This window comes from Pipistrellus hanaki (genome assembly GCF_964339955.1).
Source record: "Pipistrellus hanaki genome assembly, chromosome: 3".
Lineage (NCBI taxonomy): Eukaryota > Metazoa > Chordata > Mammalia > Chiroptera > Vespertilionidae > Pipistrellus > Pipistrellus hanaki.
Window position 1 is genome coordinate 133,006,958 of NC_140505.1, and position 288,358 is coordinate 133,295,315.

At 42.4% G+C, this 288,358-nt stretch overlaps 1 protein-coding gene and 1 long non-coding RNA gene across 4 annotated transcripts; one reads left to right on the top strand and one right to left on the bottom strand.

The window, feature by feature from the left end:
- Positions 1 to 7,732: 7,732 nt before the first annotated feature.
- Positions 7,733 to 147,885, bottom strand: HMGA2 (high mobility group AT-hook 2). 3 transcript variants are annotated; one of them, XM_084877618.1, is made up of 6 exons: positions 146,939 to 147,885; positions 144,150 to 144,236; positions 133,611 to 133,661; positions 22,600 to 22,632; positions 10,796 to 10,858; positions 7,733 to 8,078 (listed from the first exon to the last, which is right to left on the bottom strand). In XM_084877618.1, the coding sequence occupies exons 1-6, from the start codon at positions 147,047 to 147,049 to the stop codon at positions 8,031 to 8,033; spliced, it is 393 nt and encodes a 130-aa protein (XP_084733744.1). In that variant the 5' UTR covers positions 147,050 to 147,885; the 3' UTR covers positions 7,733 to 8,030. The 3 variants fall into 3 exon arrangements, with proteins under 3 accessions (XP_084733744.1, XP_084733743.1, XP_084733745.1); XM_084877617.1 differs by having other exon boundaries at positions 10,781 to 10,858; XM_084877619.1 differs by lacking the exon at positions 10,796 to 10,858 and having other exon boundaries at positions 146,939 to 147,875.
- On the top strand, positions 145,208 to 154,140 carry LOC311619362. The gene is made up of 3 exons (XR_014794486.1): positions 145,208 to 145,454; positions 152,101 to 152,155; positions 153,954 to 154,140. It is a non-coding gene; the product is annotated as an uncharacterized lncRNA (long non-coding RNA).
- The last annotated feature ends 134,218 nt before the right edge of the window (positions 154,141 to 288,358 follow it).

The following is a 288,358-nucleotide window of genomic DNA, read 5'->3' on the forward strand; positions in this document are numbered from 1 at the left end:
GGAGGAAAGGAGAGAGAGAAACATCGATTTGTTACTCCACTTATTTATGCATTCATTGATTGCTTTTTGTGTGTGCCTCAATCTGAAACTGAACCCACCACGCCAGTGCATGGGGACGATGCTCTATCCCAGCCAGGGTCCCTTTATTCCTCCTTTAATTGATGGTATAGCCAGGATTCTTCTGGGAGGCAGTGAGAAAAGCCCAACTTTTCACACCTGAAGAGAAACAACTTCACTAGCCTCTGGGCACAATAGAGTCCAGTGGCTCAGACAATGTCTTTAGCACCTGCTCTGTCTACAGGTCTTATCTGTGCTTCCCTAGGTTCTGGCTTCATTGTCAGGCCTGATTGCCCTGGGCTTTTGCAGGACTTATAGGCATGCACCCTACCAGAGTGAGAAAGGCTCATTTTCCTGGTATCTCATGGAGTGGCCCTTGGTTGTGCCTCTGCTTGAACCAATCAGAGGATGGAGAGAAATCAACTGCCCTGGCTTCAATCTCATACCTTCTCTGCCATCAAGGAGTGGATGTCAGAGCCAGCTAAATCTCATGGGCTGAGAGTGAAGGAGAGGAATTTCCTCATAAACAAACAAACAAACCAACAAACAAATAAATAAAATGGAGCACTCTACCAGAGGAAGATTAAAAAAAAAGGGGGGGGGGGCTGAGTAGTTTAAAGCCACCAGTGTACACACCCAGGGCAGGCTATGTCTGAGGCGCTGAGCTGGGTGTCTGTCTCTGGTGTAGCATCAGTTGTTCATTCATTTGTTTATCAGATGATTTTTCAAAATGAACATGCGGGCAGAAAGTTGAACCTACAGAGATGGGGTACAGAAGAGCTTCTGTGGGATGTGTAGAGGGGGTGTAGCAGGTGGTTTGGAGTCCAGGGCCCTGAGTAGCAGAGGGGAAGCAAAGCCTCAATGAAGGCTAGATCTGGAGCTATGTCATGTGAGAGACTGCCAGAAAGAGCCTATCTGCTTACCCCAGGGAGACTGGTCACAATTATTCATTCACGCACTTCTGGAGGGGCAACTGTGGCCAGCGACTGTGACGGCAGCTAAGGATACAAACATGGCAAGACAGATCTACCTTCATGATCAGCAGGGGTCCACCTTACCCAAAGGATAATGGCAGTTGTGGTCATTGGTATCAGGGAGAAGCCCAGAGTGTAGCAGAAGAACATACACTAGAGCCGTGGTCAGCAAACTGTAGCTCTTTGGCCCCTTGAGTGTGGTTCTTCCACAAAATACCACGGCCTGGGCAAGTCTATTTTGAAAAAGTGGCGTTAGAAGAAGTTTAAGTTGAAAAAATTTGGCTCTCAAAAAAAATTTCAATCGTTGTACTGTTGATATTTGGCTCTGTTGACTAATGAGTTTTCTGACCACTGCCCTAGAGGACCTGACCATGTGGAGGTAAGGATGAGGCAGGGAGAACAAGGTAGAGAAGGTGCCCTAGAAAGCAGAACATTGAAGAATGAGGGTTGCTAGGGTGCAAAAGGGTCCTAAAGAAGAAAAAGAATTCTAGGCAGAGAGTACTAGAGCCTGGGGAACGTGTTTGAGATGACAGAGAATGGTGCATCCTCAGCTCCCCTGGGAGGCAAGCCAGGGCCGTGGGTGGGCAGAGAAAAAGGCTGGGCAAAAGTCAAGAGGGAGAAGGAAGCAAGAGCCAGGCCTTACCACATTATTTGAGCCTTAGGAGAGATTTTGATTTTGATCTGAGAGCATGAGGTTTGTCATCAGGTTTTTTTGTTTTTTGGTATGATCACTCTTGCTGCAAATAGAGGAACAATTGAAATGGCCGAGGATGGTGGGGGTGGGGGTGGGTGGGGGGGAATACACAGACAGAACATTCAAGGTGATAGTGGCTTGGATTGTAAGTAGTGACAGCAGAGATGAAGAGAAAGCAGCTGTGTCCAGGGGTTCTTGAATTTCCGAGTTTTGTAAAGATGTCTTCTGCAAAAGTTGGACAGGCAGTACAATTGACTTATAGATTTGTGGACGTTTCACATTTTCATTAGCTGGTTGAATTGTAGGTTTTATTTTCCATGACAGTATTAAATCGGTTGGGGATTAGGCTGAACATAATTGCTTTATGGCCGAGGGTATCCCATTGTAATAAATAAAAGCCATATATCAGCCTGCCAAGTGCTTGATTTAAGAGTGCAAGGCCACTGGGAACTTTACTGAGCCCACAGATTTGGTGACTAAAGTAAAGAAATGGGGCTTTAAACTCTGGTGACCCCGTAGAATGTTCTGGGTCCTATAACCAGCTTGTTTGCTGCACTTTTGATAATCCCTTAAATCGGTTAGAGCTCATATTCTCCTGAAATATATTGTTGGATTGATAAATGGGACGAACAGCCAGGTTCAGATGCTCTACAATGCGATGGAAGTGTTCCAGCTGATGGGGGCCGAGACCCAGGCTGAGTGCACTGTTATTAGTGTGGTCCCTGAAAAACGGCTTTAGAAAACCAAAGCCTTCCTTAGTGGAAGCTAGGATTAAATGTGCTAGGGGTGTGCACCCAAGAGAAGGGTGATACTGAGCGGCGATTGCATAGATAGTCTATGGATGTTCATTAGTCTAAAGGTGAGAGTGTGGGAATAAAGTCAGGGGGGACCTGAGATTACATTATGGCTCTAGCTCTGTCTTTTATACTCTCTGAGCCTCAGTTGACCCACCAGTAAAGTAAATATGTAATAATAATAATAATCCTATATAATAAAAGAATAATACGTAAATTAGCCATCACTCTGTGACAAAAAATGGTGGCGCTCATAGCAGACACTGGAGGCATCGCCCAGGCAATGGGAGCCCAGTATCTGCTCCTTGGCTGCAGAGGGAGGGGAAGGGTCTCTGGCCAGAGGACTGGGAGCAGGACAAGCATCTTCCCAGAGGCTGTGAGTAAGGAGGGGAGGAACCACACTACGTATTTAATCCTCCTCACAATACTTAGGTGGTTGTTGTTATTTGAAAATGAAAAAAATTGATCTTAGAACTATTATGTGACTTGCCCAAGGGCCCCCCCAGCCAGTTAGTGACTAAGCCAGGATTCAATCCTAGGTAGTCTAGTTTTGGAGTCCACACCTTTTACATCAGATGGTGTCTTTCCCAGTGTCCCTGGGCTTTGAACAGTAATTGCTCAAGGATGACATTATCTAACTTTAAGAACTACACTTGTTCAGTAAAAAGTAATCATGTATAGCCCTAGCCAGTTTGGCTCAGTGGATAGAGCATCAGCCCAAGGACTGAAGGGTCCTGGGTTTGATTCTGGTCAAGGACACATACCTCAGTTGCAGGCTCAATCCCCGACCCTGGTCAGGGTACGTGCAGGAGGCAACCAATTGATGTGTCTCTCATATCAATGTTTCTCTCTGTGTCTCTCCCCCTTTTTTGCATTCTCCCTAAAAATCAATAGAAAAATATTGGATTAACAAGTCATCATATGTAAAACAATACACTTGATATAAAGTACATTCCTTCTGCCCTCTTGTCTAGTCTTCTTCTTTCTTTCACTTTCCTGAAGTTTCATTCCCTAATCTACAGTCTGAGTTTGCATCATGTCTCACTGACTGGAATGTTATTCTTTAGTTGTGGTTTTATTACTGCCCGTGCTTCTAGACCACTTAGCATTCTTGAATTCACAAGAGTCAAGTGCCCCTAGCCCTACTGAAAAGCAACCGCTCATATGAAATGCTATGTAGGCTGAGACTCACTGCCCATGCAGCCTCAGGGTCCCCTGTGATGGGGCGCTAAAGCCCTTTTGTGGGAGGGCCTGCAATTCCTCCCCGGTACTCACAGAGTTGGGGGTGCCTCCAACCACTTGCAGTAAGGTTCTATTTACACAGCTCTCCCTGGGGTCCACCTCCCTCCTGAGAAGTTTGGCTTTGTGGGTGGGGATGAAGTCTCATTGACTTTTATTGTCCCAAACAATATCCTGTACAAACTAGAGGCCCCACTGCTATTTCAACTTAGGTTTAAACTTAAAAGGTTTCTTCTCACAGTAATTTTTGTTGAGTGTACTGCTTATTGTGTGAAAGCACTAGTTTAATTTTTCTAGAAAACCTAATTCAGATATTGCTTAGTGAGTAACTGACTCCAAAATGTGCTAAAACTTTTATCCTATTCACCGACACATCCTATTCTGGACATATCCTTTTTCATTCTTTCTTTTTCAATCCAAAGATTCCCTCTGGGTTTATTTTCATTTTCAGGAAGTAATTTCTCCTTATGTGCTTTTCTATATTAATAAAAATAAAAAGACTAAATGCGGGTTCTATTAAATGCATTTGGCCTGTCTCCCTCACAGCAGGAAATGGCTTTCCCTCCTCTGAATTCTTGAAACTTGTTGCATAAGCAATATAGTTGGTTCTTTTCAACTGCTGCCTGTATTTCTACACTTGCATAATTTTCTCCAAGGAGACAATCTTTTGAAGGGCCTCTTGGTCTAGAGCTCAGCACAAAGTAGGCACTCACAAAATATTTGCTGTGAAAATAAATGAAGGAAGGAGTGGAGTAAAACCTGACAATAGATTTCCTGACAGGAGATGTTTATGGGCAAGTCCTTCTAAGAAAGCTAAATGCAGAAGTTTTCATGACAATGGTAGTAGCACTAACCATGGGATTTTAGTCTCTTGAGAATCCTGGATTTTCTCATCCATCATCAGTGATTGAGATGTCAAAGTGATTTGGAACGTGGTGGACTAATCCCGCCCCTGCTTATGGTATTTGTGAAATGAAAGACTTCTATGTAGTAGTGCCTTTCATTCCTTATTCTTTTCTCCAAATGGTTGGATATCTCTGCAAATGTTACTTGAAAGATAATTGGTATGTCAGTTACTTCACTGTCAATGCCAGCCTTCATTAGAAATTCTCTAGTTTTAAACTATTATTTCTTTACATTTTCTTTGAAGGTCATCTTTGTAGAATGAAATGTTAGGCCACAAAAGATGAATTCAGGGCAGCCGATTGAAGAAGTGTGATACTTGAAGGCTTTGTGTCAGTGTGTGTAGAAGTCTGGACGCATAATAGGCAGAAGGGTGACATGATGACTTCCAAAGGGACTGCCTCTCTCCTTGACCTGCTTTGACTAAAATTTACTTAATGGAGCTGTGACAAAGAGTAGGAACCAAAACACATGGGGATCACAGAGGCTGTTATGTTTATTGTGCAGAACAGACAGTGATAATCCACTAGAGAAATATTTCCAACAAGCAAGCGATTCAAAGTACAATCAAAAACAGCAACTCTACATGAAGAACAAAGAATAAAGTTAGAAGACACTCAAAGGAACAGGGAGAAAGTCAACTGCAGTTCAACGTCTTGATACTTTTCTCCTGCAAACATGCAGAAATGGCAGAAAAGTTAAATGTCCAGTCTTACTTAGCTGAGACCAACAACAGCAAAGAACAGTCCTATAAAATTTATCTCCCACAAAAATAAACTATATATATAAAAATTTTATGATGTTCTTACTGTTCCATTGGCCACAAGCTTTTTTCTTTTCAGTATGAAAAATGAGGTATACTGGGGCTTAAGAGGTAGCAGTGTGTTTTGATTGTACAACATAGAGGAAATAAAAGAGTAACTTCACCAGAGATGGAAATTGCTCGGTTTCCGAGTTTGGCCAACATGAGCAACTGTGTCAGTTTTATGAGCTGGCCAATGAGGTTTCAGAAAGGCCCAGCCAAAGACACGGGACTGTTACTTTTATGAGCCACTGTTTATTTGCTTATTTAATGCACAGTTAACAGTGATGTTGAGTTTTCATTCTCTCCATAGCTCCTCTGGTGATTCACCGCAGTGAGCCATCTGCCTGTCCAAGAGAGGTATGCGGTCTTTGAAGCTACCTCCCTGAAGTGGCTGGAAGAGAGATGGTTTTGGGTTTCATCTGGCTTCAGAACTGAAAGCCACACTGACACATGCCCTCGTGAGAAACTACCTCCTGGCCCAGTTGATAATACCATGTTAAAAGAGTCAGCACACGCATTAGGAGAGAAAAGAATAAAACTCTACATAAGAAGCGCTTCAAATAAATCTGGTTGAGACATATTACAAAAATCACATTTGTGTAAAGTACATGAAAATCTTTGTCAAGCATTTCCTCATATTCCACTAATCTTAAAAACACATTATTTTTGATTGCATCGCAAAAGCCCAAGCTTTTTGCCTCTCACCTACAAAGCTTCAAGTTTCTTTGAAGGTTGGCTTCCTTTTATTTATTTATTTGCAAAAGTATGTAAAAATGTGTTCCTCTCTAGCAAACATTTTTTTTTTTTTTTTTTTACAAAAATAGCTTTGACTAGGGATAGCTGCAGTTATCAAACGTTGACAAAAATGAAGGCTGCAAGTAACAAGTTCATTCCTTTTGAAGTCTGGAGGTAGGTCTTTGCAAGTCAATGAGTCCATTTCCTTAAACAATTCATCGGAGGTACAAACTTGGAGGGTGATATTTAAACATTACAGTCAAATTCTGTGTGCTGTGTAGTGCGCGATTGAGGAGAATGATCCTTAAGAACCTAGGAGCGACTTGGTTAAAAACAACAACAAAACTATTCAAGTTAATGTAGAAATCTAGCAGAGAAGCTGAAACAAGTATTTGCAAAATTTTAATTAAAAAAAACCCATAGAAAAATACATAGCCATGCTGAAACACAGGAAGGAGACTGCTTTGTTAACTGTGGTTTAAGTGTACACAAAGAACCGCGGTCAGCATCACCTGCCCATGAAGTTTGTCTTTCTTGCATTGTTTGTGTATAGCAGCATGTAAAAAGTACTAGACTGTAAATTAAGTGTAACTTTCAGAGGTAGTATTGAGTAGTGGGGATATATTGCATCTCTGGCTAAAAGTGCAGTTTGAATGAAGAGACGGTGAGCTGAAGCCAAAGAGAAACACCTCAGTCAACCATCCTATGTCAAAACGTGTTACCTGAAGTAACACACATAAACTTAGTTTGAGGTAAGTGATATACAGGTCTTTCACGGAAAGTGATACACAATGAAAAGAGGCAGAGAGAGAGAGAGGTTGCTTTTTTTTGTTTGCTTTTTTAAAGTTGTAGCGTAACTATAGCAAAGGAAATTTAGATTTCGCTCCTACCTCATCATTCAGGTGAGTTCATCATGCATTATTGTTGTACCTTTTCATTAAATTACAGAGAAGACGGTTTCACTTGTCTAGGTTCCTTCAGCGCTTGGAGGCTGACAAGTGTGATGGATTGCCGAATGGCTTTTGGCTCTGTGGGAAGCAGATCCTGCCCGGATGAGTGTTTCTCCTGAAAGAGCCTGACAGGGGCAATGGGCTCCCCTACTGATATGTGATAGCCATACATATGGGAGCTGGCGACACTCGTGTGCTTACTTCCCTTTTTGAAAAAAATGAGCATAACCTTTTCTGGTCTGTTAGCTGAATGAAAGGACACATCAGCATTTCGTCTGGTTTAGAAATAAAAGTAAAAAAAAAAAATCATCAAGTGTCTACAAGATTATACGAAAGGGAGAGAGAAGTCGTTATCTATTCCTATCTTTGGTTCTAAACAGAAGCCTCACTACGTGAGTGGGGTGGGTGGCGTTGGGGGCCGCAGCGTCACACACGGCGCCTTTCCTACGTGAATGAATGCCCGGCGTCACGGGGGTGACAGGATTCTGGTCTGTGTGCAGTGCAGTGATCGATTAAACCTGATTCGGAGTTTGCCTCACCCACCCACTCCTGCTTATCAGATCAAGGAACTATTAGTAGGCTAAGAGAAAAGAAAACAGTAATTAAAAGTTGCATTGTTAAATGGTGTCCCCTGTGTTTACAGCAGTTTTTTCACTAAAACCTGGGACTGTGAAGGGATTACAAAGAAGGTGATTAATATAGTCCTTTTTAAGGTTATGTGATTTCTCCTCCCCCAGCCCCGCCCCTCCCCCACCCCCCTGCCCCGCCCCAGATGGAAGTGGAAAGACCATGGCAACAGAAAGTAAGTGGTCACTGCAGTGTCTTCTCCCTTCAAAAGATCCAACTGCTGCTGAGGTAGAAATCAAACGTGGGCACCCCCTAGTCCTCTTCTGCAGACTCTTGTGAGGATGTCTCTTCAGTCTCCTCCTGGAACACACAAAGGCCACAAGCATGAGACCGCGGGGGCTGCTCTGACACGGGTCAGAGGGTACCCGTGCCCACAGCACCCTGTGCCCCCTTCACTGGAGGATGCGGCGGGTGGGCAGGCTCCGCATTCCCAGGGCTTCTAAATCGGTCATTAAGGAACCGAGGTGTTGTTTTTCCCCAGAGCAGTCATGAGCCCCTGTTGACTTAAGGCTTGACATCAAGGTGGCTGGTCAGCAAATTCAATTGTTTGCCGCCCACAGAATGTCAGGCCAGTGTAAGCTTCCTCACCAATGAGGGTAAAAAAGAAGTGGGTGAAATTTTTTCCCCACAGCATGCCACTCATCAGTTTTCAAGCAAGAAAAAGAGAGTCCTGGAGATCCTTACTTAGGCATAAATAAAGGTGTCCTTCAGATATTGGTCATAATAGCTGATGCTTTTATGGTGACTCCTAGATGCTTTTAGGGACCCTTTGCTATTATCCCCATTGCACAGGTGAGAAAACCAAGGCAATGTACCCAAAGTTACATGGTGAGTAGGGCCATGATGAGAGCTGTCGGATGGGCGTCGGAACCTGTGTGTGACCACGAAGCCCCCGCGACCATGCAGTGTTAGCATGAGTGAAGGCGGGAGCCTGAGCTCAGGCTGCGGGCGCCGCCTCCTCACGTCCTCTCTAAACGGGGTTCCTCGGTGCACGAAACTCCATTTTAAGGCAATGACCGAAATTTGGCATCACTGCTCACTCTCAGTGCTAGATCCACACCAACCAAACATTTAACGCTGGGCTGGCCAAGCAGAGAAAATTTAATATGTATGTTTTTGCAGGGCCTCGTATTCCTATAAATCTAATTGCTCCTTCTCTTTCCTTTTTTTCTCTCTCTCCTGATTCCTCGTGGTTATGGAATTTGTTGGCATTTCAGCAAGTCAGCTTGGGCCGCACAGCTCCCTTCCCTTTGCTTATTTTACAAATGTGCAGTGCCTCTCAGGACATGGGTGGTAAAGCGGAGACAATAAACATTGCTGATAAAAGCGTCGTTAGCGAGAGGATGATTTTTATCAAACGCTGCACACTGTCTCCTGCGACAGCATGTGAAAAAGATCTGGGAGAAGAGGTAAACATTTACCCCGGCCGCAAGCTGAGCCCCTTTATGAACGGCCAGCTTAAAACAGCTTAGAACAGTCTTCATACTTTAATAGATTTGATTTTCCACATGGCTTCATTTTGTCTGGGTGGCTAACTGACACAATTTATACCTCTCTTCCTTCCCCAGGTCACCACAGTACACCATTCAGTAACGCATGCCTTAGAGCTTGTCTGCATTATATGACCAAACTTCCATTCATTAGTGTTTGAAACACTTCAGCTGTGAAGGGCTCCTAACTGCTACCATGTGTGACGCTTTTGCGTAAAAGCAGCAAACGGGAGGAAGAAAGCCCACGTGAGCGGGTACTCACTTCACATGAATGCACACACACACACACACACACACACACACACACTCACAGGAACTCCATCCTGGGCTTTAATCACAAAGCTCTCTGCTTACTGCAAACCGTTTGCAAAAGGTTTCAAACTTTCTTCCCCCGCAAGATGGAGAGAGAGCTGTAAATCCTGGGACGAAACCTACCCATGGATGGGTTACGGCTTAGAAAATATAACTGCGGCAGTATCCAGCCACGAGATTTCACACCCGTTTTGTTTAGTCTGCTCTGGGTTATGTGGGAAATGTGGAACGTGTGAAGCTACCTCCCCTCGACTCCCAACCCCCTGAACTTCGGGCGTCACCATTTCGGCAGCACGTTCCCACCTCTTGATAGGCAGCGGGCCATGACCCCAGGACTCTCTGTGGAGTCCCGGCCACAAAGGAGGATGTATCCTGATCAAAGCCACGGACAGACCAAAGAAAGACAGGCCCGAGGTCAGCTGCCCTGTGACCTTCTCTTCTCACGTAGTATTTTAAACTCCAGAAAGCCACTAAGCTGTTTGGCAGATATTCCCTTCACCCGTCCCCAAATGACTCACTTCTCATTACGACCCGAAGTGTGGAGTGAGGCTATGACTCTAAACAGGCCGACAGGTATTCCTTTATTCCTTCTTCTCCTGGTTAATCAATTAATAGGACTCAGGAAGGCTGGAAATCTGCCTCCTGGATCTAACCGTAATGACTCCATTTCTCAGCGTTTCTATTCTATCTGGAAACCTCTTCTAAATCCAGAAGGAAACAGAATTTTCCAGGCCATGAACTCACAGAGACCTCGTGGCAGATGGAATGTGATCAGCTGTTCAGAACATTCCCAGAAACTTTGTTTAGTTTGAGCTCTTGAAGCTCCTGATATGCAAGCGGCTTATTCAAACCCCTTAGACACAACTCAGCCTAAAAAGGATGGTCCCTCTCACTGTTTCCCTAACAGCTCTTAACACAACACAAATGGTTGTTTTACGAAGGTCTCTTTCCGCTGACCTTGAAATTCTTCTGCTTGGGAGTTGTTAGTTACAGCACTGGGTCCGTAACTAGATCTCAGAGGGTGGAGGTAGTGTGGACTTTTGGAGGTAGTGTGGCTCTCACACGCTCAAATGGATAGTGTTCTCAATAGGCTACTTAGCGGAGAGCTCTCTCTCTTCTTCCCATAGCTCTGACTGGCCATTCTCCACAGGACAGCCTGGCTGCCAAGCAGATGGTGTGGGCAGGGCGTATGGCACTCACCTCTATAAACCTCACCTTTCCAGGGACTTGGTTGCTGTGACAAAAGTGTGCATATGGTTGAGAGAAGAAAAGTCCTCCCTGTTAGAAAGAAAGTTGGAAACCCACTCTCAGCTGCCCTGTGTCCTGGCTGGGCAGACTTCCCAGAAGGCTTCTGTCCCCAAAGAATCTTATTTCCATAGCAGAGTGGCTACTAGGCACCCCTCAGATGCAGCCCTCTTCATTCATGTAGAAGACACTGAAGCTTCTTATAGACACAGCTTGCACCTTGAGGTATATATTGACATTGTTTCATGTTTGCCACATAAGCCAAAGGACTTTTGAGCTTGTGTGGACCCACAAGAGCAGCCAGGCATCATATACATTTCATTAGGGGCTTGTCGACAAGGTGGGAAGGCCAAATAGCAGCAGTTTGGACAAGAAGGCCCAGTTCACCCTAGCTGGTTTGACTCAGTGGATAGAGAGCATTGAACTGCGCACTGGAAGGTCCTAAGTTCGATTCCAGTCAAGGGCACATGCTTGAGTTGCGGGCTTGATCCCCAGTATGGGTAGTGCAGAAAGCAGCCGAGCAATGATTCTCTCTCATCATTGATGTTTTAGCTCTCTCTCCCACTCCCTTCCTCTCTAAAATCAATAAAAATATATTTTAAAAAAAGAAAGAAAGAAGGCTCAGTCCTGGAATGGCGCTTCTGGAATGGAGGATAAAAGAAATTTTCAAAATGGAAGTGCACTGTGACATTTTTATGAGCACCAGCCAACTAAGGGCTCTACATACTGAACAGCTGCTCGCCATTCACACACTTGTTTCACAAAGACAACTGAGGCTGCACCATACCGGGGCGAAACATGGGAATTTTTTTGGCACAAAACTGGTGAGTGGGAAAGGAAAGTGGACAGAGTTCGAGAACTGTATTTTTATTATGACTATTGAAAAATTGCACTCATTTTGCTTTAGTTTTCTATTGCAAATGGGGGAGGGAGGAAAGGAATTTAATAAATGTAACTTTTATTGCTTTGGTTAAATTTAGAAAAGAGCACACTACATCCTAGAAATATGGCTTGCACCTATCTTCATTCTTTTTAATATGGTTTGCACCTATCTTCATTAATTTTAATTAATTTATGGCATTAATTCTTTTTAACGCCAAAGAACGCACGTGGCATATACCTTTGGGTATGCTTCCATGGATTGCTCCAAAGGAGGAAGACAGCCCAGTATCCAATTCCATCTCCTAATGCTTGATGGAATTTTAAGATGTCTTAAGAGTTGAATCCTAGATCTCACCACAGAGCCAGCCAAGGGAGGGGTGGAGCTGGAGGAAAGCTCAGTATCTGGGTTTAATGTTCACGTGCAGACTACATAGCAGGTCTGCAGTGGGAGGGAGGCCACTGAATCCTAAAGAGAACCACGAAATGGAAATAGCCTCCCTGCAAACTTGAAGAGTTTTGTCACCAGGATGTTCCTCTTTGTGTGTAGTGAGGAGTCTATGTTGGCTTTAATCAATTTTTTTTCTATTTACCCCCCTGATTGCAAAGAATTTCTGCAACTCTTACTATAGGATAAAAACACAAGTAAAATTTGTAATTTAAGCTACCTTGCAAAACAAACAAACAAAAAAACCCCCACAAACAAACAAACAAACAAAAAAACCCTACAAATATCTGATAATCTAGAAATGGCTTCATGACAGACTCCTTTTGTCATCTTCATATGTTTAAAAAAATTTTTTTTTAAGGACTTGGAATGACACCTTTAAGATATTTTCATGTCCATGGCTATCTTGAGCCAGACCAGTCAGAGCAGAAATCATGGGCTCTCCTTGTCAGCAACAATGATCAGAAATCAACCAACATTCTGTCTCCACCCAGAAGACCACAAAGCCAACTGTTTCTATTTTTCTGTCAGATATTTTAACTTCCAGTGGATCAGGACTGTTTAACTTAATGGAAAGTGATTACTTCCTCCAACTAGGAAAACTTTATATCAGGTTTATAGAAAATACATTAAATGGATCATATATAAACCATAGAATCTGGCAAGGGATTCTGGTGGAAATGCTAGGAGGCAAATCGAAGTTGAGATGTTTATGGCAGCTGTTCCCCATCTTTTGTCTATGGTAGCTTTATGTATATAAAAATATAAAAGTATAAGGACTACATTGCATGTGTTAGCATCAGCTTACTGTAGTCTGCTCAAAGGTCTTATTAGGGGGTGGTGACAAAAGAAGGTTGACCCTAGATGTCACTGACCACAGCACCAACCCTGGAATGAATGGGTTGTCTAACCTGTCTAAGTCCCACTGTGTCAGACTGGTAGGGATAAAACCCATCTACTTGCCACTCAGGGTGGGAGGAGCAATGTGACAATCAAAGGGAAAAAAAAAGTAAAAATCTTATAAGACTACTAGGGGCCCAGAGCATGAAATTCATGCACTGTTGGGGGGGGGGGTGTCCCTCAGGCCAGCCTGCCTCCTTTCATGGACTGGGTACCCTCAGGAGATGTCCATGGGGAGCAGGCCTAAGCCACAGTCTGGCCTCCTTCTGTGGGAGGCAACCGGGCTGATCAGGGGAAGGTGCCAGCCCATCACCCGGCTGCTGCAGCCACTGCCAGTCACCACAGGTGTTTTCATCAACATGGACTCTAGTCCCTTCACCATGAAAACATGACAACTTTCTGTAGGCATTTTCAAGATGTATCTTTCATAAGATGTGACATTTCTTTTTTTCTTTTTCTTTTCTTTTTTTTTTTTTAAATATATATTTTATTGATTTTTAACAGAGAGAAAGGGAGAGGGATAGAGAGCTAGAAACATCGCCCAGCTGCCTCTTGCACACCCCCTATTGGGGATGTGCCCGCAGCCAAGGTATATGCCCTTGACCGGAATCGAACCTGGGACCTTTCAGTCCGCAGACCGACGCTCTACCACTGAGCCAAACCGGCTTTGGCATTTTTTCTTTTTCTTTTATCCTCACCTGAACATATGTTTCCATTGATTTTTAGAGAGTGTGGAAGAGAGACAGAGAGAAACATCAGTGTGACAGGGACACTTTGATTGGTTGCCTCCTGCATGAGCCCTGACCTGTGCCCCAGCCAGGGAGGAGCCTGTGACCTAGGTAAATGGGCTACAGAGGAATCAAACCCAGACCCTGTGGTCAGCAGGCCAAGGCTCTATCCACTAAGCTAAATCCGCTAGGGCGGAGTATGACATTTCTTAATCCCTCCAGTAGCAGACTTTCATTTTTTCCTCCAGGAGTGAGGTGGAAAAACCCTAGATCAACTTCTTGGATTCTTATTACCCAAGTTACCAAGAACACTGCAAGTGGTGGTGTACAGGGAGCTTAGCCAATGAGCGGTCAGAAAAGGTGTTTACACTCAAATTGGTTTGGCTCAGTGGATAGACCTTGGGCCTGCAGACTGAAGGGTCCCAGGTTTGATTCCTGTTAAGGGCATGTACCTTGGTTGGGGGCACATCCTCAGTGGGGAGTATGCAGGAGGCAGCTGATCAATGTTTCTCTCTCATCAATATTTCTGACAGTCTATGCCTCTTCCCTCTTCTGTGTAAAAAAAAAAAAAAAATCAATAATACATATTCTTTTTTAAAAGAAGAAGGTGTTTCCTCTGTAGCCAATATGCAGAGGATCCCCTGCGTTGTGTCCACTGGGCTAGGGGCATGTCCCTAGTTTGCATTTGCTGTGTTTGCTGGGCTGGGGGCGTGCTGCTCGTCCCAGGACCCAGGCTGTTTGGCACTGGTGTCTGTAGGCCACTCCTGGCTGGGGGTGTTCTGGGACCCTGGTCACTCAGGGCATATTAGCGGGCCTACAGGCTCAGAGCGGTCTGGGTCCTGAGGATGTTCCTGGGACCCAGGCCACTTGGAGCCCATGTATGCAAATGAACCCACCAGCTTTGTCACGTTAATTTGCATACTCACTTCTGATGGCTGGTGGGTGTCACAGAGGTATGGTCAATTTGCATCTCTCTCTCTTTTTTTTATTAGTGTACTAATTAACTGTGATTATTAATTACAGTTATTCATCCTGTGTTTATTTCTTTACCTGTGATCCAATAATAGAAACAAATAAAACAACAACAAAAAACAAGACATCTTAAGTTTCTAAAATGTACTTCTGTTTGCCTTCTTTGTGCCCTCGACTAGAGTTTCATCACTGAAAATATGGCAAACACAGGTCACAGATCCTTAGAATACTACAAAGTCCTTTACTGGGATGAACGGATATATAAAAATACCTCCAGAGTCACATCTTTTTCAGATAGGGAAGTAATTTTATGTTTAAACTAATTGAAAGTTTCAGGACATTATAAGCCATGATTTCTGAGGATCATGATCTTGATCAACTTCCTATTTTTAAATTACTTTTATATATTTTTATTGATTTAAGAGAGGAAGAGAGAGCTAAAAATATCAATGATGAGAGGGAATCATTGATCGGCTGCCTCTTGCCTGCCCCCTACTGGGGATTGAGCATGCAACCTGAGCATGTGCCCTTGACTGGAATCGAACCTGGGACCCATCAAGTCTGCAAGCCAATGCTCTATCCATTGAGCCAAACCAGCTAGGACAGCATAATCAACTTTCTAAGCCATTTCTAATTCTCACTGAAGGAGCCCTCACATATAAAAAAAAAAAATAACTAAAGGTATAGCAAAAGGATTTTTGCATGAAGGAAGCACTCAGAAGGAGGAAATTTATTTCAACAGTTCCAAAACTATTGAGGAATATTCTTGTTTTTGTGCAAAGTACTTTTAAAAAATGGTTGTGGTGAAGGTTGCTTAATGGTTATATTCCAGATGTGTTTACTGATTAATAGACTAGGAGAAACCTTTTTGTTTTCTATGTGTATAAAACTTTGCATAACTTGTATTTGTTGCCAGGGAACAGAACATTTCTGGATTTTAACCATGACTGCACCAACCGTTTGTCATTATCCTAGGACTTTTGAGTAAGATTATGAAAATATCAATAACAATAGTAAGTCAACAAGTAATTATTTCATGAACATCAGAGTGTCCAGCAAACATTTCCTGAATGTAAAGGAAGTACCTTGGATAAAGCAAAGCATTTGTATTCAAAGATTAAGGATTACAATTATTTACATTAATTTGGGCCAGCAAGTTTGGCTAATAATAAGGAAGCTTACATATTTAATAAATATGTTGCTTTATATCCAACTCACATCAGAGTGTAGAGAAAAAGAGGCAGTCATTGCCATTTTATTTCTAGTCTAACACACAGACTTCACCACACCGTTGAAAACTATTACACTTTTAAAAACTATAGGAAATCTGTCAAGCCCAGAAACACTAAATTTTTCCTTTTGGAGCTTGTATATTTCCCCAAATCGAGTGGTATTCTCTCAATTCTGTTAGAAGTTTATGTCATCTCTACAAGACATTTGCCACCCACACAGCTAGATTCATCTCTGCCAATATTCCTCTATTACCACTGTGAGCTAATTATTCCACATGTTTACAGTTAATGATCATGTTGACATGTTTCCTCTGCCCTACCCCTGTGTTATTATATCCTGGAGCTATTTTATTGCAGGGTTAAACGTTGGTTTCTACTTTGCTCTCTCCCTCTCCCTTGACCTTTGCAGTGTCAGAGGTCAGGGGTGAAATAAAAAAAGTATTTCCTATGCAGCAAAACAGTGCCACGCAGGGCGGACTTTGATATAATTCTTCATGTTTTACCAGTTGGTACCAAACATTGGCTGACCCACAAAATGTTTTACCAGCTTGAAAGAGCATAAGTAGGAAAATAAATCAGTGTTTTTTTATGACTTGGGCAATGTAAATCACTAGGCTTCCCGAGTGAGCCGAAGACGGACTATTTGCAAGTCTGATTTATTATGAACTATTAACTGCATTGGCCAGGGTGCCATGTAAAAGATGAGTGTTACAGTGAGAATGCCCTCCCCTCTTTCTCCTTCCTCCTTCTCCCTCAGCATGTCTAGACTAAAAGCCCCAAGTAAAAATGCCTTCTTTGAGAACACGATGCTGACTGCAATTCATCAACTTGCTTGTCCCAAAATGAAATCTCTCATTTTGCTCCAAACAATGTTTAGGTTGTCTGAAATATAAACATCCTTAAAACTGCCCTTGAAGTCTCTGTAAAAACATTCAACTTTTTTTTTTTTTTTTTAAAGGGGAGAAAAAAAAACCCTTTCTGATAACCAAGGCTTAGAGAGATTTCTCCTCCCTGATACACACCACCCGCAAGAGATGCTATTTGCAGGTAAAAACTCTTATTTCAAAACAGATAGCTTTGTTTCCAATCTTTCAGAAACAGAAAGCTTGCCAATTCCCTCAATGGGAAGTGGAAAAGGAGTGGGGTTAGACCTGTCTTCATTGCTAAAGGTGTAGCTTGCCAGGGCTGTACAACAATGAGGAAACTGGGTAGAAAGGAAGGATAACTGTGGGGATTTTAAAAACCTGTTTTTATCCTGTGGGTAGGGCTCTGGTGAGGAAAAAAAAAAGTCTGAATTACATATAAGGATTCACTTCTAATCTCTGTTTAAAGCCTTAAAAGGGGGAAATTGAGAAACATTAATATCTGATAAACCAGCAAAATCTTGTGAGAAGTCCTAGAGAGAGACGTACTCTTTATTTTTTTTAAATCCTCACCTGAGGATACATTTTTCATTGATTACAGAAGAGAGAAGAAGGGAGAGGGAGAAAGAGAGAGAGAAAAACATCAATCCATTGCCTTCCATACAAACCCTAACAGGGGATCAAATCCACAACCTGGATATATGCCCTGACTGGGAATCGAACCCAAGACTGTTCAGTGCAGGAGGCAACACTCTAATTAATTTAAGCCACCCAGCCAGGGCGAAATGTATTTTTATCAAAATAAAAACTAGAACCCTAACTGGTTTGACTCAGTGGATAGAGTGTAGACCTGTGGACAGACAGTTCCCAAGTTTGATTCCACTCAAGAGCACGTACCTTGGTTGCGGGCACATCCCCAATAGGTGGTGAGCAGGAGGCAGCTGATTGATGTTTCTCTCATCAAGTTTCTAACTCTCTAGCCATTTCCCTTCCTCTTTGTAAAAAATAAATTAAAAATATTAAAAAAAATAGAGAAACAAAGCTCCCTCAATCAAGGGCAATAACCTGATACACTTATAGTGTTTTTTTAAAATTAAAACAATGATGACAGCAACATAATCTACCACTATTTCCTACTAAAGTTAAGAATGTGACCCATGGGGCTGAAGATTCAACCACTTCAAATTGTTAAAACCTAGAAAATTAATTAATTTTTATTTATTGCTTATTTCGTCGCTTTAAGAATGAAAATATATAGTAGAGTTCACTAGTAAGCTTTTGCTTTTACTGGATTTGAAATTTTAAAAAAAGTTAATACGAATATTGTAGATTTTCCCCTTTAGATTTATAAGGGACTCTAACTTTCCCATCGGGGATTATGTGACACACTTGAGGTGTGTGGCTGATGAATTGTCCAGTCACACCCCGCCTCCCCCAGTAGAATTCCCCTTAAACTTTTATTTCTCGCTAGGCACATGTATTTATATACAGGAACACATTTCCCCTGAGTTTAAAAACATTCTTGTTTTAAAACAAGCAACAAAAACCCTTGCAGTAAAAAGGGTAGTTTAAACGAATTAGAATTCCAGAATTTCCAAGAATATCCACCTCTGGAAATAAAAATGACACCTAGCACCCCAAAATAAGTTACAACATAACAACGCTCTCTTCCAAAATGTTCTTGAGAGTAAGGGAAGAAGTGTAGTTGTTATCCCTTTCCAAAGGTGGATAAACAGGGTGCAGAGAGATTAGTGTGCCCAGTGAAGGGCTAGAAAGCAAAACCTAGGACTCCTTACACACTTCTGAGCCCTTTTCTTGATATGTAAAATATTTACTTGTGCTAAAATCTTCACCACCTCACATCAGGATCTAAACGTAACCCCTCAAACACTGCTGATGAAGAAAGGATGTGAGCCTAGACTGCCACCTGGGAAACCATGTGGGAGGGTCTTTTGAAAGAGATGAAAAAGGAAGAAATTCTTTTAAATGTAGTGTAAAATTTACATTATCCTCCATGAGCTTCCACGCAGTCCCTGGGTTGATGCAATTCATCACTGTCCTCAGGCAATGGAGATTAAGAAGTCCACTGAGCTCCTGCTCCCTTTCCCTCCCTATTTCTGAGTCTGAACTCTCCTCTCAAGGGCAAATCTGGAGCGGGGTCTGTGAGACAGTGAAGATCAGTGAAGACCAACCCGATGCATCCGTGGCTTCTTGGATATCCCGGATTGCCTTGGGAAGACATTTTGTTATTTCACTTCTATCATTTCTCAGTGTGTTGCTGCCCAACTTGCAATCAGTCTCTGCCTGTGGCCTCTCTACTTTTGACTATGTCACTCATTTCTCCCATAAGATCTTTCCCCTAATTAGTCTCCATGTTCCCCTTTCAACTAAACAACATCAAGATCAAAACTCTTCCGGGAATCATCCCCATGTGGCATTTTGTATCCCTCATGTACCTCATCAATATTCTGTGTTTCAAATGTTCAAACCTCGTGTCGTGTGTGTTCGCTGAGCACTCTCCTCCCTGCTGCACATGAGAATCGCTGGGGGAGTCAGACCAAACAGTCAGAACCACGGCAGGACGGGGCCAGTGGTGTGTTTAACAACTTGCTCTCCAGGGGAAGAAAAAAAAGGCCTGATTTGTAGCGTTTATCAATTTCCATGGCACAAATATTGCCAGTGCAGTGGATTTTAAGCTACCAACATGTTGCAGAATGCAGACCATGGAAGACAGGCTCACAATTGGTTCCAGCACACACTGCACACCACGCGAGGTGTATGATACACACACACACCCATAGTCCCTCTTACTGTGGTTTTGCTTTCTGTGGGTTCAGTTACCTGCAGTAAAACTTGGCCTAATATAGCATATGGAAAATTTCAGAAATAAACTAAGTTTTAAATTGCACGCTGCTCTGAGTAGTGTGATGAAATCTCGTGCTATCCCACTCCATACTGCTTGGGACGTGAATCATCCTTTTGTCCAAAATATCCTCTTTCTTCCCCCACTTAGTTACTTAGTAGCCATCCAGATGATCACAATGGTTATTTTATTATAATATATTGTTATAATTGTGTATTTATAATTCATCATGAATCTCTTACTGTGCCTAATATATACTATAAACTTTATCATGGGTATGTATATGCAAGAGGAAACATAGTGCAAGTATATAATACGGTTCAATACCACCCCCAGTTTCAGGTGCCCACTGGTGGTCTTTTAAAATTTAATACTAAAGGCCCAGTGCACAAAATCCATGCACAAAATTCATGCATAGGTAGGGTGTGTATCTTCCACCCCCACCCCCCGGCTGGCACCTGCCTTGGTCAACCTGGCACTGCCTGTTCACTGGTTCTGCCTGCCTCCTGCTGCTGCTACCAGTCGCCTCTCTCTGCAGGGTGGCTGGCAGGACAATCAGGGCCCCCCCCCCGCTCGGACCCACCTTGGCTGGCCAGGGGCCTATAGGCTGGGGGCAGCTCCTGCATTGAGTGTCTGCCCCCTGGTGGTCAGTGTACATCATAGCGACCAGTCATTCTGCCGTTTGGTCGATTTGAATATTAGGCTTTTATTATATAGGATATTTTTATTGATTTCAGAGAGTAAGAGGGAGGGAGAGAGAGAGAGATAGAAACATCAGTGATAAGAGAGAATCATTGATCAGTTGCTTTCTGCACACCCCACACTAGAGATCAAGCCCACAACCTGGGCATGTGCCCTGACTGGGAATCAAACCCTTGACCTCCTGGTTCATAGGTCAATGCTTAACCACTGAGCCATGCTGGCCAGGACACTGATGGTCTTGGTACGTATCCACTGCAGATAAGGGGGATCTACTGTGTCTATGTATAATCACTAGGTTATTCTACTCTGCAGATGAGGTTAAGGACCTCTGAACTAGATTACACATTTCTTAGATACAGTGACTGTTTTTGTTTGTTACATCTTCCTTATAACACCAAGAATAGCAACTAAATAGATGTTGCCAAGGAACCACATAGGGGTATTAAGCTATGGTTCACAGCCTATGATGCGACAGTGAACACTGCAGTATTCCTTGATTCAAATGCACAGAATTATAAATTCACTTTCTCTTGATTTTCTTACTGATAAAGGGTGAGAGGCTCAATATATTTGGTACATACTACTTAACATGCCAAGTTTTATGTTATTATTTCGTTTTGTTAAATATTGTGTACAAATACTCAAACACTGGGTATTTTTTTAGTGCCTCCTACTACTTTCAGTTTTTAGGTATGGGAGTCGCCATGAGCAGGTGTGTAATTTTTTTTATATATATTTCCTACATGCTAATACATATTTAGAAGCTTCAATTCTCTTCCAAGCAGCATTCTTAAAAAACAGTAGACAGCCAGGCCAGTGTTGCTCAGTGGTTGAGCATCGACCTATGAGTAAGGAGCTCACTGTTTGATTCCCTGACAGGGCAAGTGCCCAGGTTGTGGGTTAGATCCCCAGTGCAGGGTGCGCAGGAGACAGCTGATCAATGATTCTCTCTCATCATTGATATTTCTTTCTCTTTCCCCCTCTCCTTTCTTCTCTGACATCAATAAAAATATTAACAAAGTAAAATATAAACAGTGAACCCATAATATTATATGGGTGATCTTTCCCAGACAAGGTGACATTGTCCCAAAAGAACAGGATGCCAAGATACATTTTTTGGGTTTCTAGGAAAGAGTCCATAGATTTTGTTTTTATAATCACCTGAGGATATATTTATTGATTTTAGAGAGAGGGGAAGGGATATAGAGAGAAACATCCATCAGTTGCCTCCCGTGCTGGCTCTGAGTGGGGATCGAACCAATAGGATGACGCTGCAACCAACTAAGCCACCTGGCCAAGGCCCATATATATTTTAAATCATATGACAGAGATCTACAAAGAACTTGGTAACCCATGATGCTGCTTAATAACTTACTTCAGCTAGTTCTGCATGTTACAGAACTGGATCTCTTGACTTTCTCCTTAAACCCAGAAGGGGAGAGCAGTAGGACAGCCTTATACATTAATAACAGCTCACATACTTGGCAATATATTAATCTATTCTTCAGTTTTGCTTTCTTCAAGATATACTTCCTCAATAAGTATGATTCTCATGTTTCCATGTATGGATTACAGTCAGGACAAGGAATTCCAGTCATATGGGACAAGAGAAGGAAAGCTGGTTCTTCATATTGATGTATCCCAAGACTTCAGAGACTATGATTCAGTCATCGAAGCAAGACCTGAGAATCATCAATCTGCAAAACCAGTGTAACTTAATTTTCCAGTTTCCCAGCCTTCCCTGGGGGGCATTTGGGGATCATTTAATGTTATGGAATAGTTCAACAAACAGATATGTTTCCAGGCATGAATCATGAAATACTTTGCAGCTAGTAAGTCCCATATCAAGTCAATGAAACATGGATAGTTTGGTGGAAGAACACAATTAGATGCTTAAGGATGGGTAAACACATAACAATTTGATGTTTTAGACACGAGGCACTGAAATAAACACTTTCTTTTTAAACCTTTGCCTGGAGCACTTAAGCAAAGGTCTTGATCTTGTAGTGTTTTTAATGACAATCTCCTACTGTGCATTTCTGATGGACACAACAAATTGTCAGGAATACTGCAATGCTGATGTAATCCAAATAGAAAACTGTGAATTAAAGGTTTAATTTGGGGACTTGTTTTTCATTTCACTTTTTATATTAATTGGTAGGAAAACTCACAATGACCATCTCTTACCTGAGCAGGCTTCTTCTGAACAACTTGTTGTGGCTAAAAAAGAACAACAATAAAAGAACTGTTATAGTTTAAGAGAAAACATATGCAATAAAAAAAATTAAGTATGCATATTTTAAATATGGACATGCATCTGCAAATAATGATGAAAATGTTAAGGTTTGAAATGTTTCTTTATTCATGGTTAAGGAAAAAAAAATGCAGATTATCTCTGTTAAAACAATTCTCCATTAAAGTCTGGCATGCATACCAGCTACATCGAAATTAACTTATTTCATTTTCTTTTTTTTCTTTTTTTTTTTTTGTCAGAATACCAAAAACACTTGAGGAGGGAACGGGCCTAATTTGTTAATATTTTGTGTTTTGTAGAAAAAGATTTATTGAGATTTAATTCACACACCATAAACTTCACCCATAGGCAGTGTATAATGAAAAGCATTTAGTATATTCACAGGACTGCGCAATCATCATCAAACTCTAATCTTAGAATATTTTCATTTCATCTAAAAGAAACCTCATACACTTTATCGGCCACTCCCCATTTCTCCTTGCCTCCCTAGCTGCCCTTCCATCCCTAACTCACCACTAACCTACTTTCTGTCTCTATAAATTTGCATTTGTGTAAATGGATGCATGCAATAAATGGTATTTTGTGGTCTGGCATCTTTCACTTACTCAGCACAACGCTTTCTAGGATGGTCCATGTCACAGCACGTATTAGTAGTTCTTTCTTTTCATTGCCAAATAACATGTCATTTCTGGACACACTACATTTTGTTTACCCATCTACGAGTTCATGGACATTTGGGTTGTTTCCACCTTTTGGCTACCATAAATAATGCTGCTATGGACATACGTATACGTAAGTGATCTTGTGGATACACGTTCATTTCTCTTAAAAATGAACATATATATTTAGGAACGGAATTTCTGGGTCACACAGGTAACTACACGGGACTTTTGGAAGAGCTGTCAGGTAGCTTTCCAAAGCAGCTGCACTATTTCACATTCCTACCAGCAATACATGAGGGTTCCAACTTCTCTAGACATTGTCACTGTCCGCCTTTTAAACATCCTATTGGGTGTAAAAGGCGAAAGATCTATGCGGTCTGAAGAGAAACCAGAGCATTAAACATCCTATTGGGTGTAAAGTGGAATATCATTGTTGTTCTGATATGAATTTTTCTAAAGACTAATGATGTCAAGCATCTCTTCTTCATGTGCTTGTTGGCTATTTGTATATCTTCTTTAAAGAAGTAGATGATATTCAAATCTTTTGCTCTTTTTAAAATTTACTTGTCTTTTCATACTGAATTGTAAGAGTTCCTTATATGTTCTGGGTACAAGTCTCATCAGAATATGACTGGCAGCTATTTTCTTCCATTCTGCGGGTGGGTTTGTTCACTTTTTTGATGGTGTCACTTGCAAATACAACCTATGCCAATGTCTTATTTCTGTATATCCATTTAATTCCTATGTCTTTATCTTATCTATACCTATTTAATTCTGTTTGCAGAGCAAAACTCTCCACTTTTAAGTCAAACACCTGAGGGAAATTTTCTACCCAGCCTAAATAAATTTCCAGAGAATTAGAGTACTAGAAAAATATTTAAGCTATGCTTTGCATTGTAAAAGGCAGACCGAAGCCCCCACTTTCCGATGGATTCCTTCCAGTACTCACCCTCCTGTCTGAATCCCATTAAGTCCCCCTTATTCTGTCTATACATCGCTGAGGTTTGAGAACACCCCTGAGCCACTCTGATGTGGAGAGTGACATGCTGTCACGGTTCCAATGGGGGGGAAAATTGCTACAGTTCTCCCAAATAACAGAAGTTAGAATACATTCACTATATTATGGAAGGGCTAAGAGTGCCTATTCATTTTTTTCCCCTCTCAGAATTCCTGTGACGGTGTATGTCTTACTGCTGCTGTAGTACAGGTAAACAAAAACCACCGGGATGCTATTTATTTTTTATTTTTTTAAAGATGAACAAACTAAACAGAAAAGACACGGCAAAATGCTTTTGTGCCCTGAAAAAAGAAGAAGAAGAAAAAAAAAGCTCTCCCCTTTGACGTTAAATCACAGGAGAGCTGACAGGATAAAAGCCCAGGCTTTGCGATGATGTTTTCTCCAGGTGGAATGAATGAACTACGGAGGTGGAGGACTCCTTTGCCTTTGGGGATTCACAAGTGTGCGCCGAGAGAGAAGTGTTTATTTCAAAAGACTCCTGTGTCAGAACAGGCCGCTCTTCTTCCTTCTCTTTCTTCCCACCTGCACGCACTTACTCCCAAACTGCTTCAAACCCGCACGCATTCCTGCAGGCTGACGGCTTCCTACTGCTCAGCCCCAAACCCCCCTCCCCTCTTCTTGGCTGGATCCTGCACTCACGTGACGCCTGCACTCTGCGGGCTCAATGAAATCCTCTGCAAGGGCTGCCAGCTCCCCCAATTTTCCATGAATTAGGTCCTGACACTTCAATGAGGGGAAAGACAATGTCTGAAACGCTCCCAGCCCTGGCGCCCGGCCTAGTCCGTGTCACACAGCTTCCACCAGCTGCCCGCCCTTCCACACAGCACTTCACCAAACAAACAGACCCTTGAAGGCTCTCAATGCTGCGCGGGGTGACGGCTGCCAGGATGTTTTCCCAGCCTCTGGCACCCACTGGCTCCAGACTGCGCCGGGAAAGCTTTCTGTTGTTGTTATTTTGTTTTTATTTTTTTATGAATGGCTCTGGGAGAAAAAAAATGCAGACGGAAGCACAATACTACTGCCATTCATAAAAAAGGGAAAGGAAGCAAGCCGCTGGCTGGAAATCTTCTGGGAGGAGAGCAAGCTTGCAAGACTCCCGTCTCCCGTCTCCCTTGAGGCATCTCCTGGCCCAGAGCTGAACGCTGCTACCTAGAGACCAGTTGCCCCTCAGGGTCCCTATCATTACAATCATGGTTGATCACTATATATTTTAGATGAAGAACCAAATAATATCAATCATGCATGTTAATCTTTAGTGTGGTTAGCAGTGTATTATCCAGCACTTTAAAAAACGAGTAATACTTTGCACATGCATTTCCCACATAAAAACTTAAAATCCTTTCCATTTTTTAACATCGGATCCTTTGTGACTGGAAGAACCCAGGCCTGAATATGCCCATTGGCTCATAGGGAAATTAAGGCACAGGGAACTTAAATAATGTCCCCAAGACCATTTTCTAAACTCAAGTCTTCTAATTCTCCTCATCCGCTGAATAATGAGGAAACTCATTCACATCCTTTAAAAACAAACAAACAAAAAAAGTCGAATCTGACCCTCATGGCCTTGCTTTCCACCTCTAGATTCTCCTCCTCCACTGGGTCTCGGGGAGCCTGCTGCCATTGCAGCCCGGGGAGCCCGCTTCCTCAGCAAAGCTCTGCTTCTCCTGTGGGGGCTGCAGACAAAAAGTGAACCCCCGAGGACGAGAGGCAGGCCCACAGACCGCCTGTCCCCTTGGAGACTCTTCCTCAGTTCTGATTGTGGAGAGTCTGAGGACATCCATCCCTTTTAAAGGCGTGGATTTCATAGCAACCGTTCTATTGCATGGAGAGCAAAGCCCTCCACGTTGCTTATTTAGACAATTCTGAAGATCCTGTTTCTAATAAGTGGGTGCACATGGTAAGTTTGGAGAGTTTGAGCACCTGTCGACTTGGCTCCCAAAACTCACCGAGCACTAAGATGTTGAATTCTATATATTAAGAGATGGTTATACTTTTCAGAAACCTGTAATGAAAACCTCTCGTTCTAGGAGTGGCGTTTACCACTAGTAAACTTCTAAAATACAGTGGGCGAAAGAGAGCCTCCTCCCAGGACATAACATCAACAACAACAAAAGACTTTGAAGAAATGCTTTGGATTAATATGATGTTAAACTAAAACTCTGAGAACTAATGTACCCTGTCAATCAAAAGTAGATTAAGAAGGGCCTTCTCAAACCACAGGGACATGTAGTTCTCTGCAGGTTAATCCTTAGCCAAATTCAAAGTATAATCTTTAAGCAAATAAATATTATTGCCTGCAAATAGCTTAGGGATATGGCAGGCCAAGGAAGTGCAAAAGGATTCAGAGTTACTTCTGAAATCATAGAGCAAACCAGATTTCTCTAAATGAAAGGGGAAATGTTATTGCGTTTTTAAGGTCCACACACTATTTTGGTTTTTCAGATTTTGTAGAAAGACACTTTTGCAGGAAGTGGCCTGCCACCCCAGCTGTTTCAGAATAATTAAGGGGCTCCCTTCGCCTCCTGAGAGTCCAACCTATGGTTCCTGGGAGTCTAGGTATTTCAAAGCTGTTGCTTAGACAGCTAAGCCATCCCTTCTAGTAGGAATTTAAAGAAAATCCTTCCTAACAAAGGGTCTAGACATTATTAGTTCATTTGACTACTAATCTCAACATTAAATGAAAAGAGGCTTGAACTGGGCTTACCAACTTATTTTTTTTTTTAAATGAGGTACAATGTGTAGTAAAGTGAGGATGATCACGATGCAAAGGGACTTAAGTTGACTTGTGAAAGAAAATAGCTCTTCATTTGGATCTCTGTTCTCAGCAGAAGTTTAACCTAATTATATCCGGTGTTTGGCAGCCAGTAGTAGGCAGTTGTGCTCACTTTGTTTTAAAATCATAAGACCTTCACTGAATCAAGAAGTACTTCCGTGCCTTTGTCCGTGTGATTGCTTTTCATTCTCATGGCAGCATAGGGTAAGACAGGTCCCCTAGCTATTTACTAAAGAAGAATATAAAAACCCTCATTTCTTCCAGGGGACATGAAAGGCCCCTAAAATATAACTCTCATTTCTTATTTCTAAATTTGCTCGCCAACTAAGTAACATCTCACAAGATAGGCTCAGTTATTTTTAAAATTAAACATGGTAGCCAACTAAAAATTTTGCTGAAATGATACTTGTTTTTAAACTCCCAAAGGTGTTCTTTATGCTGAAGCCAAAGCACTGAATTAGTGGGGCTTATAATTATGTTTGTATCCACACAAGTGCTCACAGTTTCACCTTCTGCCGGAACTCACTGGTGAGTGTATCTCCACCACTTGATGAAAATTTCAGTGAATACATCGATCTATTATTGCTCAATTACTTCAACTGCACTCTGGGCCAGATTGATTAATTATTTATAGCAAAAAAAAAAAGTATCGAACAAACTGAATAAGTAGACGCAGCTCAGACTCAAGACAAGTAATTTTCCATCTCTATGGTAAATTCTCCATACATGGCTAGGCACCACGAAGGCCAGCAGTGTGCACACTGGCAGGAGTGCTTTTCAACTTGTGGTTTGAACAACATCCTTTGGACCCTTTGTCTCAAGGAGTTTAAAGGCTCAAAAGGTTCTCTCTCTCTCTCTCTCTCTCTCTCTCTCTCTCTCTCTCTCTCTCTCTCTATATATATATATATATATATATATATAGAGAGAGAGAGAGAGAGAGAGAGAGAGAGAGAGAGAGAGAATATTAAAATATTCTCTTTCATCATTGATAAAAAATCTTGGCAAATGGTTATATATATATATATATATATATATATATATATATATAACCATTTGCCAAGATTGACTTTCATTTATGTGCGGAGAAATATGCTTTTCCCCTCTCTGAAGTTTCTCAGTGCTGTTCCGAACGTATTTTCTTCATGACATTAACCCAACTGAAGGGAGGCTACCCTCATCAAGAATGGAAATTCTTCCCTGCTTTTTGTGAAATGATGTGTTCAACACACTTATCATGGCATTCTGGACTTACAATTTTAAAGCTTCAATATTCTAGAATATCAAGAATTATACTTGGGTCCCTTTAACAAATGAATTTTATGCTCTATAGGCTTTGAACCACTTTAAAAAATATGTTTTTATTGATTTCAGAAAGGAAGGGAGAGAGAAACAGAAATATCAATGATGAAAGAGAACCACTGATTGGCTGCCTCCTATAGGCCCCCTACTGGGGATGGAGACTGCAACGTGCCCTGACCAGGAATCGAACCATGACCTCCTGGTTCCTAGGTTGATGCTCAATCACTGATCCACACTGGCCAGGCTGAGCCACTTTTTAAAAGGCGTAAGAACCTCTTCATTTTCTTTTCCAAATCAGATCTTACGTGGAATCCTACAATAAAAAGCAGACAAAATGGCACTTCTGTCTGGAACACTGATGCTCCAACACATTCCTTGCCCTTCAGTGGAACACCAAGAGGTCCAGGGAAGGTCACATAGAAGTTTCTGATCTCTAGATGCAAATCCTCCATCAGACTTGTATCTCACCAGGGTTGGTGGAGGCAGAGCCTCTTCACAGCACTAATTCAGTGTGACTTACACTGTTAGATTGAACCTCCATATGAACTGGAATTTTTGTCAGTCAAAATCAGTCAAATAGCGATAACATCATATGGCCCTACTCTGAATTCCACCTAGGTCCTGCTCTCAATTTCACCTTTCCTTTACACCTATTTCGCCAAAGGAAGCCAGACTCTGTGGTGAAAGGAGGGATTTGCTCATACCATAGATAAGGTTCATTTTTTCATTCCTCCTGCAGCCTTTCTTCAAGAACATCATGGCTATCCTTTTGACCAGCCAGGTAACTTCTCATACCCACTTCAAGTCCTACTGAACTCTAACTCTTCACTGAAATTGGATGGCTCCAATAATCTGCATATAACAATTATCGATGCTATTCAAAAAAGTTTTGGAATGAAAACTGATTTCTAACTCAATCTATAATAACAAAAGCATAATATGCTAATTAGACTGGACAGCCCAACAACCTTCTGACAAAGCTGTGGTGGCAGGGGCCGAGTTAGAGGTGGTTAGGGGTGATCAGGCAGGCAGGTGAGCAGTTAGGAGTGATCAGGCAGACAGGCAGAGGGGTTTGGGGTGATCAGGCAGGCAAGAGGGTGGTTAGGGAGGATCAGGAAGGCAGGCAAGCTAGTGGTTAGGAGCCAGTAGTCCCAGATTGTGAGAGGGATATCCGAGGGGTTCAGGATTTCAAAAGGATGCAGGCTAGGCTGAGTGACGCCCCCCCCCCCGCCCCCATGCATGAATTTTGTGCACTGGGCCTCTAGTCTAAAATAAAGTCAGCTCTCAGTTATTGACACCAATACAAGGGAGTTGAGTTCAGGATATTCTCTAACACCAAGTGGTCCAAAAATTATTTCACTTACCTAAGAAATATTTTGGGTAATTAAAGAGGAAGGTGTACCTGAAGTCTGAAGCATTTATTTCGGATCAAGTGTTGGTCAACAAGGTGAGTATGAGACTCAGTCGTCACTAATACAAATCTCATCCCTTTTGCATTTACCCCTCTCACTGGGCTGGAAGTCTTCCTGTTTAATAGCTTCCTCAATTGAGAACAACCCTGCCCCCTGGTGGTGGGAGGCCTTGGAAAAGAGAAGAAACCATCCACCGTGAGTAACTAGTGGCAATTTTCCTCCAGCTTAGAAAAAGCCTGGGTTGGATCATAATTTCTATTTCTTGTGCCTTCTGTGTGCACTTAAGAGACGACTGTGTTATATGTGTATACATATAGCCCTGTATGGTTATAATTTAACCGTAACATCTGGCCCTTATAGTGCAAAAGAGATTTTGTAGTGCCATGTACAAAGTCTCCTAAGAAGTGATAAATCTATGGGGAGTTTTGGCAAAATCCCTGGAACTTCTGCTTGGTATTGGGAGGGAGGTGAGATGTTCTTTATTTCCTACCCTACTTGGCTTTAATCTTAGACTTTAGTGCAAAAGACAAAAATAAGCTTCATTTCAAAAGCATTTATTGGATTATTAGAACAAATGCCCTCACTGTGGCTGGCCTCATTTCATCAGTTCAAGGATGGGAATAGTTACATTCCCATCTAGTAGTTAGTGCTGGTTAACATCAGGCCGTGTGTGCATGGCAACAAGCCATCTGAAAGCAGTTCTCATGCAAACAGATTTGGGGTAATACTTTGGAGCCCTTGCCTGCCAGACACCTTTAGAATGGAGGGGAAAGATCAATGAGAAATCCAAAGATTTCAATGTCCTAATGAGTGTCAAAAGCCAACCTTCTATACTCTGACCTGGTGGCTCGTCTAATTGCAACTGGTCTTTGATAAACTGTGGATCAGATAGGTCCTGGATATAAAATGAATAAGAAATGTTTCCTGGTATCAAAGAGCCTATAGTTTAACGTGGGCGACAAATGAGAAAAGAAACTTTAGAATACAATTTTAGACCAATTTTCGCATGTTCAGTGTAATCTTTCATGTCCAAGGTAATCTTAAGAGTCGAGAGGCATGATCATGAAGTACAGAGAATAATCACAGAAAAGAAGAGATGATTCCTTTTCCTTCTTATAGGGAAGATGAGTTCATGGAAGGGAAAAAAATACAAGAAATTTGCAGACTTTGATCTAGAAAAAAGTATCCCTTCTTCCTTATCACACACAAAAAATACAGGTAGAAAGTAAATTTCTTTATTTTAACTTTAGAAAGTTAAAGATTATGATTAAGCTTTTTAAAAAATCATAAAATAGAGCAAAAAAAGATGCAGTTCTGAAGGAAATGTTGTCAAAACCATGGGTAGTTTTAAGATGATACTTTGGTGTACTATGGAGTTACTGTATTTAATAGGCATTTTTATTTTATAAAAGATGGCTGTACTTTGGGGATAGAAAGCATTCTGAATTGAGCAGTCACACATTGGCGGCGGTAAAGAAATACATAGTCTCTTGAGTTGGTGTTTCATCTCAATTTTTATGATTTCCTAAGATTTGGGAAAAATTTCACCCTTAGGCAAAAAAGCTGAATAAAAATTGTAAGATTAATGTCACTTAAAAAAAATCAATCTGTTTCAGTCCTGTTTCCTTATCCTACAAGTTTTTAAACAAAAACACTATGTATTTTTCAAATGCTCAAATTATTTATTTTTCTCTACAAATATTTCTTTTTCTCTGTATGTAGCCATTCACAAAGCTAGTTCACTTTGCATATGCACACAGGGTTAATAGCATCAAAGTAAAATGAATAAATATTTGGAACACCATGTTTCAACAAATCAAACACATGTGCATAGATGCTGTGGACTAAGTCCAAACTTTAAGGTCAACTTTAGTCAGATAGAGAGAGTAATGTTTATTAATAGGTGAAAGTAGACATCTATGAGATAATGAAAATGAAATTATATCCTAATTGGAGATGAGCAATAATTAATACTCTACATTTGTTGAAAGTCCTTTTAAGATAGGCATCTTCTTAACATTAGAGCTATTATTTAGGTAGTGGTTATATGAAATTGGATTTGAACTTTATACACACAATTTTTCACATAATATGTATATGTTTTCTTGTGTGCTTGCCCTTATGTTTATGACAGAAATAATGTGATTTTAAAAGTAGTTCTAGTTACTTTTATTTCGACGAAAGAGGTTTAGTACCAATACTTAGAAAATTTCTTCAGTTCTAGGAATATTTGTTTGGATCTAAGACTAAAACATTTAAAAATGGCTTTACAAAAATGATTAAGGATCCAGTATTTGCCAGCAACTATAATAGTTGCACATGGGAATTTAAAAAGTTGAATCACGATTTTAAGTATTTCCTTTCTTTAAGGAAAGAATCAGTAAATTTATTTGTAATCTCTTATGTTCTTAACTACAAAGGGATAGTTTATGGGTTGAGAACTGTATGATACTTAACTGAGTCATATCTCTCTTAGAACCTTAATTTAGCATTATTTTCTTGGCACCAAGTTAGGGCTAACTTTAGCTATTGAGTTGTTTTCCTTGGAGGAAGTTTAATATTCACTCTGAGAAATGTTAACTATTCTTGAATATTTGCTGATTTCCTTTAACTTTTTAAGTAGTTGTAGAAGTGAGTTCTCTTTCCCCCATGTTCTTGCACTTCACAGTACACCCAGCACCCTGGTCTTTCCAGAGAATGTCTTCTTCCTGCATCTTCCTTCAAGTTTTCTTGGGATTAAGGTCCCTCTCTGCAGAATCAATAAATTAAAGTGTCTCCATTCCTTCTTCAGAAAACTAAGCATTTCATTCAGCTTGTCTCCAAAATCTCTCTCTCAAATGGTGCCTCAAGGCAACCCCCTGAGCTACCTAACTTACCCAACTGCTCTAAAAATGGATGTTTCACTATCGGTACAATGCCATCTTAAACCCTATCTTTGCTTAGACTATTCCAGAAATGTCTCTCTGAACTCTGCTTTATTACCACATCCACTGAATCAAATATTCCTTAATTATCATTCAGGATAAGATGATAATTACAATTCAGGATAAGATGATATAGACAACTTTAAAGTTGTTCTCAAGGATCCAGGACGGGAGGGATAGTTCCAAGACTTCCGGAGGATGCCTGAAACCGCAGGTAGTACTGAATCCTAGATAGACTCTGCTTATTCTGCACGTACAAACCTATGATAAAGTGTAGTTTATAGACATAGTAAAAGATTAACAGCAATAACTAATAAAAAAATAGAACAATTTTAACAATGTAGTATAATAAAAATTATGTAAACATGGTCTCTCTCTCTCTCTCTCAGAACTGATCTGGTCATCGAAACGGCTATTAGATGACTAATGGGCTGGGAGTGTACACCGCGTGGATGTACAGGACAAAGGGATGATTCATGTCCGAGGCAGGATGGAGGGGGACAGAGCGAGATTTCATCACGCTACTCAGAGCAGTGTGCAATTTAAAACTTGTGACTTGTTTATTTCAGAAAATTTCCATTCAGTAGTTTTGAACTGTGGCTGAGTCTGGGTAACTCAAACTGAGAAAAATAGGGGACTACTGTATATTGATTCTATGATAATAATACAGCAATAAACAGTTTACAAACTGATTTAATGTGTACTGTCTGACTTACCTCACTACAGCCATCTGAAGGAAGCACTGCCATTCAGATTTACACACGAAAAAGCAAAATGCTAAAGATAGTCAATGACATGCGAAGGATGACAACAGTAGGTACCGAAGCTACAACTTCAACCCAGGCTGTCCGGCTCTCCAGCTTTTGCCCTTCCCACCAGGCAACACTGCTCCAACAGATGCTTATTCTGTGCTTATCTGCTTATGAAATATCAGTGCTTTGTGCATCCATAAAAGAGCACCTGGGAAAAATAATAAAAATCTATCTTTCTAGGATTATGATTTCACCAAGAAGAAAAACCACCAGTAAGAAAAGATCTTAACTCTAAGGAATGTTTCTAATGCCTTTACAGGACAAATCGGTATTAGAAAACTCTTCTCACAGGTAACAGCTTCGCTCTGAAAAAAAGTTTTTTTGTCAAAAAGCTCAAGGTGTCTAGGAATATAAATAGCATCATTTCTCACTAAATTTCTATCAAAGTAGAAATCCCATCCTGCCATTCATCTTTATATTATATATTTTCCTTCATCCTTTTATTTCTTTTATTCTCTTCAAAAGTCTCTGAAGCCCAGCTGGTGTGGCTCAGTGGCTGAGCATTGACCTATGAACCGGGAGGTCATGGTTTGATTCCCAGTTGGGGCACATACCCGGGTTGTAGACTAGATTCCCAGGATGGGACATGCAGGAAGCAGCCGATGAACAATTTTCTCTCATCATTGGTGTTTCTACCTCTCTTTCCATCTCCGTTCCTTGATGAAGTCAATAAAAATATATTTGGGGGGAAAAAAGTCTATGGCAAAAAAATTCAGGCAAGACTGTGAATGCTGATGAATCTAAAGTATTCCACCAAAGAAAATTTCCAAGATAAATGCTAACAGATTCCTTTTGTTCCCCTCTTCCCCCCCAATCTTATCACTTACTCTAATATGTGATTGTGTTAAAAACATTAGCTATAAATTCTGTGGGGTCTACAACATAGGAAATACATGGACACAGTATCTGTATCTATGTTGTTTACAATCTCAAGTGTTACATATTGTTGTCTGTGAGCAATATGTGAGGAAGAGAAGAGATGTCTGCTTCCCATACAGGCTCCTCTTCTGCATCTTCAGACACCTCCCCTTCTCATTCCCAGTGGCTTTCTGCCCAGGAAATCTGTAGGTCTCCTACTTTTAATCCTTTGTTCTGTGTGGTGGCCGCATTCACTGGGGGGCGCTTTGGTGATGTGTTCATTTCTTTGGAATGTGACCACCCGTTACCCTTATTTTTTTTTTTTATGCAGGATACATATAAATACACAGCACCATGCAGACAGAGTCATTTAAAGCCTGCACCTATAGGTATAATATTTACATTAAGGCACAATTACTAGTCAAAGTTATCAACGCCGACCACTCCTGCTCCCACCTCACAGAAGCTGTGTGCGCCGGCACTGAGCACAGTACACCACCCCTGGAAAACTCCCAGGAGCCTCTTCAAAAACAGGGAAGCTAAACTGCCACCCACCTGACTCAGCCGATAACGCCTGGCCTGTCTTTTGCATGGAGCACATTTTCAAAAAAGGTTTTTGACTGCTTTCTAAGCCTCTCATTGCCTGGAAGAAGTCCCTTTCCTCCCCTAGTCCCTCTTCCTCGGGGGGCAGCGACACCCTTTCCATAGAGCTCATCAAAGGGTGCTAATTGAAAATGCAGGTACCTGACTCCACACCTGGATTCAGGAGGGACCCAGTAACTGCTTTTATTTTATTTTTTAAAAAAATATATTTTATTGTCTTCAACAGAAAAGAAGGGAGAGGGACAGAGAGCTAGAAACATCAATGAGAGAAACATCAATCAGCTGGGGATGTGCTCGCAACCGAGGTACATGTCCTTGACTGGAATCGAACCTGGGACCCTTCAGTCTGCAGGACAATGCTCTATCCACTGAGCCCAACTGGTTAGGGCCAGTTACTACTTTTAAAATGGGCAACTGATCCTATGGTTGGTGCTCTGAGGAGCTACTTTTTCAGAGATCCAAAAGAGGGAGACGGAAATGGGTGAGGAGACATATTAAATGTGACTTTATTCCCCCATATTACCTGTAGATCAGTGTATAGGGAGATGGGTATGGAAATTCAACAGATTTATAAAAATGTTGGTAATGAATTCTGATGAATCTCAAGAAAATGCCTCTTGTGTGCTTTTGGGTACAATAGGGAAGTCCAACTCAAACTGACATAATAAGGATATAATTTACTCAATGCAACGAAGAGCCTGGTGATAATATACCTCCCAGACTGGTGAGCTCAGCAGGCTAAATGCAGTAGGTGAAATCCTTAGGGCTTCAGATTGTGTCTGTTTTTCTGCTCTGCCATTTAGATTTCTTCTCAGTCTACCTCCTTTCGAATCACAGAATGGTTACAGCCATTCCTGGTGGCACTTCCAGGAATATCAATGTCCTGCAGGAGGGGTGGCCTCTTGGCCTCTTCCTATGGTACTAAGCAGATTGTTTGGTCTCCTGCACAGGCCAGACCTGCCCTGTGAGGGCAAAAGGACTACCTCTGAGAGGTCAGATCTGACCCTGGCAGGGGACAGGCCACTTTCTGTGAATAAAGGAAGGTGGGGAATGAATGGAGAACCACTTTGGCTTTGAGCATTTTATGGTTCACTGTGCTGCTCTGCCTTTTGAGAGCTGGCAAGAAGTGCCCTCCTGACCCTGAAATCGGCTGCACAAGACTTTTCTTTGCATCATCTGTCCCATGCTAGTACATAAAGCTCTTATTTTTGTCAAGATGTTTCAGAGGAGGTAGAAGAACAGCCTCTTTGTAGACAGAACCCATTTCCGTTTTATAGTTATTATGGAGATGATGTTGGTGGTTTTTGCTTTCCTGGTCTGTTTGGAATTTTCTTCTGATAAATCTAGATTGAGTTAATTTTGTTGTGGACAGGAGGGTTTAGTTGTTCCCCCACTGCTAGAGAATGAGCGTGCCATGCTGCCTGGAAACCAGCTCTAGCTCATTGGTCAGGTCCAAAAGGAATGCCAGGGATAGGCAGTAAATAATTTGCATGAGCTTCTGCCCGTATTTTAGAAGTCAGCTAAATATCTACTGACTTTTAATGCGAGTCCATCAGAGTTCTGCTTGACTAAACTGAAGGCCAGCAGAACCACGGGGTGTGTTTGGGGCCTTTGCGGCCAGGTAATAGCTGCTCTCTGTTTTATGCTGCTCTCCGGACTCCTTGACACTTGAACAGGGGAGTGTCCCTGCTCTGTGAATGGGTTGTCTATTAAGATGAGGTGCTTGTCTGCAGATGCAGTGAGACTCAAGTCTTGGCTCTAGATAATACATGTTTTGGTATGTCTGGGCTTATTGCCAGATACATGTAGGTATCTGATCTTAGGAGGGCCTGTTGATGGAAGTAGTTATTTTACTTTATTATTTTTTTAAATAAAGGAAGGATGTTTGTAAGGTGCTATCTTTGATTGTAGTTGCTGTTTCCAGGATATGGAAGCTGCTTTGGAGTACTCCAGAGGCAGCTTTTGGCCTTGAGGCAATTCTCCCCCGAGGAGCTCAATGTACTTCGTAAGGGTTTGCAGGCGGCATCTCGATACCTGCAGAGTTCCATGTCCTTGGCCGGCAAGCACAGGAAGCCTGAGGTAATGGGGAAGAACAGGGATTTGGAGCCAGAAGGGCCTCTGAAATCAGGTCTCAACTAAATATACGCACCCTGTGTGACTTGGTAGCAATTTGTAAAAAGCTCAATTTCTTAATTTGGATAATGTGGGTACCTCGTGAGGTTGTTGAGGTGATTAAAATAATGAATGCCTCTAAAATACATGGAACAATTGATGGCTATAAGAACTTAAACATTATTTAATAGCACTAAGGAGGATGGGGTGGTGGGGTGGTAATAATAGTAGGGATAGTAACAGAAGTAGTGGTAAGAGTCACAATAGCAGCAGCAGTAATGGTAGTAGTAGTAACGCAGCAGCAGTCAGGGTAGTCATAATAGCTGTAAGAATAGAGATAGTAGTAGTAGTAGCAGTAGCAGCAGTAGCAGCAAGAACAGCAGTAGTGGTAACAATAGGAGCAGCAATACAGTGGCAGCATTCCTCATTGCTTATGATTTGCATTGTTCATTATAAAACAATCGGGCATCACTCTGGTGAACTTTACCAGACTGCATTATAAAATCAACATCCACTCTCTCAGATTGGCCTATGTGTCACTTTGACCGTTTCTTCAGCCTTCAAGATTCCAGCTTCAGTAGCACAGGAATATGCCTGGCAACGAGGACAGGGTGTTTTATGTGCTTTGTTCACCTAATTTGCACAGGACAATGGCAATTTCCTTTGCATTGTGTGATGGTGTGATGTAGAGTTCATAGGCATATGCTTTTACAAAGATCTTATCTAGCCTGATTTCCTTCATTCAGCGCCAGCGTGGCTATTTGAAGCACTTAATTTGTGGAGAGGTATGTCCTCCCCGCACATTCTTTTAGAGCCAAAACAAACAAGCAAAAAGATTTACAGAGAGCAAAAAAGACACCCGTCCACCGTATTAACAAGGCACCATTACTTAACGGCAAAACAGCTTAATAACAGTGGCTCCCAAGCTGCACATGACCCAATCTGTTGAATGGATCCAGCCATATGAACATTAGAGCTACATGTGTTAGGCATTATGAGGAGTTCTTGTAGCTTCCTCTCATAATACTCTGGTAATAAATGCTGCATCGAGCATATAGAACCCAAAGCACTTAACTGCAATCCCGCTAGACTTCACAGCTTAAAGTACTTCCCTCGTCCTCCTGGGCTGCTGGGGAAGGGAAACAGGCGTTCAATGTACCATTGTCAGGGATTTCTTTGGAAAGGAACCTATATTTTATTAAACTGAATTAAGGACTACCAATTAGATTGTAGGATTAAAAATATCCAACACTTGGGAGACAAAATGGCAGAAGAATAGATGGGCGGATTCTGAGCTCTGTCCCAAAGAAGAAAGAGAGAGCAGCTGATGGTCTTGTGCTGTGAGTGTTTATCAGCAAGCTGGGAAACAGCGAACACCAGAAGAAACTGCTGGGGGGCCGCTGACAGGGGTGCCCCTCACAGGGAAGCACCCACTCGGGGCTATGTCCCTTCCCAGAGCTACCTACCGGCTTGGATGGGGAAATCTCGCCATCTTGAGAGGAAGATTGGATCGTGTCAGAGGCCTGAATATCCACAGCCGCAGCGACCACCAAGCAGCTGTGACCCCCATAACGCGGATCCCAGGCGGCGCGAACACTTGGCCTCACAGGAGTGCCCCACCGCACGGCGAAAAGGTCAGATTTTGCGGGGAGAGGGTGGTGAGTGCTTGTAGCGAAGACAAAGCCTGCGTGCACAGAGCGCACGGAAACTGGAGGACAGGGGTGGTGATTACAAGTAGAAGCCCCGGCTGTTGGGGGGTGTCACCCATGAAAGTGGACGGGGCTTCTAACAGGGGAGATATCTAAAGAGCAACACATTTGGATCTGGCTCGGAGGGATATCAGAGAGTTGCAGGAGATTGCAGTTGCTCGGACTTGCCCCCTCCTCCCCTCCATAGTTCTTGCTGCAGAGAGGGTGGGGGTTGGGGGGGGAAGCTGGAGAGGCTTTAGAGTCTGGGAAGTCAACTTAGAAACACTGCCACCCAGAGGCTAATTCACAAATTGACTCTAGTGTAATAAAAACAAAGCAAAACCTGCTTAAAAATCAGGACTGGATCATAACAATAGAGTAGGGGTGTCGAACTCAATCAGAGAAGGGGCCAAAATCTAAAATCCAGCCTAAATCGCGGGCCGAATGGTGTACTGAACAGTCATAAACTGACAATGTCATAAACTGATAGCGGAGTGCAGTGATGACAGCGCGGTGCGGGCCACATTGCAAGGCCTGGCGGGCTGGATTTGGCCCGTGGGCCGTGTGTTTGACACATGTGCAATAGAGGAAGGGAATGACCTTCATTACTGCAAATTTTATTTAAAATTTTAAAATTTTATTATTTTTTTAATTTTTAAATTTTTGTTATTTTTGTTTTCATTATTTGCAATGTTTACTCAAGAAACTATTTTTTTCTTTTTCTTCACTTGATTTTATCTTTCAAATTACTACATTGTATACGTAATCAACATTATTACTACTACTATTTTACCTTTTTTATCTTTTCTTTTGTTTATTTTTATTATTTTTATTTTATTTTATTATATATTTTTTTATTTCAGGATTACAGTTCTACATTCTTTATCTATCTTTCCATCTCCAACGCTTTATTCTATCTCAACCCTACCTTTATGCCTTCACTCTCTTTCCAACCTTTACCTTTGGTACCCTGTTTATCTTAACCCTTTCCTGCTCTAGATTTTCCCCATTCTTTCTGTCTACCCCCTCCTAAAATTTCACCCTACTTGTATATATCTAATTTCCAACCCCCTGCTCCAAGCCCATTCACACCTCCTCGCCGCTGTCCTAAAAACAAAACAAAACAAAAAGTCTTTCTCTCTAACTCTTTGAAGTTGTATGTTGAATGTTAACTATACTGAAGTTGTATGCTTTTTTTTATAAGATTGATTTGCCTATTCTTTTTGTTTGATTGTATGTTTTTGTTAGCTGGGTTCTAGTCACCTTTATTGGTGGTTATTAATATTGCAAACACATTTCTATTCAGTGCCTTGTGTGTTGTACCTAGTTGTGTTGTATTTTGTGCCTTTAAATCAAAGCAGGAGAGAGAGAACTACATAACCAGATATCCTAACAAGAGAGATCATGGGGAGACAAAGAAACAGCCCGCATATGAAAGAAAAGCAGGCTTCACCAGAAAAGGAAGTAAACGAGATAGAGGCAAGCAACCTACCAGAGCAAGAATTCAGACTAATGATCATAAGATGGCTAAAAAGAATGGAAGACAATTTTGACAGTATGAGTAAGAATCAAGAGGAAATGAAGAAGAACCAAGAAGAAATGAAAAATGACATCGCTACTGTAAAGAACTCAATAGAAAGCATCAAGAGTAGACTAGAAGAAGCAGAGGACCGCATCAACGAGCTAGAAGACAAGATGGAAAAAAAATACCCAATTAGAACATCTTCTGGAAAAAAAAAAATTAAAAAGCAGGAGGAAAGTCTAAGGGAAATTTGGGACAATACAAAACAAAACAATATTAGAATAATAGGGGTTTCAGAAGGAAAGGGAACTGAGGAAGGTATGGAAAACGTATTTCAAGAAATAATGACAGAAAACTTTCCTGAGATAGAGAAGAAAAACCCCACACAAATCCAAGATGCTCGCAGAGTCCCAAGCAAAATGAACCCCAGAAAACCGACCCCAAGGCACATTATAATTAAACTGGCAAACACCAACGACAAAAAAAGAATTTTAAAAGCAGCCAGAGAGAGACAGAAAGTTACATATAAAGGAACCCCCATCAGACTAGCAACTGATTTCTCCACAGAAACTTATCAGGCCAGAAGGGAATGGGATGAAATATACAAAGTCATGCAAAGGAAGGGTCTGAATCCAAGAATACTGTACCCAGCAAGGCTATCAATCAAAATTGAAAGTGAAATCAGGAGCTTCACAGACAAAAACAGACTAAGGGAATTTATCTCCACCAAACCAGCAATGTAAGAAATGCTAAAGGGTCTACTGTAAAATTAAATAAATAGAAAGCAAAGAAGGAACACAGGGGTATAGAATAAAAATGGCGTCAAATAAGTACCTATCAATAATAACTTTAAATGTAAATGGACTAAATGCTCCAATCAAAAGACATAGGGTAACAGATTGGATAAGAAAACAAGACCCATATATCTGTTGTCTACAAGAAACCCACTTCAGAAAAAAAGATGCACACAGACTGAGGGTGAAGGGATGAAAACAGGTTTTTCAGGCAAATGGAAATGAAAAAAAAGCTGGGGTAGCAATACTTATATCTGACAAATTAGATCCCAGAGTGAAGGGCATAACAAGAGATAATGAAGGTCACTTCATTATACTAAAGGGAGCAATCCAACAAGAAGAAATAACCCTGGTAAATATATATGCACCCAATATGGGAGCACCCAAATACATAAAAAAAAAAAAAAACCTGCTGGAGGACATTAAGGGAGAGATTAATAGCAATATAATCATAGTAGGAGATTTTAATACCCCACTGCCATCCTTGGACAAATCATCTAAACAAAAAATCAGCAAAGAAATATAAATCCTAAATGACTCACTAGACCAGATGGAATTAATCGACATCTTCAGAACATTCCACCCGAAAGCCACAGAATATACATTCTTCTCAAGCGCACATGGGACATTCTCAAAGATAGACCACATTTTGGGACATAGGCAAAGTCTCTTCAAATTCAAGAAGATAGAAATCATATCAAGCATCTTCTCAGATCATAGTGGCATAAAACTGGAAATTAACTACAATAAAAATAATCCAAAGAAATCAAACACATGGAGACTAAACAGCATGCTATTAAACAAGGACTGGGTTACCAGAGAAATCAAGGAAGAAATTAAAAACATCCTGGAAACAAATGACAAAGAAAACACAACTACTCAAAATCTACGGGACACAGCAAAAGCAGTTTTGAGAGGGAAGTTCATATCCCTACAAGCATATTGCAAAAAAACAAGAAAAAATGGTAACAAATTATCTAACTCTACAACTCAGAGAATTAGAAAAACAGCAACAAGAAAAGCCCAGTGTAAGCAGAAAGAAGGAAATAACAAAAATCAGAGCGGAGAAAAATGACATAGAGACCAAAGAAATAATACATAAGATCAACAAAACCAAGAGCTGGTTCTTTGAAAGGATAAACAAGATAGATGAACCTCTAGCCAGGCTAACCAAGAAACAAAGAGAGAGGACTCAAATAAACAAAATCAGAAACGAAAGAGGTGAAATAACAACAGACCCCGCCGAAATACAAAGGATTGTTACAAAATACTACGAACAACTCTATTCCAACAAACTGAACAACCTGGAGGAAATAAACATATTCCTAGAAAAATACAACCTTCCAAAACTCAATCAGGAAGAATCTAAAAATCTCAATAGAGCAGTGACTTGGGAAGAAATTGAAACAGTCATCAAAAAGCTTCCAGCAAACAAAGCCCAGGGCCAGATGGCTTCACAGGAGAGTTTTACCAAACATTCAAGGAAGAACTAAAACCTACCCTCCTCAGATTATTCCAAAAAATTCAAGAGGAAGGAACACTTCCAAACTCCTTCTATGAAGCCAGCATCACCCTAATACCAAAACCAGATAAAGACAACTCAATGAAAGAGAATTACAGGCCAATATTCCTCATGAACATAGATGCCAAAATCCTCAACAAAATTCTAGCAAATCGGCTCCAGCAGAGCATCACAAAAATCATACACCATGACCAAGTAGGATTAACAATATCTGCAAATCAATAAACGTGATACATCACATAAACAAATTGAAAGATAAAAATCATATAGTTATATCAATTGATGCAGAAAAAGCATTTGATAAAATCCAACACCCTTTCCTGATAAAAACTCTCAACAAGGCGGGAGTACAAGGATCATACCTCAACATAATAAAAGCTATATATGATAAACCCAGAGCCAACATCATACTCAATGGGCAAAAACTAAAACCATTCCCTCTAAGAACAGGAACAAGACAGGGATGCCCACTATTGCCACTCCTCTTTGACATAGTACTGGAAGTACTAGCCATCGCAATTAGACAAGAAGAGGATATAAAAGGCATCCAAATTGGAAAAGAAGAAGTAAAGTTATCCTTATTTGCAGATGACATGATATTGTACATAAAAAACCCAAAGACTCCATTAAAAAACTAATTGACTTAATAAATGAATTTGACAATGTAGCAGGATACAAAATTAACGCCAACAAATCTATGGCATTTCTATAGACCAACAGCGAACTTATAGAAACAGAGACTAAAAAAGCAATTCCATTTACCATCGCACCAAAAAAATTAAGATACCTAGGAATAAACTTAACTAAGGAAGTAAAGGACCTATACACGGAAAACTACACGACACTGAAAAAAGAGATAGAGGAAGATGTAAACAGATAGAAGAACATACCATGTTCATGGATTGGTAGAATCAACATCATCAAAATGTCCATACTTCCTAAAGCAATCTATAGGTTCAATGCATTCCCCATTAAAATACCAACGGCATATTTCACTGACCTAGAAAGAACTCTCCAAAAGTTCATTTGGAACAATAAAAGACCCCGAATACCCACAGCAATCCTGAGAAAGAAGAGTAAAGTAGGAGGGATCTCAATACCAGACTTCAAGCTGTATTACAAAGCCACTGTTCTCAAAACAGCCTGGTACTGGCACAAGAACAGACATATAGATCAATGGAATTGAATCGAGAACCCAGATATCAACCCAAATCACTATGCTCAATTAATATTTGACAAAGGAGGCACGAATATACAATGGAATCAAGACAGTCTCTTCAATAAATGGTGTTGGGAACATTGGACAGATACATACAAAAGAATGAAACTAGATCACCATCAACAAGAATAAACTCAAAATGGATACAGGACTTAAACATAAGACGGGAAACCATAAAAATACTAGAAGCATCCATAGGCAGCAGAATCTCAGATATATGCCAAAAGAACTTCTTCACTGATACTGCCCCTAGAGCAATGGAAGCTAAAGAGAAAATAAACAAATGGGACTACATCAAAATAAAAAGCTTTTTTACAGCAAAAGAAACCATCAACAAAACAACAAACAAGCCCACTGTGTGGGAGAACATATTTGCAAATGTTACCACTGATAAAGGTTTAATCTCCAACATCTACAAACAGCTTATACAACTAAATAAAAGGAAGATGAATGATCCAATTAAAAAATGGGCAATTGACCTAAATAGAATATTTTCAAAAGAAGACAGAAGGAAGGCCAAAAGGCACATGAAAACATGCTCAAAGTCACTAATTATCCAAGAGATGCAAATCAAAACAACAATGCGGTACCATCTCACACCTGTCAGAATGGCCAATATCAACAAATCAACAAACGACAAGTGTTGGCGAGGTTGTGGAGAAAAAGGAACCCTCGTGCACTGCTGGTGGGAATGCAGACTGGTGCAACCACTGTGGAGAACAGTGTGGCGTTTCCTTAAAAAACTGAAAATGGAACTCCCATTTGACCCAGTAATCCTACTCCTAGAAATATATCCCAAGAAACTAGAAACACCAATCAGAAAGGATATATGCACCCCTATGTTCATAGCAGCACAATCTACAATAGCTAGAATTTGGAGACAGCCTAGGTGCCCGTCAGCAGAAGATTGGATCAAAAAGCGATGGTACATCTACACAATGGAATACTATGCTGCCATAAAAAAGAAGGAATTCTCATCATTTGCAGCAACCTGGATAGAACTAGAGAACATCATGCTGAGTGAAATAAGCCAGTCAATGAAAGAAATACCCCATGACCTCACTCATTTATGGATATTAAAGAACATTATAAACAGATGAACCAAAAGTCAGATATAAAGACAGTAAAGCAACAAGCAGACTGTCAAATTACAGCGGGGAGGGTAGGGAGATCTGGGGAAGATAAGAGATCGACCGAAGGACTTGTATACATGCATATAAATACAACCAATGGACACAAAACTCTGGGGAGGGAGGGCATGTATGGGAGGGGGGGAGGGGGCAATGTTAAAATATGTACACAGATAATAATTTAATAAAAAAATAATAAAAAAATAAAAATATCCAACACTTCATTTTCTTTGACAATGACTTCTCTCTCCAAACATAACTTTCACAAAGTTATGAAATTCTAACTTCAGTAAAAGCAATTTTAAATCTTCTTCTAAGTTATTTGTTGCTTGCAAACTACCTCTAGGATGCTCAGGCTGTGAAGAGTGAAGGGACACACTTTTCCTTAAAGATAACAGCAGTTAAGTGTTCGCGGTATGATGTTCTTACACGATGACGAGCATGCATGACACCCTGCAATTAAGCAAATATTTCTGTCAGAAAGACTTCATTGAGTCAACACATTTCTGAGTCGCTTCTTTGTGCCTGAGGTGATGTACTACTCTGCAACAGCTATTAAGCAGCCATCTAGTAACAGATGACGTCTGACTGTATGTTTATTGTTCAGCAACACTTCTAATGGTTCTAATAATTGATAACACTCCCTGTAGAAACATTAATTTTAAAGCTAAGTCAAATTTCCAGCCTATAGTTTGCCATCAATAGATGGAAATCAAATGTGAGCCCTGCTGGTGTGGCTCAGTATTGGAGCATTGATCTATGAACCAGGAGGTCACGGTTTGATTTCCAGTCAATGCACATGCCTGGGTTGCAGGCTCGATCCCCAGTAGGAGGCATGCAGGAGGCAGTCAATCAATGATTCTCTCTCATCATTGTTTCTGTCTCTCCCTCTCCTTTCCTCTCTGAAATCAATAAAACGTGTCTTTAAAAAAATACAACTAATGTGAAAGCTTGGATGTTTGAACACTGAAAATGTTCAGGGTTCCCCCCCAAAAGATACAACAACTACAATATATGCTAAGCCACACACACTATAAGTTCCCTTCTCCTTGGGGGCAGTAAAGCTCTTGATTCTAATTGTGGTGCTGAGGGTAGAAGAACGGAGGAGAGAAGACAGCTTGGTTGCTACTCAGTTCAGAAGCCACCTGTAACTCGCTCTTTTGATTTCTCTGCTCTGACCATTGGTGAGAGAAGCCACTCCCTTTTCTTGCTCTCACATCCCTCCAAGTCCTGCAGGATCATGCCTGCTTGGCTGCCCAAAGTGCCCAAGACAGAGTCTCCTAACGCTTTGATGGATGCTCACCATTCATTTAAAGTCTTCAGGGAAAAGATGAAGAAAACAAGAGACAACAGCATGAATAAAGAATGCAGAGCTCTAAATTGAGTGTTTATAATACCAGTGCCTCAGCCTCTTTGCAGATCACTTTTAACGTGGAAAATTTCATTCATGCACAAAGGTAAGCTCCCAAACAAAAGTGCCTCGGTTCTGCTCATCACTAAGGGATGTGGCACTTCAGGGATTTCTATGGAGAAAATGGAGGCACGGCGAACCCTGATCTGGCAGAACACATAGAGGATGAGTCTCTCATGAAGGCCAATTTTCATCCTCCAGTTACAGCCACAACACATTAGGTAGCAAGATAATGGGTGTGTAAGTGCCCAGGTGGGCTAGGACTTACAAGGGACCACACCACATCATGCATGTCAGTTCACTTCCAACGAAAAGCAAAAGATCAAAGCATAAAAAGATGTTATTGTTATTTAAAAAAAAATATGGTCACTGTTATCTAAGTCAGCGTTTTTCAACCGCTGTTCCGCGGCACACTAGTGTGCCGTGAGATGTTGCCTGGTGTGCCGTAGGTGCAGACAAGACAAGAATTTTATAATTTTTCACTATTTTGTTTACTTAATATTTCATAATAAAGTAATTATAAAATACTTTCTTTGTGTTTATTTGATTCCTATTCAAGAGAATTACTTTATATATAGTCAATATAGGCACAGAGTTAAATTTTTTAAAATTTTCTAATGGTGGTGTGCCTCGTGATTTTTTTCATGAAACAAGTGTGCCTTTGCCCAAAAAAGGTTGAAAAACACTGATCTAAGTGAAAAGAGTGAGCATAGGAAATGCTACTGGATTGATGCAACACTGATTTATCTACCTTGTATTTAAAGTTCCACTGCTGCAAATCTGTATAAATTCCCAATTACTCAAACTGTGTGGAATAATATCTCACAGTGCTACCGTTTGAATGTGAACTAGAGCAATTACACCATAGTCTATTTGTGTCTCTTCTTATAAAGAAGTGAAGAATTCCCTTATTTTTGAGGGTTACCTGTCCAGACAACACACAAACAAATGTAAATATTTTCTGAGGAATTCAAATGGTTGACAGAGATTTGCATACCTTATGAAAGAGAGACAATGCCTTTGCAAACTGAGGCAGAAAGGAGGTAAGATAGGGTTGATCTGGGAGTTAACAAAAGATTTCCGTGGCTGCTTCTGAGAACTCAGCTTCTGAGAACTCATTTCTGTGCTTATGCTATGCCCAGGGCAGTTTTACAAAGTTAGCAAACCATGTTCCCATGTGTACAAGCAGATTACCTCTGCTTAGAGATGGCAAATAAAAATTTGCTGATTAGAAAATATCCTATTTTTAATAAAAATAAAAAATTTTCTATTGCTTACATAATATAACCTAATATTACTAGTAAAAAGAATAAAGACATGTTGGATGGATAGTATCCACCATCTTCTATATTCATTCTTTCAGTAAACAATATTTCAGAGCAGCAGACTTACCTATGAATGGCTACATGAGAAAGCAGAGTATAGGGATCCATTTATCTCAGCATGAATTACCTCTGATTCACTCAATGGACCGTTCACTACATAAAATGCTATTAAAATTGGATTTAATGAGAAATCAAATCTATTTGCATACTTTATAGAGATTGTTTTAGGTGGGATAAGTGAAGGGGAACTCTGCTGTATTGCTTATACTTACTTACAAGACAAATATTCAGGAAAGTTTAAAAAAAACACACATTCTAGCCTGGTGTGTCTTGTCAGTTGTATGTCATCTTCTGATAAAGGTGACAATAATAAAAAGAACAAGCTCTCCTGGAGCTCTTCAAACGCCTTTTCTATATATCACCACGTTTATAAGGACAGACAGGGCTCCCCAAGGTTACCCAAGCAGCTGGTAATGGATGAAGCAGACATTCAAACCTATGCTTGTCTATTCCCAAAGCCACACTTTCCCTCCACGGTACATTGGATGGGAATGTAATGATGATAAAGTATTTGTATGAATGCACTTAATTCATCCTCCCCAATATCCTAGCCCAAATTCTCAAAGTGGTGAGGAATGTTAATCTGTCACAGCCCCCAGACAAGCCTAGTCTACATGGGTCAGAGGCATGGCAAGTAGACCAGCAAGTTGGTATCTGTGGTGTATGCTCAGGATGCCAAAATCATGGGTGTTTTGAATCATTGCCTGGAGTTGTTACAACTATAGTTTTTTTTTTATTTAGAAAGGAGGGAAACCCTTTGGGTGGGGCTTTGCTTGCTTTGCTTTAGGTTTTGACTTGAGCATGCATTTTGCAGACAGTAAGTAGCCTTGTCACAGGCCCAGAGAGTCCTGCAGCTGCACAGGTTTCTTTCAATTTCATGAGAAAGTGGCCATTGATTTAAAAAAAAAAAAAAATAAGGCACACTCATGTTTGGAGTACTCTTCAAGGAGGTGACAGGAATCCACTGGTCTGCTAATGAACACATGCACATCTATATTCCATCCTATTTACTACCATATAGCTCTACCTATAATTTCAGCTAGGTCTATGCTTGGTCTTACATCCCAAACAAGGTCTACTGAATTGAATCTACTCTGATTACTCATTGAACTTGTTTATTCATTCATTCATTCATTCATTTTTTCTGCCTACATTCACTGAGTGCATCCTCTCATAAAGTAAACACCCAAGAAATGAGAAAAGAAAGATGAAACAATATGATCTTTGCCACTTGACAGTCTAGTGGCACTTATGCCAAGGTCTCAACATAAGAAACACATAAAATGACATTCAGTACATTTATAAATTTAGCCAGAGACACATGCACCATACACATGAGCAAGATTTTCATACATATTATCAAAATGTAATGGTAAAATTTAAATATGCTTATATTAAACTATTTGGAAAATGAATATTTTCTGAGAGCCCAACAGTAGCTGAACTTTCACTGTTATCTGGTTTGGACCCCAGCTCTCACTTCCCCTTTCTTCTGGGAAGAGGTGCAGTGATTATAAATATGAACCTTAAGTGATATAAGTATCTTGCTTTATACATCTTAGAATAAAAATGTAGGTTTCTTACACTTAGAAAACTGGACTTAAAGCCAAATTTGGACTAGAAAACAATTAAAAAATGAAGATGATTACTTAAAGTAATCTGCTTTAAATAGTTTAAACTACTCAAGTTTGAATTACTCAATCTCATTTTTTTTTGGATTTGGTCAATATTTTAGTCTTCTATTGATTGTGACCATCTGATTCCAGACAACTCATAGGTCTGCACACTCAGAATTTTTAGAGAAGAATATAGATGCCTAGTCAGCAACTAGTATGTGAAAAATACTGTGTATACAGAGCTGTGGATGTATATAACACACACTTATACTATATACATGTGTGCATACACACACACATACCTATATCTACACTTAGTTAGCTCCTAAGCTCCATTCTTGTTGCTCTTAATAAACACAGGAGTCATAATCACATAAAGGATATTTATAGGATTAAGAATCTCTTAAGTTTTTCAACATTGGATCGCTTTATGGGGTTGTGAGATGATGGTTTTGAGAGGAAGCAAAAAAGGAAATTCCAAAATGTGTATGGTATTTAAAGCTCCTAAATTTTTTCTTCAAAGGCAGAGAAAGAAAATAAAATTATGTTTTCCTTATTCAACAAGATGGCACACAGAAGGGCTGTTGGGCAGAAAAGTAATACAAAGGCCCAGTGACTTGAGTCCCTTTCATGAAATATGTGAGTTTTAAAAAAAAATCCAATAACCATAAAACAAGTTTTCCTTTGATGCCGAACAAAAAACAAGCTTCAAATTTAGTGCTGCTGAGCAAATGAATAAAAAATACAGATGTCTTTACCTTCAGCTCAACCCAGATTTGCCATCTGAGCAGTTCCATGCTTCTCTTTGTGCAACTCACTAAATATATCAAAGCATCAGTAACAGCAAAGGTTTAAAGGAAAACTTAAAAATACACATTTTCCCTTTCTCTCTCTCTCTCTCTCTCTCTCTCTCTCTCTCTCTCTCTCTCTCTCTCTCTCTCTCTTTCTCTCTCTCTTTCTCTTAATGAATAAGGAAATCTGGCTGTGGCATATTCCATTTTCTTGTCCTTCGTGAATTACAAACCTTTGAAAAACACATCAAAGTAAAATATGTTATGTCTTTTCCTGGTGTAGTACCCCATTCTAATTTTTCTCAAATTAACTAGGATATTGACTGTTTTATTTACAATGTAGGACCTTGATGCTATTTTAATTTTCCAAAGTCAGCTCATAATACCAATTTCCCCAAAGGTCAAAAACAATATATTAAGGAAATACCACCTGCTACTTAGAGCTTCCACAGGAAATTTGCATTTCCAACTTTGTAATGCATTATTTGGGGGAGGAAATGACAACCTACTTCATTACACTGAAGCACAGCATCCCAATAGCGCCAAAGCAGCAGAGAGAAAGAAAGAAGGCCAGTGTCCATTGTCCCACTGACATTTTATGGAAATAAAAAATGTAGTAGAAGGCAAAAAGCATGCATTGAAAGATGCCAAGCTCACCCAAACTCTCTCTGGCTTTCATTAAAGACAGGCTTGCTCACCAGCTCACTTGAGTGGGGCTAGATCTACTGAGGGGCCTGGGCACATTTTTCAATCTTTTGTAAACAATCCCTGTAGGATTAAGGTGCCGGCCGTGGCCATGCCCTTTAACTGACCTCCAAGAGTGAGAGCGAGCCCGTGGAGACAGCCCCTGCAAAGTTCAACAGACCTTTCCTCCAGTGTTATTTACAAACTAAACAAGGCTGAAGATAGATTACTTCCCACTGTCCAGCTCACAGGAAAGAAGCATTATGCTCAGGTACAGTACGGACATGAGGGAACAAAGGAGCTGCCGAAAGCCTCTCCTCGAAAAGCACTGGACTATGTTGGATTTGTTTTTTACACGATACACTTTTACTCTGAAGCTCGCCCCCTGCGCCCCCTTCCCATTGATTTAACTTTTTTTAGTTCATCATCGCTCCTTTCCCCTCATTTTTTTCTATCTTTCATGGATTTTCTTTCTCCACAGCGATTATAAGAACAACCCTCTATTCCCTGCCTTGTATCCCATACTTACTGTGCATGGCAGTTAAAGCAACCTTTAAATTCATCCAGTCAATCAGTGATGTTATTTGGCGAAGGGCAAGCAACTAACCTAATTCAGTGGTCAGCAAACTCATTAGTCAGCAGAGCCAAATATCAACAGCACGATTGAAATTTCTTTTGAGAGTCAAAATTTTTTAACTTAAACTTCTTCTAACGCCACTTCTTCAAAATAGACTCACCCAGGCCGTGGTATTTTGTGGAAGAGCCACACTCAAGGGGCCAAAGAGCCGCATGGGCTCTTGAGCCGCAGCTTGCCGACCATAGGCCTAATCCATTGGTTTTTCTCCCTGAGTTGATCGACTATTCACTTTAAAGTATAGAGATATTTTCCACAGAATTTCATTGACAATTGAATAGAAATGGGTATTTGCTGAAGTGCTTGATGAACGGAGGATGTTAGGTTTATTCTGTTAACCTACTGTGTCAATTAGTTGCATAAATATGCATCTCTTCGGGAAAGATCAGGTAATAAGCCTTTTCAAAACTTTCAAATAAGGGGGAATTGATCTAGGCCTTTAAAATTAGCAATAGCTTCCTTTTTCCTCTTCAGAGATGGGAATTACTTAAATTTTGTGGTCATGATATACTATGGCTAACAAAACAAAGCACGGCTTACAACAATCAAATGTGTTCCAATGCATCACTGAAAGGCGAGAATGAAAAACATGGGGCCGTGTTGCTACTGAGAGACTTGGTCCAAGGACACCTGGCATGCATCTGGGAAGCAGCTCTGAGAGCAGAAAGATGTAAAACTTGTCTACACAACATCCAAATAGCTCTGTAAAAACTTGGCCCATACCCTGAATGCTTTGGTTCAAATTCCAAAAGTTTGTTGTGCATTGACCGAGTTAAGAATGGTGAAAGATTGGAAAATATAAATCTCAAAGTAAATGAAAAAGAACTAAATAGTTTAGTTTGAAAAAAGTAAGAATGCTGGTGAGTGCAGAGCTATCTTGGGGATGGAGAGATTATATATATATATGACAGAGACCAAGGGCAAGCCTTTATCTTCCATTACGGCAAATCAGCAACCATTTGAATGAATCAGGAAAGGCATCTGGATGGCTGAAAGCATAATGAACTGCATGTCAAGATTCTGGCTACACACCCATTTTCTGCTCTAACTAGCTCTAAGATCTTGGGCAAGTCTTTTTGAACTCTCTAGGTTTCCATTACTCCATCTCAGATGGAGCTCACTATCAAATTTCACTGTCCTATAAAACATCAAGAACTGCTGGTCCTCGCCGTCTTCAAAACGAAAACAATGACCAATATTTTTCTATAAACCTGGCCACGTAAAAGTGCAGGATTGTCTTTTTCCGAGCGGTTTATATTTGGCAGTAAAAAAGGAACACCCAACAGAAGTAGAATGAGAAATCAAAAGGCAAAGCAGCCTGAGGTAAAGTAACAATTTATCTTTTTAGAAGTTTGTGATCTCTTCCAAGAGCCTGATGTGACCGCGGATTATAGCTCATTAAATTAAATTTCAGGAAACACTTTTGTTTTTTATTCCTACCACGAAGAGACTACTTCAATCCCTAACAAGTCTAGCAAATAACGGGTTGTTGCTGTGTCAACCTAGAACCAACCCAGGGCTGGGACTCAGGCTGGTTGGAAAACGGTGTTGTTTTATTTTTAAAATGAGTGATAAAACCTCCCATCTGTTGGAGGACGGCAATAAAATACAGAAACTTCTTCCTTTACAGACGAAGTGCACCCAGGCCCTCCGCCTCGCAGCCCGCAATGACACTCTCTCTCCAGTTACACTCCAGCGAGAAGACCCTACTTAGTTCACAGGCAACATGATCAGCCTGGCCCTGCAGAAGATTAAGTGCAAGAACACCATTTTTTTTTTTTTTCTTTTTCTTTCCTTGAATGAACACAGGGCTGCTCCTGGAATTAAGAGTTTGCATTTTTCTCACCACATCCCTCCCCGCGAGCAGAGTGTGAGTTGGGAGACAGCTGAAGGAGCCTCTAGCTGAATGTTTCCTGAGACAATGCTGGTGTTTCAGAGCCTCCCGCTGCTGGTGGTAATCTGCAATCCTTTCCTTTGCCATCTGTGCAGTTTAAAGAGACTGTAAACCAGCACTCAAGCGGATTGAATGCAGGTTTAAAGGGCAAAAGAAAATGATGGCTGTTTAATGATTAAACACCTTTTTTAAAACTGGTATACTGAAGTTTTTTTGTTTTTTTTTTGTTTTTTTATGTTTAAGCCAATGTACATGCAGGATGCAAACTGCATTTGGGTTGAAACAGGACCTTATCACACTGCTGTGCTTTGTTGGAGGGGAGAGGGAGATTGCTACTCTTTACTTTCAAAACTCAAATGTGTAAACTAGCCTTGCAACTCTCCCCTCCACCACTCCTACTGGCCTCCCAGGAATTAGTTCTACAGAGACAAAGCTAAACACGTAATTTGTAAAACTACTGAGATGTAAACTTCTTGTTCCACAGCAATGAAAGCAGTTGCCAAATGCAGATAAATCTTCACCCCAAGGAGGAAGCCCCACGCTGTTTCGCAAACAATTCCTAGACGTGGCCACTGTTGAAAATGACTGAATGCTCCAACCACAGGCACCACTCGCTGTTCCCACTCTCACTTTACTGCTTTTGCGGTGGAGTTGACACTTCTCAAAAAAAAACAAACCTAGCAGCTTTGCTAATAAGTAGCATGATTTAGAGGAAATTTTGATTGTCTTGAGTCGGTATCCCGGAGAACAGAAGGTTTAATTTACTTTGCTCTAAGCAGGTGTGTAATGAGACTAGAGGCTGTGTGGATATGAGATTCCCTAGGAGTGGGTAATATATTATCCTCGTAATTTCTTCCCAAAATAGACTTAATGGAAAGAGGATGCATAATATAGCCCTTCTCAAAGGAAGCATTCCCCAATACAACAGAAGCAGTCATTCTAAAAACAGCCGTGCGAATCTTCAGTCAATAGCTCTATTTTCTCCCCTTTCACAACTTCCTTCCTTCTCCCGTGTAAGAACGTGTGTAAGGACACCCACACATTCACATCGCAGCTCTCCGCCCGCACAACAGAAAATGCTGAGGTCGGATTCTCCCGGTCCTTGAAAACTCAGTTGTTATTGGATGTAGTTGAAAAACCTGAGTACTATACAATGCTTTTCACTTAACTTCATTGCTCCTCCAAATCTGATGGTGAGGAACCACTAATGAGCCTTGGGTTACATTCAGTTCAGGAAGCAATTACGAAGTGCCCTGCTATGAAGCTGTGTCAGACAGACACAAAGACAAATAGAGTGTTCACCAATAGTGGTAAAGGATGGTGTGCTGCAAGCCAAGCCCGACCCTAACAATAAAGATGGCCTCAGGCGCAACATAGACCTCTGGCCTCAAGGTCAATCCTAGTCACGCACCTAAACTGCAAGGCAGGTTACTTCCCAAGGTCTCAGAAATGCCAGTCCCTTACTACCTCTACACTGTCTTCCTTAGCTGTGTTTCTCAAGTTAGAAGAAATCTGCTCTTGCTCAGAGCCAAGCAAGTCCTTATTGGAATAGAAGCAGTCCCACAGCTGGGTTGGGAGTCAGTTTTTTCAAATTTGGAAGACGTTTTCTTTTGAGTGATAAAAGGCATAAAATGGTGGTAGATTCTCAGACTGGATGACAAACACCTATACACTAAAAGGTAGCGCATTTACAACCGAAATTACAGAAAAGAATACTTTGGAACTATTCACAGTTAATTAAAAGAGTTAAAAGTTTGCAAGAAATATTTTTAAAAAATTCCTCTTAAAATTTGACATTTGAAAAATACCAGGGTTTTAATAGAAGACAGTGGATGGAAACTTTTAAGGAGGATCTGAATGGGAGCTTCTGGGCATTTTCAAGGACTGGAGATTAATGGCATTCTTACTTTATTCTATTAAATTTTACCTCAAAACATATGGTTTCTCTCCTCTCTGATATGTGTATTCCCAGGGCCACGGTAGCAGTATGACAAAATGGTAGATAAAAGTGGTGGAGCAGGAAGTCGGAAGACATGCCCTGAAAGAACTGGAAAGCGCTGGGAGGGAGAAGGAAAAGGGAAGCAAATTGGCATTTGTGCATATGAACATGTATGTGAGGCTATTCTTTTGAGGGGATGTAAAGGCAGGAAAAATCTCTGAGCCACACGACACTGTTCTAGTCCACAGCAAAGTGCCCCCTGCCAAAGACTTCATAGTAGCTACTCTCCAGCGTGACTTCCAAGGTAGGGGTGTGTGTGTGTGTGTGTGTGTGGTGTGTGTGTGTGTGTGTGTGTGTGTGTGGTGTGTGTGTGTGTGTGTGTGTGTGTGTGTGTGTGTTATGGAAGGCTGAGCCAAGACTGAGGGCAACTGTGATTTGCAACCCCAGAGTATTTACAAAAACTCAGTACCTGTTCTATATCCAATCTACAACCAGAAATTAACATACTGGAGAAGTTGGCACGGCAAAAAGAGCAATGGATTAGAAGCAGATCAAATGAAGGTAAACTAATTTTTTTTTTTTTTACTTGAATAGGTTCAATTAAAGACTATCTTCAATAACATGAAGGACAGAGTATAGAACATGGTTCAGGCTCCCACTGCCCCCAAATAAACCAAAACAAAATAGACCTTAATTACAGCAAAACTCTTGAGCTCCCATTTGAAGCCATAAAATGGCAGCTATACCAGCATCCTAACCTACTGTTCCGGACTTCCACTGTGTATAGGAACCTACAGGAACTTGAAGAACTCAGTGAGGGAGCTTCTTCATCTTCAGCATCATCATCATGTATTTTGTTTCTTCAAGTACTTGAGCTGGCAAGGGGAGCCCACAGCGATTCCAGCTTATTGCCTGGAAGCCTGGGCACCTATAGTGACCTGTATGGAGCACAGGGAAGCCCACAGTGGATGACAAGCGTTCCCTCTCCTCACCCCCAGCCCTCAGTACACGGACTTACATGAATGGTAAAAAACAGAGCTTCCCTGGCCTGAGAGAGGGAAAGGACCCAGAATCTTGCTATCTTATTCCCTGAGGAGTTTTCTCATAAGAATGGCCACAGGGATTTTTCACTGCTTTTACTTGCGTGGGCCCACATTTACCTTGTAAATGAGCCAGAGGAGGAAACTATCTTTCTTTGGGGCCATAAATTGGTGCGAAGTTTCACCTCAACCTCTTTCCCACTAAAGAAATGGTCACACAGGTCATTCCCAAGGCCATGTGGTTTGCAGTAGGAGAACTGGATCTAAAACACACATTTTAAATAAATCTTTTACATTTTCCTTGTCTTCTTTTTCTTTTCTCTATAATTTCCTATTATATTTTAGCAGTCCCCTGATGATTCTGGGGATCTGGCAAACCCCCAAATTCACAGTCTCTAAATTTGGGAATCTAGAAAACGTTTTGCTCAGGTTTGGAGATTTCTCCTGAAATGATTACCATCTAGAGTCAAATGTTTCCTGTGCATATCCTCCAACCAAGGCTCACTCCATCTCCGACCTTCACCAAGGATCCATCTCTCATGCAATGGCTATTTTCACAAAGAAACTAAAACAACTGTTTTAGTCTCTTAAAGAGAGTTACTATGCAAACAAGGTCACATCGGGATGTGGCTACTGGCTAAGTGTTGGCTTACTTCATTCACAAAATAATGATTTCCTCCCAAACATCAGCTTCCAGGAGCCAGAATTCAATTCTTTGTCTGGGAAAATTGACAGACTACCAAATGTTATGGACCTCAGAGCTCATCTTTGGTCACTGAAAACTCCAGGTTGCCCGAGGTCCACTGTGTTCTTCACATGCAGCTTTGATTCCCCTAGGGAATGAGGTAAAATAGGACAATACTAAGCCACAAAGAAACAGGTAGCAGATCTGAACACCACCTGGTGAATTTTTTTTGTTACAGTTCATCATCTATATACATAGTAGAGGCCCGATGCATGAAATTCGTGCAAGAGTAGGCCTCGCTTCCTCCGGCTACCAGCTCCAGCTTCCCTCTGGCACCCGGGACCCAGGCTTCCCTCGCAGCCCCGGAAGGTTGTCCGGAAGGATGTCCAGAAGGATGTCTGGTCTAATTAGCATATAACACTTTTATTATTATAGAGTCGACCACCTATTGATGCTATGGCACGTCTTTCAGTGGTGTTGATGGCTTCACAGACATTTTAATTCTCATCAATTTAATGGAAAGTAGAACATGTCACAACTTTCCACAATGCTCTCATCTTTCCAGAGTTGTGAAAATGGCAGATTTACCTAGGAATGGTTGCATTTGCCTTTGAAATCATGTTCAATTTCTGTTACCTAAATTCTATTTGATGGTTTTTCCATCAGGAACCCTGCCCTCTGTTTATCAGATATCTTGCCTAATTCACTTTAGCTTTCTTTTGGGCCAGGAGCACATGGCCTACTGCTGTATTTTCTTTAGTGGTACTGTCCTTTCCTGCATTTTGCTAAGTTTAGGAAGGATGTCTGTAGAAATGGTCCTGAGGGAAACTTCACAAGTAATGTATCGAGACTCCCTTCCCAAGGGAGGGCTTTGAGTAAATTATTTAGAAAATCCAAGTTTAAAAGCCTCCTCTGAGTGGAGAGGGATGTTATGGTTTGATCTATCAAAACTGAACATTTTCCCTGAGTAAATTTCTGGGTAAGTATACACTTTTAGAAATCACTGAAAACGTGCTTCTTTTTCCTTCAAGCTGTCACTAAGTATAGAGTAAATGCGTGTAGCACTGCATGAGGCACTACAGAGACACACGGAAGGAGCTCCTGTCTTTGCCAAGAAGTGTGCCGGTCCATCAGAGAGGCAAGATGAACGTTGGAGAAATGGCCAGAGATATAAGCAAATTAAAGGCCAAGCTCATAAGCCGAGGTTGTTTGCCTCTCTGACTTCACACTCCAGGAAACCTTGGCCTTCTTCGCTCACTATTCCTGCCTCCTCTTCCCAAGGTCTGCCTTCTCCTTTTTCTTCTCAACTCCTTTTCTCCTTTCGGCCTGTTTTAACTCTTAGGCCCATCGGCAATATTTATAGGCACTGTTCAGTTCTATGCTATTTTATGGGGGGAAAAGTCATGATTACCTATATCTGCTTATGTGACTGATTCATTTACTCATTCATTAAAACAAAGGCTATCTTACAAAGATGGTGCTGGACAACATGGAGGACGGAGGTGGCCAGACCCAGATTCTGCTCGTTTTGCCTCTTTTTCTGCAATCCTTGCTGTTGTTTCTGAGAGCCATCAAACACTGCAGCTCATTACTGAACCTAGTGGCTTCTCAGTTCTAGAAATCTGGGCTGCCTTGCAATGTGCTTCCCAGCATCCTCAAGGCCTCAGTGGCATGGGACATAGGCCACGGGAATTCTCACACATCTCCACCTGCTTTCCTTTCTTCTTCGACACCCCTCCCCTCCAGGCAGTACCAGTGCCCTGGGCTCAGCCTACTCCTCTCTTCCCTGTCTACACACTTCCTTAGTGCACCCACATGAATTCAATTAGCACCTATGCCCAGATGAGCCCCAGATCCCTATCTCCAAGCCTGACCTTTCACCTCTCTCCAGTCACATATATCTCAATGTCCACAAAATATACAGACTCGACATTTTATTGCCATCTAAAGCAAACAGGTCAAAACCAGATTTTATTCTCTCTCCTCCAAAGCCACCTCTGCTGCAGAAGTGCTAGTGCCCAGATCCCAGGTCTGTCTTCCACCCGTCTCTTCTTCCCATTCACTGCGCCTTTTGCCTGCATCCTTCCTTCAGTTAAGCCCTTTTTACCCTTGTTCTGCATTACTTCCTCAGTCCCACATTCTTCCCCAGCCAAAGGACTATCCCAAATATTAAATATCTCAAAGTGACATGTATACATGCAGTCAAAAAAGTAATAAACAGGAAAGCTTTCTTGGGGTACCCTGCACGTCTTAACAGATTAGGAAAGTTCCTGTCACATGTTTGTTAATGATTTATAGAGCACAGAAGAAATGATTCACGCTGGAATTATAGGAATAACTTCAGTTTTTTATGTACTTAACTCCATAGTTGTTTTATTGTTATGTTCCCAGGGAGGCTCTGGCCTAGGAGGCACATTAGAAATAGATGAAGAAAAATGGAGACAAGGCAAATTTAATAATGGCATTCCAACCATATCCATTATCAAGACTTATTTGCTGTCCAGTACATCATGATGTCAGTAAATTTTGCATCTGGTTGATCTTCAAGTTACTCTCTTTCTCTCTCTCTTTTTTTAAATCCTCACTTGAGGATATGTTCATTGATTTAAGAGAGAAGAAGTAGAGGCAGGGGGAGAGAGGAAGGGGAAAGAGAGAGAGAGAGACCGATTGGTTACCTCCTGACCAGGTATAAAATCAGAGCCTAATTATGTACCCTAACTAGGAATCAGTCCTGCAACCTTTTTGGTGTAGGGACAACACTCCAACCAAATGAGCCACCCAGCTGGGGCAAGTTTCTCCTTTCTTAATTTTATGCCTTTTTACACAGCTTTTTTGTATTACAGTATTCTTCCACCTACTTGAGATCAATTTAAGCATAAGTATCAGTTACTGGACATGAAAACAAGCTCGCTGAGACTTGTAATTTCATTGGATCACCAGAACCAACCTGGCTGAGCTTTGGAAAATCTAATTGTTTGCTGCACCTCCCTTATTGTTCTGTGGGATTTGTCCAAAGTGTGAGCTTCGTATGAAAGGATCTTTTTGCCGGTAAAGGACAAGAACCTCTGAACTCTCACTGCCTGTGAAAGTTAGTGTATGGATTATCTAATCTCTTGGCAATCCCTCTCCCCTTCTCTCCGGTTACCTCGGTTCAGGCAATTTAAATGTTATCAAAATCATCTCCAGAGGGAAAGTGGAGAAGAAGGGAAGCAAACTGGACAGAATCAATTATATAGATTTTGCCAATTGGCTTTTAATAAGAATCTGTTAGATAATGTTTAAATTTTTAGGAATATGTATTTGGCTTATCCCAAATTGCCCAAAGTTAAAACGCAAAAAGTAATCCACAAAAAATATAAGTCAAGGCAGGTATTCAAAGGTGCATGTAAAGCAACAACTACAATAGATCCAATAGCAGTAATCAGAGCAAGTGTGAAGCAGAGAATTACATGTTATTTATAAATTGCATAGGGAATAACAGATATAAGACAAGAAGGAGGTCAATGGAATGAGTAAGGAGGGTTGGTATTAGATGACACCAAAGAGACAAAGACAATGAGTACTTTTTGAGCATCTATTTTATGAAATTAAATCACACCAGTGCCAACACTGTGGCTTCTACAGAAAGGTTATATTATTCAAGGGTGTCCGAAGTTCAGTCCATCCTCCACTCCCTATACCAGTAATCGGCAAACTCATTAGTCAACAGAGCCAAATTTCTTTTGAAAGTCAAATTTTTTAAACTTAAACTTCTTCTAATGCCACTTATTCAAAATAGACTTGCTCAGGCCGTGGTATTTTGTGGAAGAGCCACACTCAAGGGGCCAACGAGCTGCATGTGGCTCACGAGCCGCTGTTTGCCGACCACTGCCCTATACCATCCTCCCAATCTTGGCATGGCCCCTGCTGAGAGCAGTGCCTGTCTCTAATTTGCACAAGGGTGCCACTGAGGCAGCAATGAAACACAGGAATGAGTAACTCAGGTGTGTGTGTGTGTGTGCTTCAGAGAGGAAGGGAGAAAGAGAGAGAAACATCAATGATGAGAGAGAATCATTGATCAGCTGCCTCTTGCACACCTCACACTGGGGGTTGAGCCCACAACCTGGGCATCAAACTGTGACCTCCTGGTTCATAGGTCGATCACTGAGCCATGCCAGCCAGGCTAATCAGTGTTTGAAATAATATGAAGAACACATGATGAGTCCTACATTGGAGAGAGTCACAGATAAAGCCACAGAGAAAATTCTTCAAGGTGAAATAAGGTTAAGAGCTATCCTGGACTCCTCCTATGCCAACTAAGTGAGTTCTTTTGACATGATTTCCTCTGAATGTTCCCTTCTCAGAGCTGGTTCTTAGAAGTAGCTTATCCCTGTGGTCACAACATCAGAAGGCATATGGAAATGGCATGAATACCTCAGAAGCTCTAGTGATAGAAGAGCATAATAGAAGGGGGTGGGGGGGAAAGCATGCTTGGGAGGTGGGTAAGCAGACTTACTTAAAATTCCTAACACTGCTCAATTCTAGCCTCTGCAACTAGTAGGAAATAGCGGGCAGATGTGAGGAGTCACAAAGACAGGGAGCGGGAAAGCGAGCTCACATTTATCAGAGCATTGCTTATATGCCCAGGAACGTTAGACACCTCGCCAAGCCCAACAAGGACCCTGTGAGACAGGACCCATTAACCCCACCTGACAGATGAGGAAACTGCCGGTCAGAGAAGTTAGGTGCTCGGACTGGAGTCAAAGAGCTAGTGAGCTGCCTGGCTCAGATTCAAACCCAGGTCTAACTACAAAGCCCATATTCTTTCAATTACACAGGGCCGCTTATTAAAGGGCTGAACAATGTGCCTGACGAGAAAAAGCTAAAGGAAGTTCTATAACTCACACTCGACAAAAAAGACTGAAAAGTGATATAATGTTTTTGAAGTACTGTTGAGGAAGGACGAAACTAAAGGATGGTGACCAGCTGTTCCTGAAACATGTTCTGAAGAAATAGAAATAGGAAATGGGCTTCAACTGCGACTTGAGGGAAAGCTTCCTTACAGGAAGGGCTGCGTGTATCAGGGCGAGGGGCCGAGGAGCACTGAGGGGTCTTCTTCCTGTGCAGGAGGTAAGACAAATGACCCCCACAAGAGGATGAAAGCGGAGTTTGTTTAGAGTGGAGGAAGCCACGGAAGGAGTTGCCTGGAATGAAGGAAAAGAAGGAATCCTACCACGGGATGGCATGCTGCACCATCGCACAAGGTGGCAGGAGGAATGTCAGAGGGGAGGTGAAGAGGAAACAAGAGAATTGTGATTATAAATAATTAATGAAAAAAATCTTTCCTTTTCATGTCTCCTCTTTGCAGCTATCTTTGTGGAGCAAATTCCTACAGCATCTCCTTCTCTGAAAGTATTTACAAGCAATAAAGATTTTTATCGAATGGAAGAATTTAAGGGTGGCGCTGCCTCACATCAGGAGTACACCAAGGCTACATGACCATCAGGGGCTTCACAAACCCCAAAGCAACTTATTTATTATTTGTTTTCTAAACTCTCATCTGTGGTTATGTTTTTCATTGACTCTAGAGAGAGAGGAAGAGAGAGGGAGAGAGAGAGAGGAAGGGAGAGAAGGGGTGGAGAGGGAGAGAGGAAAAGAGGGAGAGAGAGAGAGAGAGAGAGAGAGAGAGAGAGAGAGAGAGAGAGAGAGAGAGAGAAAGAGAGTTTGATGTGAGAGAGCTACAATGATCGGTTGCCTCTTGGATGCACCCCAACGGGGAACCAAACCTGCAACTTGGGCATGTGCCCTGACGGGGAATCGAACCTGCAGTCCTTTGGTTCATGGGCCGACACTTTAACTGAGCCACACCAGCCAGGGCAAAGCAGCTTATTTTTTAACTTTATATAGATTTAATAATGATCTCAATTAAAAAATATAGTGCCCCACTTAATTCTCATATTGCCCCATGTATTGGGTATTATCTTCCAATGACAATTTACATTTTAGAGTTATGAAAACTGAGGCTCAAAGAGACTAAAGGACTTATCAGTTAGTAACTGACAGAGCTAAGACTTGACATTAAGTCCTTGAACAAGTTCCAAATCTAGGAGTCTTTCCAGAATCATCACCTGCATTTCAAACACATTCTGAGAGTTGGCTATCTGTCAGCCTTAGATTATTCCCTTAACTTCGATGTGAATCACTTGTAACTTCTAGAGACTGCTTGCAAAGGTCAAGAATTGCTAAATAAAACTAACAATTCAGAGTAAGAGAACAATTTTTTAAAAAGTGCCCAAGTATCTACAAACACCCATGCCCCTCTATAGACACACCGATGAAACTAGTTTTATATTGGTTGCAGTCAAAAGGAAGCAATGTCTAAAAGCTTTTGTTCTTTATGTTGGAGCTTACAGTGAAGACTGCATTCAAAGCATTCATTCCTTCATTTGTTCATTCCTTTATTCAAATTTTAAGAAGATGAGGTCATGACTTTTGGTCTACTTTTGCAGCACTGATAAAATTTTAAAAGTTTTGTAACCTATAGAGAAATAAATGCCAAAATATTTTTAAAAACTTATCAAGTTCACTTTAACATTTAAAAAATTTTAATCATTCAACTTTCCAAAATAATAAGCAACCATTTAAAGAAAAATTTTAAACATTTATAATTTACTTTAAGACACACCCTGGAAAATGGGGGCGGGATTGCTACAATTGGGTGTTTTGCAATTGTAAAGAGATCATAAACAGAAAAACTAATGGGAAGAAAATATAACTATAGGCAATAAACTATAAAGCTAAAGTGTGTCTACATCAGGGATCACCCATCAAAAAGCCATGATTTAGATACTAGAGACTCCATATGATGTATTATCTGTGCGTGTAGATATTCCCAGATCCACTGAGAGCAGAACTGAGTATAGAGGTGGCACCACAATGGCTGCATTCCTATTTAGACATGCTTGTAAAATAATTTCAAGCACAAAATTGTTGAAAAACATACAGCTTAATGTGGTGAATCCAAATGTTGGAGATTCAATAATCCTGAACCTTCATCATGGTACGGTATTATTTCTGCACAGGTACGCTGATATTTGAAAGGATTGGGGAAGGCTAGAGTATAAGGGATTACATCAGCACAAGTATGACAAAGAAGATGAGTCTCAAATGAAATGGTTTGATATCGTGGGAATTCTAATGGCCAAGTGTTTAATCTGGAGACTTGGCTCTAGGGATAATTCGTGACAGTAGAATCAACACTGCTAAGGGAATAGGACAAATTGACAACTGAGAGCATGTGACCTAGCCCTGCTTCCTGCATCCTAATCTTGCTGTCATCACACAGCTTTCCTTGGAGACCCGCCAAGCAATGTGCCAGTAGAGGCGTGGAGCAGAGGATGTGGATGCTAACTGCCCTGTCACCTGCTTCCGGGGGAGGCTGAAAGCATATTAAGGCTTTTAGAAGCCTGATCCTCCCAACAACCAGCTCTATTATTAAGCTCCCCTTTTATCTGAAACTAACTTTAAAGTCAAGTGATAGAGATAGAGTGCCTGCTATCCCAACCTTTGAAAATCTGTTTTCCTAACAACAAAACCAGCTCTTTCCCAGACCGAACCCTTGAGCACAGTGGCATCTTCTAAACTTGCTTGTACCTTCAGCTTGTTAATATAAGTTATTGAAGTAGTCAGATACTGGATATACAGAGTCTTGTTTGGAAATACATACAAAGTTGTGATTCTATATATCAGTTTTTAGGATTAAAAAAAATATCCCTTGTACTTCTAAACCTTTATTGTGATTGCATGGGAGCTCCAATGCTAAAGGGAATAAACTTAAGTGGGGGATAAGGACAAGGGAAGGCTAAAATTCAGGTCTCACTACTATCATTTAGTGACTACCAATTGCTACTTCTTAGTCTCTACAGTTCAAAAATTTAAGAGTTGAATTTGGGCCTTTGAATTCAGTCAGCCTTTTACTTATTTATTTTTTTAAGAAACAGGAAGCATGTAATAAAGCAAAAAGTACAACACAAAACAAACAATAACAACAACAAAAAACTAATAACCACCTAGGAGGATTGTGCGTTTCCATTTAATTTGGATGGCACCCTAAGGTATAAAAAGTGGCCCAGGATCCAGTACCCAAAGTTTCTACCTGAAGATATCCATGGAAATCAGGGACCACAGAAAAGAGACAACAAAAATGCATGCAGGAGCAAAGGGAAAACAGTAAGGTCTTGTGTAGAATGGTCACTATATGTGCTTATAATCATGGCTGAAGCCATATAACATCTTGCTCAATAATCTGTAAAACTGGAACAAATTAACAGGAGTGAGCCCAGAGTAAACTGTAAAATCTTTTTTTGAAAGAGATAACACAGAGCTCCAGGAAGTGGTAACTACTGCTCATGATTGTAGTATTTGTCTTTTAGGGAATATCTGGATTATTGGGTTGGGGGGGGGGAGAAGGAGGAGGATCCCAAGAAAGTATCTGTTTCTTGTGATGGGGATCTATCTCATGAGAATGGTGAAACTGAATTAAAAGATGGAGCAGAAGTCCTTTCTTCCCTCTGGGAACAGGGAGGGAGCATTTGCTTAGCTGTGGTGTCCCATGGACAAGTGCATAAGGCCAGGCTATGGCCCGGGCATAACTGAACGTAAGAATCCTCAGGAGCACAAAGAGGGGAGATGGACCAGAGCTGACTTTTATTGTTTTGGTCTTAACTTCCCTAGTCTGCTTCCTTCTCTCCCTCTCTATCTCTGTTTCTCTTGCCCCTTCTTTCCTCTTTACCTTTTCTCAGTATATTTTATTTTGCACTATTAACTATCTCCTATATGTCTTTTGGTCCTAGTGAAAGTGTTTCTTCTACACATTCAAAACCCAAGATGACATGTATGTAGAAATCTTATATCCGAGGGCCACAGGTGCTGACCACAGGGCATCAGGGATGTCAGCTGGGAGAATGGGGTCCCCAAGGGTGTGAATGCATATGAAAGGAGGGAGCTCTCCATCTGAACACGTGAGCTGGCTTGTGTATCTGCCACATGTTGAAAGTCTTACATCTTGGTCCTATTAGCAGGGTATAAAATTGTGTTCAATGGATTTAAACACATGAGCTTTATATCTCCATATTCCTTCCCCTGGATATTCTATTCCTATATTAATGTTGATATAGACAAAACAGAGACATGACATCAGGCTTAAAGCACGATGATTTGGTTAAATTAGGTCAATTATTTTTCTCATTATTCTTTTTTTGTGGGGGTTGGAACAGTTCTGTTTCTAAATAGTTATTCAGATAATGGCATCTCTTTCTCATCTCACCTATCAAGTAAAGCCTTCATACCACTAGCATTAGATAGTTTTCATTCTCAAGCTAACTTGTGGGAATAACTGGATTTTTGGACTTGCCTTCCATATGAATGCAAAATTCAAATTATGCTTGTAAAAAGATTAAACAAAAATTAGGCATGCTTAATATCCCATTTACAGGAACAAATGAGAGTGTTTGTGTGTGTGTGTGTGTGTGTGTGTGTGTGTGTGTTTAAAGCAATCCATAGTTTAAATTTCCTGCCTGCAGGGCATGCTACACCTTACATCCTCTTAAATTCCACAGGTAATATAATTTATATTAAATGGGACAGGTCCCAGCAGAAGTTTGTACTGGTGCCAGGCAAAACAATGACTTTGATGTGCCCTTTTGAAAGTATTGCAGGTCTCAGGTACAAGGTTTCCATGCAGATAAACAGTAGACGATTTAGATGCATAGTCAGCTATTAAAATTATTAAATTGCTAGCATATAATTATTGAGTATAATATACAAACTAGTCTATTTCATCTTTCTTTAAATTAATCAAGTTAAAAGGTAAGAAAAATTAAAGTCAGACAGTCTAAGAGTTTGCTAAGCTCCAGCTTCCTAGAAAAGAAAGCAAAACAAATTCCCTGCCAGCGGCTGCGTTGAGAGCTACAGTGTTTGAAGATGATGGCAGGATATATGTTGTAAAGGCAATTACAGTGGAATTCAGGTGGGGTCAAAGAACATCAAGATTACAGTCCATAGCAAAAAGCCTTTTGCTATTATGTGACCGTGTTGTAGGAAGTCCTCAGCCTACACAGGAGTTGAGTTCCAAAAGTCTGTTTGTAAACTGACTATTGAGAAAGCAGAATAAATGTTCTTACTGAAATTACAATGGTTAAAAACAGGAGCTTTTATTAGGTCCCCATTAGATGCCAGGAAAGTCCCGTCAAGGCAGAGACATCTGCGTAATCAAACAAGGACAGCGCGGCAACCCTGCACCTTAAGAAAGTTGCTGTGGATGAATGAAGAGAGTGTCGAACTCTGCCTCTCAGTAAAGTTGTGGCCAGATTTACCTCAGATGGAGAATGCAAAGAGGGAAAGAATAAAGAGAGATGAAGGAAGGAAAAGGAGAAGGGATGTGGCGCAGGGAAATATTAGAAGACAGTAAACAAGACTTTAATGAGATGAAGAAAGATCTAGAGAAACACGTTGGAATGTTTAAGAAACTGCACAAAATAGAGGACAGACAGACTGAAGAACAGAACTACAATGTGTGTGTGGGATTTTTCCAAGTTGGGGCTAATGGCTCATGTCTCATGCCAACAGTTCCCTGTGCCTGTTCCTGAGGCAGAAGAGGAAACCTGGCCATTGATGGGCTGTCCTTTGTAATGTGTAATGTCTGTTACGAAGTCCAGCACAGGTAATCCAGAGTGCCTTTTATTGCATACGTACCGCACCATGAAAACAAGGGAAGCTCCTGCAAATTTATACCAAATCGTAGGCAAATTCCTTGTCCATTGGATTGTCTACATTGGCCTTTTCCATCACAAGTATTTTGTTTCCTCTAAATGCTTAATTGGCAGGCTCTATAGGTATTGCTATGGTATGAATATGTATGCCTCCCCCCTCTCCTGCTAATTCATATGTTGAAATCCTAACCCCCACAGTGATGGTATTAGGTGGTGGGGCCTTTGGAAGTGATTAGGTCATGAGGCAGAGCCCTCGTAAATGGTAAATGGGATTAGTGCCTTATAAAAGAGACCCCAGAGAGCTTGCTTCCCCCTCCACCATGTTAAGATACAACAAGAAGTCTGCAACCTGGAAGAGGGCCCTCACCCATCCAAGCGGGTGCCCTGAGCTTGGACTTCCAGTCTCTAGAATTGTGAGAAGGAAATCTGTTGACGATAAGTTCCCCAGTCTGTACTGCGTTACAGCAGCCCAAACAAAGACTGGTATAGTGTCCATTATTTAAAGGAATATACGTCGAGCAACTTAGTGTAAAGAGACAGACAGCCAAGCTACCTTTGTAACGACTGGAAAGCAGGGGGAGAAACTGAAATGGATTGCACAGGGGAATCTGGGTCACAGCAGTTGTCGATACCACCCAGAAGCAGGAGGACTGGAAACTATACGGGAAACACAATGACATCATTATTGTCTAGCGCAGCTGCTTAATCCCACATCTACCACATCCCAGAACCACTCGGCCACAAAAGGATTGTTACCTAGAAACATCCTTACTGGAAAAATTAAACACTTGTCCATTAATTTCCCGTTAATGTCCAATTCCCCTAAATGTTGGCGCGTGCACCTCCTGAGTGGCCACTCCATCTTTCCGCTCCCCACTCCCTGATTGCTGTCATTAATGAAGAACTCCCCAAAGAAGAGACCTTCCAGGTGCTTCCAAAGAGGGACATAGATGCCTTTAAAATTTTATCCATCATTTTAGGTGATCTCCTAACTTGGGACAAAATGCTGTGAGGTCCAAAACAGCACAGGATCCACCCGAGCACTTACCCCTTTTATGAAGTTAACCGCTAACATATTAGGTTGTCACTTGTCCTGAGCTCCAGGGGCTGCCCATTCATCTTTGGCACCAGGTGCTGACCTGGCACAGGGCTGACACATTTGCGACGATCGGTAATTACAAATGACACCCAATGTAACGAGGCCTTGATCTTTCATGTTGGAAGCAATGACGTTGTATTTGATATTGAGCCACTGGAACAAGTATTAAGACCTAATAGCTCCCGAAGCTTGTAATCATGGTTTTTCTGTCTTCAAAAGACTTCCAATCCAATCAAAAGATAACAGAAAGGAAATTCAAAATCCTTATTCCGTGGGACTTAAAACAGTCTGCATAATTTGTAACCTCCTGCATTTTAATCTTCCTCTTTAATGCTTTTGCTCTTTCCTTCCCCACCCCTCTCACCAGTACCACCAACTCTAATCGGAGTCAAACAAAAATATTCCCCAAACACATTCTGTGAACAGAATCCACTTACATCCACATTCTAAGCATTGATGGCGGGCAACACTCGGGAGTCACCTTCCTGCTCGAGTACGGGAAGCAAAACCACACACCACTGAGACTTCTGCTCAGTTTTTCCCATCTACCACCACAGAGCCCACTAACGCACGCAAAGATGTGTATGAACACTTACTAGTGAATGCTGCTGGGCTACTGCACACCCACTTCTGTAGGAATCAACCTTCAAAGGCTCACATAAAATGGCAACCAATCTGTATGCCTGTAAGACACTGTCACCAGAGGCACCGACACCCCCATCCCCTCCCGCCACTCCCCGCCGGCCGTGACCCCTCTCAGTCCTTCTCACCTCTCTCACAAGGCTTCCAAAGGAACTCCCCTTCTGGCAATTGTTACATGTGACCTCATGGCAACTTCCCGACATGAGTTTCGCCGCAGGCTGATGTCTAAAGGTTCAGGCGCTATAAAAACTGGTTTATTGGATGCAAAAGGAATCAGGATTTCAAAGACTCTTACTCTGTCAAATTAAATTAACATATGGAACAGCAGCTAAACTATGGTTGGTATTCATAGCGTCAGCTCTTTGGGAAGGCTCTGGCTGATGTTTAATGCAGCTCGTTCACTGTTTTAAGTTAACTACTGCCAATCCACTCGGTTACTTAGAAGAATATCTAAAGACATAGGCAATGCTCACAATATACCGTAAAGGGTAAAAAGCTGCATATAAATTATATGTAAAGTGTAATCCACATGTTCTAAGATGGGCTGTACATAGTATTTAGCTTTAAAAAGAATTTTACTTCATATATTAAAGAATGAAACCAAAATATCAACACTGACTTCCTCTGGATGGTAGAATGAAGGGAACAATTTTATCTTATTGCACTTTTACAAATTTTCCAAAATTAGTGTAGTGAATGCATTACTTTAATAATCAACATAAGAATATAAGTGTTTTTTAAGGAAAATACACTTAATAAATATATTCCTTATGTAAGTAGAAACTTGTAAAGAACATTGTGCATAAACAGAGGCAAGCATTTCTGTGCATGTTACTGGCGATGTGTGGCTTGTTCTCAGAGTAAGTGTGGCCCAGGGTTCACCTGCTGTGTCATATAGGCAGTGTCCACATACAGGTCAGGTGTCAATATGAAGTATTTTATGAAGCTTTTAGTTTATTTTTCTTTCTATTTCCCAACCTGGGAAACCATAATTGAACAACTAAAGTTTGAATATATATATATATATATATATATATATATATATATATATATTTTTTTTTTTTTTTCCTGGAAGAGAAATCTGTTTCAAAATCTAATGCTATTGAAGAAGCTTGGTGAAGAGTTAAACAAAATCAGGCAAGCTTACATATACAAAATAGACAATATACAATAGCAATTTCATTTGGTTTAACTGAATACTGTATGTCAATATCACAAATTATGTCAATATCTGCATGCCAATATGCCCTGTCATAGGTATCTATTTAGGTGATAAAGTCTATTTGTTGTAACCTACTCCCAAAATAATCAGAAAGTCAAACTTCTGAAGAGAAAAATTAGGATATACATTTCAAAGCCTGACATAAAAGACTTTTTGTTTATCTGCAAGTTTTTGAACTTTTAAAATATGTATTTTTATTGATTTCAGAGAAGAAGGGAGAGTGAGAAGTATAAATATCAATGATGAGAGAGAATCATTGATCAGCTAACTCCTGCATGCCCCCTATTGGGGATTGAGTCAACAATTTGGGCAAGTGCCCTGACCAAGAATCTAACCATTACTTTCTGAGGTATAGATTGATGCTCAACCAACTGAACCACATCAACCAAGTTAAATTTTGGACTTTTAAAATGCTGTTTCCCTCCACAATTCACCTATTCCAAAGCTGACTTGAATATAGAATAATACATATACAAGATGCTTTAAAATAATTAGTCAAACTGGCAGGCAGTTTAATACGCAATATATCAAAATAATTATTTGAATTAATTAATAAATAACATCCTTCAGAATCATCAGAACAACCAATTGGAGATATCAGAAGCATTCTGTATGCACTTTACCTGTAAAATTGTAACAAACAAAATTTATTAAAGAACTATTATTGCTAAAGAATTGGGGGTGGGAGTGGCTTGCATTGTTATCTTGATTCCAGATGCTTTCTATTATGGGAAGAAAAGGATATTCCACAATTACATCTTGAAAGATATTACCTGACATATGTACAGTACTTGATGTTAGAAGTAATTTTAAGCCCAGCTGCGTGGCTCAGTGGTGAGCGTCAATCTATGAACCAAGAGGTCATCTCTGGTCAGGGCACATGGGTTGTGTGCAGGAGGCAGCCAATCAATTATTCTCTCTCATCATTAATGTTTCTATTTCTTTCTCCCCCTCCCTACCTCTCTGAAACCAATGCAAAATATTTTAAAAATAAATAATTTAAGAATGAATTGCCTTGCAACTTGAAGTTATTAGAAAAATGTATAGTCTAGAATAGGGGTGTCGAACTCAATCAGAGAAGGGGCCAAAATCTAAAATCCAGCCTAAATCGCGGGCCGAATGGTTTACTGAACAGTCATAAACTGACAATGTCATAAACTGACAGCGGAGTGCAGTGATGACAGCGCGGTGCGGGCCACATTGCAAGGCCTGGCGGGCTGGATTTGGCCCGCGGGCCTTGTGTTTGACACATATGGTCTAGAAGCAGTGACTTCAATGCTTTGATTACTCAGCAGACGGCTTGAACTAGAGGACAATCTTGGGTGGAAGCAGCAAACCCAAATTCTAATCCTAACCTCTCAAGTTCTATGACCCTGGACACATTTCCCAGCCCTCCCTGACCCGTGATCCTGGGAGAACAAAGCAAATGACTTATGTATTGAATGAGCGGCGCTTTTAAAATTACTCTACAAATTCAAGATATTATCATTGCTACTTACTTGTGGTGATCACTGTGGGATGTGTTTGGTTTTTTTATTCACTATTACTGGCACATATAACTCCTTCCACCCCGTCCTCAATAAAACACTGCCTCTTTATTTCCACCAGGAAATCAAGCAGCTCCAGGCATTTACCATGATTGTGAACTTATCAGTTTGGAGGCCTGTTTCATTCCAGCAATAAAAATGAACGTTAGCCATTATCTGCTAATTGTCCACACACGCCTGTATCTCACCAATCAAGTAGCCAAAAGACAGGACATAACTATGGGATAATAGTCTGTGAGTTAATCCGTGTTCATTTGCAAGATGAAGGAGCACCGCCCTTGGGATGCAGCCCCTCTCAGCCCGCCGAGGCAGTGTGTGACAGGGTTGTCAGGAAACACTGGGCTAACATTTGACCTAAACAAATACTCACTGTGACACTCTTTACTCTTCTATCCTTTTTACAGTGGCTCGGGCTGACCAGGGACCTTGCTCAGCCCCGACTACCCCATGATGTCTCAGTCTGCTTGGTCTGCTCTTGTGACTATAGTATTTGCCGTTTCCCCCAAAGGTATTTGCACCCTCAGATCATTTTACTGTGTGTTTTGGCATTTCTCGGATGTTTCCTAATACACTGCAATTTATATTGCCTCAAACAGATGACTTAAACCAATTAATTTTTAACGTCCTATATTTCCATTCATTTTCTCATGTACATTGGTCATTTGTATATGTAATGCTGCAGTCTGATTTTTCAGCCACTACATCAGTCAAGTGTCTCATGTCTCTGTCTTTTTTTTTTTTTTTTTTTTTTTAACAGCAAAGCCACAAGTTCCTAATTATGTGTTTTGTGGAAAACATATATTTGAGTAAGTTTTCTAGGTCAATCTACCTCACGTCCTAGTGCTTTAAAAATAACAAAACACCAAGAACCCACACATATATAACCTATTTTTTGTACTATTGGACCATTATTTGTAAGTAATGCATTCTTCATTCTTTTATATCTCACTTCAGCTTGTTTTATTTTCTTTCTAATCACAGTCTCTGTGTTGTATGACCATCTTCCTCTACACAGTTGAGATATGAATTTTTGAATTACTATCAGTAAGTAGCACATTACCATTTCACCTGGGCCAAGAGGAGCGTGAGGAAGTTGGAATTCCATCAGGCCGAATTGTGAGTTTAATAATTTAACCCTATGGCATGAGCGAGTTAAACACTTGGTTGTATCAGAGATGGCCAGCAAGATCAGAATATGATTCTCCACTTTCCTCGTAATGTAAAAGACACCAAATCCCCCGTCACCGGTTCCACTTGCTCAGCTCCAGCCAGCTGTTGCTCACCCCACATGGGAAGGTCAGGGCAGCCAGTAGTCACTTGGTTTTGTTCTCATACTTGTTGGAAAAGCATTTCTGCAGGCTTGGTGTGTGTTCAGTAACGATGTAGAAAAGAACATCATTTTTATTTATTTGTTAGTTTGACTTCACTGCTTAGGGGTTCTTGGTCTAAACATTCTCTTCAGGAAAGAGAATTTTTTAATCAGAAAGACCTGAACTCAAATCCCACCTCCACCATTTATTGCCAGAATGACCCTTAAGTTCAGATTATCATTAACTTTCACAGATGTATACCAATTCTCTTTAAGCAATGGAGATTGGCTCCTTAACTTCACTGCTTGTTTGAAATGGAAAAATAACATATTTAAAGTGGGATGACCCATATTGTGAACAAATGTTTGAACTTGACTTGGAAAACAGGTATTAAGACTCATATCTCTGTGTGGAACCATGGACAAAGTTTGGCACAGAGCTGGATATATATATATATATATATATATATATATATATATATATAGTCAGCCCTGGTTGGTGTTGCTCAGTGGTTGGAGCCTCAGCCTGTGCACCAAAGGGTTGTGTGGGTTCAATTCCTGGTCAAAGGCATGTATCTGGGTTACAGGTTTGATTCCCACCCCAGTCAGAGCATACTCAGGAGGCAACCAATCGCTGTGTCTCTCTCACACCAATGTTTCTCTTTCTCTCTCCTTCCCTTCCCCTCTTCCACTTTCTCTCTGGAAAAAATATCATCGAATGAGGATTAATAGCAACAACAACAAAAATTAAGTTAATTAATACCATAATTTTTTAATATACTTGAAGAAGTTCTATGGGTCTAACAAAAAATACTCCATTTTTCTGATATATTCAGTATATGTCAGATATAAGTATTTCAATTAGATTTTCAAAGACAAGGTTGGTTAGTAGTGATGGCTTTTCTTTCTTAGGCATTTGTGTGTGTGCATGTGTGTGTGACTTTTCATGCTGTTTGAAAAGTTCTGTTGGTGTTCTTAAATAAGGTCTTAAAAAAAATAGGACTCAACAGAAGTCTGTAGAAATTTTCTGGATTTATGTTATATGGTTTCCATTGTCTTCTATTATCTAGTTAATGATTTATACCAGGCTCTCTGGGAGAAAGTAAATGTGTATTCATATATATACTTTCATGAGTTATTATAAATTTTGTGATATCAAGACCTATAGCAAACAATGTCAAATAATAATAAATATACAATACTCTGTAAACGAAAAACATCTGTAACTTCTGTTTGACTTTCTCTTCTTTGCAAAATTCATTATCAATTATTTATAATTCTACCACCAAATATAGTGTGTCACAAAATCAGACTATAAATCAATGCTAGGTTATTATTCAATTCAGCAACGAAATAGCTAGGTCGTTAAGAAATGATTGCAGTGCCAACATGAACATGGATTGATATTTCCCTTTATATTATTAAGACCAAAGTGAAACAATGAAGTCAGACCTTCACTCATTCATCAGTAACCTGAAGCACTTCTTTGCTGAACTGGATAATGGTTTTTGAATACTCAAGTAATATTTCCTCAATTATCTATGGGCTATTCACAATGTGAAGGCTACAGACACAACATTCCTAAGTTGAAACAGACTTTTTAAAATGTCCTAGTAACTTTCTTAAGTCTGGACAGTCATCAGAACAAGATGTCACATCTTATTTGTAGCCTTTGCCAATTTCTATGGCATCTATGCTCTTCTCACCATAGTCGATTTCAAGCCACCATGTGTCATCATTGAACAAAGAGCTGGCGAGAGAGGCACAGAGGCACAGATTATATTCCACTTTCCCCAGACAGATAAAATACACACAAGCTTCAAGAGCATGAGTAATAGTAAAATCTAGTAAAATAATTTGGAAATGATTAAGTTTCTTTGTAATACTTTATCAATTTATATACTTTAATTTTCACTGTGCTCACAAGATTCTGAAAATGTAATAATCTGCTATAAATTGGCTCCTGCACACCACACAATCTCCTTTAATAATGCTAGTTTGAGACGACCTAGCTTTAACTGTAAACAGGTGAATTACTAGTGAGTCTTCACAAGTGACTAGAGCTGCTACCATAAAAATTGGACTACTTTTGTTCGTAGTTGTTGCCATTTCCAGAACTGGAAACCATGCATTTGTGACTGTGTTCTCCGCACCCTGCTCCGTGCATTTCTTACCATTCTCTTAGGTGGACAAGGTGGGCAGCCTCCTTTCACAGAGTGGTCCCTGACTAGTGGCTCTGTGCTCACTGTGGAAAAAGGTAATCCCACTTGTCTGGTCCTACTTGGACTGTGCACCAGGTCCCAGGCTGGGAAGCTCTGCTCCCTGGCACTCAGCTATGTTCTGAACCGGGAACCTATTCCACTTAGCTTGAGAACACTCTGGAAAGGAATCTTGGGAAGAGAGCCCAACTATATCCTGGGGTTGAGAACAAAAATGAGTCCTCGGGATAATTGTGTGAAAAACGCTCAGCCATTGAGTAACTTGGGACATAGTGCTTTCATAACAAGCCTCATCATATAGAGTTTAGAGCAGTAGTAACCTTTTTTGGCCATTAACCACCTAAGCATCTCTAAAATCCTGATGCTCTCCCTCTACCATGACATATAATTCATATTCAAAAAGGGAGCTTCTATTCACATAGAGGAAGCCTAAAAGGCCATTAACTTGGTCTGAACAAGCTTCCAAAGAACATGGCATCCATGAAAGAGAAAAATAAAAGAACAAAAGACATTTGAAGTACCGAGCAAGAAATCACTAAGAAGTTGTTAAAAATTAATATATATGTCCGTCCATCTGACTGGTAGCTATTGCATGCATTGACCACCAGGAGCAGATATTTAAACAGGAGCTGCCATGACGCACACTGGCCATTTAAAAATAAAAAGCACCATGGGCCTGGCGCTAACAGACCAACATTTGGCTTCCCCCAAGTGGGACACAGGCTGGCAGGCAGGTGAGTGGTTAGGATCCAGCAGTTCCGGATTGTGAGAGGGATGTCCGACTGAAGTACTGGCAGTCAGACATCCCCTGCGGTGTCCCAGATTAGAGAGGGTGCAGGCTGGGCTGAGGGATACCCCCTCTCCTGTGCACGAATTTCATGCACTGGGCCTCTAGTTGTATATATAAATGAAATTTAGTCCTGAAAGGATATCCAATATATTCAATAAGAAACACAAGAATGGCGTATAACATAGATATTTTAAAACTTCCTTAATGAAGCTTTCTTAATAAAAATAAAATTAACGATGCCCAGCCAGCACCTTTTCAGTGTAATGGGCCTTTGCAGGAAACACCACCACTGCAGGCTTCCTTTGAGACTGGGGAGCACCTCCTTCAAGAGCTTCAGAAGTCACTGAGAAGATCTGAACACTGGTTCATGACTTATAATAGATTGTACTGAACTGATCATAACAAATAGCATTACTCAACAAACAAAACCTGAAAGGAAATGAATAACACAGGTCTGTAAAACATAATGATTTTCTACCCTGTTGTGCTAGCTGTCAAACTCTTACCCCACCGGAACTATAGTACTTATATAGTTACAAGCGGACTGAGGTGGGCATCTTTGAAGCTGTTAAACAGTTGCACCACACCTTAGCTAGAAAGAAGCCTGGTGTCATGTTTGTTACCTTCTAGGGACTGAAGCACATGCTGAAACCCATGCTAAACCAGGTCCCATCAAAATTAAAATAGGTCCTGGCACTCCGGCCAGTGGCTCAGCTGGTTGTCCTATACACCAAAAGGCTGTGGGTTCGATTCCCGGTCAGGGCATATCCTTAGGTTGTGAGTTCAAGTCCTGTTCAGGAAGCATACAAGAAACCAATGAATGCATAAGTGGAACGTCAACTCAATCTTTCTCTCTCTCTCTCTTCTCTCTCTCTCTCTCCCTCAAATAAAAAAATAAAATAAAATAAAGAATTAACATCAATAGCTTCTGGGCATCATGAAACCAATGTGCTATCCTTTCCCATGGATGAATCATTTAACTTTATTTCTCCAGGAGCAGTCTTTAATTTTCCTTGAAACTTATAAAATGATATAGATAACACAACTAATGGTCTATTATGTATGACAGTTTATTTTCAGCAAAAACTAAGGTAATTCTGAACCATACTTCTCACTTCTTTGCTACTGCAGCGATCAGATTCCAACTAACCAATTCTACAACTAGCCCATTCTACATTCTTCTCAAAGGCAAACAGTAAGCACCAGTGGCTGGAGCTGCTCTAGAATCTGACCCTGGCGACACGATGCACCAGGCAGACAGCCACGTGAAGGGTAGTGGTGTCTGCTCCCAGACTCATTCTTCACAACTACCAGATATCTGGGGTAATGAAATGCCAGCATATAAGATAGATTCTTCATGCAGTGCTCCTCCAGTGTTGCATCCACTAGGAAAACACAGACCTCCCCACAGGCTGCGAAACTACTGGAGATCAATTGATGGAACTACCTTAGTGCCGACAAAGGCCTGCAACTGGCCACTGGCTTTCAAACAGCAGCCACGCTCAGGAGATCTGCTTCTAGAAATGGCCATGCTGCACACACAGAAACACATATGTACACTCATAAAAAGAAAGAAGAGGACGAGACTCAGAGGAAGAAGGCAAAGACAGAGGGAGAAAGAGAGAGAGAGGCGGCACTACACCTCCCACAGCAGCAGCTCTGTGACCCCGCTGGTAATGTTACCCCGTGTTGTTTATCTTGAAAAGATCCCATTAATGTCTCAGCCCCATCACCCAGCAGACCCAGTCCATGAATGGCACCTATCAGAGCCCAGGGTAAGTCCAATGATTAGAGGGAATTCGCCAAAGGGCCTTTGTAGCTGAGAAAAATGCCTACTCCAGAGAGGAATGCAGAACATTCCTGGGAGCACAGGCCCTCCTTTGTTGGCAGGCTGGCGGAATTCTGGAGCAAATAAAGGGACAAAAATGGGATCTTAGATGCAATTTACATTTGAAGAAAATGTTTTTCAAAGACCTCCTTGAAACATTTCTTAAAAAAAAAAAAAAAAAAATCCAAAAGCTATTACTCGGATAAAGAGGAACTACAGAACTTCTACTCAAACTACCATTTCCTAAGATTGCATAACCTTGGAGATTCTCACTAGGAATAGAGTTGCGGTAGACCTCCTTTGTCCTGTCGGGTTTCCGGGTTAAACATTAAGCTAAAGTTAAAACTTTACAGGTAAGAAAACACGCACCTATTCACTCACTCACCTCACTATAACTGAGAGAATCAACCGAGATTGACTGTAACATAAAAAGCATCAGCCAAGGAAACAGGACAGCGTAAAATACTGAATTGAGTATATTAACCAAACTCCAACCAGAACAGAGCATAAAGGACATGCTGAGCCCTCATCCTTGTGAAAACATATATAGAACCAGCAGGAAAGCAAATATGCCCGACAGACTAAATAGGATGCAGAGGGAAGTTAAGGTGTGAGGACCCTAGACATCAGTAAGCGCTGTTCTCGCTTCTCTGCGCACAAGAGAAATGTTTGTTTACTGAGACCCCCTCTAACTACAGAATGGCAGAAAGAACATGCCTTATATTGTTTTAACGTTCAATAACCTGGGTCTCCCAGTGCATGCAAAAAGAACGCTAGGCCAATACACTACTTCTATGTTTTCTTGGAGAAAACAGAATCATTCAGATTTGTTTGGTTAGGAGAAGCGACATAATGGAGGATGAATCAGAGCTGTAAGCCTTAAGCCTTAGGTCAGGCATTGGGTGCATCTGAATTTCTCATTTTTCTAAAAAAGTGTCCCCCCCCCTTCCCAAGGCCCAAACAGTTTTAATGACTTTACTGCCCAATGTGCCCCTAAGTATAATACCTTTCCTCATAAATCTTGGTTACAGACTTAGTTTATGTTCCATTTTAATGTCCGCTCGGTCGAGGGAGGAGCAAAGTAGCAATCATGTAATTCTAGTTGAAGGTTTTTCCTCCCTTTTCTCCTGGGCTGAAATCTAATAAAGTATTATTTATTTGCATCATTGGAGAGCTATCCACTAACATTTTTCAAAACTGCAGCAAAGTGGTTGCAGGGGTGATATCTTTATTGCTTTGCAAATGCTGTTCACTTTATTATTTGTTTTAAATGCCATTTTACGGATACCAGCGGATTTACGTTATAAAGCTGCATGAGGATATTATTTGAGGGATACTCAAAAAAATGTAAGCCTTTGGATTGTGCTTCTCCATACTCACTTCTGTTTGTCCCTGAACCATATAAAACACTTCTCCCAGATGTCCCTCCAAATAATTGAGCATACATAATTGTGGGGTTATGGCATCACTGTTTATGACCAACCTTGCTCTTTCTAAGAGTTATTCCAATAAGTCTCTAGCTTGGGGTGTACTCTCATAAAATTTATACATCTGTGCACCAAAAGGGAGAGGTCCATTTTACTCTGCATCATTAAATATATAGTTTTGCAAACACTAATAAATACAATACTTTTCCAACATACATGATGGCTTGAAAAACAATTGGCATACTTTCCTGATGCATTTTGCAAATTTCCTCCTGTGTCTGGACTGAAAAGGTTTATTACTAGGGTTCTTAGGAATAAAATGCTTAGTTCTGCCAGTGTAAAAAAGGAATAAAAAGTTCCATTTGAAAGAAATGTCCAGAGCAGAAGTAACTGTAAGCACAGAGCAAAATAAATGCTCATTGACCCTGACTCAGGATCCCCTATAAATGGAGTATACCTCTCCTCTCCACCACTGTCGAGTTCTCTGAAATCTTGCCAAATGCATAAATCCTGAAAACATCTTCTAAGAGATAAGGATGGGCTTGGAAAATAGATCATCAAAGAAATATGCAGTGCCTATAAAATAAACCACACACACACACACACACACACACACACAATTTTCATTTAGCAGACCCTCTTTCAAAAATCTAGCAGATGGTAGAGTTTTAAAACTACATTTTTCAAACTGCAATTTTATTTTCAATTTAAACCAGAATCCTTAGCATGTTAAAAGGAAGAATGTGCGATGGATATAATACCAACACCAGGGGCACACAGCATGCTCGTGTGAAGGTAGCCCATGGAAGAGAAGAAAACTTAAGAATTGAGAATTCAAAACCAGGGCACTAATTTTTAGCTGTGTAATCTGAATTCCCTGATATCACTTCTTTGTAGGACTGCGATCTAAAAAATAGCAAATTAAGAAATGGCATCACAAACATTCTACCTCGGCCAGTGACGTGTTTGGGTACGCTGAGCAAAAACACACACAATAAGGAGCAGATACGCTGTGCAGGCTCGACTGTGTGAGCCAGAAGTCAGACATCAGAATGGCTGTTACTCTTCGTGGAAGACTCAAAACCATTCCGGCATCTTTGCTTTTTGATCCCCGTTCCCCACCTCCCCCCAAATTAGATGAATTAAGCAGTTTGTCGCTTGGTGGCTCATAACAGTTCTGGTTGATGAGAGCTCTGACTTAGCTTTGCGTCAGTAGGCACTGTCAGGCCAGCCATGAACCAGAAGGTGGAGGCCACACGAGGGTTCCCGCCAGCCATGTCTCTATAACACGGTCATTTTCACTAAGGACACACATCTCCAACCAGCAGGCCGTTGTAAAAACAAGTTCTGCTCTGCGTCCGTTGACAAATACCAATGCACAAAACCTAAGTGGACAGAAGGCTACCTTTTGCTTTGTCACATCTTAAACGTGTGCTCTCTGGAAGAGAAAAATCACGTTGACGACATAAAACCTATGCCCAGATCGGTCCTTTGTTCTTTTGGAAGGTATGCGCTGGGCCTGGACTCCCACCATGCTCACGTCTGGAGCACGGCCCCGGCAGATCCTATCCTGAGACTCGGGGCCTTGGACCTCGGCTGTAACTGCACCCGTGAGAGGAGGCGGTGGACGCTGCTGTGAACAAACGGGTCTTTGCTGTGGCCCTTGGAGGTCCCCCTGTCCTCCTAGCAATTAGGGAGCGGGGCTGCTTCGCCCCTCCTCATGCAGGACCCAGCCCCCCTCTTCCACAGGAAACGAGGCTGAGGCAGTGGGGCATGACTAGAGGAGGGAATCCGCGACTGCGGGGCGGTGGGGCCACCGGTGTAAATCTGTCACAGACACTTGCAGAGGAAGAGGGACTTCCACACACTGCAGCCTGCACACTTTCTGATACAGACACAGATTTATGGCCCACGGGAAACGGAGCGCCTTTGAGCCCAGGGGGCCCTGTGAACCAAGGCCATTTTGTAGGTTTCTGCTGCTCCCAAGAGCTACACGTTTATAATTGGGCTTGCAGTCAGCCCTCTTCCAGCCCCAGGAGGCAGCACCGTTTGGTTAAAATAAAACCAAGGACTTTTCCCAACAGCTGGTCAGCTCTGGTTTTAAGTTTTCACAATGGGATGAATGGACGGAGAACTGCTGTTGGGATGAGAAAGCATCCTGCCCGACTCGGAGGGACCCTGCCCCGGCCGGCCCAACTGTTCCCAAGGATCCGATTCACTCAGAGATGATGGAGCCCACTTTGAAGAGGTCCCTTGCACTATTCACCCCACACAGATGACTCTTTCACCAAGATCCTTAAAAATGACCCAACTGAAACTGTGAGGAAATGTCTCCAACAATTTCAGACAAGGGGAAAAAAAAAAAAAAAGAGTCAGCTTAGACGTCAATGAAACACTGGCCCAGAGTTGGTGTTAATGAATGAAAAACAATCTCAAAGCATCCCTAATAGAAGACTTCCTCCGTGCAGCCAGTATCTGATTCAGCGAGTGACTCAGGCAATAAAATCACAGTTGGGATGACTCTCTGGTGCTGGCAGGCCAAGTTCAATATTTTCCCTCTGAGGCATGCCCGTACTATAAAAAGAATGTGATGTTTGAAAATGCGTGTCTGCTCTCTATGTGCTGGCATGAAAAGCCTCTCCTAGCCCTCCTGCCACATTTCGAGAGTACAGTATGAATCACAGTCATGTGGCCAACACCTCCTTGCCAAATTCTTTCAAGCTGCTACCACAGTGCTTTCCCTCTCGGCTTCTGCCAGCAGCCTCTGTCCCCTCGCCAAGACCATCAGTGCGAGCGAGTGAGCGAGCTGGTGGGCAGGCGGAACGCTCGGCTCCCCATTCACCAACTTGGAAACAAGGAGGCACATTATCGTAAAACTGTAATCGCTGGAGTGACTGAGCGGGCAGGAGAGGGTGAAAGTCCGCGGGGAGATGAAGCAGAGAGGCTGGAGGGAAAGGATGGGACACAGGAAAAGGGGTGGTCCCTTTTCCTGTGTGGGTGGCCCCAATGCCAGGCATGGGACTGGGCCTTTTACATGCATACTCTTGTGAAATAATCACTGATATCACGGGCGAGGAAATGAAGACCCGTATCACATAGCAAAAGGCGGCTACGCTGAGGAAACCCAACCTGGTGTCCCTGCCACTTTTTCCTCTTTACCCTGCCACCTCTGATCAGCAGCTCAGACTTGGAGAAGAGAGAAACTGCTCTTCTGCTATTGGGGGCTTTTTAATGTTTAGGTCCTTCTTTTAACTACCACTGTCTCTTAAAGGCACACAGGGCCACTTTCAACAAGACATGTTTATGAAATTATCTGGCCCGTTGGTCAGCCAGATAAACATCCATAGGACCCATCTTCCATAGTCACAGAAGCCTACCCGCCCCAAGCCTACCCACCCTCCCCAGCTGCTGCCTGGGTCAGACAGGAAATTGGGAGGGTGCGTGGAGGGAAATATGATTGTAGCTCAACATCATGAATCACTGCTGATGGAACGTTTATCCCCAACTTACATCTGCATTTCCTTTGTGTTCATTTACTGCTGTGGTTAACTGCCGATTAATCCACCTGCCAGTTTTCTGGCTGAGCTTCCCATAAGCCTAGCATTGTCTGGCCCTACGAGGCAGAAATGGATCAGGAAATCAGGAAACTCCCTGGAGTTACAATGCTTGTTTATCCTAGTCTTGTAAATGGCCTGCTAGGTATAAGGGTTTGGAATCAGAAACAGTGTGGGAGGGGCTCAGTTTCTATGCCTCACAAGGAAAGGACAACTTATTCTGATGGCTGGGAAGAGAAAAACATGAAAGAGGCGGTGAAGAAAGGAGTGCTGGTCTACCTGATAGCCGGGTGGGGGTGGGGTGGGGATGGAGAATGTGGACTTCCATGGCCTAGGTAGCTGGGTTGAGTCAATAGAGTAGGATGGCTGCCATAAAAGGAAAGGATTTACATCTTAAGCAGCATTATAGGACTATCATATTTTGAATAATGCTAGATGATTGTCTTGCATTGATCAAATCATAAGAATCTATGAATGAAAGATTAAGTAGGATTCTCAAAAGACTCAGAACCAAGGCCTATTACTTTATTCACTCCATCATTCACAAGCATGAATTATGCAGCTATTATGTCTCATACATATGCTGAGGGTTCGATATATAACGATAGATAAAATAAAATCTCTGACCTACTGGAGTGGAGTACAACCGGATAAAACAATGTTTTAAGTGCTACACTTAAATAGTGACCTGTACTTGGTAACAACTAACCTTTGTGCTATCACACTTCTCTGGACTTGAGTAACTCTAACCTTAAAAGTTTTTGCTGATAAAATAGGCCAGATAAAGTTTTAAGATTCTTTGCTATTTAACTACTCTGTGAGTTGGTGATGCTGTTGCTGTAGGGATCCATATCTATAATAATTATGGAAGAAATGAAAGTGGGTAAGAATTAGGGGGAAGACAGCTTGAACCTTCCTTAGCGAAGAAGGCAGAAGAAATTTTCACGGTGGTCTGCCATTAAGTGGGTCTATAGTTTAGAAAGAAATGGGTAGTTAAGTAACAACATTTCTGGAGCCAACCTGTCCTGCCTGGCTTTGGGTAGTAGCTGTTGAATTCTCTAGATACCTTTTCAATCTGTACCTTGGTTTCTTCATCAGAAAGCCAGCATGATAATAGTACTATCTCATTAAGTTACTATGAGAAAGAAATGAGACAACAATCCTCATAACAACCCGCTATGTACTTTCCCACAACCTAAACCACATTCAAACAAAGATTTGTCAGTAGCTTCCCACCTTTCTCTTTAAAGTCATATAGTCTGATTCATTCACCGTGCGGCACAGCTAGACTATTCTGTCCCACACATTGTTGGCCTTGGGTACTGGGTTTTCAGTTAGCATTCTTGTAATGGAAACTCTCTGGAGTACTCATCTGTACTGTCTATGTGTTTAGAATATGTCTTCTGTAACAGGTTGTCTGCAGACCTGCAGTGTATCTGCACACCATCAACTCAGTGCTCAGGTCATCTTATTGGGAAAGAGAAGGAATAAATGCCAGATAAAAGGCAGCTTGTGATGAGCTGAGATTGTTGATTAAAAAAAAAAAAAGTTTTTTTTAATTGATTTTTTTACAGAGATTAAGGGAGAATGATAAAGAGTTAGAAATATCAATGAGAGAGAAACATCAATCAGCTACCTCCTGCACACCCCCACTGGGGATGTGCCCACAACCAAAGTACATGCCCTCAACTGGAATAGAACCGGGGACCCTTCTGCAGGTTGACACTCTATCCACTGAGCCAAACCGGTCAGGGTCTGAGATTGTTTGATTTTTATTTTAAAAAATCCCATTTCTTTCTTGAAACTTGAGAAAAAACAAACAAACAAATAATGGTAATACCATATTAATTCTAATAATAATTCTTATAAAATCCAAGTAAAAGTCTTAAATATCTAGCTGGATACTGGAGTTTATGTGACAAGAGTAATAAACAAGTTTAGGAGATTAAAATGAGCACAGTGAATATTTCTTTTAAGAAATGTGTAATACTTTGGAAATTTTGGTGTTGGTTGGCGTAGGGTGACAGTAAAATTCAAAAGTATAATAAAACAAGATTTTAAGCGTGAGGACCTTCTTGGTAGTACCTGGAAGGCAGCTCACCACTGGAAGAAAGAACACAGACTCTGAAGTCAGACAAGCATCTCTAGAAGGGGGTGATGGTCCCCCTGGGTCCCTGAGCCATCTTTGTTGTGTGCTGAGTGATATAATCTAACCAAAATGCCTGGCATGCTGTAGGCACTCTATACATATTGGTAAGTGAATCAACGAGTCAATAGTGCACATTAAGTTTTATACAAAGGTTTATTTTTAAGAAGATATCTGTGCTGTCCTAATTCACAAACACATCCTATGCCCCTAATCCCTTAAGGAAAAGGGCACTGATAACCTGAGGAAGTCCACTTTGTGAAGGCGTGAGCAGGTGTGTATCTGTGTGCTTGTGTAAGTGAGGGAGACCCAAAGACACAATGTCTTGGAGCAAAAGGCAAGGAAGCACAATTAGAATCATAAACGCAGAAGCAGCTGATTGATAGTAGACTACATTGCCTATAATTATCTTCCTACAGAGGTCCTAGTGATCAAAGAATGTTTACTGCTTAATTTTTTTAATTATAAAAGTTAAGATTTATACCTCTCTAAAACTTATAGAACTTCACAGATTCAAATATTAAATATTTTCTAAATATTCTTCCATATGGTGATTCACTGGAATGCCCATTAAAAAGAAGAGTGAAGATAAGATTTTTATAGCCTTCATCAAATTGGCCTTAGAGCGAGTCACTAAACTTGCGTCTTTGAAATTCCCACTAAAACAACCCTGATTGCACAGGGGGCCATTTGCGTAATGAGCCCTTTATAGAAAAGGCAATAATTTAAATTGCCAAATAAATAGAGTGAGGTAATTGGCCTTCTACAGTTCTGGGCCACAAGGAACGTGCATTACTTTCTGGAAGAGCTCAAAGTCATTTAAAAAGCCCAAGAATTTCATAATCAAACCCATAGTTGAAGAGAGTCTTGCTTAATTATTATTTCTTATGAGGGGTTGGGGAAGGAAGGCAATGAATAAAACGGGAAATGAAGAATTCAATGGACTGTGCCTTCATACAGCAAAAGTGTGTTGCAGATAAGGCAGAGAGTGAACGTGGCCATTGCCAGTTGGCTCTTGGCTGGCAGACTGAAGTGCATTGTCTGGAAATTTCCCTTGAACTCAATGGTTTTCCCTGGTTGGATGTATGCCCTTTTCCCAGAACACCTGTGTTGTCTTTGGATCAATGTCCTTCTCAGGAATTCCTGGCAAGAACGATAGATCAGAAGATGCTCCTCACTAGAGGAGACAGAAGAACTCAGAGTGCTCGACAATCTTTAACCTTTAGTGCACTGTAGACTTGAAAGCGTTTTGAGGACAATCCACTTTAAATTCTGTTCAGCAATCTGATCTCTTAACACTCACACTCTTTTTCAGTCAATAAACATTTGTAAAGAATGGTGACAATAGAGCAAAAATATAAATGTGAGCCAAGTTTAAGAAGTCTGATCTTTTAACCTAGTAACCTGCCTTTAAAAAAAAAAAAAAGTCATTTTCATGGCATAAATATTTGCTATCATCAAATCAGATTTCAAAATAACTTTGAAAATGTGACTCTCCTAGTCATTAGTTATAAAAATCTTTTCCTATCATTGTTGTGACTATTATCATTTGAATCAAGAACTGTGGGAGAGGTCACCTACCTTGGCATTATTTTCTGGAAAAGAAAATCGGTTTGAGATATTAGGAGTGTGCTGTCAGGTGCACAAATGATCTTGTTGCCTCAAAACAAACTATTTTTCAGCCTGTTATGTATTCCCAGGGATTGCACACATTCCAGATGACATCACCAGGGCTGCTGGTGCACACAAAAAATAAGCAAATGAAACACACATTGGCTCATGTGGCCAATCACCGGATTTACCAAGTGGAAAAGAACAAAAACAGGGAGGGAAAACATTTTGTTTTCAATCTGCAAGGATATTAATAAAACTCCAACGCGGCATTCTGTGGCTACATTTCCCAGGAAGAAGAGTCTCTCTTGGCCAAAAGAACAGAACAACAAACTTTTGTATCTGAGATATGTGTCTCGTGATGTCATTTACCATGACTCGGTCTGGAAACATGTTTCTCTGAAACTCAAGACGCTCAGAAAGAACTTGAGGACAAATTCTACCTAAAATGACCTGCAGTTCCAAGTAAATCAGTTTGATGAGGAGAATGTGACCCACTTTATGTCACAGCTTAAAAATAAGAAACTTCTCTAGATAAAGTTCTAAAGAAAAAACAAACAGTAAGTCACCACTTATTGTTGTAAAAAGAGAGGATAGAAGATGAACATTTCTTTAAAAAGACTTCCTGTGCAAGTATAATACAGAGATACCAGAGAGAAATGAAAATAAATTTTATAATGCTGAATATTTACTCAAAATAGAATCATCAGTTGGAAGGCTTATTATGATTTAAAAATTTTTTGGAACAACTTAAGGAAAATTCCAGTTTGGAAATCATCAGTGATTAACAATATTAGTTAACAGATAGCACTTATGTACCAGGCACAATTTGCAGCATTTTACATAATTAAATCATTTAATGTTCATAACAACTCCTTGTAATAATATGATGATTCCACGCCCATTCCTATTCTATAGCTGAGGCAACCAAATCTAGAAGTGTGTCCAAGGTTACACAGGCAGTGATTATTAGCGCATATTAATCTAGTTGAGGCTAACAAAATTTCAAAGATATTAATAAAAATTGGTAATTTAGAAGCATCATTCTAGTAGAACATGAATCCTATATAATAAAGAGGTGATATGCAAATTGACCATCACTCCAACACACAAGATGGCTGCTCCCATGTGGTCAAAGATAGCCATGCCCATGTGGACACAAGATGACTACCACAAGATGGCAAGCGGGGAAGGGCAGTTAGGCTGGCAGGGGAGGACTGTTAGGGGTGACTGAGCCAGCAGGGGAGGGCAATTGGGGGGCGGGGGACAAGGCCTGCAGGGGAGGACAATTGGGGGGGCCACCAAACCTGCAGGGGAGAGCAGTTGGGAGAGACAAGGCCTGCAGGGGAGGGTGGGAATGAAGCCTACAGGGGAGGGTAGTTGGAAGGTACCAGGCTGCAAGGGAGGGCAGTTAGGGGTAACTGGGCCAGCAGGGGAGGGCAGTTAAGGGAGGGCAGTTAGGAGCAACTAGGCCAGCAGGGGAGTGGTTAGGGGTGATCAGGCTGGCAGGCAGAAGCAGTTAGGGGCAGTCAGGAAGACAGGCAGGCAAGTGGTTGGGAGCCAGCAGTCCTGGATTGTGAGAGGGATGTCCGACTTCCCGTTTAGGCCTGATTCCACCAGGATCGGGCCTAAACGGGCAGTCAGATATCCCTCGAGGGGTCCCAGATTGGAGAGGGTGCAGGCTGGGCTGAGGAACACACACACCCTCCCCACACGCATGAATTTCATGCACTGGGCCTCTAGTATTTTTACAAAGAAATTTTGCTTAGTAAAGTAATAATGCTGAACTATTTGGACTGCTTTCTTTGAGGGATACAAATTATACAGGGTGGGACTAAAGCAGGTTTACAGTAGTTTGTCTGGAAAATAATACAAAAATTAATAAAGAATAGCACAAGAATAAACTGTATCTAGTACTCACAATGGAAACCTACTTTTGCCCCACCCTATATACATAGATTCATAACCTTCCTTAGAAATGGAGGAGAAGCCAGCACAAATAAAGTTTAAAATTTGCCCTTGACAACAAAAGAAAATACACTTTACCAGTGATTATCGACTGAGCAGCTACAATTTGATAAAAATGTTAAATTTTACCATTGGCTACTGGGCATACATAGATATCAAAACATCAACTATTTTTCCCAGTTTTTAATCCCTTGCTAACTTCTGTAACTTAAATAATACATTCATAGGAGAAGACAATTGGCTCTTTGATTAAAATAAGAGTAGAATTTAGTTGGAAAGCAGGATTGCTTATTCGAAACTGCCTCCTTCTGGAAATATTTAGAATTTTGGAAGAAGTAGCAATAATATCTTCAGCCTTTGCTTACATGGGAGAAGACAGTGACCCACAGAGATTAGTTCAGGTTAGGCTTAGCATTAAAGAGGTTAGGATTCACATTAAGCGGGGAGAAGGCCATAGCCCAATTGCTCAGAGAATAGGAGCATCTAGCTGAATGGCCACGGGCAAGCTACCTAACTTCTCTCAGTCTCAGGTTCCTCACTGCTAAGCAGGAAGCAGTTCATGGGAAGGGCTCAATAAATGGTCGTCATTGCTGTATCAGTATTGAGAATGTTTTTATTGGTTTTAGAGGGAGAGGGAAACATTGATCACTTGCCTCCCATACACTCCCCAGCCAGGAATGGAAATCTGCAACCTGGGTATGTGCCCTGACCTGAAATTGAACCTGGGACCCTTCAGGTGTATGGGAGGATGCTCAACCAACTGAGCCATACCAGCCGGCCTGTATCATTATCTTTATATTAAAATATAATATATAATATATATTAAAATATGATATATATATATCACTTTAAAAAATCAATTATATATATATATATATAAAATTGATTTTTTACAGAGAGGAAGGGAGAGGGAAATGGATAGAGAATTAGAAACATTGATGAGAGAGAAACATCAGCTGCCTCCTGCACACCTCCTACTGGGGACGTGCCCGCAACCAAGGTACATGCCCTTGACCGGAATGGAACCTGGGACCTTTCAGTCCGCAGGCCGACGCTCTGTCCACTGAGCCAAAACCGGTTAGGGCTGTATCATTATCTTTATTAGGTGATTCATGACCAGTTAGTATCCTACCTGGATGTAAGCACTTTTGGGATAAGTGGTATTGTAAGCTGGTTCCTTATCTCTCCCATATGCCTGGGCCTAAGGAAGAAAAATCATATATCACTGGTGCTTTCTCAAACGTGGCATGATGTGCCTCGTCCTCCCTTCTTTTGCCCCCAGCACAACCTTTCATCCTCTGGGGAGGTGCTTTCCCACAGAATACAACGTGGAAGCTGAACATGGCAAACCCTGGGGCAGGCAGGTTCAGAAAGCGCTCTCACAAAGGGGATAAACATAGATTCAGGAAGTCTGAACGGCAACAATTCCACGGCTCACGTTACCCACTTCCTCCTTATTCAAGTCCGGCTCTTCCTGAAAGGGGGAGGCGTGCCCGCTATTTGATTAGTAAACATTCCAGTAACTTCGGCCACTAAACCCAAGTCATGCAATTAACCTGATCTCAATTCAGAGGTGCTTACCTCTCCTGGTGAAAAGCTGCCCTGGTTTGGGAAAATCATTCTGCTAACCAACCAGGTGTGCGTGAACAGCTCCCTCCCTTTCCTGCGTCACTTGCACCCGAGACAAGCCGACACTTACTGAGGGCTTCCTAGGAGCCAGGCCTTCATTTACCGGTACTCTTTCTCCTTTAGTTCCCACAACAGCCCTTAGAGGTAAGGAAGGCAATATTCTCACCCCCGTTTTACAGATGAGATAACTGAGGCCTGGCAGAGTGCGTTGCCCAGGGTCATCCCATCATGAACAGCAGAGCTCCTAAAATCAAACGGCCTTCAGGAGATCTTTGTTGGGCCACTGCTCAGACATGGCATGTCCTCTGCGGGCCTCAGTTTCCCACCTTGGAGAGGGCGCAGCCCCTCTGGAAGTCCCCTGCCATTCCCGCGCGGGCTGCTGCTGCTGCTGCTGCTGCTGCAGGCCCCTCTGTCTCCACGCTCAGCTGCTCTGGCTGGCCTCGCCGGGCTCTGCCCTGTTTTGTTTTTGCTGCTGGACCTACTACAGACGCACTCCTGGCAGCGCTGCTGAGCACAGCCGAGGCTTCCTCTTTCGCTCAGTGCCTGGCCGCGTTCCTAAGAACAGAAAAGGTGGGCAGGGGCCAGCTGGCAGGAGCCACAGAAATAGCGCATGATTCTCCCAGGAGCGGCAGAAAGGTCTGCAGGCGGGACCGCTGTCTGCCGAGAGCTCTTTCATTGACGGAGGTTGCTTTTGGCACGCACAGGCACCGGGGGTTTCCACGCTCATTTCCCTCCGGCCCGAGCAGACAGCGCTGGTGATAGACAACTCCAAGGCAGACCTGCAACGGGCTGCCCGGGGACAGGAGATGGAGACATTCAAAAGACTGCAAAAGCCTTATGAGAACCCCACCATCTTTTGATCTCTCAAGGCACCCTGCTGCCCGGAACCTCCTCGGGGACCTACCCAGGACCAGGGCCACCTCTGAGCTCAGGGGGAAAGGTGTGAGGTCCAAGGAGGCACAAGCAGCAGTGACCCAGGCATCGCAGCACACGTGTGAGAGGCGGTTCCCGGGTGGCAGGCTCGCTGCACCGCAGGCTGCTCTCATTAGCGCCGGTGTGTGCGGCGGGTCCGTCCTTCAGCAGTTCCTCCTCTCCCTGCCACTCTCCCCAGCGCTCCCCCGATCTAGGACAACACTCAGGCCCGGGACAATTCCACCAGTCCTGGCTGGATCTTTTCCACCTCTTAGGAGCACACAGGAGGATTTGTTGGAGTGGTGTTTTGTTTTTTTTGTTTTGCTACTATTAAGCAAGATGGCTTCATAATCCTTTAAATGTTTTCTAGCCAAGTTCTATTTACATATCCTGGCCAGCAAGCACATGACTGGCCCAGGGATGTCACGGAGGGAAGAAGGCAGATGTTACATCTGAAAACACACACACACACACACAGCGGATGCTGTTTCGTTTAGAAGACACCAGCAGCTGAGCTGTCGCAAGGACAACTGTCTCTTGGGCCAACACCTCACAAAACTCTCAGACTCTGGAGACCCTCAGAGACGAGGAGGAGGAGGAGGAGGAGGAGGAGGAGCTGCTGAGGTAGGGCACAGAGGCAGACAGTCCTGCTTCCATCTCTTCCCTTTCTTTCCCTCTCTCCACTCTGGGGGCAAAGCTTTAGGCCAGCGGCTGCCCAGAGCATCTATCTCATCCGGGTGAAGGGTGGTAAACTGTCAGTTCACGTGGAGACACTTAAAACGTGCGGCCTTCCTCCCATTTACACACCACCCAGAGGACAAGGAAAGGAAACCGGAAGCATTTCCCTGGAGGCAGTCTTCCCACTGGTATCTACTAAGTGGTGTTGTGTGTTAGAATCCTGCTCCGAAGCTCTAGGAACTTTTTATCCCCACGGTGATAAGGATAAAAACACCCATCTAATGATCTACCAGAGAGTTCAATAGATCCCGACTTATCAGTGAATGTTTTTAAAAAGAGAAGAAACCTAAAACTCAAGACCTAGACTCTCGGAAAAAAGGATCTCTTCACCAAGGAGAGATCCTTCAATATTAAAATAAGCATTTACCAGGAGACAGCAGTGAGGTCCTGACTATATATAGTCCGATTCTCAGGCGAAACACACTACCACGCAAACAGTAACCTTCTATTTCTAACTCTTCTCCCTCCTCGCGGCCTCACTAGGCAGCTTTAAGCGAGTCATTTATCTTCTCTGAGTGCACATTTTATCATCTTTACTATGAAAGGACTATGTTAGGGATTTCTAATTCCTCATCTGGCTCTAAAGTGAGGTATTTGTTTAGCGAAAAAAAAAAAAAATCTATTAATGTTGTCCATGGCAGTTTTATTTTAATCTTGACACACACAAAGGCAAGACGTGCTGGGCAGCTCACAAATATCTCCCTGCCATAACCTCTGAGAGAAATAGTTTTGCAAAATGTCCCTTGCTCTTCTTGGGGGGAAAAAAGTAAAAAATAAAAATCGTGCCACCAGGCTCTGGGAGTGAGGCAATGCCAGGGAGACAGAGGCGGGTGGAGGCTTGGAAGTGCCGGGAAGGTCCCCATGGAAAATGCTGTCGCCTCCGACGTGAGCCGCAGCGATGGAGAGCGAGTGCCGAAGGTTTGTGAATGGACTTCAGAATGTGCCAGTGGCACCTCCCCTCGTTAGCTGTCTACATTTTTTTTATAACCACTCGCATACTTTTGGTCAACCACTGTAAAATAAACAGTCTTTCCCAAATGTTTTTGTTTTCTTTGACAGCACAGCCATAATTCACTTGGAATGCTGTAGAATAGAATAGCGCCTTAATGCTGCTGGAAGGCTCGATTTTTATGATTTCTATTCATCAAGCGGTTTTTTTGTTGTTGTTGTTGGTTTTTTTGTTTTGTTTTTTTTTTTTTTCCAGTTAAAAGATGCCAGACTGAAAAGCACATAAAACGCTTTGGAGATGTGTTATGCTTATATCTGCTCACCCGGGCCCTGCAAAATATATACGTGTCACATATGTATAACCACACATGCACATGTGCATGCATATGCGGACTCTGTACATACATCTATTAAAACAATATCCGCCTAAAGTGTCTGCTGGGTTGTTTTTTGTACTTGTACTTTTGTTTCCTATTTGAGAAGTAGGTAAAGCTTTGTGTTCATGAAAATGGAGATGTAAATTATTCCTGCCTAGAAATTTTTTTTTTTTTAATATCCTAATACATTCACAACTTACTTGGTAAATACCCTTGATTTTTTTTTTTCTCCAGTCATGCACATATTCAAGAGTAAGTTTAGAAAAAAAAATATAAAATTGAGATCAAAAGAGATTTGCTCCCTCTCTTTTTTGGGGGGGTGGGTGGGGATTACCATCTCAGGTGTATGTAACAGAATAAAATCTCTCTCTAGTGTCAGAAACAGAACGAAGACAGTTGGCCGGGGAAAGCTCCCGGTCTGTACATCATTACACAGGATAACTTTATGTAGTAAGAGGCTGGAGACGGGGCAGTGCTTCATTTCATCTTAACCACCCTCCTCTCTAAGACACCTGCCTCCCACCTGCCCAACATGGCTCTTCAACTGTGACCTGAGGCCGGATGAGTCAGCCTCCGGTTGAGTTGGATTGCAGAGTTTATCAGCTGAGCCGTCTCACCTGCATTCCTAGCAAGTGACTGACTGGGGCTTGGGAGCCTGGCCTGGCTTTGGGCTCCTCCAGCAGAGAGCAGTGAAACACTGTGAGTAAATGTAATTCTGGAGACCAACATCGCCTCAAGCTGAGAAAAAGGCAAAGACAGAACTGGTAGGCTCATCAGAATTGAAAAAAAAAGAAAAAAAAAAGAAAAAAAAAGTGGGGAGTGGGGGCGGTAAGGACTGGGCTTGGAGATTTTAAAAACTGGAGATGTGTTAAGTTTGATGCCGATGTTGACAACATTGCATGATTTGGGGCATTGAAATGTCAAAACAGCACCTTGTCGCAAAGCGAATGTCAGAAAGGAAGAAGCACATACTTTCCATAATGAGTGTCTTATTTAATCATGAAACTACTGTGTTATTATATATTTACTAGGTCACTGTCACTTATATTCAGCATTATCACTGTCAGCTCTTCCATCCCAGTCTCAGGCCACCCACCTTGGCAGCTCAAGCGTCCCTTGTCCGCGGCATGGTAACTGCTTGGCCAATCCGGTGGGACAGCTCATTCACAGGCACTCCACAGGAATGGGGCTGCACAGAGCCATGTAAGAAGCTTGAAAATGGCTCCTTATGGCTCCCGTTCAAAATGAGGCTCACAGCGGGGGGGGGGGGGTGTGAATGTCACCTCCAGGTAAAGTGATTTATGTCCTTACACAGGAACCTGTTAACAGTGCTACACAAAAATGCAAACGCTCCCTGGACACCCATCCCTTGGTGGGGGTGTGAATGGGTTTCTCCTCCCAGTGAACAAAACTGAGGACAGAGAAGACCAATGAATATTGGAATGTGTGGGTGCTAAACTGTTCTCAAAGAAAACAAACATTTCCACAAAGAAAGTATGAACATGAGCAGATTGTGGTACCTACGATCTGACTTGCTACTTTTCTTAGATGAAAAGTTTAACAAAAATGCAGACAGACAGACACAGACAACAGTAGGGTGGTTACTGAAGGGGAGGGTGGGCGTGAGGAGGTTGAAGAGGGTAGAGGGGGGTCAAATACATAGCAACTGAAACAGACTAGACCTTGGGTGGTGGTGGGCACACAACACAATATGTGAATTGTACTCTCAAAGCCTACACACTATTACTAACCATTTTATTTTATTTTATTTTTTTAATTGATTTTTTACAGAGAGGAAGGGAGGGAGATAGAGAGCTAGAAACGTTGATGAGAGAGAAACATCAACCAGTTGCCTCTTGCACACCCCCTACCGGGGATGTGCCCACAACCAAGGTACATGCCCTTGACCGGAATCGAACCCAGGACCTTTCAGTCCACAGACCGACGCTCTACCACTGAGCCAAACTGGTTTCGGCAATTACTAACCATTTCAATACATTTCATTGGAAAAGGAGTTTAATCCGTTATTTTTTGAAGCAAAAATAGCAAAAATATGATTCTAAATATATCTAAGAAAAACAGGCAGATGATTCATTTGCTCCACTGAAGTGCAAGATAACACCCTCCATACACATCACACACCCTTCACCTAGTGGCCCGAAGAGCTCTCCTTCTGAAACTGCGCTGCCTTCCAGGGCTGGGCTCAGATGCCAGGCCCTGCCGCCGCTGCCAAAAGGCAAAGTGAGGCATGGGGCACTACACATCGGAGGGGAGAGGTCAGCATGGCGCCATGCCCGAGGAGCGTGCTGTACAAAGGATGAACTTCGAGGAGACAGGCTCACATCAAAAGTCACCGCATGTTTTACATTCCCCCAGCGGCCAGGGTCATTTTACCTTCCCCTGCAGTCTCCTCCCGGCCATTCTATCTCCCACCTCTCGTCTCAGAGAAAACTCCTTCCTCCTCTCCTCCTCCCAAAGCCCCTCTCCACAGTGCCAACCCCTCGCAACCAGAAACCTCCTCTCAGAGGGCACACACACTGCAGCCGGCACGCCTCGCCTCGTGGCAGGGCGTCCCTGGTCAGAAGAATGGGGCCGACACAAGGGCTGCATCGCTTGGGAAAGTGCAGCCCTGTGGCTCCAGCTCCATGTCAACATTCCACCCCTCCGCCTTTCCCAAGGTCTCAGTGAGAAAACCTTTCTTTTCTTCTTCTTCTCCTTTTTTTTTTTTCTTATCAGTTCAAATAAGAACAATGAATTCCTCAAGCCCTGCAAGAATGTGACAAGGTGTCAACAAAGCCAACCAGGAAGGTGATGTATGGCCTATGGGCTGAAATGCCCATAAATCACTTCACAAACCCGACCTGCAAAGAATGAGCCCTGCCGCCCAGAGCCCCCCCCCGAATGCCAGCTCCCTGCACCCTCAGACTTGCACACCCCACACCCGCCCTCCTCCGGCACCCTCTGGATTGCACCTGTCACCCTTCCACCGCCAAACTGGCCTGCTCAAGGGTTAAGTTCTTTTCCTTCTGCGTCTCACACGCAGAGGAGCTCTGCATAACTCAATGTGCTTCAGAGATGTGTGTTGACATGGCTTTGTGGAAGGCTGTCTGGAAAGTTCTAACTCGAAACCCTAATTTCAAAGGTTTTATAAATGGCAAAAGTATTTGTGCTTAAGTCAAAATTTGATTTAGAAAGTTTGGGCTTAAGTGGTGAAATGATTTTATGGTTTTCAAAGACTGGATGCCAGAAATTGTTTTGTCTGCTTTTTGAATGATACTGAGAGAAACTGAGAATTACCGATCTGGAATGCTTCTCTGGGTTCCAAGGATGCGGCTTTCTTGAAGGAAAAGCGGGATATATAGTTGCATATACTAAAATTAGGAGGGGAATGGAGTATTTAACATTGTCTTAGGCAAAGTAACTTACTGGAAAATACAGAAATACAAAATAAGACGTTTTCCTTCACTGTTTTAATATGTCTGACTTATACTTCACACCATGATTTATTTGGGCATCAGTACACAGTGTAAACTCCTGATGCAAAAACTCCTGAAAATATTTCATTGCAAATGAGTGACTAGATTTGCAGCAATTTTGAATCCATTCTGTGAAAAACATGATACAGAACTTCGTTTGTAAAGAAAAAAAAAAAGTATCTTAGATACGTATTTAACTAAGACTAGGACAGCCACGTAAATAATTTATAAACATGTATTCATATGATAGGCTGACCTGTAACCGCTTTATTCTTACAGAACAAGTTCAGAATGAAAAGAAGGAACTTCCAAAGAAACAGTGTAATTGGAAACGAGAGACAAAAACAAACGAGAATAAGCTCACCAATGCTGTGCTAATGGAAACCAGGGTCAGCCTGGTTGAATGCAGGTCCATTTCTTCCCTCCAGCCACTTTTTCAAAATCAAAGATTCTAAAAATAGCTGGAGCAGCAGAAAAGAGCCCATTATCTGCTAACCAACCTTGTTCATTCTCTCAGGATAGTAAAAATAATTCAAAGAAAAGGCAAATTTTAAAAAATAGTCACATCCACTTAGTTGGTAGTTCAAATTCATAGAAAGCTAGTTGACTTTTGACGTAAGCCATGGTATTAAAAAGAAACCTAAATAATATGAAAATCAGAATAAAGAATAATTTGCAGTATGATCTTTGAAATAATCATCTAAGGTTGTTATAAATGGCAAGTTCTTCTAACGAATGAAAAAAGACACTGTGAATATCATCTACTCATTCAAGACACTGCTGTTATCCAGTTAAGTGAAGTATATCTGGTATTTACTGTCAATAAGACAACTGAAGAAAGTATGTACTAAGCCACTGCCAGGGTATCTTCTAAGATGAAAGTGAAGGAGTGAACATTCAATTTGTGATTACGTTGCAAGAATCACTTGTTGCATGAATTTTTCTTAAATGGAAACACTTCTTTTATTTTTACACATGTGTGATTTTGGAAAACACAAAACTTACTATAGCCACAGTGTCAAGGTACATGGTAATTCTACAAGAAAGTAACTAGGGGGATAAAACATTTCTGGTTGAATAAAGGGAGAAGAGAAGACAGAATAAGTACATACAGATTTGTGAGACTCTAATTTTCTTGCCCTGGAAAGACTTGTAGAAAGATCTACGTCTGCTTAAAAATGTGACTATTCTCCCGAGATGGAGCTCTAAACTATTAATAGATAAGGCAAAGATGAGGGCGAAGGATGACCATTTAAAATCTTCTGATATTTTTTTTAGCAAACTTGTGAAAATATTAATCTCCACATATAGATGCAGAAAAAAAGATGAGTTAGAATCATGATCACCCATTCTTCATGTTTTGTTTTTGTTGTTGTTTGGTTTTTGTTTTTAAAGAGGTATCTTGCGAAGCTTTACATAGGTTCTGTGGGTAAATCTGGGCAGCTTGTTGCATGTACTAAACCAGCCCAAAGAAAAATGATACACAGGGCACCTGTGCTCCACTACAACAAAGTTGCACCGGCATCTGAAATCACCTCCACCTCCTTCTGATAAAGACTGACACAACTTCTAGAAGAAACCACATCTTCAGATGGTTTCCTTCCTACTGGAAAGGTAGGCTTTGTTGTATGAAAACAATTTGTTCCCACCAAAAATAGATGGTTAAAATTTCATGAGTATTTGACTAATATCTTTAAAGAGTTTTACCTATATTTTTACCCAATGGGTTTCAACAACACTGACAAATCCTTCATCTACGTAGCAGATTTTACATAGCTTTAAATTATACACATTTTATATATTTATTACTTATGCATGTTTTATTATTTATAAAAATAATTTTGACTTTAAATTTGAAAAATAAAAATAAACTTTATCCTCATAGGTAATAAAGGAGATATATGAAAGTGTTAAAAATAAATTCTTAATCTTATTCACCGCTTGTTGGTGTCAATAAATATAGACTGAGACCCAACTCCATGTTAATGCACACAGGGAAGAAAGAACAATTGAAAAATTACTGCAATGTGGCCTCCATTTCATTTCACTTCATTCATTCAGCAAATACTTATTCAACACCCAGTATATGTAAATCTGTATAGTAGGGTAAAGAGATACAAAATGGAATCTCACTTATTATTTGCTATTAATTGGCATACCTCAAACTGCCTTACATTATTACTTATCTTTTTTATGTTTGAGATTTCTGAATTCCATTAAGGCAGGGAACATATGTCAAACCCCAGGGGTGTCCTGCCCAGTCCTTATCTTTATTGTTGAACTTAAAATGAGAATTTTCTTAGAATTAATTGGGGGGGGGAAAAATAGAGTGATGTGGCAATGGTCATATTAAAATACATATACTTTATATTGCACATATATAAATTCTTTTTAAAAAAATACATTTTTTTTGCCAGATGTCCCCCATTTTATAAATTCTTTATATGACTTATAAGACACTGACTTCATACCAGCTTTCTTAGTATTACTATGTGAAATTAAACTTTATCTCTAATATATGCAACTCGTTAATAGTGATATTTGGAAGTTTCTCTTCTCCTTTACCGTTTTATTAAAATAAATACTATTCCTCCCACATCTAACTTCATAAATGACTATGTAAGGGAGGGATGATAAGGAGCTGGAAAGAGGAGTAGCAGTGGGAACTGAGGATAAGAAAGCTGCAACATATGGAGCAATAAATGACAATTGAAACAACAGTGAGTGTTGAAAATGGAGAAAGAAAGGAGTGAAGAATGACCGGATGCATTGTGGCACTCCAGGTAAGCTAAGAACACAGTCACTGAAGTGTAGGCAGAGTGTCCCTGGGCTTACTCAGAATGGGCACCAGGAATGAAATACAGAGGCCCTCCGTTGTGACCTTGGAGATGCACAATGTGGAAAGGGCAGGTATACAGAGAAGAGCCTACCAGATACAAGGAGCTTTCAGGAAGAGGAGAAAGAATAGGATTGGTTTTTGTTCTGGGGTCCAAGGAAGGAGAGTTTGGAATAGGGAAGAGCGGTCAATGTGTCGGATATTTCAGAATCAGCATGATACCTGAGACGTGTCCCTTCGATGTGAAAGTTAAGAAGCTACCGGAGACCTTATTTTAAGGACTTGAGGAATGAGGGTTTGGTGGCCAAATCACATTGGGCTCACGAGGGAATAGAGGACATGGAGAGGGGAGACTATTTTTCACTTTGCATCCAGTTGCTCCCTGCCACTTCATAATGGCTTCAGTCTACTACGGACAGGCTGTCCCACCTCCTCTGGCTGTACCCACGGAGCCCCAAACCAGGGGGCCATGATGTTGCTGAGCACAGAAGACAGCTGGTAGGTTACTGTGACATTAACACACCTCATAGAGAAGTTCAATACATTGTTCATAACCAAAGGTCATTCCACTCTTCCTGAGCTGTCTGAGGAAAACTACCTGAATGAGATATGGACAGAAACCAAACCGGAAGAGATTTTTAAGAGATCCTAAGAAGCTCATTTGGCATTGTTCTGCGGAGCTGACAGCCCGAGTGTGAACTAAAAATGGAGTGTGACCAGGAAAAGAATGTAGCTCTCTAACCCTACAGGGAAAACCACACTTTCAGGATCCCCATAGTAAAGCAATAGGGTAATGGATAAAACATATTCTACCTCATTATTCTTTAGCTTTGAGAATCTAGATACAGAACATTCAAGATTCTCAAGAGAAGGGAAAGAATAACATCTGGAGGCAAAGCAAAAGGTGTCTTGCTTCTGTTAATGAACGTAAATTCATTTTCCATTTGCACACTAAAGGAAGAACTGCATAGAAATGGATTCAAAGGGCCAGGAAGACACACTTGAGCAGGGGTCAGCAAACATTTTAGGCTTTGCAGGCCAGGTGGCCCCTGAGGCAACTAGGATCTTTAACTCTGCCGCTCAATGTAAAAGCAGCCACGGACAACCCGTGAATAAATAAGCATGGCTGTGTCCCAGGAAAACTTTATTTACAGATGCTGAAGTTTGTATCTCGTATCATTTTTATATGTCACCGATTTCACTATTCTTTTGATTTTTTCAACCACTAAAAAATTGTATAAATTGTTTTTAGATTGCTGAGCATACAAAAACAGGTAATGGGCTAGATTTGGCCTGTGGGCCACAGTTTGCTGACTCCTATGGTAGAAGAGACTCATTTATTTCAACCTTTTCCATCAGCCCAGATTTCCTAGTTTAGAATTTCTGGCTGGGGGACCCACTGACCCATAGATACCATGAAATGCATATATGTGACAATTTATAGAAATACAATTCTTTAGAAGTCTCAAAGTTGTTTTCACTGTGATCCTGGGTGAATCACTCACCCTGATAATAAGAGTGAAAGTTATACTTAAGCTAGGGGGCTACCCATTCAATTCTCCATTCATTTAACAAGTATTCACTGAGTAATAATTCTCCAGCGCTGTGAGAGACAGTAAATAAATAAAAAATGAGGCCCATGTCCTCTAGAAGTCAACATCTATTTGAGACAATGGACTCCTTGCATTGAACTAGTGCTGCAATTTCAATACAAGTTCATGTAATTAAAGGAGATCACCACAGCAATGTGGTTTTGGCTCTTACACGTTGGAGCAGTGGTCAGATTAAGGAACTTTGTTGTATCCGTTTCACATGGAAAGGGTATAGAACTGAGGGTTGAATATTTTGACTTTGGAAATGTGTTTTTAGTCCATTGACTCTATCTGGCCAAAGAGCTTTCTCTGGCATCGAATGGGGAAAAAAAAAATTAAAACTTATCTGTGCTTTACACCATTGCAACCTGAAAATATTCACAAAGCCCAGGGTCAGGTTGGCTGCATACACAGCAGAGAGCTTTTACCAAAGTGGCAGTGGCATTTTATTCTTGTTAAGCAGAGGATCTTCAGTCCTTGACAGGGAATTTATAACAGTGTACTCTGAAGCCCATCAAGCTACATCTGGGAGGCTGTACACCCTCTCACTATGTAGCATCCTCTCACTATACGCAGCACTGGGGGTATAGGCCCCTCTGTGATGAAATAGGTTGGGTGCTGACTGATTGGGATGTAATCTGCACACTCAGAATTAAGGTATTATGAGTGAGAGCAGATCGATTGCCCCACAGACACTGCTCCCATCAGAGAAAAATAAATTCCTCCTGAACTATATATCTTCTCATTTCTTATAGGATATTAAGCTCCATTATACTTTTTTGGGACCACTGTCATATATGCGGTTTGTCATTGATCAAAATGTCCTTACGCATTGCAAGACTATAACCCAATAGCATCTGTCATGGGAATGTCTATGCCTGGTGATGCGGACTTCTGAGTGAGCCTATGTTTTTTTATAAATAAAACCAGATCTGACCAATCGTTCTTTTTCTCAGAAATCTTCCCATTTTCTATGGTGCCCAGTCTCCTTAGGCATGCTATGTGTGGCTCTGATAATCTGGTATCACTACAGTTCAGGCTCATTGCTCACGTCTGCCTAGTCTCTATGCGACGGCCTTAATATAACTATGCAACCCAAACTAGCTGTGTGACATGAGCATGCCCAACACTTGCCTGCCTCATAGATTTGTTCATACTTTCACACAACAGGGCAGGCTCTCTCCTCTCCCGCCTCCCCACTCCCCTATCCTCCTCCAGCTATCCTATTAAAACCCTATTCGTCCTGTAAGGCTCAGGTGAAGTGCCATTCATCTTCTTCATAAAGCTTTCTTTATTTCACCTAGTTGGAATAAAGGCCTCATGATTTATGGTTTACACTTTGGCAAAATATTTATAAAATACCTACTGTATAAAGCTCTTACAAAGATTAAATATTAAGCAGGACTGCGTTTAGCTGCCCCATTCATTAACTACAGTGAGAATTGATGCTCAAAATAGTATGTACCAGAATAAAATGATAACTGTATTTCTTGGCCATTTGTTCTTAAATACATAAGTAGAACAGTGATCTGCAGTCCATTAGTGGGGAAGAGCCAGCACAATGAGGGTAGTGTACTGTGATCTCTGAGGAGTTACCTATTGACAGCGCCCTCTTTGACTTCTTCCTGCTGACCTCAGCAGGTAGCCACAGGGGAATGCAGACCATGGTGTCAGATCAGACTTGAGGATCCATCAACCTATAAGGTGGAACTTAAAGATCCATAGTAACTATCTGCTGGGTAGGACCCCTGGAATACAACCTCTGTGTTTCACTTCCTAGTCATCACTGTCACCTTCTTGAGTTGCTCTGTGATCTATCATATTCCTTCTCCTGTTTTGCTTTAAGTTAGGTATATATACATGATGATGGTGGTTATTGTACCTGATTCTAAATGATGTATATCTAAACTAAGTTGGCCCAGTGAGCCTCACACAAAAATGAATCAAAGTCTATTTGGTATGAGTTAAGTAAGTAGGATCCTTAGGAAATAGTGCCCAGACTCATTCTAGCTAACCATTCTATCAACAGAATGTGTTGCAAAGGTTTCTGCCTTTTTGCTCAAAGAAGTATAACAGCTTACTAATACCTTGTCTCTTAAAATATGTTACAAGAAATCAGCGGTAATCTATTAGACTCACTAGATCATGATATGCTGGTGGTTTGGGAAGCACTTTTATTTTTAATATGATTGTGTCTATAATTTGGTTTGAACCCAAATTCTTTTTTTTAAAAATATATTTTATTGATTTTTTACAGAGAGGAAGGGAGAGAGATAGAGAGCTAGAAACATCGATGAGAGAGAAACATCGACCAGCTGCCTCTTGCATATCCCCTACTGGGGATGTGCCCACAACCAAGGTACATGCCCTTGACCGGAGTCGAACCTGGGACCTTTCCGTACGCAGACCGATGCTCTACCACTGAGCCAAACCAGCTTCGGCCCAAATTCTTTTTGAAAAAAATGTTTTTATTGCTTTCAGAGAGGAAGGAAGATGAGAGAGAGAGAGAGAGAGAGAGAGAGAGAGAGAGAGAGAGAGAGAGAGAGAGAGAGAGAGAAACATCAGTGAGAAATAATCATTGATTGGCTGCCTCTGCACATCCCTCCCCCTCAGCCCCAAATGGGGATCAAGCCAGCAACCTAAGCATTTGCCCTGAAGGGGAACGGTGATCTCCTGGTTCAAAGGTCAACAGTCAGCCACCGAGCCTCGCTGCTCAGGCTGGACCCAAATTCTTAAATTTCAAAATACCACAATCCCATTATTGTATCAAGAACAACCAAGAAAAACCATTATTCACCTATTGATAATTTACTAAAATTGATGCTGGCATTCCCATAGATACTGATGAGGATGTAGGTAAAAGATTTAGGTGAGAACAAGCAAGACTGACTGACACTACCTGGGTTTTTCTGCCCTGTCACCATTCCCTGAAGCATTATTTATGATATATTGAATTGGAAAAGAATCATGGAGGAAATAGCAGAGAAACTCTTGCTTCAATTTATCTCCATCAAGGTAAATGGCGCTTTGGGCCCAAATGAGGGGACTCCTGGCCTCGGCTCTCCTTTTCCTGTTTCAAGTTCAGACACAGCCAAGACTGGAAAGTAACCCGACTCCTCCCTGATGGTAGCCGACAGCCTCCAGGATGATATTGAGTTTTCCTTCTCCGTGTGCTCTGTAATACCACCTACCGCTCCGAGAAGCTCTTCGACATGTTCTCAACTCTTAACAACAAATGAAAATGGCATTTTGGAGAGAGAAAAAAAGAACAAAGTCGGAAACCTGAGATTGCAAGATCAGGCACTTATCTGCACTTCAAGTGAAAAAAAGCTTCGGACTCAAAGAACTTAGCAATTTAACCACCCGTTTCCTCCAGAGACTTCACTGTCACAAGAGAGCCTGCATTTCCAGTGGCATTCAGCAGGTCTCCCCTTTCAGGGAGGCGGCCCACGAGGTTACTGGATATGCGTTCCATCTCAGATGGAGGGACTCTTTTGTGAGCAATGTTGGAGGGAGAAAGAGCTCAAAAGGGAGAGGACATTGGAAGACAAAAGAGACAGGTCTACAGGTGCCTGTGACATCTGTTTCTGTTCTGCGTGGTGGCCTCTCCGTGGCAGAGTGGATGGTCAACCTTTCATCCATTTAGTGACATGAAGTCCAGTCATTCAAGCTCTGGGGAAATGCTGCAATGGAGTAGCAAGGGTTTTTGGGAAATGTTTAAGGAAGAGAAGCCACATCCTTGCCCTCCAGGTGCCTCCAGTCTTGTCCAAGTGACAAGCTTTGTGTGTAGGAACTCCAGTCTTGTCCTGACTTCCTTCAAAACATCACCCAAAATCTGTCTCCCGCAGGCAGCCTTGCAATCCCACTAATCATTCTTTCCCGCCTCACTCTGTTCCCCACAAGGCCCAGAGCTTCCCCTTTCACACAACCAAAGGCAGAAGTGCTCATCAGTGGATTCCAGTGTGCTCAGTCCAACCAATTTGTCAGCGTCATGAGGCTAGGGTTTGGGTTTTCTTTCCTTTCTGTCCTTCCACAGGAATGAGTTCCGTAGCTTAAACAAAATAAACACTCAGGGAGGGAGGGCCAGCCCATTCCGAGGCCTCCTGCTCAGACACCAATCCGAGGGTGCCAGTTCCTCCCCGTGACTGCTTACGTTCCAAGAGGTTTCCCTTCCTGAGAAGGTCTCCAAGTTCTCATGCCGCCTTTGTATCCAAAACAAAAGAGGTTCTCAGCAGAGTAAACAGTTAGAAACAGGGCCTCTGTGGGCTGGACCTCCGTTCCTCAAAACAACAGGCTCAGTGGCTGCTGCCACCAAGTCTGTGCCATTAACTACATTCAGGAGAACCAGTTAACACGGGCACGTCCTCAATTCACCAAGTCAACCTTTCTTTGTTATGTGAACTAGTAATTGAACATACAATGAAGGAAGCACACGCATCTCTTCCCACCTTTCTTCTGTTTTCTATTTTACTATATTTTTTTCAGTGTTTAGAAACCAGAAAAGCAGAACTGATTTCTCTCCCTCTAGGCCTACACACACACTCTCTCTCTCTGTCTCTTTCATTTCTACAGGGAAAGCAGCAGCAGAAACAACAATATGACTCAGACAGGTCAAGAGGGCACCAGGCCAAGAAGTGCTGATACAAGTTGGCTACCTCTCGGCTAAGCGCACTTATTTTTTTTTTTTCTAATCAGAACTGTTAAAAATAATGATTATTTTCATTAATGACCACATTGACGGCTTAAAAAAAAAATCTGTGCTGAAGAATTAAAAGTGGCCCAAAATGGCAGAGGCGATATTTACTTCACTTTGAAGCTGACAGTCACAAGAATAGATGTAATGAATTCTCTTGCTTTTTACAATACTTATAACATATCCTTGGGTGTTCTACCCAGTCACATTTTTCCTAACCCAGGAGAGAAGAAAAATAAAGTTGAATGCTCAGTTAGCCTCTCCCAATTACTTTCCTCCATCTGCTGTTAATGTCAGCCAACGGATAAATCTATCTTCTTGTCATTGGGGCTCTAAATTCACACAGCACCTCCGCCATAATGCCCACCCAGACTGTCCGGTGTAAAGCACCTCTCCCACTCCAATAATCTATCTCACGTTACCTTGATTCACTTTCATTCATAACTCTTATCACTGTTGGAAATGATCACCTTTATTTTTCAACAACTAGACCATAGCTCATAATTCCTCTCTAGAATGTAAGATCGATGAGAACAGGGGCCTTGAACTGCTCACCCGTGTATTTCCAATATCTAGCACAGGGCCTAGCATTAGCCTGGACACGATAAACGTTAGCTGAGCAAACAAACAGATGTCTCCTTAGGGGCAGTTCTCAGATTCCATTCTTTCTCCCATGTTAGTGAACTGCTTTTCTCTCCTAACTAGAGGCCCACCCACCTTGGGCACATAGAAATTATATATTTGGTGTGATCCTTAGAGTTTGAAAATTTGATTCTCTATCATGTTAGCTAGGAACGACAGCTTGAACATTAGTGAAAAATAGATGGAGACAGAGATGCTCGGAACAAGTGCCTTCCCATCTTGACAGTGGAGAAATGGAAAAAAATGTCACTCTGGTGTACTCCATTCAAATATGAAAACTTTAGAAAGACTGAGGACTAACAGGTTTAAATATAATATAACAATTATTTAAAACTACAGCTATAATATTTTCAGTGTATATTCATTTAATTAGTAGAAAGTGTTTTAATTTCTACCTGTTAAACATATAGTACAAAAAGTTCACCCTCATGCAATTAAATAAAAATACACTAATGAACAAAAGAGCTGAAGTGAATAAAATGGATCACAATATTTCTAATCGTTTGGTAAGTAAGCTAACAAATTCAGACAACTTTATGCTGGTGTTCAAATGGCCATTGCCCATACAAATTAAGGAAAATCTACCATGTATGTTAAACACTATGGAATCATTAGTCGTGTGCCCTAGGGAAAAAAAGAGGACATAATAACATTACCATGTTAATGCCATTAATTTAAACGATTTTTCTAGTACGTTGAATATTTCTCTATTTAAGAAATCATGAACATAGGAAATCAGGTGAGCTCTGACAAATGCAAGCTGAATGTGTACTATCTACAAAACAGCCAGCAATGGAGTCTGTAACATAATAGAAGTTTTTAAAGAAGTGCAAGAAAATACTGATCTTTTCTTAATACTCATCATTCTAGTTTTGGCTTTAAACATTGTTCAGTTTAATTAACATGTGAGTCCTAGATGACCACCTTGGCTACTTTGTGGCATTGTTCAAATCTCTTAAAATCCCTTGCTTGAGTTTGCTTTTCGGACAAGCACTCACCCACGACTCTGCGCTGTCTTAAGCATTAAGAATGCACCGAAACTGGTTTGGCTCAGCGGTAGAGCATCAGTCTGCGGACTAAAGGTCCCAGGTTCGATTCCGGTCAAGGGCATGTACATTGGTTGCGGGCACATCCCCGGTAGGGGGTGTGCAAGAGGCAGCTGGTCGATGTTTTTCTCTCTCATCGACGTTTCTAGCTCTCTAGCTCTCTCCCTTCCTCTCTGTAAAAAATCAATAAAATATATTAAAAAAAAAGAAAAAAAGAATGCTGGAGCTCACAGTGCCTAAGCGTGGCTGGCAAATTGGAAGCTAGTAAGCAAGATGTAAATGGGCCTCGTTAGGCACTATGGATGTGTAGATATAAAGGGTTCCTATTTCTTGTACTCATCAGCAAAACCCCAAATGCTGCTTGGACCCGTATATAGTCATACAGGTTTACTGAGCAAACATAATATTCATGGGACTATTCTAAGATGGCAGAGGCACAGCTCATGAAATAATCTGTTTCTTTCCTTCGTGGATTTGACTAATCCCAGTTTCCATCTGGAGACCTTAAAGCCTTGTTCTGCAATTAGCTTTACAGAATGGAGCATTTTTGGTGGATTACTAAAACTGCTCAGCTAAAATTGGGTGTAACCACAAATCCTGTGCCCAGCCAGCTTACCTGGAGGCTCCACACCCTTCAAAAGCTTTGAACACTTCATCTTGCCCACTCGGTGTGGGTTGACAACCAGAGTGGCCTGAAGGCCATGTCCTCTCGAGTGTCAGAGAGCATGAGCTGGGCACTGAGCTTGGAGTTCATGACTCTTACGGTCCTATTCATGTGAAAACCTTTCAGACACTTTCTTGTGAATGAATCCCAAATTACAACTCGGTTTCTCATCACCTGATCCATGCAATGAATATCACCTTGATTTTTTTTTTTCTTTCTGTCTTTGAAATCTAATGATCCTTGAAGTCAAGGTTGTCGGTTTAAACACACCGGGAACAATTCACTCTTCATTACAGATGTTCGCTTTGTTCCTCAGAAAGGAAGGTGCTGTCAGTTGCTGGGAACAGGCCTTGCACTTGTGCCCTATCTTGCTAAACAGTTTCAGCAAACCACCAGACATGCTCCATTCTGCGTAGCAATTGCACAACAGAATTTTAACTTTTTCAGATGGGAAACAGGATGTCACTCGATATGAGTTAAAGATCTGGCCCAAAACGGACTCTCCTTGGTTTCATTTCCTGTTCTCCTTGAGTACTGATAGCATGGCCAGGATTTAGGGTTCACTGCTGTCCATGGCATGCCTCAGTGGTGAGCTTAGTCTAGTGAGCTAATGGAGAAGTAACAACCATGTAATTATCAGGAGTGGGGCAGGAGTGGGCAGAGGAGCCACTGTAGGTTCTTTGTATGGTGGGACAACTGGGGGAGGATGAAGTGGTGACTACTGGTTCATGTATCATTCCTGGCAGCTGACCACCTATGTTATCCTTTGTGCACAATGATCCCCATATTCCCTTCCTTCTCTACTTTCTGCATCACTTTTCTTTTTCCACATTTTCTTGAGATCTTCAATTCATAGCCATGGCTGCAACCACTACCATCAGTGGCTCCCACATCTTTATCTGAAGCTCAGCTCCTTCTCCTAAACTTCATGCATCCATAACTAAGAACATGAGTGTTTCGTGTCCACCTGGAACTCAAAACCCATTCTTCTCTTTCCTGGCTTTTTCTCTTAGTTGAGGATGGGGCCATCCTCCAAGTGACCCATGCTTCTAGTCCTTGACACCACTTTTCAAATGTTTGGAGTACAAGATATTTCTAACAACTGGCTTCCAACTTCTTCATACAACCACACAGCTTGTTCTAAAAAGGTATTTTAAATATGCTTTTCAGACATATTTATTTTTTTCTTTTTAACTTATATAGTTTTTAAAATTGATTTTAGAGAGAGAGGAAGGAAGAGGGAGAGAAACATTGATGTGAGAGAGAAACTTCGATCAGTTGCCTCCCACATGCACACCGACCAAAGATTGAACCTGCAACCTGGGTATGTGCCCTGACCGGGAATCGAGCCAGGAACCTTTCAGTGCACAGGACAATGCTCAACCAACTAAGCCATGCTGATCAGGGCCATATTTAGCCTTCCCTTAATTCTTATCATATCTAATAAAAGGATAATATGCAAATTAACTGTCACTCTATCACAAAGATGGTGGTGCCCATAGCCACAGGATGGCAATGCCTAATCCTCTCAGCCCTGCTTCTGAGAAAAAATAAAGAAATTTAATACTTATTCTTTTGTTATCACCCTTTAAAATCTAAAGTCACAGCGTGGAATTAGGAACAAGCCCATGCATAAATTAATTTTTGTTTTCAAAAATTATATTGGTATATTAAAATAAAAGTATAGTTTATTTGAAAATAGTTGCAATATTTCTTTTCTGAATTTACTCTAAGATTATATCATTTTGTTACCACAGACATACAAGGTGCTTAAATTAAATACATAGAGTATCTAGGTTTTTACCCACTTGAGAAAAGTTGACATAATCCACAAAGAGATAAACTACTGATGTGAGGTTTAGAAAAAGAAAACTAATTTATTTTCTGAACTCAGTGTTCATACTCTTCCACATATTGAAAGATAATTTAAAAAATAAGAAATACATTCACATACAAGCTTTGCCTTGTATGCGAACGATTTTTTTCCATCCCAATCAGCAAGTGTTATTCCTCTAAATGATCTTCTAAAAAAATCAATCATAGACACATTGCTGCTGTTGTTGTATTTGGAGGAAATCTCCCCAAATAGACACACCTTTTTCCAATTGTGCAGAAGAACATGCCAGCATATTGTCAATACCACACCAAAGCTTCACCTGAGACGGTGCCCCTGAACTAACCCTAGCAACACACTCTCCATTTTGTTATCTTTGAAGGTACTTTTCAACATCTGCTCCTAAGCCAACTTTCTTTCATGTGATCTCATTGAATGCAGTAGCAGAGCTGATGTCACTTACATTTATGTCCCTGAGTACTGGATCCAAGAGATTAGCAGCAGCAGTAATTCCTTAGGGTATAGTAATTAATGACATAATACTGTAGAAATACTTCTTTTAAAAAAACAACAAAAAACTTCTAATTATAGTTTTAAGAAATTATCTTGCAGGAGTGATGTAAAGTAGCCTAGCCATATACATTTTGTCTTCATTCAACAAATACGTGTGTTAAGCAACTACTGTATACCACTGTCATAGATTTTGAAGAAAATTCAAAGCATGTGGTAACTTTTCTCAAAGTTAATTTAATTGGTAAACAAAGATAAGAGAGTTCAAACATTATCAGTGCAAGGAAAATGGATAGCATGTTATAAACAAGGCACTAATGTGTGTTCTCCTTCCAGGGACAGCCCTATCACTTTCACATGGAATTTCTTTGACCAAACTGGACATGGAAGATGAAAGAAGATTTTAAGAGGTTGAAGGTGGACAAAGAAATCCCATGTGAAAGTGATGGTGAGAAATTGTTCTGTTTATGGAATAGAACGTTTACTCACTCTGCTACCTAGGCGTCCGTTTTACATGTACACATTTGAAAATGGTAAACAGAGTGCTAAATAATTCTATATAGGAACTGAACAATTAGTAATTTACTCAGTCACTGAGGAGGAGCAGTTTCTGGACAGAGAAATGACCTGGTAGGAAAAGGCCCTGGAAGAACACCCTGGAAGAAAACAAGAGTAAATGAAGGGAGGGGCAAGGTGTGTGAGAAGAATTTAGAGAGACAGTAGGCTGGGTGATCATAGACTTTCTCTTCCCCAAAGAGGGCACTTTGGGGAGTGAAAGGGGTGCTACTGGCAGGCACACTGCAACAATGGATATAAACTGAGACTGTCCTGATCAATCCATAGCATGTGTTCATCTCAATTATGGGGCACTAGTGTGGCACTGTAAGAAAGAGTTTTATCATCTCGGTATAAAGTACCTTATTTTAAAATCGTTTGCAAGTTAACCTCTTCAGAAAAGTCACTTTTTTTTTTTGCAAGACGTCCCAGCTGCAAGCCCTAACAGTGCACACTTGGCTTCCCCCGGACTATTACTGAATCACAGCCTGGCTCCTCGCTGCCACCAAGAAAACCTTGGTTCTTCCTATTCTGTAAGCTCTTTGAGGACATCTCTGTCCTTCCTCCAGGACCATGCACGGTGGGGCTTGCATATTTAGATTTTGTCATATTGAATTAGGCAAAAGACCAAAGGCAGCATATAGCAAGATGTGAGTTAAGCAACAGGAGGGAGTCCATATAAAGTCCTATGAAGGTAAAAAGGATGGCTGTGTGGGAAATGGATCCAGAGGTGACTGCACCAGCCAATACAATCGTCACTAGTCACGTGGCACTATTTAAATTCAAACAAATTAAAAAAAAATAAAACCAAATATTCAGTTCTCCAGTCTCACTCATCTCATTTTAAGTGTTCGAGTAGCTACCCATGGCTGGTGGCTACCGTACTGGATGGCGTAACTATAGAACATTCCCGCTACTGCAGAAAGTTCTCCGGGCCGGGTCGCTCCGGAAGAACTGAGGAGAACCCTAGCACCCATTCAACAAAAAGGAAGGAGGTGGAGGGGTAGGTCTGAGAGGCAGAGCAGCATCGAAGCATCTCATGGACATCGAATGCCAGGAGAAAGGAAGGAGAAGCAGGTTGGGGACACTTGGATAAAGTGGGCTCAAGGAAGTCTGACTGCAAATGAATTTACCAGTGTGAACAGCTGCTTGGGAGTGAGTGGTGAAAAGGGAAGAAGTGGGACCAGAACTTGAGGGCCCAGCAGAATGAGATTTCTGAGCTTGACTCCTCTATTTCTTTTGGTGCAGATCTGTGTCCTATAATTGTTTACCTTTTCTACCGAGCCAAGCCTCCATAGCAGAAGCCTGATACATGTGGAGTTATTAACTGGTGAAAGAGATAAAAATGGTCATAAGATCATGCCTGGGTGATGCTCTCTACATCCACAAGGTCAAGGATGGCAATTTTCAGGATTCTCACAATTTCCCCCTATTATGACGTTTAAGAATATTTCTAGATTAGCTTTGTTAGTAATGTAGACTAAAAAGAATTCAATAGGTCAGTTGATGAAGAACATAATTAGAAATACAAAAGGGCTAGCTTTGCCCTGACCGGTTTGGCTCAGTGGATAGAGTGTCAGCCTGCGGGGTGATGTTTCTCTCTCATCGATGTTTCTATCTCTCTATCACTCTTTCTTCCTCTCTGTAAAAATCAATAAAATATAGTTTTTTAAAAAACAAAAGGGCTAGCTTTTTAAAAAGAATCAGAAAGGAGCATGATGGCAAGAGAGAGAGAGAGAGAGAGAGAGAGAGAGAGAGAGAGAGAGAGAGAGAGAGAGAGAGAGAAGAGAGAATAATTGATAATATATTTTTATTTATTTCAGAGAGGAAGAGAGGTAGAGAAAAATAGAAATATCAATGGTGAGAGAGGATCATTGATCAGCTGCCTCCTGCATACCCCACATGGGGGATCGAGCCTGCAACCCAGGCATATGCTCTGATTGGGAGTCAAACTGTGACCTCCTGGTTCATAGACTGACATTCAACCACTAAGCCACGATGGCCGGGTGGGTTCCCCATTTTTGTAGTGCTTAATGTACAATTAAAAAACACCCTGGAATGTTGTGCATTGCTTTCTCTTGGATTCAAATGTAAAAGCATAAATCTAAGGCTGCCTGTTATACAAATAAGTGAGAAAAATCAAAGAAGCACAACAAAAAATTATAGAATTTTATAAAATTCTTGCAACATTTTATTTTAACAGAAAAAGAATTTTTATAAAAATATAAAATAGACATTTTTTCTATTCAGACCATACATGAAGCCTGAATATTACTTGAAGTTGATAACAGAAACTGGTGTTTCCAAATATGTCACTGAATTCAACACTTTTAAGCCTTGAGCCAATGCAGAACTTACTGAATCGAATTTTCTTCTTCTTCTTCTTCTTCTTCTTCTTCTTCTTTTTTTTTTTAAAGTGGAAAAGGTAGAGAACTGTAAAGTCAGTCATAAAACATGGAATACTGAGGGATGATTCAAACAATCTGACTTACTACTGTATGTATACACATTCATTTTCTCAAATTAGTCTATACCATTGGAAACTGCATCAACCCATAAAAATAACTCATACGCCTATTATGTTTTTCCATTTTAAGCTTGTAATAGCAATAACGACCTCAGCAAAAGACATTTCCTTCAAATTAATGGCTGGCTGGGAGGCAGAGCCAAGGGCCACTGATTCCTCCCAGCTGGTCATTAATCCTCAGGAAATGCCTGTACCTCCATCATTATTGCTAAAGCACCATTACAGAAAATTCTCACAGTTCCAATATATGGAAATTTGAGGCTATTATGCAAGCCCATGGTATTCATGTTAGTTAACAGGCCACCACTGAGCACAGAGGACGTAATTATCAAAACGACAGAAGGGAAAATATTGTTCTCCTAGGTATGTAAGGTTATAGGAAATGGGGACTAGCCTTATGGAAAGAGGTGTATTTGAAGCTAAAAGACATTAATTTAAAGGGAGATTTGCAATCACCTATATAAAAGTTAATAAAAGATATGGCACCCATTCCCATTACTTTGTTTTAAAATGTTTTTTTAAAGATGCAAATTGAAGTTGTATGAACATGGCCTCCCAAATTGATTAGATAATATTTAAAAGAATGAGGACAGAAAGATTGTTTATGAGTACAAATTATTACACTCCACCAAAGGAAAGCAAACAGTTGAGAGTGCTGAGTACAAGTAGGTTGTTTTTCTTGTTGTTTTTGAAATCCTCACCTGAGGATATTTTCTCCATTGATTTCCAGAGACAGTGGAAGGGAGGGAGAGAAACGCAGAGAGAGAAGTGTCTATTTGAGAGAGACACATAGGTTGGTTACCTCCCATACATGTTCCAACCATGGTGGGATTTGAGCCTGCAACCAAGGTATGTGCCCTTGACTGGAATCGGACCTGTGACCCCTCAGTCCAAGAGCTGATATTCTAATCAGTGAGCAAAACTAGCCAGGGCTTTTTAAAAAATTATATATAAAAGAGCTTCACGGACAAGAAACAGCTAAGGGAGTTCATCACCACCAAACCAGTATTATATGAAATGCTGAAGGGTATTCTTTAAGAAGAGGAAGAATAAGAAAAAGGTAAAGATAAAAAAAAAATATGAACAATAAAGTGACAACAAATACATACCTATCAACAATTGAATCTAAAAATCAAATGAATCTGATGAACAGAATAAACTGGTGAATGGAACGAATCAGGGGCATGGAAATGGAACAGACTGACGATTCTCAGAGGGGAGGAGATGAGGGGGGCTGCAGGAAGAGATCAGACAAAGATCTTATTGCATGTACACGTTACATATAGACATAGACAATAGGTGGCAAGGGCCTGGGGCAGGGTGGGAACCGGGTAGAGGGGAGCAGGAGGAAAAAAGAGGGGCATCTGTAATAATTTCAACAATAAAGATAAAAAAGAAGAGATCCCAAAAAATATATATAGATACACCATTAAATATTAAATAGCAAATATTTTGTTCTAGACTTTAGGACTATAAAAAATGTTTAAGTTCAGTAGTTTTTAAAAAAATCTTAGCTAAAGGATTAGCACATGCAAACTAGTATCTAATAACTGAAGACCAAGATGATTAAAAAAAAAAAGAAAGAAAGAAAGAAAGAAAAACCTGCTGGTATTCTGCAACAGTTTTCAATTCTCCATTTTTTTTTTAATTTTTTTTTTTAACTGGATTCCAGGCTGAAGCTGAAATGAAAATGAAAATGAGGTGTTTTCAGGTCTATTCATTCCCTCCTTTAAATAAACGGGGGTCCAACAAACGGTTTCAAAGCAGGGAATTAATCCAAAAATCACACCCAAAACAGTCCATAAATCTTTTCAATGTGTTATTGTAACAAACTACAAATGTTGGGTAAGATGCTCTACATTTAATGAAATTCATTGCAGGTTCTCATTGTGTGTTACAAATAACCTGACTGGTTCTAAAAATGGTTTTGAAGCTAACGAGACCTGTTATGGGTTGAACCATGTTCCAGAAAAAGATGTCGAAGTCCTAAGCCCCTGTGTATTTATGAATGTGACCTTATTTGGAAATAGATTCTTTGAAGATGTAATCAAGTTAAGTCGAGGTCCTCAGGGTAGGCTCTAACCAAATATGACTGGTGTCCTCTTAAGAGAAGAAGCGACACACAGACACACAGGAAGACCGTCGGAGGAGGACACGGGGAGAACGTGGCGGGATGCCCCCAAAAGCCAAGAAACGTCAAGGATCATCACCTATATCTGGGGCCAAAGTCAAGGCATAGGACAGCCTCTCCTCCCGGCATGTAGAGGCGGCACAGCTGCCGACACCTTGACTAGAACTTCTGGCTGCGGGAATTAGGGAACACATTTTCCTCATGTTAAGGCACCCAGGTTTGCATTCCTCTGTTACAGCTGCCTCAGGAAAACAATACAGGACCTGGCGGAAGAGGTTTGTCACAACTGTTAGTGCTACAAATGGAAAACCCAGGGAAGACGGGTGGGGTGACAGGAAGTTGTTCCCTATAGCAGAAAAGCAATGGACTGGGAGCCAGGAAACCTGGGGCTTGTCCTAGCTAATGGGGCTGGGTAACCTGGAGCTGGACACATTTAATTGCGCACCCCCTCCCCCATTTTTCATTTTGTCACCTGCAGAATATGAGAGAATTCAACTACAAAATCTCTAAAACTAACTCTAGGGTTATTGTTAGGCAGATCAAACACCAAACAGATGAACATTTTCATAGTTAGAAATCACTGTTGTGCCCAGCTGGCTTGGCTCAGTGGTTGAGCGTTGACCTATAAACCAGGAGGTCACAGTTCAATTCCGAGTCAGGGCACATGCTCGGGTTGTGGGCTCGATTCCAGGGTGGGGCGTGCAGGAGGCAGCCTATTGATGATTTTCTCTTATCGCTGATGTTTCTGTCTCTCTCTCCCTCTCCTTCCTCCCTGAAATCAATAAAAAATATATATATTTTTTAAAAATTTCTGCTGGGACATTGCTTAGACAAGGCCTCAGTGACCGAAACTGACACAGGAAACAGAACTTCATGTTCCCATGGCCACTCCCATGACCACACCAGCAGTTCGACCACATTTATTTGGACCAAGTAAAGCCCAAAGAAGTATGCTATGGAGGTAATAGCAGGCTACCCAGATAATCCTTTATAATTTTTCCTTTAATACAACTGTGGTTTTTTCCTGTACTTCTAAGATTTGCAAAATGTCTCCAGCTGACTACAAAGTAAGCTTTTGATTAAGTAAGATCATCTCCCCCAAAAATAAACTTGTCACCTGTAAATCATGAAATCTGAAAGTGCTAACAGGAAAAGTACTAATCCAAAGAGGAAAAGAAATGCTTATATAAATGTTTATATACCAAGGCGTAGTTGAGATTTAGAATCCAATAGGACATTGACAAAAAATTTATAAAATGTATTCTCTGAAAGGATCCCATAGTGATCAAGTATAGGTATTTGCTCATCATTTGGTTTACTATGCATCATCATAACTTTTGCTCAACTAAACAGATTGCAGGAGCTCAATCTCAAATGTTGATAACCATAGGTTGACCTATTTGCAAATTCAGTTTTTCTCAGACAGGATTGAGATACCTAGCTGGTGAGGCAGCTTGGCCATCTGCCAAGTGTTTGCACCTCAGCACAGCTTGGGGTGGGGGGGTGTGGGGGTGGTGGTGAGAGACTGATAACTGCAAATTTTTAAAAACTGGGGAACCTAATGTTATCATGGCATTGTCGAATGGGGATCGTCCCTAAAGGTGTTAGCATAGCAGAATTCCACTGAAGTCCATTCTAGAGACTGGGCCAGAGTGCAAAGTACAATTCACAGGACATTCCCCCCAATAAATATCAGTCTTCGTGGACATTTAAAATCTGTGTGAAACAAATTTCTGGGGGTTTGAGACGGGGGCCATTTTCCACATCTTCAGGCCTCTGGAGACACATATCCCAGAAGGGCAAACAGGCATTCAAATCAGCCTGCGGTACGTGGCCTCAGGAAAAGCAGGTGTGTTACACGCCTAGGCCAACTCTCTGCTTCCTGGCCTCTGAAATTGGCAGAACTCTTAACACAGTACAAAAGCCTAAGTTACTCCAGGCGAGTAGTTAGCCGTGTGCCAAGCCCACCTATGATTTTTGCCTGGGCCAGCCAGCCCTTTCTAATGAGGGGCTGTGAAAGAGTTACCACCCAGCCACAGACAGGAACCGCGGGCCAGATTTCCACTCCCCACCTTTCTCCAGCCATGCAAAGCTCTTGTGTATTTAGAGGAGAAGACACATCTCTATGTCTGTCTGCCCAGGATGTGCCCAAACTCTCAAGCAGCTGCAGTCTTCAAAGAGAATACCTCTTGTGGTGGATACGTGAATCAGCACGGGTAGTGAACTGCACAGAACTTAGGTACACACAAAACTGGGAAAACCTGGACATGATGGGTGGATTGTGTTCACTCCGTATTCTATTTGAGAAACAGAACTATATAGTTTTATAAAATGCCACCAGTGAGGGGAAATTGGGCAAAGTGTACAGGAGATTTTTTCAGTATAATTTTTTACAACTGCATGTGAATCTGTAATTATCTGAATTAAAAAGAGAGAGGAGGATATATTTGCTGGAATATGAGGTAAAGGAGAAAGAAAGACTACCAGAGAAAAAGCAAGATAGTTTTTAAAAATATATATATTTTACTGATTTTTAACAGAGAGGAAGGGAGAGGGTTAGAGAGTTAGAAACATGGATCAGCTGCCTCCTGCACACCTCCCAATGGGGATGTGCCTGCAACCAAGGTACATGCCCTTAACCAGAATCGAACCTGGGACCTTTCAGTCCGCAGGCCAACGCTCTATCCACTGAGCCAAACCGGTTAAAAAATATAAATGTGCAAGACTTTCAATAGTTTGATATTTTTCCTATCTAGGAATTTGGAGATAATATGGAGAACCTTCCTTCTGACCTTTTTTTGTGGGGTGGGGGTGGAGGATTGGGGCAGAGGTCAATAAAACCCAAGCAACCTTGGTAGAACACAGTGTATATATATATACACTCCCAGCAGCTACATTTTATACTGAATACTTCCAAATGTCACAATATTACACACAGTTGGTCAGCGTTACATTAAGTTAAACTCATTAATCCCCGAAGAGATATTATGATTCATGAGCACGGAAGCCTAGCTGTAAACCCAGGGCAATCATCTCTCCTACACTAACGAGAGCCTGGAAATGCTTCCCCACACATCTGCCTCGGCTTTCACTGCGGACTTTAATTGGGGAACCTAATCCTAGGGTGGTGCTCTCAGATTTGGATATTCCTATTTGAAATCCAGAGAGCGCGACAGGAAAAACAACTAAATTTATTAAGCACCCTCAAAGGGCCAAGCACTGTGTATTGAGCTGCCTAGACCAGGAAGGGAGGGACCCATGTGCGGGGAGGGTACAGGCTCATGCCCCAGACATGACATCACACTACCCACCACTCTGCCCACTCAGAGCCAGTGACTCAGGAGGCCAACACCAATGACATGGCCAAGGTCACAGGAGGAAAGGGCCGCAGGGAAGCAACATCATCTACAAATCCCAAGTGGACAGTTGAATAACTGTGGCTAGCTTTTTTTTTTTTTTTTTTAGAATATAGAAGCATAGAAAGTGAACAACAGGGATATTTCATCAAATTCCACTCTCCTCTACTCAAACTTAAGTACTTTCAGCCCCACCATTAAACAGGAAACCAAACTGAATGGAGGCAACAAAATAACAACAAATATACAGTACAAATATGGGGAGAAGCTTCTTGCTTCTACAAACTGTCACTATTTTCCACAGATTTAAAACGAAACCAAACAGCACATGTAAAGATTCTTTTAAGCATGACTATATAAATGTACTTTCTTCCTCCTCCCCCCAGTTTCAGCATTTGTGAACAGTCCGCACGGTTCAGCTCACAAGGCCAGGACACTCAACTTTCCCACTGGAACTGGTTTCTCCAACACTGCGTTCTCACTTCCCCACCCATCAGTTGGCTGCCTGACCTCCCGCCTCAGAGTGCAGACACGGCCACTGCCCTCTCCTGCCTGGGATCACGGCAACCTCCAAGGTCACAGCCACTCGAAGTAATCCCCCATGACCCAGAGTTCCCTTCTCATCCCAATGTTCTGACCGTGCCATGCTTCTGTTTGGAACTTGGCAGTGACTATATTGGGAAACACAGGCCTACACTCCTCTCTGCGAATGTCCATCACTGGAGAGATCTCTTTGCTCACCTACCTCTCCCGGGTCTCTTTTCGCCTCTTGGTTCCCACTCAGACCACAAGGCCCTCTCTTAGCCTCACTCAATTCTGTTTTTGACTTGCTCTCCACACACAAACTCGATGCCTTTAATGTTGGAACTATTTAAATATGTGTCAGTCATACATCTGAAAGTCAGTTTAGCCTTCCAACCATAAAAGCAGGTGAAAAGGGGTGTGGGTGGGGGGTGAGAGAAATTAACCAAAGTACTGATATGCATGGACACAGATAATAGTGTGGTGAAGCCCTGAGGTGCGGGAGGAGGGTGGGGAGGGAAATGAGGGGGAAAAAAGGGCGGGGAGGGAATTTATAATACTTTCAACAATAAAGATAAATTAAAAATAAATAAATAAAATGAAATTACTAATGCATATTTAAAAAGAGAGTAAATGCCTCATAACTGCCATGTTGGACAAGGGTGAGGCTGAAGATGGTGACCGATGTTTTTGAAAAGTCATATAAATAGCAAGACTGATTCCATCAACCCTACTGTGAAGGATTACATTTTAATTGCTGATTATATTTACTGCTATCACCTTATGATTGTATGGCGCTTCGTGACTTACAAATTACTTTCTTATGGCATCCTCACTGCAACCCAGAGAGAAAGGCACAGAAGGGATGCTAATTATTACCCGCATCTCACACACGTGCAAACAGGCTCAGGGATGTTAAAAGACTGGTCCAGGGTCACACAGAAGAAACTCATTAAATCAGACAGCAAGTCAAACCCAGTGTTCCATCTACCAGACCATCTGAAATCTCATTCAGAACCATTTATAGTGGATTCGAAAAACAGGACGTAGCCAGAAAGGTCTGGAAATGTTATTATGGAAAACCCGACTTAATAAATTCTCACAGATCTCAACAATAGTGATACAAGGTGGCATATTTTGAGTAGTTACTAGGAACTGAACACTGCAGCTAAAACTGTAAGGGAGAAATTACCCGTCTCCTTTTACAAAAGAAGAAACTTTGGCTCAGAGAGGTAACAGTGGCCTAAGGCTGGTAAGTGACAAGGCCCAGACTCAAACCCAGGTCTGTTAGGACCTAAAGAGTGTATACTTTGCCCCAAGGAGGGAGATTTATTTCGAAGAGGGACATACCAGATGTTCTCTGTCACCACTAAGACTGAGACAAGAGGAAATGGCCCGAGAGCCATATAAGGAGAAATTCAGTGTGAGTGTGTTGAGACCCTCCTGCCACACCATTACCTAGGCTACTCATGAAATCTCCTTTCTACATGTACAGGAGACTTCTCTATGATATTGAATGATATTTTTATATAAGCAGCTTTTCCTACCAAAGATAACTGCAGAACTGTAAGTAAATAAATCTAAGTATTTTCTCAGACTCGAAAAATAATAAAACCATAAAATAGGACACCTATATTTTCACACAAATTTTGAAAGTTTTCCTATGAATATGAAATGGGGGTGGGAGCATCTACATTTCTTAAAATAATCACAAATAGCAATGCTGAGTGCATACCACATTATAAGGATCCTGGGCAGAAAACTTTTTTTAACAACAACAACCAAAAAAATTTTCAGTCACAAGGGAATTCTTTAAACTGTGACCATGTATGGCCAAGCCCTGTCACAGTATACGATCCCTGCACATTGAGCATCCGATTAATCCCATCATGTGCGTAAGTCCACTTGCTTTATCACAGCAGGACACTATGGGGTACAAGGCAGTAAGGCATGAATCAGACTCTGTGAACACGAAGGAACCCCTAAGGGTTTGAAAGATTTTGTTTGGTTCCTGTAAGTGCTAACTATGATATCCAACTGATAACCACTGAGCTTAGTGATTTCACAGCAAAAGATTAAGACTATGTATTGGAAAATGCCACCATTTTAATGTTTATAAGATTATGGATTTTAAATGATTTCATGTAGCTCATCAATGGTTTCAGCAGGAGGCAAAGCAAGGCACAGCATCACAAGCCTGGCTGGTTCACCGGTCAGTGTCAACGTCCACCAAAGAAGCAGGCTGTCCCTGGGAGAACATGACTAAATAAAAACACACAACCCACCGCTGCTTTGGTTTGATGGCCTGGAAACGAGCACTCTAAATGGCCACCCCAACCACAACGTCATTAAGCCCTACACCGTTGCTCTGACAGGAGTTATGAGGAGGAGGATTGGGGATAGAAATGAGGTCATTTGCATCCTATACATTGAGGAAATACAGTGTCCAAAGATAAGAAAGAGGGATGCAGACTGTACAAAACCAAACTTTATTTGCTCCTAAGACAAATTAAAAATAGAGGAAAGTTGAAACGTTGTACATAATATTGTACAGGACAGACAGCATGATCACACACTGCCTCTCTGTTCCTTCCGTTAAACTCAGAAGGGGTATGCCCAGGGTCACAACCAGCCCTGCCTCCTGCATGCCGATCTCTCAAGAGAACAGGGAGCTGCAGAGATGGCCATGCTCAGACAGTCCAACGGCACCGCACACCTACCCACGGAGAGTGGGCCCAGGCCTGCAGATGCTACATCAGTGCCAACAGGGAATCTAGAGAACCCGACCGCTGGACCACCGGAGAGAGGAAGAGCGGGAAAGGGAACGGAAGGCCAGAGACTCTGTAACAGGGAAATTCCACTCCAGGATCAGCTTCTGAACTATGTCCTTTCTGACATCAGAATCATTTGGAACAGGAAATGATGAAGAGCAGCCAAACTTCATAGAACATCATCAGCTATCACCTAAGGAGCCCCTGGTCTTCCAGACCGTAATTCTCTTTCCTCCCTGGGCTTTGGTGCTTCCTAGAACAGGGTGCTCCCTCAAGACTGAAAATATTTGGACTGTCTGGAAACTTGGCAGGTCTGCACTTCCTTTATTGGTAATGTTAATGTTTTAACTTCGGAGTTATGCGATATTGCTACCTATGTTATTCTGACTGTGAGGTCCTTATTCCTGCAGTGACGTCAGCCTCGGATATTGGATTTTCCCCTCAATGAAGCCTTACTTGTGAACCCCGCCGCTCTCTGTGTCACTCGGAGGGTTTCAGAATGCCCTTGAAAGAAGTCAAAGAGGTAACCATTATGAGCTGGTTTTCCTCCTTTCTTTATTTCCATGTTAGGACTGAAATTAGGAGTAAAGGAAATGGAAGACAGGTAATTAAAATGTGTTCTTGTAGGGGGAAAAAAAATAGGAACTACCTTAGAAAATGATTCTATGCCTACAAGGCTCTCTTCTGTTTCTCCGATGATCCAACGCGGCGACAAAAATCCCTTTAAGGTGCAGCACCGCAGTCTATTTTGGAAAGCAGAATGCTATTTCCAGGAGTGAGGGAATGGAAACACGGATATAGGGCAAGGCATTCAGCGTCTGTATTGGGCCTGGGTGATAGTGGCTCACAGCTTTACCTCTGAAGTGGAAAGTCATAAGCTGGGATTCAAAATTATTACAAACAAGGCTTTGATGCCCACAGGTTGTGCTTTCAACCCTGGTGCGGAGTCTTTAAAAATACAAATCATCCCGTTAAAAATAAAAGCCAAAGGAGGCCATTCAAACCCACGTTCACTACCAGAAAACAAAAATGCAAAGACCTCGCTTTATGCACACTGTTGCAGTGCTCTTCCACCCGCCAAACGTTTATTAAATCCTGCTACGAGCCTGGAACTGTACTAACATCAACAACTGTGATCTATGGAGTGCTTGCTACATGTTGAATGAGGCTTTTTGATGGCTTGTCATTTAGTTCTTACAACATAATCCTATGAAATGAAAACTATTATTACCCTTTGTTTTACACACGGGGAGACCGGAGCTGGTGACAATAAGCAAGTTGCCTTGATAAGCTGATAACTAAACCCAGGCAGCCTGAGCTCTTTATCGCTCTGCTGAATTCCCTCCTATGTCTTACAGGTGCCAAGGGAAAACAGAAATGATATGCTTTCCACTTTCCAAGAGCTCATTTTCAATACCAAGGACATGCTTCAGAAATATTAAAGTATATAATTAGTTGCTTTAACACCTAGTGATGTTAAAAGTGATTTGACACACATGAATTGTATGCAGTATGAACAAAGAGAACTGACACTTTAATTATCTGACATTTACCCCCTATATGCCCGCTGCCACCTCCACCCCCACCATCACCACAGTTGAATATGTCCATGAGATCTGGCTCTCTTTCTCTCTTTTTTTTCTTTTTTGTGCAATCCTTTCCCCCACTTCCCCAACACCCCCATTTTCTTCCTCCCACCCCCCACCACCAGAGCTGTCTGCCTGGTCTCTATCTATGAGTCTGTCTTCTGCTTGAAATACCTTATCTTTTACAGCTTTTCTTAATCAGATAAAATTTGGCCACAATTTCGATAAATCAAATCTGTACAGTGATAATGAGAGAATGTAACCTCAGGCTCACTAGCACAACACATTCATGGATTATATATAGCTAAATTCAAATAATGATAGCGTTGCTAACATTTGGAAAGCAACATCATCACTTCTGTCAAAGGAACTGTTAAATTCTAAAGCGTTCAAAAATACTTGAAAAATGGGATTTAATTTAGCTTCCCAACTTCAAAACACAGTTCTCATGCAGTAATCTCGTGGGCTGGTATCGGATTTTCCTTGTCAGATCCCAAGACTGTAAGCGCCCCCAAGGCAGCCAGTTGGCCTCTGCACCCCCAGGGCTTGACCCATGATACTGTCAGAGTCTTGAGCAACCCCTTCAGACAAATGGACAATCACAGAAACGAAGGGCCTCACAACTAGAGCCCTAGTGTTTCTGTGGTGAGCCAAGCGAGAGAGAAGCAAACAAATGAGCAACACAAAGGGGTTCAAGCAGTTTCTTCTCCATCTGCCGCGCCCAGGTGTCCGTCTTACATGCTGAGCCTTCTTGCACAATACTGAGCTCAAGGAGACACTCAGCATGCATTTTCTGGGTTAATGCAATGAAGCCACAGCACAAAGGGGTAACCTGTGCTCTCCTGGGTCACACAGCTAGCGTTAGTTATATGATCTTTTTAACACTCAAACAGGACTGTTCCAGCATCATACGGCAGCCTTCCTCGGCCTGCATTGAAAGAACTATCCTTCCACCACCTGGCTCTAATGTAAGAGTAAACTTGGTGTGATCTTTCTGGGTTGGAACTGGGGGTGAGGACTTGCTAAACCACACCAATCCTGCAGCCACTCATCAACACCGAGATGGTCCTGAAAAAGATGTCTTATCTTTCAAAATCATGCTTATTATAAGAATGAATAAATAATGAATGAAAGTCACATTTCGGTGTCGTAGCTGCACTGAATTCCTCCAGAGGATAGGGTTTGGGGGGAGCCTGGATGCATCAAATTGACAGGTAATCTGAAAACCTTATGTTCGCCATGACTCCCAGCTTCTTTCCCCCCCGAACCCCTTTTACCAGAGTTGACACCCTGCTCCTGGCCCACCCCCAGCTGGTGGAAGCACTAATGAGCAGTGAATCGGCCAAAGGGCAGGCATCAGGTGGGAGCAGGGAAAACAACGCAAAGAAGGGGACAGGAGGCTGGATCATCTATGGATACAAACCCAATCATCAGTCCCTGGATAATAGAGCTGGCTGTAGTAAGAAAGGTGTCTGTGGTTTACACCCCTAAATGCTTGGAAGCCATCAGTTACAGATAGAACATTCCTGACAGACACCTAAACAGGAGAAAAAGCATGGGTACATTAAGCAAGCTGCCCAGAGGCGCTCAGCTCATTCATTCATTCATTCATTCATTCGCAGAGGTCCTTATTTCAGTCCAGAATACAGACCAGCTAGATGAAATTCCATGGGATTGAAATTTTGCCCCCCAAAAATGGTTGTGTCAAATACTGATGAGTTTAGAAAAATTCTTTGATTTTTAAAAAAATCTTAAAGGCAGACTCCACTCTTAAAAAAAGAACAAGTGTTCTCTTAAATACGGAGTAACAGTTTTACCTATCTTGCCTAGTTAAATATATGACATACCGTATGTTAATTTTATTTATATAGAACATGAGGGTATACAATCTTTTAGAAACATTTACCATGAATACTTGGATTTGGATAAGCATACGTAAATATGTGTACGTACGGTAGCATAAAATCTTAAACACATTTATTGTCATATAAAATGGTCATTGAATTCCATAATACTTGTCACGTGGTTAGAATGAAATTGAGATAACTTTCATGGCCCAGATTCTATCGATCTGATTACATTTTTGTGGAGAAACAGGACATTTATCGGAACCACCTCCTGTCTAATTTGCCATTCAACCACTGTGGGGAGGAAAATAGGTTCTTCCTTTGTCATAGTTTAGTAACACATGGCTATTGTGGTCCTGTGGTGGGGTCACTTAAGCAGCCAACCCCAAGGCCAATGCTTTTATAATTTAAAGGATCTGGTAGGAGTTGGCCATGCCAAACAGCACTGGATGACCAAGTAGGATAGGTTATCCATCTCTTTGTTTAAGACTTCTTTTAACAGGATAATTAAGAACAGCACTTTAATATTTAAACAAACAAAAAAGAGAGTAATCTCGAGACAAAATGTTAAGAATCAAACCCAATTCTTGCCTTCTGAGTATGATTTATTAGTGTCTTCACATTTAATCCTGCAATTTTAAATAATCATTTTAGTGACTTTTACAGTATGCTATTAAAAAGCAAAATAAACAGGTCACTTTTCTCCCACAGGGTTCTGTTCTGCAAAGTATTCCACTTTATCACACCATATTGCAAAGGAGGAGATAATTTCAAAAAATACCACTCACTAACTTTGAGCACGTTATATATGTATATTTTATTTGCTGAGCATATACCAAAATGTGCTTCAGAGGGACCATCTCCCTCTTTTAAAGCACGTTATTATTACACATTTCTAAGGGGAAATGACTTCGCCTTCAAAAACCCCATTAGCAGACAGTTTTTGAAGCTAGGAGAGTCCTTTCTTTCCTCACTGACTCCAGTGAGAAGTTATAATTATTTGCAGTATGCATTACTGGATATTCCTTTCTAAACATCGAAGTTATATTTCAGTGTTGAATTACAAATGGATAAAAGGTTTTTTGTTTGTTTGTTTGTTTTAAGTAGCAAACATCTAGAGGGGAAAAGTAATAGGAAGGAAGACCTAAGGTTTTAACTTCAACATTAAATTTTCAAAACATTAATGGTTGGGATATTTAGAAGAAATCCAGAGTTTCAATCAGGCTAGTTAAATAGGTGTGAATTCTTATTCAGTCCCCTTAGTTGATTTTCAAATCATCACTTACATTTCTAGATTTCCATAAACTTGGAAGAACAAAAAGCCCTTATTGTGCTATCTGGAATCCTCATATGTTTGACTGACAAATGAAATTACATCACTTTCCTGTATATCGCAAGCTCTTTAATAAAGAAAGACAACTGTCCCCAGAAACAGATGAACTAGGATGCATATTTTTAAATCGACATACTAGCACACACACCCCATTAGCAAATAAAGAGAAATACTAGTGCACACACCCCATTAGCAAAATCAGCAGCCCCAGGAAACAGCTGGGGTCTGTTAGTCAGTTCCTAGTGACCAAAGTTAAACTTCAGCATCTGGTCCTTAGGTCAATGTCTAAGTCAATCTCAGTATCCCTAGAATGATTTTTTTTTTTCTCTTTAAAAACCATTCACTCATATTGGAGAATATTTCCCTTTGGTTATTAGTTTCCTTTCTAAAAAAGATATTCTGAAAACAAAACACCCAAACACATCTTTTTCTCATTGGTTTATTCTTTATTATTTTGTCCTTGCTTCTTTCCCCCCAGAAGTAACAGTTGCTTCACTAAGCAACATCTGGATGGAGCATTTCATATATGAGGGTAACATCTTTATTATTTATTCCATTGTATCCTTGAGCCTTAGTTTCACTGTCTAAAAACATTCTCCAAATATTTCCATCACTAACTGTTAGAAGCTGCCCATTGCCTCCACTAGCAGAAAGGTGTGGACAAGGAGTCCGGAAGGCTGGTCAACCTTGAGGCTCTGGCAAGGGTCAGAGGCATACACCACTGTCTAGTGAGACAAAGGGAGCTGAAGCAACTTCCACCTTTTAGTCTCATGTGAATCCTTACTGATAAGATAGTTGCCTGTTCCTGGAAAGTGCCTGCCTAAGGGCTATAGGAATATCCGAAACCTGAAGGGATCAGGGGGCCTGAGCCAAGTGGAGTCCTCTCTTGGGCTTCCACCTGGCCCCCAATTCCCAAATTAGTGTTTTCTTGTCTTGTCTCTTTCATTTGTTTGTGGCCTCCTCCAGGACCTGAACCCTGAACCTGAACCCTGGACCACGTGGGACGTGGGGGACACACTCTCAACTAACTCAGACAGGTGAGGAGATCCCTTTTCTAGGCAAATAATGAGAAATGCAAATATTAAATGCATCAATTCAATTGGCAGAAGAGACTAGCGGAACCCAATACAGGTTGTGAGAAACCAGAATATCTCCCGTAGTGAGGCAAACAGCAGAACTACTTCTTTTCAAATTGACAAACAACACAGGACACCAAAGCTCTATAATTAGAAGGCTTATAAACTGTAATTTAAAATGTTTCCCTTAACTGTAAATAGACTTACAATGTACTTAAGTATTATTAGCAATTCTTAAACTTGATGATGCTCAGCATATATTGAAGACATATGATACCACCAAGGCACTTGGTTAATTTGAAGCACAGCTATTATTACTTTACCCATGTGTAACTACCAGTAGCTACAAGTAATTAAAACATAAAAGTGTATGGTGGAAGTAAGCATAATTTCTTTTTTTTTTAAATATATTTTATTGATTTTTCACAGAGAGGAAGAGAGAGGGATAGAGAGTTAGAAACGTCGATGAGAGAGAATCATTGACCAGCTGCCTCTTGCACATCCCCTACTGGGGATGTGCCCGCAACCAAGGTACATGCCCTTGACCGGAATCGAACCTGGGACCTTTCAGTTCACAGGCTGACGCTCTATCCACTGAGCCAAACTGGTGCCGGCAGTAAGCATAATTTCTAACATTTATTGAGCACTTGGCATGTGCCTTGCCTTTTATTAAGACTTTTTGTTTTTTGGAAGCATTATCTTATTTAGTCCTCTAAACAATGCTGAGAAATGTACTGCTCTTACCAAATGTTTAAGGATGAGGAAACTGGACCTTTAAAAGGGCATGTAATTTGCACAAAATTATAACTAGTTACATGAAGGTCTAGAATTTGAACCCAAATCTAGACCCTGAGTTCCCAACTGTTAGTTGCAGGAGAAAAGTTAGGTCCTACTTCTCTCTCCTTCCTTCACACAACTTTCTCTCCTACATGGACTAGGACACACTTTTGGTTAATCAACCTTTGAATAACCTACCAAATACAGATCCCAATCTCATCAGATGGGAGGGTTACACTGTAGGCATGTTTTTCCAGGCCCGTTACACCACACTGTAAAATTTACAAGACATCTTTTTTAAAGCAAAGAACTTGAAAACAAAACAAACCATCCAAAAGAATAACAGGGGAGCAGTTTGGCTTTTAGACCATGTACTTAGTAAATCCAGTCAATTGAAAAATATACCTCTTAACACAAGGAAATCAGTGAATGACACTGTTGGAAAGCATTGAACTTACTATAAAGTACAAACCCATTTCCTAGGGAAAATGCAGTAATTTATTTCCTTGGTACAAGCTTTCCAGTGAAGAATGCCATTAAACTGGATGTATTGCTCTGACTGGCTGCATACTCTACCCAACAGAATATATACAAGCAAAGAGAAAACATGCTGTCTAGAAAAAATATACAATTTCCTTTTATTTCCCCTTCTGAGTAGAACACCTCTTCTTTGGGGAACAAGTCAGGGGCATATAACAATTCACTACATAACATTTTCCATTCTGACAGCCAGAAACAATGAGAAACCAGGAGAATCCATGAGGATGACCCAATGATTCTCAGAAAGGCAAGAGTTTCTGTGGTGGATGCCTCACATCAGCTTCTTATCCAGCAGAAGATGAGCTGCCTGCAATCCAGATCTCCCCCATATGAGCAAGAATTCATTGAAGAAAAGACACACAGATCCTTTAATAAGCCCATGTTTTATTCCAGCTTGGCTGAAACATCAGTTGTGTGGAGATCAGTAGTAGAAAATAAAGCTGTAAAGATAGGAGGAATAAACTGTAGAGATCTCAAAATGCTAAGGCAGGCTGTCATTAACTCAGTGGGCAGCTGTGGAACCACAGAAAGATTCTGAGAAGAGCAGTGACATGACTGTTGCCAATGGAGATCAATGGGAAAACAGTATAGGATAGCCCAAAGGTAGGGGAGATGAAAGGTAGAAAGAACAGTTAAGAGGCAAGATTTGGAAACAGCCTAAGTGTCTGTCTATGGATGAATGCATAAAGGAGCTGTAGTGTGTTTGGGTGTGTAGATATGTATATACCTATGTCTGTCTGTCTATCTATCTATCTATCTATCTATCTATCTATCTATCTTTGCCAAAAGAAAGAAGGAAACCCTGCCATTTTGGTGCGTAGAACTGGAGGGCATTGTGCTAAGTGAAATGAGTCAAACAGAAAACAACAAATATTGTATGATATCATTTATATGTGGAATCTAGAAAAGCTAAACTAGAAACAGAGAGTAGCATGGTGGTTGCCAAGGGCTGGTAGGTGGGGGGCAAATGAGAAGATTTGGTCAAAAGGCATAAATTCCAATTACAGGATAAGTTCTGGGGATCTAGCATGGTGATTATAGTCAACAGCACTGTATTATGCACTTAAATGTTCTCACCACAAAAAGAGAAATGGTAATTATGTGAGGTGATGGAGGTATTAACCAATGTTACAGTGCTAATCATTTGGCAATAGGTATAAAATGTATCAGGTCAGTATGTTGTATTCCTTAAACTTACACAATGTTATATGTCAATTACATCTCAATAAAGCTGGAGGAGCTTGACAGCTGTTGTGCTGGTTAAATTCCACTGTATTTGCTTATAATTTATTTCACTGCATTTTAGCAAAATTAATCTCATGACTTCAAAGAGTTTATTTTCTATTTTCTTTCTGCCTACTAGAAAGTTGATACAGGTCTTTCTTATTGATCAGTTCAATGGGATAAGATATCCTTTCAAAGTTCTGATACTTGAAAATGGCAGATCTATATTCAATATGCATGCCAATACCACCTTAGTTAACAGAGAACTCATGAGAGTAGAATGCCAGGTGCGCTTTTTGAAGTCTGAGTCAGTCAAAAAAGACCTTGCAGCTTCCTTCTCACTAGTCAGAACACTCCCTCCAGCAGGCCTGGGTGCATGTCAGAAGGCTGGAAGGGCACATGGGTGGGTGCTCCAGTGATTCCCAAGTGCACCCAGACTTGCAGCAAATCCCACGAAAGCACCAGACTGTGAGGGAGGAAGCCTCCAGATGCCAGGCTCTACGCACTGACATTACCCCTGCTGCTGGAGCCCTCCCAGCTGAGGCCTGAGACATCATGCAGCAGAGACAAGCCTCTCTGCTGTGCCCAGCCCATACTCCTGACCCAGAGAACCCCCAGGCATAATAAAAGGGTTTTGTTTTGTTTTTTTACATTATTAAGTTTGGGGGTGGTTGATTAAGTTATAATAGATAGCTAGAATCCAATGTACAAGAGAGGTGATAAACCAATGGTTGTAGAGCCCAGACTCTTAATTCTGGGTGGTGTATTTCAAAAGATTAAAAATCAAACATACTCAGAAGAGAGTTACAAGAATGTTCATTTATGGAGGGAAGAGAGTATAAATGAAAGGACTGGAGATATTCAAACCAGAAAAGAGAAAAAGGGTGTACGTCCATTGTCTTCAAATATTGGAAGGGCTATCATGAGTGAAAATCAAAACAATTACTCTGTGTATTCAAGGAAGAGAGGCCTGGGGACAATGAGCAGAAGCTAGAGGGAGTCAGATGGAAGAATTCTCTAATGTTCTGAGCTTCTCCTGAAAGAAAAGGCAGCCTTACGAGGTGGTGAGTTCCCTAACATTCAAGGTAATCAAACATAGATGATCACCGCCCGGTGGGTGGGTTTGGAGAGAATTCACTTATTGACCAGAAATTTGAATGAAATGCTCTTACTTTAAGGTTATGCTGTAACACTGAGATGTGTTTAATCTAAAGATCAACCCCATTTCCTTGTTCTAAGAAATCTAATCCCAACACATGTTGAGCAGAGGGGGAAAAAAATACAAGATGAATAAGATAAATGAAAAGCAATACCCAGGTATAAATAGAACGTGATGCAGAACTTCAGAGGTAGAAATGGCAAACTAACAGGAAAACAGAATCCAGCACAGCAGCAAAGGAATGTTTTGAAGCACAAACCAAGGGAGAGAAAAAAGGAAAGACAAATATTCCCATCAGTGGCAATACCATGTATAGAGGATGTCTCTTTCTTTCTTGGCAAATGGTTTGATTCATTTCTAAGACTTTTCTCTTCTGTCTGTGGGAAAGACAGACCAGAAGAACATGGTAGTGTAGCAGCAAAGGGGAGGAGGTTCAAGTGGCAAAATGAGCGAAGCTCTTTAGTGATCACTGAGTGTCTAGCCTCAAATAGACGTGTGTGCCTATAGGGTCAAGTGATAGGCATGGAAGCCACTGTGGATAATAAACGTCGGGACTTAAGAAAGACCAAGGTAAGCAAGAAACACTGGAAATTAAAACTTGGTTTTCTAAAACAATGGCCAATATGGAAAAAAAAAACAGCACTCACAAACCACCTAGAAAATGAGATGTGTCTAGAGCAAAGCCACAAAGGAAACAAAAAAGAAAGAAAACGTTAAAAAGTTATCTCAGGCACATTTCATCTCAACTTTATCACCGTTTGTAATCAACTTCTGAGGTTTCATAATACCCTTTAACCTTAGTTACGCAACCCACTGAACAAGTCATCTCATTGTTACCGGGCTTGAAGGAAGAGGGGAGACTCTTTTTGTGTTGATAAGAGATAGGAAAAGGAGTCACTCCCAGGGGGGGGAAAGTGTTCTGAATCAGCTCCTGGAGCCTACTGGTAAGGAGTGGTGATAATCTTTCGCTCGCCTTAACCCTTTCAAGACTCATGGCACCTGGAGTTAGACATGCATGACACTGAAAAAGTAAAAGTAACTTTCATTTGAATAAGCAGAAACTTTTCATTAGAAGACAAAAGTAGAAATTGTTTCTTATTACTCACCCATTTCCTAGGTCGGCCTCGTGGCCGTTTTTCTCCAGTGGCTTCTGCTTTCTGCAAAATGAAAAAGGAAGTCAAATGGTTGCCTACCTGACACCATGCACCAGGACTCACAAGGCACACGTTTGAGGTGTGCTTGCCCTGACTTGCAGAGGCGATATTAAGAACTGTTTCAACCATCTCTTTCTTTTTTTAGGTTCATCTTCTCCCTTCTTGATTCTTCTTCTTCTTTTTTTTTTTCATTGTATGATGTCAACAGATACAACCCTCACCACAAAAAACTAACCTAAAGTGATTTTCTTTTGTTTCCATCCATAATAAAGAATGATTCCCATATATCCACAATTACGTCAAGTATTTTAGAAAGTTAATGTTTCTTAAGCGATGATTTCCTTTCCATGTCACTAAAGTCACAAAAGTTAATATTAGTGTATTGCTTTATAATTTACAAGGCACTTCTACATTGCTAGTCAAAAACAAGTCTAAACATATATAAGACGTAGGATTCTGATTTTTTTAAAAACATTTGCTTATTTCTACAGTTAATTTCCTATTCCTTACCAAAAAACAATCACCTGTCAATAAGTTCACTTACAGCAGAGGGAAAAATAGCTGGGAGAAAGCATCTGTATTTGTCCTTGAATTGGAAGCTATGGATATTAAAATAATAATAAATGTGTACATTAACTCTTCACTCAACACAAAGATGGCATGAATATATTTTCTATTTTGAGTTTGTTTTATTGCTTTACTTCATATATTTTTTTCTGGTATCATGGTTATTTTTTCCCTTTGACTCAAAATTTAAAATTTTCTATCAAGTATTTTCCCCTGCATTAATCACCCTGTTCCAATCCCCAAATACACCAACACACACACATCACACATTACATACACCTTCTATAAAAACAGGATAAAGAACAGTTAGTTCATACTCTTTTGTGTATGAGAATCATCCCAAGGCTATCTGAACACAAAAATGTAGGTAAGCTGAGCCAGAATAACTTGTTTTGCATTTTACTTTTGTTACCTGGGGTAGCAGCCAGTAGGCACTTAATACAATGATACTAAAATTACCTGATATAACTGTCTACACTGCCAAATGAGAATCTCCTCTTTCTCGCTTCAATCTGCCTGGTAAAAATAGGTTGAGTCAGATGATAGATAGATAGATAGATAGATAGATAGATAGATACAGAATAAGTCACAGGATTTCTCACTAAATAACTCCCTGACCTGGCATTAGTATCCAACAGGTCCCATGCATTTAACTCAAACTCTGTATAATTATAATGTTAGTTCACACTGACTTGGCATTTAAAATACCCCAGGCAAAGGGCTAAATCACTCACTTATTATTTTAATCCTTACAAGAGCCTTGCAAGGTAAGTATTACTTTTTTCTCTTATTTTGCAGATGAGCAACTAAATTTTAGATAGGGGTGGTAAACAACTCAAGGACACACACAAAGCTGGTAATTGGCAGATCTGGGGTTTGAACCCAGTTCCGTTGGGCTCTAAGGACTTGGCTCCTACCTCCCAACAGGGCTGCAACCTTCCCACAGGCATTTGCTACCACGAGGAGATATTTTAATTAACTAAAGTCCTCACAGATTCAGCTAATTTCCCAGAACAGAAGGAAACCAGGTGGAGCCTTTTTCTATACCCCTGGGACTGAGTGCTCTGAATCGCCGTCTCCTACTTTCTAATCGCTTCACAGAGGCATCGCTTATTGTCAGGGGTTAGTGGTGGTGTCTTAACTTCAATCATAAGGGCATGAACTGGATAAGTGAGAGCCTGGAGTGCCCAGTGAGCCACACCCTCTTTCTGGGAGTTCTCTCAGAGAGAGAGAGCAGTATCTTAACAGAAACACAGACACCTCTTTGGAAAGGTTAGACCCAAGCCCCTGCTCTGACATTTAGCGTTAGGGCTTTGGGCAGGTCCCTGAAAAACCCCCATGTGGTTTCCTATGTGAACTGGAGATAATGCCTCCTGTGAGGAGTGCCGCGCCGCCCTAAATGCCCGCCCTAAATGAGGTGCTCGAGAAATGTTCCTTCCCTCCTAAGGAGATGGAACTCTTGAAGGGAAAGTTTTCCTTCAGGTTGGTCCAATCTCACAGGAGGTTCGGTCAATGCAAATATTCCATTACACCCACCTGCCACCTTTAGAATGAAGCTTTTAAGAAACCCTTTGGCTAGGACATAGTGAGTTACACAAGCACAAAAATTGCCTAATACAGAAGCAGTGTCTGATTTGGTATTTGGGAGCAGAACTTACCCGGTGGTAAAGTACACCAACATGGAAGATAGAAACCCTTCCTAATGGGCTTGGTGATGAGAGGTGGAGTTGAGGGGAGGGGGCTTTTGACCTTCAAGGCTAGCTGCACCCCAGGCTTTCCCAGCTCAGCTGTGACGTGTCAGGGGCCATGGTGGGGTCCGGATGCATCTAACTAAACTCTGTGGAAGAGAGGGCTGTTTCCTAAAAGGGTTTCACTGCACTTCAAAAGCCAGAGGAAGCCAATCTCTCAGAAAGAAAGCCCTGCAAACCAGAGGACTTTAAAAGGAGCATCTCACAAAAGGCCTATTCAAGAAAAAAATTCTGCACCATTTTCCAAAGGGCCAAAATATCACACTGTCACCTGGACTTGTAAAAAAGCAGACTGGCTGCGTGTCTTCAGGCCAGTGTTACATGTAAACCGAAACCCTCTTCTGAGACTCCATCTAGAAGAAACACATTAGCTGTGCTGTGCGGCCTCGATCTGGGAGGTTTTCATTGTTCCTTACAACCCACATTATTTAATCATTCCGATCAAACCTCACAGACGCTGCAAAACAGGTTAGGGTTTTCTTTTATAAACCAGCATCGATCCGGGGCTTTTACATAGTGCAAAGCACAGGCTTTAGCTTCCCCTGTCCCCCTTCCCGCCCTGTGTTTAATGCTCTCCGGGATATTATTTTTCCATAGAAGACAAACAAAACATTCTGGGATCTTGTTTTGTTTTTAATATGTCAATATGTGTATATCGTGGAGGGGTCTATTTGGTTTTCCTCTGCCAGAGTGGAATTGGGTTCTATGCTGCAAACACATATAATTTGACACACAAAAACTCATGCTAAATGTTTCCTGCTTATCTGGGAGAGAAAGCAGAAATTCTACATTTGTGAGAACTGAAATTTCAGACCATGACTGGCATTGTTATACTATTTGCAACTATCATATCCTATCTTGTTAAAAGTGTTACTGCTTGTCCTCATTCATACTGATTTGTTCAAAAAGTTTAGCTTCAGACTTGAATCTTTAATTTTATAATATACTCAGAAGCAAGTTCATAAGAGCTGGGAGAAATGCTAAATTGGAAATGTAATTCCTTCTTTCCCTAAGGAGTTCTGATACTCCAAGCTTCTAAGTGCACTCTGTACTTAAAAAATAATGAAGGAAATTCATCTAGCAAGTATAACTCTTGAATTTGAATGAGTGCTTTGCCTGGTGCACAAGACGTGCTTACTATGTATTTACTGAAGAAGGAAGGAATGAAAGAAACACTGCTGTTTATGCCACGTGTGCATCTTGTTTCCCTCTTGCTGTCAGAATTCTACAGCTTGGTAGGACTTGTGGGTAAGACTTTAAAAAAGCATTTCATCTTTAACAAGTTAAGAAAATTTCTGGGTGTCTAATGACCTCCAAAAGCATAGCCCTTGGGTTTATCTGGGGGACAGAGTTCTGTGGCACACATCTGCAACCCCTTTATAAGTTTGTAAAGAGCTGCCATCCAAAGGTTTCTCAAAACCTAACTTTCAACGTGCATTTCCGGTTACTGAAGATAACAGTCTCCTAGCAAATATCTTATAAAATATTTGACAAGTTGCATGTAATACAGGAAGGATCACAAGCTTTAGGAGGAGATTTGGATTCAAATCCAGGCACTGCCATTTGCTCGAGTTGAACATTAGATGTGTCAGTTTCTCATTTGTGAAATAAAGACCAAATGCCTACATCAGAGGATGAAAGGAGCTAACATAGCATATTGTAAAATGAGTGACAACGTTTAGAAGGTATGCAAATGTAATCTATTCTGCCCTCCACATTTTAAACTGTTACCTTAAGAAAGTACCTCGCAGTTTTGTATGTTCCCATAGTGGTTTCCTGAGCATCATCTTCCCCTGGCTTCACAAATGGGAGGTGAAGCCACCTGCCTACATGTGTAAGTATGACTGAGACCCAATCTGATTTCAAGGCAATCGGGGGTCTGTTACTTTGGGAGATGTTCCCATATGAAGTAAAACAGCCATGGGTGAATTAAAAAAAATAAAGACCTTCTAGGGTGAGAAACAAGTGAGTAGTTAAAAGTACAACATTTCCAAGTTTCCTATAAAGACATGGACAGGAGCTGGAATTGGGAACTTCTGGATCAAATTTAGATAGCTATTAATTTTTTGCTAATCTAAATGCTCTCATCATAGTTTATATGTATTGTGATAATGCATGAAAGCCATAACTCTCCCTTCCTTAATCAATAAGTGCATCTGAACAACAACAAAAAAGAGCTTGAAAAATATTTAGGCATAGTAGCACCTTGTTTGGTTTTAATGTATTTGTATGCATGTATATAGGTATAGCTAGATGATTGAAAGATCAATGATAGATAGATGATAGACAATAGATAGATGATAGATAGATAGATAGATAGATAGAAGATATATAGAAAAGTTTAGACTAAGACCTGCAGACTGAAGAGCATATGGAACCAACTATATGAAGTTTAGAAAGACACATTTGTTTTTTTTCAGTGGTTCCTTTACAAATATAAACAGTGTAAATCAACATGCAGTGGCATTAAAATCACCTGGACTGATTGGTCAGACTAAGCACTGAGTAACTTTTATTTTACATTTTTTATAACCCAGTCCTATGGGTTTCCAAAATTTAACTGCCAACCATTTTTTGTCTTAAAAAGATATTGCAAGTTTGCAATCACTCCATGTTTTCCAATAGACATTGTCAGTACATTCTATCCTCCACTGGAGTTTGTGCTCATTTTAACCAAGGAAGCCCCAATAGTCAACTCTCATATCATTATTTACACACCCCTATCTTCACCTATGCAAACCCAAAATTAAACCAAGGCCAAAATGACCAGAAAAAATATCTTCGAAGTTTAAGATTCTCTTCTTTATACTGTCCCTCCACCTCCTTTGTAATCAGAAAAATCAGCATCAATGATGCAAGAGTTTATAGGGGTTACCTTCTGAGCAAACTGCCCCTTGCTTTATCCTGGAAAAAAAGAAAATGACTGCACTACTCCTCGATAAATGAATTAGAAGGTGTCATTCAAAACTGTGCAGTATACTCAAGCAATATCAAATACAACAACAGCCTAAAATATAAGTTCTCATTCACCTTCTCCTGTTGGCAGAACAAGAATTCATAACTAAAAAATTCAGAGTCTAAAATAGTGAAATTCATTTGTTCCACTATTGTGCCAAGCTATGTGGTCCCAAGGTGACTTTCTGGAAACTGCAGAAAGTCAACTAACAAGACAAGATAGGTTTGAATGACTTAACTGACATACTACTAAAATGCTCTCTAGCATCCATCTATTTTCAAAGAAGAACTGAAATGCAACCGAATACCAATCTGGTATGTTGTACCTCCTTAGCAAAATGATCTACTGAGACTTGGGAGGTAAACACAAGCCACGGTTGTCTGTAGGTCAGTCAAAGTAATGAGGAGCTATTGATGAAAAAAAAAAAAAAAAGTTGAGAAGAGCGATAGCTTGCAGAGAATGGGAATTATGACTCCCCTGAAATAACACTACTTCATGAAATAATTCAGATGTACTTGACTCTCCATATTTGGATCATACTCTATGATGACTCAAAGGCATTGCCAGACAAAATTTACTGATGCAGTAAGGCTTGGTCCTCCCTGGAAAAGTGAAATGAAAAACATGAGTCAATTGTTTAGGCAGGTCAGCCTAAAGTATCATCACAATGGAGACAATAACTGGGCTTTTCATAATTCTACCTGCCTGGGTTCATTTGCATATCAGGGTCAGTGGGAATTACCTCCCCACTAAAACACAAAGGAATCAAACAAAATCATACTAGTAACATAGAAGCCATCGGCTGGAATTCTATGATAAGTTCCCAAAACATCTTTTCTCCAACTTACTTCTAATGACGCCTTTGGTTACTCTCTCTAATTGAGCCTACTGTATTGGGGGGAGGGGGGGCATCTTGTCCTCACTTAGCATTATGTTCTGATATTTATCTAAAATGACAAGTAAAACTCACAATCTCTCATCCTCGTGTAAATATCTATGATGAGCATTAGTAAGCATTTATCAAAACTAAAGCACACTTCTGGGAATGTGATTAGAAGGAGCACAAATCTGCTTTTATAGTACCCAATTAATATCAGGTAAATAGAAGATATATTAAATCTTAATCTGAACATTTTATTTGAATCATACATACATCCTTTACCCATATATTTTCATTCCTCGCTTTGCTCTCTAGGTCTGGTCAAAATGCAACTCAAGAAAATCTATGACATTATGAAGGGGGCTACCTCACACATGAGATCTTTTTTGTATGCAATTTCCTTCTATTAAAATTTAATTCAATCTGGATGCAGAGAAAAAAGAACTCTCGTGCACTGCTGGTGGGAATGCAGACTAGTACAGCCACTGTGGAGAACAGTATGGAGTTTCCTCAAAAAACTAAAAATGGAACTCCCATTTGGCCCAGTGATCCCTCTTCTAGGAATAAATCCCAAGAAATCAGAAACACCAATCAGAAAGGATCTATGCACCCCCATGTTCATAGCACAATTCACCATAGCTAAGATTTGGAAACAGCCTAAGTGGCCATCAGCAGATGAGGGGATTAAAAAACTGTGGTACATCTACACAATGGAATACTATGCTGCTATAAAAAGGAATTCCTACCATTTGCAACAGCATTGATGGACCTGGAGAGCATTATGCTAAGCAAAATAAGTCAATCAAAGAAAGATAAATACCACATGATCTCACTTATTTGTGGAATAATGAACAACATAAACTGATGAACAAAAAACAAATCCAGAGACAGAGAAGCATCAATCAGACCGTCAAACCTTAGAGGGAAGGTAGGGGAGGGTGGGAGTAAGTGGGAGAGATCAACCAAAGGGTTTGTATGCATGCATATAAGCCTAACCGATGGACAAAGATACCAGGGGGGTGAGGTCATGAGTGTGACGGGGGGAGTTGGAGGAGGAAGTGGTGGTAAGGACACATATGTAATACCTTAATCAATAAAGAAAAAAATGTAATTCAATCTAAAAATTTCCCCCCTACAAATACATAAATGAGAATTGGCTTGAGACTTGATGAATTTGATCTATAATCTTAAACACTAGAGAATTAATGACAACCCCTCTAGTATTCTCTCATGATTAAAGAGCCACAACAAAAACCCTAAACCAAACATTAGGAGAGGATATCTTTCTTTTCCCCAAACGTGGGTAATGTGAAAATAGAAAATATTTCCGTCCAGCACAAATGAGAGGAAAATAAAACAAAACAAAAAGAAATTCAGAGGCAACTGGTTACAGGTATATCTCAAACTAAAACATAAATAAAGGGTAAAACACACACACACACACACACACACACACACACACACGAATCAAGTATTCAGGAAAACATTAGCTCCCAGTTTCTTTTAAGATAACAATACGAAACTGGTTCAGGGACAAATTTTGAGAACTCAGATTGGAATTCTAAGGACTAGAATTGCTTCATAATGGTCATCTATGGGAATTTGTCATAATGGAATAGAAGCAAATGTAAGAATTATCTTACAAAAATTCCAAGCATAACACATAGTATTTTTAGAAATGTTTGTTTTATATTAACCAGATCAACTTTATATTGACTATGGCCTGCAATTAAAGTGATAGCTAATTTAGTAGTCAAGCACTTGGTCTTGCCAGGCTCTGCATGCATTGTCAAGTTTCACACTGCTAATTTTCCCAGGAGCAGTTTTGTTTTCAAATGCCCCAAGGCCAATTACTGAGCCCAAACATAAACTTTGTAAGTAAAGGAACTCCAAGCAGCAAGAAAGTTTAAGCACACATCATGGGATTCTAATGCTCACTCTAGCTTCTCTAGTTTTAGAATCTATTCTCCTATATACTTACCAGTTTTTGTTACACTGTTTTCATTTTGATGAGTCACAGTGTTCAGGAGAATAACCAATTTATTAATCATAGAAGATTGCTCATATCTACTCTGGTCAGTCTAGCAGGATATGTTTATCTTACACGTTATGAACAATATAACTATTTCTTAAAAAAAGAGTCCCTTTCAAAATACTTACAAACTTGTGTTTTGTGAGAATACAATATGTTTGATAATTATGTTTATATAGGGTAGCAGCAAACTTGATAAATACTGACTTCAAAGTGAAAATACCTTAAGTTTACACATGCCATGAACAATTCATCAATGTCATTCACTGTTTTGCAAAGTATTATCTTCTCCAAATGAAGCATAATTAATAAAACTGAAGAAATATAACAGTCGTGTTATTGGCAAATATATTTATTCACTTTTATTAGAAGGGGGACTTTAACCATTGTGTGAAATAATTTTGTCTGGAAGAATAAGAGATTTCAAGGAAGCATTTCTTTGGGGAAAAAGAAAGTCCACTTTTGTTTTGGCAGTTGTAATATGTATGCATACAGAACTAACAGAGAGATGAGTGGTCTAATTAGTGTCATTGTAAATGCCCATCATAAAAGTAATTTTAAAAAAAACCTTCCTTACTTTGGAAGAGATCAACTTTTTTGTTATTTGGTTTTAGGTGGTAAATTAGGCATAAGTCTCAGCTCTCCTTGTCAATGAAGATTTTGTTAGTCAATGTTAAACTGTTAAAAATGAATGGTGATAGAAGCATCTCTTTACATTGGAAAACATGTAACACAATGAAATCCGAAAGGTAATTCCTTTTCCTTCTTTTGTATTATATTTTAAATAATTTAAGATGAGATTAACAGGCTTCTTTCTGGGAGATGTTATAACGATGCATCTTTTAGAGCAAGTACATCATAGTCTAAATGTACATTAGCTATCTACCACGCTATCCCTTTGCCATCTCATTTAAGTGAAATCAAGTTAGGTAAATCCCACACTATGCTACATAAAAAAAACCAAAAAACCCCCCCAAAAAAACCACCTGTTAAATGAGCCTTATTTTAGTTAACTTAATAAATCAATAAAATTGTGACTGAAGGTATTTAGGTCAGGAATATAAGATTATGTATTGTCACTTTTAAATGAGTAGGTAGTTTAGAGCTACTTGAAAGTTTATTATTTAAATGTGAGTCACCCATCTTCATTCTGAGGTGTTAGATTTAAATATATTAGAAACCTGCTTCTTCAACTCTGTTTAAGACTATTAAAATAAAACAGACAAAAACATCATAGCTATACCCTAAATAACTTTATATGTATCACTGGTTGCTATGACAGTTTACAACATGAAAACCATCACATATATTATGATAAGTGCCCATAATCAGAGAAAAACCACATAAAACATTAATCCCCAAAAGATGACCTTTCTAACAAATACTGTTCATGGTGTACTCAAATGTACTCCTGAATTTTGAATCTTTGTTTTTAACTAGTATACAAACCTACAGATAAAATACAGAAATTTTTTTTTCAGATTTATTTATAAGGCTAAAACATGTAAATTGTATAGTCACCCTCTATATATTAATTGATACTGAGATTCTTTCTCTTTTCTAGCTCAAATAAAAGCAACATAAGTTATTTTACACTACAATTCAATGTTTATAAAGGATAACACTGGAAATTATACTTGACTGGATTCTATCCTGCCCCAAAAAAATACAGTGAGTCAAAGATTTGTTTAAAAAATTTGTCATTGTTCCATTGCGTGCATTTCTATATCACCTGATGGAAAGGCTTTTTGAGAGATTATAATATATTGCAAGCTTATTGTAAGCAAGCAATATACTTTATCATCAAATTTAAAGCTGTAAAAATCCTATTTTTTCCAGTATTTGATAATTGGATTTACTTCTAATTACCATCTATTTGATAAAATGCTTAATTTTAATAGTGGAATTTGGTTTTACAGTAGTCTTTTAAATAAGCACCAAGTAAATTAATCTTTATTACTTTTCAAGAAAATTACAAAATCTATCGTGTTGAGTTGTATTTAACTATCTCATAAATGGCCCAAACCTTAAATGTGTCATTCGCCACTCCCTCCACCTCCCCACCCTCCCAACCCCATTTTAAGTTTCATCTTATTTGGTGGTTGTTTAAACACAACACGGAAGCCTCTTCATGAAGTTTTTATGCTAAGCACTCGCTTGGAAATCTTATTCCTTTCCAGGGTTGGAAATGCGTCTTGGGCTGACCAGTGAAGACCAATCCTTGAGTGTGGATGTAGGATGGGAAAATTGCAGGGAGGTTCCTGTGGGAGTTGGGAAAGCTGGGAGGACCTGACTTGAGAAATCTCACCTTTTGAGCGGCTTTGGAGGGACTCTTGTTTTTGCTGCCTTTGGGTCTTCCCCTGGGTCTCTTAGGAGAGGGCTCGCCAGTTGGCTCCTAATTGTGGAGAAAAAAAAAATAAAATAAAATAAAAATAAAAATGTTGTTGTGGCAAGGAGGTCTGCAAGAAATTGACCCTGACTTCATAGTTACATTTTCTGCATGTGCTGCTCCACTGAACTATTGGAACACATTCAGTTCAAGCTTAAATAGTAGTGATGACTCAGAGTTCTCAGAGAGGGGCAATGAGGACCCTTTTACATCCAAAGGTTCAAAGAGGAAACGTATTTTACATATGAAAACTAGATTCCATTTCAAGCCTACCAAGGTAACAAAGGATGACAAGTTTGCATGTTCTAGAAGGAAAGGCATACATTAAGGTGAAAAGGTTGCATGGTTATGCATCTGGCAGTTCATCCATAAGCATTTTACACAAATACTACTGGCCATAAGCATTTTACACAGATACTATGATGTTAGCTTCCTTTTTCTGTTAGAATTTTTAGCATTGTACTAAAATTTCTAACAGAAAAAGGAAGCTAACATCATAAATATTTCAACAATCTTCCATACTGAAAGATGGTTTTTAATCATCTCTACATATCTGCATTGTAGTCAACACATTGAGTGAAATATTGGAGCAATTATCCAAGTTCTTCAACTCAAAACAACTCCATTCCCCTTAAAATTTCCAAATAATTATGTTAAATCTGTTGTGGGAGGTTTTGCTTGAATTATCTAGATAATTGCTTCAATTCTCCACTTCCTTTTAGAGATTCAGGCATGGTCTCTAGTCAAAAATTAAATATCTTTTGATAAAAATGAAGAAACTCCCCAAAACTTTCTTTTGAGAAAACCGCTATGGGGGTGAACTGGAGAAAAATAAGGGAGTGGGGAGTAGTAAGGAGGAATGGAAGTGTCTGGGAAGGAGAAATTGAAACTATCAATAGGTTTTAGCAAAAACTTTAAATGGCTTCTATGCCAAGTTAGTAAATACTCAAGTGGTTAAGAGAATGTGATGATTAATATTCCAGTTCCTAAATATTTACCCAGTGAATCATCAAATTACACTTCATTCAGATTCGATGATTAAACGAGACTAATTAACTTAAAACTCCTCGTGAAAGTCTTCAATGAAAATTCGCGTCCTACTGAGAGAATCTGGGGAAGGTTACTGAAAGCTTCCGTGGGACCACTAGCGCCAGTGGGCACATCCGGAGCACACACATCGGAGGCACATTTCCCTTTCTTTGTGAACTCTGCCTTAACTCAAAGGTAAAAACCTCCCATCACCTCCAGACCACACAGCAATTTCTTTTCCATTATTTTTTTGGAGGCGGGAGGCAAGGAGAAGAGCTCGAGAGAGCTGGGTGGCGGGTGGGAAACCAGGGTGGGGGGGACCGGCAGGGACTAGCTGGGAGGTGGAAAACGGGGTCCGAGAGCCTTACGAGGTGTCGCCTGGGGCAGAGCGGGAAAACCCGGGGGCCTCTAGATGGGCTTGTTTCCTTTGATGATTTAAAAAAGGTACAGCCTTCTCCATTTTCCTCAAAAAAACGCGCCGGCCAGCCAACATTGTTCGCTCTCCCCACCGCGCTCTCTCGGGCGGCTTTGGGACTCCGGGATAATTTTCTATAACCAGCCTCTGTGCCATGAAGGAAGCTCTTTGAGTCTAAGGGATGAAGAAGTTTTAAAAGCCCGCGGAAGCGAAGTTTAAATGTTCTCCATGGGCATGTCCCGCTCCGGAGCCCTGCCCGCCAAGGCTTGGAAATTGCAGCATACAAAACCCCCCGCCCTGGGCGCTGCTGCGCGCAAGCCTTGCAAGCGCCGGCTGCACGCTTAATTGGTTGCATCCGCAGACAAAACCCTCCACTCCGCGGGGTCCCGGGCGCCCCTCGATCTTCCCCTCCCAACCCCCCAGCCAATGGCCCTGGAGTCACTAACACATTGAATGTCTGAAACGCTGAGGAGGCGAGGGATCCAGAGGCAAAAAAGGGAGCCTGGGCGCTTGGCGAGGAAGTGACCCTAGAGCTGCAGGGCACTCTCCCTCGGACATTCACTTTCCTTCGCGCCCCGGGCAAAACGGGCGCATCCCGTCCCCGGCGGACCCAGCCCCTCCGGGTGCCCCTTCCCCGGGACCCCTCGGCGGCGCCGCCGCGTTCAAAGAGCGCAGAGGGGACCGGGCTGCCGGCGAGTTCTTTGTCGGGAGCGCGCGGGTCTCCGGCCACCAGGCACTCGGGGAAGGCGCCAAGGGGGCGGCTGCGGAGTCCCAGCCCCGGGCCCGCTAGCCGCCCGGGATGGCGGGAGACAGAGCCCTGAACGGCCACCCAGGACTTGAGCCCCATCCAGAGCATCCTAGCCCCTCGCCCTTCCTTCCCCCGGGGCCATTGCAACGCGGTTAAGGAAAGCGCCCGCGAGCCCCGGAGGGTCGGACCCCGGCCGGCCGCTTCCAGGGACCTGGAACCACCTCGACCCTCCGGACCGTGCACAATAGCGAAAGTCCGAGGACCCGCTCCCCCCTTCCCCCCCACCGCACCTCCCGCCTGCATCCCGCCGCCCGGCCCGGCTCCCCACCTCCCCGCCCGGAGGTGCTCAGCCGCGCACGGGACTCTGCAGCCCTCCCCCGGCCGGCTGGCGGGCAGCGCGTGGCACAGCGGGGCGACCGGAGCGACCGGGACGCCCGGGACTCCCGCATTGGAGCGGCTGCACATCGCTGGGGCCCCCGCGGAGGGCGCGGGGCTCCCACCCCCCGGGGTACTGACTTGCTGCTGCTTCCTGGGTCGGCCGCGTCCTCGCTTCTGGGGCGCGGGGGCGGCAGGTTGTCCCTGGGCTGAAGTGGACGGCTGCCCGGCGCCTTCCCCGCGTGCGCTCATCCTGCCTCCGCCGCCGCCGCCGCTGCTGCCGCCGCTGCCCCCGGCCGGCCCGGCACCTTCGGGGAGAGGAGCCGCTGGGGCTGGAGAAGGAGGCGGAGGGAGCGAGAGCCGGCGCGCTGCGAGGGCTGCTGCTTAAGCGGCCGCCGCTGCCACCATCCACACCGGACGTCCAGCGGCTGCCAAGAGAGAGGAGAGGGAGGAGGAGGAGAGAAGGAGGCGCTGCCGGCGGCGGCGGCGGTTGGGTGCCGGAGGTGGAGGTGGATGGAGGTGGAGGTGGAGGTGGTGTTGGTGGAGGTGTTGGTGGCGGTGGTGGTGGAGGTGGCGGTGGAGGTGGCGAGAGGAGGAGGAGGAGGAAAGCGAGGGAGAAGAAAAAGAGGGTTTGGAGTTGGGAAGGCACCCCTTTCGGTTTGGGGATCAGGAGTTGCGATCCCCGGGAGCGCTTCGCCAGCAGCTCGGAGAGGGAAGAGACTTGTAGTGAATGGGGGTGTCCCTTGAAATGTTAGGAGGGGGGAAAAATTCCTCCTCCTCCTCTTCTCCCCCCTACTCCGCGGAGTTCGCAGAGCAAGAAAGAGAGAGAGAGAGAGAGAGAGAGAGAGAGAATACAAGTAGCGCCCCAGGCAGTCGGGAAGCCGAGGAGGACGGGGAGCGTCTGCCGGGACGGGAGCGGGTCGGGCGCGGAGCGCGGAGGAGGGTGGGGAGCGGGGGCACCGCGCCTCCTCGGGGGCCTGAGCGGCGGCGGCACCGGGAGCTGGAGGGGGACGGCTGCTCGCTCCTGCGTCCTGCACCGAGTGCGCTCTGCCCGGGCTGGGAGTTTTCTGAGTTCCTGCCCCGGGATTCGAGCGGGATGTGTGTGTGTGTGTGTGTGTGTGTGTGTGTGTGTGTGTGTGTACGCGTGCGCGCGCGCCTGGGGAGGGGGCGGCGGGCCGGGGTGGGGGCAGTGCCCACCTCTAATCGTGGGCGGATGGGGAGGAGGGGGCTGCGCGGGAGGAGCGGTGCGGGGAGGAGGGGGGCCGGGCGGACCGCCGAGCCGAGGCGCCTGGCCGCGGGCCAGAGGCAGCGTTCTCCATACAATTGCCTCGGCGGCGGCGGCGGCGCCCGGGTGCCACCCGGAGCCCCGCTCACGTGCTCCCGCCCGGCGGCGAGGTGAAAGGGACAGGCCGGCGGTCCCGAGCTGGATCGCCGCGGGCCGCGCCCCTCCCGCCGCCCGGAGTCGCCCCTGGGCGGCTGTCCTAGGAAAGGCGCGGGAATGGGACTGCCCGGGAGCCTTTCAGGGGCTTGGCCTTTACCTGCGCCTCCACCATGCGGAGCCAGCACTCTGCGGGAAGAGTTTAGCTGCGCGCGCCGCGGAGCTCTGGGTCCCCGTGAGTGAGAAGGACTGAAGGGGAGTAGGAGCTGGCCCCTGGCAGCCCGGCTCTGCTTGGGAATGCCCTCGTCACAGATCACAGGACCGTACACACACAGATATGCACGCGGATACCTGCGTGCACGGAGATACATGTGGGCACATGCGTGCAATAAGCACACACGTAAACATGTACGAACTTGCATGCCCACGTGCACGCGGATGTATATCCGCGCATTAGCGGATACATGCACATATGCAAACAATGTGCACACACACGCGCGCCGAGCGCGCCAGTCTCTTCATTGAAAATTTTTTCTCCCGGAAAGAAGAGAGGCAACAGGAAGTCTCCCCCCCACCCCAGCTGGCGCTAAACCCAACGCTAGCAGGGTGGAGGGGTTACCCCGAGAGAGGACCTCCTACGCTGCCTAACATCACAGTTGTGCCAACTGCCCAACCCTCTCTTCATTTTACCTCGATTTAACCTTCTCTTTAGGAACTCCCTTTCTGCTAAGTCCTCATTTTATAGCTTAGGATGTTTCAGAGTTACGTGAACACCATAATGACCACAGTCCAGCTTACAAAGGTGGAGTACATCTTAAAATGTGCCTCTTTTCATCCTTGAATAACAAAACACACACAAAAAAATAGGTTTAGATTTTCACACATCAAACCTAAAATTATTTTGGACTAATTCCAAAATAAAAAAAACTTGCACCCCCTCCCCCAATTTTTTTTTTTTTTTTTTTTTTTTTTTTTTTAGTACAGGCCACCTTGAAATAAAAACGCCTACTTTATAGCCCTAGCAGGGAGTTAGGCACCGCCAGGTTCCGCCAGCCGGCGGAGGAGGTGCGTGTACACGTCTGCTTCGGTGAGGCAGCGCTGATTGGTCCGCGTTGCCATTTTAAATTCATTTCCAGCTGCCCTCTGCAGAGCTGGGACACTTCGCTGCACGTGGAGTGCCCTGCAGAAACCCAGGGTTTCTCCTGGGTCTGGGAACGCTTAGCCGTGATAGGGAGGGAGAGCCCCCATCCCTCCTGATGGAGCCCAGCAGCTGACTGGGGAGGGAGGGTCTTCACAGGAATCAAAGGTTTTCTTTCTGCCAGGGCTTGGCTGAAAGATGGTATCTTCATCAAAGGGTTTGAAATTTTGAGTTCTAACCATTGCAGTGACATTGCCTAACTGCCAAGTTTGCACGCGCTTTTTTTTTTTTTTTTTTTTTTTTTTTTTTTTTTTTCCATTGGATCGCGTTCGCATTGGGGGGTGCACGTTTTACATACACAGGGTAATTGGGCTTCTGGTATGTTTTTGTTTGCTTCCTTTTTTGCTGGGACTGTAGACACCATTCCGAGAGCACTGTAAGAGTGATCATTGAAGATTTCAGCCAGCAACTTTTATACTGGGTACATTATAGCCTTAGTTTGTTTTTTTCTTTGTTTGTTTGTTTGTTTTTAAAAAAAAATATTCACAAGGCCTGCAAGGAGGGGATTCCAAGATGCTTGTGTTTATTTATTTACTGTTTTTTTTTTTTTTTTAATCCTTGACTAAGAAAAGCACAGAAGAATTGGAGTTGGGAGACTGTCTAGCCACTTGTTTTCAGGCCCCTGTCACTTAGCTATCAGACTGTTTGACCCCTTTTGAATTTGTCACAAGTATTGGGGGGAAACCCCTGGTCAGTTTGGCTCAGTGAATAGAGCATTGGCCTGGGGACTGAAGGGTCCCAGGTTCGATTCCAGTCAAGGGCATGTTCCTTGGTTGCAAGCATGTCCCCAGTAGGGGGTGTGAAAGAGGCAGCTGGTCAATGTTTCTCTCTATCCCTCTCCCTTCCTCACTGTAAAAAAAAAAAAAAATCAATAAAAAATATATTTTTAAAAAGAAAAGAGGGAGAAATATTGTATCCAGTTTTGTCTAAATAGTTTTCTATTTAACTTTTTCAGGTTTCTGTGTATTTTCTCTAAGGAAGATTTTTGAAACTTTAAAAATGCTTTTATATATCTTAAGTTAAATGGTTATATTTTCATTTAAAGAATAGATTTTTTTTTTACATTTGAGTTTTTGTTTTGCTTTTCCAGTTTAAGTTGCTCAGTTGTTCACTTCCACTTCTTTATCTCAACATATTTCAGGCTAAAGTCTTATTTCTAATTTGAAAAATTTCCAGGTGGTTTTAGTCCACATAAAACTATATTTTTTCTTCTTCTGCACTTACTATCAAACTGAACAGTTCGCACCTTGGTTGAGTATGTTAAAGATTTCTTATTATCTGCAATACATGATTTAGTGTTTAGATCGGCTCTCCTCATTAGTGGGTGGTAAAATGAGCTCAGTAGACTCATAACATCATTTAGAAAAAATAAATTGAATGCAATAGGTAATGTCATATGTAAAAGTTCTGTTTTACATATGTGTGTAAAAGTTGTATTCAGATGCTAGTTTTTATCTTTTTACAGTTTGGAAAGTGGGATGAATCTTAGAGTACAGTGTATCTTAGCACTGTGTTATCACTAACTAGACAGTCTCTTTTCCATTTTAGTGGTATATGTAATACTGATGTATTTTATAACCAACAGCACCATAGATCCGAGAATATGTGTACTGTATGTCAAGTCTATTTCTTAGTGTGAGTTGTAGTGTGACATGAGTCAAGGACGCTGAATTAGACAGCTGCCAGACCTGGGTTCCTCATGACTTCACTAAACCAGCTCTGCAGCCTTTGGTCAATCATCTATCCTCTCTGTATTTCCAGGCCCCCATCTCTAAAATGCGAGATCAGTATAATCCGAAGGTTCTTCAGTTCTAATAGCCTTTAAGACATGTCTATACTACCTTGTTCTCTATTCTCTATATATATTGTCTATATACAAATTGCACGGAAGTTCCATGGAACTGGGTAGTATTTCTAATACCTCTTCTTTGTACTAGTTATGTGTTGGTAGTGTTCCATTCATAATAGACTTTTCGTCCTTACTATTGTAATTGATTGCTATGACAAAGTTACTCTTACTAAGATACCATTTTACAAATGTTCCACAGGGTGAGAAAAGCATTATATATGTTAAAATATCCTCAAAATTATTTGGACTAAGGAAGATGTATCTGTGATGAAGTGGTTGAAGTTCTCAAACTACACTTTATTACATTATATTTATACATAAATTAAAGAATAATTTGAGAATTCCCTCCGATTAAAATTGATTGAATTAATTTTGGATCAATGTGTTTTTTATGTAATTAAACAGATTTATTATAACCAGAGTTTTGAAAGTGAATTTATAGAGGCCATAGAAAAACTATAATTAACATTTATGGAACAATGCATAGCACATATAAAAATACACGTGTGAATGTATAATATATAAAAACTCAGTATAGTATAAGGTAAATGCATATTTCTGAAAAATATTTCCAGTGTTTTAACAGGAACTCACTTGTACTGCTCAAGCTTACAGTTTTAAAGATTGTGTCTTTTAAATGTGATTAGTATTTAATGAGCTGTATGAAAGATCATCTGTAAGAGTTTTCCTACAGTATCACTAAGAAAGAATATATGCTGTCAAGTTAACATTTTGGTGGTTGGTAATGAGAGAGTGTTGTGAACAGGCTTTCTTGTCCCACAGACAGAAGATCACCAAACAAAAAGAATTTGTCCACTCACTTATTCAACAGAGATATTGAGTTGGTTTTGCAGTAATCTCACCTATTTTTCTCTCAGGACTCAGGAATGTAATTCATTCAGAACTGGAAAGAATCTCTTCTGAAACAGTGAGGTAATCATTTAAAATCTATTTACCTTTTATGTTAAACCTTTAATCTACTCTTACAAATATTTATTCTCCTCTATCCAATCCATACTTCATTCAGCAAATATTTATTGAGTACCCACAATGTGCTAGAATTCACAGAACATTCTTCTGGATGAAAGTCATGGAAGCAGAACCGAAGTGGAATGATTTCATTTCTGTCTTCATCTGTGGACATTATACTGTCAGCCTTAAACAACCTTAGTCTAGATATACTATTAAGCAGCTTTGAAGAGCTGGATGAACATGGGCTTTTAAATCAGATTTGGGGATAGGAGGGGGGGTAGGAAGAATGATAAAATGGCCCCTAAGATTTCCTGCCCTGCTGGTGTACCAAATGTGCATAATTCCTGGAACTATATCATATAATTAGGGGGAGGGGGGGGGGCATGTCCCTCAGCCCAGCCTGCACCCTCTTCAATCTGGGACCCCTTGAGGGATGTCTGACTGCCCATTTAGGCCAGATCCCAGTAGGATTGGGCCTCAACGGGCAGTCGGACATCCCTCTCACAATCCAGGACTGCTGGCTCCCAACTGCTTGCCTGCCTGCCTGCCAGCCTGATCACCCCCTAACCACTCCCCTGTCAGCCTTGATTGGTACCTAATTGCTCCCCTGCTAGACTGTTTGCCCCTAACTGCTCTCCCCTGCAGACCTGGTCACCCTTAACTGCCCTCCCCTACAGGCTTGATCGCCCACAACTTCCCTCCCTTGCAGGTCTGATCCCTCCCAACTGCCCTCCCCTGCTGGCCTGATCCCTCCCAACTGCCCTCCCTTGCAGACCTGGTCCCTCCCAACTGCCTTCCCCTGCTAGCCATCTTGTGGTGGCCATCCTGTGTGTAGGACAAAAGCCTGGTGCATGGATGGGGGCTGGCTGGTTAGCCCTGAAGAGCATCCCGGATCAGGGTGGGGGGTTCCCTTAGGGTGTGGGGCAGCCTGGGCTAGGGGCCTGTGGTGGTTTGCAGGCCGGCCACACCCCCTGTCAACCCAAGTGGAGGCCCTGGTATATGGGATTTATTTATCTTCTATAATTGAAACTTTGTAGCCTTCAGCAGAGCCAAACCTCCTTTTCGCTCTGTGGCTGCAGCTATTTTTGTTGGGATTTATTTATCTTTTATAATTGAAATTTTGTAGCCTTAAGCGGAGGCCAAGGCAGGCCAGGGCTGTGGAAACTTGGCTTCCTCCATCACCGGGGCAACTCAAGCCTTTCCAGCTCCATGGCTGCTGCCATTTTTGTGGGGATTTATTTATCTTCTATAATTGAAACTTTGTAGCCTTAAGTGGAGGCCAAGGCAGGCCAGGGCAGGCAGAAAGCTTGGCTTCCTCCATTGCCGGGGAAACATAAGCATCCTGCTCTCTCTGTGGCTGTAGCCATCTTGGTTAGGTTAATTTACATACTCACTCCTGATTGGTTGATGGGCGTAGCTTGTGGGTTTAGCAGAGGTACAGTAAATTTGCATATTGCTCTTTTATTAGATAGGATTGATTTTACTCCTGTTGTTAGACTATGTTTCAGTTGACCTTAAGATAAGAAAACTACACAGGTGAGCTTGACCTAATCATAGGTGTACTTTTAAAGCAAAGAGTTTTCTGTAGCTGGTTTTAGGGAAAAGTTAAAGATTTGGAGCTCAAGAGAATTTGATTCATTATTATTGGTGTGAAGATAAAAAGGAGTCATGGCAAAAGATGTGGGCCGGCTATAGGAGCTGAGGGAAGCCCCAGGCAACAGCCATCAAGGAAACAGAGACCTCCTTTTTGGAACCACAGGAACTGAATTCTACTGACAAAAATAAGCTTGAAAGTGGAATTTTCCCCAGAGCCTCTAGAAGTACACTCAGCTGGGGCAACACCTTGATTTTGGCCTCATGATACCCCCAGCTGAGGACCCAGCCAAACCTATGAGCTAATAAATGAATATTTTAATCACAAACCTATGAGCTAATAAATGAATATTTTAATCGTATTTCAGTCATTAAGTTTGTGGTAATTTTGTTATACACTAATAGAAAGCTGATATAAGAGGGATCTGGTCAATAAAGTTCCCCTCCTTTCTGCATCTGATGGACTACTTCCAAAAACAAATTACGCATGTACTTTTTCTGGAGAAGTCCCAAGTGCTTGCACCACACCTACCTACCAAGCCACTCACTGTGTCTCTTTGGGCTTGTAGTAAAGCAATGACCAGCATGAAAACACGTCACCTTGCATTACTTTCCAGCCTTTCCCTTTCCTTCTCTCCCTTCCTCTTCTCGATCTATAATCTATTTATCTATTTATCTGTCTATCTATCTGTCTATCTATCTATCACCTATTTATCTGTCAGCTATGATCTGTCTCTATCTATCTCAATACCTTAGAATTCCTTAAGCCACCATGCTGGAAACACACATAGAGAGAAGTCACACATTCAGGTAATTCCGGGTTCCCCAAATCCCTACCTCTAAACCACCTCAAGCTGATGTGAAATGGATCAGAGTGGAGAGACTCTTGCTAAGCGCTGCCCTAATTACAGATTTATGGGTAAAATCAGTCTCTCTCTCTTTCTCTCTCTCCTTTTACCTCAGCCAAATTAATAAATGGGTAATTTGCTTTGCTAGAAACCATTCTTACCTGGGATTCACTCTAAATCCTCATTCTCTTTCCACCTCAAATAATCACTAAGTTCTTCCACTTCTGCCTTCTAACTATTTCTTGAATCTATCTGCTCTCCACCTCCACTGTCACTACGTTAGAGCTATCTCAATTTCTCATTTAGATAACTCCAATGTCTTTCTCCCTAATTTCCTAGCCTTCAGTCTTACATTTAAAAAATCCATTCTCTACAATGATTCTAGAATATGTCTTTTTAAAATAAGTTATCTTTATTATTCTTATTTTCTTACCAAAATGTAATATAAAATGCATTGTAACATGTCCAAAATGGCTTTGATATTTCTCTCTCTCTCTTCCTCTCTCTCTCAGTCTCTCTCTCTCCCTCTCTTTTCCCCTACCTCTCTTTTTGTCTCTCTCTCTTCCTCCCTCTTTCTAAGCATGTTTTCTAAGCAAATGTCTCATGAATATTTTTTCAGGTCAATGAATATTCTAGTGTTCCATTGTTTCCTATGGTATATATCTAGAAAGCTGATAGATAGATAGGTAGATAGATAGATAGATGATAAAGATATAGATATATAGACATAGACATAGACATAGGCTAGACATAGACATAGACATAGACATAGATTAGAACACCTGGAATTAAGTAAGCATTTGATAAAAATTTTTATGACATCCTTGTGAAAAGATGAAGAAATATAGCTTGGATGTTATGCATTCCATTCTGCTGACATTAACTTCAAAGGTGGTCTCTTCTATCAGCATCTTGGCATAATTTTCTAATTTTCAGATATCCTAAAGGTAGAAGGGATAGCTCACTCTATTGATGCAAATTAAGATTCAAAAAGATCTTAAGCTATACTGCAATTTAAAAAGATGAGTGTGAGGTATGCAATTATTTCATAAGGGGGGGGGGGGGGAGGATCAGCCATACCAGAATAAGGTGGAAAAGGGACTTAAAAATAATTCCTAATATTACACATAAGATTAAGAAGCAGATACAAATATCAAGTCATTGTGTTGTACACTTGAAACTAATACAATGTTATATGTCAACATGCCTAAACCGGTTTGGCTCAATGGATAGAGCAGTGTTTCCCAAACTTCTCTCATGATGAGAATCACCTGGTGGAGTTGTTAAAACACAGATTCCTGAATCCCAACTAAGAAGTGCTAAACTAGAATTTTTGAGAACATATAGGTAAAATTGCATACCTAACTTAGTGCTCTGTAACATCTGTCTTAGAGCACTAGTTAAGTATACAATTGCATACCTAACTTAGTGCTCTCTGTAACATCTGTCTTAGAGCACTAGTTAAGTATACAATTGCATACCTAACTTAGTGCTCTGTAACATCTGTCTTAGAGCACTAGTTAAGTATACAATTTTACCTATATGTTCCCAAAAATTCTAGTTTAGCACTTCTTAGTTGGGATTCAGGAATCTGTGTTTTAACAACTCCACCAGGTGATTCTCATCATGAGAGAAGTTTGGGAAACACTGGGATAGAGCGTCGGCTTGGGGACTGAAAGGTCCCGGATTCAATTCCGGTCAAGGGCATGTACCTTGGTTGCGGGCATATCCCCAGTAGGGGGTGTGCAAGAGGCAGCTGATCGATGACTCTCTCATTGATGTTTCTAACTCTCTATCTCTCTCCCTTCCTCTCTGTAAAAAAAAAAAAAAAAAAAAAAAAATCAAAATATATTTTAAAAAAATCAACAACGTTATATGTCAACAATGCCTCATTTTCTTTTAAATTTAGCTAAAGAAAAAAATATATATATCTAAGAAGTGATATTGCTAGGTTTACACCTAGTATTCATTCTGCCCTTCTAATTTAGGAAAAGAACACCTACAGTGTTGAGTATGGCAATATGCCCAACCATAAAACTGCATCTCCCAGCCTCCCTTTAATGAAATATAAGCAAGACTTTGAAAAGTACTTCTGGGAAAGTACTACCTCTACTCCATTATATTTGCTTTGCTTCTTTGTCAAAAATCAGCTGACTATATTTGTGTGGGTCTGTTTCTGTGCTCTTTGTTCTGTTCCATTGAGCTATCTATTCTTTTGTGAATATCACACGGTTTTGATTACTGTAGCTTTTTATAAGTCTTAAAGTTGCTTAATGTCAGTTCTCTGACTTTGTACTCTTCATTTAATTTTGAGTTGGTTATTCTGGGTCTTTTGCTTCTCCATGTAAACATTAGAGCAAGAGTGTTAATATCCACAAAATAAATTGATGTGATTTTTAAAATATTATGTAAAATCTATAGACCAAGTTAGAAACACTAGCATCTTGACTATATTGAGTCTTCCTAATTCATGAATATGAAATACCTCTTGATTTACTTACTTCTTTGATATCTTTCATCAGAGTTTTATAGTTTTCTTCATATAGATCTTGTACATATTTTGTTAGATTTATATCTAAGTATTTCATTTTTGGGTGTACTAATATAAATAGTAAAGAGTTTTAATTCAAATTCCACTTCTTCATTGATGGTATATAGGAAAGTGATTAACTTTTATATATTAACCTTGAATCTGCTATCTTGCTGTAATCACTTATTAGTTCCAGGAGTGTTTTGGTCAGTTATTTTGGATTTTCTACATAGATAATCATGTCATGTGTAAAGACAGGTTTTGTTTCTTCCCAATATGTATACTTCTTATTTCCTTTTCTTGTCTTATCACAGAACAATTACAGTTCAGGTTTCCTTACCCCAGGGTTGATTCTGCAGTGGTTTCAGCTCTGCAATGTTGTGATTCTTTGTACTCACCTGTCTCTCTAATTTTTGAGGCAGCTGTTTGTGCTGTGGTTTCCTTCTCTTTTGCATCCCAGAATAATTCTTTTTTAAGTTTTTCCTTAGAATAGAGTGGCAACGTATAAGCTCCTTATGTGACAGACTAGATATTTGCAGTATCTGTAATGGGCTTTTAAATACCCCAAAATAAAGGTAATAATATCACTCCATTGTGCCCTTGTCAATATACATCAGGAAAATTATCTTCAATTCTAGGCATCATGTTTTAAGAGAGATTTTGATAAATAACATGTGACCAAAGTGGGTATTCCAAACATGTCTTATGAAGACCATTTGACACAAATGGAGATTTTAGCCTAAAGAGAGATTTGTGGCAATATGATCACCATCAGAGTACTGCCATTTCGAGGAAGTGCATTTTGATATATTCTTTATTGATTCAAGTAAGAGAATGATGGGTAGCCAGATTGTAGCCAAATATAAGATAGAACATTACAAAGTTAGGATGGTTTAAAAACATGTTATATAATAAAGAGGTGATATGCAAATTGACCGTCACTCCAACACACAAGATGGCTGCCACAATGTGGTCAAAGATGGCCGCTCCCATATGGACACAAGATGGCCACCACAAGATATCCAGCATGGGAGAGCAGTTGTGGGCAATCAGGCCAGCAGGGAAGGGCAGTTAGGAGGGACAAGGCCTGCTAGGGAGGGCAGTTGGAGGTGATCAGGCCTACAGGGGAGGACAGTTATGGGTGACTGGGCCAGCAGAGGAGGGCAGTTGGGGGAAACACAGGACTGCAGGGGAGGGCAATTGAGGGGGACCCAGGCCTGCAGGGGAAGGCAATTGGGAGGGACCAAACCTGCAGGAGAGGGCAGTTGGGGGCAAACAGGCCTGCAGGGGAGGGCAAGTTGGGGGTGACCAGACAAGCAGGAGAGGGTAGTTATTGGAGAACAAGCTGGCAATGGGGGGCAGTTAGAGCTAACCAGGCCAGTAGGGGAGGGCAATTGGGGGTGACCAGGCCTGCAGGGGAGGATAGTTAGGGGTGACCAGACTGTCAAGGGAGGGCAATTAAGGGGGGGAGGAGGAGGAGAGACCCAGGCCTGCAGGGGAGGGCTGTTGGGGGTGACCAGGCCAGCACGGGAGAGCAGTTAGGGGTGACCAGGCCAGCAGAGGAGGGAAGTTGGGGGCAAACAGACTGGCAGAGAAGCAGTTAGGCATTGATCAGGCTGGCAGGGGAGTGGTTAGGGGGTGATCAGGCTGGCAAGCAGAAGCAGTAAGGGGCAATCAGGCAGGCAGGCAGGTGAATGATTGGGAGCCAGCTGTCCTGGATTGTGAGAGGGATGTCTGACTGCCTGTTTAGGTGTCATCAGGCCTAAATGTGCAGTTGGACATCCTTCAAGGGGTCCCATTTTGGAGAGAGTGCAGGCTGGGCTGAGGAACACACCCTCACCATGCATGAATTTCGTGCACTGGGCCTCTAGCCATATAATAAAAGGCAAAGAGGCATCACGACCAAAACAACCAAACAACTGGTCACCGTGAGGGGACCCCTGCAATGATCGGGGACATGGCCAGCCTTCAAAGCACTGGCACCCCAAGCCCAGCATCAATAGGAATTGCTGCAAATTTACTTCTCAATGGAAGAACCTTTCATTCCCAATATAAATTACCAATTTCATTAAATGAAACTTCATTTTCTAGACTCAATATAAAGAAGGAACTTGCTAAAACCATTGAAAAGACCCAACTTCTCATTATTAATGAATGCACCAAGGCATCCAGTCCTGTTATAAATGCCATAGATTACTACGAGAAATTATGAATTTGAATGTTGTATTTGGTGAGAAAGTTCTTCTTGGAGGGGATTTTCGACAGTGTCTAAGTATTGTGCCACATGCTATGCAGTCAGCCATAGTATAAACAAGTTTAAAGTACTATAGTGTTTGGGGATGTTTCAGAAAGTTGTCTCTTGAAACAAATATGAGATCAGATGACTTCGCTTATAGTGAATAAAACTTGGAGATGGTAAACTTAATAGCAGTTTTCATTTAGAAATGGATATTATTAAAACCCCATGAAAGGATTTATAACAGATCTGTTACTAAAGCTACCTTTGAAAATAGTATATCTATAGATAATATTAAAAAAATATCTAAATGTGCAATTCTTTGTCCTAAAAATGAGCACATTAATAAATTAAATGAAGAAAATTTGGATATACTCAATGGACATTTTCAAGCCTATTTGAGTGATGATTCCATCGATTCAAAAAGATGATTCTGAAAAGGAAAATTTTCCCATCGAATTTCTTAGTAGTATTACTCCTTCAGGAATGCCATGTCATAAATTAAATCGAAAGTAGGTGCAGTCATCATGCTACTGAGAAATCTTAATAGTAAATGGGGTCTTTGTAACAGTACTATATTTATTATCAAAAGATTGCAACCTAACATAATCAAAGCTGAAGTATTAATAGGATCTGCAGAAGGAGAGGTTGCTCTGATTCCAAGAATTGATTTATCCCAGTCTGACACTGCCTCCCATTTAAATTAATTCAAAGACAGTTTCCCATGATGCCAGTATTTGCAATGACAATTAATAAATCACAAGGACAAACTCTAGACAGAGTAGGAATATTCCTACCTAAACCCATTTTTGCATATGGTCAGTTATATGTTGCTTTCTCTTGAGTTCAAAGTCTGTGAGATGGCATGGCCAGCAGAGGAGGGAAGTTGGGGGGGCAATAAATTGGCTGGCAGGGAAGGGCAATTTGGGGCAGTCAGGCTGGCAGAGGAGCAGTTAGGCATCAATCAGGCCAGCAGGGACAGGGAAGCGGTTAGGGGGCAATCAGGCTGGCAGGTAGGCAAGCAGTTAGGAGCCAGCAGTCCTGGATTGTGAAAGGGATGTCCGACTGCTGGTTTAGGACTGATCCCACAGGCTCGCAGGGATCAAGCCTAAACTGGCAGTCGGACATCCCTTGAGGGGTCCCAGATTGGAGAGGGTGCAGGCTGAGCTGAGGGACACTCCCCCCCACATGCCCGAATTTAGTGCACTGAGCCTCTAGTTGTACAATATAATTGTACTATGTAGTGGGTAAATTTCCAGTTAGTGATGTTTTAGCCCAGACTTAGCCACTAAACTGAGGAACATTGTGGGGATGTTTGGAGTGGGAGGTAAGATTAGAGAAATTATTCTCACTCTTTTTAAAGACTGGAACCCTTTCTTCCAGTGAAAGACTACTGAGGACTTCTCAATCTATACCCACTCCTGGAAAGACACTTTAGAACTTCTCAGAATAGAGCCTAAAAAGACCAGATTAGAAGATAACTCTATAACTCCGATTCCAAGTTGGATATAGCCTCAGTTACAAATGAATATTTGCCCATATGTTAATTTTTTTCTTTGATACCCCAAAAAAGTATTGAAAGAAAACTAGGTTTATCACCTGAAAACTTTTAAATAAAATCCCCTATCATATATGTATCAGAGGTGAATGATGATTGCATATTTTAAATGCATTATCACCAATGGGAAATTTTATCCTGTGCCATCATTTTCATAATTTTTTTGATAAATCAAATTTGTGATCAATCAGTAACTGGTATCTACTATAATACAATAAGAAACAGCAATAAGTAGCAAGGAAAGTAATAAAAAAAAAAAATGGTAGAACAGTCATTTGGTACCAAGCCTTGTTTCAGGTGTTTTTTGGAAGAGAGGCAAAGTTCAGGGAGGAACCCAAAGGAGAGAGAGAAAAACAAAAACAAACCAGACCTGGGTGTGGGTTCATACTTCAAAGAATTTACAGACGGGCCAGAGTTACATGTACATAAGTCACTATAATTTAAAGCAGAGAAAGATAATCACTCTCAAGTATGTGCTGAGTGAGTTCAAGGAGAGAAGAGCTTTCCATGGTGTGGGGATTAGAGAGGCTGCTCGGGAGCAGTGGTGTTTGAGAGGGCCTTGAAGGACAGCTAGACATGGAGGTGGGAGGAAAGGGATTTCAGGCAGAGGGATTATGAGAAAAGTTGCTGAAATGCAAACCTGAAACGCATATACCAAGGAAGGTTTTACTACATCAGTCAGATGCCAGCTGGAAACAATTCACTGCAGATGGTTCTTACGAAGGCACTTGACTGCGAGGACCATGCGTAGATATTGGCCAGAGTCATAGGAACAAACAAGGAATGTTGAGGCACCCAGACACTAACAATACTGGAGAGCCATCAACACTCTAGGGATGAAGGCGTAAGCATGGGGAATTTGTGTTAAAGACTTTAGTGAGAGCCCTGGAGGAGGGGTGACCTGGTAGGAGCTGAGGTCAGGGAGGTGTGTGACCACTGCCAGAAAAGATGCACCAAAGCAGGAAGTAGGTTGGAAGAAAAGCCCTGACTTCTGTCCTGCTCTGCTTTCTTAAGCCAGTGCATCCCACTGGCCAAACTCAACAAGGCAACAAGCAAGGGATCCTGGGTGACTTAAGCTACCAGCATCAGCCTCCAGGGAGGGCATGGGACAGGGAAGAGAAGGGCAAAGAATCACCATGAGAGGAAAGATTAGAAGTTTACATAAGACTTTGGAGCTTCTTAATTACCAAATTAAAACATTTCTAAATTATTTGATAGTTCACGTAGAGACACTGATCCATTATTAACAACAGGATGATGTCACAAAAATTCCAGAAATGGTCAAGCCCTGTGAAGCAGAACTCCAGGCTGTTGTTCAGTGTTCCTGTTTCTTCTTCCATCTTCTACCCCAGTTCTGAGCATTTGGTTTTCGTCTCTGTGGGCTAAAATATGTCCACTCCATGTCTCATCTCATCTCCATTCTAGACCAAAGTAAGAAGAAGAAAATGACAAAGAAACCAAACTTTTCCAGAAATCCACAGCAGATTTTCACCACAAGGTTAACCTCACATGCAAAAGAAAGAGGCTAGGAAAAAGCACATGGCTACTCTGAATAAAATTAGGTTGTTTTTGTTTTTTAAGAAAGAAGAGGAAAATATTATTGGGTAGAATCTAGTAGCATTTGATTTAAAAAGGAAAAAGCTTGATGGGAGAAAGCACTCTAATATTTTTAGCCTAGTAATTTTATATTTGGGTGCTGTTGTCCAGGTGGAGAAGTTGGGAGGAGGAGTTATTTAAAGACTGAGGAGGATTTCTGACATTTGACACATACTGAATTTAGAGTGATAATGGCTAAGCTGTGATGAAAAATAGGAAAGAAGATAGAACTGGAGAAAAAGGGTTGAGTAATAAAATAGATTGGATTATTGTTTCCAACTCTTTTTCATAGTTAAGAAAATTATACACTCATGCTCTTTGCCACTGTAAACCAAATTCACTTACCAGGTCCATTGAAGTTGCCTTAGGCGACATGAATTTTTTGGACAATGGTTTGAGAACAGAAATGACATGTGTCAGTTTTAGGCTAGAATATTTCTGCTTGAGATTCATTCTATGCTTACTTATGAAAAGAATACTCCCTGGTCCTGGGGTAAAGATTCATAAAATAAATCAGGTCTAATACCCAACCACGCCCATAGAGCCATACTCAATGTGCAAACCCATGAGGAGAAATACATGCTTGTGGTTGAAGCCACTGAAGTTTGAGGTGGTTTTGTGATGCAATGCTATTGTAGAGAAGCCTAATTAATATTGCTGGACATTCTCAAAGACATAAGAAAATATGGCAACTACCTCACCCCCGTTAAGATGACTATGATCAAAGACAGATAAAGTAGTTTTGGAAAGGGCATGGAGAAACTTGAACGCTCATATACTGCTGGTGGTAATGTAAAATGGGACAGCCTCTTTGGAAAATAGTCTAGCAGTTCCTCAAGATGTTAAAGACAGATTTTCTGTATGACCCTGTAAGATCACTCCTAGATTACCAAGAGACATGGCAACATTGGTAACTTATGCATGAATATGTATAGCAGCATTATTCATAGTAGCCAAAAAGTGAAAATAATACAAATGCCCATCAATTGGTGAATGGATAAACAAAATGTGGAATATTACTCAGCAATAAAAAGGAATGATATGCTGACACATGCTACAACATGTTTAAATCTTAAAAACATTAGGTGAACTGAAGGAAGCCAGACCAAAAAAGTCACATATTGTATGATTCCATTTACATAAAACATCCATAATAAGTAAACCTAAAGAGACAAAAACATAGATTTATGGTTTGCGGAGGATGGGGGGAGGGAAGAGGAATGACTACGAATAGGTAAGGGACTTCTTTTTTAGTGTGATAACAATGTTCTTAAATTGGTGTAGTGATGGTGTTACAACCCTTTGAATATAAGGACCATTGAATTGTGTACTGTAAATGGATAAAATGTATGGTATGGTTTAACACAAAGAACAAAGAAAAAGCCCCTAAACTGCCAATAAGACACATGCTGGGAGCTGGGAGCAAGAAACCAATCCCACTCGCTCACCTGATGGGACTGTGGCAAATGGCAGATGTGACTGTAAAACCTGGCTGGGGTTAGCAGATACCACCTTTGTCAGACAGAGACTTTTCTCCTATCTACTTGCCTAGGTTGGAGAAAGGCATATACTAGTGGATTCTCTTGGCTTCATTAGCACCATTATCTAACTCTATGTAATAAATATTTCCTTTAATTATGCACACAAGCCATACTTGAATAAAATTTAACTGTAGAACAATCAAACAGCTCAGAAATATGTGAAGTGAAACATGGAAGTGTGAAAGTCTTTCTTTACCAACTTACTAACACTAAATATTCTCCTTCCCAGGGGTAACCATTGGAAACAGCTGATGGATAGCATTCTGTTTTTTTTTTTATTTTAAGTATTTGCATAAATACATAGGCAAATATACAGCCCTGTTTTGCACAAATTGGGCCATACTATGCAGGTGTCCTAAAACCTGCTTTTAAAAAACTTAACATGGTCGGAAGATTTTTTTCTATGCATTTTTATCACTTGTATTAGCATAGTATGGTTCTACCGCAGCTTGATTGTCCATATCCCTGAGGAAGAACATTAGATTGTTCCCAAAGCACTGCTATTACAAAACAATGATAAAGGAGCTCTTGATATAGCCAATTTTTAGCATGTGTACAGTGTATCTGTGGGATAGTTTCTAAAAGTTACATTTCTGAGTTGAAGAGAATACGAGTTCTAAATATAGGTCATTGTTTGTTTATTTGTTTATCAGTAGAAACCATTTCCAAATTAACCTTCACATGGAAGCCCAATATATAGAAAGTGAAGAGAGGAAATGCATGGGTCTGAAACCGGGAAGCAGAGCCCTGGAGCTCTAGCCCCTCAGCGTCACTCTCAACCTCTGCCTTCACCGCCCCGAGGCACCTTCATGGAGCCCTAGGTCCCAGTGTTCAGGTTGGAAACCAATGTTTTAATCAACCCAATTCACAGATTATATTTCAGAATATAAGGATGGATTTTCAAACAGGGTTGACATAACAAATTAATCCCAAAATCAAAGTATGTTAGCTACTTTTATGTTTAAATCAACTAATTGGACCATTGCCAACTCCCAGAAGCAGTGGCGGCTCCAGAGCTTCTAGAGAGGGGGGCTGGGCAGGCAGCCCATTGCAAGCAGGGGCAGATCCTGCGGCTGCATTCACATGGCTTTCTGCTGGAGGTGGCTCTGGGAGCTGAGGATGATGCTGGAGGCCCCATAAAGCATCCCTCTTCAAGCCACCACTTGGCTTGACCATGTCATAAACATTTCATAGATCAAAACTAGATGTCAGGGAAACAGTCATTCAGATGCTGGATTTTATACATCTTTCTTACCTATGTGTTAAAAAACTACTCTTAGAAATATGAACTTTTAGAATGCTTATATTACTGTCAGCAAAAGGGATACTTCTGGATAGCAATTGTTGTTTACACTCCAACACAAAACATAAGGGGATGTTACAAAACTCAAGTGAAATCTTTAAAAAATTTAATTCAAGAGCATAAAATACCTCTGCAACAACTTTTTTAAAGACACCAACATTATTTATTTTTTTAAAATTTTTTTTTTGATTAAGGTATCACATATTTGTCCTCAACCCCCCATCCCAACCCTCCCCCCATACTCATGCCCCACCCCCCGATTATACTTGACTGCTGGTTAGGCTCATATGTATGCACAGAAGTCCTTTGGTTGATCTCTCCCTTTTATCCCCACCCTCCCTCTGAGATCCAACAGTCTGACCCATGGCTCCTTATCTCTGGGTCTGTTCTTGTTCATCAGTCTATGTCGTTCACCATTTCCCCTAGATGACTGAGATCATGTCCTACTGGAAATATACTTATAAGAATAAAAAATAAGGCAAGCAATAATCGTTATGCTGAAAGGCAGATGAGTCAGTCTATAGTGAGTTTCTTTCTGGGCCACCAGTTCTTTTGAGACCCAATTTCAATGTATTTAGCTTGGAAATCATCTTAAAGATATACAACTTACAGTTCCCAATTCTATTTTATAGCAAAAGAAAACAGTAAAGCTAATTAAAGCCTCATAGTTGAGGTACTCACTATTTAAAGCTAAAGTCTGGCCAATAGTTAGGGAAATAAAACCCCCAAACATTTAAAAGCATCTTATTTCCATTTCATGCCACAACCATTCATTCTTCTTTGAGAGCAGAAGCTGTTTTCTATCTTTATATTCTTTGGGCCTTGCATACAATTCAATGAATCATTGATAAATGAATGAAAGCAGTGAATGATAGCCACCAAATCTGAAAAAACAATGTATGTAATTTAATTAAACATTGTGGCCTCATAATAGCAGTTCTTTAAAAAGAGACAAATATTTTTTAAATATATTTTTTATTGATTTTTTTTTTTTTTTTACAGAGAGGGATAGAGTTAGAAACATCGATGAGAGTGAAAGGGAAACATCGATCAGCTGCCTCCTGCACACCCCCTACTGGAGATGTGCCTGCAACCAAGGTACATGCCCTTGACCAGAATCAAACCCAGGACCCTTCAGTCCACAGACTGAAGCTCTATCCACTGAACCAAACTGGTCAGGGCAAGACAAATCTTTTAAAAATCAAACCAGTTCTTTAAAATTAGGGATATGTGTACATATTCCTTTTAAAATTTTCAAACACTACAGGAAGATATAAAATGGGAAGAATCTCCCCATATGCTAATGACCAGATAGACCCGATGTCATTCTGGGTGTCCTTCCTGACAAAGTTGGGGCCTGAGTGGTGCTGCCCAAGGTCTCAGGTGTCAGCCCAGATAAAGTTACCCATGTCCCGAGTGCCTATGGCCAGCCAGAAGAAGGAAAGCCTGGGTTCTGGGTAGGGGGGGGGGGCGAGGCAGAGGTGGTTAGGGGCAATCAGGCAGGCAGGCAAGCAATTAGGGGCAATCAGGCATGCAAACAGGTAGACAAGCAATTAGGGGTGATCAGGCAGGCAGGGAAGCAGTTAGGAGTGATCAAGCAGGCAGGCAAGCAGTTAGGGGCATCAGGCAGGCAGGTAGGTGAATGGTTAGGAGTCAGAGGTCCCGTATTGTGAGAGAGATGTCCAACTGCCAGATTGCAAGAGGGTGTAGGCTGAGCTGAGGGACCTTATCACCCCCCCCCACCCACCCCCCCGAACACACACACACCTCCCATGCATGAATTTCAAGCACCAGGCCTCTAGTATTTTATAATGAGAGTTATGTGAAGGTGGCATTCTGAAGTAAAATAGGGTCACTTGAACACAAGCACTGCCATACTAGGTCAGTGAGTGATTAACAAGGTGGGGAGGTCTACAGTGTGGCTACAAGGGACAAAGGGATGATGCAAGATTTTATCACATTACTCCGAACAGGCAGGGATTATGAATTATTTATTTCTGGAACTTTCCATTTAATATTTTCAGGCCATGAAAATGAAAACACAGGACCACTGTGTATACGTTTTTTTCTCGGTAGCTCTCTATGGGATCCTGGAGCTAGGTTTTGATAAAATGCATGGAAACCCAAAAGTCATGTTGTGCAGTAGAGCAAAGAAATGGAAAAAGATACATTTTCTGTGCCTTGCCTGAAGAACTGCTCATAGGTATGACCCATCACATCTCCTGTTTTGTTTGACAGTGTAAGTCAGGCTTTTTGTGACTTTCACCCTATAGGTTGAATGAAGTTAAATTTGTGATGTCTGCAAAATGCTTAGAATCCTGCCTATACATGGTATCAGTTAGATTATGGTAGCAAAAACAGTGGGTAAAGCACATCATACATGAGACAGAAATCTTCAATTTGCCTTGTTTGTCTCTAATGCTCCCAGAAGCTTCTATTCTGTTTCCCATTTTTTTTGTTTTAAATACTCCTGAGCACCCCCACTACTTGCTCTCCCCACTCCCTTCCCATCTTCCTGCCCTCTCCCCCATCATATCATCTTTCTCTCCTTCTCTCCCTTCCCAGAGCTTGAAGGGACATGGGATGCAGAGTCTGGAATCGGGAGAGAAGCTCTGGGATGTGCTTTCATGCCTTTTCCAGCTAGATCTATTTTTATCTTGTATTCAGACTAATTTCTTTCTTTGTCCGTGATGGTAGAATCAGGCTACTCCAAAGCCTCTGCTGTTAATAAACAAATAATAATCAAAAGTTAAAATCATGCCCAGCAGGTGTGGCTCAGTGGTTGAGCGTCAACTTATGAACCAGAAGATCACAGTTCAATTCCCGGTCAGGGTACATGCCTGGGTTGTGGACTCGATCCCCAATTGGGGGCATGCAAGAGGCAGCCAATCAGGGATTCTCTCTCAATATGGATGTTTCTATCTCCTTCTCCCTCTCCCTTCCTCTCTCTGAAGTCAATAAAAAAATAAAAATACATATTTAAAAAAAATTAAAATCATGTCTTACCACACTCTTTGTGGAAGTGTATAGCTGCTTCCATATTCTCAGAGTAGACATGCAGTAGAAAGGCAGCCTACTCTTCTTGTTGATTCAACTATTTACCAAGGGGTCTATATTATTTTTCACTTTCCCCATATTTTCCTTTTCATACAAATCTTCCCATCAAATACGCACAATGGGCAAGTATTCCTCATGTGTGCAGATGAATAGTCGTGTAGTACAAGGAGAAACATCATGCAGGTGGTCACATGGCCTCAGGGAAAAGGCAACCGCATTTTTAATGGCTTCACATCAGAACTTCAGGATAGAATTTCTTTTGTGGTGCAACCTTTTTAGCCTTAACATGTACATTTCTCCAAACTCTTATTACCAGGAGACAGCATAAAATTACATTAGTATTAATATGATAAAATATCACTTTATGAATATAATACAGTCTCAATTACTAATCTGTCTTCCCTTGAGACATACAATATCCATAGACATCTTAAGTGAGAACATTTCAGTTTAAATGTTAATGCAGATATATAGAATGAGTCAAAAACACAAAGTATTTATTTTTTTTTAAATTTATTTCCCCAAATCATTATTTAAGTTATTTAATGTGCATCTTTTGACTTTTTATTCACCCATGAATTATTATCTCATATGTGCAGTAAGCAAATAGCTATAAAGTGTCTGCTATGTGCAAAGCACTTTACTAAGAGGAGAAGGGAATAAAAGTGAAAGTCCTTTCCCTAAAAAGTTGATTAGGAGCAAGACCCAACATACAAATAACTAAAAAATAATGTAGGGATAGTAAATAGGGGGCAGGTAGACAGTAGAAGTACAGGTCAAACCAAGAGAGAAGCAGGAAAGCACGATGCATATGTGTGACTTAAAACTAATTCAGCTAGACTGGTATTTGAAAGGGAGAGGTGAAAGGTAGTGGCAGACAGCTGTAGATTGGGTGAGACCATGGCGGGTCTTAAAAGTCAGTCTAAGCATTTCACAGTTGACAAAAGCCGAACGTTATTTGTAGGTACTCAAAGGATCAACTCTGGGTTTTAGGAATTTAAATCTGTCAGAATTGTACAGAATGGAATGCAAAAGGTTACATACTAGAGACACTATGATGATGTTGTACCAAAATTTAATTTTCCTTAGATACAGAGTTTTCCTAACATGGGTGCACTACTACACAACCTTTCTGCATACATATTGGGGCTGGTGGAGGATGAAGGGATGATGGCTGAAGCCCAAGTCAATTGCTGCAAACCTAGTCATTCCGTGGAACCCAGGAATTCTGAAAGATTGGCTGAGAATGCTTACCATAGGTCTACAGAGAGCAGTTTTCACCACTCCTGGGACATTCTGGATGGAGATAGCAAATTGGATCCACCATTCTTTTAATTCCATCAAGGTGCACCATATGTTTATAAATCGCTTCTTTGTTATGACCCCAATCAAGGGAGATTTAGTTCTGCAACTGGCCTATTTCTGATTCACTATTGCCTAACATCTTGCATTCTTTCAAAAGTTGAAACAGAAAACTAGAGTAAATTACATATATCTGCTGCCTAAAGGATTTATATTTTCCTTTTGTTTGTTCTTAAATACCATCATTCTACTCATCTGCTGACTGTTCAATTGCAGGACATAGTGGCATAAAGCCAGATATCCTGTCCTGTGGTTTCCCCTCCCTCCCTCCTGAGATTAGAGGGAAAGGGGGCAGGGGTGTGGAGGGAGGAGAGGAAAAAGGCAGAGGAAGTTCTTCTGTTTTACTAAAGACCTCATCCAAAAATAAAAGAAAACTATGTTCGTGTAAATACCACTACAAAGAAAACTTCTGATTAGCCAGGAGCTCTCAGTGTTGTACCTGGCACCGGTTCACTTGCTCTCCACAATGAGAAATATAGGCTGCGTGGCTTTCAACAGCACATTGAAGTGCTTTGTGATGGCACTAAATCTCAGTCTGATGTGCTGATGGAACCGGCCCACCTGCCTTGTTACCCGGGGCTGGGCCTGAGTTAAAGTGTGTGATGACTTGCTGCTGCTCTCAAGAGGCGGGGCTGCTGGCCTCCCTCCCCAGTGTCCACCCCAGAGGGCCTTTATTTTATGTTGCCCAACTGTGTCTATTCATTTATTTTTCTGTAGTCAATGAAGAAGATAGTCAAGGTTTAACAACATATTCAAATATAATCCTTTATGATCATTGCCAAGAGAGTAATCAGATTTTAACAAGTAAGGGGACATATTCCACATTCCATAGAACAGGGATCTTCCTTCGCCCCCCCTCTTTGTTTTCCTTCTCTTTCTTTCATCATCTTGTGCTTCCTTCCTTTCCTTCCTCCCTCCCTTTCCTCCCTTTCTTCTCACTTCCTTCCTTTCCCTCCTTCCTTCTTCTCATCCTTTATTCTTCTTTTTGAGGGCAATAGTCATTTCGTATTATGAAAATTAAGAGACATTGAGGAATTGTATTATGCTCAGGAAACAATGTGCTGTCTTCAGGAAATGGTAGACGGTCAATTGTCACAGAAAACATGGGTTTGTCTCAGGTTTACAAATGTAGGTAGTTGGTGCTGGCATTCCTGGTTAAGGAAATCTGTACTTTGAAAGCAAAGGAGAAATTGTGCTGTTTATGTATGACACTGATATTTCCAAGTAAACCATAGGCTCTCATCTTGGCTACCTGTTTCCACCAACTGAAGCCAACAAATGATTGTATTGTGTGGGTATCCATTTCCAAAACTCTAGCAGCTGGTGGTGAAACCTCAGTCATTCTGCCTTCTGTGGCTGTAATTGTAACACACTCTGACAGCACGCAGAGAAAAAGATCTGAACCAAGAGCCACAAAAGGGACATACACTGTGTATTTGTTTCCCAGGGCTGCCGTAACAAATTACGCCAAACTGGGTGGCTTAAAACAACACAACTGTGTTATCTCACAGCTCTGGAGGCCAGAAGTCTGAAGTCAAGATGTCAGCGTGATTAGTTTCTTCTGGAAGCTCCGTGGGACAATCTGTTGTCTCTTTAGCTTCTGGTGGCTGCTGGCAATCCTCCTCAATCATTGGCTTATAGACTGCTTATACCAGTCTTTGTCTCCATGTTCACATGGCTTCCTCTCTGTGTGTCTGTGTCTCAAATCTTCCTTTCTCTTATAAACACAGCAGCCATATGGTAGTTCTATTTTTAATTTTTTGAGGAACCTACCATATGACCCAGCAATCCAACCTCTGAATACTTATCTGAAGAAATCCAAAACACTAATTTGAAAAGATATATGCACCCCTCTATTCATTGCAGCATTACTTACAATAGCTAAGATATGGAAGCATCCTAAGTATCCATCTCTATACATAAAAGGCTAAGTGACAATCACATTCAAAACAACCGAACAGATGACTGAACAGGCTGCATGGGGGTCAGTGAGGGGCAACCAAATGACTGAACAGCAGGCTGTGTGGGGCTACCAGGCCCACAAAAGGGCAGTTGGGGGCAACCAGACCGGCAGGAGGGGCAGTGAGGAACAACCAGGTGGGGGGGGGGGGGGGGAAGAAGAGACAGTTGAGGGCAACCATCCTGGCAGGGGGTGCAACAAGTGACGATTAAGCTAGTGGAAGGCACTAACAGGTCAGCAGGGGGGCAGTTGGGATAACCAGGCCAGCAGGGGGGACAGTTAGGTGCGATCAGGCAGGCAGGTGAGAAGTTAGGAGCCAGTGGTCCCAGATTGTGAGAGGGATGTCTGACTGCTGGTTTCAGTCAGACATCCCCCAAGGGATCCCAGATTGGATAGGGTGCAGGCTGGGCTGAGGGGAATCCCTTCCTCCCCTCATGAACAAATTTTGTGCACCAGGCCTCTAGTTGATAGATAATTAGATAAAGAAGATGTGGTACACATCTAAAATGAAATATTTCTTCGTCATTAAAAAGAATGAAATCTTACCGTTTGCAACAACGTGAATGGTCCTAAAGGTATCATGCTAAGTGAAATAAATCATACAGAGAAGGAAAATACCATATGATTTTATTTAAATGTGGAATCTAAAAAACAAACTAAATAAAACAGAAACACACTCATCGATACAGAGAACAAACTGATGATTGCCAGATGAGAGGAGGTTTGGAGGACTGGGTGAAAAAGGTGAAGGGATTAAGAAATATAAATTGAAAGTTACAAAATAGTCACAGAAATGTAAAGTACTGCATAGAGAATATAGTCAATAATATTGTAATAACTATGCATGGTGCCAGGTGGGCACTAGACTTATTGGGGGAATCACTTCATAAGTTATATAAATGTCTAACTATTATACTGTATACCTGAAATTAATAGAGTATTGAATGGCAACTGTAATTGAAACATTTTTAATGGGGAAAAAAAGAGAGACAGCAGTCGTAATTAGGGCCCACCCTAAAGCTAGGGTGATCTCATCTTGAGATCCTTAACAATCTGGGCAATGACGCTATTCCCAGCTCAAGTCACATGTACAGGTACCAGGGGTAGAGACGTGGGCATATATTTTTAGGGGACATAATTCAACCCACTACACACTGATACTTTAAAACAAAAATATCAAAGGTTACAATCTACAAAGATACTGCAAAACCAAATCTACAGTTAAGCCAGCGGGAAAGGACTTTGAGTCCCAGGATCAGTGTGAGACTTGTCACCAAATGAAAGAGAAAACAAACACTTCTTGCCCACCATCTTTTCACCTGGGATGATTTCTGCTGAGCTTTGTGAAAAGTGCTCTCCTTAAACCCTGAAGTCATGTTTACAGTCGTTTCAGAAACCCAACAGCAGAAAACAATGCTGCCAAGTTGCTTCCAAATGTTTTACTTAAAAAAAAAAAAAAAAAGCAAAAATGACTGCAAGGAGAAAAATCATGGGGATGGCTTCACAAAAGATTATCTTAAGGTTAAGAGCCATGCTCTATTAGTTGAAACTCTATCTCTCAGGAGACACAATTCAGACAACGTCAAGAGCAATACTGATTACATCAATTTAACAGATTTAATACAAAAGTCAAATGATCAGTTTGAAAAAACTACATCGGTTAACTTCATTGTTTTAATCTTAAACTAAATTCAAATGATAGTTTTTACTTAATCACCGGGGACCCTTGATAGACCACAACTTTATCATGCTTCTAATATTATGCTTGTGCTATACCCCTGCCTCAGAGTGGAGAAAAAGATACGCAAGTGGCTCTCCTAGGTTGCAGATCAGCCAGCACTCTGGGGATTGCTGACAACTCTTGTTTTGTAGGCTCCTCTGTTTTGTCAACATTCCTATACAGTCATTTACTTCCCTACTTATTTTTTTGACATCTCTACTATTGACTTTGTATGCAGAGGAGCCCTTTGAAACACAAATATAATTCAGTGAGCACATTTTGTCACCATTCTGAAAGATGGAGACATATTGGGTAAGTACTTCGGCTTCCTTGGGCAAGTTGTCCTAATGGGGCATTAAGTTAGAATTTAATTCTAAGAGTTCATATTACAATATGGCCTTAACCATGCACATCACTGAAGTCACTTTCCCAACATCTGACAACCGGAAGGACCCATCTGGGTCGTCCCTCTAACAGTGTGGGATTATTAAGAGCTGAATTTACCCTAGCACTTATCTCTAGGGACATTTCAATCTGCAACCAGTGCCCAGGAAATGATTAAAAATTGATGCATTAATGTTAATTCCCTCATGTAAAGGTGACTTTTAAGATGAGGCAGCGCCCAGATTTTTGTAACTCCTGGTTCCATAGACATTTGGAGTTACATATTTGCACATCAGAAACACAGAATGGGACCCTCTTATACGGTCATGTGACTCTTACGTGTATTTATGGATCTAGGCACTAACACCTGTGAAAATACATATGTAATATAAACCTTAATTGAAATATGCTCATCACGCTTAATTGAAACATGCTCCCAAGAAGGCAGAGGAGGTTTGCTTATGTTAAAAATTGTGGAAAGGGCCCAAAGGTACCAATATTATCCTACTAGTAGGGCTTTATTTTAATTTAATAAAACTGTAAGACAAATATGTCATGTGTGGCTCATTAAAAATACTTAATTTTTTATCAGAATTAATATTCTTCCATATTTTCTTTGGAAATAATAATATTGATGTTTATATGAAATGTAAACAAATGATGCAATGTTTCACATTTTCCATTTTTCCACTGTGATATATTCTTTCTCTAAAATTTTATGTTAGTGCAATAAAAAAAGTGCTTCCACAGTTCATTTCAAGATAATATATTGCTCCATTATAGCAAATGCAGTATGACTTGGGCTTAAGAACTGGAAGCTAAAGCAGTCTTTGTACATGTGTTTATTATATCTTGAACAAGGCTCTTTGGGTAGGCCTTAAACCACGGATAAGTTAATAAAAGATATGATTTCCATGCAAGTGGCAAAACATTTTAAATATATAGATGTAGATATATATAATGATGGGGCAAAAGTATTCATATAGCTGTGAATACACAAAACAGAGTTTATTCTTGTATTATTATTATTTATTAATTATTGTATTATTTTTCATGTGAACAACTGTAAACCTACTTTTGCCCCATCCAGTAGATGTAGACATAATATATTCCAATGTACCAACTCTTAAAATATCTTCAATGGGAACATCCTTGTTGGCAAAGAGAAAATTGTAAACTTGTAATTTTAAAAAATTAAATGAACTTTACAAGAAAATGTAAAGTTGATTTGACTTTTTATTTTTAGTGGTTCTACAACTTTTAGGTTTCACTCAGAATAATCAAATACTTCTAACGTTCACCTGTTTACATATTAATATATGCTCTTATATTCAATTATCTACATAATGCTTCATATAACTTCTTAAAAATTTACAAAGATAAGGTAGTTTAAAATCACCAGATTAATTGATTTATTTGATATTTCTTATTTAAAAAGCTGAGCATGAGCATCAAATTATGAGTAGTTAAATTGAAACAGACAACATTGTTCTATAATATATCCTTAAATTTTATTGACTTCTTGGTATACTTATGCCAAGTATATACACATAAGATCATTAATCCTCATGAAAATCCTTTGAAATATGTATTTTGCTGATTTCAAACAAATAACCCTGAAACTCAGAGAAGTCAGGTTGTCCAACATCACATCTTCAATAAGTGACAAAATCTGTACTTCAGTAAGTGACAGAATCCTTACAGCCATCTGAAGATGATTCAAATTATTCACTATGTAGCTCCTGAGGAAATCACTTGCATTCTGAGAAATTGTATACCCTATTTTTATATTTAATTGAACAAAGTCATTTTCTCTCTTGTTTAAACAGAAAAAAAAATGTAGGGGGAAATGAGAATTTTAGGTTGTTAAAATATTTGAGCAATGTACAATAAAGTCAAGTACTAAATAGCCAGGATGACATTACACATATTTTCTTAGGAATAAAATCTTTCTGAGAGATCATAAATATTTAAACCAGGGCAATTCTTGTTTCAATGTGGAATTTTCTCAACCTTCAGACTGCTAGCTGAACAATCTGAATTTCTCATTAATTGCCAAATATCCACTTTTCTTTGGAATGTGCAGATCTTTAAGCTAGATGTTAACTTTCAAGATGTTTGACCTCCAAGACCTCGAGAAGACCTTGCAAAAGTCATGCCTAAAGGAAATAGTCCATAGTCATTGATTTTTATGTTCTTGCTTAATTTGATTCAAACAGCTCTGTGCCAGGTTCTCTCCTCCTCCTCATTTTGTATAATTGCTGTAATTTTACTATTTTATTTTTCATTGATCACAGTTTTACCTCAACTATCCATCCTTTCCTTCTTCCTCAAAAAGAGAAATCTTAAGTCTTAGCTGGACACATGGCTTTCCAGAGTAAAGACTCCCTTTCTTAGTTTCCCTTACAGTTAGGAGAATCCCTGTTGAGTGAGTTCTAGCCCCAGGGACCTAAGTGGAAGTAAGGAGCCAATGAGTGCCCCTTCTTTGTATTTTCTTCCCATGGACTGAAATGAAGTTACAATGTCTGAAGCTTTGGTAGTCATCTTTGAACATGAAGTGAACTTGACATGGAGGCTCCACATAGCAAGGCCACCACCTGGAAGGAAGTGGTCCCTGCCACAGGGGAACGTCATTCCAACCAGGATCCATTGCCTTCAGATTTTTCAAACATAAGAGAAATAGTTCTAAAAAAAAAAAAAAAAAAAAAAAAAGAGAGAAATAGTTCTGGCTGGCCTGCTCCACAATGTATGTAACTTACAGCCAAATCAGTTTATCTCAAACAACATTTAATTCAATCACATTTGATCTCCATTGCTTACAAGTGCCAATGACTAGCACAGTTCAGTTGTAGCATTCTGGTAGCAGGCATACACGAGCAATGCGGTGATCAGCACAGTGCTGAGTTTTGATTGCTTATGGATTTGCTGGCTGGCTTACTTTTCTTATATTTTACATGCTCCAAAGTGATTTTTCTTTGTTCTGAATAATATCTGACAATGTCCAGTCAACAGATCTTGCAGGTAAAAGGCTCTTAGAAATAATTAACTACAGGTGTGTATTTACCTTACAAAGTTTTCTATGTGTGAACAACTGGGAATTGATAAGCCTGGGAAGGTCTAGCATTCGGCATTCTCAGGGTAGGTGGGTGGGGTGGAGATGTTTAGTTGGTGAATTTTAAGCCTAAGGAGATTTTTGCAACTGAGACCCTAGGCAGCTGCCATGCTCACCTTAAAGAAGACCGTTCTCCATAGAGGCAGATCAGTAAAGGCATAGAGGCAAGTATTAAAGGGGATGGCTTTGTCAGCTTGGCCAAAGGCCTTAATGGCATTTGCACAGAGGGGCCTGTGGTGTTTTATCTTGACTCCATGACTGGTTATATAGATAAACCTCTGTGAGTCAAATGCCAGTCACATGCTTAGTCAAGTTCAACCCTACTCTAGCTCTACAGAACCAGTCCTGCTTTTGCTCCAGATTTATATATAGCAAACATTTTATTAAACTTTGTAAAATTCTAGACGAAATTTGTTTCTAATTTCACATGTGATATAACAAAAAGAATAGTTGAGTAATACCTAGTTTTATGTAAAATCTTAAATACTTAAAAGTTTGAGGTATTTTGTACTTAAAAGTCTTTGGGAAAAAAAAAAAAGAAGTTGAATAACTATTTCCTTCTTGGATGGAGAAACAAATTTTCCTTTAACTTAAAAAAAAAAAAAAAATCACATTTGGGAGGCAGCCACCATGGACAGTTTCACTTGGAAAGAGACTTTTTGAGAAAGTTCCAAGTGACTGAGAAAAAAGAATTATAATGGAATTTGCTCCACAACTGTTATTCTGACAGAGGATCTATTCATCCTATGGAATTCTTTTAAAATCACTGACCTGAACAATATGCTTCTTAGAATGTTTTTCTGCTTGGCTTATAAAGATTTTATTATGAATCTACGATATAATCACTAGAAAATGTTCCTTCTTGGGCATTTGTTGTTTCTCTAATTATCATAGTTGATTATGGAACTGATATACCTGACGTGCTCAAAGGTATAATAGGAAAGCAGATACAATCTTTTATGCAAATTGCACCTTCTGCCTTCATATTGGAGTCTGTTGTTATATATAATAATTCTGTCATCTAAAGGACATCTTGTAAACAGATTCTTTTCATTTAAAGGGACAATGATTATTGTAATAGGTTAAAATAATGATTCCTCTGATTATTTGTGATTTTGATGTCAAGGCAAATCCATTTTCAGCTGTAAGCTCTCCTACAGTTATTTCTCTGAGCCTCAGTGTTCTTCCTGTAAAACAGCCAGAACTAGGTCTCATCTCTTGTTTGGGGGATAAAGACAAATGATTTATGTAAATGGTCTAATGCAAGTACTTAGCTCATTGCTATCTGTTTTGTTATCTTAGAATCCGTACAATTTTAAACCCCAGACCCACAACTAATTGAAATATGTATTATAGTGCACTGACTTTTATTCTTTTGCTTGGGAAACTGAAGAAAAGTAACTCAATAAATTGCCCAACTCTGAAGAAATTGTACTCTTTAACTGTTATTTAGGGCTTCTCAATTATTCAAACTATTTGGGAAGATCAGAGATTAGGTTAATGTAAAACAGCCATGAAACTAAACATTCTTTACATTTGGCTTTGGAATGTGTTTGGCTTTTATATTAAAAAATTGGTGCATCTGGTGGTCTAGATATTCACTTCAAAGAAAATGATGAAGACATGTTGAGGAGACATGGTTCAGGCGCAGAGAAATATGCCTGGTCTCCCCACCCAACCTCCCTACCCATCCAGCCCTAACCTTAATGCAATGGTAGAAAAAAGCCTGTTTTCCCTTAACTGATGAAAAACCTGTGTTTGCTCAAATCTTTCTTAAAGTAGGGAGGTAGCTAAGTATTTGAGCTTCAAAGGGTTTCCCTTCATGCAAACTAAGTAGAGAAAATTGAAATGTCTAAAAAGCTATAATTAAACAAATGCCATACTAACTGCACTGAACTTGAAAGCAAGCTTATTATGTATAACCTAAAGGTCTGATAAACCACCTAAGGACAATGCTGATTAACCTCCATGTGCTTTGAATATTTATGAGGCATGGATCTGAATATACTAAAACAAAGCCTGCACCATTAATTTTATCATTTATTTAGAGATATTAGTTTATTTTTAAGTGAGCATCTAAAGAGCTGATATAACAATAGCATTTATCTGGAAAGATTTTCTTTTTCTTAGAAAGATACTTGTAGAAAATTCTCAAATTCTTTTAGATAAAATACTTAATGCTTGATTTCAATCTGATAAAATAATTTCAATAAAGCACACTAAAATGCACTTCAATAATAAAAACTGCAGTGTATTTTTAAAGCCACATGTGAATCTATTGCTAATAAAAGTGAAATAAACTATTCTCAAAAGGAGAAGGTGGCATTTTAGCAAAGCAAAGATGTTAAGTCTGATCTTCAAAAAACCTAGAGATAATAGTATGACAGTGTTGTTATTGTTTTTGTAAGAATTAATTGTAGCCCTGGCTGGGTGGCTCAGTTGGTTGGAACATTGTCTTATACACCAAAATGGTTGTGGGTTCGATTTCCAGGAAGGACAATGCCTGCCAAGGTTGTGGGCTTGATCACAGTGTGGGGCAGCTAATGGATAGTACTGTCTCATCATTGATCTTTCAATTTCTCTCTCCCTCTTCATTTCTCTCTGAAATCAATAAAAATATATTTTAAAAAGAAAGAAAAAAAGAAGGGAGGGAGGGAGGGAGAGAGAGAGAGAGAGAGAGAGAGAGAGAGAGAGAGAGAGAGAGAGAGAGAGAGAGAGAGAGGAAGGAAGGAAGGAAGGAAGGAAGGAAGGAAGGAAGGAAGGAAGGAAGGAAGGAAGGAAGGAAGGAAGGAAGGAAGGAAGGAAGAAAATCACTGACCTGAACAACATGCTTCTGAGAATGTTTGGCTTATAAAGATTTTTATTATGTATTTATAAGGCACATTGTAATACACTTTAAGCCCTAACCAGTTTGACTCAGTGAATAGAGCTTCAACCTGCAGACTGAAGGGTCCCAGGTTTGATTCTGGTCAAGAACACATGCCCAGGTTGCAGGCTTGATCCCCAGTAGGAAGTACAAGAGGCAGCTAAACAATGATTCTCTCTCATCGTTGCTATTTCTATCTCTTTCTCCCTCTCCCTTTCTCTGAAATCAATAAAATATCGATATATACTAGTACATACACTTCAATAATAGAAATAAAGAAAGGAAGGAAGGAAGGAAGGAAGGAAGGAAGGAAGGAAGGAAAGAAAGAAAGAAAGAAAGAAAGAAAGAAAGAAAGAAAGAAAGAAAGAAAGAAAGAAAGAAAGAAAGAAATATTTATTTCCAAGAGATTTAAAACAGAACTCCGGAAAAACTTGATAATATATAATTGAATAGTGATTGTTAACATTCCAACAAGAGGGTGGGTTGCAATGTTGAGTATTATGTGGATGAGTGTCTTGTGTCAAACATTTGATTACATAATGCTAAACATGTTTAATTCTGTATTAGTTCTCTATTACTACACAACAAATTCTCCAAAATTTTGCAGCTTTTCTCGGTGATTCTGGCTCAGTCTCTTGTAGGTTACAGTTAAGATGCTGTCCAGGGTTGCAGTCATCTGAAGAGTTGATTGGGGCTGGAGGAAGATCCATGTCCAAGAAAGCTCACTCATGTGACTTTTGAAGGGAGGCATTAGTTCTTTGCCATATGGGCTTTTCTTTGACACATAGCAACTGGTTTTGCCCAGACCAAGTGATTCTAGAGAAAGGACAAGGAGAAGGCTTTGGTACCTTTTCAGACCTACTGTTAAGACTAGGGAGGCACATATTGTCATTTCTACTATAATCTATTCATTAGAATTCAGTCACTAAGTTTATAATGCAACCAGAGGGGAAATAACCTCCAACTTTTTCAGGGAAATGTATCAGATGATTTGTGACTGTATGTTAAAACTACAACATGCCTCTGTAGAATGTCTCAGAGCCTCTAATATTCTAATGTGTACCCAATAGTGTGTGTACCATTTCCCAAGCTTATTTGACTACTGAACTCATTTTTTTGTGGGTTATTTTGCAGAACTAATATTCCTTTGAAGACATGTTGGAATACGCAGTTTAATGCTACCATCACAAAGAAAAATATGTGTACTTCTTTAAGGTTATGATGTATAGTATTGTTAGGTTTAGTGACAGCAATCCATTATTATCCTGGTGCTAGATAACAAATTTTTAGGCCTTAGATACTCAATTAAGTCAATGAGTGCTTATCACTATCCTCTGTGCCACACCCCTGATGAGCCAATAAACAAAACATAATATGGAAAAATTGCAATGAGGAAATAGCAAATGCATGGAGTATAAACTATGTGCCTTGCACAGTTCTAAGTGTTTTGTGCATGTCAACTCATTTCACCACCCCAACCCCTATAACCCTATGAGACAGATCCCTCTTTGGCACACAAGAAAAGTGAGATAAGGATGAGTGAAATAACTTACTCAGGGTTACACAGCTACTAAATGTCAGAGCTAGGATTCAAATCAAAGAGGAGTCTGGCTCCCAAGGTTAGCCCTTATCATTATGAACATGACATGCTAAGTGCTGTACTACCAGATACTTACAGGACAGAAAAGAAGGTTGCAAATAGCTCTGGTCTGGGGGACTAGAGGAAAGTGTTACAGTGGAGCTGACACTGGAGCCAGGTCTTAAAGGGTCACCAGGAGTTAGTCAGGTGGAGGAGAAAGGAAATATCAGTTTAGGATTGAGTGTCCTCAAAGACACAGAGTCCTGACCCTAAATTGTGGGTTCAGAGAATGCTGATGTGAATAGAGAGCACCACCAATGCTAAAGGGTTCTGGAAGATGAAGCCAAAAAGATAATGGCAATTACCTGGGAATTAAAACTCAGAACTACAGTGTTATTTAGCTTATATCTGTAGATGTTTACTATTAATATTCACCTTGGCAAAGAATGATTCATTGAGCCAGGAATACCTGTCTAACATAGTCTTGAATATGAGGTGTGGTGGACGCTGCAATGCATGACTCAGAAGCCCCTTCGGGGATGAAGGACATACTCTCTCAGTGGCTGGGGTGCTGGCAGCAAAATATTCTTAGCAGTCAACCCACCCTGAGCATTGTGTCTTGCCACTGAAGAGAGCTGCCTCACCCAAGGTCATGACCCTTTCCCAGAATGCTTGTATCCAATGATGATCTGTGCTGGAGTATCAATGCTGGCCTCTCATCCAAGTTCAGACATAGAAGGGTCATCCTAGCTTTTGAGAACACTGTTGAATTGGCTGCAGACTTGGTTGAGGCTGCATCACAGTTGACTTCTCACTCTTGGGATCATTACCTGGAGAAGAGGAGAGAGAAAGCAAGTAGCAATCCTAAAAAGCCCCATAATAAACCTATTAAACTCTAATTTCCATCTCAGAGTTTGCCTCCTATGGAACTCAGCCAGCCTCAGTTAGTGCCAGGAATGGGTACAAAAGCAGATTTGAGATGAAATTTTGGAGCTTTTGGCTGGCAATTCCAATTCCACCACTGGGGTAGGTGGTGCCCTTGTAACCTCTAGAACAAAATAGCAGTGTAATTCACTCCTTTGCCAGTGCTGAACTAGGATGGTATCCCAGTGACAGGTGGCAGGGAAAGAACTAATTGATGCAGTGTAGTAGTGAAGCATCCATCTTATATAAAAACTGCTGTTTGAAATTTTAACCCTGCTATTTTGGCTTCTGTAAATGTTTGCTTGTTTAAATAATAAGGAAAATAAGACTATTCCCATTCCAGAGAAGCCGTGGACTATGTCCCAGAGAGAGTTGTCAGTGCTGACACCAGGCCAGGCCATGAGATATGGGCCTTCCCAGCATATAGGCCTTCTTTCCCATTCCAAATTTGGGAGACAAAAGATCTAGAAAAAGTATAAATAGAAAAAGTTTCCTCCATGTTGGGGGTCCCAGAATTTGAAAGGCACATTTTTCTCTGGCCCTGCCCTTAATAAAATGTAACTCCATTTCCCTAAGCATGCCTTTTTTTTTTTTCCTTCGGTTTTCTGTAACAGTAGGAGTTTGAGAAATGTGGTGTAAAGAGTAACTATAGAGATGGTGGAATACTAAGTTCAATTGATGCTCTAGGAAAAAAACAGTTATGACTACCACCACGACCAACAACAAAAACAAGAGTGACAGATTGTAAAAGATAGGAGTGAAAACCAGAGAGAACCTCTCATCTCCTGGAGGGATGGCAGAGAAAGCTGAGGACCAGACCAGGAATTAATCTTAACTTTAGCAGAATTCAAAAGAAGGTTAAGCTCCCAAACAATGCAGGTCTGTTATGCCAAGTTCAGGGCTTGGCCTGGGGGCGGTGGTTGAGGGGGCAGGGTGGTGACCCTGGCACATGGACAAAACAACTGGGGTTAATGTGCATGATAATTATGAATTCCCAGATTCCCCTGAACCCATTGAGTCTGCATGAGGAGTCCACAAATCCCATTTAAGGGCGAGCACTCCCTTTGTTTGTTTCGAGGTCAATAGCTGGAGTTCAGTCACAATATAACAAGCCAAGGACAAAATGGGTATGATAGGGGAGGAAAGGAAGTGGACTCCAAAGTGCTGGTGAATGGGTAGGAGCAGATGAAGGTATAGCAGTCTGGATCCTGGGAGGGCTTGATGAAAGGTAGTGGAATGTAAGGCTGCATAAATGAGAGTTTACTCAGGATATAGGATTTAACACCATCCAAAGGACCCTGTGATATAGTACAAAACACATCTACGATGCCTCCTAGAAAAAGCACATTGCCAGGAGAAACCAAGATGGTGGCATAGGTAAACACCTGAACTTGCTGCCATGCACAATCACTTCAAAACTATAACTAAAAGACAGAATGGACATAATCCAGAACCACAGGAAGGCTGGCTAAGTGGATATTCTACAACTAGAAGGGAAGAGAAAAATACACTGAGACTCAGAGTAGCTGTGGAAATAAAGTGCAGAAGGAGGTACAGAGGTGTGCGAGCATGGAAAGAGCTGGCAACTGAGTATGTGGCTGGCCTTTTCAATCTGCAGGGAGACACAAGCTCCCAACTACTTTAAACTACAATTCTAGGTGAGAGTCTGGGGATCCAGTCTCATATGGGAAGAAACTGGACTGTCTGGCAACAGGCAGAACTCAAAGGAGGCTTTCTCTCAGAGGTGCTTGCAGTGATTACTGAGGGACACTGAGACCTGAGGGCCTCTTAGGGCAGGGCTGACAGGGAAGCCATTGCTGTTTGCTCCCCCCTGAGATTCCACCCCAGCCAAGCTGTGTGCAGAGGCTTTTGCATATGAATGGTCTGGTCCTTTGAAATCTAAACTTTCCTAACTAACTGCAGCTGAGTTAGAGAGACCCAGAACATCCAAAAGAAGACCCAAGGCCCCTCAACAGTTTCCATTGCTTCACAGCTGGGCACCTCCAAAACCCAAACAAAGAGGAAGAATCTGTAGATCTCTCTGTAGCTCCTGCTTGGTGACCTCAGGCAGAGGCTAAATTAGCACCTCCTTGGAGATCCAAGAGCCAGTGTACCAGTGGTCAGAGTGGGACCATCCAGATTACAACTCTTCAGATCCATAAGGGACACATTCAGGAGGCAGACTCAGTGAGCACCAAAGCCTCACTGAAGCAAGTCTTGCCTCACAAAGGTTTTCCCAGCACAGAAGTTCTCCCATCATAGACATAACTGATCCTCACAGCCAATTGGCCTGGAGGTCAACTACCCCCAGTGATACCAACAACAATCAAGGCTTAACTACAAAACTGTGCACATACCCCACAAAGGAGTTCACCAAGAGTGTCCACCTCAGGTAACTGGGGAGGCTGAGCCACAGGGCCTTATAGGACACCTAGCACACAAAGCCACTCTATCAACTCAGGGAAGTAGCCAAAATGCAGAAACAAAGAAACACAAATGGAAGAAAGCAAACTACTGTATATAAAGTTCAAAACCACAGTTATAAAGTTTTTCAAGAATTTTCTAGGAAAGGCTGATAAATTTAGTAAGACCCTCACGGATATGAAAAAGGACCAACTAGAAATTAAGCATACACTGACTGAAATAAAGACTAATATACAGAGATCCAATAGCATACTAAAGGATTGCAAGAACCAAGTCAAAGATTTGAAATACAAAGAAGTAAAAAAACACCCAACCAGAAAAACAAAAAAAAACAAAAAAATTTAAAAAATATGAAGATAGTGGATGGAGCCTCTGGGACAACTTCAAGCATACCAACATAAGAATTATGGGGGTGCCAGAAGAGAGAGAGCAAGATACTGAAAACCTATTTGAAGAAATAATTATAACCCAATTCTACCAAAAGAAAACTTCCCCCACCTGGTGAAAGAAATAGACTTACAAGTCCAGGAAGCACAGAGAACCACCCCCCATCCCTCCACAAAAAAAAAAAAAAAAAAAAAAAAAAAAAAAAAATCCAAAGAAGATCACATCAAGACACATCATAATTAAAATGCCAAGAGCAAAAACAAAGAGATAATATTAAAAGCAGCAAGATAAAAACAGTTAGTTACCTATAAGGTAGCACCCATATGACTGTCAGCTGATTTCTCAACAGAGACTATGCAAGCCAGATAGGAGTGGCAAGAAATATTCAAACTGATGACTAGCAAGATCCTACAACCAAGATTACTCTACCCAGCAAAGTCATTATTCAGAACTGAAGGTCAGAGAAAGAGCTTCACAGATAAGAAAAAGCTAAAGGAGTTCATCACTGCCAAGACAGTATTTTATGAAATGTTGAAAGGTATTCTTTAAGAATAGGAAGAAGAAAAAAAAGATAAAAGATAAAAATTATGAACAACAAATACATATCTATCAACAAGTAAATCTAAAAGCCAAGTGAATAAAAAATCTGATAAGCAGAATAATCTGGTGAATATAATAGAATCAAAGGCATAGAAAGGGAGTGGACTGACAATCCTCCGAGGGAAAGGGGTATGGGGGTGCAGGAAGAGACTGAACAAAAATCATACAACTATGGATGAGGACAATAGTGGGGGGGGAGGGGTAAGAGCAGGGGTTGGGGTGGGAACCAGGTGGAGTGGAGCTATGAAGGGGGAAAAAAGGAACAACTGTAATAATCTGAACAATAAAGATTTAATTTTAAAAAATTCATGCTATTAAAAAATTATCAGTGGGGGGAAAAAAGAAGAAAGAAAGAAAGAAAGAAAGAAAGAAAGAAAGAAAGAAAGAAAGAAAGAAAGAAAGAAAGAAGAAAGAAAGGAAAAATTCATTGAGGTAGACATGAGGCACACCAGAATTGCCGTCACAGATAGTGGGAAGGTTGAAAAGTTCAGGGAAATGGGCATGCCTATGCTATGCAAGGCCAAAAACCACCAGATGTCCTTGTTCTACAAAAATAAGGAAGGGTCATTCTTTGCCAAGCAACAAGGATATGCTGGTAAAAGGGGTAGCATCATCTCTAAGAAGTTCAATGGTGGCTGTCACCTTACCGACAGGGCTGATGGCAGGAGGAACCATCTCCAGTAGCAATGGGGTTGAGAGGAACCCCAGGTGGACACAATCATTTTAATGAGAAGCAAAGTCATAAAGGCAGACAGACCACTATGCTCAGACTACTTTGGACACTGTTAATAGACTAAGGGTAAAATACATGGGTAGCCAGGAAGGGTACTAATCAATCCATAAAACCAAAAGAAATAAAGGCTGGCTGGTGGCTCAGGTGGTTGGAGTTTTATCCTGTGCACCAAAGTGTAACCTGTTAAATTCCCAGTCTCTCTCTCTCTCTCTCTCTCTCTCTCTCTCTCTCTCTCTCTCTCTCTCTCTTTTCCCCCTCTCTCTCTCCCTCTCTCTCTCTCCCTCTCTCTCATCAATGGAAACATATCCTTGGGTGAGGATTAAAAAAGGAAGAAATCAAGGATGGATGATAAGGAGGCTGAGAGCAGGCATCCCACTAAATGTTTCTGAACCTGAGTCAGGTGTTGACCTAGAACCCAGTGGCTGAAGTACAGGCTAGGTCCCCAGGAAAAAGGATGCTGCAATACCACAGGAAACGAGTCTTCCCTAAAGAAACCTATGGCCATTTGCTCCTTGTTAGCAAATGGTCACATGGGGCTAGATAATAAATGGAGTCCTGGTCTTTGTATGGCCACCAGTGAGCCCACTGGGACTGTGGACCCATCCAGTTGTCATTTCCCTGGTCCCAAATGTATAACTGAAATAGATATATTTGGCAGCTGGCTGACTCCTGCATTGGCCTGTGGGGTCAGAGCTATCAAAGAGTCCAGGGAAAGGCCAAGTTGAAGTCTCTGAAACTGCCCTCTCCTCACTCCCAAAATAGCAAATCAAACAATATTGAATCCTAAGGAAATAACATATTAGGAATGGAAAGAAGGTTTGAACTCTATATTTCCTACTGAGATCAAGACACTTGCTAGCTAGTTCACTCCTGAACTGAATATCAAGTCTATTTCATCTCCAAGGCCTGCAAACTAAAAAAATTCCTTCTACTGCTGATTTTATAATAACCATGATAACCCAATTCCACTATGATTAAATGATTTGGGAAATCCAAGAAAACTTTTAAAATGAAATTTTGCCTTTATATGTTATCTCTTTGAGTACTTTAAAAACACATTTAATTAAAGAGTTGTAAAATTGTTTGTTGAAACAGAAGGCAGCCAATCAATGTTACTTTTTTTTTTTTTTTTTTTTTTTTTTTTTTTTTAGATGAAGAAGAATGGAAAGGGAGAGAGGGAAGAGAGAGAAAGAGAAAGAGAGAGAAACATTGATCAGTTGCCTCCCACATGCACCCCAGCTGGGGATTGAATCTGCAACCTAGGTATGTGCCTTGATGGGGAATGGCACCAGCAACCTTTTGGTGCATGGTTGATACTCAACCAACTGAGCCACATCCACATGGGTCAGGGCTGCTAATCAAGGTTTCTGTCTCTATCTCCCTCTTCCTTCCTTTCTCTGAAATCAATAAAAATAAATAATAATAAAAAACACACAACTAGTTTCATTTATAGAGAGCATTATAATAGTCCTATTAATTTTTTTAAATCCATTATGACCTCAGTTCCTAAAATATGAAATTTAAGGCTAACCTTATAGAAACAGCCAACATACATTTAAACATACATTTAAACTTTGTCCTTGCCTTTCTCCTATGCACCTTCACCTCCTCAACCTTTTCCTCTCTCAACCTAAATTGCCTCCAGTAATTTTAAGTGAATGTTTTATATACTATCTCAGAGAATCCAGGAATTTTCAAAAATAATTTACCATTATTATTTAAAAAGAGCTTAAGATGGGTAAAATTTAAGGGAAGATGGCCTAATGGGACATTTTAGTTACCACGGGCAGAAGACTTTGGTATTTCAGTGGAGTAGCCTTTGTAAATCTTTTCTGAAAGCATGAACTTGGTTCTTTTGAATTTTTGCTTCAGACAAGATGGCAATGTTGGGTTGAAAAGACTCAGAAATTGTGGATTGTATTGTTCTCATAGCCTTATGTACTTTTCATGGCTAATGCAGTGTTTGGCAGGAAGCGAAAGACGCAGGATAATGGCCGCTATTAAATAGGTCTCATGTTTACTAGTGTCTATATTCATCTTCTCAGGGTAGACAAGGCCCTGTTGACTTAGTCTCCATTCCAGGAGCCTCCTCTGTGGTGAAGGATATAATTAAGATAAATCGATAACAGGTATTTAGAATTATTTACATTCAATTATTTCTGTTCTTGAACAAGAAAACAGAAAGCCATGAAATTTACGTTTGATCATGTTTGTTGGTAATGTGTTGCTGCATACAGTTGACTCTTGAATAACCTGGGGTCTTGGTCGGAGCCCCAGGCAATTGGAAAATCCGCATTTAACTTCTGCCTCCCCCAAAACTTAAGTTGTCCCTAGGGATTAACAGGGGTTGGTTTTGGTACCACATTACAAATAACAAAACCCATGGATGCACAAATGCCGCATATAAAATGGCATAAATCAATGCACATAGTCAGCCCTCCGCATCCACATCCTCCCAGTTTCTGGTAGAAAACAGGATAAGTATTTATTGAAAACAATCTTGTATACGTGGACCTGTGTAGTTCAGACCCATGTTGTTCAAGGGTCAACTGTATTGGTTTGTATTTAAGAGATTAAGATGTGTGTAGCGCTTGGTTCCAGACACAATTAAGCACTATAAAAGAATCTGCACAATACTGAATTATTACTATTATTATTTTTTAAATTGTATTACATACTATGTTTTATTTGGTCAATACGGTGTTTTCAACTTTTAAAATTATCTGGTAACATTTTAAGAATTGGGGCATTGTTTGTTTTGAATCCACGTTCTCACTTGGCCTAATGGGACATTTTAGTTACCACTGTCCACAAGGGCTGGCTGACTGACAGCAGCATGGGCACCAGTTTACCATGCTCTCCCTCTCCCCTCATGGTCCCTAACACTGAAGCTGAGTGTTAATAGTTACTTATCGTAGCATTTTTGCTGTAGTCTTCCCTCATAACTGCCTTCTTTTCTTTTTCTTCTTTCTTCTCAATGTTTCTAGTCACTTTAGGCATTTCTGTTTGCATGCTGGTCAAAGAGTGCGATATTTGCACATTGAAAGGGACCTTACGGTGCTGTTATATCACTTTTCCTCCTTGCTGTTTTTGCGCTGCCATTGTGACTACCGACCCCCTTCCTTCTTTAGACAATATGGTCTGCGTAAAGGCTTAGTGTGGTAACATACCTCTCCTGAGGAGAATGTGTGTGGCCTCTTGACCCAGTAACCTCACATAATTTTCTGAGTTTAGTCATTGCAAATATGCTTCCTCCTAGTGAGTGAAACAGACAAGTCTGTTTCATAGAACCTGAGAGTTTTTATATTTGCTCCCAACCCATCCCCATAAATAACCCCTCTACTCTACAGTTACATTTATATCACAAAATTGCACAGGCAAAAGTTGAAGTTTCTTTTAGTAAGAATTCTGTGGCTGTGTATTCTATAAAGTCCAAGCAAAAAGTAACTGAGGCAATTCAGAAGAAATCAGTTGTTTTGTGTTCTGTAATAAAAAATAATTAGGTATTTTTAGTTTTACTTTTTAAATCTCTGTTGTGTTCAAGTTTAGGCAGCCTATGGAAAATGATATTCACTCTGACTTTTACAAGTCAGCTTATCTTCTTCTATTATCTTTTGGGGACCAAGGTTTACCAATTGAGGATAACAACAAGCTTAGCACCCAATTCTTTGTAGAGTACTTTAATATTTAATTCTAAAAGTTATTCTAAGTTTTCATTGCCATTTGTCCTCAAAATGACATCACATGCAGGCAAATGTGACCTAACTTCATCATTGTTTTAAGTAGTAATTGGTTAGAGTATTAAAGATCTTAACGTATTCACAAAATCTTCAAAAAAATGTACCGTATTTTCGGGCGTATAAGACGACCCCCTAATTTTACAGTTAAAACATAGGTTTGGGTCTATATTTGCTGTATAAGACTACCCCCCACTTCCGAGGCAACACCAGTTCTTTTTTTAATAGACCGCCTCTCTAACTCAGCCAATCCAAGCAGGCTTTTTATGCATGCAAATTATACATGTTCTGTACCTGAAGCTACACTGTGTTCTAGTAAGAAGCCTGCTCAGATTGGCCAGAGTCAGAGAGGCGGTTTATTAAAAAAAAGAACTGGTGTTGCCTCGAAAGTGGGGGGTAGTCTTATATAGCGAATATAGGCCTAAACCTATGTTTTAACTGTAAAATTAGGGGGTCGTCTTATACGCCCGAAAATACGGTAGTTGTGATTGGCTAACTGACTAATTTCATATTTATAGGTTTAAGGAGAAACAAACTTCTGCTCTTCAAATTTAATTTCTGGATCCATTTCCTCCCTTCCCCAGATGAAATATTGTATAGCTTTTTCCATTGCTCTTGGGTAATAAATTAAGAGTACCTTTGTTTTGGCATTTAGTGATTTAAAAAAAAAAAAAAAAATCACATGACTTTGTCCAGTCCACTATAATAATTATTTTTATACAATTTAAAGCTTTAGATTTGGGCTTCAGTTTGGCCTGGGTATCACCTTTTAATCCCCTTCCCACTTATCTTCTCCCCCTCTTCCCTCTCACTATTGTTTCTAATCCTTGGAAGGTTAAATCAAGGGATAGAAAAGATGAAAGAAAGGGATGTGGCATGGCGTTGGTGGTCCTGAGAACTCAAAGCTAATCTTTTCTCCCAGGCAAGCCTATTGCTGGCTCCTCAGTAATCCAGGGACTTCCGGCTGCCAACACCCTGACCTGTCTGATTGACACTGTCCCCTTGGAGGCCTTTTGGGCACCTACTCCTCTGTTAGAGTCACATCGTCTTTCCAGGTAGTCACTTGGCTTACTGGGTAAGATCCCTTCTAAGGTAACCCCAGGATGGCTCTTTTTGGGACCACATCTGAGCTCCAAAAAACACCTTTTCCCACCATCAGTTGAAGTAAAGTTTGTCCCATTGTAAACTCCACGGAGTATTTATAAGTCCTCTGAGATGTCCCCTTGAAGTCCTTGTTATTTTTGTTAAAGTGCAATCCACAATATTTCCCAAAGAAATTCCCCGCTTTTCCCACCTCAACTAGAGGGAAGCAAATCAGGCAGAGCCAACTTGGAGTCACCACTTTGCAAGTCCCACATGGGTGGTCTAGCACCTCATATTTTTATACTTTGGTGCCTTCACAAACTAATGCAGAATTATCCCAGTCCCCCCCCCCCAAATCATGCATGCACACACACACACACACACACACACACACACACATATCCAATATGATTAATAAAGGGGAGTCAAATCACAAATACCACACTAGTGTTTCCAATGATTTCATTAAAGGGAGCTGGTTTTTAATCATGGCCATTATTAAAATTTTAAATGATATAAACTTACAATTAAATAAATTATATCTATCTATATGAAAGCCTAAGCAACCATCGCAATAGAATGGATGGACAACTGAACAGGCTGCATGGGGAGACCAGGCTGCATGGGGAGACCAGGCTGGCAGGGGGGTTAGTGAGGGGTGATCAGGCCAGCAGGCAGAGGTGGTTAGGTGTGATCAGCCTGGCAGGCAGGTGAGCAGTTAGGAGCCAGCGGTCCAGGATTGTGAGAGGGATGTCTGATGATTGTCGATTGGGCCTAAACTGGCAGTCAGACATCCCCCAAGGGGTTCTGGATTGGAGAGGGTGCAGGCTGGGCTGAGGGTTAACTCCCCCAGCCCCCATGCACTGGCTGGGCCTCTAATTATATATATATATATATATATTAAAGGTAACAAATACTCATCATCGCTTCCTAAAATTTTAACTTCATTTTATTATTATCTCTGCTCTTGAGATTATTTGTCTACTGTATCTATGTGATAAAAATATTACATGATGTTGTGCCATAGTACATTTCTTCCCAACTCTGCATTCATTGACCTCACTTCGGTAGCTTGAAATCAACTATGGTGAGAATATTTACACCAAGGAAATTGGCAAATATAATATATCAGGTGCCACCCCTCCCCCCATCTTATTGTTTACCACTTACCAATACACCACTGCTTAGGATACACTCTTCAAAGATGTTAAGAACTAGCAAGAGTGCAGGGGCAGTCCAAGGTAAGGCAGTATATTTCAAAATACAAGAGCCACCTTGTAAGTGCTAACATTTCACAGGATCAATAGAGTAAGCATGTTCAAACAAAGTGTGTTTCTCTCTGCAATGCCTGTAGTTCCTGCGAGATCAAATTGGTTTCTCTTCATAGGTACCCACCCTAAATACATTTTTAAGTAAAAGTCTGAGATTAGAGAAAGAAGCTCCTGCAGCTGCACATTCTTGGCAGCCTACATTATAAATGCTTTTGCAAAAATGCCTCACCCAATTTTTAAAACTGTTTCGGGCTACATATAATAGACAGTAAAAAATAATTACTTTTAAATATGTTGCTACACAATTAGGCCACTAAGGCAACAGAGATACTTTGGGAAGTTTGAGTCTAGGGAAAAAGACAAAAATACCTGCAGGGGGAAAAGTAACATATCTATAGGAAAAAGGTAAAACTTGAAGGTCAAAATTTGCATCTATACAGTCAAAGTGAATAAATGTGAATGACACTGTAAAAGAAACAACCTCTCATTTCTCATTCAATAGTATACATTTGAGCATTAGATAATTTTTCCATCTTGTAGAAGAGCTAACAATGCCATTATTTCTCAGAAGTGAGGAGAGGGCAAGGAATGCTCACTCTCTAAAAAGTGGTGTCTTTGACAGAAATTTTAGAAAGAATGTGTTTTAGAAAGAATATGCTGACATGATGGTTGTTGCAAATACAAGAGAGATTTTAAAGAGAATATTGCAAAAGAAAAACTATGAGATATACAGAACCGGAGAGTTTCTGAATGGAGGTGCCTCCTTTATGAGCTTGACCTCCCTCCTGCCTGACACTGTCCTGGGCTCCCACTCCTTGACCTTTAAACCTGGAAATACCTCTACATCTGCTTTACAGAGAATATTTCCCAACATACACCAGTGTAACCATATTGCTTATGGTCATCATCCTTTCTGATTCATTGCCTTACACACTGAACTGGATGTTAAACATTTTGAATCTTACCTTCAGATAGTACTTTATATCTTACAAAGAACATTCATGTCCACCATGTCCACCATTTTAGATATGTTTCACAACTATCATGTCAAGTAAAAAGCACAAGTATTATTGACTCCTCTCTAAAAATGAATGGACCCCATTATCTGGGCCAATAGATGATGGAACAGCATATAAAATCTGATGATCCTATCTCCTGACTATGGGTCCAGAAGAACCTAGGAAACATAGTATGTATTAGTTTTCTGTTGCTCTGAAACAAATTTCCACAAATTTGGCGGCTTAAACAACACCCATTTGCTATATCAGTTTCTGTGGATCAGAGTCCTCACATAGCAAATCTGGATTTCCACTTAGTGTTTCATAAGATTGAAGTCAATGTGTGGGCCATGCTGTGGTTCTCATCTGGAGCTCAGCATCCTCTTCCTACTTCATGCAGATTGTTGGCAGGACTTAGTAACTTGCGGTTGTAGGACTGAGGTCCCTGTTTCTTCCCAGCTGTTGACCAGGGTCACTCTTAGCTCCTGGAGACTGCCCAGACTCACAACACCAGTTTACTTACTCCTTTAAAATTAGCAGGAGAATCTCCCTAACTTCTGCCAAGATGGACTATCCCATCATATTTACAGGTCCCCACACACACTCAGGAGGAGGGGATTACACAGAATGTGGACATCAGAGGAGTGGGAATCTTGGGGACCTTCTTACAATTCTGCCTACCACAGGCCATGAGCCTCTGACACACAAAGAGAACATCCATTCTCAGCTCTGCACTCATTAGCTTTGCGACTTAACTTCTCTAAGCTTCATGTTCCTCAAAATTAGGGCAATGCTACTCAGAGTGGTTGTGAGAAATAAAAGTGCTAACATCTGGACAGTGTTTGACACACGAGACAATAAGTGCTTTCTACTGCTTTTGCCCCTGCAAGCCTATGCATGCACCTACCATTGCATGCAGGTACACCAAGTTAGTTCAATATTTTCTGTTATCATAGTTAGAAACCAGCCTGATATTCAACCTTAGGCGTTGACCCGGGAACACGAAAGTAAAAAAGGAGGGGGAAAAAGGTTAGTTTATTATACTATCCCATCCTTAGTGAGGACCTCCTGTATTAGATGCTTCTCGTAGTCTCTCATTAAACCTAAAGTCCCTACACAGTGGGTATCACTATTCCCACTTAACAGGCAAGAAAACTGAGACCCAGAAAAGGTTTCCTGTAAGCCTGAATGTACACAATGAGTAAGTAGCAGAGCTCAGGACTGAAATGCCTTGAGGACCTCAGCTTGTATAACAGGTTATTCCACCAAAGAGCCACTGAGAAACCAAGACAGGGAGGAAGTGTGTGTGTGTGTGTGTGTGTGTGTGTGTGTGTGTGTGTGTGTGTTGTGATTCATCAGGAAGGAATGCAAGGAATTTCCCCTCCCCTCAGGGAGAAGGCTGGGCCCCTTTGCCCTCAACAGAGGGCCCAGATTTAAAAAATGTTGCAAAGGGCCATTAATTCCTCTTGTGAGACAAATGGACCTGAAAGAATATTTTGTGACTAAAAACTTAAAAGAGAGGGACTGGTATTAGTGATTGCAATCTGTTTCTCCCACTACTTAGTGCTATTTTCAAGGTTCAAAACAATCGTTTCATTGTTTTTGTTGTTGCAATGACATTATTTCCATATCTTTAAAAGCCTTGAAATATGAAGCAAGATCAATGACATAATTATTTAACTCCCAATTTTTAAAAATTGCTGGACAAATCTTCCTACCTAGAGGATTAGATGACAAATTAAAAATTTCCATTGAAGAAAAGGTGCATTCATTGAGAAAAATTACTCCAAAGCCCATTTAAAATGAGCAGAGACATGATCATTGACAAGGCAAAGCTTATGCTGCAGAAATAATTCTTACTTTATTTAAAGATATTCTGAAAAGGGGACTGCAAACAGAGCAGTATTGAAAGGGATGCAGGTAACACTTTAATGGTCTAGCCATTTATTCTTGAGAAATAAAAGGGAAGATAAACTAGTAATGCTCTTTGAAATAAAGCTGCATCTCTCTAGCAATAAAAAATCACTATAAAAAGCAAAAGCAAAGATTGTTCAAAAAGATCTCAAAGTAATGGAATAAGGGATGGAAATCTTTGAAGCTGAAGGCTTCAGAGAAAAATATTTGGAGATAGATTATTACCATCTCTCCATCATTTCACCAACTGGGATAAAGTCAGAAAGAGCTTTTCAGCAGCTGGCTCACTTAAATTTTGTTTATATGATTTGGCTCTGAAGAAAAATATGTTGGATCTAAGAATTTTTTCATAAGCTGAAATGAGCACTTCATTAGAAGGTAAAGTTTAGAGTCCTTTGCTTGGGTACCAATATCTAACTCTGTAAGTATAAGACAGAGCACAGACCCATGAGTTAACAATAGTATGCAGTGTGCAGGAATTATGTATTATCCACCTCCATTTTCCCCTGTTCCTTAATGATAAAATCTGGATTTTATTTGGAGCAGCAATGTGCCTAGCTAAGACAATATTTTCCATTTTCCTATAAAGAAAGGCTTGGCCAATGAAATATAAATATAATTCCTTCCAAATAATTTAAAGACAACTATTTAAAGGGTATTGACTCATGTAAGAGGGGTGCCTCTTTGCCTCTTCTCTTTCTTTCCACCTGGAACGTAGATGTAGCAGCCACATTTTGACACTGATGATGGGTGGCAGAGAAGGAAAAAAGGGAGCACTGGACGCTGATAACATCATGGATCCACTGTACCAGCTCTGAGAGAATACACCTTTAACTAGTTACCCCTCCAGTAGGGTATCTGTTACCTGCATAGAAACTCAATTCCTGATACTGGTCACCAATACAATCCTATAGAATAAAGAGCTAATATGCAAATGGTTGTCACGCCCTCATGCAGTCACACTGTAATGGCTCAGACACTCAACACTGGGGAGAGAGAAATGGGGACCAGCCAGGCACAAATGAGCTTGTGAGAGAGGAATGGGGACCAGCCAGGCTGCGGCCTGGGAGAGGACAAGCCACTCACTACGTGGTCCCAGGTGCCTGTGGCTGTGGCCCAGGCAAAGCCTCATGCTCATGGTCTTCTGCGGAGGAGGTGCTCCTGGGTCCTGGGTGTGGGGCAAGGCAGAGGTGCTTAGGGACAATCAGGCCAGCAGGGGAGCAGTTAGGGGTGATTAGGCCAGTAGGGGAGCAGTTAGGGACCATCAGGCAGGCAGGCAAGCGAATGGTTATGAGCCAGCAGTCCCAGATTGTGAGAGGCAGTCAGATATCCCCCCAAGGGGTCCAGATTGGAAAGGGTGCAGGCCAGGCTGAGAGAACCCCACCCCCTGTGCACGAATTTCATGCACTGGGCCTCCAGTGTAAATATAAAACTGGTCCAAATGATTTGAAACTGGATTTATAAAGATTTTATACCTGGGTAAGAGTATACAAAACGAGACAACAAAAAAACAGAACAACAGTCACAAGAATGGACTGGTGCCAGAATGTCCTTTTACCACAGACCCCTCAGAAAAGGCAAGAGTCATTTTCCTTATGGCCCTGGAGGAGGGTTGACTGACCCAGAGTTGAGGAAATCAAAGGATAGCGTGGACAGTCAAGAAAGAAATGGCTGGCCTTGGGGAGGAGTAAGTTCCGCAAGCCTGGAAAGAGAATGGAGGGGCTTGGCTGCATCCATGGGATGAATCAGAAAGAAATGCATTGAAGAAAGCTGGGCAGCAGGCATCAAAGTTTTTATTCTAGTTTTGGCAAAGAATCTAATGGCTAAGCATGGAATGAACATAAGGAAGACACCCTCCTGTCCTCACATGAATCATAGTGGACTGGGATAATGAAACTTCATGGGAGATTCTGATTGTCTGAAGATAAGAGGCACATTCCTCAATTTTCAGCACCCACATAATACCTTCTTAATCTCAGTCCTACTCTATGTGATTTTATGGAGGCAATAATAAATGAGCGATAGTGACGTTTTCATAGTACGGTAAGGAAATGATCAGAGTTAGATTTAATTTGACTTAGAAAAGTAAAATTACTTTCTTGCATCTGTGTGTGATAAAATAAAATTTATATTTTTGCAGTGTTATCTTTATTAAAAAAGGGCAGTGATAGTTTTGCTCCACTTTGGCCACAGCATTTCATAAGTGACAAAAGAGGACAATGGGATGGTGTGTCAAAGACAACTGGTTGCCGCTAGTATCCATTACCCCTTCTTCTTAAGCAACATACCTCCAAGGGTTGCCTCCAAGGGCATATGGCTCCCTGGAAAACACCACATTTCTAAGTCTCTATTCCTTAGAGGTGCAGGCATGTCACTAAGTTTGGATCAATGAGATATAAGCAGAAGTGGCAGTTCCTGGACACCTGTCTGAAGGGATAGCACGCATGTGCACTTGGTTCCTTCTGCCCCCTCCTCTATCTTGCTGCTTAGAAGATGGGTGCCCCCACTCCGACCTTGAGCTAGAAGCCATCTAACAAAAGAGCAATAAGCTAATTAGATCCTGGGTGGATGGTCTTGTGGAAGGCAATACTAGTCATAGATCACCCACCTGAAATTTTAGACAGAAAAATATACTCACACCTTATTTCCACCATTGTTGGTTAGTTTTCCAGTCCCTGGTAGCAAACCTAACTAATACAGAGGCTTGAGGAATTCAGAAAATGTCAGAGTGTCCAAGGAGCTAGGTCTACTTATCCTGCAGGAGAGATCACGCAGAAGAAAAAGGTGACTGTTTTTGAAAACTTGAAACATATATATATATATATATATATATATATATATATATATATATATATATATAATTTTATTGATTTTTTTACAGAGAAAAAGTGAGAAGGATAGAGAGTTAGAAACATCAATGAGAGAGAATTATTGACCAGCTGCCTCTTGCACACCCCCTATTGGGGATGTGCCCCCAACCAAGGTACGTGCCCTTGACCAGAATCGAACCTGGGACCTTTCAGTCCGCAGGTCAAGGCTCTATCCACTGAGCCACACTGGTCAGGGCAAAACTTGAAACTTCTCACGACTATACAGAAGAAAATTCTAGAAAGACAGATAAGGACAAAATCTAGGATGCATTATGAGTATCACTTTTCATTGAGTGTCTGACCTGAACGTTGTCACTGGCTCTACTACCTGGTATGGCTGGTTAATTTAATGCAAACACTCCTTGGATTAGAAACTCAATGAAGGCAATATACACTCAAATCCACCCACACACACATGCAGACTTCCCTAGGTCCCTAGCAGGCAGGCGTGGGATAAGGGTTTGTTAGGTGGAAGCAAGGACAAAGCAAAACTGAAAGGTGGAGGAGAGACCTTTGAAGGGCCAGAAGAGTGAGCTTTCTGGACAGATCCTCCCCCAGCAGAAAGAAGAATTTCATTGCTTTTAAAATTCAATCCTTGTTCTTGTTTGGTAAAGTCAAAGCAAAATTTACTTTAAAAAGTAAATGCTGGCAGGGGTGGCCATTATCGCATAACAGAGGAATGTATGGGACAGTAATGATCCTAGGGAAGAGACAGGGAAATTCTCCATTTGCTTTCTGCAATGTGTGTGTACATATGTGGAAATATCTAAGGAGAAATACACAAGGAAATATGGTATAAGACCTTCATCACTACTGCTTTCAGATATGTAGACATTTACCATATTTCTCTTATTCCCTTCAGCCACATTTCAAACCATGCCATCTTGATCCCATTCAGAAAATTTGAACTTTGCAAGTAAAACTATATCAGATGTTTTGCTCACAGAGGTGTTTTTTTTTTTTTTTTTTTTTTTTTTTTTTTTTTTTTTTTTTTTTTTTTTTGTATTCCTTTTATCCCCAAAGCTTATTCAGGTGTGCCCTGCTTTAAGAAAGTCAGATACAGTATACTAAAACCCAAACTTGACAACATATAAATTAGGGGGTGAGAATTTACATTACAAAAGATTCTGAATGTATCTTCTTGAAATAACGACAAACATATTGAAACTAAAGCCACTTTATTAAAATATATCTGAAATCATGATGCAACCCAATGGGAAAATACACAAATGTATTTGAGACTTTCTTGTGATTAGGGCATCCGTTGTTAATAGGAGTGATTATCATTTAACTCTAGCAATAAACATAATCTGTGACACACAGAACTAACGTACAAAGAGAGTTCTTCCTATGCTATACTGAGGGGAGTTATTTTAAAATAAGATAGGCTTAAAGAAAATAATCACAGAAACAACACTGCTTTCCATGATGCTTTTTATATAGGCACCATTCAATTCAGGTTTTTGGCCCTAGATTGATTATTCATTCGTTCAATAAAAATGCATAAAAGCCCATTGCTCCCAACCCTAGGATAGCAGCTGGGCATTCAAAGAATAAATCATGGAGATACCATAAGTTGTTCATTCACAGAAAAATAATTGTAATTGTTTATGCTCAGTGTAAAAAAGTACTGCCAATCTAGAAATAAACTTTCCAAAGAGGAGCTTGGCTTGGGCTAGTTCTTATTGTTTGAAAATAGAGTAGGATGGTGCATGGTCCTCTTCACCACTTCCCACCAGGCTACCTGGGGCTTGGAAGAACAATCACAGTCCATACTGTTTCCACTGTCTTCTAGAGCAGCCATGCTGGCATTGGGCAGTGGTTGGTTGTTTTTTTTTGTTGTTCTTCCCTCCTCTCCCCTCCCCCCACTTTTTTTTCCTTTGGATTATGCACTTGGCTCCAGTGGAGTATCTGGAAAAGAATAAAGAGAAAAAGTAGCTTAAAAAAAAAAACTTTAGATACATGATTTCTACTGATAGAAAAGAACAGACTTAACCAAAGCTAGATGCACCTAAAAACTTAAAATGACTACCATAAAACTTTGAGATAAACTTTCCTTACTTTTGGATTAGAGATAGGAAATGGGAACTGGTATTTCTTGATTACCTCTTATGTGTGGCATTGTTCTGGGAAAATTTACAGAAAATGTTCTGCAAAGTAGTGATTATGTGAATTACATTCCATTTCTACAGATAAAGAAATCCAATCTTTGGTTAAACCAAGTGTTGAGATTCTTAGAGTGAGAAAATAGCAGAATAAGATTGGGAACTGTGGTGTTTCCTGGAGCTGATAGTAAACTTTCTATTTTCAAAACTACAAAGAAAGTACTGGCCCTGGCTAGTTGCTCAGTGGTTAGAGCACTGGCCCACAGACTGAAAGGTCTCAGGTTTGATTCCTGGTCCTGGTTTGCAGGTTCTCCCCGCCCCAGGTCAGGGGCTCTTGCAGGAGGCAATCAATCGATGTGCCTCTCTCACATTGATGTTCTCTCTCTCTCTCTCTCTCTCTCTCTCTCTCTCTCTCTCTCTCTCTCTCTCTCTCTCTCTCTTCCTGTCCCTTCCACTCTCTCTAGAGGTCAGTGGGGGGGAAATGTCTTCTGGTGAAGATTAACAACAACAACAAAGAACTGCTCTCTCCTTCATAATTCTTGAAGTCGGAACTGGCTAGAGAGACTCCATATGTCTTCTCATATGTTCCTAATCCAAAGAGTATTTATCTAGAGTAAGATCTTCAGACTGAGACCCAACTGATGCAAAGAGTATATAGATGAATGGGTTCAGCTGGAAGAGATTAAACCTTTGTCCATGAAGAGTGGGAAGGAGAGTTGAAGTGCTGCCACCTTACCAAAACACCACTCGGGTGAGCTTCCTGCAGCGGGGGTTGGACATGTGAGGGAAGTTGTCTGGCGATGCATCAGGGTGAGTGGAGCAGCGGACCTTAGCCTCGGTGGAGTGTGGAAGGGCAGGAGTGATCTAAGCAGGAACCTTGACAGGGAACAAAGAACCTTGTTCTGACTGATGAGTTTGGAAAGAGAAGCTAGGCGTGCACTGACCTTTCTCTTCATTTTATTTTTGGAAGCTACCAATCCATGAGAAGACAGCATATTGCTTTACTTTCTCGTGTTACAGTTCTATAGGAGCAGGTCCACTCTTCGGGAAGGAGCTATGGCTGCCAACAGTGACAGGGTTGGTAAATGTCTCATTCTGGAAGCCAACTTGCTGATAGAGGAAACTCTTAACAACATCAGCTTTTTCAGTAAAAGTCTATTGTATATCCCTGTCTGTCTGACCCTTTTGCCTGTTTCTTACGTGGTTCAGAATTTAAGTAAAAGGAAAGCAGGTAAATTATTTGTTGGGCCCCTTCAATTCCCAACCAGGTGAACAGAGGGAGGAAGCAGGGTCTGTGGGACATAATAGCTTAGGGACCTCAGGTAGGAAGAATTTGTATCCACAAAACTGACCTGTGATGCTGAGAAGATATTTTCAATAGGAGAAGCAGAGTGGTATGGAGACTGTGTGGTCAGAAATGCTTCCCTTTCCCAGAGATTGATTCTGCATGAAGGACCTCCCTAAGGTGGGTAAGCAGCACTCAGATTCAACCTAGGCAGAAGGGAGGCGGGAGTGGTGGTGGTGGTAGTTTGAGATGAGCCCAGTTTTGCTCCAAGCCTAAGGGGATATGTCCTTTTCTTTCAAATTCATTTTGTTCTGCTATCATAAGACTAAGTAGAAGATACTTTTGTTTGTTTCCTAAGTTTTTAAGCCAGAGAACCAGAATCTGTCTGGCTCCCTCAGAGGCCAGTTCACCAAAGCAGGTCTTTACGAAGGGATTGGATTCATAGCATCAGCTACTAACCAAACACCTGATGTTGTCTCAGTGTGGAAAGTGAGGTGACATAAAAGGGGGTGGCTGGCCTAGGAACTCAAGCTATGGTTCCTTCTTCTTGGGGCAAATGGACCAGGGAAGCAAAAAGAATTCTTTTCTTGTTATTTTTTCATGACTATCCTCAAATATATACACACACACACACACACACACACACACAGACATACACCTATTACTTTTTCTAATTATATAAGTAGCATATACTCATTGTAAAAAACAAAAAGTTAAGTTGAGCCATAACCTGTCTGGCTCAGTGGATAGACCGTCAGCCTGCAGACTGAAAGGGCCAAGGTTTAATTCCGGTCAAGGGCATGTACCTTGGTTGTGGGCACATCCCCAGTAGGAGGTGTGCAGGAGGCAGCTGATCAATGTTTCTCTCTCATCGATGTTTCTAACTCTCTATCTCTCTCCCTTCCTCTCTGTAAAAAATCAATAAAATATATTTAAATTTTTTTTAAAAAAAAAGTTAAGTTGAAAGAAGGAAATAAACTATTTTTAAACTGCCAGAGCATCCGTTAGGGTCATGTTTGGCTGCAACGAGGAGCAGCACAGAGAAAGCAGTATGAAGATGGCACAGCAGTTGCATGAGTCCTGCAGGGACCAGGCTCCTTCTAGCTTTCCCTTTCACCTCCGTGAAAGTCTCTGCCTTCTGTCTGCTGCCTCGTGGTTGCTCTGTGGCGGCTGTGGCTCTAGGTCTCGTATCCTTCTGAGGCAGGGAGAAGAGGAAAGCCAGAAAGGATAGCAGCTGTGTCAAAAAGTAAAAGCTTTTTTAGAAATCCTAACTTCAGTTCTCATTAGGCAGCACTTTTCACATGGTCTCCTAACTGCACGGAGGTTCAAGCAATTGAGTATTTTGGATATTTTATTGCTCCCCCTGAATGAAATGTGGATTTCATTTGTAAGGAAGAGAAAGAAATGGCTATTGGATAGGAAACGTAGCCTTCCTCTAGTTCTGGCTCAGCCCAGGTTCTGCCTCCCTTTCCTACTCTGTATCACCTGTCACTGACAGCCCAGGCCATGCTGTCTGTCCCCCAGGTCAGAGCACCAAGCCTTCCTCCAAATGTGTATCTGGCTTACAAAACGAGACTCTTTTCTAGGTAAGCATACAGTGGACACTATTGCATATTTTCAAGGTGTATCTATAAACTCCCCATACCATTTCATAACCTCTTCTTTTCCCTTAACAATATGTTTATTGTCGAGTTTGTCAGCAGATGAAATTAATTTGCATCTCAGATGCAAGCATGCTTTCTTGAGTCATTCTATAAAATATTCTGCACCGTGTTGAAGACGCTGAGAGCAGACACTGAACAAAGTATACAAAGTCTCGGTCCTCATGGAGCTGACATTCTAGGAGGAGAAGACAGTGAACAAATAAGTCTACCATACACCAGGTGGTGATAAGCATTAAGGAGAACGATAAAGCAGGGTAAGGGAGAAAGGGAGTGTCAGGGAGGAGAGGAGTCCTGGGTTATATAGAAAATGGTTTAGGAAGGGTACTTTGATAAGCAGAGGCCTGAAATAAGAAAGAGAGCAAGTTGTGTATATTTCTTGAAATTTTCCAGCGATGGGGGAAGAGCATATGCCAAGGCCCTGAGGTGGAAGCATGTGTGGTAGGTACTTGAGGATCCTAACGGGGCCTTTGTAACTGGATTAGAGTTAGCAAGGCAAGAGTATTCAGAGACCCAGGCAGAGACAGCACCAGAAGTTTCTGTAGTCAGAAGAGCAAATTTTTATTATTTGCAAAGTGTTTAATCGCTTTGTTAAACACTCAAGTTCTTCCCAGTTTTTCACATTTGCAATTAACTTTTCTAAAGACTCTAGGCCACTGACAAAATGTCTACATTTAAATAAAATTGACTAATTTTGTATTTTGAGAGAAAGTTTTAAGCACAGCTCACCTTCTAAATTAATGAATAAGAAGACAAAACCAGTACTGAAATCCCATTTCATTCATAAGCAAAGCAAACATAAAAACATGCTTAGTTATTTTAGTGTGGCAGATATCCTAATATGCTAAGTCGGGTTGTCTGGTTGTCCATTCAACCAATCAATGCGTAATACGCTAATGACATGCTAAGGCCACTCAATCACTCGCTATTATGTGCACTGACCATCAGGGGGCAGACACTCCGACCTGTAGGTTAGCTTGCTGCTGGGAACCAACCGATCAAGACTGAGCGAGATGGGCTGGACATGCCCTGGAGCCCTCCTGCAGTCCCTCCCCAGCTGGCCAACCTCTGGGGTTCCTCCCTGGCCTCTATCATGCACTGGTGGGGTCCCTCAGCCTGGCCTGCACCCTCTTGCAATTCAGGACCCCTTGGGGGATGTTGGAGAGCTAGTTTAGGTCCAATCCCACAGGCCAGGCGGAGGAACCCCACTGGTGCACAAATTCATGCACTGGGCCTCTAGTGGGAAAATAAAACAAGGAATAGAGGAGAAAAAAAGAAAAATAGGAAAAAGGAAGGAGAGAAACACAGCATGAAAGAGGAGTCTTTTCTTGAAGGAAAATAAGATCTCTAATTCAATCTCTTGCTACAAACCACCTTCAGAGGGTGATGCAAAACAACCATTTTATTAAGTTCATGGTTCTGTGGGTCAGGAGTTGGGCTTCAACACAACATGGCAGTCTTATAGGAGTGCTACTTGTTACATGGTTTGCTTTTAAGAAGGCACAGTGGAAGCCCTCCTAAAGCTGGGCCTGGAATTGATATAGCATAACTTCTACCATACTCTGTTGATCAGAGCAGTGATAAAGCAGAAAGATGCATGCAAGGGGAGAGGATGTAGACCCCTCCTGAGAGGAGTTTCAAAGTATTTGAAGGCAACTTTTAATATATATATATATATATATATATATATATATATATATATATATATATATATATATAAATAATATGTTAAGTGTCCCTCCTACCTTCTGACTGGTCACTATGATGCACACTGATCACCAGGGGGCAGATGCTCAAGGCAGGATCTGCCCAGTTGCAGTGACTTGGCAGCGGGGGTTCTCAGGTGATGCACCCCGGAACCAGAGAGGAGGGAACCTGATTCCTTAAGGGGCCATGTGATTCCACCTTCGGCCTTGGGTTACGTTGTTGCTGGGGCACTGTCAGCCCTAAATTTGGTTTACTGAACACTTGCATTTGTATTCCACACCCTGTACCACAGCAACTTTTCAGAGTGCCCTCTCACACTCTGGGACCCCTTGGGGGATGTTGAAGAGCCTGTTTGGGCCCGATCCCCACAGGCCAGGCCAAGGGACTCCACCTCCAGGAGGGATCCTGCTGACTCTACAGACCCTGGGGAGGGACCTCGGGGGTTGGCTCTAGGGTGTGCCCAACTCTTCTCACCCAGTCCTGCCCCATCGGCCACCTTCTAATTAATTTCTTTTCAATGTGCATGAATCCATGCACCAGGTCACTAATTTACCATAATAGGTGAAGAAGAGTGAGCCAGCTTCCTAGTGTTTGCCCACATGAGGTCCATGGCTGTGGCTGCATAAGCCACATAACAAAGAAGGCCAGGATGGGGTCATTCTGGCTCACAGTCCTGAGCTGGCTCCCTCAAACCTCACAGCTATGTCTTATATGCAGTTTATCCTTTTCTAACTCTTCAAAACCACCCTTAGTAAATAATAAACTACAGATTTCCTCTATAATCTTTAGTAAAAAAACAAACAAAACAAAAACATCCTGCAAAGCTTTTTTGTTTTTTGCTCTTTCTTGGTAGTATTTTTCCTCTCCCCCTTTTTATAGTAGTAGAGTAAGCTCATATGTGAGGCTTTGGAAATAGTAACCTGTCCAAGGTAGCAATTTATGCCAGGAGAGTCTAAGATGATGTTGATTGTATTTATTTTACTACCTGTGTACTTCCTGAAAGGAGGGCGGTTTGATAAAATATTGTGAGGCTGCTCTGTTTGGGTACTTATTTGCAAAGCTACATTAGCTAATTCCCTCCAGACTTCAGGATTCATGTCATCTGGACCCACTGATTTGTGTATGTTCAGATTTTTCAAGTATTCTTTTACCTGCATTGACAGAGCATATATTTGACAGAATAATATTAAAAAATATAAGATGGCAAGCAGATGGTCAGAGTCTTGACTGGAAAAAGATCTTACTGAAAATGGTTTATGAATGCAGACCACGCTTTTGTTTACAGGAATGTCCTTTTAAATATTTGGTTTGATCACCAATGGAGGTCTTGAAAGAGCCCAATGCCTGCAGAAATATGTTAGCTGATATCTTCTACCTGAAGTAATGGCTCCCTTAAAAAGGGGGAGGAGGGAGGATAAAGGAGTTTTATGTAACTCCTTGCTGCCAGATGTCTGTATTGCTACCTAAATCATGGAGGCGAAAAAAAACTTTTCCTGATCGCCTATGCCTGATGCAGCGCCTTCTTCAGTGAAGAAAAGCATGGATTCAATCCAGTGAAAACAAGAGGAGGCAAAGAAAAAAGCAATGGAAAGACAAAGACTCAAACCAGGAAGAATTTCCAAGGACCTCAAGTTTAGTTCCTTTGTGTTGGAAAGACAGGTTGGTGAGAAGTCTAGGCTCTACACTGATGTCTGGAATAAGAAAGCTAACACTGTTACAGTTAAAGAATAGAAAGCTCTGTTTACAACCCCGGGCTTTTGCACAAGTTACAAAGAGAAACTTGGTCGAATGATAATTGAGTGTTTTCTACAGACTTTTCTTTCATGGGAGCCAGTATCCTAACAGAAAAGAATGTAGGTTGACATTTTGGTAGTGACATCTAGTATCTTTTATTATTTGGATAGTCAATTCTAGTATCTTCTTGACATCAGTCTCTGGTTATCACCATAGAAAACATTAGTGGGATGGAGTTTGTGCAATGTCATTGCAATTTCAGAACCCAGGCTCAGCCATATAGTTAGTTGTGAAGGCATTTCAATTGTGAAGGCATCTGGGTGGGATGAGGTCAACAAAGCAAAATTGCCTAAATCTATAACCAATTGCTCATTGCTGAATGTTTTGGGAGGGTTGACCTTCTATCTTTAATAAACATAAACTTTCTTTATCTCACATGAGGATACACATCCATGTACTTAAGCACCCACCAAACTCTAATGGCCCCGTGTCATTTTATTTTCTCAGGCATATTTATTACCTTTATCCTTTCCAGCCTTGAGCATTTTTACTCATTTTTCTACATATACTCTTCTTCTTTTTGCTTTCCTGTTATACAGAGGCAAGCTCTTTTGCCTCCTACCATGAGATATGAGTCATTTTAATGGTTAAAATAAAGCCATATATTTTTTAATGCTTTCATATTGAAATGTTCAATAACTAAAAGGTCCTCCACATTCTTCAGACACCCCTCCCAATTCATATATAAGAACATTCCCCATGAATTGCTTATAATACAACACCTTCCTTTCTCAGTCAACAACAAAAAATTATAAGAAGTAGAAAAAGCAATAGACTAGGTTGAAAATATATTGGAAGACAAAAACTTATCAAACCATGTTGAAAAAAAGATAATTGAGATTGGTGACATGCCTGGTAGCAGAATTCCCAAAATCCCAAGAAATTGTCTCTCCCCAAAGTAAGCTGTATATTGAACAGCCTGACTGAAACACAAATTCCTATTAATTTATTAATTGTTAAAAAAAAAACTTTATATATCATTAAGTGGGCAAACTGGTCACTGAGCCCATTGATTTATTGATAAATTGTTATTATATAAAATAACTATAATGGGTTCATCTAGAACCATTACACAAGATTTTTTTATACAATTTTAAAGCATAAATTTTCTTCCCGGATTTTCTTTCCTATAAGGCTAAGTTCATGAAATGTTGGAGATGAGGCAAATATAGCAATGAGCTAATTGAAACAGTGCAGTCATTCATTGATAAATACTTTCTACATGTCTAATATAAAAGAATTGTTAGATACCTAGGTGAAGAAAAGAGAGGAGCTGAAACCAGTTTGGCTTAGTGGTAGAGCGTTGGTCTGCGGACTGAAAGGTCCCAGGTTTGATTCCCGTCAAGGGCATGTACATTGGTGCGGGCACATCCCCGGTGGGGGGTGTGCAAGAGACAGCTGGTCGATGTTTCTCTCTCATCGACGTTTCTAGCTCTCTATCCCTCTCCCCTCCTCTCTGTAAAAAATCAATAAAATATATTTTAAAAAAATAAAAAAGAAAAGAGAGGAAATACTAAAGAAATAAGTGATGAAAATCTGGCTCTTTACTGATTCAGAAGGCAAAATATTCATATACTGCTGCTTTGAAAACAATTACACAACATCCTATCAATGAGTTCACAAAGGCACTGAGCAAGTATAATGTGCAGATAGCTCTGACCTCCTGTTGGATCATGCCCACAATCAATTCCTAATGTCTACACATGAGAAAAAGTCTTCTCTGGAAGGATATCTTTTTTTCCTTCCAAGATAAAACCTCTTTCCGATTTCCAAATCATAAGATATAATGATTTTTCTCTCCATAAAAATCATTCTAAACCCTAAAGGAAATTTGATACTTTCTGTTGTTTTACTCAGATAAGTCTGGTTTGATTTTAATTTTTTTTTTTAAAGTGAATTCAGTCTTTTTATTTTCTTGCATAGATGCTAGAATTATTTTTAAATATTTGTACGTGATGGTTTTATATAATACATCAGGGGTCATATTTCAGTAAACATCAACTTTTGACATCCTTCTCGTATTCAGAAAAAGTTTGGCCCAAGTTAAAAGATCAAATGACTAACCAGCAAGCCAAATGAAGATCTACCGGGAATACAGGAGGCTTAAAAAAACTGTAAATTCAAAGGACGGGTTTTCCAATTAAATTCAGCTAAAGTTCCCAGGGATGCAAAATGGGATCTAGCAGGCATTAGGTCCCAAGGATGTGGGCCTCTGACATTATACAAAAATTTTCAAGTGTGCATCTTACTTATTTGGAAATACCTTAAAAAATAACCGAACATGAAACAGGTCCAGAGGCATGGGAAGAGTCTAAGAACCCAGCAATACTGTCCTCCAGGGCAGGGGCCACGCTTCCTTTATTGGTTTTTGTAGCAGCATGCAGAGAGTTGGTGGTCAACAAATAAATTAAAACATTCACATAATTCCAAGCTCCATGACCAGAGAGAGTTTTCATCGGAAACATGAATAATATTTTACAAACACTGACAAGCAGAATGATACAATTATGTAGATAGATTTCTCTCAAATATTTCTTGATGTCAATATAATCAGATGTGGCCCACTTCTATGTATCCGGCCTCAACCATCTTTAGACTTTTCTTTTAAAAAAAATATTTTTTAATTGATTTCAGAAAAGAAGAAGGAGAGAGAGCTAGAAACATCAATGATGAGAGAACAATTGATTGGCTGCCTCTTGCACACCCCACACTGAGGATCAATCCTGCAACCTGGGTATATACCCTGATCGGAAAATGAACCTTGACCTTCTAGTTCATACGTCCACCCTCAACCATTGAGCAACTCAGGCCAGGCTAGACTTTTCATGATTTAGCTAATGCGCTGGATACATAGTTAGCTCTATTTGAGCATCAGCATAGTAAGAATTAACAAAACAGAAATGCCTGTTTTTAACATCCCCGTTGTACTCCAAATTCACATCTGCTATCTTGGTCCTACTTCTTATACTTTATTTATGAGAAAAAAATATATAGGTATATAATGCTGAATTTTTAAATCCTTGAAGTACAGGGTTGGAAGAGCCTTTAAAGATGTCCTGGTTCAGCCATCCAAATCCAAATTCCTCCACATTCTAGTCTAGACACAGAGATTCATTGCTGGAATGAAACATCCATATATTTTTGTTCTGGCTAAAGCAGGAGTCAGCAAAATGTTTCTTTAAAGGGCCAGAAAGTAAATATTTTAGGCTTTATGGGCCTTACAGTCTCTATTGCAATGACTTTTTCTCTCTGACTTACTAATGTGAAAGGAGCCACAGACAGTATATAAATGAGTGAGTGTGGCTGTATTGTATTAAAACTTTAATTACAATGATAGGCAGTGGGTCAGATTTGGGCAAACCTTGGTCTAAATAAAATACTATGAGGCATGGAGCAGGGAGAAAGATGGGAAAAATCCTAAATAATGTGAATAAAATGTTCACAATGAATACCAATAAAAGCTATCTCTAGTGTCTCAGTCCAGATGACTCAAGATTAAAAAACAAACAAACATAAAAAAAAAAAACACAAAAACACAAAAAACAACTAATTTTTTTACTAAATATTTCTGTTGGACCCCATTAACTTAAAGATCACCTCTTCCCACCCTAGCTGGTTTGGCTCACTGGATGGAGACTCAGCCTGGGGACTGAGGGGTCCCAGGTTCGATTCTGGTCAGGGGCATGTACCTTGGTTGTGGGCATATCCCCAAAATGGGGTGTGCAGGAGGCAGCTTATCGATGTTTCTCTTTGTTTCTAGCTCTCTATTCCTCTCCCTTCCTCTCTGTAAAAAGCCAATAAAATATATTTTTTTAAAAAAGACCACCTCTTCCTACCCCTCCTCTCTTGCCAACCCAAACTTGAGGTAAAAGGGAGAAGCTGGGGTGGGAGGCGGAAGTGAGCTAGAAGAGGTCAATGGGAAGGAGGGGAAATGGGACATGTGTAATACTTTCAACGATAAAGATTTAATTTAAAAAGAGAGAGAGAGAAGCTGATATTCATGCAATCATCTCCTTAAGGGTGGCATTGTAAAAACAGAATGAGACACAATCTGGTTGATAAGGCAAGGATACTATAACTTTATCTTAAGAGGATGGTACCCAACAGCAGATCAAAGGGGTGATTCAGGAATAGGGGATGAGGAAGTGAAGGCAGAGTTCAACTCCCAGTGGAGGATCATTCAGTGAAGCCCCTGAAAGGCAACATGGCCTGTCCTGAAGCACAAGGACCTTAGAGTAAAAACCATCTGGATTTAAATCATTTATGCAACTGAGTAATTCTGAGACATTAAGCAGGTTTCTTAATTTTCTTGGGCCTCCAGTGCTTCCTTTATGAAATGGAGATAACATTTATTTTCCAGGATTGTTATGAGGGTCACATGAGGTGTGTGAAGTTCCCACCACAGTGCCAGGCACACAGAATCACTGACTTTCTCTACAAAAAGAATAATGAACACTCTGTTACCAAATTTTGCCAACTGATCACCATTTTGAAAAATCTGCAATCTGTGGGGCAAAAGCCTAAATGTTAAAGGAAATGTTTTGCTTCCATATTCCGGGGGGGGGGTAATGTCAATTGCTTCCAACTGTGCTAAGTAACAGTTATGATCAAGAGCTTATAGAAAGTCCTAGCTGATTTGGCTCAGTGTATAGAGCATCAGCCTGTGGACTCCAGGGTCCCAGGTTCAATTCTAGTCAAGGGCACATCCCCAGTAGGGGACGTGCAGAAGGCAGCCAATCAATGATTCCCTCTCATCATTGATGTTTTTATCTCTCTCTCCCTCTCCGTTCCTCTCTGAAATCAATAAAAATATATTTTTAAAAAAGAAATTACAGAAGGGCATTGATGTTAGCACAGAAGTTATCTATTTCTTTAAGTTTTGTTGTCCCTACAACTCTCTGGCTATTCAATCAAATTTGGGGCCAGGGTTAGTCTCTTAAGTTTCTTATCAGGTGTGAACTCCTGGACTCAATAAATAGAGATTCTAGAATATAGCCTAGTTGCAGGTTAACCGGGTCCTCAAATGATTAGCAATCTGAGAAAATTCCAACTTATTTCCCTTTGAAGGCAGTCCTGAGACCACCCAGAAGTTTGTGATGCTCAAGAAAGTAGTGGCATGTTTACATAGGAATGTGAGCAGCATAGAACATGGAACACCTGTGCTCTGTGGTCTTCACAGCCCCAATTAGCTCTGGAAAGAATTCAGGGTAGAAATCCTCAATGGGATGCCCCCAAAAGTACCTCAATTCTGAGCATTGAAATAATTTCTTCAGCTCTGCTAAAACATATTCACTAATAACTATTTAGTTACCCACATGAGTGCCATAAAGTAATCCTTGACATTCAGAAAAAGAGACTCAACTTATCTATAATGATAAAAGAATAATATGCTAATTAGACTGGACATCCTTCCAGACGACCTTCCAGACAAAGTTGAGGCTCAGTGAGAAGTCTGATTCTTGGGTGCATGCCAACGGCCACAAGGAAGTTTGGGTCCTGGGTGCCAGAGGGAAGCTGGTGCCGGCAGCCAGGGGAAGGAAGGCCCACTCTTGCACGGATTTCATACAGTGGACCTCTAGTTTATAATAAGAATTTATAGTGTTGGTGCAAGAAACTGATTGGAGGTTTAATACGAGAAAATACTTTTAAAATCCAGAATCATTCAAATAAGGGATGGGTTGTTCTGTGGAGTCGCAAAATCTCTATGGTTAGAAGTAATGATCTACTGGAGATATTGTGAAAAGTATTCCTGTAATACAAGAAAGAAATATTTGACTAAGTTGTTTTATTCTTACATATTTATTTATTTTATTTTACTTCTTAATCCTCACCAATAATATGTTTTTATTACTTTAAAGAGAGAGAAAGGGAGAGGAAGAGAGAGAGAGAGATCGATACAATCAGTTACCGCCAATACATGCTGCAACCAGGCATTGAATCCTCAACCTGGGTATATACCCTGACTGGAAATCAATGACACTACAACCCACTGAGCCAAACCATCCATGCCTCTTACATGTTTATTTAACAAGCAATTCTGGGCACCTACTATGAGCTAGCACCTTTTAAGTTCTGGCACACTTAAAAAGGTTAAGAATCCTACCTAATAAAAGAGTAATATGCAAATTAACCATCACTCCACTACACCCACCAGCCACACCCACCAGCCAATCAGAGTGAGAATGCAAATAAACCCAACCAAGATGGCTGTGGCTACAGAGAGCAGGAGAGAGGCTTGGGTTTCCCAGGCAACAGAAGAGGCCAAGCTTTCCGCCTGCTCTAGCTGGCCTAAGACTCCACTCAAGGCTACAAAGTTTCAGTTAAAGAAGGTAAACAAATCCAAACAGAAATGACAGCAGCCATGGAGCAAGCCGAAGGCTTGGCTCCTCTCCAGGCTACAAAGTTTCAATTGTAGAAGGTAAATAAATTCCAGATACCAGGGCCTCCCCTTGAGTCACCAGGGGGCGTGGCTGGCCTGCAAACCACCACAGGCCCCTCACCCAGGCTGCCCCACGCCCCAAGGGAACCCTCACCCTGATCCAGGATACCCTTGAGGACAAACCAGATGGCCTCCACCCACGCACCAGGCCTCTATCCTATCTAATAAAAGAGTAATATGCAGATGGACCATCATTCCAACACACAAGATGCCTGCCCCCATGTGGTCAAAGATCCTGCCCCCATGTGGACACAAGATGGCCACCATAAGATGGCCAGCAGGGGAGGGCAGTTGGGAGGCACTAGGCCTGCAAGGAGGGCAGTTGGGGTTGATTAACCCTGCAGGGGAAGGCAGTTGGGGGCAAACAGGCTGGCAGGGGAGCAGTTAGACATCAATCAGGCTGGCATGCGAGTGGTTAGAGGGTGATCAGGCTGGCAGGCAGAAGCAGTTAGGGGCAATCAGGAAGGCCGGCAGGCGAGCAGTTGGGAGCCAGCAGTCCTGGATTGTGAGAGGGATGTTCGACTGCTTGGTGGGCCTAAACGGGCAGTCGGACATCCCTCGAGGAGTCCCAGATTGGAGAGGGTGCAGGCTGGGCTGAGGGACACCACTACTCCCTCCTCCTTGTCCCCCCTCCCCCATGCACGAATTTCTTGCACCAGGCCTCTAGTTGTTTAATAACATGCTATTTAGCCTCCATGTGTTTGAATGTTTTGGAGTGTTTTTACTGTAGTTGATTTCTAATTTCATTCCACTTTTATCTGAGAAGATGCTTGATATGATTTAAATCTTCTTGAACTTGTAGATATTTGTTTTGTGTCCTAACATTTGGTCTATCTTTGTGAATGAATCCATCTGATCCAGGTGTCCTTTAGAGTCTGTTTCCTTGTTAAGTTTTTGTCTGGAAGATCTATCCAGTGAAGTCAGAGGGGTGTTATAGTTCCCTACTATGACTGTATGGTTGTCAATCTATCTTTTTTTTAATATATTTAGGTGCACTTATATTGGGTGCATATATGTTTACCAGGGTTATATACTCTTGTTGAATTGATCCCTTTAGTTTTATGTAGTAACCTTAGTTGTCTCTTATGATGGTCTTCATCTTAAGGTCTATTTTGTCAGATACGAGTATTGCTATTCCAGCTTTTTTTTTCTTTTCCATTATATGGAAATTCCCCACCCTCCACCACCCAACCATTTACTTTCATCCTGTGTGTATCTTTTGTTTCAGTGATTGGTCTCTTGTAGACATATAGTTGGGTCATGTTTTTGTATCCATTCAGCTACCCTATGCCTTTTGATTCAAACATTTAATCCATTTACATTTAGGGTTATTATTGAGAGGTGCTTATTTATAGCCATTTTAATTCTGTATGGCTAGGTTTCTTTCTCTGTTTCTTCTTCTTAGTAATCCCTTCAGCATTTCTTGTAATTCTGGCTTGGTGGAGATTAACTTCTTTAGCCTTTTTTGTCTGTGAAGCTCTTTATTTGACCATCTATTTTGAATGACAGCCTTGCTGGATATAGTAAACTTGGTTTCAGATCCTTGCTTTCCATTACCTTGATTACTTCATACCATTCCTTTCTGGGCAGTAGAGCTTCTGATGAGAAATCAGGTGTCAGCCTTATGGGAACTCCTTTGTTGGTAATGGGTTTTTTTGTTTGTTTGTTTCCTATTGCTGCCTTTAAAGTTCTCTCTTTGTTTTTAATTTTTGGCATTTTAATCATGATATGTCTGGGCATGGGTCTGTTTGATGGAGATGAATTCCTTTAGCCTTTTTTTTTTTTTTTTTTTTGTCTGGGAAGCTCTTTATTTGACCATCTATTTTGAATGACAGCCTTGCTGGATATAGTAAACTTGGTTTCAGATCCTTGCTTTCCATTACCTTGATTACTGCATACCATTCCTTTCTGGCCTGTAGAGCTTCTGGGTTCTTCTTGTCTGTGCCTCCTGAACTTGTGTGACTTTTTCCTTTACCAGGTTAGGGAAGTTTTCTGCTATTATTTCTTAAAACACCTCCTCTATGTCTTTCTCCCTTTCTGCCTCTTCTGGCACACCTGCTCTTCTAATATTGTTATGTTTCGCATTGTCCCACAGCTCTTTTAAGCTGTCCTCCTGTTTTTTTAATTGTTTTTTTCTTTTTGGTTCTGTGATTGAGTAATATTTTCAACTCTGTCTTCTAATTCATTTAAGATCCTAAGCTTCCCCTAATCTGTTGTGTATTCCTTCCAATGTGCTATTTGTGTTATGTCATTCTTTATCTCAAACTGTTCTTTTTTCATAGTTACTATATCTTTTTTCATACTGTTGAGCATTTTTACCAACATTACTCTGAACTCTGTTTCAGATAAATTTCTTATCTCTGCTTTATCTCTTCTTCTGGAGAATTTTCTAGTTCTTTCATTTGGGGATTGTTTCTTTGTCTCCTCATTTTGGTTGTCTGTTTGGGTTTGCGACTATATTTTAGGTAGATCCTCTACACCTCTCAGTCTTTAGTGCATGACAGTGTTAAAGGCTGTTTCTGACAAATTGGATCAGGCAAAGACTAAAAGCCTCCAGAGACTACTCTATCTACAGACTAATAGGATTCTGACTTGAATTACTCCCAGGCAACCATCCTCAGGTATAGCCAGAGTTTTTTCAACAAGGTGGGACAGTTGCTTCTGCTTGGAGGCTAATTGTTATTTTTAATCTCTTAAAGTGGCCTCAGGCAAGGAGTTTCCAATAGGGTTTTTTTTGACTGTCTTCCCCCAGGCAAAGCAAATGTCTATGTGGGAAAGATGTCCTCTGCTGCATGAGACAATGACTCAGCCCAGGAAACTTGGAGTGTTTGCCTTCTGAACTTTGTCCCCCAGGTCCCAATCCTGGGTTCTACTCTCACAGTTCCAGTTCATCCTCCCTCTGTTAGAGTAAAAGGTGGATGGCTCCATAGGGAGTTTTTGTGCATTAGCCCTTTAAGAAAGTGCCCAAACTTTCAGCTGCCACTCCCTGGAATACAGCACCCCACTGTTTTTCACAGCTAGATGTTATATAAGTATCCTCCTCAGATTTGGTGCTCTCTGCTGCGGAGCCCAAATTGGGGATTAGATCCCAGAGTTCTCAGTGGCACCCCACCCCCCATTGAGATATCTCTCCTGGACTTCAGTTCTTGTCTGTGGGCGCCCAGCCAGCCCTTTCATGCCTCAACCTCTCCTACCAGTCTCCTCCCTCTGGCCAGTCTCTATGTAGTCTTCACCTTCGTTCCACGGGTATCAATGTTCTCTCCTGTGAGTGTTCCATTGATTATTTCCATATTTCAGTAATAATTTCAGCTTGTTCCTGGGAGCATGTTCATGCAGCATCCACCTAATCTGCTGCCATTTTTAATCTTATGTATGATACCTATAGGACGAACATAAAATTCCCAATGGGGAGAGTGAGTTCAGGGTTGGAGTTCTCTATTGCTGAATAAAAACATACCATGGTTTAATCAATATATATATATATATATGGATCTCTGAATGCATAATAATCTGGCCACTCAGGGTATGTGTGTGTGTGTGTGTATACACACAAACATACACATACACTCATATGCGTGTGTGCGTTTGTGTGTGTATATATATAGCCTGGTGCATAAATTTGTGCATGGGTGGAGTCCAGCTAGCCTGGCCAGGGGGAGGGGACATGGGCCGTTCGCTGGCCTGCCTGCTGGTTGAACTTCCTGGTGGAGGGGACAATTTGTATATTAGCCTTTTATTACATAGGATATACACTGAGTGGCCAGATTATTATGTGTTCAGAGATCATCATAATCTGGCCACTCAGTATATATACACATATGTATGTATGTATGTATGTATGATCACAATGCTGCAATTTGGGCAGAACAAAGCATGAGCTAAGTGGCTCAAATGCTGGGGATGAATCCTAGAGGCTGAAATCATCTGAAGGCTGAATTACACATATGACTGGTGAGTAATATAGGATGACAGGTAGGACCACAGCTGGGTTGTCAGCTAGAACATTTACATGTGGCTTTTCTCTGTGGCTGCTTGGCTTCTTCATGGCATAGTGGCAGGGTTCCAGGAGCAAATGTCTTAAGAAAACCAAGTAGAAACTGGATCGATCCATTTTATGGCTAGTCTTAGAAGTCACATAGTATCACTTCTGTCATAGTAACAAGCCCTCTCAGATTTGAGAGGAGGGAGCACAAATCACACCTCTCTGTCAGAGGAGCATCACATCAGGTTGTAGGAAGTGTATGCATCATGGGAGGTCTTACAGTAGCCATCTTGAAAAGAATAAACTACCATGAAATAGATAATTTATTTGAAAACAAGAAGACCAGAAATCTGCTCAGTTTCATTATTTGCATTCTCTAGTATATTAAAAAAATGCATATGCTTCATCTCCTTTACTCTGACATTACCCTTGAATGCATTGTTTCAAAAATCTATGTGTTTTCTGAGACGACATAGCTATTTTATTAAATAATACAAGGACATTAAACTAAGTGCCTGAATTTAACCTAATGCTATGTGCAGACAGAAATTTGATTAATCCTTCTCTGTGATTACATTAAATGACAACATCACTGTCAACAGTAGTCTTGTAATGATCTCTTCTCTCTGATGTGTACAGATAGCTGGGCATATGCTGATGCTTTGCACTTATCATCACCAGAGCCAACATACCACAACCCCCTGTATCAATCAGCACAGAGAACTCGAGAAAGAAGATTCTGGCTAGTCTGTTCCAGGCTCGAGTCCCCTTGAGCTCCCCTTTCTTAGCCTTTCCCCACTGGGCCCAGAATTTCTAGTCATTGCATTACTTTCATTGTCACTCCCTAAACTACCCAGCCAATGAAGTAAGAAAACAAAACCAAGAACTTACCATCTAATTAAAGCATCTAGTATTAAGCATTGTTTTGAATCTCATCATAATTTGGAACATTGACTGGGTTCCTTGCAATATGCACATATGTGTATGTACGACTGTCATGAAAGAGAGCTCCAAAGCTTTACAAGGATCTGCCAAGGACTAATTTTTTTTTTTAATTTTCCATTTTGAATCTTTTAAATGAATGGCTTCCTCTGGTTCACTGGGGTGAGAGAAAGAGAAGAAGGAAGGGAAGGATGGTGGGAAAGAAGAGAGGAGGGGATAAAGGGGACATGAGAAGAAGACACTGCCCTAGGTATTTTGACATTGAATTCTTCCTATGTAGACATATTGCTACTATTCATATCTGGTGTTTCTCTGAATGAAAGTCATGACAGTGGTGAATGTTGTGACATGAATGTAATCCTGTAGCACCAAACATGTTGACAAAATTAAAACACAATATGTTTACACAACTTTTTCTCTGAAAGCTATTCTAAATTCTTTTTTAAAAATATATTTTTATTGATTTCAGAGAGAAAGAGAGAAGGATAGAGAGACAGAAACATCAATGATGAGAGAGAATCATGGATCGACAGACTCCTGCAGCCCCCTCTCCTCCCTCACCACTGGGGACCAGCCTGTAACCCAGGCATGCACCCTTGGCCGGAATCGAACCTGGGACCCTTCAGACCTCAGGCTGATGCTCCATCCACTGAGCCAAACTGGCCAGGGCTATTCTAAATTCTTAAAGTGATCAATAGTAACATTTTTTAAAAGGAAACATAACTGAGTTTCTTCAAAAGCTGTGGAGAAATAAGTCCCCCCAACCCCCCAAAAAACTATAACAGCTGGAATAGTATCTCTAAAATAAAAGTTATGCTAGTAGTCATTCTAGAACTGTTTCCCTCTCTCGTCATTTCCCCAAGAGGACAAAACACTTCTTGACCTCTCTGTTTCCCTAAGCCCATCTTTCAGCTACCACTGCCAAACTTGCTTTGGTCTTCTGAGTTCCTGTTAATGGCAGATAGACCCTAGGTGGTGAGTTCAGTGGCCATTACAACGGGGTCCAGGAGGCCAGCTCATCTCATCTGTACATAGCTCAGTAAGCCCACTGGTTGAATCACCCAGGTTGAGAGATACTAATTTAAAATTCCCTAATAAGTCAATGCAAATCATTCCAAATTTCTAATGGGGCCTGTCCTCCCTTTCAGGGTTCAAAGGTTCAAGGAAGGTTTTTGTATGATAAGAGAGTGTTAGGTTTCTTCTCAGAAATGTTTGGAAAATTAAATAGATTTTTTTTCCCCCAGGCTCAGACTGAAGATCAGGAATATGCATAAGTTTAGTATAAAAAGGGAGGCAGTTTCCCCTCAGGGAAGAGTCATGGCTCCAAATCCCAATGGTCAGCTAGAGTCACACCAAACACACACCCTGGGAAACAGGGACATTAATCTGTCTGACTCGCGGGTGTAAGGTGATTCTTTGGAGGCTGAGCAACAATGAGGTAACCAGGAATGAAGAGGGATGAAGGGGGATTTGTGAACAGAGAGAAAATCGATAAAATGGGTAAGAATTATGGGTTTCTACATACTGAGAATAAACAAGGGGTTTCTGGTGAGAGGGATCCAGGCACAGATGAACCTGAAATATCAGGTGACATGTAAGGCCAGATAGGAAGGCCGTACTTACCTTTGCTATAATGTAAGGATTTATTTTATAGGGTGTTAGATCTGATGCTGGGGAGTTGATGGAATTCTTAACAAGACATACTTCCAATATGGGCTGCATCTGTCTAGGGAGATAGGCTAACAGTACCAGAAAGTATCCCTGCAAATAAATATAACCCGGGGTGGTCTCTGGACACCCTCCCTTTTCTCCCTCCTAAGAGTTGGGAGCTTCTGATAGCTGGCAGGCCTCCCAGCTAAGAGTCAGGCGTCCCTGCCACCCTGGCAAATTTACAAGTAAGCTGTGGCAAATTTACAAATTTACGAGAGTGTGGCAGAGCAGGGAAAACACTGGCCTAGAGGGATGTCTGAAAGTTCTCCTGTTTCTTCACTAGAGAGAGCGTGTCCTTTCTCTTATAGAGTGTTCACTCACTTTTCCTGATCAGACACTTAAAACAGTCCCTTTTCCCCATCCTGGTCAAAACTGGCCAGCTTAAGCAAAAATTCCTTTTTCGAAGTACAATTGTGGTAGAAATTCAGAAAATGAGCTTCTTGGACAGTTGCTTTTCATTAAAATTTTTACCTTAAGGATTTGAAGCATTATTTCCGTGCCCCCCACTCACTCTGCAGAATCTCCAAGGCCATTAAAGGCTCAGATGCCTGACATCGTTTGACATAAAGACCAATGCCCTGTGTTTTCCACAAGCACTGAAAGTGAGAACTTTGCCTGTATAAGCAAGTGGAGATTAGGCTCTTCACTAATGAAAGGACTGTACAGCCCCAGTCAGTTTTGCTCAGTGGATAGAGCGCCGGCCCGTGGACTGAAGGGTCCTGGGTTCCATTCCAGGCAAGGGCACTTACCTCAAATAAGAGGCGACTTTCTAGCTCATCCTGGGAATCTGGCTGTTATGTAGATTCAAGCAATCACAAAGCAACATGAAGAGTTTAGAAATAAAACTCTCCTTATCTAGATCACAGGGGCTGTGACACTGCCCTCAAAGACAGGCAGTTTAACTATCAAGGAAATATTATGTTTCTCAGCAAAACAAAAGTTCCGGGCCTGCATGCTTCAAGGGGAAGCATGATGTTGACACCTCAGATGCTCCATGGGCCGTTGGAGGTTGTTTTGTTTCTCAGTAACTATGCCACCATATGTCCGTCTCACTTGTGTTTGGTTCTACTGCGCTGATTACTGAAAGAGTGATGACAGCATTCCTGGGGCAACACTACTGGGAGAGGCTTCTATGTGAACGCTATATGGCATGTAAGATTGCCAGGCCTTCTAAGCGATAAGAGGAAGACGGAGAAACATGGGAACTGAGAAACGGGTATGTTGCCAAAACCAGCCGGCTTGTTTCAGTGGTGCTTCCCACAGGAGACAATTTCAATGGCATTATTTTAACTTTGGGGCCAACTAATCCTTTCAAAGGATGTCTGAAGAGTAAAAGGAGAATGCATGTTTGCCAAGGTGTCAACAAATCCGTCCTATGACCAGATTTCATAAAATTTCAGCCTACAGTCCAAAAGGAGAATACATTTAATTCTCCATAATTCTGAGGTTTTTCTAGTAGTGTGTTTCACCAGAATGTCATTTGTTGATTTTTTTTTTTCTTTTTACTAACATCCTCATGTGGATGGTTTTTAGTCAAAATTATTCAATCCATGTAGCGTCAGGACTAACAAGAGCAGCAGTCTCTATGGCAAGGGTCTGCCAGTCACTTCCTCTCTCCGGTACCCGGTAAAATTTCACTTAGCTTATGCAGTTCCAGCGAAAGAGGCTTGAGAAATGTTGGTAATAGAGTTCCCCTACACTGGAGTCCAAGGAGTGAAGTGTATTTATTTGCACAATGCACCTTGTCCATCTTCAAAGCCGTGTGGAAACTGATGATTTGATTTTGGTTTTGACTAATATGCCCTTTATTCCCTTTGTCTCCAGACACTTCCACAAGTAAGTTGAAAATATAGTTCAGTAATAAAATCACTTATTTACCTGGGGCTTAGACATAGGATCAGTTCTCAAAATGTTGGAATGACTTAAATGCTCATTCTGTTAACAAGATGAGAGGGAAATCAGTTCAACCTTTAGACAAAAGATTTTATATTCACTATAGATTCTATAAAGTCCCAGAACCTCACCTTTCCCGCGTATGTAGACATTTTAATTTACCTTTCACCTTAAGTCAATTATGGCACTTCCAGAAAGTACCACAACTTATGATATCTTCCAACCAGGGATTCCTATGTAGAATGATATCTACTTGAAAAAATAGGTGAAATCTCTTGGCGCTAAATGGATATCAGTTGGCTGGACATATGGCAGCTCAGACAGACAAGTTAATCCTCCTATAATATGGTGGTAACCTGAGAGGTAAGCCCTCCTCCCTGGTTCAAATCCCCTTTTGGATGGTGGATATCAAGCCAGAGCTCTTTGCTATAAACACTCACTAATAACCTCATGGGCACCTGCTTTTGAGACAGTCTATCAACCACCATGGAACTTGAATATGGGTAGATTCTGCCATTGAGGGGGTTAAAAAGTCCATTAAACTCTCACGCACACGCTCAAATGAGACAGAATTCATTCAAGAGGGATTTTTATTTTCTCCCACAAAGGAGTATAAAATGAGAATTTTCTCTGTCTATATTGGTCAGGACTCCGTGGGAGGAAAAAAAGCAACTTTTTATAGTAATTGGTGGATTCAATTATAATAATTGGTCAATTTTCGTTTTAACGTTTTCATTTACAAAAGCCATAAGAGTTTATTTTCTTGCTTAGTGGTTACTCTGCTAGGCAACAAGTCTGGGTTTATACAATATAATTGCTTTTAAGCAATGTTTAAAAATTATATGCCTTGACTCGAGTTAGATCTAAGGTCTCCCATCTTTAAAGATTCTTTCTACTGAGATCAATAACTTCAACATCTTCTCCAGTGAGATGCAGTTGCTTTTGCGTGTTTCATTCTCATTACCTGAAGGCAACTGGTGACTTAGGGATGACAAGATCACTTCAGATGTAGTTCCCATTCTTGTGGGCTTTTTATAGTCCTTATTTCCCTGATGAATTGAATGTACTTGAACCCTAAAAGTAAGAGAAACACTCTCGTGAGCAAACATGGAGACCATCCTTATAAGGACATCATTATAATACTATTTCTAATAGAAAAAAAGTCCTCTAAATATTCATATGTAAGGATGAATGAATAAGTTCTGAAATATTCATTTAAGGGAATACTATATAGCAGTTAAAATAAAGATCTACATGTGTCAAATGGATATATCTCAAAAATGTATTATTGAATGAAAAATGTCTTTATTGTGAACAACATACAGGAAGGTCTATTATATTCAACTGGAGGCCCGGTGCACAAAATTCATGCACTGGGGAAGGAGGGGATTGTCCCTCAGTCCAGCTTGTACCTTCTCCAATCTGAGATGCCTTGGGGGATGTCTGACTGCCGGTTTAGGCCTGATTTCACAGGGATCAGGCTTAAACTGGCAGTCGGACATCTCTCTCACAATTCAGGAGTGCTGGCTCCCAACCGCTCACCTGTCTGCCTGCCTGCCTGCTTGATTGCTCCTAACCATTTCTGCCTGCCAGCCTGATCATCCCCTAACTATTCCCCTGACAGCCTGATCAATGCCTAACTGCTCCCCTGCTGACCCAGTCACCTCCAATTGTCCTCCCCTACAGGCCTGGTCCCTCCCAACTCCCAACTGCCCTCCCCTGCCAGCCCAGTCACCCCTAACTATCCTCCCCTGCTGACCTGGTCGTCCCCAACTGCCCTCCCCTACTTGCCTGATCACTCACAACTGCCCTCCCCTGCTGGCCATCTTGTGGCGGCCGTCTTGTACAAGGGTGTGACAGTCAATTTGCATATCACCTCTTCATTATATAGGATGATGCCCTATCATGGAGTTACTCTGCACTTAAAATTAAGTATGCCTCCATATTGCCAGCAATTGTTCTAAAAAGCTAATCTGGTTATTTTAACCCTTGCACTCATTTTAAATGGGATAAACTTTCTTTAGCTGAAAACAGAAAAGTTGTTTATTTTCTACGTTTGAACAATCTGCATCCAGTTTAGCCTGTGGTCATAGCTCAGCACTTACATGTAGAGTTTGAAGGTGCGTCAGAAAAGTCATAAAGACAATTTAAAGTTAGAGAATGTTATATATTAAGGGGGGTTGGCATTGTGGGCCTGGAAAACAATATAAAGTTGAGGTGTTTAATGATGGTTTTAGGGCTTCAGTGTTCTTGCTTTGAAGTGCAAGATCTGTCTGGTTTAGCTTTAAAAAACTAAATTTAACCTTTCTTGCAAAGGTTCTGAAATATGTTTTGGGGAGGGGAGTCCTTTCTCCTCCCTCTTTTCTTTTCCCCTTTCATTTTTTTCTCTTCTTGGAAAACTTTATATAACATTTTAAGTGCATCTAAATCAAATGTTTGCACAGCTTCATTCAAAAAGCTGGTTCGGTCAGTCGACTTTACCATAATTGAATGTGCTTGTATTTGCCTGCACCAGCATTTAGAGCCATCTAACTGGGAACACACCTCTATTCTCCAAAATCTCCTCGTCTGGGAAATGGAAACTGGCCTGGAAAGCAATGGCAAAGCACTCCAGACTAGGTGTGCATCTATTTTTATCAAGAGAAGGATAACTAGGTTAATTCTGAAAAGATTTTTACCCTGGCCTCTCAGATTTTAAGGTTAGATTTTGACTCTTGGCAACTCCCCGCATCAGGAGGTAACAAGAACTCACTAATAAACACAAATCTGGACAATATCTTAGAAGCATACCTGCCGCGAAAGTTCCTGTCTCCCAATTTCTCACGTAAACCGCAGTGATTTCATTTTATTTTTTTAAACAGGCTCGTGGTTTCACAAACCACTCTTTGTGGAGCATCTCTTTCTGGAAAACAATGATATACACGTAAAGAAAAAGGAGCTATTATACCTGCAAGATCCATGCCCAAATGGACTATTTAAGCTTCTTTACCTATTCTATGCACAACAGCCTTCGTAAAGTTGTGCAGAATAATAGGTGTAAAAGAAGCCCTGGTCTGGTGACCACCCGGGAGGTGCCAGAAGTTGGAAGTAGCCTCCCCGCTTGGCCGCCATCAGCGCAGCTCGGAAAGGACCGGCTTTGCCTGAGCGCTGAGCAGAGAAGCCACCAAAGCTGCAGGCAGAAGCGCTTCTCACCAAGGATTAGAGCCTGGGGATGAGGGTGTGCAAAGGGAGGAGGAGGAGGGAGGAGAGAGGAAGGAAATGTGGCTTCAGCTCCGGCGGAGACTCCTTTTCTTTGGGAGAGGGGGTCTGGCACCAAGCATCCTAGCTCCCCGCTAAGGTTTCGCTTGCGGAGGAAACGAGGCCCCTCCCGGCGCCTCGCTCCCAGGGCCGCCGGTGCCCAAGGCCGAGAGCCCGCGCGTGGCTCCGCGGAGCCCGCGGTCCGCACAGGGTCCGCCCCGCCGTGGACGCCGCCCGGCCACGCAGGACCCCAGGGGGGAGGGGGGCGCACAGCCCTGGCCAGGCTCCTGCCGCGGGGCTCTCCTGGCCGGCTGACCCAGGCCCCCAGCCCCTCCTCTGGCCCGGAGGGACCCCAGGGGGCAGCCTCACAACCAGCCACCTCTGAAGTGTGGGCGACCAGAAGGGAGATGGGTGACCATGGAGGGCCAGGGACCAACGGGTCCGCCTGGTTCTCACCATCAGGGAGCCGGGGCCGCATAGGCATGGGCTGGTGCTACTGAGAATGAGGGATGGGTGTGCCCTGTCAGAGAGAGGGACCTGCTGTGCCTGTGAAAGGCCTGGGTGTGTGAGGAGAAATGGTGAATGTGAGAGAGGAGGCAGGGGTGAGTGTGTAAAGGGAGGCAGGGGTGAGTGTGTGAGGAGGACAGGGGTGAGTGTGTGAGAGGAATGGGGTGAGTGTGTGAGGAATGCAGTGAGTGTGAGAGGGCAGGGGTGAGTGTGTGAGAGGGCAGGGGTGAGTGTGTGAGGACAGGGGTGAGTGTGAGAGGACAGGGGTGAGTGAGAGGACAGGGGTGAGTGTGTGAGGACAGGGGTGAGTGTGAGAGGACAGGGGTGAGTGTGTAAGAAAGACAGGGGTGAGTGTGAGAGGAATGGGGTGAGTGTGTGAGGAGGACAGGGGTGAGTGTGTGAGAGGAATGGGGTGAGTGTGAGAGGACAGGGGTGAGTGTGTGAGAGGACAGGGGTGAGTGTGTGAGAGGACAGGGGTGAGTGTGTAAGGAAGACAGGGGTGAGTGTGTGAGAGGAATGGGGTGAGTGTGAGAGGACAGGGGTGAGTGTGTGAGAGGACAGGGGTGAGTGTGTGAGGACAGGGGTGAGTGTGTGAGGAGGACAGGGGTGAGTGTGAGAGGAATGGGGTGAGTGTATGTGAAGGTGGTTGCAGGGTGTGCATGCTGCATGCAGGTGTGGAAGTGGGTGGCTGAGTGCGATGTAAGGGGGAGGTCCCCAGGACCCGCCAGGATGTGGAGAGGCCGGCAGGGCCAGGTGGACACTGCCGGGGAACTGGGAGACCCCAGGAGGCAGCTGGAGGGCCGCAAGCACCGCAACCATGGGCCCATAGCTGGTGGGCCCCTGGCTGGTGGGCCCCTGGCTGGTGGGGCCCTGGCCGGTGGGCCCCTGCCGGTGGAGCCCTGGCCGGTGGAGCCCTGGCCGGTGGGCCCCTGCCGGTGGAGCCCTGGCCGGTGGAGCCCTGGCCGGTGGGCCCCTGCCGGTGGAGCCCTGGCCGGTGGAGCCCTGGCTGGTGGAGCCCTGGCCGGTGGGCCCCTGCCGGTGGAGCCCTGGCCGGTGGGGCCCTGGCTGGTGGAGCCCCGCCGGCGGCCCCGGCAGGCCGGAGAAGGAGACTCCGTGCACAAATGAGGTTCTGTTTAACCCAGGAGCGCGGCGGGAGCTATTAACTTGTCACTGACATCCGCCGGTTCAAAAAGAAAAAACTCCGCGAGACGCGGGACCCCCAAGGAGGGAGCACTGGGAGTTAAATCCGCGCAGCCTCCGCCCCGCCCCGCCCTGGCCACGCCCCCCCCAGACTACGCGGCGTCGGCCCGCCGGCCAATGGGAGGCGCCCCCCGCAGCCGCTGCAAAGCGCTGCTGGAAGCGTGCGGCGCGCCGCCGCCAGGACAGGACCGATGCTCATTCTCCCCACCGCAGGCCCGCCGGGGTCTTCCCGCGCTGCCCTGGGGACCTGAGGAAGCTCGGGCTGATGGCCCCGGGGGTGCTGGGACTGGCCGCTTTCTGCTCCCTTCCTCCAGCCTTGCAGACACGGATAATAACACGCCCCGTTTGAAGCTCAGAGGCTCATTAACTGGGGAGTACACAGTAAAGGCTCTCCTGGAGAGGAAGGCCGTCTTCTCCCCAACCCCACGTTATTTCCGATAGGGTCACCGCATAAGTCTGCAGGTCACATCTGTTCAAAGGGGCCCACTGAAATGTGTGCTGATCTAGGAGGAGTGAGAGCCACATCTGAGCGTGTGTGTAATGTTGGAGGGGAGCCCCACCCCACCCCGCAGAAGGAGTATGATAACCCAGTATTGCCCAAGTCTTACTTAGGTTGGAATGTTCACCCTGTTCCAGGTAGAACCTTGGGCTGCAAGGTAGTTTGGAATTCCTAAGATGTAGTGAGTAAGATTTAGTGATTTCCTTCCCTGAAACGGAGGAAATGTTGCACAGAAAAATTTTGAACAGCAAAAATAAGAGCGATTGAAGGAAAGGAGATAAAATGGATAATTAGAGGACACTTAAGAAAATGTCATCCTCATTCTTGATGACATTTTCATGAACCTCTGCTCTCTATTGCTCAAATCTATATCCTTAGGGAGATGCAGGTAAGGATGTTTCGTTTGTTGCATTATAATGAGAGAGCTCAATAAGGTACCACTGTCAAAAAAAAAAAAAAAAAAGTTTGTGGCTTGTGAAGAGGTGCCTTTATATTTTTTAAAATCCCAACTTTGAACTAAAAATGGTTCAAATTTTCTCTTCCCTCTCGTCCATCTACCTCTAAATGAAATGCAAACACTTTCTACTGAACAAAATAGTTTTTTCTCCTTTTGATGGGGAGTAGTACATATTTATCACTATTTTGTTTTACAGGGAACTTAACAGCTAATATCCTTTCTCTGCTCCTAAATGCAATTGCTTATCTTGGTGTTTGTTTCCAAGAAAACAAAAAACAGTTGATTTGCAGCATCAGGCATATCTTAGCAAAGTTGTCGAATGCAATATTCTACAGCAAAGGGGCATTTAAATGAAAAAGGAACCATGTTAACAATGTTATGAAATGATAGTTCTTGAATATTTGAAATTAAACTGCTGCTCATTTTTTTTTAATTGTTCAGAAGCCTCTGCCCCCCCCCCCCTTTTTTTTCTGAATTTCTTTTTTTCATTTTGAAAATTTAGAGACACATGACCTGGGGGAAGGGAGAGTTGCTACTTTCTTTTATTCAACAGACAATTGAATTAATAACAGATATTCCTATAGCTTAAATAGGGCATGTGACTCCAAATAAAAATATATTAATGCGAAGCAAAAGTATGTTCAAATGGTACACAGGAAAATTCTACCATGGTGTCATAATCCGTCTTCTACTCTAACCAGCTGTCTCAAGAATTCATGTTGTTAGTAAAATATATCCAATCTTGGTTATCATCTTGTCCTCTTTTCTCATCCCTAAGGCTGACATTTCCTAGGGTGTTCTTTTCTCTTTCTCCTGCCTCAAGGTGATCTCATACACTTTATGGATTTTGATTTCATCTGTTTGGTTCCAAATGTTTTATCCCCAGAGGCGATATCTCCCCTGGGCTCAGCGCTATACTTCTACCTGCTTGACAGCTTCTCAGGCATTTCAAAGGTGACAGATCCACAAAAGAACTCCTAGTCTCCCATCTCCCAAATTCCCTTTTCAGTCTTCTCATCCAAATAAACCCTGTAATTCCACCAAGCACCTAACTGGTCACAGCAGAAACCTACGAGTCATTTTTTTCATTTATCTGTTGTATTCCCCACACCAAATCCATCACCAAATCCTCATCATTCTACCTCCAAAATGTATTGAAATATGTCTCCGGATTTTATTTTCTCTGTCCTACCTTACTCCAAGCCCTATCTTTCACCAGGATTGCTGCAACAGCCTTATTTACTGGTTTCTCCTGGCTTCTATTACCTCCCTCTCATCTTTCCTTGCCTGCCTCTCCCCAACCACTTCCCCTTACCCCACAAATACACAAGGTAATTTTTAAAATCAAAAATTGGATCCTGTCACTGCCATACTCAAAAATGTTCAACCTTGTTTGTGTCAATGCCTACCAGACCTGTGTCACCCGGTGTCTGCTTATTTCTCCAAATGCATCTTGGGTACTTTCCTCAGGACCTCTGTGGCTCTCTCTTCAGGACTTAAAACAGGCTCTTCCCCACAGGGTGCATGGATGGCTTTGTTTTATCCTATAGATTTGAGCAAAAATATAAGCTCAGAGAGGCCTTTTCCTAAGAAGTTCTGTAACTCTCTTAGCACTGTTTGTTTCCTTTGTATCATGTTTCAAGTGGTAATTACGTTATTTTGTTGTTTATTTGCTTTTTTTGTCTGTCCACTTGTAAGCTCCATATGGGCAGGGACTACGTCTGTTTTATATACCCAGGATTTAGTATAGAATTTGGCTCTCAATAAAAATTAGTTAATGAGTGAACGGCCAAACTCTGAAGATGATCTCAATAAAGTGCTAATGTCCCATACCTTTGGACCACATCTACACACACACACACACACACACACACACACACACACACACTGCATGCGGCTACAAGCATTTCTACTGGGATTTCCATCAGCACAACAGACTCAACAGGTCTAAGGTTGATTTCATGGTGTGCCACCTTCCTGTATTCCCTCTTTCCCTCCGTGACACCCCTATGTATTTGCCCAATCCAGAAATATGGCAATCACACAAAATTCCTTCCCTTTTCTCACTCCTCAGATCCAAGTGACCATCAAGCCTTATAAAAACCATCAGTTTCATCCTGGGCTTCTACAGCTCTCTGTTGGGCAAATTTCATCTCCATTCCCCTCAATCAAGCGCAGCATGTCCCTCCCTTAGGAGGGCAGGCCTGTTCTTTCTCTCTGGAAGGCTGTCCCCAGCTATCCACACAGCTCCCGCCTTCACTTCTGTCTGTTCTTGCCTCAGTGTCTCCCTTTCAGAGAAGCCTTTCTTACTCAGCCTACATAGAATAGTGGTCAACCACTTCACTCTCTACTCTTGATCTTTTTCCTTAGCACTTCCATTATGTATGGATGTATGGATGTGCTTTTCTTTGTTTGTTGATCATGTTTCCCCCCAGTAAAATGTAAACTTCACAAAGGCAGGAATTTTCTTTGTTTGCTCCTCACTGAATCCTCAGTGTCTCTGTGTACTGACAGAATCAGCCCTTGAAAAATGTTTGTTGAATGAAGAGCCTACTACCTTGTCTCTCTGACCCCTGTCACCCTCCTCTGTTCATCCTCTGACCTGCCATCAGAGTGATTTTCAAAAACCAAAATCTGCTTCTCACCTTTCAGGGACACTCAGTCCACATAACGAGGACCAATCTGTCAGTGGAGGGACAGCGCCAGCTGAGCTCCCAGCCAAGAGCCAGCATCCTCCCCGCCCACCCCACAGTCCCAGCATCCTCCCCGCCCACCCCACAGTCCCAGCATCCTCCCCGTCTACACCACAGTCCCAGCATCCTCCCCGCCCACCCCACAGTCCCAGCATCCTCCCCGTCTACACCACAGTCCCAGCATCCTCCCCGCCCACCCCACAGTCCCAGCATCCTCCCCGTCTACACCACAGTCCCAGCATCCTCCCCGCCCACCCCACAGTCCCAGCATCCTCCCCGCCCACCCCACAGTCCCAGCATCCTCCCCGTCTACACCACAGTCCCAGCATCCTCCCCGTCTACACCACAGTCCCAGCATCCTCCCCGTCTACACCACAGTCCCAGCATCCTCCCCGCCCACCCCACAGTCCCAGCATCCTCCCCGCCCACCCCACAGTCCCAGCATCCTCCCCGCCCACCCCACAGTCCCAGCATCCTCCCCGTCTACACCACAGTCCCAGCATCCTCCCCGCCTACCCCACAGTCCCAGCATCCTCCCCGTCTACACCACAGTCCCAGCATCCTCCCCGCCCACCCCACAGTCCCAGCATCCTCCCCGTCTACACCACAGTCCCAGCATCCTCCCCGTCTACACCGCAGTCCCAGCATCCTCCCCGCCCACCCCACAGTCCCAGCATCCTCCCCGTCTACACCACAGTCCCAGCATCCTCCCCGTCTACACCACAGTCCCAGCATCCTCCCCGCCCACCCCACAGTCCCAGCATCCTCCCCGTCTACACCACAGTCCCAGCATCCTCCCCGCCCACCCCACAGTCCCAGCATCCTCCCCGCCCACACCGCAGTCCCAGCATCCTCCCCGTCTACACCACAGTCCCAGCATCCTCCCCGCCCACCCCACAGTCCCAGCATCCTCCCCGCCCACCCCACAGTCCCAGCATCCTCCCCGTCTACACCACAGTCCCAGCATCCTCCCCGCCCACCCCACAGTCCCAGCATCCTCCCCGTCTACACCACAGTCCCAGCATCCTCCCCGTCTACACCACAGTCCCAGCATCCTCCCCGCCCACCCCACAGTCCCAGCATCCTCCCCGCCCACCCCACAGTCCCAGCATCCTCCCCGTCTACACCACAGTCCCAGCATCCTCCCCGTCTACACCACAGTCCCAGCATCCTCCCCGTCTACACCACAGTCCCAGCATCCTCCCCGTCTACACCACAGTCCCAGCATCCTCCCCGTCTACACCACAGTCCCAGCATCCTCCCCGCCCACCCCACAGTCCCAGCATCCTCCCCGTCTACACCGCAGTCCCAGCATCCTCCCCGTCTACACCACAGTCCCAGCATCCTCCCCGCCCACCCCACAGTCCCAGCATCCTCCCCGTCTACACCACAGTCCCAGCATCCTCCCCGTCTACACCACAGTCCCAGCATCCTCCCCGTCTACACCACAGTCCCAGCATCCTCCCCGTCTACACCACAGTCCCAGCATCCTCCCCACCCACCCCACAGTCCCAGCATCCTCCCCGTCTACACCACAGTCCCAGCATCCTCCCCGTCTACACCACAGTCCCAGCATCCTCCCCGTCTACACCACAGTCCCAGCATCCTCCCCGTCTACACCACAGTCCCAGCATCCTCCCCGCCCACCCCACAGTCCCAGCATCCTCCCCGCCCACCCCACAGTCCCAGCATCCTCCCCGTCTACACCACAGTCCCAGCATCCTCCCCGCCCACCCCACAGTCCCAGCATCCTCCCCGCCCACCCCACAGTCCCAGCATCCTCCCCGCCCACCCCACAGTCCCAGCATCCTCCCCGCCCACCCCACAGTCCCAGCATCCTCCCCGTCTACACCACAGTCCCAGCATCCTCCCCGCCCACCCCACAGTCCCAGCATCCTCCCCGCCCACCCCACAGTCCCAGCATCCTCCCCGCCTACACCACAGTCCCAGCATCCTCCCCGTCTACACCACAGTCCCAGCATCCTCCCCGTCTACACCACAGTCCCAGCATCCTCCCCGTCTACACCACAGTCCCAGCATCCTCCCCGTCTACACCACAGTCCCAGCATCCTCCCCGCCCACCCCACAGTCCCAGCATCCTCCCCGTCTACACCACAGTCCCAGCATCCTCCCCGTCTACACCACAGTCCCAGCATCCTCCCCGCCCACCCCACAGTCCCAGCATCCTCCCCGCCCACCCCACAGTCCCAGCATCCTCCCCGTCTACACCACAGTCCCAGCATCCTCCCCGTCTACACCACAGTCCCAGCATCCTCCCCGTCTACACCACAGTCCCAGCATCCTCCCCGTCTACACCACAGTCCCAGCATCCTCCCCGTCTACACCACAGTCCCAGCATCCTCCCCGCCCACCCCACAGTCCCAGCATCCTCCCCGTCTACACCGCAGTCCCAGCATCCTCCCCGTCTACACCACAGTCCCAGCATCCTCCCCGCCCACCCCACAGTCCCAGCATCCTCCCCGTCTACACCACAGTCCCAGCATCCTCCCCGTCTACACCACAGTCCCAGCATCCTCCCCGTCTACACCACAGTCCCAGCATCCTCCCCACCCACCCCACAGTCCCAGCATCCTCCCCGTCTACACCACAGTCCCAGCATCCTCCCCGCCCACCCCACAGTCCCAGCATCCTCCCCGCCCACCCCACAGTCCCAGCATCCTCCCCGCCCACCCCACAGTCCCAGCATCCTCCCCGCCCACCCCACAGTCCCAGCATCCTCCCCGCCCACCCCACAGTCCCAGCATCCTCCCCGTCTACACCACAGTCCCAGCATCCTCCCCGCCCACCCCACAGTCCCAGCATCCTCCCCGCCCACCCCACAGTCCCAGCATCCTCCCCGCCCACCCCACAGTCCCAGCATCCTCCCCGTCTACACCACAGTCCCAGCATCCTCCCCGTCTACACCACAGTCCCAGCATCCTCCCCGTCTACACCACAGTCCCAGCATCCTCCCCGTCTACACCACAGTCCCAGCATCCTCCCCGCCCACCCCACAGTCCCAGCATCCTCCCCGCCCACCCCACAGTCCCAGCATCCTCCCCGCCCACCCCACAGTCCCAGCATCCTCCCCGCCCACCCCACAGTCCCAGCATCCTCCCCGCCCACCCCACAGTCCCAGCATCCTCCCCGTCTACACCACAGTCCCAGCATCCTCCCCGTCTACACCACAGTCCCAGCATCCTCCCCGTCTACACCACAGTCCCAGCATCCTCCCCGTCTACACCACAGTCCCAGCATCCTCCCCGCCCACCCCACAGTCCCAGCATCCTCCCCGCCCACCCCACAGTCCCAGCATCCTCCCCGCCCACCCCACAGTCCCAGCATCCTCCCCGCCCACCCCACAGTCCCAGCATCCTCCCCGCCCACCCCACAGTCCCAGCATCCTCCCCGTCTACACCACAGTCCCAGCATCCTCCCCGCCCACCCCACAGTCCCAGCATCCTCCCCGCCCACCCCACAGTCCCAGCATCCTCCCCGTCTACACCACAGTCCCAGCATCCTCCCCGTCTACACCACAGTCCCAGCATCCTCCCCGTCTACACCACAGTCCCAGCATCCTCCCCGCCCACCCCACAGTCCCAGCATCCTCCCCGCCCACCCCACAGTCCCAGCATCCTCCCCGCCCACCCCACAGTCCCAGCATCCTCCCCGCCCACCCCACAGTCCCAGCATCCTCCCCGCCCACCCCACAGTCCCAGCATCCTCCCCGCCCACCCCACAGTCCCAGCATCCTCCCCGCCTACACCACAGTCCCAGCATCCTCCCCGTCTACACCACAGTCCCAGCATCCTCCCCGTCTACACCACAGTCCCAGCATCCTCCCCGTCTACACCACAGTCCCAGCATCCTCCCCGCCCACCCCACAGTCCCAGCATCCTCCCCGCCCACCCCACAGTCCCAGCATCCTCCCCGCCCACCCCACAGTCCCAGCATCCTCCCCGCCCACCCCACAGTCCCAGCATCCTCCCCGTCTACACCACAGTCCCAGCATCCTCCCCGTCTACACCACAGTCCCAGCATCCTCCCCGTCTACACCACAGTCCCAGCATCCTCCCCGTCTACACCACAGTCCCAGCATCCTCCCCGCCCACCCCACAGTCCCAGCATCCTCCCCGTCTACACCACAGTCCCAGCATCCTCCCCGTCTACACCACAGTCCCAGCATCCTCCCCGTCTACACCACAGTCCCAGCATCCTCCCCGTCTACACCACAGTCCCAGCATCCTCCCCGTCTACACCACAGTCCCAGCATCCTCCCCGTCTACACCGCAGTCCCAGCATCCTCCCCGCCCACCCCACAGTCCCAGCATCCTCCCCGCCCACCCCACAGTCCCAGCATCCTCCCCGCCCACCCCACAGTCCCAGCATCCTCCCCGTCTACACCACAGTCCCAGCATCCTCCCCACCCACCCCACAGTCCCAGCATCCTCCCCGCCCACCCCACAGTCCCAGCATCCTCCCCGTCTACACCACAGTCCCAGCATCCTCCCCGTCTACACCGCAGTCCCAGCATCCTCCCCGCCCACCCCACAGTCCCAGCATCCTCCCCGCCCACCCCACAGTCCCAGCATCCTCCCCGTCTACACCACAGTCCCAGCATCCTCCCCGCCCACCCCACAGTCCCAGCATCCTCCCCGTCTACACCACAGTCCCAGCATCCTCCCCGCCCACCCCACAGTCCCAGCATCCTCCCCGCCCACACCGCAGTCCCAGCATCCTCCCCGCCTACACCACAGTCCCAGCATCCTCCCCGTCTACACCACAGTCCCAGCATCCTCCCCACCCACCCCACAGTCCCAGCATCCTCCCCGTCTACACCACAGTCCCAGCATCCTCCCCGCCCACCCCACAGTCCCAGCATCCTCCCCGTCTACACCACAGTCCCAGCATCCTCCCCGCCCACCCCACAGTCCCAGCATCCTCCCCGCCCACCCCACAGTCCCAGCATCCTCCCCGCCCACCCCACAGTCCCAGCATCCTCCCCGTCTACACCACAGTCCCAGCATCCTCCCCGTCTACACCACAGTCCCAGCATCCTCCCCGTCTACACCACAGTCCCAGCATCCTCCCCGTCCACCCCACAGTCCCAGCATCCTCCCCGCCCACCCCACAGTCCCAGCATCCTCCCCGTCTACACCGCAGTCCCAGCATCCTCCCCGTCTACACCACAGTCCCAGCATCCTCCCCGTCTACACCACAGTCCCAGCATCCTCCCCGTCTACACCACAGTCCCAGCATCCTCCCCACCCACCCCACAGTCCCAGCATCCTCCCCGCCCACCCCACAGTCCCAGCATCCTCCCCGTCTACACCACAGTCCCAGCATCCTCCCCGTCTACACCACAGTCCCAGCATCCTCCCCGTCTACACCACAGTCCCAGCATCCTCCCCGCCCACCCCACAGTCCCAGCATCCTCCCCGCCTACACCACAGTCCCAGCATCCTCCCCGCCTACACCACAGTCCCAGCATCCTCCCCGTCTACACCACAGTCCCAGCATCCTCCCCGTCTACACCACAGTCCCAGCATCCTCCCCGCCCACCCCACAGTCCCAGCATCCTCCCCGTCTACACCGCAGTCCCAGCATCCTCCCCGCCCACCCCACAGTCCCAGCATCCTCCCCGCCCACCCCACAGTCCCAGCATCCTCCCCGTCTACACCGCAGTCCCAGCATCCTCCCCGTCTACACCACAGTCCCAGCATCCTCCCCGTCTACACCACAGTCCCAGCATCCTCCCCGCCCACCCCACAGTCCCAGCATCCTCCCCGCCCACCCCACAGTCCCAGCATCCTCCCCGTCTACACCACAGTCCCAGCATCCTCCCCGTCTACACCACAGTCCCAGCATCCTCCCCGTCTACACCACAGTCCCAGCATCCTCCCCGCCCACCCCACAGTCCCAGCATCCTCCCCGTCTACACCACAGTCCCAGCATCCTCCCCGCCTACACCACAGTCCCAGCATCCTCCCCGCCTACACCACAGTCCCAGCATCCTCCCCGCCTACACCACAGTCCCAGCATCCTCCCCGTCTACACCACAGTCCCAGCATCCTCCCCGTCTACACCACAGTCCCAGCATCCTCCCCGCCTACACCACAGTCCCAGCATCCTCCCCGCCTACACCACAGTCCCAGCATCCTCCCCGTCTACACCACAGTCCCAGCATCCTCCCCGTCTACACCACAGTCCCAGCATCCTCCCCGCCCACCCCACAGTCCCAGCATCCTCCCCGTCTACACCACAGTCCCAGCATCCTCCCCGCCTACACCGCAGTCCCAGCATCCTCCCCGTCTACACCACAGTCCCAGCATCCTCCCCGCCCACCCCACAGTCCCAGCATCCTCCCCGTCTACACCACAGTCCCAGCATCCTCCCCGCCCACCCCACAGTCCCAGCATCCTCCCCGTCTACACCACAGTCCCAGCATCCTCCCCGTCTACACCGCAGTCCCAGCATCCTCCCCGTCTACACCACAGTCCCAGCATCCTCCCCGTCTACACCACAGTCCCAGCATCCTCCCCGCCCACCCCACAGTCCCAGCATCCTCCCCGTCTACACCACAGTCCCAGCATCCTCCCCGCCTACACCACAGTCCCAGCATCCTCCCCGCCTACACCACAGTCCCAGCATCCTCCCCGCCTACACCACAGTCCCAGCATCCTCCCCGTCTACACCACAGTCCCAGCATCCTCCCCGTCTACACCACAGTCCCAGCATCCTCCCCGTCTACACCACAGTCCCAGCATCCTCCCCGTCTACACCACAGTCCCAGCATCCTCCCCGCCCACCCCACAGTCCCAGCATCCTCCCCGCCCACCCCACAGTCCCAGCATCCTCCCCGCCCACCCCACAGTCCCAGCATCCTCCCCGTCTACACCACAGTCCCAGCATCCTCCCCGCCTACCCCACAGTCCCAGCATCCTCCCCGTCTACACCACAGTCCCAGCATCCTCCCCGTCTACACCGCAGTCCCAGCATCCTCCCCGCCCACCCCACAGTCCCAGCATCCTCCCCGCCCACCCCACAGTCCCAGCATCCTCCCCGTCTACACCACAGTCCCAGCATCCTCCCCGCCCACCCCACAGTCCCAGCATCCTCCCCGCCCACACCGCAGTCCCAGCATCCTCCCCGTCTACACCACAGTCCCAGCATCCTCCCCGCCCACCCCACAGTCCCAGCATCCTCCCCGCCCACCCCACAGTCCCAGCATCCTCCCCGCCCACCCCACAGTCCCAGCATCCTCCCCGTCTACACCACAGTCCCAGCATCCTCCCCGTCTACACCACAGTCCCAGCATCCTCCCCGCCTACACCACAGTCCCAGCATCCTCCCCGCCTACACCACAGTCCCAGCATCCTCCCCGTCTACACCGCAGTCCCAGCATCCTCCCCGCCCACCCCACAGTCCCAGCATCCTCCCCGCCCACCCCACAGTCCCAGCATCCTCCCCGTCTACACCGCAGTCCCAGCATCCTCCCCGTCTACACCACAGTCCCAGCATCCTCCCCGTCTACACCACAGTCCCAGCATCCTCCCCGCCCACCCCACAGTCCCAGCATCCTCCCCGCCCACCCCACAGTCCCAGCATCCTCCCCGTCTACACCACAGTCCCAGCATCCTCCCCGTCTACACCACAGTCCCAGCATCCTCCCCGTCTACACCACAGTCCCAGCATCCTCCCCGCCCACCCCACAGTCCCAGCATCCTCCCCGTCTACACCACAGTCCCAGCATCCTCCCCGCCTACACCACAGTCCCAGCATCCTCCCCGCCTACACCACAGTCCCAGCATCCTCCCCGCCTACACCACAGTCCCAGCATCCTCCCCGTCTACACCACAGTCCCAGCATCCTCCCCGTCTACACCACAGTCCCAGCATCCTCCCCGCCTACACCACAGTCCCAGCATCCTCCCCGTCTACACCACAGTCCCAGCATCCTCCCCGTCTACACCACAGTCCCAGCATCCTCCCCGCCTACACCACAGTCCCAGCATCCTCCCCGCCTACACCACAGTCCCAGCATCCTCCCCGTCTACACCACAGTCCCAGCATCCTCCCCGCCTACACCGCAGTCCCAGCATCCTCCCCGTCTACACCACAGTCCCAGCATCCTCCCCGCCCACCCCACAGTCCCAGCATCCTCCCCGTCTACACCACAGTCCCAGCATCCTCCCCGCCCACCCCACAGTCCCAGCATCCTCCCCGTCTACACCACAGTCCCAGCATCCTCCCCGTCTACACCGCAGTCCCAGCATCCTCCCCGTCTACACCACAGTCCCAGCATCCTCCCCGTCTACACCACAGTCCCAGCATCCTCCCCGCCCACCCCACAGTCCCAGCATCCTCCCCGTCTACACCACAGTCCCAGCATCCTCCCCGCCTACACCACAGTCCCAGCATCCTCCCCGCCTACACCACAGTCCCAGCATCCTCCCCGCCTACACCACAGTCCCAGCATCCTCCCCGTCTACACCACAGTCCCAGCATCCTCCCCGTCTACACCACAGTCCCAGCATCCTCCCCGCCTACACCACAGTCCCAGCATCCTCCCCGCCTACACCACAGTCCCAGCATCCTCCCCGTCTACACCACAGTCCCAGCATCCTCCCCGTCTACACCACAGTCCCAGCATCCTCCCCGCCCACCCCACAGTCCCAGCATCCTCCCCGTCTACACCACAGTCCCAGCATCCTCCCCGCCTACACCGCAGTCCCAGCATCCTCCCCGTCTACACCACAGTCCCAGCATCCTCCCCGCCCACCCCACAGTCCCAGCATCCTCCCCGTCTACACCACAGTCCCAGCATCCTCCCCGCCCACCCCACAGTCCCAGCATCCTCCCCGCCTACACCACAGTCCCAGCATCCTCCCCGTCTACACCACAGTCCCAGCATCCTCCCCGCCTACACCACAGTCCCAGCATCCTCCCCGCCTACACCACAGTCCCAGCATCCTCCCCGTCTACACCACAGTCCCAGCATCCTCCCCGTCTACACCACAGTCCCAGCATCCTCCCCGCCTACACCACAGTCCCAGCATCCTCCCCGCCTACACCACAGTCCCAGCATCCTCCCCGTCTACACCACAGTCCCAGCATCCTCCCCGCCCACCCCACAGTCCCAGCATCCTCCCCGCCTACACCACAGTCCCAGCATCCTCCCCGTCTACACCACAGTCCCAGCATCCTCCCCGCCCACCCCACAGTCCCAGCATCCTCCCCGTCTACACCACAGTCCCAGCATCCTCCCCGTCTACACCACAGTCCCAGCATCCTCCCCGTCTACACCGCAGTCCCAGCATCCTCCCCGTCTACACCACAGTCCCAGCATCCTCCCCGCCCACCCCACAGTCCCAGCATCCTCCCCGTCTACACCACAGTCCCAGCATCCTCCCCGTCTACACCGCAGTCCCAGCATCCTCCCCGTCTACACCACAGTCCCAGCATCCTCCCCGCCCACCCCACAGTCCCAGCATCCTCCCCGTCTACACCACAGTCCCAGCATCCTCCCCGTCTACACCACAGTCCCAGCATCCTCCCCACCCACCCCACAGTCCCAGCATCCTCCCCGTCTACACCACAGTCCCAGCATCCTCCCCGCCCACCCCACAGTCCCAGCATCCTCCCCGCCCACCCCACAGTCCCAGCATCCTCCCCGCCCACCCCACAGTCCCAGCATCCTCCCCGTCTACACCACAGTCCCAGCATCCTCCCCGCCTACACCACAGTCCCAGCATCCTCCCCGTCTACACCACAGTCCCAGCATCCTCCCCGTCTACACCACAGTCCCAGCATCCTCCCCGCCCACCCCACAGTCCCAGCATCCTCCCCGTCTACACCACAGTCCCAGCATCCTCCCCGTCTACACCACAGTCCCAGCATCCTCCCCGCCCACCCCACAGTCCCAGCATCCTCCCCGCCCACCCCACAGTCCCAGCATCCTCCCCGTCTACACCACAGTCCCAGCATCCTCCCCGTCTACACCACAGTCCCAGCATCCTCCCCGTCTACACCACAGTCCCAGCATCCTCCCCGCCCACCCCACAGTCCCAGCATCCTCCCCGCCCACCCCACAGTCCCAGCATCCTCCCCGTCCACCCCACAGTCCCAGCATCCTCCCCGTCTACACCACAGTCCCAGCATCCTCCCCGTCTACACCACAGTCCCAGCATCCTCCCCGCCCACCCCACAGTCCCAGCATCCTCCCCGTCTACACCACAGTCCCAGCATCCTCCCCGTCTACACCACAGTCCCAGCATCCTCCCCGTCTACACCACAGTCCCAGCATCCTCCCCGCCCACCCCACAGTCCCAGCATCCTCCCCGTCTACACCACAGTCCCAGCATCCTCCCCGTCTACACCACAGTCCCAGCATCCTCCCCGCCCACCCCACAGTCCCAGCATCCTCCCCGTCTACACCACAGTCCCAGCATCCTCCCCGTCTACACCACAGTCCCAGCATCCTCCCCGTCTACACCACAGTCCCAGCATCCTCCCCGTCTACACCACAGTCCCAGCATCCTCCCCGCCCACCCCACAGTCCCAGCATCCTCCCCGTCTACACCACAGTCCCAGCATCCTCCCCGCCCACCCCACAGTCCCAGCATCCTCCCCGTCCACCCCACAGTCCCAGCATCCTCCCCGCCCACCCCACAGTCCCAGCATCCTCCCCGTCTACACCACAGTCCCAGCATCCTCCCCGCCCACCCCACAGTCCCAGCATCCTCCCCGCCCACCCCACAGTCCCAGCATCCTCCCCGCCTACACCACAGTCCCAGCATCCTCCCCGTCTACACCACAGTCCCAGCATCCTCCCCGCCCACCCCACAGTCCCAGCATCTTCCCGCCCACCCCACAGTCCCAGCATCCTCCCCGCCCACCCCACAGTCCCAGCATCCTCCCCGTCTACACCACAGTCCCAGCATCCTCCCCGTCTACACCACAGTCCCAGCATCCTCCCCGTCTACACCACAGTCCCAGCATCCTCCCCGCCCACCCCACAGTCCCAGCATCCTCCCCGCCCACCCCACAGTCCCAGCATCCTCCCCGCCCACCCCACAGTCCCAGCATCCTCCCCGTCTACACCACAGTCCCAGCATCCTCCCCGTCTACACCACAGTCCCAGCATCCTCCCCGTCTACACCACAGTCCCAGCATCCTCCCCGCCCACCCCACAGTCCCAGCATCTTCCCGCCCACCCCACAGTCCCAGCATCCTCCCCGCCCACCCCACAGTCCCAGCATCCTCCCCGCCCACCCCACAGTCCCAGCATCCTCCCCGCCCACCCCACAGTCCCAGCATCCTCCCCGCCCACCCCACAGTCCCAGCATCCTCCCCGTCTACACCACAGTCCCAGCATCCTCCCCGTCTACACCACAGTCCCAGCATCCTCCCCGTCTACACCACAGTCCCAGCATCCTCCCCGCCCACCCCACAGTCCCAGCATCCTCCCCGTCTACACCGCAGTCCCAGCATCCTCCCCGCCCACCCCACAGTCCCAGCATCCTCCCCGCCCACCCCACAGTCCCAGCATCCTCCCCGTCTACACCACAGTCCCAGCATCCTCCCCGCCCACCCCACAGTCCCAGCATCCTCCCCGCCCACCCCACAGTCCCAGCATCCTCCCCGTCTACACCACAGTCCCAGCATCCTCCCCGCCCACCCCACAGTCCCAGCATCCTCCCCGTCTACACCACAGTCCCAGCATCCTCCCCGTCTACACCACAGTCCCAGCATCCTCCCCGTCTACACCACAGTCCCAGCATCCTCCCCGTCTACACCACAGTCCCAGCATCCTCCCCGCCCACCCCACAGTCCCAGCATCCTCCCCGTCTACACCACAGTCCCAGCATCCTCCCCGCCCACCCCACAGTCCCAGCATCCTCCCCGTCTACACCACAGTCCCAGCATCCTCCCCGCCTACACCACAGTCCCAGCATCCTCCCCGCCCACCCCACAGTCCCAGCATCCTCCCCGCCCACCCCACAGTCCCAGCATCCTCCCCGTCTACACCACAGTCCCAGCATCCTCCCCGCCCACCCCACAGTCCCAGCATCCTCCCCGTCTACACCACAGTCCCAGCATCCTCCCCGTCTACACCACAGTCCCAGCATCCTCCCCGTCTACACCACAGTCCCAGCATCCTCCCCGTCTACACCACAGTCCCAGCATCCTCCCCGTCTACACCACAGTCCCAGCATCCTCCCCGCCCACCCCACAGTCCCAGCATCCTCCCCGTCTACACCGCAGTCCCAGCATCCTCCCCGTCTACACCGCAGTCCCAGCATCCTCCCCGCCCACCCCGCAGTCCCAGCATCCTCCCCGCCCACCCCACAGTCCCAGCATCCTCCCCGCCCACCCCACAGTCCCAGCATCCTCCCCGCCCACCCCACAGTCCCAGCATCCTCCCCGCCCACCCCACAGTCCCAGCATCCTCCCCGCCCACCCCACAGTCCCAGCATCCTCCCCGCCCACCCCACAGTCCCAGCATCCTCCCCGTCTACACCACAGTCCCAGCATCCTCCCCGTCTACACCACAGTCCCAGCATCCTCCCCGTCTACACCACAGTCCCAGCATCCTCCCCGTCTACACCACAGTCCCAGCATCCTCCCCGCCCACCCCACAGTCCCAGCATCCTCCCCGCCCACCCCACAGTCCCAGCATCCTCCCCGTCTACACCACAGTCCCAGCATCCTCCCCGTCTACACCACAGTCCCAGCATCCTCCCCGCCCACCCCACAGTCCCAGCATCCTCCCCGCCCACCCCACAGTCCCAGCATCCTCCCCGTCCACCCCACAGTCCCAGCATCCTCCCCGTCCACCCCACAGTCCCAGCATCCTCCCCGTCTACACCACAGTCCCAGCATCCTCCCCGTCTACACCACAGTCCCAGCATCCTCCCCGCCCACCCCACAGTCCCAGCATCCTCCCCGCCCACCCCACAGTCCCAGCATCCTCCCCGTCCACCCCACAGTCCCAGCATCCTCCCCGTCCACCCCACAGTCCCAGCATCCTCCCCGTCTACACCACAGTCCCAGCATCCTCCCCGTCTACACCACAGTCCCAGCATCCTCCCCGCCCACCCCACAGTCCCAGCATCCTCCCCGCCCACCCCACAGTCCCAGCATCCTCCCCGCCCACCCCACAGTCCCAGCATCCTCCCCGTCTACACCACAGTCCCAGCATCCTCCCCGTCTACACCACAGTCCCAGCATCCTCCCCGCCCACCCCACAGTCCCAGCATCCTCCCCGCCCACCCCACAGCCCCAGCATCCTCCCCGCCCACCCCACAGTCCCAGCATCCTCCCCGCCCACCCCACAGTCCCAGCATCCTCCCCGCCCACCCCACAGTCCCAGCATCCTCCCCGTCTACACCACAGTCCCAGCATCCTCCCCGTCTACACCACAGTCCCAGCATCCTCCCCGTCTACACCGCAGTCCCAGCATCCTCCCCGCCCACCCCACAGTCCCAGCATCCTCCCCGTCTACACCACAGTCCCAGCATCCTCCCCGCCCACCCCACAGTCCCAGCATCCTCCCCGCCCACCCCACAGTCCCAGCATCCTCCCCGCCCACCCCACAGTCCCAGCATCCTCCCCGCCCACCCCACAGCCCCAGCATCCTCCCCGTCTACACCACAGCCCCAGCATCCTCCCCGTCTACACCACAGTCCCAGCATCCTCCCCGTCTACACCACAGTCCCAGCATCCTCCCCGCCCACCCCACAGTCCCAGCATCCTCCCCGTCTACACCACAGTCCCAGCATCCTCCCCGCCCACCCCACAGTCCCAGCATCCTCCCCGTCTACACCACAGTCCCAGCATCCTCCCCGTCTACACCACAGTCCCAGCATCCTCCCCGTCTACACCGCAGTCCCAGCATCCTCCCCGTCTACACCACAGTCCCAGCATCCTCCCCGTCTACACCACAGTCCCAGCATCCTCCCCGTCTACACCGCAGTCCCAGCATCCTCCCCGTCTACACCACAGTCCCAGCATCCTCCCCGCCCACCCCACAGTCCCAGCATCCTCCCCGCCTACACCACAGTCCCAGCATCCTCCCCGTCTACACCACAGTCCCAGCATCCTCCCCGCCCACCCCACAGTCCCAGCATCCTCCCCGCCTACCCCACAGTCCCAGCATCCTCCCCGTCTACACCACAGTCCCAGCATCCTCCCCGCCCACCCCACAGTCCCAGCATCCTCCCCGCCTACACCACAGTCCCAGCATCCTCCCCGTCTACACCACAGTCCCAGCATCCTCCCCGTCTACACCACAGTCCCAGCATCCTCCCCGTCCACACCACAGTCCCAGCATCCTCCCCGTCTACACCACAGTCCCAGCATCCTCCCCGTCTACACCACAGTCCCAGCATCCTCCCCGCCTACACCACAGTCCCAGCATCTTCCCGCCCACCCCACAGTTCCAATACCCTCCTATCCACCCCACAGTCCCAGATGATCTCTCAGTGCCACTACATGAGAGACCCCAGGAGGGCCATCCCCAAATTCCTCACCCACAGGATTATGAGCAAAGTAAAATGGCTATTGTAAACTGCTGGGTTTGGGAATATTTGCTCACAATAGGTAATTGAAATACTACCAGAACTGACTTTTGCCTGTTCTGACTGATGTGTGGCAGTCTTTACCAATTATTTACTTCAAACCACCCCTCTCCTAGGATTCTGTAACTGATAATCTCATAATTTATAAACTCAACAGTATTTTCGCCTTATTCCATTAAAACTTTTCCCAGTTCTTTTGTATCTCTGATTTGGATTGACATTTTTAAAAATATACACTTTTATTGATTTTTTACAGAGAGGAAGGGAGAGAGATAGAGAGCTAGAAACGTCAAGGAGAGAGAAACATCGACCAGCTGCCTCTTGCACACCCCCTACCGGAGATGTGCCTGCAACCAAGGTACATGCCCTTGCCCGGAATCGAACCTGGGACCTTTCAGTCCGCAGACCAACGCTCTACCACTGAGCCAAACCGGTTTCGGCTGGATTGACATTTTACCTAAGGTGCAAGTAGGTGACAAAGGTAGCTACTGGCTCTTACTGGTCACCAGCACATTCCCCATTGCTTTGGGGAGAAACTTGCCTGGAAGAACATGAGATGATCTGTAGGTCTTACCGACTCTCCATTTGGTGGGCAGGAATTGGTTATGAGACACAGTACATGATTTCCCCATGGACTGTTACTTCATGTCCTTTTAAAAAATCATCCTTGAAGACATTGTGTGAAGTGAAATAAATCAGTCACGAAAGGACAAATACCGTGTGATTCTGCTTCGTAGAGAGCAGGTTGCCTGTGGCTAGGGACGGGAGGAATGGGATGTTCGTGTCTAATGAAACAGAATTTCAGGTGGAGAAGATGAAAAACGTCTGGAGGTGCATGGTTGGACAGCAATGTGCATGTAGTGAATGCCGCTGAGCTGTGCACTTAAATGTGGGTAAGTGGTAAATTGTATGTTACGTACATTTTACTGCAATAAAAAACAACAACTCTATTACAATACCTCCTCTAAGACTCAAGACAAGTAGGAACGATGTCTGACAGATCAAATAAAAATTCCTTGAGTGCTATAAAACAGGATGCTCTCCCCTGTCTTTTAGAAGCTGCCTGCCGTAGCAAATAGGAAGATAAATACTTCCAATAGTCTAATGACATTTCTTATTATCATAAGCCATAAGTGCCCCCGCAAAGTCCTGGCAGTATCTAACAGCTTTCAGAAAGCATGACTTAACCAACCAAAATGAAATTTAAGTCATGCTTTGTGGAAACTCTTCTCAACTCACTCAGTTTCCTCCCGCAGTCCCATCGGAAAGCCTCCGCATGCAGCCCAAGGTCCTGGGGGAGAACTGGTGTTTTCCCAGACACTGTGGGTGATTTGAAAAAGCAAACTTGGAACGTGTTCCATGCCAACACAGTACGGAGCTCCGGGGACTCAGTGAAACATCCGTTCAAGTGCCGGAGCTCCTTCAAAGCTTCCTGAGGAAAATTCTGGCTCGCCCTGGAGATGCCCCCGCAGATTCCTTCTGCGGAACCTAGGGTGGTCTTCCCCGGTGCCAATACTCAGATTTGCTTCTGCAACTTCAGCAGAAGGATGACTCACTTGGCATCAAACAACAAAAACTCGGTTGTTTTTCTAAGTGCTGTGAATCTGAACTCGAGGATCCCAAAAGTGATGCCAACACTCTGGGCTTCTGCCAGAGAGAATCATCTTAATTTTACATTCTTTGGCTCTTATCAAGATCGCAGCTGAGAGAAGTGATATATGGGGAAGGCTGTCCAGTGGATGCTATTTCACATCCAAGGTGAACCCCAAACACTGAATAGTCTGCAGACTCACTTTCCCTTGAGTCTTGGTCTTTATGGGAGGGGAGGCTATTACACAAACAGGGCGGTGATGTCCTCTTTTCTTTTCTTTTTTTTTTAAAAAATATATTTTATTGATTTTACACAGAGAGGAATTGAGAGGGACAGAGAGTTAGAAATGTCGATGAGAGAGAAACACCGACCAGCTGCCTCTTGCACACCCCCCACTGGGGACGTGCCCGCAACCAATGTATAATAGATGCCCTTGACCAGAATCGAACCCGAGACCTTTCAGTCCCCAGGCCGAAGCTCTATCCACTGAGCCAAACCGGTCCCGGAGATGTCCTCTTTTCTAAAAAGGAACTGTTAGGACCCTACCTGTTGTCCTTTAGGATAGCTACTCTGCATAGTAAATTCCTTTTATAATTCCATCTCATTAAAAACAGACATTCTTTACCCTTTTCAGCAGCAAGACCAATGTCCCTCCCATAGGGCTTTTCCTCTCCTTCCCCCGGCTGCCAAGGAGCTCAGAGCCAAATCTGAAGATTGATCTCAGTGACCCGCTAACTCCTAAGGTCGTCTTATTTCAAGTTTTCACTTTTTCTTTTTCTGGTTTTCCATGATGATTTTACCAACGTATTTGAAATGGGGTGTTTTGGGTCATAGACCACCCAGATTTTTTTTTTTTTCTTTGCAAAGAAGTAATAAATAAAACATATTTAGCTCATAACTTTTAACTCCCTTTTATTGTATCACCTCAGCTCTCAGCCTCAATTAACAGGAATGGACCCTCTAAACCCGTGGTTAAGAGACTTAAGAAGGAAGAAAGTGACAACGTAAAGCTGCTAGAAGGGAGCATACTGAATGTTCTGGAAGAGGCAGGAACTATATTCGTATCAAGGACCGTCTTCTAGGGAGTCCAGCTTTAGCAAATCCCTCCCCTACTTGGAAGGCCAGACTCACCTTCATACAGTCCAGTACTGTACCTGGGAGGAATCCCACCGAATTCCCTGGGATGGTATGCACACCCGTCTTGTCTAACTGTCTAACCCTTGCTAAGGTCTAAACTTTCTTACTCTCTTCTGTCACTAGGCTGGATGATCAGCGAGGATAGAAGCAACGCATTTATTCTTCACATTCTACCTCTTCCCGGATTCTTTCTTACCCTTCCTCCCAGAGAGGTGTGTTCAAATATTTATTGAATGAAAAAACAAGTCCCTCACTCACTAACGGATGTTCTTTCAAATATTCCTTTGCACGTGTTCTTTGCCCCTGGGATTGCGCTGCACAGGTTAGTACCTCTCTCTGGGAAGTCAAACCCTGAATGTTTGCCCAGACAGGATGCTCAGGAGCACATGACATTCCTCGAATTGCTTTGTTCTTCCATTACAGTCAGCCAAAATGTTTCTGATAAGTAAAGGAATGGGAGTCTCGTCAGTAGGTCCTTTCTAGTCCTTTCCAAAATTACCTTGATCATTAATTTCTCTTCCTAAAATCGCCCTTATCTGGAATGATGGGAATTGATAGATTTTTGGAATACCATGCTAGAAGATTTGCTTTAAATACCAAGTTGTACGAGGAGTATGCCATTTGTGATTATCTATCAGGGGTAATTAAAAAAAATACTAAATAGAAATCTGCTATAAAGAGATGTTAGCCAACTTCCACTCTGAAGTTAAAAATAGACAAACTAGTGGTTGAAACCTTGCCAAGGGAAAAGTGGGGTGGGAATGACTTTGTCAAGGGAAATCTTAACGACCTGACCTGTTAGCACATACACCTCCGGTTGTTTGTGGGTGGGTGGAGGCTGCAGTTCACGGATGTTTCTTAGGTGTCCCGAATGACCACTGTTTGGCTTTTTGCTTAATAGATTTTGTGTTTCTTTCTCCCCCTCCCGCGGGGTCCCCTCCGCCCTTTGCCGCTGCGCCCTCCCCACTCCCCAGGGCTCAGGGCGAGGCGGTGGCCCAGACACTGCCCAGCACGCGGCGCGGGACTGGCCGCCCGTGACTCCGGCTCCCCGCGTGTTCGCTGTCGCTGGGGACCATCGGGACACCCAGGGGGAGAGGCCCCGGCGCCCGCGTGGCCCGGCCACCTGGTTGGTGCCTGTGGCCAGCGAACCAGCCCAGGGAGGCCCCCCGCTGCCTGGCGCGCGGGAGAAACAAGCGTTTGCATCCCGAGGACAGCGCTGAGAGCGAGCCCACACCTCCGCGGGGGTACCTGTACAGATGCGGGGTGGGGTGGCTGCTCCCCTAGACTCCTCCTGGAGCCCACGGAGGGTGTCCTGGAGGAGGCGCGGGGCGGAGCAAAAGTTTTGCAATTCCTCCCTCCGCGCCAGCGCCCCCGCCCGGGCCGGGAAGTTTGGGGCTCGGCCGCATTTCAATGCAAAGCCCTAGAAGGCTCCCCAATGAGAGGCAAGTGTAGGGCTGAATTAGCACTTAAATTTGTTATTATTATTTAAAAAAAAATAAAAAAGCGTTTGAGAAGGGAGAGGCTGGAGTGGAAGTGGAGGGTAAGAGGGCAGAAGTGTTAAAGGTTCTACCAAACAAGAGAAGCCTAACTTGTTAGGACTTTGTGACAGTTTATTGGTTTCCCCCAAACACCGCCCCCCCCTCCCCCATTAGCCTGACAGCTCCTTCCCCAGCAAACACCCCCACTGACAGACCCCCCCCCCCGCCCCCAACTCCGGAGCAGCTACACCGTGTCGCTGAATCCAATCTCAGAGCCATTACGGAGTTAATTCGCATAATAAGCAAATCACAGAGCTGACAGATTATTCTATGAACACGGACAAATTGTTACCTAAAATATTTTGATACTGATTGTTTTATTAGTAACGTTAAGCCTCTTGGTGGTTGTTTCTGTTTCTGGGGACTGACATGTTAAACAATGCCCACTGCTAAGTAAATAAACCAAAATGGTGTGAACTAAATGTCTCCATCATTTAACTGTACAGTTTCATTAACTTTATTAACGCGATTATCGATAATTCTACTGTATCCTTCACACAGACAAGATTTTTTTTTTTTTTCGGTAGCAAATGTTAACCACAGAGAAAAATGTGCTAACTTAAAGTGGACTCGAATAACACCCAGTTTTGAAAACTGATCCTTTTGATGTTTAAAGATATGTGAAGGGTTGTTGTACCCTTGGACTATTAGTGAATTTAAATTGCACATGCCCCAGCTATTAAAAGCAATTTCAATTATTATTAATGATTTAACAACAACAACAACAAAAAGTACAGGGAATATAATCCTAAGTCAAAACTTAGAAAAATCTGTTCCACCCAGCAAAGAAAAGGGAAATGTAATTTATTTCCCATTTTATCAAAGAAGGCTCTGTGTGGCGTACTTGGTGCTGTATAATTAGGATTTCTAGTTTTAATGGAGCTATGTGCATATAAGATCAAAATGATTAATAGGTATTTTGCTGATAAAAAGAAACACAGCAACTCAATTCTTTACATTTCAAGTAAAGCTTTATTGACAAGGACATTTTTTTAACTAAAGAAAAGTCTTTGGTAACTTAAGTGGAATGCTGTATATCACAGAAGTAGGTGAAAAGTCAAATTTTAAATTTAACTGGCATTATCACTTTCTCTCAGAAACTGGAATCTTACCTATAGGGTAAGATTGGGGAGGGGTGAATAATTGGAAAAGGGGAAGAAAGAAAGTAAAAAAAAATTTTAGTTTATGATGAATAATAGAAATACATAAATAAATTATATACAAAGTTTTTCTGTAAAGAATAAATAAAGTGCAATGGTAAAAGTTGTTCAAATTGCCCTAGCCGGTTTGGCTCAGTGGACAGTGTTGGCCTGCGGGCTGAAGGGTCCTGGGTTCAATTCCAGTCAAGGGCACATGCTGGGGTTGTGGGCTGGAGCCCCACCTAGTAGGGGGTGTGCAGGAGGCAGCCCATCAATGATTCTCTCTCATCACTGATGTTTCTATCTCTCTCTACCTCTCCCTACCTCTCCCTTCCTCTCTGAAATCAATTATATATATATTAATTGTTAAAATCTCTTGCAACACAGAGGAAGTGTGTAAGAAACACTGTCTATACTGTCCTATCATCCTCTTTCTAGGCACTAATTGAGCTAAAAATACGTTTTCTAATGAGAAAAGTAAAATTCAGAGACATCATGGAAACAGTGTTGCTTCTCTGGAAGGCAGCTTTGCATGTGCAGTATTAAGAGCTCTGAAGGTAAGAACTGTGGCATGAGGCGCTTTACATTAGCCCCAAAGTCAAGTTTACCAGTATAGAATGTTTTAAAGAATAATATGAGAGTTGAAGTATTTCAGAAGAGAGCACTGCCAGGATTAGAACTTTAAGCTACATCAATTGAAAATATTAAAGGAATTAAGTGTTTAAACTCTAGTAAGGGGAAGATTCAGGATTACTGATAAACATATTTAATTAAAGTGTTATCTTTACAGCCCTTGAGTTGGAATAGACTGAGAGATTTAGTAAGAAGAAATGCCACATCAATGGGAGAAATGGGCATTAGTATCTGAAGACTTTGTTGACCATAAGGTTATTGAATAGTAACATGTCACTGAGCAATATGTTCTTACTAAACCATACCTGTTTAATGTTTCTTAATGTTTAAAACTTTCTTGACGAGCTGGCAAAGAGAGCTGGACTTGAGAAGCCCTTCTGGTTGTTCATTGTGAATTTTCACATAGAAATGAAACATGTGCAAGTGTATTCCATAAGGTATTGTTTTTGATAACAAACTCTTCCTTTGTCATTTTTTCCCCCTGTATTTCTATCATTTATTTGAATTTTCATAAGAATATTCATCTACCAGCTGGGACAGACTACATAAACTCTCTGTGAGCCTTATTTTCTTCAACTGTTATAATAATTCCCATCTCAAAAGTAAGTTCTTGTTCTAAAGAGTGTGATTAGTATTAACAGAAACTCCCTACAAATTTGTGTAATGGGTGATGACCTAATTTTTTTAATTTTTATTGCTGTATTTGGTTGCCTTTTCTCAAAGTGACTAAGAGACCAAGAACACATGTGTCTTTCCCTGTTAGGATTTTTAGTTGTACTTTAAACTTTTTTCATCTGAGATGTTAAATGAACACACTAATGAAGCTGCACCTTTATTTAGCATGCCTTAAGGAACAAATTGCTGCCAGAGGGGAACATCAGAATTCCCAGTAGTGGGTCCTAGTAATCATGAACTCCAAGAGACCCTATATTTATTTATGCATTCATTGGTTGCTTCTTGTATGTGCCCTAATCCCTGGAGTAAACCAGCAAACTTGGTGTTTGGGGACTTGCTCTAACAAACTGAGCTACCCAGCCAGGGTGAGATCCTAATTTTTAAAAGCTCCCCCAGACAAGATGCATGGCCCCAAATCTGGAACCTCTGTCTCAAGAAAGTTAAATGTATTCCCTTCCTCTAGAATTGTCAGTCACGTTTGCATACTGGGACCACAGAATGATTGTCACCTTCACTCCCCAGCTTCCAGGGAGATGGCAGAGTTCATGTGCTATTACTTGTGAGCTGCTCTGGCTCACACTTGTCTAGACTTAAAAGAACTAAAAAGGTTATTGGGTCTCTCGGAAATCTCAGAGCCTAAACTTTAGGATGACCTTGGAATTTTTCATCCATCTTTTTTTTTTTTTGAGCAATAAACATGCTATTAATAATTATGCTGGGATAATGGGTGCAACATATGCCTGCCCTAAGCAAGCAAAGATATATGGTCAGCCTACCAAACTTAGACTAGGCTTCCTGTAATATCCCTACATCAGAAAGATCTCAGAAAAACTCCCATAACCAAGCATGATAGTCAATGTTGCTTGGCCCCATAGGTCCTGACTCATAGCTGGAAAAGTGAGGATGCTTCTGGGAATCTGGAGCAGCCCTGGAACCCTAGGAAGAAGAGGAATATCTTTTCACCATTCTGTGAAAACCAAGCTTTCAGACAACCAAGAAGTGGCATTAGGGTGAATGTGTGCCAGGGCTTCTGAGCTTCTAAATCCAAGGCTGGCCCTTGGCACAGGCCCAAGTCACAGGCAGAGCTGCTCCTGTTCCTGACTGTGAGCTGCAACACTGATCTCCATTTCCTGACCAGTTCCTCATCTCCCTGCCTTCTCTGAAAAACTCAAATGTTTTACAGGCCTAATATGATTAACCTTCCCAGATTCTCTCTCTTCTTCTATGCCTTTGTAGTACGGAATTGCCTTAATCTTTTGTTTCCATGCCTTTCTATCTGTTGACATTTTCATCTCTTTACTTTCCTTTCTTCCATATTATTCTTTCTATCTGGATGCCATGACAGGAAGCCTGCCTACAGGAAGGCCAAAATGAACATATGAGGACCAGATTGAAAGACTAAGAATCAAGAAGGAGATGGCTGAAAAACTTTATAGAGTTTAAAAGATCTTTAGGGAATAGGTGTAATCCACAGTTTGGGATAAAAAAGCAGAAGAAAAACATTTGAATCTCAGTGTTACTTTAGAAAATATCAGGATTTAGTGTGTGTGTGTGTGTGTGTGTGTGTGTGTGTGTGTGACCACAGTCTTATCTTCCTTTAATTCTGAAGAAGCCAAGAGGTTGTAAATGAACACATCTATACAAACATTTATTTTTGATCATTCATTGTCAGCAGCAGAGACAAGAATAAAATACAATGAGAACAGTGTTTTGTAATTTTACTTAAAGACCAACTAACAAGAGGGAGAAGGTTTAACTGTCTCTCACATTTAATCTTCATGAAATCTGTTGCTGATGCTGTTTTTTTACAACTATTATAACCTTTTCATATATATATATATTCCCTGCTGCACTCCACTATGCCATATAAGGCAGGCACATTTTTTTTTCCTGCTTTCTTTCATAAACCATGAACTTCCTCTCTATTTCTAAGGATGAGAACACTGAACTGCTTTTATTTGTAATCCATTTCTGAACTCTCACTAAAGCATGAACCCCTGTACATTATCACAGTACTGAACTCCTTGCAAATTACTTCCCCCCTTTTGACTGAAAAAATAAATGAAAGGAGTCTTAGAAAAATAAGGTTAGTATTTCTAGAAGAGTGGCATGAACATTTCATATAATAAAACTTGAAGGCAGAAAAGGTCACACCACTGTGGACATCTCTGCATACACAAAACATTCGCCATTTTTATCAAGCTTTTCCATAAATTTGGCTTAGTTGGGGGCAAATTCTTGCCCTTTTCTAGGTGAAAGGAATGATCAAGTTAAAACCATAAAAAATTCCTTAGTTTCAGCTTTCATTTTTAGGATTATTGGAGTTTGAAATAACGAGTTCCAAAATCAAGGGTGCAAATTCTTAGAAAACCAAAACCAAACTAAAAATAATGGAAACAAAGAAGAGTTTCATGGAACATTACCACAGTCAGTTCTCTAGTATTGCAATTTTACTCCCCTGGAACTTTAAAAATTTTGCATAATTATACATCCAGTAGAAATAAAAGGGGGCAGAATTGTATAACATTGAGAAATGTATAACAGAAGAGTTGATTATCTTACTGAACTTACTGCACAAACAATAAGCACATAAGTGTGAATGTTCAAGGTGTCCTCAGATCTCTTTCTAAATTTATCACATTCTTTAGAAGTTTATATCTAGGAAGGCTTTTCTAAGAGAGAAGTTAATTTAGTAAAATATTTTGTAAAAATAAACAAAACTCATCTCTGATCCTCAGAATTACCATGAAAAAGAAACCCAAGATATGGACATGAGCTGAGAAACATACCTGGAAATTTAATAATGTCTTACTTCTTTGCTTATCAGCTCCATTTAAATGGACAACAACAACTCTGCACCTCCCCCCCCCTTTTTCCCCCCCCAATTAACTTTCCATTCATTCACAAATGAGTGGGCTTTGCCCTGGAATGAGACCTTTCAATCTTTAAAAAGCCTGCTTGTCCTGTAAAAATTTTCAACTAATCAAAGGAACAAAACAAAATGGAGTAAGTGCCAAGAAATTAAGGCTGTTGCCTTAGGATAAACATGGTATCTCATACCAGACAGTTCTATAAATCCTCGAGATTCTCCAAGAAGCAAAGGCCTCCAAATTTAATTTCCCTCTTAACCAACAGTTGACAAATCCCATTAAAAAGCTAACTGGCTAGAGAGAAAGAAATGAAGTTGGAGACAGAGAGAGAAAGAAGAGAGAGAGAGAGAGAGAGAGAGAGAGAGAGAGAGAGAGAGAGAGAGAGAGAGAGAGAGAGAGATGGGGGAGGGAGCTGAAGAAGGGAGGAGAGAAAGGCTTCAGATTGAGGAGTTAGACCACTCTGCTTTGAGTTCCTAAATATTTCTTCTGTTTATAAGGAAGGAACGGTTGCTAATGAAGATCAGACCAAGTTAGAAACCAAAGACTCTTTTTGTAGGGTCATACAACGCATGGACCTTTAAGGATTTAAAAAACAAAACAAGTTGCACAATCAATGTTATGCTTTAAATGGTCTACTTAAATAATCTCAGAGTTGTTTCAGATTTCATTCCTCAAAGTAAAATGAAATCCAGAAACCTAACTTTTCATCCAACAACCTGATATGTTTGTAACATATATAGACACGAACAAACAATAAGCACATACGCAGACGTCTGACTTTCAATGTTTTAAAATTACATGCACCTGAGTCATTAAATTAGAGGAAGTGCTACAGGTCTGTTTTAATAGAACATGAAATAAAGTCTTTATATACTTCCAGCGGTTGGGATGACTAGTACAGAAATTGATAAATAAAAGCTTAAATTTCCTTAAATCACACTATGTCATCATCGTTAAAGACTCTACATGTTTTCCTTGGAGACTTCGTAGAGTGGATGATAAGCCCCTCTAGGAATCCAGGGCATCTGGTATAATAAAGACAGAGCAGCTTCAGTGGGAACCCTGCGTGGCCATTTTAACCATGCTATTTATCACAATAATGAAACTCTGTCCAAAGCAGTGGTCAGGACAATGCATTACATGGCTGAATCATAAAGCATGGTTACCGCCAGTACCCCCAAAACCTCAAGATGTGGGCCACTTCACAGATAGGCTTGACATTTGTCCTCCTTCCGTTATGAATGCCTCTGTACTGTATCAACTGTGCTTACAAAAATGCAGTGCTCCCCGGTGTAGGTGTCGTGTCATGAAGCTTGCAGTTGGAGGCAATCATTTTTTAACTCATGTCGTTGATATCTTTGCTCAGTTTAAGGTTTGTGGGCTGGGCCACAGGACCTTCTTTCCAGATGACTGAACACCATGCCTGTTGCTGACCATGCATGTATTTTGATCATTGAGTTCGAACACAGCTGGCAGAATGCAGGGAGCTGGAGGCCCGGGATCAGACATCTCTCCTTACTCCGTGAACCCTGCTGCAGTCCTCCTTTGCCCCTTAATGTGAATCTCCACCAGGTCTAGCGTGGCTGTCTCTGAGGTACGATTTTAAGGATGCTGAGGCATCTTTTAACCTTCTTCCCCTACAGGCCCATCACCTCCACCTTTTTTTTTCCAAGGACTGACCTGTGACAACTTCCTGAACGTGAAAGAGGGTTCACTGCACAAATAGCTTTTAGTGCGAGCATTTAATGTTAATTCACACTATAGTGTAAATGACTATATGCACAGGATCCTTTGGGTGCCTGAAAAAAGGAAAATAGCATCATGGTAACAGGTAGCCCTTATGCAGGCATTGTAACAAGCACTTCACAAGTATTTCGTTTACTATCTCATCTCCATTAAACTGTTATCCTCATGCTACAGCTGAAGACAGTGAGGTTTAGGGGTTGAGTAAATTGTCTAAAGTTACTAGAAGACAGAGCCAGGCCTCACCCACACCCATCTGGTACCAAAGTCCAGTTAGCATTTAACTCCACTACTGGAGGGAATTTTGCAGTTTTGCCTGAGCTTTCCTTCTCAGGATCATCACAGATCGACCCACAAGCGTAATGCCATTATGCTGATCCTTTATTTCACCAACATGTTTTTTACTGTTCCCCTGAATGCCACCTCCTCCCTCCCCTTCACACTCAGCTCTGTGAGAACCACCTCTAGTTTCCATTTGGAAACCCTTTACCCTGCACTTTACCCTGCACTTTATTCCAGAAGATTGATTTCTCCCTTTAGTTCAGGGTTCTTAACCTAGGATCTAAGAAAGGACTTCTGGGAAAGAGCATTGGGGTAGGCGAATGCCTTGAAATTGTAAATTTTCGTGTATATAAAGAGAAGTGGTTCCCTCCCCAACCCCCATCCCCCGCCCCCAGGAAAAGAAGGCCTCGTGGTTTTCATCAGGTTCTCAAGGGATCTGCAACCACGAAATATTAAAACCATGGCTTGATTCCATTTTCAGGGCACAGAGGTGAGAGAGAATGAATTTTCCTTGAAAATTGATTCTTGGTGAAATAAGAGTAGCACAAACACCATTTACTTTGAACTTCACAAGTCTGCCTGAGTGTTCCTGCATGATCTATTGTAAAAAGCTTTACCGGCTAATACTCTTTAGTTCTGCATGTCTTGTATGTGATAGCAGACCTTCGGCCCCGATGTGACTGGGGACATGATATACGAAGTAAGGTCATTATAGAGCACATAGTAGGCACTCTTGATGCACCAATTTCAACTGGTTCTTTGGGGGAAAGTGTTCTCGGTCTCAGACTTGACTGTTAGAGCTATGGAAGCTCAATGCCGCTGAGCCTCCAGTATGCTCAGTAAGAAGTGGAGGAAAATGGAAAGATGGTAGCAATCATGGCAGAGGGCGGCTGGTGATGACGAACCATCTCTCGTCAGGTTCCTGAAGACTATTCAATAGCTTCACATTTTATGGTGTGGTTCACCTGGCTATACAAGAACAAAATTACAAGCTGCTATCTGATAAGGCCAGATTATTTTGGTCATCATTTAAGTGTTAGGCTAGTGAAATATAAGTGAGATTTAACGCAGTGTAAGGAAGATATTTAGTGGTGAGTGAATAAATAGCTGAGTTAAGAGGAAAAGTGTACTTTTCAAAGGAAAAACACTCAAATGCCAGGAAAAGAAAGAGTAGTGGTTAATGAAGTAACTCATAATTCTAATTACCATTTGGGTATTAATAGCTTAAAAAATTGTAACCACTTGGCACCTATATTTTATCATTGGTAGGGAACATCATTAAAAAATTAAGGAAAATAATTTTATTTTAAAAAGTGATGGCTGTTGGTCTGGGGATGGTGAGGAGATGGAGAAAGGAATGAATTGGACATGGTACCACAGTTCTTCCTGAGGTGGTTTCACACCTGAAACAGAAGTCTCATGGAGCCGCAGTGAAATGTGCAACCTTGCTGAGGAGTGGAGGCAGCGGGCTGGATCCGGGGAAAAGTTCCCAAGCAGAAGGAGAATCAAACCAGAAGGGGCCAGGGTGCGCCATTAGAAGTCCCAGAAAAGGAGAGACAGAAAGGAGACCTGGAGACCATGTATGGGGCATCTTTTGTGGCCACTTGGGCAGCAGGCAACACAGAGAGGGAAGTTGGACTTGGAAGTGGGTCTTGATCAAAAGCTGGAAATAATCTCCAGGATGAAGTGAAATGAAGACATTCAGCATGTCTGAAGATGTCCTCAAGGCCGTTTTCCAATCCCATTACTTTCCCCAGAGGTAAACAGTTAACAGTGTTAACAATTCAATGTGCAGCACACACACACACAACGCATGCACACTGCTTTTTTCTGTGATTTAGGAAACAATATACCATAGTCTTCTTACCATTTAAATTCATATAGATGTAGCTCACCCTGTCAATGGTTGCATCTGATCTTAAGTATAAATATTGTAATCTATTTACCCACGTCCCTCCCTCATCCTACCTTTAGCAGAAATCTTTCAGATGCCCTTTCATTCGCTTATTCGTTCTTTCACTGGATTCTGAACACCCACGATCAATACATCCCCATGTCAAATACATTGTTAGTTTTAAAATGTAAAAACACATACTTTTTGATACTCAATTTTTAAGCTGTTACAGGCTTAAACTTAAGTGGAGGAGATAAGATCTGGTTGTGGAATATAAGACAGTGTAAAGGCACCTTAAATTCTTCCGGAGTGTGTGTGTGGGAAGGGAGCAAGTAAACAAACAAATAACCAGTGCGCAGCGCTGGGGAAACTCTGCGTGGGGAGCACAAACAAAGAGCCTCCGGGTTCAGAAGAGCCAGCGATGGATTCCAGCAGGGTGTTCCCGCTCCCACCGCCTCACCAGCACCACCAGATCAATCTTCCTGCGGCAGCGCTTTGATCACGCCACTGCTCTTCTCGCAGACCGCCCCTGACACTCCGGGCCTGGCCTCTTTCCCCATCTGCTGCAGGCATCACCTCATTTGTGTCTCTGTCCCATTAGAAGGGAGGTCATCGCGATGGGGTTGAAAGTGCCAGGAGCTGTTACAAGAGCTGGGTGTGAAGCCTGCTTCTGTCACTTTTTAGAGAGATGACCTCGGAGAAACGGTGCAATTTCCTCAGACTTAGCTTCTTCGTCTGCCACCAGTCCCTGTGGCCCATCTCATGGGTTTGTGCGGTAAAGTAGTAAATGCGGTAATGTGGGTGAAAGTTCTTTGTGAACTCTGAAGTGTTTTTTTGAGTACAAGATATATGTGAATGAATATACGATACATACATTGATAAAGGCACTCAATGATCATGTATCTTCAAATATGGCTAGTGGATTCTATGTGGTTATCCTATATAATAAAAGCATAATATGCTAGGTGTCTGACTGCTCAGCCAGTCACTATGATGCGCACTGGCCACCAGGGGTCAGACGCTCCAACCAGTAAGTTAGCTTGCTGCCGGGGTCTGGCCGATTGATCCTGAATGCTGACCAGGCTGAGGGGCCCCAACCATGCACAAATCCATGCACCGGGCCTCTAGTATGTTATATAACTAGAAAGGACATCCACACGCTACAGAAACTGGGATGTTTGTTTTGGGATCTGAAGGATTCTTATGATTTCGAGAGAAAAATTGGGAAATGGCCCATGAATATAGCAGTTGGAAGGCCCGCAGTGTGTTTGGGGAACAGAAAAACAATCATCTGATGGGTTCCAGTGTGGTGTTTACCCAGAGAGAAAGCAGGAGCTTGCATTGGAAGAGCTGGCATCAGTTCTCATGGAGGCTCCCAACAGCTGGGCCAGGAGGTCTGTGCTGAGCACAGCAGGCTACAGGGGCCATGGCAGGTTTTGGTCAGAGAAGTGGTAGGAACAGAGATGGGTCAGTGCCCAGTGTTCTAAGGGATGATTGATGGAAGGCTGGCTGGAGGTTTAAGAGGATTCCTGCAAGACTGTGCTAGGCCAGGCAACCAAGGATAAGTTGCTGAGCCTTGTGAAAGCATTGGCTGGATTCTTTTTGGTCACTGTTTGAACTCTGGGGAGGAGGAAGAAAGATGGGTGAAGGAAGCTTTAAGCTTGACAGTGATTGGGAATTGGCGGAGCTGGCTCAATGAGGATGAGAGAAAATGGTGGCTGAGGGAAAGTGCATTTGTTTGCCTGGGATATGGTGGTGGTCGAAGAGAACAAAGAAAATATAGCCTCAATGAAGACAGAAGAGAAACAGTTCAGAGATGGAAGATGCTGATGACGCCTCACCATACCAGCAGACAGCAGCTGCATGTTGCTGAAGGATGCCGAGGATCAAACCAGAGAGGGTCGTACCTGCATCACCATTTGTCCACCAACCAGAGCTGAAATATCACAGCTGACATGTACACATAAGGAACTGTTTGACATTGAAATTGGGACTCAAAAAAACTGTTGGCCCAGAAAGGAACTCACTACAGACTGATTCATTTGCCTCTCAGCATAACCATTATGGCTTGTCTCAGTTTCTGTTCTTACAAGGGTATTTCTTGGATCACATGATCTCACACATCTAGAGGAAATAATGAACAACATAAACTGATGAACAAAAACAGACCCAGAGAAAGAGAAGCAGCAATCAGACTTTCAAACCTCAGAGGGAAAGTAGGGGAGGGTGGGGGTAATGGGAAGAGATCAACCAAAGGACTTGTGTGCATGCATATGGGCCTAGCCAGTAGCCATGGACAACAGGGGAGTGGGGGTATAAGTGGGGAGGGGTTTGGGATGGGAATAGGGGGATGGGGACAATTATGTGATATCATAATCAATAGAAAAATTTAAAAAATACTTGAAAAGAAAAGAAAAGAAAATATAGCCTCAAGTGATAATGGAACTAACCAGGGAGGCAGCAGCCCAGGGGTTGGGCAATGCCCCCAGTTCCTCATGCATCTCACTGATTCAGAAGCTGGGTTGAAGCATACGTTTGCATTCTCTGTGAACACAATGTGCACCCAGAAAATTAATAGTGAAAACTAGACTTGGGGAGAATCTTAAATCTGAAAGGAACAAAGAGTTTTCAAGAACCCACTTATTAGAAACAATTGACTTGCTGATTATAATTTATTCTCAACTGTCTCTTCTATTCATGAAAGAGTTTCCTTCAAAGGATTTGGCTTAGAAACTTTATTAGCCATGTTTCAATGACCGTATATCCTTAAAAGGAATCCAGATGAATTTTTTTTTTTTTTTTTTTTTTTTTTACAAATAGTCTTCAATTCAGACATTTTACCAGTTGAAACTCACTTTGATTTCCAATATGTTTGAATAAATACTGCAAAGTTAATCTGTTTCCTGAGGATTTGAGAAAAAACTTGGAAGGCAGTTGTAAAGCACTGGTCTCTGGAAAAACCCAAAACTGAGCAGCCAGATGTCCCCCAAAGCACTATAACTGAGAAAAAAATCCTTTATTTGCATTATTCACCAAAGGAAACGGGATTTTCTTCCCATTGTCAAAACCAATAGAAATTTTTCTATTTTATGTGGGTTTTTCTTATGATCTTCGATTACCTATACTATTGCAAACAGCAACAAAATTTACTGTGAAATAAGAGTCATTTCAGTACAACTGAGAACTTGTAATAAAAATAGATTCTCACAGTGGGGGGAAAACTAGCATAGAAAAAAAATCAATGATACAAATCCCAGACTTTAAAAATATACAACTTTATATCATCTCATTTGTTACAAATATCAACAGCGTTCAAGAAGAGTATTTTAAGGACTGATTATAATTTTTTGTTGCTTTTATAATCAAAATTATATAATAAGCCTTCTTGAAAAGTCTCCACCATAATTAGAGATAATAGTTTAAGATCTTAATACATTGTACAGTTAGGAGTGGTTACTGAATTTAAAAGCAGCAAACATGTCTGTTGAGGGTAGTGAAAGGAAACACTTTGGAAACAATTCTTCAACATATGTAATGGAGTGTCAAGAAATTGATAGTCTTCTTGACCAGTTCATTCCTAGCAGCCACGAGACTAATGTCTTTATTTTTTATTTTTTTTGAAAAAGAAAAAAGTGTTCTCTGCAGAAGCCTAGTGAGGTCTGCTGAGGATATAGGAACATAAGAATGAATGTGTGGCGGGTGGGTAAGAGCCCTAGTCGTCTCTATCTTTGCTCCATATGGTCTGAAGTGAGTCTGATGGGATTTCAGATTGTGGCCCAAAATAGCAAAGGATCAGGCAAAGCTCCGGAATAAAAACTCCAAACTTCAGAATCAAGACCACAAATCCAGTCCAAGTTCACTGAGAGGTTTGCCGAGGCTCCCAAAACTTTGAGTCAACCTGTCTTGAGCTTTAAACTAGATAGGGGCAAATGTCAAATGAACCTGAGATGACTTAACAGTTTCAAGTGGAAATCAATGAAACTCCGGTCAGTTGCGTTGTGGTCTAAACCTAACTTTGAGTGAGAACCCATATGAGGGAGTAATGGGTGCCCCTCCCAACCTTTCGTGAACCTCTCACAAGCCGAAAACACAAACCCTGCAGCCGCTCTCATTACCGGTTTCTGTCTCAGGCTTTTTGCCTTCTACAAAAAAGTATAACCTGCAGCCACATATACTCCATAGAATGGAGGCTTCGGAATTTCTGAAACAAAGGGTAAAGGCATCAATGTTTTAAACATGTTTCATATCTGGCATAGTACTTCCATGTATCCTAAAATAATTATTTTACTGGGAGTTTGAACAAAAACAAAGTGTGTTGTGTAACCATTCTTCATAATCCTCTGGCTGACAGCGTATATAGTCTCCCATGTCATGGACAGAGAAATCAAGAGGGGCCAACATCCAAATCACTGAGTTGAAGGCCCAGAATCACATGCCCACACAGGTCATTTGAGCACAGCCAGTGGGGAAGAGCCACCTGTTCCTTGGCCCTTCATACCTGTGCTATCTATGCTGTCTCTCTCTCTCTCTCTCTCTCTCTCTCTCTCTCTCTCTCTCTCTCTCTTTTAAATATATTTTGATTTTTTACAGAGAGGAAGGGAGAGAGATAGAGAGCTAGAAACGTCGATGAGAGAGAATCATCGACCAGCTGCCTCTTGCACACCCCCCACTGGGGATGTGCCCGCAACCAATGTACATGCCCCTGACCGGAATCGAACCTGGGACCTTTCAGTCCACAGACCGATGCTCTACCGCTGAGCCAAACCGGTTTCGGCTCTCTCTCTCTTTTTATAATCCTCACCTGAGGATAATTTTTGTTCTTTGATTTTTTTTTTTTTTTTTTTTAAGAGAGAGAGTAGAGAGGAGGAAGGAGGGGAAAGAGAGAAAAACATCAATGTGAGAGGGACACATCAATTGGTTGCCTCCTCACACATGCCCTGACTGGGGCTGGGCCTCAAGCCTGCAAATAGAGATACATGCCCACGTCTAGAATCGAGGCTGCCACCCTTTGGTCCTCACACCTACACTCTAACCCCTGAGGAAAACCATCCAGGGCTTTGCTACCTTTTTAAAAGATGAGGCTAGGCTGAAACCGGTTTGGCTCAATGGTAGAGTGTCGGTCTGCGGACTGAAGGGTCCCAAGTTCGATTCCGGTCAAGGGCATGTACATTGGTTGTGGGCACATCCCCAGTGGGGGGTGTGCAAGAGGCAGCTGGTCGATGTTTCTCTCTCATCGACTTTTCTAGCTCTCTATCCCTCTCTCCTCTTCCTTCTCTCCTCTTCTCTTCCCTCTCTCCTCTTCTCTGTAAAAAAACAATTAAATAAAAAAATAAAAAATAAAAAAAAGATGAGGCTAGTAGGATTGTATAACCTACAACACTGTTGTGAGTCCACCAGGGAAGGAGGGACTGAACTTGGGGAGGTAACTGGGGAACGGGTTATTGGAAATAGAATTTCCCCTGGAAGGCAAGGTAAGTCTGTGTCCTGGCACAGAACGGGGAGGCAGGTGGAGAAAGGGGACAGCACCCAGGGCAAGGGAATTTCATTAACTTGAAGTGCAAAATCTTCATTAACAGCACCTTAGACTTGGCTTTAGAATAGCTCACTAAACATCAGTCACTGTGTGTATGCATCAGTTGTGTGTTTATGTGTGTATATGTGTGTGTGTGTGTGCACTCATGCATATTCATGTATGCACATGTGGTAGGAAAGTTGAAGAGAGGAAAGATGGTGGCTGTGTGACAGGTGGTAAAGAATAAACTATATCAATTAAACAATTGCCCTAAGGGCAATCCAGGTGTCATTAGAGATTTGGCAGTGGATGGGGAGCGAGCTGAAAGAAACTGGGGTTCCAACAAAGACAAACGGTTGGTCCTTCCAATCAACTGGAGACCTTTAGTTTGTTGCCATTACGATTCATTATCCTTCACTTTTTACCCTCAGGCTGTGTCCAGGCCAACATCAGTAGCACTTTTACAATATGTATCATCTCCTCTATCTATCCCACTAGTTCGTCTTTCATTAAGTCAGGGATTAAGATTTATTATGTAGCCCTTGTTGGTTTTGTTCAGTGGATAGAGCATTGGCCTGTGGACCAAAGGGTCCCAGGTTCGATTCCAGTCAAGAGCACATGCCTGGGTTGCAGGCTCGATTCCCAGTATGAGGCATGCAGGCGGTGGTCAATTAATGATTCTCTCTCATCATTGATGTTTCTATCTCTCTCTCCCTCTCCCTTCCTCTCTGAAACCAATAAAAATATATTTAAAAAAAAAGAATTACTATGTAATAAGGCAGTAGGGAGAATGCTTAAATGTGAGGGAAATTTTAAGTATTCCAGAAATACAGACAAAAAGCTGATAATTTTATTAAATTCTTCCCATATTTGTCGTTGTTCTATGGGTCTTTTTTTTCTTTTCTTAAATGATAGTCAGAAAAATAGAAAGACTGAAAACTAACAACAAGACTAAGATAATATGAAATTTGCTCATATTATCTTATGAAAATATGAAGGTATCATTCAGTGTTTAAAGCAGATTGCTTTTTAGAACCAAAAGATAAGATAAAGAATATGTTTCCTACTTGTGTATCTAGATTAGAAAACATCTTCAGAGGTTTGGGACTTGATATTCTGTTAAAATGCCAAACAAAATATTTCGACTGTATTTTTATATTTTCAATTCTAATTAATGAGTTATATGCAAAGTCTTAATACAAAATGAAGTGGAGATAAACATATAGCCAGTGGCTATATTTAACATCCCTTTTGACATCTGTTTGTACTTTTGTGTATTTTCCTTTTTTTTTTTTTAAATCCCAAACTCAATGAATTCACAAAACAAAATATCTGTAGATCTTTTTTTTAAAATTTAAAGATATAATCTGCATATCAGGAGTCTAACATTCTTGTCGATTTTGTTCCTCACACAGAACCTGTCACTTTTGTACTTTTGCTTCCTGATTTTAGTCAGATTCTCAGTCTTAAACTTGGATGTTTTACATAATAAAATTAAACAACAGTTGACCAAGTAAGATACATATTTCTGGACCAAAATTCATTCTGATCTACAGAGAAGACCAGAGTGATATAGTTTTAACATAATAAAGTTTATTCCTAAAAACTAAGTATCTCAAGACTTAAACATCAGATGGGAAACCATAAAAATACTAGAAGCATCCACAGGCAGCAAAATCTCAGACGTATGCCAAAAGAACTTATTCACTGATATTGCCCCTAGGGCAATGGAAGCTAAAGAGAAAATAAACAAATGGGACTACATCAAAATAAAAAGCTTTTTTACAGCAAAAAAAACCATCAACAAAACAACAAGAAAGCCCACTGTGTGGGAGAACATATTTGCAAATGTTACCACTGATAAAGGTTTAATCTCCAACATCTACAAACAGCTTATACAACTAAATAAAAGGAAAATGAATGATCCAATTAAAAAATGGGCAATGGACCTAAATAAAATATTTTCAAAAGAAGACAGAAGGAAGGCCAAAAGACACATGAAAACATGCTCAAAGTCACTAATTATCCAAGAGATGTAAATCAAAACAACAATGCAGTACCATCTCACACCTGTCAGAATGGCCAACATCAACAAATCAACAAACGACAAGTGTTGGCGAGGTTGCGGAGAAAAAGGAACCCTTGTGCACTGCTGGTGGGAATGCAGACTGGTGCAACCACTGTGGAGAACAGTGTGGAGTTTCCTCAAAAAACTGAAAATGGAACTCCCATTTGACCCAGTAATCCCACTCCTAGGAATATATCCCAAGAAACTAGAAACACCAATTAGAAAGGATATATGCACCTCTATGTTCATAGCAGCACAATCTACAATAGCTAGAATCTGGAAACAGCCTAGGTGCCCGTCAGGGGATGATTGGATCAAAAAGCCATGGTACATCTACACAATGGAATACTATGCTGCCATAAAAAAGAAGGAATTCTCATTATTTGTAGCAACCTGGTTGGAATTGGAGAACATCATGCTGAGTGAAATAAGCCAGTCAATGAAAGAGAAACACCGCATGACCTCACTCATTTATGGATAATAAAGAGCATTATAAACTGATGAACCAAAAGATAGATATAGAGACAGTAAAGCAACAAGCAGACTGTCAAATTATAGCGGGGAGGGTAAGGAGATCTGGGGTAGATAAGAGATCAACCGAAGGACTTGTATACATGCACATAAGTACAACCAATGGACACAAAACTCTGGGGAGGAGGGGTGTATGTATGGGAGGGAGGGCAATGTTAAAATATGTACACAGATAATAATTGAATTTAAAAAATGGGGGGGCCGAAACCGGTTTGGCTCAGCGGTAGAGCGTCGGTCTGCGGACTGAAAGGTCCCAGGTTCGATTCCAGTCAAGGGCATGTACGTTGGTTGCGGGCACATCCCCAGTAGGGGGTGTGCAAGAGGCAGCTGGTCAATGTTTCTCAGTCATCGACGTTTCTAGCTCTCTATCTCTCTCCCTTCCTCTCTGTAAAAAATCAATAAAATATATTTTTTTAAAAATGGGGGGGAAAAATAAAAATACTATGTATAGCAAAATGAAAAAAATATATAAATAAAAACTAAGTATCTTTTTTGAATAAAAGAAACTTAAGCCAATTCCAGACATAATGTGTGTTTGAAAGACATGAAAGTCATGAAAAGGTCTATTCTTCAAACATTTTATCTCTTTGGAGATAAAGTCTCACTTTCCTTTTTTTTTTTTTTTCTCCTCCTCATCTTCGATGTCCTTCCTTAGCTCTGTTCTACACAAGTCCATCTAATTCAGATAATTTTTTGTCTGTTTGTTTGTTTTGTTTTGTTTTCAACCAGAAAACACTGCCATACTGCTATTCATTGACTGTTGGTTTTCATTCCACATTCCTGTATGAATAATAAAGGGATCGTCCTAGCCAGTTTGGCTCAGTGAATAGAGTGTTGGCCTGCGAACTAAAGGGTCCCAAGTTCAATTCCGGTCAAGGGCACATACCTAGGTTGCAGGCTCCTCTCCTGCCTGGGCCCTCGTCAGGGCTCAAGCAAGAGACAATCAATCGATGTGTTTCTCTCACATTGATGTTTCTCTCTGTCTTTCCTTCTCTCTTCTACTCCCCCCAAGAATCAATGGAAAAATATCCTCGAGTAAGGATTAACAAAATAAAATATAAAATAAAATAAAGAAATTAGTATTACCAATGTAACCTCAATGAAATCCATATACAACGCAGTCACTTCAATTTAAAGGTAGAGTTAAGTGCCCTGGCCACTGTTCTCCACTGTTCTGCAGATGGAAGGGTCTCAGATTTGATCTCTAGCCCAGTCAGGGAACATGTGGGAGGCATCCAATTGATGAGTCTCTCTCACATCAATGTTTCTGTCTCTCTCCCCCTCTTTCCCTTCCTTTTCCCTTCCACTCTCTCTAAAAATAAAAAATAAAATCAATGGGAAAAATATTTTCTGGTAAGGATTAACAACAAAACTAATAAAGGTAGAAAAGCAGGTGCCCACATATCAGTTTTGTTCCTCAGATTCTCCCTAGGGTTAACAGGAGATTTTTAATACTGTCTGATGTGTTCAAACTTTAGAGGGGGGAGAAAACAAAGAAACTTCATTCTTTATATGGTGGATCTATTTCTGTAAGAATTAATTATAAATTCAAAATCTTTGAAATAAAATTAAAATTAGATGCTGCTGTAAACCTAGGCTCTCATTACATGAGACAGCTTGTGAAGACTTTAGCAGTTCCTTCAAGGCAGGGGTCAGCCCACAAACACTGTCTGAGTCCTTTGCAGGACACTTTGAGAGGGTACTATGAGAGGGCAAAACTCAGACTTGGAGTAAATAATGATCAGAAGACAATTCCCCATCCCTAACCCCTAACTCTATACCCTATCCCCACATTCCCCTATTTGCAATGGAAATTGCACACAGACTTTATTTTTATTTTTTTAGCTTTCTCCAACTCAATGCCACCCGTCATTTTATGTTTCAAACATCTTTAAAGAATTTATGGTTTTCAGCTGAAATTAAGGTCCTTAGTCAGTTGAATTTGTATTCATCATAAAAGAGTTTATTTTAGGAGAGCCTGCCTAAATTGGGTGAGAGGGAAGAGGCTGGAGGGAGTCAATGGGGGAAAGAGGGGACATATGCCATACTTTCAACAATAAAGAATTATAAAATATATATATAAAATAAAGAACAAAATAAACTGATGAACAACAAAAAAATAAAAAGAAAAATAAAAAGAAAGAAAGAAAGAAAGGGAGAAAGGAAGAAAGAAAGAAAGATCCCACTCAGACTAGGGCCAGGGATCAAGCCTGCAAGAGGAGGCCTGTGCCCTTGACCAGAATTGAACTGAGGGCCCTTCAGTCCACAGGCTGACACTCTAGTCCCTGAGCCAAACTGTCTAGGACTCCCTAACCTCTTTTAAACATTCACCTAATTAAGGCACACATACTTTATATCATCAGTTCTAGGATGTACTCCTCTCCCTCTGGGTTTCTTACATTTTAGCATCTTTGAAATCTTACAGTGAATGGGCGCCTTATGATCATTGTTGGCCAGGCGGATGTCCTGGCATAATTGTCATTGCTTTTGCTCCCATAACCTTGAATTTGGTTGACATTCTAGAAGCATCACTGGATAATTGCAACCTTTCAATATTTTAGTCAACAAACAGTTAAAAGATAATCCGAGGAAGAAATGTGAATCCTGGCTGTTGTCTGAAAACCTTCCTTTGATCTGGTGGGATCAAGCAATAACCAGCATTTGCAGCAATAGATGTCTGTGACTTGAAAGAAAATCCCAGAAGTAATAGTGAGCACTCTTGTGCTGCACAAACATTTCTGATAGAACAGAGAACAATATCTGAATCAAAAAATGAATAAGGAAAGCTAACTCAGCAAAGCAGCTTTAGGAATACCTTAAGCTTGTTATTTTGCGTGTATTTTCCTTTTTGAGTATGTATGCAAGAGAGCAATATATGAAAAAAGAAAAATCTATCAAAATAAGCTAAATGAATTCTTTCAGCAAGAAGAAAATAAAATTTTTAAGTTTACAGAAAAGCTGTGTCATTTTAATTGGCAGTACTTTTCTTTTTTAATTATACCTGAAATGTTGGTTAGTCTTATAATGTATTACCTTGGATTTGATGAAATATAAGCACAATTATATTCCTTGTGGAGGGAAAGGAAAAAGAGAGAAGGAGTGGATAAAGAAGGAGAGTTTGGGAAAGGAGAGATTGCTCTGCAAGTTTCTTATGAGGTCTTTTCTATTGTTTCACACTGTTTAGAAATCCAAAGCTGACCCTAGCCACTGGTTATATCTAAAGATAGCAGAATAACACATTACGTGGTAATAACTAAACCAAGTGTTCCAACACCTTCAAAGTAAGAAAATATAAGTAGGAGGCAAACAAGTGTTATTTATTTTACGACCTTTCAGTTGACCATCAACACTTGGCGTTCCTGCAATGTGTTTCTTGGCAATTTGCAAGTATAGGCTGAGGGACCTTTGATCCTGTGAGGCTGGTGGTTTGTTTTTACTTCCACTTTCCATCTTTACAAAAACTGAAGTCAACCAGTGCCTCTTTTAAGGACTGAGTCAAGCCATCCACTGTTGAGAAATAACTGTAGTCCTTTACTTCTACCACTAGACAGTGTACTCTCTCTATCTTCAATGCACTGATAATGCTGTACTTCCTTAGCCCTGAGACACTGGCTATATAGTAGAAGAGGGAGCCCTAAAATATCTCTAAACACTAAATGCAAATGGACTAGAGGATATTTACTACCAATCCTATCTGGGATGTACTAGGTGTCTTAAATACTTACTCTCTCAAAAGTAATAGAAGAACAATTCCCAGGAGAGACATTGCATTCTTATGGCTCATTGTTTTTTTTTTCATGGGAAACAAATGACCTAATTTTCAGATAAATTCATTGATTCTTCAAACCATGGGCACTAGCTCTAAACCCACACCACAGGATTCAAAAGCAGAACCATCTTGTTTTCTTGAAAGTTGGAGAAACAGAAAGAGCTGTGGAGCTATTAAGATATTTTTTAAGCAAACAGTTGACAAATATGTATTAACAAAAGTAGTGAGATGTAATGGAAAGAACAAGGCTTTGATGTCATCCTTGAGATAAGCACTAAAATTGTGTGGTTTGGGGGGGAAATTACCAAACCCCCTTGAACTTAGATTCCATTCTATAACATGGGAAGATTACAGGAGACAAATTAAGCAATTAATGTAATAGAACTCCAGTAAATATTTATTTCTAGAAGAAGAGTGACTATTGATATGATTAATTTTATAAATTTCCTTGGAATGTTTGATATCATAAATAATGCTGCCTGAACATTTTTGTGCATAAATATTTGTCTAATTTTCTAATTTTTTTCTTAAAATAGGTTTCTATCAGTAAAATCACAAAATCAAAGATATAAACTTTTTATTTATTTAATTTTTTAAACTTATTTATTCTCTTTATTAGGCAAGTATGTATTGAATATCTTCTATTTTTTAAATATTTTTTATTGGTTTCAGAGAGGAAGAGAGAGATAGAAACACCAATGATGGGAGAGAATCATCAGTCAACTGCCTTTCACACGCCCCCCATTGGGGATCAAGCCCACAACCCAAGCATGTACCCTTGATTGGAATCAAACCCTGGCCTTTTCAGTCTGCAGACCGATGCTCTATCCACTGAGTAAAACTGGCTAGAGCAAGGCTATAAAATCTTTAAATACATATTTTAATACATAAAAACCTTTTCATCCCTAACTGGTTTGGCTCAGTGCAAGGGAATAAATCGGCCTGAGGACTGAAAGGTCCCAGATTTGATTCCAGGCAAGGGCATGTACTTTGGTTGTGGGCACATCCCCAGTAGAAGGTGTGCAAGAGGCAGCTGATTGATGTTTCTCTCTCATTGATGTTTCTAGCTCTCTATCCCTCTCCCTTCCTCTCTGTAAAAAAATCAATAAAATATATATTTTTTAAAAAACATTTTCAGAAAAGTTATCTCTTTCACAGAATAAGAGAATGTCTTGTTCATCTATACTTTATGAAGTACATTTAATTTTTCTTGTTGATAGTATTTTTTTAATCTTATTTTTACTTTGGTTAGCCTTTTTTGTTTACTTTTAAAATTGAACTTTGTTATTTATCAATCATTTGTACTAATCACACTTTTTCATGAAAGATTGATTTGTGAAAAAAATATTTGATGATTCATGCTCATGTACTACATTTTTATACATACTGCAGTCTGATTTTGAATCAACTATGTCTTCCTATGCTACATCTTTCCAATCTTGTCTTTTCAATATCATCTTGTCGTAATTGTTATAGCTTTTTTTGAGATGCCTTCAGATCACTAGTTCAAAGACAGCAAGTCATCATAATATGCTGGGGAAAAGCAACAAGAGAAAACAAGTAATAAAACCTAGACAGAGATAAAATGTTGGGAAGTCTCAGAAAAGCTCCCCATGGCTTGCATAGAAATAAGATTTGGAAAACTCCTTAAATCCACTATAGATCATGATGGAGATAGAAAGACAGACTGGAAAATTGGTAGCTTTTTCAGTGTGCCCTCTTCAACCCCAGTGGCTCGATGCCAGCTGATGAATGGATCCTACTATGTATGCATTCAGTTTTCCAAAGTGATTTCTTTATTCACCTGCAAATGTGATGATGTCACTTTTTTTGTTTAGAACTTTTCAATTACCTGCTATCATGTGAAGAGTAAAATCTAAACTCAACTTCTATGACAGTGGTTGGAAAACTCATTTGTCAACAGAGCCAAATACCAACAGTACAACGATTGAAATTTCTTTTGAAAGCCAAATTTTTTAAACTTAAACTTCTTTAAATGCCACTTCTTCAAAATAGACTCACCCAGGCTGTGGTATTGTGTGGAAGAGCCACACTCAAGGGGCCAAAGAGCCGCATGTGGCTCGCGAGCAGCAGTTTGTCGAACAAGGTTCTAAGGCACTGAATGAACTGGTCCCTTGGTCTACCCAGCCCCATCTGCAACTCCTCCCTGGTCTGTGACGGTAGGAGAGGACCTGGATTTCCCTGGGTAACCATACCAGCTCCTGCTCAATGCTTCTGAAGCTAAGCCGCAGAAGCATCCCCTCTCCTTCTGCTCTCTCGATTTCTTCACCCTACAGATCCCCACAATTCCTTAAGTTCCAGTTCAGATAGAACGTCCTGCCCTGGCCGGTGGTTACAGCATCAGTCAGCTCACTGAAGGATTACCGACATCGACTCCCCCTCTAGGGCATGTACCTAGGTTGCAGGTTGGATCCTTGCCCCTGTTGGGATATGTGTGGAAGGCAACTGATCTGATCGATGCGTCTCTTTCACATCCATTTCTTCCACTCTCTTTAAAAAGCAATGGAAAAAAATATCCTGGGGTGAGGATTACCAAACAACAAACAAATGGAATGTCCTTAACCAAGTCTTCTTAACCTCTCTTAGATGCTCCTTTTTCTGCTTTCTACATCGTTCCATCATAGCATTGAATGGAACATATACTTTATTTCAAGTATATGTGCTCCTTGGGGGCAATAGCCATATGGTTTCATCTTGGAACTCCTAGTAGCTAGCATGGCTCCTGCAGAGTAAGTGATAAAAAGTTCTCCAATAAATAATGAAACAAGAATTGGATCTTGAATGCAATGTGACAGATACAGCCACTTTTTTCTCTCCTGAGGAACACTTCAGAGTTAGAAAACAAGTGCAACTCCACTAATAATTTTTCAGTAGAGTTTTCTGGGTTTTTAGTATGCATGTATGTATGTATGTATGTATGTATTTTTGCTGTTACCAGAAGGGCACACTTGAAGATTCCTTCCATCCATCTTACAGAGTGGTGTGAAATGATCAATGGTAACAAATCTCTTTTTGTAAAGAGAAAGCATGTGGCTGGGATAAATGTGGCTCATCCAAAGTAGACCAGAGATGTCTCTGTAAAAGCACAACAATCATGCAAAGGAAAGAACTCTCACAAATCCTTCCACCCACTCATCAAAAATGCAAGTAGGATAAAAACTCTCAGCACCTTCTAACCACAAAACTATATTATAAACTTCCAGCTGCCAAGCATCACTTCGTGTAATGTTCGTATTTCTGGCTTTTCTAAAGCTTTTACACACACACCTCGATTTTGATGCTAAAAAATAAGGCACATCTTAAGTCTATAGGGTAACAAAACCCCTACTGGCCTCAAAGTCCAGTGCTTCTGGGGACAATCCCTGGGAAGTGGGCTAGACAGGAAGCAGCGCTACCTCTGACTTCCACAAGCTGTAATAGCCTTCCAGATCGTTTCTGTGGTCAATGACTGGCCAGAGCTGGCCAGCCTCCAACAGGCTTGTTTAGACTACTTGATGAGTTGACACAAGCAACGACTCTTTCCAATGTTATTAGTGTCTGAACATTAACAAGCAACAGTGTTCAGTGAGACTATTAAAGAGAAAAGGCATTTTAATCTTTGTTTTGGAAGTGAGCCCTCCAAACAAACCTGTGGTAAGGGAACCCTCATGAGCAAGTGGCTGAGTCATCGCGGCTACCCCCTGCTCCCGGTCAGAATAACTGAACAGGGAAGAGGGGAGGGGCCACCCCCAGCCCACCACCCTTAGAGGGAGAAAATGCTAAATACACTATGTGATGAATTTTCAGCACTCTGTCAGCAATACTATACTTTTAAATTCCAAGCACATGGTTCACAAAGGAGTCCCTTACCTTTCCTAACTGCAAGATAAACAAACCTCCAGCAGACAGGGTTTCTCACCTTACAAGGAACCCATGCAATTTAGAGACTGCTAGGATGGTAGTTAGAATTATGGTTCTGGGAACTGCTGTAGTTCCCAGGTGTGTCCCCCTGTCCGTGACAGTCTCAACTGAAAGCATAGAGATGGTGGCAAGAATGTGACACATGAGGCTACATCTGTTCCCAAGAGTGAGTGCTTCAAGCCAAAACAACAGCAAGTGGTTCGCACGCAAAGGAGAGAGGTGTGCGGATCTTGGTTTCTCTTTTCTTGTTCTTTTGTCAACAATCGTAAGAGCAAAGAATCATAAAACTTAGCGTTTGAAGAAAACATGGAGGCCCTTCTGATCTAAGACCAGTGTGCTTTGAGTATTATTAAGCTAAAGATGTCAGATCATGAGGGCACCAACCATGGTTTTCATCATGCAGTAACAACCATTCAGTTTCCCCTCCTTAGAGATTTATAAAACTAGAATGAGGGAAGTGAAGTCTCTTGGCATCCATGAGTATGAATCAAGAATGGTTGTTAGGATCTGTGACACATGCTGAGTGTATAGAGTATGCATCAGTGTTTATTTTTCATCATTCTTAATGCAGAGTTTGCAAACAGCAGGAAATTATTGACTGTTCCACAAAACCTGTTTTCTTCCAACCATTCCAAACTGAGTTCATCATCAATTTGATTTATATAGCGGGAGCTAAAATGAAAAACAATGAGTTTTAACTACAGACTATCACCCATATTTAATAACAGTGTTGTAGAACGGGAGTGAGTGAGAAATAAATTAAACCATCACACAATATTCAAGTTGAAGGAGAAATCAGAAATCACTATTTTCCAAACTCCCCTGCCATCACAGTGAAAATTAAAAACACTGGATTGTGAGAATCTACTCAAATAGTAATTTTTATCAAAATTTCTGATCTTGGAAAACAGAAAGAAGAAATGCATCCTTATTCTTATTAGTGGGTATAACCAATGACTGCAAGCCTGATGCAAATACTTCTATTTTGACAATATCAGGAAAGATAGAAGAGATGCCTGGTGCCCATTTTCCAATTTTCATGCTAATGGTTACCTAAGGTTATCATAAAAAGTATCCGCAGCTCCTTGTGATTCATTTACCTGTTTCTTTCATGTATACATATTTTGGAAAGTTGGTGATCTCAATCATTAATGCAATCATCTCTGTCTTATTTCTAATTTGGAAGTAGAGCTTCCAACCACAGTCTCCTATTCAAGCCATGTTTTTATCACTATGGTAAACTGAATAATGCACCCGCTTCCCTTCCAACCCCCGCCCCCAAACTCACCAGGCCCCAATTCCTAAAAATGTGAAAGTTGCCTTGTGTGATAAAAGGGACCTTGCAGACCTAATTTAAGTTTCTTGAAATGGGGAGGTTATCCTTGTGGGCTCTACATGCAGTCGTAAGCATACATATAAGAGGGATACTTGACTATAGAGACAGAAGAAAAAGGCAGTGTGAACTCTGAATTAAGAGGCTACACTGTTGGCTTTAGAGATGAAGGAAGGAGTCGTGAGCCAAGGAAAGCAATTCTAGACGCTGGAAGAAACCAGGGGACAGATTCCTCTTTCGCTTCCATAGAGCAAGCAGTCCTGTTGACTGACACCTTGGTTTCAACCCAGTAAAACCTAACCTGTTGGGACTTCCAGAACTGTAAGATAATAAATTTCAGCTGTTTTAAGTCATCAAGTTGGTGGTAATTGTTACAGCAACCACAGGAAACTAATACAATCACCTTTACTTTAATTAGCTTTGTAAAGCAATTATAAAATTGACTTTTGTTCTTAGATGCATATCTGATATAGATGGGAAACATGTGCTACCTAAGAAGTTGTATCATAATGCAGCACAGTAAACTGAGACACTCTCTCCCTTTTAAATCAGCCATAGGTGGGAGGACACTGTTGATCAACTTTTTTTTTCTTGGCTTGCAATTTGTAGTTTTCACAACACAAAGCCAATGGTATCTATTTAAAATAATTTTTAACCCTTTATTTTTTATCACCAATATTTATACTTTTTTAGTTTGGGCTGAATAATGCACCCTGTTACCTTCCAAAAACAAACAAACAAACAAAACAAAACAAAACAAAAAAAACAAACCCCAAACTCATAGTAGACATCTATTAAGTTGTTCTTTTTAAAATAGGGTGGCTTCTTTTTCCCTTTGAGAAATTAAATAAAGTAATTATGACAGTCTTATGTAGAAATATTTGTCCTTTATACTATTGTTTTAAATCTCTAAGATTTTAAACATCTGAAATTGCATAGGACCAGTAAGAGTATAACTGGTAAGAAGGTGATTCTGGAGAGATTGTAAAAAGAATTTAGATACTTTATTACCAACCCTGTTTGGATTATGGACCCTCTCCCTCCTGGCACACTACTATGTAACTAAGAAAACTTTATGAAGATTGTTTCTCCCCTCAACTATCCTTATCCACCTTCCAAATTGTGAAACACAGAAACAGAGAATGTGACAGAAGACACTGATTGTAGGGAAAAGGAATCTGATGTCCCAAATGGGCAACATGCTTCTTGTCTTAGTAGCAGAAGAGATGCCAAAACCCATCTGGACTCCTATCCCAGCACCTTTCTCACCAGGTCCTTTCTCCTGTCCTAAATCTTTGGCAACACTTAGTTAACTTCAGAGAGTACTTAGGTCAGAGTACCTTTTAGAATCACCAACTTTTAATGGAGAAACCTATCAATAATCTACTGAAATCTCCCAATTTTCAGATAAGAACACTGAGCGAGGAAACTGCTCAACTTCACATAGATAATTTGGTAGAAGTAAGCACAGGTCACAGGTCTTCCATTTTCCTACATGCGACAAACTCTCAGGATTTATTTTATTTATTTATTTTTTTTTACTGATTCCACTTCTTTCCTATCATCTAAGGTAACCTTCAATGCCTATTATCAAGCCTCTTATCCTACACTATTCTGTTAGATTCCCCCAGCTACCTGTCAGGAAATCCTGAACCCCCTGACTCACATCCTGTCTAGAGTAAGGCAGTCAGTGGAGTAGGGGGATAGAGGGAGCCTATTGTTTCAGAAGTATCTTCCCTATGAGCAGAAATAAGATCTTGAGTACATTGGAGGGTTCTCCACCAGATATTCAGTGGTGGAGATAAAACCTTCCTACCATTGCTGGGCACTGTTACATGAATGGTTGTTTGGAACTCTTAAAACCAGGTTCCCAAGTTCTCAACTGTCTATAGGCCCTCTGTGCTAGGTGACTTGTAAAGGCCATAACAATAATCTCATTTTCTCATGACTAATCCATATGTATTATTCCTCTGTGAAGTCTGCTCTTGAAGATCGAATCCCATTTCAGGTCCTGAAGTATAACATCACTACTTACTAGGCTTTTACATTGCATGATCTCATTAATTCATTCAACACATATTAATTAGTACCAGATCTTGTGCAGGGACATGTAATAGGAACATAGTGTAAATGAAGCAGATGTGGTTCCTTCCCTAATGGAGCTAATATTATTACCTTTTATCTTAGATCAAATTTAAATTCTTTATCATTAATCTTTAGCCAACATCCAATGTTAGGATTTTATTTTTACTTTCTATCCAAGGACATGCTAACTTTTAAATAAATTGGTAAAGGAAGTCATGTTCTTTACTTATGAAGAATTGCAACAACAAAAATAGTTGCAGAATTTGTGGAGCTTGAAATCTCATATATTGAGAATGCTATCTTTTTTCCTTCCTTATTGAATTTATACTTATTCTCATAGCCTCTCTTACCCAAAACTGCCTTGCTAGTTATTCATCCTTAGAGTTACCTCCCAAATAATCTTTCAGCTATTTGCACTTGCAAAGCTCAAGGAGTCAACTCTTGGGAGAATGAGTGAATGCATGGATACTCTCTTGGTTCTTCCACAAGAGTTTATGACAAACACATGAGATTTCAAGACCAAAGAGACTGGAAATGAGAGAACAACATACCTTTTCTCATTGACTGGTACATGCAGAATGTTATCTTACCAGTAGATATCTATTAAGCACATTCTTTGTATTAAACCTCGTGCTTAGCACTAAAGTTGGGGAGATGAAGATCCTTTGTCTTCAAGGAGCTCACAGAATTTAATCAGTACCTGCAAGATAATATTATTTCTCCTTATTATCATAATTCAGGTGGATGGTAAATTATGATCACATGAATGTGTGAAACCTTAAGCAACTGTCTCTTTATGCTTGCTAGATTGCAATAAGACCCACATTGACAACATCCAAATGTTATCAGATAGTTATAAGTCCTATTGTTATATCATTTGTTATTTCTTGTTTGATCAAAAGTGCTGTTCATAACCAACTACCATATTTGCTTTCTGCCATGTGCATTGTGTACTAGTTGTATAAATGAACACGAAATTGGTTAGGGTGGTAAAGTATGGCTTTTAAAAAAATATGTTTTCATTGGTTTTAGAAAGAAAGAGAAAGGTAGAGAGAGAGAGAGAGAGAACCATCAATTGGCTGCCTCCTACACTCCCTCTACTGGGAATAGAGCCTTGAAACCTAGGTATGTGCCCTGACCAGGAATTGAACCAGCCTGGACCTCTCCATGCACAGGACGATGCTCAACTAATGAGCCACACCAACCAGGGCAAGTATGGCTTTTAGGAGGCAGAGTATCTATGCTACAATCCCAGCTCTGCTGCTTGCTAGCTATATAATTTTATTATATACATTTTTTCAATTTTCCATTATTTTAAACTATAAAATTGATGATAATATCTACTGATAATGCTTTTTTAAAAATGGGATAACACATAGGAATAATGAGAACAGAACCTACATTGCCCTAGGTGCATATAGAACATAACAGTGCCTTGTTAAAGTGAGTCACCACCATGCATTAGGAGTCTTTAAACAAGGCTAATATTTCACTAATGGGCACTGGTTCAGCTTCAGTTGTCATTTATGACTGGCACTATGTGGGCTGTTATTTTGAGTTCCACTTTTGCCTTGCAGGAAGCTCTTTCCAGGGTAAAACTATTTGTTAGTTTGCTGGTTCTAGAGCAGTTAAAACAACCCTATCAAATCCAATGTGCCTTTTTTATAACAATCTCCTTTATTACTCTAAAGTACATTTCAGAAGTAATACAAGCTACCTGCCCACAATAGCATCTAACTGTTTTATATAGAGAAGAACTAAAGAAAAGTAATTTCCAATAAAAATCATAAATCTCCATGTTTAAATGCATGGGCATCTATACACTGAAAGACATAATAAAGTGGTTATATGTTTATAGTTATTTATAATGAATAAGGTAGCTATTAAGAAAGTCAAAAGCCATTCTTTATAAGAAGAATGAAAAGAAATAACAGGAAAAGTACAAACGAATAAAAACAAAATAAAACTAGTGTTAAAAAACTAATAACAAGCTATGTATTTGCTACCTAATAAAAGAGTAATATGCAAATTAACCATCACTCTGCTACACCCACCAGCCTCGCCCACTAGCCAATCAGAGTGAGTATGCAAATAAACCCAACCAAGATGGCTACAGCCACAGAGAGCAGGAGGGAGGCTTGAGTTTCCCAGGCAATGAAGGAAGCTAAGCTTTCCACCTGCCCTTGCCAGCCCAAGCCTCCTCTCAAGGTTACAAAGTTTTAATTATAGAAGATAAACAAATCCAAACAGAAATGGCAGCAGCCATGGAGCTGGAAAGAGTGAGAGGCTAAGGTTGCCCCTGGCAATGGAAGAAGCAAAGCTTTCCACACACCCTGACTGGCCCAGGCCTCCACTCCAGGCTACAAGGTTTCAATTGTAGAAGATAAATAAATTCCAGATACCAGGGCCTCCCCTTGGGTAGCCAGGGGATGTGGCTGGCCTACAAACCACCACAGGCCCCTCACTCAGGCCGTCCCATGCCTTAAGGAACCCCCACCCCAATCCGGGACACCTTTCAGGGCTAACCAGCTGGCCCCACTTGTGCATCAGGCCTCTATCCTATCTAATAAAAGAATAATATGCAGTTTAACCATCACTCCAACACACAGTATGGCTGCCCCCATGTGGTCAAAGATCCTGCCCCTATGTGGACACATGATAACCTCCACAAGATGGCCAGCAGGGGAGGGCAGTTGGGAGGCACCAGGCCTGCAAGGGAGAGCAGTTGAGAGGGACCAGGCCTGTAAGGGAGGGCAGTTGGAGGTGATCAACCCTACAGGGCAGGGCAGTTGGGGGCAAACAGGCTGGCAGGGGAGCAGTTAGACATCAATCAGGCTGGCATGGGGGTGGTTAGGGGATGATCAGGCTTGCAGGCAGAAGCGGTTAGTGGGAATCATGAAGGTAGGCAGGCAAGCAGTTGGGAGCCAGCAGTTCTGGATTGTGAGAGGGATGTCCGACTGCCCGTGTAGGCCCAATCCCATCCCGTTTAGTCCCAATCCCAGTGGGTTTCAGACATCCCTCGAGGGGTCCCAGATTGGAGAGGGTGCAGGCTGGGCTGAGGTACACCCCCCTCCTGCCCCTGTGTATGAATTTTGTGCACCGGGCCTCTAGTGTCATAATTAAAAAAGAAAACTATTCCTAATATAAGTAGAAGAAAAATCTCAGGAAGAAATACAGAGTCAACATGTAAAAAGTGAAGTTCAATATTTTTACAAACGAGCTGGACTTTGTTCATAAGAGTCTATATAGAAAGTAGCTTTAGGTGTCAGGCTCAGATAATTATAAACAAACTAGAGGTCTAGTGCAAGAAATTCGTGCACTGGTAGGGTCCCTTAACCCTGGCCAGTGATCAGAGCCAATTGGGGCCTTCTGTCTGCTGGCTGGGCCTTCCTTCATTCCACACTGACACCTGGTGGTCAGCACATGTCATAGCGAGCAATCGAACTCCTGGTCTCTCAGTCAAACTCCTGAGGGGACGCTTTGCATATTAGCCTTTTATATATATAGATGTCTAATTTATGTGACTATTTGCTGGGATATTTAAAAATTGTACAAAACTCAGTTTCTCAATGGGCAAACTATTCCCTCGCTGTAGGACATCTGGAATGCCTACTTTACCAAATGCTAGGAGTATGCCCAATCACTGTGAAAACAAAACAAAACAACCCCACCCTGACAAATTTCCAAAATGCCCTCCATTGGGGGAATACCACCTCTATTGGGAATCAATGATGCAGATGTATAAACCTGCACGTGTTTGGATGACTATTCTCATACTTTTTTCCTTTGTTTCCATGTTGTATTATATAGGCAATCCTTTGTGATACTTCCTTTTTTAAAGATAAAAAAAAACTATCAAATAACTAAACTATTTCTTAAGGTAACACTTGGCTAGGGGTCCAATGCTGTAAGACCATGTTGTCATGCCCTTTGCATAGCACATAGGTTGCAATCTAATGAGAGAGATGCTTTATAAATTATCTGTGAACATGGACATCGATAAAGAGAGAGAAAGTCTGTAAACCTCTTCCTGTCCAGAACTTGCCTTTTTGGCCTCTCCATCAGCAAGAACAATGCCCGGCACCTAACCACCACCAATGGGTAAATGCTGCATGAGGCATGCCAGCATGTTGCAAAGCAGAGTAGAGGAAGGAGGGACACTCCGTTATCAGAAAGGATCGCTATGTGTGGACACTAAGGGGCATATCAGGTTTAGTCATAATCTTAGCCTGTGAGTCAGGTGGGAGAACGGCAATTAGGATGCTTAGTTCACGATGATGCTGGAGTGAGGGGACTAATAGGAGTTTGGGGGAAATGGTAGTCAATAAGGAAAGCTGCTTCATGAGCCGTGTCTCCCACAGCCAGGCTAAGACTCTGTGGCGAGACTGCTAGAACTACTGAGAGGACTTTCACAAATAGAGTACAGTGCAGTAGCTCTGGCCCCAGCTTGGAATATAAGATCATGTGCCAGGACTCAAAAAGATCTGAGGAAGTGAACAGGGCAACAGGCTAGGAATTTCAGAATAGAGTCCAGGTGTCCTAGTGCTATCATTTGGATGAGTGAATGGAGTGAGCTGTGTAGGGGGACGATTTGGACAACTAGAGGCCATGGGCTCAAGTATCAGATATGACTGACAGCAGACAGGAGTGTGGGATGTGGGAGCAATGCTGTGGGGCAGTCTACCCTTAGACCTTGAGTGGGAGGATGGCATGCTGAGTTCCAAAGAAAGGAAACCGGAGGTTGTTAAAGTAACTCTTGGGCTGGTCTGGAAAGCAGGGTCAGGCTGGTCCAGCTTTGGAGGACTGGGTAAGGCAGAAGGAAGGGAAGCTGGCGAGGTGGGTGGTAGACATGAGGTGAGGTAGGCAGCGTCGGTTTTAAGTATAAAATTGAATTAGATGATGTATTTTGACCTATAATGTACTATGAGGTGCTTGAGTTATGGTTAGTTTTTACTGTATAAGTAAATCACAAGAACTTACTAAGAAAGGCTTAATTCTTAGTGCCCCAACCAGAGGGTAAGCAGACCAAAATTTCCAGGTTTATTTTCAGTAACTAAAATGTTGGGGAAAGGTCTAAAGTATCCCCAATGGAATGTAACTTGAAGTGGGAAGCTGGAAGGAGGGAGAAGTGTGCTCCATTTCTCACCTTGACTCTACATCTGTTACCACTTTCTTATTTCCCTGAAATACTAGGCTTGTCTCCACCAAAAACAATCCCTTCTTCACACATCAGCTCCTCCCACCTCCCCTCCCGTAACAAAAAGAAGGCAGTAACATAAATGTGAGGCTCTTTTGTTTCTAAACCTATCAATAGGATTGATTTTATTTGAAAATCAGTTATCTTAAATTTCAATATTGTCTTATCTTCAACAAAGTAATGACAACTTATGTAAAAACATATATCTCATGCCACTTAATGAAAGGAGTGTGATGACAGGACATTTCACTATAAACAAAAATCTCCGTGTAACATTTTTCATGTGATTGAAGTCTGAAAAATTTTTAGCCACACAGTTTTGTATTATGGATTCTTGGTTCACGTTACTCCTGAGCAGAATCCAGTGGGAACCATAGATGGTCTATAAAACCAGGCAGAGTTAATTATTCCAACCTTACATTTTGTGTAGACTAAAACAAAGGACTAAAGATAATTGTTTAAAAAATAAAAGAGAGCATTTAAATAAATCATAGATAGAGAACAGATCGATGGCTGTCAGAGGGGAGGGAGGTTGTGGGGCTGGGTGGAAAAGATAAAGGGATTAAGAAAAACAAACAATTCAGTCACAGACAATAGCGTGGTGATTAGCAGAGGGAAAGGAAGGTGGGGGCAGGGGTAGAAAAGGGTATGGGGGGATAAATGGTGATGGAAGGAGACTTGATTTGAGGTGGTGAACACACAATATAGTACAATATACAGACAATATATTATAGAATTGTATACCTAAAAGCTATACAATTTTATTAACTAATGTTACCCCAATAAATTCAATTTAAAAAAAAAGGGGGGGGGGAATAAAGTAGATGAAACTTAAAGCCAAGATACCTGACTCAAGGTCTGGTAAGTCAATTTGGGTCAACAAAATATCATAACATGTTTGTTGGTTCCTTTGTGGGTAGATTTAGAAGCAGTAAATTTAAACTCTGGGGTGTTGACAAAGCAAAGATGAGATTTCACACAGTCATGGTGATCCCCTTCCTGGTGATCAAAAAGCTGTGGACCAGGATCTGTGGCAAGATGCTGTGAACCTGGTAAAACAGCTGCTAAGGGCAAGTTCTGTGCACCCTGACGATAGCATGGTTGCCAGCTACAAATGCCAGTTTTCACTGTTTACCAAGTCCTTTTTTGTTCAGGTGAGTTTAAAGGTTAATCAACAAGAAAAGCCGTCCAATTGAAAACATAATTGGAAAGATGCAGAAACCATCCTAACCAAGTTGGATAAATTAAGCCTAATATTCTGTGGATTAAAAAAAAAAAAAAGTTACATGCTAACTTCAGACCTGCATGGCAGTGTTGCAAACTCAGAGACCTGAAGTAACCGCAAAGGATGGTCTGAAGTTAAAACTTTAACTAAAAGCCATTGGTAGAGGGTAGTCATGTCCTAGGCCAGCATCTTCCCTGACAAAGGTCCATCTTTACCTTAACTGAGCCTATGGTCTTTTTGCATCTAAGATAGCATTCCTGTGAAATGTCAGGGTAACTTGTAACCTCCCTTTTTCCAGACCTCTCAGGGCACAACCGAATGCCCTGGGTACCAGGACTTGAGACCATAAATCCCTTCATTGTTACTGTTATCACATTAATTGTTGGCTGTTAACTATCCTGCACCCACCTAAGTAAAAGAAGCATGTGTGTATCATTTTACTCTTTATCCAATCCCAGAGGTTTCCCTGATTTGCTTTCTCCCGCCTACCTAATCTATCACCAATAGACTTCATGTAACCCCTAAGTCTCCTCTTTTGATTGTAATGTGTAAAACAAGGTGGAAAACCACCATTCTCCAGAGCACTATCCCAATAAGTTGAGATTCTACTTCCTGGCAATTATCCACAGTTTGGCTCAAATAAACTCACAAAAATTCTTTACAGATTTGAATGTGTTTTGCATTAATAATCCCTATTTTGCAAATAGACCGTATTCTCTTCCCCTTACTTAGAACCTGTGCCCAGCCAGTGTTGCTCAGTGGTTGGTGTCAACCCAGGAATCAAGAGGTCGCTGGTTGGATTCCTGATCAGGGCACATGCCCCAGTTGCAGACTCCATCCCCAGTAGAGTGTGCAGGAGGCTGCTGATCAATGATGTTTCTCTCTCATCAATATTTCTATCTCTCTAACCCTCCCCCTCCCTCTCTCTCTAAAACTCAATAAAAACTTATTTTAAAAAAAGAAAAGAAAAAGAACACCCTCCCAGACCTAAACACCAAGCCCCCAGGCCCAGCCAAAGTCATTGATCATCCCAGATCCTGACCTACCCCGATGCCCCCTACAGTCCTGATAGTCACAATTGCAATTAAACTTTCTCTGGTTTCTGTTTTTGTTTTCTTCCTTTCTTTCTGCTTAGTATTGTTTTTATGTTAATGTTGCCTTTACCTTTAAGGCAAGTTTCCTGTGACAGGCATCTTTTGCCTTCAACTGGTATAGAAATTAGTTACTACTTACAAAGTACTTTCTCCTATAGTCACTTTTAATTCTCATGATAATTCAGTGAGAATCATACTCTCATTATCTTTATTTTATAGATGAGGCAACAAGCTCACAGAGGTCAAATGATTTGCCTCATATCATATCCTCGGGGAAAGGCAGGGCTGGTCCTGAGCCCTGCCCTCTGAATTTCAGATCCTTGGCAATTTCTACTCTGCATGTCTGTACAAAAGTGTGTGTATGTGTGTGTGTGTGTGTGTGTGTGTGTGTGTGTGTGTGTGTGTGTATGCATGCACACTGCTGAATGAAATGAAGTTTTAATCTCCTTTGACTTGCTCACGTTTTAGAGAAAAAACTTTTTAATGCATTTTTTTTCTTTCTCTTATTTTAAGGTTTTGCAATGTGGTTCTAAATGTTTTTCACTGGCAATTAGATGAACCCAAAAAGAAAATATTAGTACTCTGAGAGATTATTAAACAGAAATATCAAAGAAGAATATAGTGTTGGCTAACACTATTTTGAGGGATGTTACCATCCATTTACTCTCTTTCATTGCAACATTTGCTAGTGAATTATTTCAGTCATACTTAAAAATACAAAAATAATAAACCCAACATCCATGAACCCATCATCCAATTACAAAAAGAAGGACAAATAGAGTTGAAGATCCCTGTGTACTCTTCCACATCATAATTCCTTCTTCCCTAACAGATTGTTTCCAGATATTATGTTTTTCTAAACAATATTTAGTATTATTTTTTATATCCTACGTTAAAAAATATATTTTTATTGATTTCAGAGAGGAAGGGAGAGGGAGGGAGAGAGATATCAATGATGGGAGAGAATCATTTACGTTGTCTCCTGCACACCCCAGATGCTGGCAACCAGGGCATGTGCCCTGATGGGGATTTGAACCATGACCTCCTGATTCATAATTCAATGCTCAACCACTGACCTATGCTGGCCGGGCTTATATCTTACTTTTTATATGAGAATTTACACTTTTGTATCTTTTTGAATGTTGCTTTTTTCTATGTTATGTTTTTGAGTTTTCTTGTTAAGTTTTTTATATTTATCTGTGTCAATACATGAAGCTCTAGTTTATTAATTTTCACTATTGTGGAATATGCCTTTGGATAACTAATCCAAAGTTTATTTATACATTCTACCAAATGCTGCTCATGAACATTTAGGTCGCATTCAGTCTCCACAGTGGTAAACATGCTGCTCTGGCAGTCTCACATATGCCCTAGGACAGTGTTTCCCAACCTTCTCTCATGATGAGAATCACCTGGTGGAGTTGTTAAAACACAGATTCCTGAATCCCAACTAAGAAGTGCTAAACTAGAATTTTTGGGAACATATAGGTAAAATTGTATACTTAACTAGTGCTCTAAGACAGATTTTATATACAGAGCACTAAGTTAGGTATGCAATTTTACCTATATGTTCTCAAAAATTCTAGTTTAGCACTTCTTAGTTGGGATTCAGGAATCTGTGTTTTAACAACTCCACCAGGTGATTCTCATCATGAGAGAAGGTTGGGAAACACTGCTCTAGAGTCTATATCCAGGAGCAGAAACAGGGCATGATCATTCAACCAAGGTAATAGTTTCCATGGCTTCACATCCTCACTAACCCTTGGGATTGTCAAATTTTAAGTCTTTTCACAAAATGATGAATATAAAATACTATCTTTATGTGATTTAAATTTACATTTTTTTCTAATCTATACTAATAAAAGGGTAATATGCGAATTAGACCAGGCATCTTCTGGACATCTTTCCAGACAAAGCCATGGTGGCGGGGGCTAAGGCAGAGGCAGCTAGGATGATCAGGCTGGCAGGGGAGGGAAGTTAGGGACAATCAGGCCAGCAGGGGAGGGCAAGTTAGGTACATCAGGTCAGCAGGCAGAGGCAATTATGGGAGATCAGGCAGGCAGGCAGGCAGGTGAGTGGTTAGGAGCCAGTGGTCCTGGATTGTGAGAGGGATGTCCAACTGCCAGTTTAGGCCCAATTCTGCAGGGGTTCTGGATTGGAGAGGGTGTAAGCCTGGCTCAGGAACCCTCCCCCCCCATGCACAAATTTTGTGCACCAGGCCTCTAGTTACTAATAAGGTTGAGCATCTTTTCAGATGTTTGTTGATTACTCCCCTTTTTCTCTCTTAATAATCTGTTTATAGCCTTTGCTCATTTCCTGTTTGTTTGAATTTTTCTTATTGGTTTGGGGAGGGTTCTCCATGTATTATGGGTATTAATTCTTTGTCAGTTTATGCATTGTTAATATCTTCTCACAATCTGTACTATCTTTGTATTTTAATGATAGAGTTGTTCACATATATTTTAAATTTTAATATAGTCACTCTTATTAATCTTTATTTTTTATGGTTTGAACTTATAATTTAAGATATTCTTCCAAAGTGAGGTCATGAGGATATACTAAAGGTTATAGTGTTCTTTTCATATTTAGTTCTTTATTTTACCTTAAGTTCCTTTTGTAGGTATGGTGTGAGGCAGTGATTCAGTTTATTTTTTCATTTGGAAAACCAGTTGTCTCAGTACTATTTACTGAATAATAAGTCCATGACTTTCATTGATTTTCTGTGCCATTTCTACACTTACCAAGTTTCCATGTATGCATGTCTTTGTTTCTGGACTCTTTATTTTGTGCCATTAGTTTATTATTATTATTTTTTAAATCCTCACCCAAGGATATTTTTCCATTGATTTTTAAAGAGAGTGGAAGAGAGTAGGACAGATAGAGAGAAATATCGATGTGAGAGAAACTCATAGATTGGCATATGCCCTGACAAGGGCCCAGTCTGGGGAGGAGACTGCAACCCAATTAAGGTACCTGCCCTTGACAGGAATCAAACTTGGGACCCTTTGATCTATAGGCCCACACTTTATCTACTGAGCCAAACCAGGAA

What these genes read in the sequence shown, in the direction of transcription:
- HMGA2 (XM_084877617.1), bottom strand. Translation starts at nt 147,049, where the DNA reads ATGAGCGCACGCGGGGAAGGCGCCGGGCAGCCGTCCACTTCAGCCCAG. An exon ending in TTCAGAAGAAGCCTGCTCAG is followed by an intron (nt 10,859 to 22,599) that starts GTAAGAGATGGT and finishes TCTTTCTAACAG; the next exon opens with GGAGGACTTTTCTTCTCTCA. An exon ending in GAAAGGTGAGGTTTATAGAG is followed by an intron (nt 8,079 to 10,780) that starts GTGAGTGCCATA and finishes TGTGTGTTCCAG; the next exon opens with GAGGAGACTGAAGAGACATC.